The sequence below is a fragment of the Carya illinoinensis genome, chromosome 10 (assembly GCF_018687715.1).
Source record: "Carya illinoinensis cultivar Pawnee chromosome 10, C.illinoinensisPawnee_v1, whole genome shotgun sequence".
NCBI classification, from domain to species: domain Eukaryota; kingdom Viridiplantae; phylum Streptophyta; class Magnoliopsida; order Fagales; family Juglandaceae; genus Carya; species Carya illinoinensis.
The window spans coordinates 7228876-7515901 of record NC_056761.1 but is presented as its reverse complement, the minus strand read 5'-3'; the positions used below and the strand labels follow the sequence as shown (position 1 = coordinate 7515901).

Here is a 287026-nt window from a genome sequence, read left to right as displayed (position 1 = left end):
GAAAGTGAAAGAAAGAGAAGTTGGGTCCCTCCAGAAACCTTAAATTTAGGATATACAGGACATATGCTTAAGTTGTGATTATGGACCTAATTTCTTTTTTTTTTTTTAAAAAAAAAAAAAACAAAATACAGAAGAAAAAGGTCCATCATTGAGATCAAAATGATTTGACACCACCATTTTGTGTTCGTGGATGCCAACTACCTTAGGCAATGCTGTCGATCTGTCGTTGTTATATATGTTAAAGAATCACCTTAAAATATAATCTCATATTGTTTCTTGTTGGAAAACCAACTCAGTTGGGTGATATATTCAATATTGCCACTTCATTTGCTTTTGTCATTTCACTGGATTTCTTCGAAATTTATCATCAGTCTTGAAGTATTTGAAAAGTATGAAATAACATTCATATTTTAATATTTTCCCACCGAGGAATTTAATTTTCTTCTTTTTTATTTTTTTAATTTTAATTCCCAAGTCATGCACGCATGTTGTTAAATTTAAATCCGTCATAACATGAGTGGAATCGCAAGCTTCCAGCTACTTCTCTTCGATGATCTGTGCAAGACATGAACAAAAATGACAACACACGTGATAGCTAGTCAATTCCCACTGTTTTTTTATTCTTTTTTTTTACTCATGCGAATGCATGCCCTAGAGAATCTCGATCGATCTTGACCACCAACAAGCAGTAGATCATAGCGAACGCAATAATGCAGAGCCGAAGCGTGGTAGGGTTCCACGAAATTCTATTTTTATAAAATGGCCATGTACGTCTGACAAATTATAATGATTCGCTCGATCGAGCAAGATGAAAGCTAGCTAGCATCTTGAAAACGCATGCACACACCACATGACACTAAATATGCCAGAAACCCAATGTACGTACGTACCGATCTTGTCATTGGACACGCAATTTCTTTGGATATTTTGTTCTCTTTTGGAGGCTGCTGGACGAACACGACAGTGAAAATTTTTGTACCTGTTATAGAGCGCGCACTTCGGTGTTGCCATCACTCATCAGTCATGTACTTACGCAAAATTATGTCACCTCCCCCACAAAAAACATTGTTGGCCATTTTTTTTTTTGAAAGCTTTCATGATCGAGTCGGCTCACTGATGTGGATGTGTAATGATTTTTGTCGCCATTTTACTTGAAAACAAAATTCACGATAAGAGATAGATAGGATCATGTGTCCTTCTTAGGGCATATATCTTTTTCCAAATCGAAACCAAAGAAAAACTTGCACTACATTGATTTTTTCAAATGTTGCTTCAATTTGACGGTCCCTTTCTTTGACTAAAACACAAAACTAATAATCTCTCCTTTTTGTTTGTTCCAATGTCTCCTCCCCTATACATATCTTAATAAATTTTGGTAGCACATCCTAGTACATAGATAGGCCACTGAATTTAAGACGGTCCAAACCCATATATAATAATGACATGATCGATGATCTTATGGATAAATATAATATATATTAATATATATCCAATAATTAAAATATATTGTTTAAGATCATGTCATGGGTATATCTTTAATGAAAGGGGTTTGGTGATTGGTGTAAAGATGCCAGCTTGCCAGCAGAATTATAGTGCGAAAGCGATTTGACTGAAACGTGAATTTGAATAATGCCAATTAGGTCTAAAGTCTGAGGCACGCGGCCGGCCAGGAGGTGTAGCACTGATGGATCGATGGATGGATGCATGTGATCAGCCTAGCTAGGAAAGGGAGACCAAGGGATTTTTTACAGGCCCTGGTCGATATATGCCTTGTACGTTGCATTGTTGCAATATGCATGGCCTTTCTTCTTGTTTTCTTTTCTTTCCGCATAATGTTTGGAAATCATGTACGTACTTGCGGTTTGGAAGCAATAACGTTCGTACGTTCTAGTAGTTTTGACTGCTCTATCAATAATTCAAACGGGTAAATAAAAATTTTATTTTTATAAAAATTATATCAATAAATAAATTATATAAAAATAAATTTATAAATTGATATAATATGATGTAATATATTAGATTATAAAAATATTTTTATTATAAAATAAATTTAATATGCTAAATAATATCATCTAATGAATTTACTTTTATTTTATTTATATTTTTGTGATTTTGTTTTGAAGCAGTTTGCGGGTGGAATTGCTGTCAAAATCTGGCAGCTACGTACAGCCTATGCCATAATTAGATTCTTGTGGAAATCCTTTCTTGCAAGTTAGGAAACAAGCTATTAGATAGGGGAAAACGAAAGAAAAGAAGTCGATTTTCCACCATAAATGCGATGATATTTTTCATAAATTTATGGGACACCATCGACCTTTCTCAAAAGATAATAAAGAATATCACAGCAACTTAATTCCTAGTTAGGTTGATTATTTCTACATGTGAAAGAAGATCACTTTCGTTGTAAATCAAGGCAGGCATGCCCGCCCTATTATTAGTTAATTAGTCTATAAAGGTATGCCTAATTACCGACCCCATGGCTTCGAAATCTACACCATTTTATCTTCTTCTTTTTTCTAACTAATTTAAACAAAATTGGAGCAGTATTTTGTTTTCTGTTTTTTTTAAATAAGAAATTAATTGAAGAAAAACAGGCAAACTCTTTCAGCCTAGCTTGTTTGAAAATAAGAAAGACAATAAAAATGAACAAGGAAATAACAGGATGGTGATTGTTGAACAATAAATCCTATATTATCTAAGGATAATGCCGTTTTAGATATGTTTATAAATAATGAATAATTTTTTCTTATTAAATTAATTTTATGAGATGAGTTAAAAAAACGAATTTCTTTTTAATATCAAAACTTGTTGCAGGACGAATCGAATTCATATTATTTATTCTGTGACAAAAATTAAAAAAATATAAATCTATAGGTGAGAGAGATGTTGAGAAATAAATTCTACAATAAGATATATTTATAAATAATAAATAATATTATTTTATAAAATTAATTTTATGAAATAAATTAGATTAAAAATTTATAAAATGATGAGGGCTATATATATATATATATAAAAGTTCCATTAATTAAAGTCCTACAATGATAAAGCTCCTCCACTCTTTTAACACATGCAGAAATAATTGGACGGTAGGGTAGCCTGCTGCCTACGTACATGGCAAGTGGGCCGAATTTGCGAATTACAGGAATTCAGTTGTACGTAGTATAGTAGTGTTAGGACACCCTGAGTGGATATGACCACACCTACAGGGTATTTATGGAAATTAAACCGTTTTTATATTACTTTATTATTATTATTATTATTATTATTTATAAATTATCTGAAACTTCTTAACAATCCAAAAGAGAGGGCACCCACGGAAATTCGGCGAGGGACCACCGCCACAACTGCCGCCTGTACTGGCTAGACGTACGTACGTTAAAGTGGGGGTAACGTGTTAGGAAATTAATTTGCGGGTGTAACTCTGTGTATATTTAAAAAAATAAAAATAGACACATCTTACCTTATTTTATTCCATCAAAATAATTTTATTTATATTTAAAATTTATTTATTTTTACAATTATTTTCAATTTATCTTACCTTATTTCAATTTTTTTTTCAACTCATCTCATTTGAAATTTAAATATATTAAAATTATGTTATATTTAGTGTGACTTAATAATAATAATAAAATAGAGGTATAAAATGTACTCTAAGCAATTTTTATTTAATTAAAAATGTTTATTTATTAATTATTAAATATTTACTGAAGAAAATGGATTTATTAAAATCTTAAATATATAAATGCTACACAAACTTTTGTAAAAAGATAAACCACACCTTAAAAAAATATAAAAAACTTATTTATTTTCAGTCAGACCTACCATTTAAAAAAAAAAAAAAAAAGTCTTACACAATACTCATCTATTTAAAATTTACTCCTAACGTTACCCTTTAATAAATATTATAGAAATTTTATTTAATATCTAATTCTGCGTGCAGTTGGATTTAATTTATAGATCACTAGACTGAGAGCACGTACGTACGTGCAGACAATATTTAGTATTGGGGTTGGGAAAATTAAGTTACGTAGGTACACCGTACGTACATAATGTATCGTGCATGAGTCATTATGAACTCCACTATGTACAAAATCCAAGTCTATCTCCCCCAGCTGCCAGCTATATACTACTCTTTGTATTTTATGTGATTTATTATTTTATTTCATTAGATAAATATAAATATTTAAAGAAAAAAAAATTATATATTGATATATGGTATAGAAAAGACGACCAAGATATGATTTCTAGTACAATCTTGTACACGTTAATTTGTTGAGAGTTTCGTAAAATGAAATTGCATGGTTCAGACGAGGTAACGATGCATTAAATATCCCACGTGAATGGCAACGATGCATGCATGCCCGCCCTGTTCATATATGGACACAATACATTTGTGGCCTTAATTACTACTGTATAAATGCATTCTCTCTTTTCTTTTCTATTTTAGAAATAATAAAGTTCATTAAATTTAAAAAAGAATTACATATTGCAAGGTATTTGGACTAACAACTAGATCAACTACATCATCTAGCTAGTAATAATAGTTCTACTTTTGCAAGGTTACGAGCATAAACATTATCATCTCTTTTAACAAATGAAACATTCCAGCTAAATAAAGATGATAGTTTCATCTTAGTATCACAAGGATCAATTATACTCACTCTATCCCATCTAGACAGTTGTTACTCTAATCCTTTGACTATGGGATGAGAATCACCCTCTAAGATTATTGATCTGTATCCCAATTCAAAATCTAGATCTGTAGCATAAAAAGCACCTTGGGCTTCAGAAAGTAAGGGATAATAAAAGCTTGCTCTTGAAGAACTTTTGGTAGCCAACACTCTGTCTTGAGAATCACAGGCCACTATGCCAAACCCTGCCCTTCCTTTTCCTTCACTCGAATCTACACCCTAATTAATCTTGATAACACCTGAAGGTGGAGGATTCCAGTAACCATTCCCTTTTGTTAACCCTTGAAAAGATGCCTTAAGCTTTTGTTGAGCAGTTTTAAAATCTTAGAGCGAATTCTTTGCTACTTGAGCCAAAGCAATTGGATGAGTAAAAGAGTTCTAAAAAATGAATTGATTCCTCCTATGCCAAATGCTTCTAGTTATTATAGCAAATAATTACATAGTCTCTTGATTACAAGTTGAGATTAGAGCCTCAACTAAGTCACTAAAATTTCAAGTTTAATAGAACTTTTATGCAAACCAGAAATGCCTTGACTCCATACATCCATAACAGATGGACAGTTCTACAAAATATGGATCACAGTTTCATCCTCACACAAGTAGATAAGACACTTAGGATATTCACAAATTTGCTTCATAGCCAGGTTAAGTCTTGTGGGTAAAGTCTTGAGACAAGCTCTCCACATAAATGTCTTCATTGCATTTGGGATTTTAAAACTCCAACAGTTAGTCCAACCTGTTTTCTTCTTAACAATAGAAGAGGATTGGCCATACATCAGTGTATTTAGCTCCTTCTAAAGATGGCAAGCACTCTTAACTGCGAAGACACCATCTTTTGTTCCAAGCCAGATTAGTCTATCATATGCACCAGTGGAACTAATTGGGATCTTATGGATTCTTTCAACTTTATCCTCTCCAAAAACCTCCCTAACCAAATCGTTTTTCCACTCTTTCATTGTATTGTTGATATACAAGATTAGCAACCTTTGTTTCCCCATGCAGAACCTGTATTGCAAATTGGACCTTGTAATTAGAGGGAATAGACAAGCACCTATTGTTCCAAATAAGTGTACCATGGCTATTACCAATCCTCCAAATGGTTCCCTTTTCAATTAGATGCTTAGCTGAACAAATGCTTCTTTAGATAAAGGAGGGTCTGGCACCCACATTTGCCTTCAAGAATTTTGTTCTAGGGAAGTATTTCACTTTAAGAACTTGAGATGCCAAAAGAATGTGGCTTTTGCATGATCGTCTATGCTTGTTTAGCTAATAAAGCATTATTAAAACTCTCAAAATCCTAACCCTCATGCATTTTTTGCTTTTCGTATTTGTTGCCAATAAATCCAATGTGTCTTTCTCTCCCTTTGTTGTTGTCCCCACCAAAAATTGTGCATTACACTATTGAGTTTTTTTAGAAGAGCCTTAGGTAATTTGAAAACCCCTATTCAATAGGTACGAAGAGTTTGAATGATTGGCTTGAGTAAAACCTCTTTTCCAGCTTGTGATAGAAGTTTATTTTTCCAATTACTCACTCGACTCCTTACTCTATCTAGGATCCCTTTAAAAGCTTGAACTCTTGACCTGCCTATAAGTGCAGGTAAGCCAAGGTATTTCTCATAACTTAAAGTAGCTCTAAATCCAGCCACCCCAAGGATATAATCTCTAGTCACTCTTTTGGTATTTACATTGAAATACATAGAAGTTTTATCCTTGTTGAGTTTCTATCCAGAGCCCCTTTTATACAGATCAAGCAGATCAAGTATCTTAGCCCACTCTACTACATTTGCATGACAAAATAGTAAGCTATCATCTGCAAAAAATAAGTACTTTATGCTTAACTTGCTTCTTACAAATTGGAACCCATGAATGTGCTTAGAGGCTTTAGCTTAATATAACAGTGAACTCAATACTTCAGATACAAGGATAAAAAGATAGGGAGACAGGGGTTGTAACAGCCCGCTAGAAATTCAATTTTGAAATTTCTATTAACTTTAGGAACCTCGTGAAAACCTCATAAGTTTTCACGAATCCATTAATCGTATAGGTTTTTGTCTAATTATATAGTTAGTGTTATTATTTACTATGGTATCATAAGTGTATTTTTGATTATTGGAGATAGTTAGAAGTGTCAAAATGTATTATGGTTTGTGCCATTAGACTCGGAGGATTATTTAAAGTCTTATGGCGCAATAACATTTTTTCATATTTTCGGACAAAACGTCTGTTCAAAACTGTAGATATTATTGGATAAAAAGAAATATCTTGAGGTAAATTTCGTGAATATTATTGGGTAAAAATATTTTGAATTGATAGATATTATTAGATAAAAATATTTTAAGTTGATTTTTTTTTAGATATTATTGGATAGAATATTATAAGATAATCATTTATAGATTTTTTTTGGGTAGAAGAAAACTACACTCAACTCTCAAGTCCAGCCTCATCTCTTCCATATCTCATCCATAAGTATCTCCAGCCACCTCTCCCCACGAAATTATCTTCATTTACACTTTCCATTAAAAGAATATCAAACACTCTCTCTCGGACAGCTTTTAGGAGGTCTTTTGTACACCCATTTCGAAGCTTTTGTAAGTGTTTTATCATAAAGTCTCCTTCCTATAAGTTGTTCCTTTTTTAGTCTAGTTTACATGGATATCTTATTTGCCCCATTTGAAGATCATTTGGTCAGTCAAATATTGTGTAAACTATACAAAGGTCATTCTGGGAGATAAACTGGAGAATATGTTATAGTTTGGAGTTTTTGACCAAGCTAATGGATAGATATTGGTCCGAAATTTTTATGGAGTATTGTTAACATGTATATATGACTATTGGTTGAGGATTTTTGCATGATTAAAGGTTTTGATGAAAGATTTTCTTAGATTTAGAAACTTAGAAACTGGAAGAGGAAAAACAGTTTCTGTTTTGAGAAAGTTTAACTCTTTGGTGGTCTAAACCTATTCTAATGACTTTGATAATTTTATTGGAGGATCCTAAACATCTTATATACATGTTATATTATTATTTTGAAGATATTTGATGTTAGTTTCAAAGATATGAAATTTTATGCAAAGAGATATTCAGATAAGCCAAAGTGTGGATATTCTTGGCTAAATTTATGTTTTGGTTAATTTCTAACCATGTGATCTTGAATTAGAAGCTTGTATATGTTTAAGGACATCTTTTTAAACCATGTAATGGTTTGGTTTGAAGATTATATATTTATAAGTCATAGATCAAGAGATTTATCAAAACTAGTTGAGGAAAAAGTTTCTGTTTTTGGACTAAGTGTAAAACCAAAAACTCCAAATGTTATTTTGTGATTTTGGTGACTTTAGTTTGATGATTTAAAGCATGGTTGATGTTAGGATGATATTATGAATATGTTAGAAGTAAGATTTGATTTTTGAAATTCTTGGAGATGTTTTGATTTAATGTCAAAACTTGTGATTCAAGTGCTTGGATCTTTTTACAAAAAAGTTTGGTGTTGATTATTAGCTTTTTCTAAATGGATGTTTTAAGTATGGTTTTGAACTTAGGATTGGAAGATGTTTGTTGCAAAATTTTGGTTTAAGCATGAGTTTTGATGTTGGAAGGAATTGCAACAAAAATAAAGGGAAATTGCCTATGGATGTTTCGACCATAGTGTGTTCTTCATAGTTGTGTTTTGTTTTAAATTTTTCTGAGTTGATATTTAAATTTAGGACAAAATTTACATGAGAAATGTAAATTTTGGAAACTTTTGGAGTTAGTATGCAAAATCCTTAAGTTATGGGTAAAACGGTCATTTTCCCACATGTAGAGAGTAAAATAAAAATTTTACTCTTTAAGTTAGTATTTTTTCATATTTTAAATTTTTAGTGATTTAGTTCTAACTTTTAGAATCACTAATTACAGTTCCTCGTGATCACACTTGAAGTTTTATAAGAAATGCGGAGATCGAGGTAAGTTAGCTTTTAACTTACTAGCAGTCTACTGTGTATGTGTGCTAAGTAAAGGAACTACAGTGTATGTATGTTATCATATATGTCATGCCATGCCAAGTTATCACGTAATTGTCTATTATACAGAATTTATTCTGTCATAAATTTTTATCTGTTACATAATATATTCTGTTATGTATTAATGTACCTTACAAGTACGTCATGCTAAGTATGCCATCTATTACATGTATGTCAAGTCATGTAATATTCACTGTTGCAAGTATGTCATGTTAAATATGTTGTCTATTATATGTTATGCAATGTTACGAAATATTTCTATCTCAAGTTGGTCATGTATTTCAAGTTATATTTAAGTCACGTTATGTTACGTTAGGGCTCCAGTCCTTTCGTATTCCAGTCACGTTTCATCTTGATTACTTATGTATGGGGTCACAGCAATTGTGACGCATATACTACGTGAGACACAGCAATTGTGTCACGTAGAATATATGAGGCCACAACAACTGTGGAGTATGTATTTAAGCAGTTAAAGAATAAGTTTGTGTAGAATACATGGGGCCACAACAACTGTGGAGTATGTATTTATACGTATAATACATGGGGCCACAACAACTGTGGAGTATGTATTTTTCATGTTAAGTCAAGTTTGCGTAGAATACATGGGGCCACAACAACTGTGGAGTATGTATTTACACGTAAAATACATGGAGCCACAACAACTGTGGAGTATGTATTTTTCATGTTAATTCAAGTTTCAAAGCAAGTTCATGCTAAATCAAGTTTCAGATCAAGTTCATGTCAAGTCAAGTTCAGTTCATGTTTCAATTTAAGTTATGTCAATTATGCTATGTTGTACTCCAAGTTATACTTTAATTACTTATGAATTTGATTATGCATTTATGCTTTTACTGTCATCCATGCATCATTAGCTTGTGTGGAAGTTTTTTGTTAACTTACTGAAATTTGTAATCAAATCTCACTTTGGTAGTCCCAACTACCATTCCCCCCGAATGGTAGATCTTGTTACAGGACCTGAAGGAGAATCAGGAGCTGATCAACTAGACACAGTTGACTAAGTGATGGTGCGACATAAATATTGATATAGTAATTAACGTAAATTACTACTTGTATGATTGAGTTGCATCTCTACTACTTTTTGGATCATAACCATTTTGGATTAGTGTTGTGATCTTAGTTGTTCAATGGATTTTTATGTATGAAGTATGTTTTAAGCATTTGGGATATTTTCAATTTGGTGCATAGTATTGCTAAAGAAAAAATTTATCCGCTGCGAATATTGCATATTGTTAGATGCATGTTAGGAATATTGCATCTTATATGTCATGAACGGGGGCAGGTAACCTTGTGTTGCATGTCTCGACGCTTCAAATGTCCGTCCGATCCCAAACGGAATTTGGGGGCGTCACAGGAGTCTTCCTGCCTTAGTCCTCTTGATGGTTGGAACCATGGCTGAAGAGCACCATTGATAAGAAGGAAGTATGAAATAGTTGAGATACATCCCATCACCAAACCAATCCATCTTGAACTGAAGCCCATCTTCTCCATTGCTGCTTTCAAAAAGCTCAATTCCATCCTATTATAGGTTCTACTAATGTCAAACTTCAAAGACATATAGCCTTGCTGCCCCTTCACTCTAGCACTTATAGAATGCATAGCCTCAAAAGCTACAATCACATTATCAAGAATTAATCTTCCTGGTATAAATGTATTCTCAGATGTCGTTAAGAGTACTTTAAGATTATGTACGTATTGTTGAGTCATAAATGGTAGACCCACGATATATACTTTTTATAATGTTTTATATAAATATATTTTAAATAAGGGATATTATAAAATAATTTATAAAAATAAGATCACTTATTTAAACAAATATTCTTGTTGTTAAATATTTTTATATAAAATTCTGTAGAGAATGTTGTGTGTGCATTATTACTCATGGAATAATCTGATTATGATCATATGGTTTGTCATCAATTGTGCCTTTCATTTATAGGTGGATCGAGAGCTTGATGCATTAACTCAAAGGACCATCCTAGGTACCTCATTCCATTCACCTATACTGTTTTCTTTCCACTTATATTAATTGTATTGTATAACATATTTTTTCCCTGAGAAGTTGTGTTATATATTGTGTAGTAATTAATATTATTGAAGTTTAGACTCGAGGTGCCTTCCCCCTCCCCCTAAAAAATCCAAGGGATCCAGTTCTGATTTTCACTTGAGGGGAATGAGACATCAGTTTCCTCCTCCTCCTTCCTCTCCTTCCCCCTTCTTCCATTTGCCCACCTTATTTATCAAAGTTTCTTTTGCTTAGTTTTATTTTTCTTTATTCAAAGTCAAAAAAGATAGATACACAGCTTTTCGACAACTCTTAGGATACACGTGTGGCATAAGGAGATTCAAATATCAGAAATCATTCAGAAGAAAGTGGTGGTTTTGAAAAAATCACCATGCGTGGTTGTCACGTGCCGTCCACATCTGCACGTGGGTTTTCAATAGCTCTTCTCGACTCACGTGCTAGATAACCGGACTAAATACCACTAGACACTTTAAATTCGACATTTGTGGCTAAAAAGAAACAAGTATGTTACCTTCACGGGCCGTCATTCTGAAGTCTACTGGAGTTAGTCCAAATTGTAATCTGTCATTTTTCACATCTATCTTTCTGTTTTCCTTTTTTATTTCCTTATTGTTAATTAAAATAAAAAAAGTTTGTTTCTTAGATGTTTGTCTGTCGAAGTTGAGTCATCTATTTCTATGAATGATGAGGTTGAGTCTTTGTTTAGGAAGAGAGTGTCGTCTCTTGGATATTTATCTATAGAGAGTATCAACAATAGTGAATACCAAACATGTCACAAAAGAAATAGTATATTAGTGGAGTTCCAAATGCATTATTTTGGTTTATGATATCATGTTTATGATGGAGACATCCCAGAATGTATGCAATCATGGATGTAAGTTTTTTTAGAAAATAAATGATGATAATTTTCCTTAAAAAAAATATTATTGCATTGTAGTTATAAGTAAAGATAGACAAATAAGAGCTTCCACTATCGGGGATTCTTGTGTAATGATACACATCCTAGAGAGTTGAATTTTCCATATCTATAAGGTAAGCATGGGCCAGTACTAGTTCCACAAGCTATATATGTAAACTTTCTTAATGATATTTCTAAATATATAGAAAATGCGTGGTTGTTGAGTAATTTGGATGAAATTACGAATAATTAAGTAGAGTAATGCTATATCAATAAATGTTGAGATGATGATGATAAAAATGATGATAAATAAATTTTGCCAATTAATTATCTTGTGCTCGGATTATATCTATCAATTAAAGATTCTCTTAATTCGTCATTATCGTTTCTTTCTAACGGCATAAAATACTATACACAATAATATCAATTGAATATGATAAATATATAAAAATATATGAATCGAGCGTCGATGTCAAATTGTTTGTCATAATATTAATAAGGTGGTCATGATCAGTGTCTAAATATTAGGTCATAAGAAAGAAAATGATCACAAATTATCATCAGTTAGGTCCAAAACCAAGCCTAATTTCATACGTATATAGTCGTGATTAATGTCTCTATTCCATAATAATTCAAAGTATGCCTGCAAGAAAAGCCTAATAACAATATGCACGTACGTCAAGCAAGTCATGGTCGATCGGCTTGAGATCGACAGCGCCCTAGCTAATTCAAATAACCGGCCTAATCATGGCGTGATACCCTACACATTGCGTATGTGATCACTCTAGCTCGTCTATCTAGCCTACATTACTATCCTTTGAAGGGATTAAAAATTTAGGGAAACAAAAAACTAAATTTAAATAATGATAATAAAATTAAATAATTTGTTTCTTAATTTCTCGGACATTTGGCCATGTTTATTTATTGAGTTTTGTTACGTACAAGTAGAGTCGTGTACTAATTTACATACTAATACTGATTCTTTCATATTCAAAATTTAAATTATCATTATTTTCAATAAAATCTACTTTTTGACCAATCATATTAGATTCGTACACATATTAGTGCACAACTATATTTGTAATTAGATTTTTCCTTATTTATTATTATGTGCATGTCTTTGTTTTTGTAAGTATCATGTAAATTGAATATTAATCTGATTGATTACATGATTTGCATAATGTAAGCCAATTGAACTTCTTTTTCTCTCTTCGTCTTTGGGTCAAGATAATTAAAGTAGTTTAAGGACCAAGTAACGTACGTACGTTGTTAAGAAATCGGAATCATTGCACTCTATAGAGGATCAAATCTCTACAATAAAAGATATCATTTATCTTAAGTACTTAGTCAACCTAAATAAATAAACAATTTTTAGACTTTAGTTTCATGATTAGACATCATGTTTTTTTTTTTTTTAAGAATAACGGTACTCCAATTTTATTAATTGATCAGACATTATATACGTATATTCCTTGGACATCCCTGTCTTCAAAGTAAATTACTCACAATTATGAAGTAAGAGCTGTTGGAGGTGCATACCTTTGACTCTTTGTTAGCAATTACTCCATAAATATTGTAAAATCTGTTTTATATGTCTATTTCTATATTAGAATTTCAAATTTTGATTTAACTTGGGTCATGCTATACTATTTTTTAATTTGATTTATTTAACTCACATGATAATTATAGTTGTTTTAGGCTGTATTTGGAAGATGAATTTAACTCTACTCATTTCAACTGATCTCAAATTAATCATTAATGAGATTCACTATTTTTTTAATTTTTCTTAAAAATTTTAAACTTATCTCAACTTAAAAAAGTTAAATCCATCTTAATGAGATTTGTAAAATATTACTATTAATCATAATATAACTTAATTCAATTCATCTCAACATCTAAATATAATTTTAATTTGAATTCAGGATTTTTTATATGAGAAATAATATTTATAATTATAGTTGTACAAGCACCACACAGTCTCTTTAAAAAAAGTAAATTAATACAGGATCCATATAAAAAATAATAATTTTTTAATCATAAATTCTATTTTTTTTCAAAACGATTACACAATATTTATATATTCTATAACTATATATAACATTATTCTTTTCATATATATATATATAAAGTTTCTCATTTGTCTCGCCCACCGCCGGCTATCTGCAAAGAAAAGCTATGCTTAATTAATTGGATCATACTTTACTAGCTTTTGGGGTCAACATCGGAGCATGATAAGTGCACCAATATCTGAGTAATAATTAATAAAAGATTATATTTATTTATTAAAAATAAAATAGATAAGGTTGGGGGTAACACGCAACTTACCCAAAAAAGAAGTTCTTATTTTGTCTTTTTAAGATTCCAAAAAAGAACTAATTATTATGATGATGTTTTCCTAATTATAATTATATTACTTTTGACTAATAATACTAATAATTATAGTGCCCACAGTCTTTGTTTGTTTGATATTTGACAACGTGCCTTAGTTTCGGGTCCACCTATTTATTTATATAATTATTATATTAAAAAAATAATTATTGTTTAAAAAAATGAAGATTTTGGGGTTATTTGGATGAAGAAAAATTCTTCTTGTCATCCTCATATTTCACACATCATATTTATTTTTTTATTATTTTTTTATTTTTTTATAATAAATATATAGTGTATAGATAATAAATAAAATAATTCAATTAGTTTAATAAGAATAAAATGAAATAAAAAATAAAAAAATAAAAAATAATATTTTAATATATAAAATATGTAGTGTAGGATGATGTGTAATATTTCTCTTGCGTGAAAAGGATAATATTTGGATGATAGACTGTCGTGTGATTTACTTCGTGGGACCCTTCGATCGATCGAATAATTTGACACATTTTGTCCGTTTCTGACTTTCAAAATTAAGAGCAACCTTCCACTTGAAAATTTCCGTAGGATTAGTTTTATGTTCCTTTCATACTTTTTTTTTCTTAATTTTCTTTAATTTTTCATGTTTAACTGGAAAAGAGTTCAAAAAAATATAAATAATTAAATTTATTATTTTTTTATAAATTTTAAATTTTTTTAAATAAATATTAATTTCACATAATATCATAATAAAAATTTAAGTTCAAACTCTAATTTTATATTTTATTCATTTAATTAAATATTTTACGTGTTAAGCTTATTTATTAAAGAAAAATTTAACTCATATGTAAAAAAAATATTAATTTAAATATAAATAATTAAGTATACATTTTCTATCAATTTAAACTTTAATTTTAAGATAAGTAGTGATTTCATTAAAAAAAATAAGAATTATATTTTCCAATTGAACAATTAATTTGGTATTAAATAAAATCTCCATATGGCTATCATCATTTTCATATTGACTGCTTGTAAATTAAATATTCAACTCATATAAGCCTTTGATATGATGAATTATATAAATCTTTCCCTTTGATTATGGTCTGCAAAGCCGCCGAGTGAGGCATGTTGGACCCACATCAAGGCGTGAAAAATGCCTTGTTGAACGAGGAAAAAATAATTGACCTAATTAACCAATTTGACTAATTATGAATTTTCTTGAGTTTTCTGACATTAATTGACAAATAATTATACATTGAATTTCGACAGTCAAACCGATCCATCATGATATTTCAACTACATTCATATCATCCTTTTCTTTTTCCACTCTTACATTGATTCCAGTTTCGACTGCCCAACAAACGTTCTATATATTATTATTTTAATCATATATATATATATATATTGTTTATGTATAAACCTCAAATATTAATTAATATTGCATATCTACTCATTTTTGTTTACTATGTATTATTTTATGTCACCAATGCTTATCCACACAACCATCATCTAATAGATAAGACTCATGATCAAATTGAAAACTATCGAATTGCTCTTATTATTGACAAATTACTTGTAAAATTCGATAAATATCGAGTATAGTATAACATGTTCACAAAAATTAGCTGAGATAATATTTTTTAAAAACAAGATATACAATAACTTTAGTTGAAAAATGGGTACGGTGATTTCATATAGCATCGAGAGTTTGTCCTTGGCGGACCTAAGAAAAGGGTCAAAATATAATGGCCAACACAATCGATAGGAGTTGGCATTGATTAGGTTGGCCATGTATGGGGAAAAAATTCAATAATTTTTAGGTAATGTATATGGAATAATTTTAGGGATGGATATTGAATTTTTTGCACAAGATGATACTGACCCATCGCTTAATTGTCATGATCTATAAAAGAGATAAGCATGGGCATTTGAGCCACAAAGTACTGCTCCATTCTTTATACAAGGTATTTGTGTATAGTTTTGGAGCAATTGTAGAAATGGGACCTTCTTGTTGCTGTTACGTTAACTTCAGAAAAGGTGGTGTGATGATTTTGAGAAGTAGTGTCACAATGATGATGGGGCCAAGTTTTTAATTTGAAAATATGACAAAAATATAAAAGAGAACAAGGACACAACTGACTCATAGTACATGCTACATTATTACATCTTTCCACATGCTATAATACCAACCAACTTTCTCCACCATGAAAACAAGTGGGTTTTGTCTATTTATTTGTATCTGTTTTTCAATTGGAATGGGACCCATCTGGCTCAAAATGGAGGATCCCAGCATCTTAGGCCCATGTCTGTGCCCTTAATCTTTTCGAATTTGATTAGACTTTTGGCCCCACTTTAAATGAAAGGGATGGAAAGGTGTGTCATAAAAGTTGTCAACTTTTGTAGATTTATCCATATTCATTCCATGCACTTGGGTGGGGCTTGATGGGGTGGAGACAGAGCCATTGGCATTTTATGGATCCAATGAAAACTGCTTATGCAGTCTGGGCCCCAAAATATGCAATCGAGTTACAAATACTAGTCCTTCACCTTAATTATGATGTTGCATCCCTTTGTCCTCCCCACGACATATTCTTTCTCTTAGGAAGGTCCCACACTCACATCACATACACAGAGAGAGAGAGAGAGAGAGAGAGAGAGAGAGAGAGAGAGAGAGAGAGAGAGAGAGATGGCATCATTATACCTCCACATTGCAGAAGTTCTATATATGTGGAAGATTGGTGACTGCAAATTGATTTTTCAAAGAGATGGAACTGGTCAGATAGGATAGTGGAGGAGACCCAAAAAGCTAGGGGGATTATGAAGCATTTACTAGTTCTCGAAATCGAATAAAACCCCCACTCAAGACGAACTAATGGAAAGCAAGCAAGAAAAAGGGAAATTCAAACCATTCTTCATTAGATTTTGACAAATGGTATAGTTTGTGCACATAATATTCTTCCACTACCCCCAAAAAAAAAAAGAGAAAAGAAAGAAAAATCCATGCTTCTGCAATGCTTTTGTTTCTTTGTTTATCCCATCTAAACGCTGGACAGTCTAAATGGGGACCCCCCATCTTGTTTAGAATTTTGCTTTGCTTATTGTGCTAGTAGCCTAGTAACCAATGTTATTGAATTGCCCAACATGCATGTTTTTAGTGGGCGGCGGCGGCGGCTTCAGACACATAACGTACAGTGAGTAATTGTGATTTTATTATGGTGCGATGCATATGAATAATTAAATTTACCAATAAACACGATATAATATGCAATTAAATTAGCAAATTTTGAACCATTATACAATAAATATAAACTTTTGAAAGAATGTTGACAGAATGTCAATGTTAAGCCATATTCCTTAGAATTTGGGCTGTCAATTTTTTTTTTTTTTTTTTTTTTTTTTTTTTTTTTTTTTTTATTACGGATAGTTTTATATATCTTTATATATATAAAGTGGCTATCTAACGGAATTTTATTGGTTTAACGGTTTTTGTTGTTTTACCGTTAAAATTAACGCCGTTAGTTACATGAATAAATTAAAGTGGCTCTCTCTTCTTAAAAGTTCTTAATTTTTTAATCTCTCTCTCCCCAATCACTTATGAATAAATTCATAATTATTAAAATTCATGCAGCATGCATAATCCTGTAACCTATGCATTGATGATCATTTATTTATGAGGTATATTAGATATCTATATATATATATATATATTCTATTATATATATCTATATAAATTATATAAATATATATTCTATATTCTATTATATATATATGATCTTTTATATAAATTATAATTTATATATCAATTTATTTATGTGATTTAAAATTTTTATTCATTCCTTATATAAACAAAGAGAAATGTAAAATAATTAAATTTAAATATATTTACCAACTACATTTATGAATACAATTATCCTAATAAAATATTATTTATTTATCAATTTAAATTCATTATGAAACATTAAAATCAAATAATAATATCTTATAAAAACCTTAGTATTTTATTTCTTTATAAAAATTATGTTACTTTTTAAAAATAATCGCTTTATTAAATTAAGAAAACGTGCTATGCACGTTCCTTTACTGTTAACAGTTTATCTCCTGTGCTGCACATGTTTGTTTCAAGATTCTTTTTTTTTTTTTTTTTTTTTTTTTTTTTTTTTTTTTTAATAAATTCTAAATGCTTTAAAACTGATTTAAGTCTATCTTACTATTTGATGTTAAAATTTATATTTTTTTTTTCTAAAAATATTACATTATTATTCAAAATTTTTTCCTTAATAAAAATAATATTTCTATACACTGGACGAACGTTCCTTGGACGTTGCCCAACTACTAGTATATATATATATAACTTTCTCTAATATTCAATAACATTTATGAATTTATTGAGTACAAAACTAAAAAGCAGAAGCCAAGAAAACAAAAAAGACATGCCTAAGAAATAGTAAAACATTTTACTAACTTTAATTGAAATTACTAAATTAACTACATATATTATTTTTTATTATATAATCTCTAACTTTGTTATACATTTTCGTTTATTTTCTTTTAACTTCTGATGGTGGAGCGAATAAGGAAAGCCTGTTTGCTTTCAAAATTATATTTTTGTAATAGTGATTGTGACCATGATTCCACTTTAATAGGCCTAGTGGACTCCCATGACAACTAGTGGAGGGTCTAATATTGTTCCAGCCCATATCGCAAACAAAATGCCCACAACTACCTATTATTCTTGGACAGCAGATATATACCGCTTGGCCCCCTGGTTAATTAATAAGGTCGATAAGATCGAAACAATTATTTAGGGATAAGCCTCATGGCTAGATATCGCATGAAAGTAATCTAATCACAATCTTAATCCAATAGACCTGATATCGCATGAAAGTAATCCAATCACAATCTTAATCCAATGAATCTTTACTTTTATATATATAAGGAACTCCAAAATCACTTCTAATCATACATTTGAACCATTATACATCACTTATGACTGATTTAGGCATTGGAGTGGCCACATGCATTCAATTACATTTATCTTTAATTTGCAGATTGACGATCATATTCAGTGGTGGGACACGTCCATACCGACAATAAATTGTTATTATATATAAGGAAGGACGAACTTTGAAGCTGACTAAAGCAACTTGGTCCAGTATCATTTCTGCAATCAGATTGAATCAAATCTGGCCTCAACATCTACGTATGAGGCTAAAGAACAGTGTGGTCCACATTAGCTTGTGGGCCGGGCTGATTAGATGAGTTTGCTCTTAGGAATTTCTGTTGAACCGCAAAATCATTTAGGTTCTCCAGCTTTTACAACCACGAAAGCAAATGCAAAGGACCAGTTTTTACAACAGAACCGGCTATCAAACAGCTATATTCTAAAGAAAAATTCTATTTATCGTCACTTTTACTATCAACCTCTCGACACTTCTAGGCCCCATTTGGTTACACAGATGAGATGAGATGAGATGTTTCAAATAATAATAAATAAAATATTGTTATAATATAATTTTTGAATATTAATTTTGTATTGGGATTTGAAAAAGTTAGATTGTTTATTATATTTTATATTGGAATTTGAAAAAATTATAATGATGAGCTGAAATGAGATTTTTGGTTTTGGTTAACCAAACAAGGCTGAGTAGGTAGTTACAGGAAACTAAGACAAGCCTATTTGATGTGGTATCAAATGATTAGCCTATAAGTAGAATATAATAAATAATCTTCAATCATTTAATGTCACGTCATAAAATGGTGAGTAGTATTATTCATTGTATTGACAAATTTCAAACCATCAATCTCTACTCTCACGGTTTTCAAAATGGAATTAATGGGAAATGAGAAGGAGGGAACTCCGACCCAGAAAGTTGGGAGGAAGTGGTCTTTGCAACAAGATTTCTGTACATAACATTGTCTCTCTGAATGTGGCAGAGGCATAAGTCAAGTGTATGTGGTGTTAAATATGAAAATGAGGTTTGGAGAGTTGCACAGAAGAGAAAAATGAACGGATGATCAAACTTACTGTAACAACAGATAAGATGTCCGTCTGGCACCAAGTGATATATGATGCCCTCATATTGGACCCCCGAAGCCTGAAGCAAACCTGCATGCTCGGGCGCCAATGTACTTGTGATAAGTCTTGTAAAAAAGAACATTTTGGTAAGTAAAAAATCACCCCCAAAATCATATCCCATCATAGTGGAATAAACTATAAACTATCCATTTTGGTATTTGGACGTTGCCAATCAATCTGTACATTGCAGCTTTGACAAAATATGAGTCTTGCTAGGGACACGGGGTCAGTGTACACAGACCCTTGTACATGGGGTTGTGTCCCTAACATTTTTGACAAAATATTATACCTAGATCCTAGAGGCTGTCACAAGTCTGATTTCCAATCATGTAGAACAACATTGATAATAAGCTGGCACTGTAAAAAGCAAAGCTGTTTACAGTATTCTACTTCACTGATGCCTCAGACTGACCAACTCAATATCAAATATAAGAGTCCCCAATGTTGAGCCTTCTCCATTGGCAAGACGAGTTGGATTGAAAATGGTAGTAAACAGCCTCTGCCTGTCAAAATACTGAAAAGCAAAGGGGGCAAAAAGCAGGCACATTTCAATAAAATATCAGAAAATAGAGTTCATGCAAAGCCTATCCGCATTGCTTAGTGTACTGTTGTGTATATATAAATAACTTTACACTAGGTCATGTCATGAAAATGTTAATTCATCCTCTCAGTTTTTTCTACTGTGCACTACTCCAAACCTCATTTTTCATATTTAACATCATATACACGTAATGTCCTAAATCCAACTCTGTGAATCAATTTCATAATGTTTTTACATTTTATACTTTTTTAAAAAGGACACTTAATAGTTTGGGGGTGAAAACCAAGATAACATGTGGATATGATAACAAGCAAATAAGAAATAAGCATTCCCCCCCAAAGGAAAAGTTTGAGCCACTTTATGTACAAACATAGGAAAAGAAAAACATCTACCAGAACACCAATCAGCAAAAATAAAAGCGGTAAACACAGAATTTGGGAGAGAATAGAGGAAATACATTGGGTGGTATCGGCTCCTGTGAGGTGCTCTGATACCCTTGGGATGGAGGGATGACGACTCTACGAATACCACCTACTTTCATTGATCTCACAGCTGCTTCTATCCCTGAAATTACCTGCACATATATTAGATATATTGGTATAGAGAGCTTCTCTGTTTGCACAATAATTCGTTCAACCAAAATAGTCTAGAAGACGGAAAAGAAGGAAGTTACCGACAGTTTCATCAATCATGAATGTCCTATCACTTTACATGGCTACATATCATAAACTACTTTTTTTTTAATAACTCTATTCTAAGGCCTCTACACTACACACCATCGAAGACAGAAAAGAAGGAAGTTACTGACAGTTTCATCAATCATGAATGTCCTATCACTTTAGAATGGCTACATATCATAAACTACTTTTTTTTTTAATAACTCTATTCTAAGGCCTCTACACCACACACCATCCAAAGCAACTCTCTCTCTCTCTCTCTCTCTCTCTCTCTCTCTCTCTCTCTCTCTCTCTCTCTCTCTCTATATATATATATATATATTGGTACATATCATAAACTACTTGTATATACCATTCTTTTTAAAACCAATGTACAAAGCAACTTCTTCTCCACACATACAAACGCACACGCGCGCACACACGCACATATGGAGAGCAGGAATCCAGCCCTAGGCAAACAAGAAAGCGTGAAAGGGTCTTCCAGTGGTTTTCACTAGTGCCATACAACTATACCAACTCCTGCCACAATTCAACATCCACAATAGTGATATGCACACAATAAAGGCAGAGTTTCTCTCAAATAAAGGCAATATTGGCTTAACTTTATTTTATTCAGCAAATATACATAGAGAATATGAATGCTGATTTAACAGACAGCAATATCATTTAAGCATTCAGGGAGACAGCTACAAAGGTATGACAGCAAAAGCAGAATAAATGTTATGGAAATTCTTGTAGTGGAAATTGAATGACATTCCTAGATTTTTGTACAGACCTGTACAACTAATAAACAAATTGGAAGTCATCTTAAAATACCTCCTTCCCAGCTACAACAGCTGTGAGGCCCATCATCAGTTTCATCAATGATTAATAGTTTCTCCCAAAAGATTTAATTAACGGACAAAAGCACTTTACAAATTAGAAACATCATAAGCAAGTAAAAATCAATAGAAAAAAAATGTAAATTACACTTGGATACAAGAAACTATGAAAATGGAAGGGAAAAAAAAAAGATAAAGATAAAAAAAAACACCAACTCTTAAGCGTTTAATTTGAAATGGCCCTGTGAATCAGGCATGCTCAGCAACAATGAGTAGGGTCGGTGGTGATGAGGTATTGGGTAAAATGAGATGCCTTTGTGAGTGGGTGTGTGTGCCAGTGGAGAATGATAGGAGTGAGTACTTTGGCTTCCCTCTTCGGCTCTAAAGATTTGTTTTCATTTAATGCTCTGATTAGTAACAGGAAAAGAGAGGAGTACTTGCCTTTTGAAGTCATATCATGTTTTATAGCCTTCCTTGCAATCAAAAGATATATAAACAAATGGTAAGACAAAAGAAGAAATAATGATGCAGCCATATGCAACCATTTTATCTAGATTGCCACGAAAAAACAGAAGTCGTAATGCATGATACCACTCCTTTTCACTCACTGGGAACTTTTACGAGGAACAAAAGGGGGAAAAAAACAAACTTTGCGGATTCACCATAATCATATCTTACAATTATTAAATAAATGTCTCTACAAATGATAACTAATTTGAGTAATGATATCAGGACTTACTTTCCCAGAGCCTAGGAAAAACACAAATGGAATCGGTTCACCATTTTCATCTTTGTGATCATATGTTGAATCAAAGCGCCAACCTTGTTTTGCTGCCAATCTTCCATAGTAATGGACTGCAACCTTCACATTGAAACTCAAAAATTGATGGATTAATGGATGGTCTAGCATATCCTAATTTTCAATTTTACAGAAGATATATCTGAAGTCATAAAGATAAATACTCTACCGCTTGCATATCATACTATCAAAAAAATGCTGCAAAATGCAGGACTTCCGTCGTTGGAAACTTGGAGGTATGAAAAAATATATAGCAGTCATCATCCAATTGTTTTGGTCATAGGCTGCGATGGTCATGAGTCCGAATACACATACTGATTTACTTGTCAATTAAGTGCACCATTGTAAATTACATAGAGCCACAGTTCCAAAACTCATTGAAAGCCATGTGGCTCATGCAGGAGCAGATAAAAACAGATCAATGAGCTTGTAACTACATGTATACATGTAAGGTAAATAATCACGGTGAGAAGGACGGTATTTGGTGAATTAATATTGATAGTCTTTTCTATTGTAAATTGCTAGCTGACATTGGCTAAAGTCCGCACTAGAAAGTTCTGTAGCACTCTCACTGATTGTATCCACTTCCTGCCCCTTGTCAATTTCACAATTTTCCTTCCTTTACCACGCAAATCTTACATTTAATGGTTTAAGGTAACACAGCACGAAGTTAGTTGTTTGAGTGATGAGTCGCAGATAATACACAAAAATTTCTTATCACGTCCGCAGCGGATTTAGAAGATTTCAATATTTTCTATCACTTCAATCGGAGCCTTAGAATGAGCGAAAAACTGAATCAATGTTATGTAAGAGGTTTAAATTCAATATGACGTGTATAATTGGCCCGAATATGTTTATTAGAGAGAGAGAGAGAATAATGACCTGGTCGCCATTCCGCGGGACATCTCCGGAACCAAAGCGGAGGTCCAATACCTTAACGCCGCCTGAATTGGGGAGCTCGGAGAACTCCGATACGGCGGACTTTGAAGAAGAAGAAGCAGCAGAAGACGAGAAGACAAGTGTTGGGAAAGCAGTGGAGAATAGAGAGAGAGATAGAGCCGCTCTTCTACTTGTTGTTGGCGAAGATGAAGATGAAGATGAAGAAGAAACCAAGGTTGTAGCCGAGACCGCATTTGAGGGTGATTTTGGATGGCGGGGGAGAAGGGGAGATTGTACTGCCGCGGAACACTGAATCACCGTCATATCTTCAGCATACAGCTGCCTCTTAAATGAGTAAACCGAGGAGGGAGTGGATATGATGAATAAAATTTTTCCGTTTAAGTTTTAAAACGCCGTCTGTGGGATTCGAACCCACGACCACGTGGTTAAAAGCCACGCGCTCTACCGACTGAGCTAAGACGGCTTCTTTGGTATAGATTAGATGTTACTAATCTCTTAGTGCATGTTTGGGGTTGTAGTAGAAAATATTGCTTTTAACTTAAGGCTTATAGCTTAGAGCTTAACGTAATAAGCTCTACTATTAAAAAGCTATTTACTGTTTAGAATCCGTATGTCTAAAGTACTTTCAAATATATTAGATTTGTTTGGAAACGAATTTAAAAAGCACTTTTTGAGGTAAAAATGACACAAAAGGGTATATGCTTGATAGAAATAAAATATTATAATAAAATAACGACGAAAATAGTCTAATAGATTTTTCAGTAATTATAATGGAATAAAAATAACTTCAACCATGCATAAGTGAAATAGAAATATAGTCACGCTCAATATTAATAACATTTTCATTAGATATCTCCGATTGTTGCATGCTTGAGTAATTTTCTGCTTCTTCATCCTCCATGCTTCCAGGAGGTAGATAATCCTCGTCATCATCGTATGGCTTGAACTCAATATCCTTTAATGCATGAGTTCTAATAAAATTATGAATAGCCATAGACGCCACGATAATTTTAACTTATGATAAGGAAAATTTGGCATATGATCTAATATCTTCCATCTATTTTTCCAAACTCCAAATGTTCTCTCAATAGTGCATCTGAGCGACGAATGTGCATGATTAAATATTTCACGCATTCCCATTGGTCGAGGACCACGACGAAAATCTGGTAGATGATATCGTTCCCTTCTGTATGGCCCCATGTATTCGTTCATATGAGGATATCCAGCATCTACCAAGTAATATTTACCTGCATACAATTTAGGATAATAAATCAAAAGTAATATAAAAATCATTCAGTTATCTTATTAAAGTTCATTAATGTCATTCTTATTAAATTCAAACCTCTAGGTGGATGTGGAAAGTGCAATTCCTCCTTTCGAATAGCTTCCATAAAAATACGTGTATCATGTGCGGTACCTTCCCACCCAGCCCAAACAAAAGTGAAACGCATATGAAAATCACAAACTGCCATGATATTCTGAGTAGGTATGCCTTTTCTACCAATAAATGGAATTTGTTTTGTTGGAGATATAGTAACTGGCACATGGGTTCCATCAATAGCTTCAATGCAATCTTTAAAGTATGGCCAATATCGCTCATCTTCACGAATTTTTTTTGGAATATCCTTAAATTCCCTATTAATGGGGCTGATAATGTCGACTGCCATTCGTGAAACAGCCATTAATACACTATTAAAATGCCTACTAATAGTCTCTCCCGAATGTTGAATCTTTCTTGCGCCATTCTATTCCCGAACCTATGACCTAATGTAATCAAGAAAATTCCAACCATTTCTTCGATAGTTATGTTTCGAGTACTAGTTAAGTTATATTTTCCATTCAACTCTTTGCATAAAGTATGAAATACATCTTTTTCTATCCTAAATTGTTGATGACATCTATCATGATGACCATTTAGAATCTCCATAACAAACTTATGACCTATATGCAGAGAGGTCCTACAAGGTTCCTTGACCATATATGTTGTGTAATATTTAGAAGCCATCATTAATTGTAATGCTATCATAAAGTCAATATCATCCTCTTTTTCTTCTTTTTCACCATTATCGGCATCGCTTGTATATTCTTCAGTATCGTAACCATTATTCTCCATGTCTGTTAAATTCACAAAAATATGAAAAATAAATAAATAATAAAATAGCGCAATTTTAAGAACAAGCATCAATAAAAAAAAATTAATGGCTGTAAAAATTCGAACAAAATATATAATAAAAAAAATTTATTCTCAACAACCTCTAAAATAGTTCATTACAAAGCATTTAGAAAAGAAAATAATAACGAATCCCCAAAAATAAGATCATGATTGTCACTATTGATTTATTTATTTTTCATGCGTTTAATAAAATCAATCTGAAATGTTGGGTCCTTTAGGGCAATAAACATTTCTTTATGTGATTTCGTAAGGAGTACCTCACTTGCACCCCTAAAAAACTCATAGTCATTTTCTATCTCAGCTAACTCTCGTACAATAGCCATAACCTCATCAATGCTACGGCCAGGTTTATCAGAGGATGATGTTGTAACCCGCTTTTCAAGAACATCACAAAGACGTGTGAAATGTTGATCAAATATTTGAATTCCTCTTTTCCTTTTCCTATCTTGGATTGTAGGTGTAGCCCGTTTAGATTCTTTCGTCTGAGTGTCTAAATCTGCATGAATATCACCAGGTTCATCATCCGAGTCATCAATCTCTTCTACGTCTAACATCACATCGTTATCCTGATCAAATCTTACTACATCTTCAAAACCCAATCTAAAGGATGGGGCCCAAGCTCCCTCACCAGTGGCAGTTATACCCCTAAACATTATATCCAACTTGGAAATATGAGTCAAACCTGCATTCCGAAACTTAGCCGCTTCTGGAATTTCCTATATATGGGTGCAATGTAATCAGTAATAGTAAATATTAACTGATTATAAAGAAGAAAATAAATTGGTAAAAACATAGTACCTGTAACTTTTTTTCCCACCACTCATCCGTAGCGTCAATTGTCTTCTTCACCGAATCCCATCCAAGGCCAGTTTCCTTCCCTACCAATTTCGTCCAAATATTCCAATCCTTTTTTAAACTATCCCACTTATTCTTTAGTTGTTTATAGCAAAATTCTTTACCAATTTTTTCGCTAAACTTATTAACCACATTTTTCCACCCTATTTTATTAAAATGGGTTCCTGGACGATTACCAGCATAAATCTCACTAACACATATGTCTACATAATCCTCTAGCATTTTATCTGTCCAAATTAATCTCCCTGTCTGACTATCTTGCATTTGTGTAGCCGCAACAACATTGTTTTGATTTCTCTTAGACATGTTTGTTATATGCTGAAAAGTATAGAAGGAAATAAGTTAAGAGAAGCAATCTTTATAGCTTCCAGGTTTATCAAGAATTATACATATGGTACCATATGGTAGCAAAGGCGCAGTTATGCACTGTGAAGGAATGCAGACAATGAAGAATGCAGACAATGAACGAAGGAATGCAGACAATGAATTCCAATGTTCAGCACAGTCACTTTCTGACTCCGTTTTTACATTTAAAAATCAATTCATTTCATGTTTTAATCAACAGAACCATTTTTTTTTTATTTCGGCCATTGAAGACCAAATCTCACGTGTTGAAGCATCATTACGGAAATGTTTAAATGAGGAAGGAAAACAACCCCTTCATTGGGTAAATCTGGATGAAGATGAACGTGATGAGTTAGCCACATTTCTCTCTGGCACCTCCCAAAGTTTGCAAAGTGCAAAAGATGAATGTTTAGAGCAAAGGCCTTCAATGAAATGCTCTCTTTTGAAGAACCATGCTCAGAGAAAAGATGCAGACCTTAATTTGAATGCTGCCTCTGACAGAGATGCTAGTAGCATTGATAAGGATGGAAATCATGTCCTAAAGATAGAAGAAGACACACCTAAATTAAAAGGCTCCAAACCTATCTTTTGGAAGCAAAGGCGTGGGGAGTTTCCTCTGGCATGGGGGGCAGTATTTTTCAATCTCACTTAATGGCTACTGATATGGATCACTTAATGGCTACTGATATGGCTGCCGTGGTTGACTTCTTTCCATTCAATTTAATCAGTTTATATTTTCCTTTTTTTGGTAATCAAGTATCACTCTGATTCAACAAATTGATATATATATATATGTGTATATTTTATAATGGAAAATACTTCATTCATAACCAAAGAAAGTCAACAAAAGACAACTTACACAGCAGCATCTCTAACAAGACTTTAGAAAGCAGAAAATCTGGATATTGATACCATTATAGGAATTGTCAAGCAATTATACAGGGGATTTCGTGCATCATGAAGAAATAAAGATAAGTCAGAAGCAATATGACAACAATCCTAATGAAACATATTTCCCAGCAAATATAGACAGCCAGATCATAAAACATTTTCAAGTCGCAACCCCATTACACCAAAAAAATCAAAATATACAATTTAGAAAGAAAAAAAAGAAGAAGAAGCAACTCCAAACAAAAATAACAAATAATGAGGAAATAATACCAATCACTACGTACCTAGATTACAGCCGACTGTGAATGGATGATTATAACTCACTGTGCACAAATGACAATACCACCGAATGCATGCACACTCCACACAATTTGCAATACCACCGAATGGAAGATAAGGTTTTTTTTTTTTTTTTACACACTACCGAACTCAGTCATGGGTGTTGTATAAATAGAGCAGATACTTAAGAGTTTCAATAGATCAAAAATACGTGAGAATCAATCGGAATGGAAGTTAACAAAAATTTATTCATACCTTTCTTCACTTTTTTTTATGATGATAAAATCCAATCTAGAAAGTAGGTAGCTAACCCAATAAATCTGGAGACTTCTTTAAATTTTTAAAATCCAATCTTTGAGTAGGTAGCTGACCCAATAAATCTAGACACCTATCCAATACAATCTTCTTGCGCAGTCGGTTCCAATTTTCTCGAATTTTAGGAAAGTAAAGATAACCAACCGAGATGGTGATAAACATTTTCAACTCTGTTTTAGCTCCGCTGATGCTGTTTACGTTCATGGCTGTAAATTAACTCGTGCATCGGAGATGGTGATTCAGCGTCAAGAAGATACCAGCCAGCTCACGCTTTCGTAATAAGCTCTGTTTCTGTGTTCGACTCTGTTACCCCTTTTCTGGTAATTTTTCTGCCGTTGTTTAAACTCGGAATCATCCAAAAAAATTTGTTTGGATGCCGAGAAAATGTGGGAACATGAGAGACTCTTTTTTCAGAATTCGGAGGTGGGTGAAGGCGTGAGTAATCTTCTAAACTCTTTGGTTTGAAGGCGTGAAGGTCTTCAGAAAGTCTTGGACGTGAAGGCGTGATGGTCTTCTGCAAGTCTTCGGCGTGAAGATCTTCAGCTCCATCTGAAAGTCTTCGGCGTGAAGGTCTGCAGCTCCATCTAAAAGTTGAAGGCGTGAAAGTCTTTAGCTCCATCTGAAGTCTTCGGCGTGAAGGTCTTCAGCTCCATCTGGAAGTATTCGGCTAGAAGGTATTCTGAAGTCATCAACGTGAGGTCTTCGGAGGCCAAGAGAGACAGAGAAAGAGAGATAGGGAAGGGGGGCCTGGGAAGGGTAGTGGCAAAATTGTCGTTGTGGTAAAATAGTGAGGAGTATTTTGTAATATACATGTAACGAAAAATTAGGAGTTACTTTTTGTAAAGTGCTTCTAACAAAAAGCATCATTTTGATGCTTTTGTTGAAACGTATTTTTTTAGCTTTTTCTTATTTAAAAGTACTTTATTATAAAATTATCAAACATGTCAATTTTATTATTTAAGCACTTCAAACTATTTTAAAGCACTTTTTAAACTTTAAACCGCAACCCCAAACAAGCTCTTAACAAAATGTACTAGAACGTTGGACTTTTATAAAAGCACCAGTCCCCTAGGTTTTTGGGCTAAGTTGCATTTTAAGTTAAATTTAGTTTAGATAAAAATTAAAAGTTAAATAAAATATTATTATTATTTTAAAATTTAAAAAAATTAAATTTTTTATTATATTTTATATTAAAATTTGAGAAAATTATAATAATTAAATGAGATGAATTTAAAAACCAAACTGGCTAGTGTCAATGGGGTAACTTTTCGGTTCGATCGAAAGTTCGTCTCATCAATTTTGATGGACCTTTACTTATCGGTTTATTTGATTTACAAATTTTTTTTCCTTCTATTTTTTCACAGAATAATTAATAGAATTAAAATTAAGTAGTTTTTTTAATATTTTATATATAGTTAATAAATACTAAATAATTTTATTATATATCTGTTCAATAAATAAAAATTATATAATTAACTTATAGAATTATTATATAAAATAATATTATATATATAAATATTTAAATATATATATAGACAGTCTCAATTCGATTAAAAAATAAAACCATATCTTGAGATTGATTAATGCATCTTGGTCTGCTTTTCCTGTTTGAAATAATAGCGTTACGGTACCATATCGGCCATTAACACAAAATGTTTTTTTGAAAATGGAAATATGAAAAAGTTACAAAAATAAAAGCTTCTAGTTTGACCTAGTATTTTATATGAAAAATGCTTAATGCAATTGGCGTGTGTGATAGGTGCATAACTGTGTCCTATGTGGATTAGTGAAACAGTGAGTTTCATTCAACATCCTTCCCCTCTACTTCACTCGTTCCCCTTCTCTTCTTCCACGGAGCCTTTCATTTTCTCTCTCTTTCTTGTTCTCCACTCTCCTTCTCTCCTGCTCCTTCACCTTCTTCACTTCGTCTCCACCATCCTTCTTTCTAGCTCATTCACCTTCTCCTTCTCACCCTTCCTTTTCACAAAATTTGGTTCCGTGCTCTATCGCAAGCTAGTAAGTTCTGTTGGGACCAATAACCTGATTATAGTGCGTACAAAGAAAGTAGCTTTGGCCATGGGATTCTAGAGGTACTCTATCTCTCACACACACAAGCACATATTTAGATCCATGCGTAGTCTCCTGTTAAATTTTAGCATGGATGATTCTCTAAAAGCTTTGCTTTTACACCAGCAATGGATCTGAGATGAGAACAAAGTGATGAAAGATTATGTAAAAATTAATATCCACCCGTGGATTTTACTATGCACATGTAAAAGCTGTTTTTATGCATAGCGAAAGGTACTAAATACATATTTATTTTATAATTTATATATATGTGTGTTTATACATAATTTATTTATATATAGATTATTATTTTGAAATATAATTAATATATATATATATATATATATATATTTAATTAACTATCTCGAAACGATACTGGTATCGAAATATATCGTTCCAGTACCTTGACCGGTACGATATCTGATACGGTATTGAAAACATTGGTGCCAACACCAAAAAGTATTACACCTCTAGAACTAGTCATAATATAATTGGTAAAGTTCTAACCGAAATAAGCCTAACAATGAAGCTTCTAGGAAAACAATGGCACAAGTAGAGAAATTGAAAGAGTGGGTGAGATTCAAAGAATTGGAAGACCAAAAATTTTTAATTGAATTCCAACTGGTAGATGATAAAGAAAAAGTGCTTAGTGGAAGACCTTGGTGTTTTAATAGGAACCTAGTGACTTTACAAGAAGTGAATGAATATGATGTGCTTAACTCAATACAATTCAATCTAGAACTGTTATGGGTTCAACTTCATAGCTTGCCTCTTACAGTTATGTCTGAGGAATTGGGAAATCAATTTGGGAAATCCATTGGTCATGTTATTAGGGTAGATGTAGAATCTGAAGGCTCAGCGTGGAATAGATGCCTTAGAGTGAGAGTAGCTATTGATATTCATAAGCCTCTTCTGAGAGAACCTTGGCTGAGTTTTGAAGGGCATCAATACTGGATATCTTTCAAATATGAGAGACTACAATCCTTCTGTTTCCACTGTGGCATTTTATTCCATCAAGAAAAGGGATGCACAGGGCAGAGAACTGAGCAGACCAGAGAAGGAAGGAATATACAACAGTATGGGCATTGGTTTCGAGCACAACCTTTGAACACTAATATTTTTAACCAAATGAAGTATGGTGGTGCTACTATATATAATCAAAATCAAGAGAGGCAAGAGTCAGAGGATAGTGAGGATGGAGGGAAGGGAGTAAAGATAGAAAGAACTGAGGGAGTGGAGGTTATAAGGAGGAAATGAAGGAGCCTTTGATGGATCAGGCAACCAAAAAGGAAGAGAAAATTATGGAGAAGGTACACCTAGTGGAGACAGATGAGTTAACAAGAGTTAGTAAAGAGGGCCACATGGAAAAAGAAACTTACCAACCTGAAGTGAAAAGTCTGATAATAATTGAAAGTTTGACTATAGACAACACACCTGGAGAGACAGCTGCATTAATATACAACAATAAGGCTATGGAGGAGTCAAAACCAAAGGGGTCCACTTGGAAAAGAAGGGTCAAGGAAGCAAAATAAAACAAGCAACTTGACCCTGAAAATAAGACACAAAGCAGTAAAAAGAGAGAGGGAAATAAGAAGATGGGTGACATAGACGAATATGGGAAGAAAAAAAAAACTAATGATGAGTTGGAAGCTAACAATTTTCAAACTTAGTTGGTGGAGGCTACTGAGCAGCTCCATCAACAACAATGATGGGCCTCAGTTGGAACTATAAAGGACTTGAGAACCCTCATACAGTTTGAGAACTTCATCTATGGGTGAAAACAAAATGTCCCAAAGTGGTTTTTTATAATGGAAACTAAGTGTGGAAGAAGTGAGAAACTTAGTGAGCTTTGATAGAAGTTTTGTAGTTGAGGGTAGAGGCAAAAGTGGGGGTATTGCTTTTATGTGGAATAACATTGATGATTTCTCCTTAGAAACTTACTCACAACATCATATATCATTGTCTTATAAAAAGGATGATACCACTGAAGATCTACTAGTAACTGGGTTCTATGGAAATCATGTCACCTCTCAAAGGGAAAGCAATTGGCAGTTGCTGAGAATGCTTAAGCCTAACATAGATAGACCCTGGATCTGATTTATGGACTTTAATGAAGTGATGCTCCAACATGAAAAGAAAGGAGCAAATTTAAGGCCTTATATTCAAATGGAAACCTTTAGAGAGGTAGTGGAAAATTGTGGCCTGAGTGATCTAGGATATGATGGAACAAAATACACTTGGAATAATGGAAGGGAGGGAATTCAATTTACAAAGAAAAGACTAGATCGAGTTTTTGGACATCTAGCATGGATAAACCAGTTTTCTGAAACATGGGTCAATGCTCTTGCAGCACAATTATCTGACCATTGCACTCTAGTGTTCAACATGGGGAATGGAAGGAAGAGTAATAGGAGAGAAGGGGGAGGCAGAACAAAGATATTTAGATATGAAGCCAGCTAGGATCTAAGGGAGGAATGCAGTGGAATCATACATAACAGTTGGGTTCATAGTTCAGCCAGGCAGGGATCTCTTTTGATGGGAGTGCAAAATAAATTAAGAAATTGTAAGGAATACTTAAGTCAGTGGAAAAAGACCTCACTAGACAAGCAAAGAAAACATACACAAGGCAAACTCAACATGATCTCAAAGATGTAGGAAGAAAATAATGGAGAGTTGACAATAGCTGTAAAACAAATGCAAAAGGAGGTAGAGGATCTATTAGAAGTAGACAACATAAAGTGAAAACAAAGAGCCAAATAGATGTGGCTAAAAAATGGAGATAGAAATACTAAATTTTTCCATAGATCTGTAAGTTAGAGAAAAAAAGCCAATGTGATTTAGAACATTATAAGGGGAGATGGAAGTGTGGCATGCAGCAGGGAAGATATCTCAAACATATTTAACAGACACTACAAGAGTCTTTTCTCAACCTCTCAACCTGATAAGATTACTGATTGCTTGAAGTATGTAGAGAAGATAGTGGATGAACACATGAACAGACATCTAACAAAAGAATTCACTGCAGAGAAGGTAAGGACAACTTTATTTCAAACAAACCCATTAGGATCTCCTGGTCCTGATGGATTCTCAGCAGTATTTTTTCAAAATCACTGGGATATAGTGGGAGAAGATGTAACCAAAGATGTCCTAGAAGCTCTCAATGCTGAATGGGACATGTCCTGCATTAATGAGACCTACATAGTACTCATCCCTAAGGTAAACAAGGCCCAATCAGTGACTGAATTTAGACCAATACCCTTATGTAATGTTATCTACAAGCTAGTTTCTAAAGTCATAGTAAACAGGCTCAAGTTAATCTTGCATCAAATCATTTCCCCTACTCAAAGTGCATTTGTACCTGGAAGGTTAATACTTGATAATGTGATTGTGGTGTTTGAAGCTATGCATTCCATAAGCACAAAAGTTAAGGAGCAACAAGGCTTTATGTCATTGAAGCTAGACATGAGTAAAGCTTATGATAGGGTGGAATGGAGTTTTTTGAGTGCAGTAATGGAAAAGATGAGATTCAATTCAAGATGGATTGGTTTGGTGATGAGATGTATCTCAACAATCTCATATTCAATTCTCATCAATGGAAATCCTTAGCCTTAATTGGTTCCAACCAACAAGAAGACTAAGATAGGGAGACTCCTTGTCTCCCTATCTTTTTATACTTGTAGCTGAGGTATTAAGCTCACTTATGCACCAAGCTGAAGCTTCAAAGCATATCCATGGGATCCAATTAGGAAAAGGCAGATTAAGCATCAACTATTTATTCTTTGCAGATGATAGTCTGCTGTTTTGCCGTACAAGTGTAGTGGAGTGAGCTAAGATAATTGAACTACTTAACCTGTATGAAAAGGGCTCTGGACAGAAACTCAGCAAGGAAAAAACATCCATTTATTTCAATGCAAACACCAAAAGAATGACCAGAGATTACATCTTTGGCATGGCTGGTTTCAGAGCTACTTTAAGATATGAGAAATATCTTGGCTTACTTGCTCTTTTAGGCAAATCAAGAGTTTGGGCTTTCAAAGGGATACTGGATAGAGTTAGAAGTTGAGTGAGTAACTGGAAAAATAAATTGCTATCATAAGCTAGAAATGAGGTGTTACTTAAGGCAATCATTCAAGCTCTACCTACATACTGCATGCGAGTCCTTAAATTGCCTGAGAATCTTCTAAGAGAACTCAATAGAGTAATGCACAACTTTTGGTGGGGACAACAACAAGGGGAAAGGAAGACACGCTGGGTTTCTTAGCAACAAATGGGAAAGGCAAAAAATGAAGGAGATGTGGGATTTAGAAATTTTGAGAGCTTTAATAATGCCCTATTAGCTAAACAAGCTTGGAGGATTCTGCAAGAACCCCTTTCACTGGCATCTCAGGTTCTTAGAGTAAAATACTTCCCAAAAACAGATTTCATGAATGTTAAAGTGGGTGCCAGACCCTTTTTTATATGGAGGAGCATATGCTCAGTAAGACACTTGATTGAAAAGGGCACCATTTCAAGTATTGGCAATGGCCAGAACACACTCATATGAAAGGATAGGCAGCTGCCCATTCCCTCAAGTTACAAGGTCCAATTTGCAATACATGGTCTGCCAGGAGATGCAAATGTAGCTAGCCTTATAAACAATATAGAGAGGGAATGGAAAATGGAATTGGTGAGGGAGGTCTTTGGAAAGGATGAAGCTGAACCAATCCAAAAGATTCCTATTAGTTTAACTGGTGCAGATGATAGGCTAATATGGCAAGGCATTAAAGATGGGGGGTTCACTGTGAAGAGTGCTTACTATCTTCAAAATGAGCTAAATGCTATGATGTTTGGGCAATCTTCTTTGGTTACTAAAAAGAAAATAGATTGGACTAAATGTTGGAGGCTTAAAATCCCAAATGCAGTGAAGACTTTTATGTGGAGAGCTTGTCTCAACTCTTGGCCCACAAGACTAAACCTTGTTAAGAAGCGGATTTGTAAATCTCCAAAGTGCCATGTGTGTCTGTGTGAAGATGAAACAGTGATCCATATATTATGGAACTGCTCCTCTGCAATGGATGTGTGGAGCCAAGGCTCTTCTGGTTTGCAAAAGTGCTCAATCAGATTATAAAATTTCAGTGACTTAGTAGATGCTCTAAACTCTAGTTATGATCTAGAGACTGTGAAATTATTTGTTATTATAGCTAGAGGCATTTGGCTGAGGAGAAACCTATTTATCTTTGAGAACTCCTTCACTCATCTGATAGCCTGGTTCAGATTGCAAAGAATTCCCTCCTAGATTTCAGAGATGCTCAACAAAAGTCTCAGGTGTCTCCTTGTGAGAAGGCACAGGCATATGGAATCCTCCTCTACCAAGTGTGATCAAGTTAAACTGGGATGCAAGTCTGAGTGCTAGTAATGGAAGGGTAGGTTTTGGTATCGTGGCTCGTGAGTATCAAGGCAGAATTTTGGCACATAAAAAATTCTCAAAACCGAGCTTTTTTTACCCCTTACTTGCAGAAGCTCAATGAGCTCTATATGCTGCAAAGTTGTCCATTGACTTAGGATACAGTTCAGTCATTTTAGAAAGGGATTCTCACTCAATAATAAAAGGACTTATGCAACATCAAACTAGATGGGATAGAGTGTGTATGATCCTTAGTGATACAAAGAGGAAACTTTTCTGTTTAGTTAGCTGGAATGCAACCTTTGTAAAAAAAAATGGTAATGCTTATGCGCACACACTTGCAAAAGCAGCACTATCTCTTCCTGATGGCATAGTTGATCTGGCTATTAATCCAAATCTCCTACAATCTGTAACTCTTCTTTAAGTTCAATGAAACTTACAAGATTTTTTTTTAAAAAAAAAAGTATCAAATCATTCATATTACTTTAATTAAATTAAAAATATTAATATTTTGTTATAAAAAAAATGATAAATTATATTAATTGATTTAAAGTAAGTTGTAAAATAAATATAAAAAAAATTAGAGAGGTATATTGTCCTTGTAAATTAAGAAAAAAAAAAGAAATAATGATAGTATTGCAACTAGTTTACCACCGGTTCACAACTTAGATATTAAAAGAGTTTAAAAAATTAATAAACTAATTATGTAAATTAGTTTTTATAATTTTATAAAGTAAAATACCACTTTAACTCTCTCAATATTATTTTTTAAAATTATCATTAGAATATTTTATTTATTTTCATTTAATTTTTTTACTTAGTAGTTAAAAAAATGATTCTTAAGAAAGTTATATGTATTTTTTAATTTTTTTTATTAGTTAAAGATGTTAAAAAAATATTTAAAATAAAATAGTAAAAAAGAAATAATTTATCAATTTTATTAATTATAAAATGATACAATTGTAAAATAATTTTATTATCTCAGTTATAAACCAGTACGAAGGTATCATTGTCCAAAAATAAAATGGTCGTGTCAGAACATTCACATTGGCTTGGTCAAATTAGATGCTTAACCAAATTTTACATAATTTGGCTAAAAAATTCTTCACATTGGATTGGACAAATTTAAAATAATTTAAACTTTTGCTATAGTGGTTGGCTAAAGATGGAAGACCACTACTCATTCATCAAATATTAAAATATTAATTTATCATTCCAAACAAATAAATTAAATTAATTAGAATATAATTAACATTTAACATTTAGAATATAATTATTATTAACATTTAATAATATTTTTTAATATTAATTGAATATAATATAATTATTATTAACATTTAACAATACTTTTTTTAATATTAATTTAATTAGAATATAATTACTATTAGCATTTAATAATACTTTTTTGTAATATTAATATAATATAATATAATTATAATTATTATTAACATTTAATAATACTTTTTTAAATATTAATTTAATTAGAATATAATTACTATTAACATTTAATAATACTTTTTTAATATTAATTTAATTAGAATATAATTACTATTAACATTTAATAATATTTTTTTTAATATTAATTTAATATAATATAATTATTATTAACATTTAATAATACTTTTTCTAATATTAATTTAATTAGAATATAATTATTATTAACATTTAATAATACTTTTTTAAATATTAATTTAATTAGAATATAATTACTATTAACATTTAATAATACTTTTTTAATATTAATTTAATTAGAATATAATTACTATTAACATTTAATAATATTTTTTTTAGTATTAATTTAATATAATATAATTATTATTAACATTTAATAATACTTTTTCTAATATTAATTTAATTAGAATATAATTATTATTAACATTTAATAATACTTTTTTTAATATTAATCTAATTAGAATATAATTATTATTAACATTTAATTGATAGAATTACAAAATGTGAGAAAATAAATTAAATAAAAAATTTATTAATTTAATAATATTTTATTATTATATAGAGAATAAATAACTAATCTAATATAGAAATTAAATTTTAATAAAATAAGTAAATGTATAAAAATATTAATATTAGTTTAAAATGAATTTTGGCAAATCAATACCAATCATCTCAGTAACGTTCTCTAAACATTGCACATGTTCACAAGTCCTGAGTCTCCTGACAGCCCAAAACTCGCCAGCTACTCAACGGGACAAACCGTGCTCCTATCTCCCTCTCACTTGAAAATTGAAATCAGTGACTGAGGATTGGGTAACCGTGGAGAAGAAGACGAAGGAGAGGGAAGGCAGACGGTGTTTCAAAATGGAGAGCAGTGAAGAAGAAGAAGACTTCCCCTCAATTGAAAGAATCATCCCACAGTCGAAGGTCGATTCTCTTTACCAATCCTACACTGAGAAGGTCTACTCATCTCTCCCCTCTTTCCCTGCCCATTTCCAACCTCCATGTTCAGTAACATCCATGATGTCTCGAATCTCACTGTTGTTGGTTTTTGGCTATATGAGAATTACCCATTCCCAATTTAGTCTTTGAGTTGTGTTGTTTCTTTATTGGCGTGTGTGCTTGAACAAAGTTCTTTGCTTTCTTTTGATCTGGGTTCCATCGGAGAAAAAATTTCAGTTTTTGGCCTCTGGCTAAATACTATTTCAAGTTACTTCTGCTCATGAAGTGAATGGATTGGATTTCTTGTGCCTTTCGATACATAGTTTTACGCTACATTGTCTCCAATTAACGATTCTAGCGCGATAATAACATTGGAAACTCTACCCTGAGAAAGTTCATCGCTCTCCTTAGTCTTGATTTACATCATTTTTGGATCTAAGATTGCTTTCTTTTATCTGGGTCCTTAATATTTTAATGTAAGTTGTCCAGAAAGCATGTATATTTTCTCATGGGTTGTCTTCCAATGCATTAACACTCTTTTGAATTATACGCTTTTGAGAATGATGCATCAGTAGATATTTTTTCGTTTCTGATTAAAGTAAATGGTGCATTTTACTTCTTTCTTCAAGAAGTGAATATATACTCTTTTTATTGATATTATGCTCTGCCGGTTTGATATAATTGTATGTCTATGCTAGCTTTTTGTTTGATGCTTCCGTAACTTAATACGTTTTATGGGTAAGCAAAGATGCTGACGCGTAATCATGCTCCCTATTTTGAGAGTTTATTTGGGATAACAATTTCTAGAGTGGGCGATCTTTTTCTTCCCCCACTTTCTACGGTGACTTTTGTTGGTTTCAAGCACTAGAATTATAGCATTACTTTGGGGGTTGTACTAACTTAGTTTATTGTTTATCTGACCAGGGGATAAGAAATCTTTGTTGTGAGCTCTTGAATTTAAAGGATGCCGTGGAGAACTTATGTGGCAATATACACACAAAGTACTTAGCTTTCTTGAGGTAATATAAATGCCTGTTTCCATCTCATAACACCGCATCACAATCAAGTACATAGATGAAGAGTAAATAGTCCCCACCCACCTGCAGCATTGGAACACACTACACTCCTTTTATTTATGTTTTATACATTTTCCAGAAGTGTTTTCCTTATTTTTCTATGTTTGGCACTACTGAAAATTGCTAGTCAAAGAAAAATATTTTCATTTTCATTATAAAATTATACCAGAAAAGGCAGAAAAGGGCCTACACTTTGCTCAAACATGTCTTTGTGTACTAACACCACCTTCTTCCTCCTCTTCTCCGCACTGCTACCACCACCTCCCTTACTTCTGAAAATGAGTAGAGCTTATTAGGAAGAATAGGAAACTCATATTGTACATTCATAACTCACCTTTATCCGGTTAAAAATGGAAGCCATGTTACTCATTTGACATGGGTAATTTAATGAGTGAGGGAATTATGCTTTGGTCCCTGTGGCAACATTCTTGACAGATAGCACTAATAGGATTCTGAATCCACTATGAGGACCTTGGGGATGTCACCTTAGTGGCCCTGTCAATGGTATGAGAAAATGTTCTTTCGTCAGACCACAGGAAAAGGTTGTGCCTTATTGCTGAGGTGATATTTCAAGCAATTTCAAATCTGGAAGTTAGAACATTGATTTTATTTTCTTTAATCATTTGGGTTAGTAACATTATGTAAGGTCCACGTACATGTGATCTCATTATAATGATAAATTGTAGGATATTTGAAGAGGCTGTGGAAATGGAACATGAATTAATAGAGCTGCGAAAGCATATTTCAGCTCAAGGGATCCTTGTGCAGGATTTAATGACTGGTGTATGCCGTGAATTGGAAGAGTGGAAGCAATCTATTGGCGACAACCATGAATCTCAGCATGACCCAGAAATTCCTGAACTCCAAGATCCCTCGCCAAGTGAAAAAAATGATGGGAAGATAATATTCTTGGAGAATGTTGATGTTCTTTTGGCTGAACATAAAGTTGAAGAAGCATTAGAGGCTCTGGATGCTGAAGAGAAAAATTCTTCAGAGTTGAAAGACTCGGGGGATACTTCAACCAGTGAAGTGTCTGAGTTCAAATCTGCTTTTTTGAAAAGAAAAACGATGCTTGAAGATCAATTAGTTCAGATTATTGAACAGCCTTCTTCTGGTGTTCTGGAAATGAAGAAGGCCTTATCTGGTTTGATAAAACTTGGAAAAGGTCCTTTGGCACATCAGTTACTGCTAGAATCTTATGGGTTACGTCTCCAAAAGAACATTGAGGTTCTTCTTCCCTTATGTCGTGTCTGTCCAAAAACATTTTCTGCTACATTATCTAAACTTGTATTTTCTATAATTTCACTGACAACAAAGGAGTCCGCTTCAATATTTGGGGACAATCCTATTTATACTAACAAAATCGTTCAATGGGCTGAGAGGGAAATTGAATATTTTGTACGCTTGGTGAAAGAGAACGCACCCTCTTCTGAGACAGTTTCTGCACTACGAGCTGCAAGCATTTGTATTCAGTCTAGTCTCAACTACTGCTTAATGTTGGAATCACAAGGCATGAAACTGTCAAAATTACTTTTGGTGGTTTTACGGACATACATTGAAGAAGTCCTAGAGTTGAATTTCAGACGGGCTAGAAGATTGCTCTTCAATTTGGTGGAACCTGATGAGAGCTTGCTATTCTCACGTCTCTTTGCAGATTCATTGTCCGCATTTGCAACATCATCAGAGAGCTGCATTATTGTTGATAGTGGAACAAGATTTATGTACATTGTTGAAGTAAGTTGCTCTCTTTCACTATGATTTGGCAATCATTAAAGTAATCAATTTTATCTTTGTTCTCTCACCACAACTAGCACTTAAATAAATTAGCTCATGCATGGTGCCAACAAGTTTTACTCGTATAAGTAACCTGAAACATTACTTGTCAAAAAGATAACCTGAAAAAATAAGATCATTAAACTTAACTATAAAAGAAGTAAGGTCATTAAACTTAACTATAAAAGAAGTAAGATCATTAAACTTAACTATAAAAGAAGTAAGATCATTAAACTTGGATCATATGTTTTTTTTTTTTTTCCTTTTGAGAGAACAAGTGAGACAGACATTGACCTGGAAAGAGCACAATCCAATGAGTAGACCATGTGATTTTATCTTTCTCCCTTGGGAAAAATTTAATGGAAAAGGAAAGTGCTAGAGAAATTGCCAGAGAAAATATAAATTATCTCGAATTGATTCATTGAAGCCTTACTTTCTACACCTCTTAGGAAATGGGGTCTTCCTGACTCTGGTTAATTGATCATATTGTGATACAAGTAACTGGGTATTGGCATGGTGAGGTTTGGCATCACTATGGTTCAACTGGAGTTCATTAAATCTCTAGAGGTGTTCTTGATCTGCTGCAGTTCATAGTGGTACTTGTGAAACTGTGTTTCCATCCTAAGACTTTGATGCAGAATATTTAGTTACACCAATTCAATACTAATCCAAGCATTTCAAATTATATATTTAAACTTATGTTCATTACATTGTTCACTTGAGAATTGAATTTTAGTCAGTACTCATTGTGGTATGTTCAGAATTCAAAGGTTGCATTTGCTCTCTCTCTCTCTCAACACACACAAGCGTGCGCACACGTCTGGAAGTGCTTACTTGCATAAGAAGTACATTTACAGCATCAATGTCAAGAAATCTTTGGATACTTACAACTCCGTTTTTAGTGTCCCAGTTCTCAATTAGTCAATTTATAGTGTGATATAAATTTCATTTCAGGATATACTGGAACAGCTAACCCCCTTGGCCATTATGCATTTTGGAGGAAGTGTATTAAGTAGAATGTCACAGCTGTTTGATAAATACATTGATGCTTTGATCAAAGCTCTACCAGGCCCCTCTGATGATGATAATCTTATAGAGCTGAAAGAAACTATACCCTTTAGAGCTGAAACAGATTCAGAACAACTTGCAATATTGGCAATAGCATTCACCATTTTTGACGAACTATTGCCAAATGCTGTAATGATTACTTGGAAGCGGCAAAATGAAAACAGTGAACCTAAAAATGGACCCCCTGAAAACACCGTGCCTAGTGCAAGCACTACAATAGAATTAAAGGATTGGAAGCGCCATCTTCAGCACTTGTTTGACAAGCTGAGAGATCACTTCTGCCGGCAGTATGTTCTGAGTTTCATCTATGCAAGCGAAGGGAAAACACGATTAAATGCACGGATTTACTTGAACACTGGAGAGGATCTGTATTGGGGTTCTGATCCTCTACCTTCACTTCCATTTCAGGTTCCCTCTGTCTTATGTTGTAGTGTTTTTCTGTGGTCCTTTGATGCTGAGCTTTGTGTGTCCAAGGTTTCCATTTGATGAATTTTTCCTTTGTTTTAATGATTTTATACATTATTGTTACTGCCCTATATCAAAATTCTTGTAATGACAATAGCATTTCCTTGCAAGATAAAAAGTAAGTCATTTGGTTTTGTGTTATTTCTATGATCTTATCTGTATTAATAACAATAGCATTTCTATAATTAAAACATCTCCACTAGTTCTTTTAAATGGATATTTGAATATTAATCTGTAGTTGTGCGCGCGGTGAAAGTTAATATTTGTTGCCAGCACTAATTATTTGATGAGGATCAATGCTTGTTGAGTTTAGTTGAGTCAATCTATAATCGTGTGCTTGCATTTGCTCCTTTCCTCATCTTAAAGCCCAATCCGAGATAGGAAGATACCAATAATGGAAAAATATATGTTCTTGAACTCCAACAGTAATTTTGTTTCAGCATGTTCCTTCAATTTTAAAACAGGCGGAGAAGGAATATACTGGCTGGGGTTGAGTATATTTCTCTTTATATGCTGGTTGGATCACATTCTGAGAAACTTACTTAAATGTGTACTTTTAAATGGTCTCGTGGTATGATTCTCGCTTAGGGTGCGAGAGATCCCGAGTTCAATTCTCGGAATGCCCCGTCTTTTATTTCTCTTCCATACACAATGCTCTTGTTTACCTCCTATGTACTCGTATTGTGCCCCTTCTATGCTTCCTGTATACCTCCTATGTACTTTTATTGTGCCCCTTCCATGCTTCTAATAAATTTAATTACTTATCAAAGAAAAAGGTTATAAATGTTGTTGTCATACGACTTTATGGAATTGTACTTGTTTCTTGAAACCAATTATCTTGTGCAGTGGTAATACTGAGACTCTGCTGCTATTGCAGGCATTATTTGCTAAGCTGCAGGAGTTAGCAACTGTGGCTGGCGAAGTACTACCGGAAAAAGAGAAACTGCAGAAAATTTTGCTAGCCAGGCTAACAGAGACAGTTATAATATGGTTGTCTGATGAGCAAGAATTTTGGGGGGTGTTTGAGGATGATTCCACTCCCCTTCAATCACTTGGTTTGCAGCAGGTACTTTCTTCCTTCCAAATTGTACTTTTTTCAATCAAATTTTTTAAATACAAGTAAAAATAGAACTTATTTTTATTACGCATAAATACGATGTTGTATTGAAGTTCCTTCAAAAGCTTCCTAACTATGATTTGAGCTCTGACGCTGTTTGGAATACAAATAGAAGATGATATGGATTTGTTGCCACGTCAATGTTCAAATAGCTAGGATACAGCATGGGAGGGATATGTCAATTGATTAGTGTTGATCTTATGTTTTAAAAATTAAATGACAAACTTCAAAACATTTTGAAAAAACATCTATGCCTTAAAAGCAATAACAAATAGCAAAGAAGCACAATCAAGCTCCATAAAAATGATACTTGGGATACAAAAAAACCATCACCGATATATGGAAAGAACAGTTTTGATTTTTATAGCCCATCAAGTGAAACACTTACAGTCTCAATAGTCCACCAAGTAGCTCCTCTAGTAATGCCACGCATCTTGCTTGCTCATTTTAGTCTTCACTATTCCTTGTTAAAATGCGAGAATGATTTGTACAACCACTAAGGGGATGCTTGGGGAATGAGATTGGATGAGAAATATGTGAATATTAGTGAAATGGTTTGTGTATAGTAGTGGAATGGTTTGAGTTATGATGTTGTACGGGATTTCGGAAAAAATGAGAGAAAAAGTTGAATAAAAATATTATAAAGTTATTTTTATAATATTATTTTTGTTTTGGGATTTGAAAAAGTTGTGAATTCTTTTTTGTGTTTTATTTGGAAATTTGGAAAAGTTGCAATGATTAGGTAATAATCAGATGAAAAAGTTGAATATTTGAAATTGAAAGTATTTGTGTTGTAGTGATGTTTGGGAAGGAGATGAGATGAGATGGGATGGGATGGGATGAAACCATCCCATCTTCCAAACAACCCCTAATTCTTCAGCACATATAAGAGACACTCTCTTCTTCAATTGTGAAAAAGAAACATGTATGCCAAAAATCCTCTCGCAAAATGATGTTGAAAAAAGTTGTTTCGAATCTTGAAGGCAAGTGGGTTTGGGTGTTGAGAAGTATTGAGGAGAGTTGTGAATAGTAATAAAAAGTAGGTGAAAAGTAATAATAAAGTAATGAATAGTAATAAAAAGTAGGTGAATAGTAATAAAAGTAGGTGAAAAGTAATAATAAAGTAATGAATAGTAGTGAGAAGAGTTGAGAAGTGTTGAAGATACTTCAACACCCAAACACACCCAGCATAGGTGCTGAAGAGCCATGGACATACCACCAAACCTTTGATCCAAGATCCACCTATCTCGTAAGGAGTCAAAAGGTATCAAACACACCCATAGATCCTGAAAAATCGGCATACTCTACATTCACCATCTTTGCTCATCCCTGCGTGGAGGAACACAATTTTGAGCCTCTTAAATCCATTGGTAGCTGTAATGCATAGATGGATGAGAGAGAGTTTTGTGGTAGTGCAGCTGAGATGAGAGAAACAAAAAGTGTCCATGCTGACTGTCTGAAATTTGGAGTTATTTTTTAATTGATGATAATCAGAGACAGACAGCACATATATCTGGTTGTGTCCGAGTCATACCCATACCTGATATGTGTCGGAAAATGACATTCTAGAGGCTTGAAAGTATCGGTGCTTCCTAGCATTCTATGAATAATGTATGAGTATTATATACATTATTCACCCTCTGTAGTTATTAATAAATCTTATCTTATAAAAAAAGAGTAATGTATGAGTATTTGCTATTGTTTCTGGTGCTCCATGGTGTTTTACCTGCGAGTTGACTCAGTATGTTATTAATTAATGTCATCTAAATTTACCTTTCATAGTGTGAGTGGTCCTAGAGGTGGCTGAGTGATGTCTTCCTTTCTGTCTCTGAAATTTGACTTTGCCTTGGCAGTTAATTCTTGATATGCACTTCACCGTTGAAATTGCACGTTATGCTGGTTACCCATCTCGTCATTTGCACCAGAGTGCATCCGCCATAATTGCTCGTGCAATCAGGACCTTCTCTGCTACGGGCATAGACCCAGGAAGGTACCTTCTGGAATCTCTCTCTGATTTCCCGTCCAGTCTTCCCCCATTGTTTTCACTAGAAACTAAAAGTGCTGTGTCTCAATAGTGCACTCCCTGAGGATGAGTGGTTTGTTGAAACTGCTAAATTGGCAATAAACAAACTGCTATCGGTATCATGTGGGTCAGATACATCTGAAGTCAATGAAGATCACATCATTCTGCCGGATGAGATTGTTACGGATTCAGATGACACTGCTTCTTCCCTCTCTACGCTGGAATCTTTTGAGTCTTTTGCTTCTGCAAGTATGGAACTCGATAGCCCCATCTTCACTGATCCTGAGAGCTGAAAGTTACTCATATATAAATGGAGTAAAGAACTGGGGACTCAGGTTTCAGTTGTTAACTTCATTCTGACAGTGATGTTTCAGAAGGTTAGCTTCACAGTCATATACATGTTGGTAGATTGGTCTTTCTGGATCAAGATTTTGACACAGTAGATTCGGGTTACACAATTCTTCGCAATATAGCCTCAGTGGGTTAATGGAAGTATGTTCATTGATGTTGTTCTTGGTCACATTTACATGTACCATGATATCAATAGTTGATACTTTTGAAATGTTACATATAAGCATGATTAGGCTGTTTTCCTCCCCTTGTGATTATTTGACATTTTGTACATCAAAATATATTTCTGGATTTTTCTATACATTCATAGCATTTTGAGCCATGTTATTGTAAGGTGTGAGTAATTGGTCGAATCAAGAGTTTGAGAACTTGTCTGAATTGTATTTGAATGAGTATCTGGTTCAATATATCAGGAAAAATATGCGCTACTTCAATTTGGTGAATAAAGGCAATCCAAATGCAGTTATGAAATCAAATGCTCAAGTAATATCTGCAGGTTTCTCAAGTCATACAGCGTTTAAGGAAAATCTAAGTTTCATATTAAGACATTGCGTGCTTAACCTTGACGTATTAGCTACTGAAAATAGAAAGTTGAATATTTTGCTTTTGCTTTTTCTTTCTCTTTTTCTTTCATTCGTTTGCATAAAACCACGTATTTATTTTTGGATGAGAAATTTGAAAGGCAGCAAGGAAGAGATTGAGAAGCTATGGTAATGACAAAAGCCGAAGTCGATTGAGATCCCAAGCGATTTGGATACCAATAAATAATGGTTAATTGGTTTCAAGGGAGAAGAAAGTCATGTGGTAAGAAGGAAGAACCTGAATCCATCATCCGGGTAATATTGCATCACAATTTCTCATAATGCAAACACCATTTTCGAATTACAGAAAATAAAAGAGGTAGTAAATAATCATGATTGATGGAGATGCTACTCTTTATTTTTTAATTTATTATTTTCAATAATACTTATTGAAAGACATAGTCTAAGTGGTTGTTCATTTAAATGAGTGACATATAAAACCATTCATTATGCACATTATAAATAGCGAATGGGGATGAGAAAATCAACGACAAAAATTACCATTTTCTTATGCTAATTTCCCCTCCCATTACAAACAAGATCTAAATTCACATTTATATGTTTGGGAATTCTCATTAACAGAGAATTAAAGAAGAGAGATCCAAGAGAGAAGGGTATTTTAGAAAGTGTAAATTGTAAATGGCAAATGCTGAGGGTTCAATATAGAATAAAAATATACATATGCAAGACCACTTATTGACATGCTAAATACATTTGTTAATCTAAAAATCTATTGCATCAATTCGTCCGGAATAACTGTCAACAAAGATCTTGAATAATTGATACCGGATCAATTCACTCTCGAAATCAGTATTTCCAGTATCAGTTTTGGTCTGGTTCGATCCGATCTTACATATTTTTCTGATGAACTAGTAAGGTTGAGCGTTCAAGAAGTTGAGCTTATATAAACAAACTGATAAATTAAAAAAAAAAATCTAAATATAAAAATGATATGCAACAAAAATAAGAATTATAGTAAAACTACTATAGCATATGTACATTATTTATAAGAATCATTTTATCATATATGTTAGTGATAATATGGTGGTTATATAAAATTAAAATTAAAAGATTTTATATTATATTAATTTTATATTACAAAATTAAAACTTATATATTATATCAAATGTTATAATAAGATAAGATTTATAAGATTAATTTTTATCTTACGCTATATCAAATATTATATTTGGAGGGATCGTTCCAACCGGAGGGCCCTGAAGCATACAAAAAGGGCCTATAATATATTAAACACTAAGAAGCCCAGAGTTTGGATCCAGCATGAGCCCAAAAGTCACGAAGGGATGGTCAAGAGGAATTCAAAAAGAGACATACATGGCGCCACCTTTAACGGAAGGATAAAAGTAGCAAGAAGTGATAGGATTATTCAAAACCCTAAGCCTTGATCTGTTCCAATAAATCTTGGATGAGATATGTACGACAAACGAGCCTATATATACAAGTAATCTTTAAGGTTTAAAAGAATAATATCTCTGAACTGACTTTAGCATCGGAGTATTTTTAGGAGGAGCCCTCCTCGAGTTTCATCAAAGAAGAACGGCTGAGCTATGGGAGATTGGAAGTGAGACACGCCCCGAACATTTGGCGCCTTCTGTGGGATCCTGTGATTCAGTGTGGTTCTCATATGCCAATTGTAACACGCTTAGTAGCAAGCTGAACGATGGACGCCGGACCGTCATCTGTGAAAGCGCAACTAGCAGTAGCAAAGGAGAAGTTGAAACAAGCTCTAGAGGCCATGAGAGTCTTGCAAAAAGAGAACGACGACTTGAGACGAAAGAACGCCAATTCTCATAAGGACGATAGGCCCGCTCACAGTGAGCAAGGTGAGCAAGAAGCACATTGCAGGGTTGAAAAGGATGTTGAACGCGAAGAGAAAGAAAGGATGCATGATGAGTTGAAAGAGTTAGCAAGAAAATATGAAGAGATGGCGAAAAAGATAGGCGGTTCTTTCTCGGTGGAAAGTCTGCTCCACCAAACAGACATGCCGTACAGTGCCTGTATTATGGCTGTACCGCTCCAGCCAAAGTTTAAAGTTCCCCAGATCGATATGTACGATAGGTCCAAGGACCCGGTAGATCATCTGGAAAACTTTAAAGCTCACATCACGCTTCACGGTTTCCAATGGGAGATTGCATGCCGAGCTTTCCCTCTGACCCTGAAAGGGACCGCTCGAGGATGGTTTGGGACCCTTAGACCAAGGTTGATAGATAGTTTTAAGGAACTCGCAAAGCAATTCTTAACTTAGTTCATGCCTAGCCGAAGACGTCGGCACCCAGCCGCCTACTTGTTAACGGTTAAGCAAAGGGAAGACGAGAATTTAAAACCCTACTTGGCACGTTTCAACGAGGAGCGCTTAACAACGAATGACCAAGATGAGAAGATCACTCTAGCCGCTCTTTTAGGAGGGGTATGGCCACGCAGTCCTTTCATGGCGGAGTTGGCCCGGAGGACTCCTTCCACCTTCAAGGAGTTCATGGATAGGGTGGATAATTTTGTCAATGTAGAAGATACTCTGCAGGTTTTGGTAGACCCTTATAAAGAAGATACTCAAGTCGAGCGGAGAAACAGGCGGGCTGACAAGAAAGGTAATCCTAGTAGGAGAGAAAAAGCGAGGGAAGGGCGATCAGATCGCAACCTCAGATTGGTGCACAATAATCTACGCGTACAGGAAGGAGAGAGAGAAAAGGAAAGTTGGAAACAGACGGTCAGTACTGCAAGTACCATCAGACGAACTAGCATTGGACTAAGGACTGCACGACCATGAGAAAGAGAGTCACTGAGTTAGTAGGAACCGGCGAGTTGGAGCGAATGGTCGCAGTCTCACAGAGCGGTCAAAACCTAAAAGGCGTTAGGAGGCTAGGCAAAAAGCAAGGCAGAGTTTCAGTCCAAAAAGAAGGCGCCATGCCAATAACCGCCAGGATATGAGGGCGAGGTCAACCCCAAGAAACGATCGGAACAGGGCGCCCATAGGGGAAATAAAGACCATAGCTGGAGGTTTTGCTGGGGGTGGTATTTTCACATCTAGCTGAAAGGCGTAGGCACGGAAGGCAAGATTTGAAGAGGTATTCGTGGCGGATAGAGTACACAAACAACCAAAGCTCAACAATGAGCGAATGGTGATATCCTTCGACGAGGCGGACAGGGAAGGAATCATATATCCACATGACGATGCTCTGGTGATAACCCTCGTGATAGCCAATTACACAACTAGGCGGGTACTAGTAGACAATGGGAGCTCGGCTGATATACTGTTCTGGGAGGCGTTTGTCAAAATGGAGATTGATGTTGAAAAACTGAAGCTCTTTCCTATGTCGTTAAAGGGTTTCTCAGGAGATACCATCCAACCAGTCGGGGTGCGATCACGCTCCCAGTAACCGTGGGCACGGGGGTGCGGACAGCAACACGATGACCGACTTCTTAGTAGTGAAAGCTCCTTCCTCCTACAATGCCATACTAGGCAGACCGACACTCAACCATTTGAGGGCAGTAACGTCCACCTACCACCTCAAGATGAAGTTTCCAACATATGGTGGCTTGGGAGAGGCGAGCAAGCCCTGGCTTGAGAATGTTATGTGCAGGAATTAAAGAAAGTCAAGAAGGAAGTCTGCACGGTCGCAGGACAGGATGGGCCTTGCTGCCTCTACCGCCACCTGTGGCGGTAACTTGCGAGAAAGATATAGAAGTTAAGGATAACTGGGTTCAGCAACATGAAAAAGTCAACGAACCTCTGGAACTCGTGACATTTTACGATGACCGCCCCAGGACAACTACCCTGTTGAGGGAAAAATGAGCGTATTGGTATATTCTTATGAAAACCTGTGTAAAATAGTGTTGTAACAAGTGTTGTTGCGGAAAGGCTTGAAGTGCTCATTATTGGTCAAAAGAAAGTGACTTAGCTCGACCCTCGCTCGACAGAGCTCTCGAGCGAACTTGGGCAGATTGCACCGCTCGACCATCGCTCGACATGCAGCTCGAACGAACTCAGGCAGATTCAACCGCTCGACCGTCGCTCGACACTGAGCTCGAGCGAACTCAGGCAGATTCAACCGCTCGACTCTCGCTCGACACTGAGCTCGAGCGAACCCAGGCAGAGTGTGTCGCTCGACCCTCGCTCGACACTGAGCTCGAGCGAACTCAGGCAGAGTCAACCGCTCGATACTCGCTCGACAGGGCGCTCGAGCGAACTTTGGCAGATTGTGGCGCTCGACCTTCACTCGAGCCAATGTTCCAGATCACTTACAATGTAGAGTTTTGAACGCCTCATTTGATGGAAACTATAAACAGAACAGCTTAACTTCTGTTCTATGTGTGGAGAATCAGAGCAAAAACCCTAAGGGCCTCCAAGAACTTCTTAGAGCAAACTCTCCCCCATTTGGTTGATTCTCTTTTGGATAAACATTTCTCCACCACAACACATTCAAAATCAACTCTTATTTGAAATCCATTGAAGTGGACATTTTTGTTGGCCGGAAGAGTCTGGAGCTGCCGTTGATGTAGAGATCGAGAGGTTCTCGTGGGAAGCTATAGGAAGGTCGGAGTTCCAACACTACGTGCGTGTAGAGATCGAGTGGGTCACTCGTGGTATTGCAAGCCAAATTTAGCTACTACAAAGGTTTTGTGAGTGTCTCTAAATTGGTTGTAACAAACTAAAATTTCTATAGTGGATTTGAGGTGGTGTCTTACACCTAGAGTAGTTTTAGATTTTGAAAATGTTCTTCAAATGAGTTTCCACTCCGTGATCAAAATCATGTGTTGATTATTTGTGTTATTTGATTCATTTATTAACTGCTTGTTTGTCTAATTTTCAAAAGGCCATAAAAATTGGATTACATTTATTCACCCCCTCTAGGTGTAGTGTTGGGTAGAACCACTGCTTTTTTAATTGGTATTAGAGCGGGTTCACTCCGCTAGGATTTAGTTCCTGAGTATGATCCTGCTGTAGTGGTTTAAATGGATAGGTCTCAATCACTTACATCTCTACCATATTTTGATGGAAACAACTATGCTTATTGGAAAGTGAGAATGAGAGCATTCTTGAAATCTGTGGATGAACGAGTATGTGTTTCCATAACAAATGGTTGGACAGAACTAGAGGTTCTTGTTGACGGAGTTCGAACTCCCAAAAGTGTGGAAAATTACTCTAGGGATGAAATAAGTGAGTGCGGTTGGAATAGCGAAGGGCTTAATGCAATCTTTATGACTGTATCCCAGGAAGAATTCAAACGGATATCAATGTGTCAAAATTGCAAGGAAGCTTGGGATATTCTTGAGATTACCCATGAAGGTACCAAGGCTGTAAAGAATTCTAAACTTCAAATGTTGACTACTGGTTTTGAAGAGTTGAGAATGAAGGATGATGAAACATTTGATGCTTTCTATGCCAAACTAAATGATATCGTCAACTCTCGCTTTAATTTAGGAGATAAAATTCCTGAGAATAGAGTTGTGAGAAAAGTTCTCAGATCTCTTCTTGAGAGATTTCGTCCTAAGGTTACGACTATTGAGAAAAGCAAAGATGTGGATAATATGAGAATTGAAGAATTGGTGGGCTCCCTCCAAACATATGAACATACTCTTCCAATGGACAAGAAGCATAAGTCCATAGCCCTCAATACTGTTAGAAAGGAGTCAGATGAGTCATCCGATGATTTGGCTATGAGTGACAAAGAAATAGCATTTTATGCTAAGAAATTCAGGAAAATGTTTGTGGCTAGAAATAAAAAGAATCAGAGCCTAGAGAAGAAAAAGTTTGAAAGATACAACAGAGGCTCAAGTTCAGGGAACAATGATAGAAACTCTGAGAAGCACACTAGAACAAATAGAGACAAGGGTCAGTCCAGTGTGCAGTGTCATGAATGCCATGGTTTTGGACACATTCGCCTGGAATGTACAAACTACAAAAAGGTAAAAGATAGAGCAAAAATTGCATCCCTAAGTGAGAGTGAGTCAGAGTCAAGTGATTCATCAGGGAACTCTTCCCCAAAAAGAAATCTGAATTACATGGCATTCACTGTCTCGGTAGATAGCAAGAGTAAACACAGTGAAAATGTGTCGGATGATGAGAGAAAGTCTAGAAATGAATCTGAATATGAAGATGAGCTGCAAGAAGTTTATGAGAAGTTATACAAGGAATGTGTTAAATTGAGGAAACTCAACAGAGTGCACATTGAAGAGATAGACTTCATTAAAAGAGAAAATGAAGAGTTTCGAGGGAAATTAACTGAGGCCATTGTTCTAGCTGATCAGTTTAAAATGAAGAAGGTGTTTCTGGAAGATGAGTTAAAAACTCATGAAAGTGAGATAACCTTGCTGAAAGAAAAGCTGAAATCCTTCTCCAACGGGAAACAAAAGTTGGATGAAATCCTAAGCTTTGGAAAGTACCCTAGTGACAAGAGTGGACTAGGATATGATGCAGTAAACTCTGAGACTACAACCACCTCAAAGGTCTCCCACAAAAATGAGAAGAAGACTGTGTTTGTTTGTGAATTAGCTGTCAATGGAAAGACTAACCCATCTGACAAGGGCAAGAAATCATCTCATGTCCAAATGGGTGTTCTGTCTCATGTGAAACCAAGAACTAGAAATGCAAGACCTATTTGTCATCACTGTGGTAAAACAGGTCATGTTGTAACGGAGTGTTTTAAGCTGAAAAGATACATCGCATATGAACATGCACCTTCTCAAAGCAAAAGTATGCACCCTCCAAACATGGGTAAACGTCTCATAACTGCTCCTAAGTATACCTCTTCATTCAGGAGACAAAGAGATAGCAAAGAAAACTATGTGTATCATAATTGTGATAGGGCTGGCCACATCCAACCAAATTGCTATGAGCTTAGGAAGAATCACATGAAAAATGGAGATAGACAACCAAGAAGAGGGCATCTGAATCTTTGGAGTCAAGTCATGGCCTTAACTAGGCAGAATAAGATGCTGAATGTCAAGTTAGACCAACTGTCAACTACCAAAAATGGTGGTTCTCCAAAAGTTAGAAAGATGTGGGTCAGAATTGGAGAAAGAAACACATGTCATGTGGCACACATTGCTCTAAAGACTAGGGACACATATGTGTGGTACCTTGATAGCGGATGCTCACGTCACATGTCAGGTGATAGAAGTTTGTTTAAAACTGTTGAGGAATACAAGTGTGGAACAGTAACTTTTGGAGATGGTGGAAAAGCTGATATAATTGGAAAATGTGAAATTGATATACCTGGACTACCCGTCTTGAGGGAAGTAATATTTGTTGATGGATTAAAAGCAAATCTCCTCAGCATAAGTCAAATGTGTGACAATGGTGCTGAGGTTCGCTTCTTAAAAGAAAAATGCATTGTTTCAGATAATGATGGAAACTGCATGATGCAGGGAACAAGGACATCTGACAATTGTTATGGCATCTTTCCTAATTTTCAATATAGTTGCAACAGTGCTAAGAGTGAGGCAACAGACCTATGGCACCAAAGACTTGGACATGTGAATCATAAAAATATGTCCAAGATTGCCAAGAAAGATATGGTGATAGGGTTGCCTGAGCTGGGTAAAGTGGAGACTCCTGTGTGTGGGTCACGTCAATTGGGATTTGTGCTTTGACATAAGCCCTGAAACATGCATAACATGCATTACATGTTTTTCATGCACTTTCTTTTTTTTTTTTTTTTTTTTTTTTTTTTTTTTTTTTTTTTTTTTTTTTATGTTTGGGTTGTATTTGTTAGTTGTTTAGGTTCATTGTCATTGATTACTACCCCTACATGCACTCCATGATTGCGCTATATAATAGTGGGGTTGTTAATTCTAAAATCTAGGTGCATATGTCTTTTCAGATTTGTATCATATACCTATATTTTACAAAGGTTTGGAACATGAGTATCTCTTGTAATCTGTGACTGGTATCACACATCTCACTTCAAACTCGGTCAATTGACATTTCACTACTTGTGAGTTTATTGGGGAGGCAATCAAAAGTGGTAGGAAGCTCTACCTTCATACAGAATTGACCATGGGCTAGATGACCTCATCATGGTTCGTTTGTGCAAAAATATGTATCTCAAAACGAAAAGGAAAAGTGAAGTTGTAATATAAAAAAAAAAGGGTGAAAAACAGAATAAATTTTCTGTTTTCTTGAACATACTGAAACAAGTATTTAAACAGAAATATTCAGGTCCTAGCATCATTGGGTTTGACTTTCTGTGTCTTGAATGAGCTTTCCAAGCACTTATGATTTCATGTTCAGCCCAACCCCGCTCACGCCTTACGGTTGAAATTTCTTGATTGAGCAAGGACCGCTTTAAACACGCACGTCTATATTACTTGTGATACTTTGTTTTTAACTACGTGTTTTATGGGAATATGATGCTTCTCTACATTTGATATGTACTCTTGCTGTGAAAATTAACATTCTCAATATTTGTCCAAGTCATGTGAGTATTGTGTGCTTCAAAACTGGACAAAATGTACTTTTCTGGTGGTCTCGCTCGACCCCGCTCGAGCGAAACCCACTCGACAGCTGTTCGAGGGTTTTAAGTTCGCTCGAGCAAACTCCTGTTACAAAACTCGAGCGTCGCTCGAGCAAACTGCTCTGTTTCGAGTTTTTCCCCCTTCCGTGCAATTTTCTTCCTTCTTTTCTCAAATTTCTTCGTTTAATTGTGTGTTTTCCTTCCGAAATCATCTCCAAATCAAGGTAAAGCCCTTTCTCTTTTGTATTTTCATGATTTGGTGCTTTTAGTTTGGTTGTTTTCCGTGTGTTGTGCGCATATGGGTTTCGGATTTGGTTTTTGAGATATTTCTTCTATTGTTTTCCATTTCTTTTGGTTTATTGAGGCTATTGTGGAGTCTTTGTTGGGTTTTTGAGTGTATTTAGGAGGTTTTTGGAACTCCCATGGGCTTATGCTCGAGTTTCCCACTTGGATGCACTCCAAGTGTTCGATAAAATGCCTAAATGAAATTTGTATTCTCTTTTTCATCATGCATTGGCTTAGCATTGTCCCCATATCTATTTCATGTCTATCCTAGGTTTGGGACATCGTTTAACTAGGATTTCATTAGGTTTGAAGGTGTTTTAGTTTAGAAGTGGCATTGGCTTGCATGTGGGTTGTCATTGCACATGTGCCATGCACATGGGTTGGCATTAGCATGCATGTTGGTCATGCACATGAGTTGGCATTGTTGTGTCAGCATGGTTGGCATGCATTCATCACATCTTTACATTGCTTTAGCCTTGTCTAACGTCATTGACTCTGTCTACAGCCGAAACCATGTCTCGACATGTTCGTCCTCGCCAAAACCCCCTGCACCCGCTCGAGCTCACTTCCATAGTGCCCGAGCCCAGGAGTTATATTCTTAGAACTTCTCGCATCGTACTCCCATAGTCGAGCGTGAAGTGGCCTTAGGTGAGCTTACCGAGACTATCATTCTCCGCATTTTTTAGTCTCGTCAGTGGCAGGCATTGACCACTGGTCATCCCACTCCTTCTGTGGAGTTGGTTAGGGAGTTTTACTCCAACATTCACGACGTGTTTGTTGATGACTCGTTTGAAGTTAGTCTCCGAAATGTTGTTTTCCGAGTAACTCCGGGCATGATAGCGACTCTGCTAAATGCCCCTCGTGTGTCCTATCCCGAGTTTCCCTACTCACGGACATCTCCTCCCAGTCCATAAGTCATTGCTAGTTGTCTTTGTGGTCGGCCTAGTAGTTGGGAAGGGACATTTCAACTGCTCGTTTTACCCCTGATCACCTCATTCCTAGTAGGATTGTTCTTACGAACTTAGATCCTACTGGTCATAATAGTGATGTGGGTCTTGACCGTGCCCTTCTGTTGTATGCCTTGATCAATGGTGTCTCCATTGATCTAGGAAGTCTTTTGTGTCGGGTTATTATTGAAGCGTATCGGTCCTCCAAAATACAGACTGGTTTGCCCTTACCGTGTCTAATCACCCGCTTGGCCCTCTCCCAGTCTGTTGCTTTACATCCTCAGGAGCCTAGAATTGCACTTAAGGCTCCTATTGGTCGTAGGACGATCCAGTTGAGTCGTGCTCACACAACTCCACACCCTCTCCGTGTTGAGCACCCTTCCGCTCCCTCCTCTCAGTCTTCGAGCTCCCGACCATTTAGTTCTCAACCGTCTACCTTAGCCCCATCCAGCTCTCAGCCATCTTCCTCAGCCCCCGATTCGTCGGAGCCCAGTCTTCAGCAGGTACTTGAGTATCTAGTCTGCCTTAACGCCCGGTTCGATACTATCGATGCCACGGTTCATAGCCTTGATGTGAAAGTTCATAACCTGCAGCAACTTGTGACTCAACGCTTCAACGACATCGAGAGGCAGATCAATGAGGATGATGAGGATGCCGATGGTGATGATTGAGAACCTTGGCCTCTTGTGACAAAAATGGGGAGATATTGTTGAGGGGGAGTAGTACAGTAGTATTAACTCAGGGAGAGTGTGGAGTGTTACTTGTACTAACACATTTTTTTTTTGGAACAGTAGCTTTTGGTTATGTCTGTTGAATTATATCTCTTGTTAGCTGCTGTTGTTTGACTAATGTTTCTTGAACTCAATTTCTGATTTGTTGCTTAATGAAATATTTCTTTTTTGAAACCTGTACTTGACATGACTGTTCATGAACTATGATTTAAGAATTGCAAACACGTTTTTGTGCATATGTGAATGGGTATGTTTAACCGTTTGCTAAGCCTGTACAGAAATATTTCAACATGTTCAAGAATATGGATCTAGTTGGGTGTGCTAGGATTAAGTCATATGTATAGGTTAGAGGTTTTGTCACAGAAATGCCAAAGGGGGAGATTGTTGAGGGAAAAATGAGCGTATTGGCATATTCTTGTGAAAACCTGTGTAAAATAGTGTTATAACAAGTGTTGTTGCAGAAAGGCTTGAAGTGCTCATTATTGGTCAAAAGAAAGTGACTTCACTCGACCCTCGCTCGACAGAGCGCTCGAGCGAACTTGGGCAGATTGCACCGCTCGACCATCGCTCGACATGCAGCTCGAGCGAACTCAGGCAGATTCAACCGCTCGACCCTCGCTCGACACTGAGTTCGAGCGAACCCAGGCAGAGTGGGTCGCTCGACCCTTGCTCGACACTGAGTTCGAGCGAAATCAGGCAGATTCAACCGCTCGACTCTCGCTCGACACTGAGCTCGAGCGAACCCAGGCAGAGTGTGTCGCTCGACCCTCGCTCGACACTGAACTCGAGCGAACTCAGGCAGAGTCAACCGCTCGATACTCGCTCGACAGGGCGCTCGAGCGAACTTTGGCAGATTGTGGCGCTCGACCTTCGCTCGATACTTCGCTCGAGCCAATGTTCCAGATCACTTACAATGTAGGGTTTTGAACGCCTCATTTGATGGAAACTATAAATAGAACAGCTTAACTTCTGTTCTATGTGTGGAGAATCAGAGCAAAAACCCTAAGGGCCTCCAAGAACTTCTTAGAGCAAACTCTCCCCCATTTGGTTGACTATCTCTTGGATAAACATTTCTCCACCACAACACATTCAAAATCAACTCTTACTTGAAATCCATTGAAGTGGAGATTTTTGTTGGCCGGAAGAGTCCGGAGCTGCCGTTGATGCAGAGATCGAGAGATTCTTGTGGGAAGCTATAGGAAGGTCGGATTTCCGACACTACATGCGTGTAGAGATCGAGTGGGTCACTCGTGGTGTTGCAAGCCAAGTTTAACTACTACAAAGGTTTTGTGAGTATCTCTAAATTGGTTGTAACAAACTAAAATTTCTATAGTGGATTTGAGGTGGTGTCTTACACCCGGAGTGGTTTTAGATTTTGAAGATTTTGATTATTTGTGTTATTTGATTCATTTATTAACTGCTTGTTTGTCTAATTTTCAAAAGGCCATAAAAATTGGATTACACCTATTCACCCCCCGCTAGGTGTAGTATTGGGTAGAACCATTGCTTTTTGAATCGAATCGGGACACAAGTCCCACCAACGGATAGAGAAGCCCTTAAGTTGTTGATAGAACATAGGGATGTATTTGCATGGAGCCATGAAGAAATGCCCGGTATAGACAACAACATCATTGAGCATTGCTTAGGCGTGGACCCGTCGCACAAGGTAGTGAGACAAAAGAGGAGATCATTCAGTGCAGAGAAGTACACTGCCATTAGTGAAGAAGTTGAAGGGTTGCTCGCAGCAGGCTTCATCAAAGAGGCCCACTACCCAGAGTGGTTATCCAACGTTGTCATGGTAAAAAAGGCGAATGAGAAGTGAAGAATGTGCTTAGACTTCACAAATTTAAACAAGGCTTGCTTGAAAGATAGCTTCCCCTTACCACGCATCGACGTCATTGTAGATGCTACAGCTGGTCATCATATGTTGAGCTTTATGGATGCATATTCAGGTTACAACCAGATATGGATGAATGCGGCGGACGAAGAAAAGACATCTTTCATCACAGACCGAGGGCTGTATTGCTACCAGGTCATGCCCTTTGGACTGAAGAATGCAGAGGCGACCTACCAAAGGCTGGTAAACCGAATGTTCAAGGAACAGATTGGGAAATCTATGGAGGTTTACGTGGATGACCTACTAGTAAAAAGCAAAGAGCCCGCCCAGCACCTTGGGGATTTGCGAACGACATTTGGAGTCTTACATCGTTACAAGATGAGGCTGAACCCATCGAAATGTGCTTTCAAGGTCCAGTCAGGGAAATTCTTGGGCTTCATCGTATCGGAGAGGGGAATTGAAACTTCTCTAAATAAGATAGATGCCATAATTAATATGAAACTACCAAAGAATCTGAATGAGACTCAACGACTGGCGGGGAGAGTGGCCACCCTGGGAAGGTTCATAACTAGGTCAACAGACAAGTTCCTCTCCTTTTTCCAAGTACTGCGGAAGGTGCATCCTTGGAATGAACAGTGCGACTAAACATTCAAAAAGTTAGAACAGCATCTGGCCAGTCCACCCTTTTAAAGCGACCAGAGAAGAGAGATGTACTCTATGCGTATCTAGTAGTCTCCCCGCACGCTGTAACCGCTGTACTCATAAAGGAAAAAGAAGCCATGCAACATTCGGTATATTATGTGAGTCGAGCACTCAAAGGAGCAGAGACCAGATACCCTCGAATTGAGTTGTTGGCATTTGCCTTGGTAGTGGCGGCTAGGAAGCTCCATCCTTATTTCCAGGCCCACGCAGTGAAGGTATTGACAGAAGTTCCATGAGGAAGCCAAATTGTACAGGGAGGCTGATAGGTTGGTCAATCGAGCTGAGTGAGTTCGATATAGAGTATGAGCCAAGAAAATCCATTAAAGGGCAAGCAATGGCGGATTTTGTAGCAGAATTCTCAGACTTTCCCTAGGAGGAGGAAATAGCACAGTCAGGAAAGCCCTAGGTATTGTTAATAGATGGGTCGTCCTGCCAAATAAGCGGGGGCCTGGGGATACATTTGCTTAGCCCGGACGGCCAAGAGCTGTATTAAATGGTCACACTGGAGTTCAAAGTGACGAACAATGAAGTTGAGTGTGAAGCATTGATAGCGGGTTTGTTTGTGGCTGCCCAGATCAGGGCAACCGAAGTAGACGCTAGGTCGGATTCACAAGTAGTGGTAAATCAAGTTTTGGGCGTGTATGTTGCAAAGGGCGAAAAGTTGAAGAAATATCTGGCACGAGTTTGGAAAATATGCGATCTCTTCTCATACTTTGCTATAACTCAGATACCAAGGGCGGACAATGAGATCGCAGACAGATTGGCACGAGCGGCATCAAGAGGGGAGGAAGTACCCCTACCATGGCCAGTCGAGAGAAGGGTCGTCGAGGTCCCAACTGTAGGCGTCGAAGTAGGAGTTCTGGGGTCAAGTGCCCTAGACTGAGCGAGCAGTATAGTGGAGTACTTGGATGGAGGAAAATTGCCAGAAGCAAGAAAGGAGGCAAGAAAGATAATAATAATAAAAAAAAAGGCGGCAAGGTTCCTACTCATCGATGAGATCCTTTATAAAAGAGGCTTCTCTGTTCCTTTACTGCGATGTAACTCTGCACAAGAAGCACAATATGTCCTGGCCGAGATACACAAAGGGATATGTGAAAACCACAGTGGGGGAAGAACCTTGGCTAGGAAAGCAGTCCGGGTAGGGTATTACTAACCTAATGCTCTAAGGGATGCGCGGGAGTTCGCTAAGAGGTGTGCAAAATTCCAAACTTACGCACCTATACCGCATGCCCCTCCAGAGGAATTAGCATCAGTAACAGCACCATGGCCATTCGCCCAGTGGGGGGTAGATCTGGTGGGACCCTTCCCGCTAGGAAAAGGTGGTGTTAAATTCATGATAGTCGCCGTCGACTATTTTACAAAATGGGCAGAAGCGGAGCCGTTGGCAACAATCACAGGCAAAACAGTGACAAAATTCTTGTGGAAGAATGTCTTCTGCAGGTTTGGGATTCCCCACAGTATTGTAACCGATAATGGGCACTAGTTCGACTTAGATCACTACAGAGAATGGTGCGCGGAGCTAAGGATCAAGGCAAAGTATTCCTCTCCAGGCCACCCCCAAGCAAATGGTCAAGCTAAGGCGACAAACAAGGTGTTACTCTCAATCCTCAAGAAAAAGCTCACGGAGAAGAAAGGAGATTGGGTGGACAAGCTGCCAAGGGTACTCTAGGCGTACAGAACTACAACAAAAACTCCAACGGGGGAATCCCCGTTTACGCTAGCTTACAAATGCAAGGCAGTTACAGCAGCGGAAGTAGGGCTGTCAACCTATAGAACAAGCCATTTCTCGAGTACTCGGAATGACAAAAAAATAGAAGAATACGTCAACTTACTCAAAGAAGAAAGAGAGATAGCCGAAGTTCGAATGCTACAGAAAAAGAGGAAAATCGCGCAGTACTTCAACAAAAGAGTAAGGCCTAAGACCTTTAAAGTGGGCGACCTGGTTTTGAAGAAAAGTGGGGTAACTACCCAAGGCGAGGGAAAAATGGAATCCCGATGGGAAGGTCATTATCTACTAGTAGCCAACAACCGGCCTGGATCGTACAGATTGAAAGACAGCGAGGACAGGGAACTGCCGCACCCATGGAATGCAGAGCATTTGAAGAAATTTTATCAATAATTTTTGTAATACTCATTGATTTAAAGTTCCTTATCTTTATTTCTGTCTGAATGTTTGAGACATCACTATTTATGAATATATTCCGTTTCATTCATTAAAAAGTTCTGTACAGAGAAAAACGTTCCCAAGGATAAACATAAGCGCCATGAAAAAAGGGCGAGAAAGGTCAGGAACCGCTCGACCCTAAACACCAAAGACAAGCCTTAGCAGCTTGTGGTGCCATGAAAAAAGGGCGAGAAGGGTCAGGGACTGCTTAACCCTAAACACCAAAAACAAGCCTTAGCAGTTTGTGGTGCCATGAAAAAATGGCACATAGGTCCTCAAACCATGCCGACCCTAAACACCAAAGACAAGGCTTAGCACTTGTGGTGCCATGAAAAAATGGCGTGTAGGTCCTCAGAGCACGCCGACCCTAAACACCAAAGACAAGCCTTAGCAGCTTGTGGTGCCATGAAAAAATGGTGCGTAGGTCTTCAGACCACGCCGACCCTAAACACCAAAGACAAGTCTTAGCAGCTTGTGGTGCCATGAAAAAAGGGTGTGTAGGTCCTCAGACCACGCTGACCCTAAACACCAAAGACAAGCCTTAGTAGCTTGTGGTGCCATGAAAAAAGAGCGCGTAGGTCCTCAGACCACGCCGACCCTAAACACCAAAGACAAGCCTTAGCGGCTTGTGGTGCCATGAAAAAAAGGCATGTAGGTCCTCAAACCACACCGACCCTAAACACCAAGGACAAATCGTAACAGTTTGCGATACCATGGAAAAGACAAGAATTGAAAGAACACAATGGCCAAAACATTCAACAGAGCAAATCAAAGTCTATTGTTACAAGTGTACAAGATATAGAAATACCAAAAAGAAAAAAAAATTATCCACAGTTAAATATACAAAAAGCAAAATTGGTCAAATAGCATGATCGGGTGGGAAGGCTCAGGGCACGTTGTCAAAGACATCGGGAATCTCTTGCCTCCCAAACTAATCAACCGTGCGGAGAGAATTTTCATCGGGATAGAACAACTTCCGGTCAAGAACCTCAAGGTTGACGGCAGGATCATCCACAAGACGGTCCCTCAGCCTTAAAATGCCACGGCCATACCTGTAAGCAAAAGCATCGTCTCTTACAACAGGGACGCGGGCCATTTGGGCGTGAAGCCTTGCGACCTCCTCTCAAGTGGCAGTCAGCTCCCCCTCCTTCTTGGATAGACTCCGTTGGCTGGCTCCAAGGGTCAAGTTTGCCTCCCGAAGACCCTCCTCGGAAGATCTGCAGCTGTCTTGAGAATGGGTCAGGTCTCCCCTAAGAGAGGACAGTTCTTCATCACGGGCGGCAAGCTCGGAGTTCAAACGAGAGCTCTCAGCCATAAGGTTCTCCAGAGCCTCTAAAAGTTACCGCCTGGCTGAGTCCCTCTCCGAAAGGAGAATTGACGAAGCGAAGTCAGCTTTGACCTTAGCCTCGTTTGCTAGGCGGACTACTTCGCGCAATGTGAGGAGTTCAGCCTCACGTATTTCAAGATCACCTTGTAGTGAATGGGAGTAACCCTCAAATTGTTCCAATAGGATCTTCAACTCCTCCCTATCCTCGGCCAAAGCTGCCAATTCGGCCCTATCAGCCCACCATCTCTCAGAGGCACTTTTGGCTATATAGCATAACTGGCGATGCTCCCTGACCTCCTGCTCGAGACGGGCACAGTCAGCAACAATCCATGCTGCCAAGTCATTGATCCCCTGCAAAAAAAAAAAAAAAAAAAAAAAAAGGTCACCAACATGAAAAAAGGTAAAGATACAAAATAAGTATGCATAAGAAAGGACAAAAGGCAAAATACCTCAGAAAGCCAATTTTTCAAACGAGTAGCCATTTGGGCAGTGGCCTCTGCCTGGGAGTGGGCTACTGTTGAAGAACCACCACCACTAGCATCCCCCTTCACGATCTCGCCAGGGGCTGAAAGGTTTTCTCCCTCCAGTCTCACAGACGAAGTCATCGTCCTCCCTGATGAATTAGCCAAACGCAAAAGGGGTAGAGGAGGTGGTGATTGAGCCAAGTCAGCCTTAATAAGGCGGGCATCTTCCTTCAAGAAATTCTCCCACTCCTCCTTAAGGAAGGAGTCAGTATCCCCTTCAAAAGAGGAGGCATGGGTAAGAGGAAGGGAGAGTCCAAGCCCGTTGTCGATAGACAAAGGGGTTTCCCCCCCAGAGATGGTGTCCGGTAAGCTCTCTGGGGAAGTTGGGTGTGAACCAACCTCGCCGTCTGTTTCAGTCGGGCGTGGAGGGACATCCCTTATGGCACATTCCGCCCCATCCACAGGTAAGGTGCCTGGCATTTGCCTGTGGGCAAAGCTGGGGTCGCCTCTACAGGGACAACAGTAATAGAAGGGGGCGAGCAAGCTCCCACCGAGGTAATGGAGTCAAGATTAAGGGCCGCCACCACTCTTGTGCCCAGCTCGAATTGACTCGCCCGCTCCGCCAACACAGGAAACTCAAATGCAAGGGCAGGTGTTGGGGCGGGCTGTTGTGTCCCAGACACGGCCTGGGGGTAGGCGGCCACGCCAAAAAGGGCCAGGTGGGCTAAGCTCTCCACGTCCCTCAGGCTGCGAGAATGTGGCGGCGACGGGGATGGCAAAGTTAATGAGGGTTTGGTGGTACTTGGCGAGTAGAACCCTGACTGTTGCTCTCCTCCGAAGATACTACAACGACCTCCGGTTGGGGCAACAGAGATTCAGCAGTGGCCAGCTGCGATGGTTCCTGAGAAAGGGTGCCCTCCTGCGGCACCAAGTCTTGGACGCCCCTTGAGGGCGCTAGAATCTCCTGTAGAGCAAAAGAAGGCGGAGAGGGATCTCTAGAGTGAGTTTTCTTGTGGCGACTGTGCTTCATTCTTCTTTTTTGTTATGTTCTCTCTCTTCTCGGCAGCCACCTCATTTTCTCCATTATTCTTTTTTTTGGCTTCTTTTTTCCCTCTTTTCGGCAGCCTCTTCCTCCTCCCCCTCTTCCAAACGCTTCTTCCGCTTAGAGGATTCAGACCTTGCTATTTTCTCAGTGGGCTTCGGCAGGGGAGGAGGAATGGTGTCTGTAATCATGAAGTCGCGCCCTTGAACAAAAGACCGGTTGGAAGACTTCAAGAACCGATCTATGTGGGCGGTGGTCAGCAAGTTGTCGGTCCAGAGTGTTTCTGGATTAGCTTTGGCCTAAGAATCAACTGTCGCGATTCAAGCCAGTTCACGACACGACAGGGCTGGCATCGTACGCCATAGATCCTTCTCATTGGGAAGAGGGCGCCAAATTGTTCTAATTGGAAAATCACGGAAAACTTCTTCCGTGCCGAGGTATTCCCAATTTTGGCCGGAGACATAAAAGAACCTAGTGGTCCATGCCTTAGCATTGGAGTAGCGAGTCTTGAACCGGGCCAATGTTTGGCCATCATCTTTTCTATGGAAGATGAGAACGTTGCCTTTGGAAGCTTCCCTTAGGTTATAGAACGCCAAAAATTCTCGGGCGGTCAAATCGGGATAAGAGTCCCCGAGAGGTTCCAAAGCCATGCGAAATACAATACAAGCGCAGAGGTACGTCTTCAACGCGAAAGGGTGCATCTAAGAGGGAGCGAGGTTGAGGAGATCCAAAAGGTCGCAAAGAGGGCGGTAGAAAGGGAGCCTCAACCTGTTCTACAAATAAGAAATAGTGATAACCGCTCTAGGGGCAAAGCCCTCGCTGTCACAAACTCCACGTTCAAGAAGGCTTAAAGCAATAGTCTCAGGAATACAATAGTCTTCCTGAATCATGGGAAGATTTTTCTCTCGGAGACATGAACACCACCGGTGCCCAACGAAGACTATGCCCTCAGGGATCGCAAAGGGGCTTTCAGAAACCTTGCATTCAACATAAGAAGCCATTGAAATCATTGTGAAAATGATAGCAAGAAAAGAGCGAGATGAGAAAAAAGCAAAGATAGGAATGAAGAAGCAGAGAACGCAACAAGGGAAGGAATGAGAGGCAAGGCGAGAATGAAGTTTTGAAGGGTAGTGAAATGCGAAAGACCAAATGAAAAGAAAAAGTAACGTTGCAAGAAGACTAACCAGCACAAGTAAATTGTCTGTCTTCTCTGCCACAATAGCGGGAAATGATATCAAATCTACGGTTCTTCGTAACCAAATCTTTATGGGAGGAAGGAAAGGACATAAAACGGCCAGACTGTGTAACGGGCAAGAAAACATAAAAAGGCCGTGGATTGTTTGGGCCCATGACCATGTCTACATAATTTTCAAGTACCCAAGCCCATGTAGTCACACCCAGTACTTTCATAGCGACGAGATTGGTCGAAAATAAATTCCATTGGTCAGAAGGCGAATAGAATTGGCGGGGTACCTGTAGGGACCATTCCAACCGGAAGGCCCTGGAGCATACAAAAATGGCCCATAATACATTAAACACCAAGAAGTCCAGAATTTGGGTCCAAAATGAGCCCAAAAGTCACGAAGGGATGGTCAAGAGGAATTCAAAAAGAGACATACATAACGCCACCTTTAACGGAAGGATAAAAATAGCAAGAAATGATAGGATTATTCAAAATTCTAAACCTTGATCTGTTCCGATAAATCCTGGATGAGATATGTAAGACAAATGAGTCTATATATACAGGTAATCTTTAAGATTTAAAAAAATAATCTCTCTGAACTGACTTTAGCATCGGAGTGTTGTTAGGAGGAACCCCCCTCAAGTTTTATCAAATAAGAACGCCTAAACTGTGGGAGAGTGGAAGTGAAACACACCCCAAACAATATTTATTTTATGTTATTAGATTATTATATGTGAATTTTTAAGATTAGAAAATTTCATGTTATATTAATTAAAAATTTAGCATGTAATATATATAATATAAATAAATCATGTAACAAATTATTTATATATAATAAAAACTATAAATACATATAAACCAGTTTGATTTGATCCAATATAAAAAGTAAAAAAATTTAAATTGGACTGATTTTAAAAAAATAAAATTAGTATATGTTATAAATCAACTTATATTGTATGATCACATTTAACCATCGTAATTGATCAAGTCGTAGTCGTCAATTAATACTTTTGTACCCCTATACATATGGGTGTTTCTAAGTTCAGATTACGGAACAATAAGAAAACCTCTCCCTCTCTCTCTTTTTGTCTTGGAGATTCTCTCTCTTTTTCAATAATTTACAACACGTTATCAGCACGAGCTTGAGCCACTAGCACGCCGCCTACCATTCCATCTTCTTCAGAAATCAGATACCCACCATCGACGACTAAAAAGATCGTTCACGGTCTAATCTTGTTCCGGTTGAAACCATGAAGATCGACTCTGGGAGTTTCTTCTCTAGAATCCCCCAGTTCACGATGTTGAATCACCAGTACATGTATCGACAGCTCTGTTGGTGCCACGGGGAACGTCCAAATCCAGATCGAACACCAGTCGTGGCCCAGCCGGAAGCTACTACGTGTGGGCCCCAACAAAACCACGAGCCAACGTTGATGGTGCTGCTGCTAATACCGATGGGAGAACTCCATCCCGAAGAGCTCACGGATCTCATTTGCAAAGTAAAAGTAAAAGCAATATATCATCACGTTCCGTGCCATTGCAGTTCCAGATCTACAAAGAGGGAGCTATTATATTTTCTGGCGCTGAAATAGGTAGCATTATGGAAGGAAATGAGGTCTGACTCCTCCTCAGCCTCTGTTTTGAGGGAAAACATAAACAGGAAGAGAAACATGAAGGCTCTGAGTAAGGGGAATCTCTCTGGGTTTATCATCGTCTTTCTCTATTTTTCCTGTGTTCGAAATCTCCATCTGCAACATCTATATACCAAGTTTGAGTGAGAGAGAGGAACCCACTAAGCGTGCAAATAAAAGTTTTTAAAAGCGAAGAGCTAAATTTGAAAAATTACAATTCACTCTTTAAATATTATTTTATTATTTTTTCTCTCTCCTATCCATTAAAATCAATTTTTTGAAATTTATATTGAGATGATTTTAATATTTTAAATTTATATTAAGTTGATGATATAAAGTGTTTTTTTAGTATATATTAATATTTATTGATAAAAGTGATCATTTTGATATATAAAATTGATAATATTTAGATATATAAAATTTGTATTTTTGAACACATTATGTTAATTGTAAAATATATAAAAATAATAATTTTAAGAAAAAAATAAAAAAATAAAATTTTATTATTATTTGATTTAAAAATACATAATTCTGTGGAAGTTTTTCTTTATATGTAAAATTAATTTTTAAAAATTATAATTTTAAAGATACATATAGAAAAATCAATATAGTGCTCTAAGGGATTTGATTTCAATGGATTCAATGATGCATGGAGCAATCTGAAGCCAAAGTTTGACTTTACCTGTTTGGAAATCAAATCCTTCTCAATTCATTTCATCTAATCATTATACATTTTTCAAATCTCCATACATTTTTTTAAATTTTTATATAAAATATAATAAAAAATTTAACTTTTTTAAATCTCAACACATTCATAATATTTAAAACTAATATTTTATTCAACTTAATTTAACTCAATTCAACTTAACCTAACATCTAAACCCAACAAAATATGCACGATTGAATAAAGCGGTCATGCATTTCGGTGAGAGCATCAAGGAGATTATCAATGAGGAGTTTGGTGATGACATCATGTCACCTATTGATTTCTTTTGCTCAGTCGACAAAGCTAAAGGCGTGGATGTGAAGGATCGCGTGGTTTTGACATTTGATGGGAAGTACTTGCATCACCCTTACCAGGGATAATTGAATCTCGTGTTAAGCACGAAGGTTTTGATGATTATGAAGTTTTTGATTTTTGATTTTAATTTTTCTGACAGAAGTAATGTATCGTGACCTTTTTCGATTTTATTAATTTTTATATATAAAGATTATGATGATATTGAAAATAATAGTCTTTTATTTCAAGTAAGTTTTTCAATATATTATTTGCAATCTTCAAGATGAATATTAAAGATTATATTCATTATAATTACTTGATAAAATTCTATATTTATTCACATAATTTACATCTCAGTTATATTTATAATGAATTAAAATTTTCATAATTTACATTTCAATTATATCTGTGATCAATTTTTATTCACATAATTTATATACAAGTTTTATTTATTTTTTATATACTTGTTATGAATTTTGTTATGAATTATTAATGTTAAAATTCATTTTGGAATAGAAATTGAGCATTCCTGAATGATCGCTCTAAGTTAATAATTTTATTAAGTATCTCATAATTTAAATGAGTAATACGTATATCAAAAGCTTATTATGATTAATGCACCTGAAGTTACATAATTGAAATTATGTGAAGAAAAGCCACTAAAGAATATATATTTAAAATGAATATATCGAATGTGCTCCTGAAATAGTAATATTAAGTGCAAAAGTTCACAAAATATTCTAAATTTATATCTGGTCTTTTAGTGGCTGAGCAAAATAATGAATTTTTTATTAAACTATCAGCTTTCTTTTTGAAATGATATTATACAACTATTGAATCAAATATTATGATGTATCAAAATGATATGATTTAAAATATTTGTATCTTTTCATAATTATCTTGATCATCCAAAATTAATTATGATAAGTCGAATGATTTTCATATGGATGTCCATAAAAGAACCAGAAGATTATTTTACTATAAAGTCTTACCACCAGAAGTGAAAAGAAAAATTTGTTAGAAGCAAATAAAATGAAATAATTCGACATTATCTTGATTATCATAGGTGAACTGGAAATTCAAATGATAATTAAATTATGGATGCAATAAGATAAAAATGTCTCATATTCTAGCTACTAAAATCCCAGCGAGAATTGAAGTCCCTGTAGGAAAATTAAGAAATTCAGTAGTCTAATGAATATAAGGCATGTGTAAAAGCATGTGAGACCTATTGATACAAAAGATAAAGCATATCGAAAGAGAAAAGTATAAATAATTTGGTGCTCCTGAAGAGGTCATACCCACAAAACAAGCAATAAAAGTCCATCTAAATTTTCTGTATAAAATTATTCTATATAAACTCTTGAAAAGTATAAACCTCCTGAAAAGTGTCTCCTGAAGAGGTTTTTCATGAAATATTTTCCCTTGAAGAGGAACAAGTACCTGAAAATAACGAGATCTTGATACATTTCATGAATATTAGAGAAATTCTGGATAGAAATAAAATCGTTGTCGACAACGTATGTTCATATAAGATGGCAATTGACATTATCAGAAGTAATGAAGAAAGTGAATAAAAAACCGTCGAAAAATACCGCCGTAAAAATATTGGCCAAATTTGAAAGAAATAATTCCTGCATAATTGATATCACTAGTAAAATGTGATACATATGGACTTGAAGTCCAAACACCTAAAGAGGTGATGCTTATTAAATATCAGTGGATATTTATATAAAGGAAATGAAAATGTGATATATAAATCACGAGTCACTTTCTGGCAGACAATTCCTGTAGAATTGATAATCACTAGTAAAATATGATACATATAGACTCGTAGTCTAAACACCTAAAGATGTGATGATTGTTGAATATCAATGGATATTTATATAAACAATATAAAATGCATGAAACTTCTAATCTGAAAATGTGATATATATAAATCACGACTCAGTTTCTCGAAAAAACAATATTGATATGCTTTTAAAGTAGTTGAAACTATATTGAGATTTTTATTCGCTTGAAAATTACGGAGAGTTTGGATATGCATGATTAACTGCATATTTATATGGATCATTGGATCATGGAATATATATGAAAATCCCTGAATGATAGAAAATGTCTTAAACTTCTAATCTGAATACATCTAGAAATATGTATTTTATCAAGTTTCAAAAATTCTTATATAATCTAAAATAATCCAAATGCAAATGGAAACAAGTTATTATTGCAGTTTATATATATGATTTAAATGTCATTAAGGTTCCAGAAGAACTCATAAAAACTGCACATATTTGAAATATAAATCTGAAACCCTTGCAGCTTCAAGGGGAAGATGAATGATATTATTAGTTCTGAAATATCATCTCTTAAATGCAATCAGTATTTCAGATTCATATTACAGTTTTTATAAGAAGTGTGCATTATTAAAGGATAAATAAAATAGAGCACACAGAACATCTACCAGAAGATAGAAATACAAATATAAATATTTGTGAAATATTATTTTATTATATTTGTGAAAAATTACAGAAATTTGAGACACTTCGTCTTATTCTTTAAACGTTCTTGTTATTCAAGAATCTGCATAGCATCCTTATCTAAAAGAGTAGGTAATCGAAAAGAAGATTCAAGTAAAGATTTTAAATTTCTATTTTCTTGCTTTATTACTCCTATCTTCGTGTTGAACTCCAAAAGAAGTTGCTGAATGATAGAAATATACTCCACTCTCGTGGAGTTTGTCAACCCCACAAGTTTTGAATTGCAGTCATTGAGAAAATGCGACAATAGATGATGAGTATCAGGTACCGAGACTCACAAGCTCGTAGATAGCTTCATTATCTGACTTATTAGTCAGATCATTATTGTATTGCATTATAGTACATGTGGTAGAAGTAAGAACAGCTGATGAACGAGATACATAATACCTCATATATTGACTATGAGAAAATTGCTGAACTATTGTAGAGTAAGAATGCAGAAAGAGATTGTAGAGTAAGAATACAGTATGATTACAGAAAAGTGAAGAAGATGAGATGCGAATAAAGATGAGCTAAATATCTCTTTTATATAGAAAATTATGACAAATTACTTCACAACATCTCTCGTGAAGCATCTCTCTACAAGAGACGAGAAAATATAGTATCATAACTCTGCGGCGCCTGACAGCTACAGAAGAGCTGAAAATCCTATGATGCTTGTCTTGTCTAAAAAACTGGCCACTGTTTTTGTTGAAAAATGAGGTTAGCGACTTAATTTTGATGAATTCTTCACTAACTGTGTTATTTACAAGAACTCCAAAAGAGCACAACTACATAATAGTAGTGAATTTAATATTAAAATGATATTGAATGAATGGTTGCTTGATTATTTGATAAGTAGACAGATCCATTTCGTCCTTGTGAAGACGATGAAGAAATTCTTGGTCCTGAAGTATTTTATCTCAGTGATTATTTTATCAACATAAATCAAGTTCACAATTAGTTGGATATACAGTGCATGTTATTTTTTAGATCCACATAAGGAGATCATTGCAATTCATGAGAAGAAATGTGACGCGCCCAAAATCCCCACGCCCGAACAAGGAGAAATTGAGACGTCCGGATGGTGACAACCCGGGTCACCATCCCATCGACGGGTGCCGAGTGTGTGCAAGGCAACAGACGTGTACAGAGAAAACACGCAGCGGATAACGAAAGTCATAACTAAGTACCAGAATTTTTCTTAACTTAATACAAGCTGTTTAAAACATACATAGATAAAATATTACAAAACACAAATACAGTTTTAACAAATAAAAAGATAGCATCAGCAACCCGGCGGAGCCGCATCCTCGGGCTCAGCCTCCTCCTCTTCGTCCTCTAATTCTGCACCAAAAGCTACGGAACCACGAATGGTACCGCAGGTAATTAAAACCCAAACACTACCAGATGAAAACACATAAAACTCAAACAATATGCATGAACCATGCCCAATGCCCAAAGCCCAAAAACACCAGTTTTCCACACAAGCCAAAAACCCTTTTGGCCCAAAAATACATCCTTTCCGAAAACACGCCAAAAGTCACATTTGGCCGCCAAAAGTCCATCTGGCCCAATATCTCGCCAGAAGTCCATCTGGCCCACGCCAAAAGTCCCATTTGGCCTCACAAACCATTAACCAATTTTAACCGTATGCACCATGACCTCCCCTAGGGGTCATCCGCACACCCTGGCTCCAGTGTCACACCGTAGAGTACCACCACGCATGTGACACCTAACGAGCGATGCCCAGTTCCGCGCCCCGCGCGTGCGTAGCCAAGCATCCTCTAGCCCTCGCCAGCGAAGGGCTAGGGAGTCGGTGAGTAGGGCGATGCCCGGTTCCGCGCCCGGCGCGTTCGTAGCTAAGCATCCCCTAGCCCCGCTCCCGTCATCTCTCTCGACAACTCAGGGGACATCACTCAGTTTATTCCGCTCCGAGTGACCAGAGGAGCTCCACCGAGATAATAACCCATCCCGGCTTGGGCTCGTGATACACACGCACCCGTAAAACCACTCACGCCAATACACAGGCTTTTCACACAATTCCACAAACACTCGTGCATGCACCATGTAATGCCAAAACAATGTATAATAAAATAAACCAACAATCATGAATCAAATAAACAGGCAACTCCGTCCTCCATCCATCCGACCCCCGAAACTCCTCGGACTCAGTCCGGAATCAACAACCAACAACAGTAAATAATTGAATGAGCAATATGTATTAAAATCTGAAAATAGGGTTTGGAAAATACTTACAGCGCTATATGGCAATTTTAGAAAACAAGCGGCGTTGCAAACGGCGGAAAAACAGCAACGTCACAGTGAAAATTCACTGTGGCCGTGGGTTTGAAAAACTCACTTTTGAACGGGGACAAACTAGGACACGAAATTGATAGGGAATGGTCTAGGGATGGTTGTGAAGCTATTAGAAGTGATGGTTGGCCGTGGGTGGCGGCGGAATCGCCGGAAAATGGCCGGGTTACCCAAAACGGAAAGCTAGCTCGTAGGAGCTGTTCCGGTGGTCGTTGGAGGCCGGAAATTGGTGGGTTAGGACGGCAAGGAGTCGGTGATGAAGTGGTGAAGAAATGGTGGCCGGAGGTGGAGCGACGGCGGCGGATCGGAGCAAAATCCGTGCGCCCTTCTTGGAGCTTTTCCGGCCAAATGGCCGGCCGGTTGGGGGTGGGTTTTGGAGGGGTGGTGCACCGGAGGGAGAGGAAGAGAATGGGACCGGTGGGAGGCCGAACGGTGGCCGGACGGCGACGGTAGGGGCTGGAGAAGGTGACGCCGGCGTGAGGGAGAGGGAGGAGAGAGAGAGAGAGAGAGAGAGAGAGAGAGAGAGAGAGAGAGAGAGAGCACGGGGGGGTTCGGACGCGGGGAGAAGAAAGAAAAAAAGAAAAAAAAGAAAAAGAAGAAAAAGAAAAAGAAAGGAAAAAGAAAAGAAGGGAAAAAGAAAAAAGAAAAAAGAGAAAAAAGGAAAATGATGTGAAAAGAAATGAGGTCCAATCCTCACTCCGGGAAAACGAAACAAACCGCCAAAAAAGATTAAAACCACAAAACAACTAAAAGAAATAAAACACAACCTCAAATAAATTAAATTAAATTAAAAACCAATTTTAAAACGTAAATAAATTAAAATAAAATAACTGATATATTAAATAAAATAAAAACAATTATTTCAGCGAAAATACACTTAAAAGCGGGTCATCACATCCTCCCCTCCTTAAAAACAATTTCGTCCTCGAAATTGCAAATCAACCACCAACTTAAAGCAAGCCACATAAACGCTCATAATCCAACTGAGATCAAGATTAAAATACATACCTCCATCATTCGAACAGATACGGGTACTGCTCCCTCATGTCCGCTGCTCGCTCCCAAGAGAAGTCTTGAGCTAACGGATCTCCCCAAGCCACTTTAACTAAAGGTATCGTCTTGGACCTCAACTGTTGCTCCTTCCAATCCAAAATCTGCGACGGAACAACTTCGTAAGTGAGATCCGGTTGCAACTGAATACCTGCTGGGTCGATGAAGCGAGGCTCTTGCTGCCCAAAGCTCTTCTTCAGGGATAATACGTGGAAGACATCATGAACATCCCCAAAATAATCTGGCAAAGCAACCCTATAGGCGACGGACCCTACTCTCTCCAGAATCTGAAAAGGGCCGACGTACCTCGGATCTAGTTTCCTTTTCTTACCAAAACGCTTAACACCTCTCATGGGAGAGACTTTAAGATAAACCCAATCACCAACTTCAAAAGACAACTCTCTCCTCCGGGTGTCAGCATAGCTTTTCTAGCGACTCTGAGCTGCCGCCATTTTGTCTCTGATGATCCGGACTTGGTTTTGCATTTCTTGAATTATTTCGGGTCCAATTACCCTACTCTCCCCAACTTCATCCTAACACAAGGGCGACCTACACTTTCTCCCATAAAGAGCTTCATAGGGAGCCATCTGGATGGTCGCATGGTAGCTGTTATTGTAGGCAAACTCAATGAGCGGCAAATGATTTTCCCAACTCCCTTGGAATTCCAAGACACATGCTCGCAGCATGTCTTCCAGGGTCTGTATGGTGCGCTCTGACTGGCCGTCTGTCTGCGGGTGATAAGCAGTACTGAACTTCAACTTAGTACCCAAAGCTGCCTGCAAACTCTTCCAGAACTGCGACGTAAACCTCGGGTCTCGATCCGACACTATGCTCTTTGGTACGCCGTGTAGTTGCACTATCTCTTTGACATACAAACGGGTCAACTTACCCAAAGAGTCGGTGTTGTTAACAGGCAGAAAATGAGCACTCTTCGTTAACCGGTCAACAATCACCCAAACAGAATTCTTCCTACTAGGTGTTCTCGGCAAACCCACTACGAAGTCCATCGTGATGTCATCCCACTTCCACTCAGGAATAGGGAGGGGTTGGAGCATACCTGCAGGCCTCTGATACTCGGCCTTTACCTGACGGCACGTGTGGCATTTCTCCACATATAAGGCAACGTCCTTCTTCATTCCATCCCACCAGTAAGTTTTCTTCAAGTCCCGATACATCTTTGTACTGCCGGGATGAACTGAATACGGGGCCGCATGAGCTTCCGCCAAGATCCGTTCTTTGAAATCTGAGTCCTTCGGGACCACTCTGCGATCTCGGAACCGAAGTATTCCATCACTATCCATGCTATAGTGCAACGGCCCTCGAGATTTTCGGACTCTTTTCCTGATGTTCAGCAGCTTCGGATCCTTTCTTTGGAGAGCTTTCAATTCTTCAAAATCTGTTACCCGAATGTCAAGAACTGAAGACAAAATCTCTACTTGCTGCGAACTCTCTATAAGAAGCCTTCTCATCCCATACAGTAACGAATCCATTTCTGACGGTTCGGCTTCATCCTCCAAATGAGACTTCCGGCTCAAAACATCAGCAACTATATTAGCCTTCCCCGGGTGGTACTTGATCTCACACTGATAGTCACTGATTAGCTCCAGCCAACGCCTCTGCCTCATATTCAGATTTTTCTGGGAAAACAAATGCTTCAAACTCTTATGATCGGTAAATACCTCGCAAGCTTCCTCATACAAGAAATGCCGCCAGATCTTGAGTGCAAAAACAATCGCAGCCAATTCTAGATCATGCGTCGGATAATTCTTTTCATGGTCCTTAAGCTGACGAGATGCATAGGCTACAACCCGTCCTTCCTGCATAAGGACACAACCCAAACCGAACTTAGACGCATCACTGAAGACTACGAATGGCTTATGCGGTTCTGGGAGTGCTAACACTGGTGCCGTTGTCAACCTGTTCTTCAATTCCTGGAAGCTTCTCTCACATTTCTCTGACCACACAAATTCTGTATTCTTCCGAGTCAAAGCTGTGAGAGGTCCGGATAGGCGAGCAAAACCCTCTACAAACCTTCGGTAGTAACCGGCGAGTCCGAAGAAACTCCTGATCTCGCGTACTGTAGTTAGGCGTGGCCATGACAAAATGGCTTCTACCTTACTAGGATCAACTGCCACTCCGCCCCAGGAAATTACATGCCCAAGAAATTTAACTTCTTCCAACCAGAACTCACACTTGCTGAGCTTGGCGTATAGCTGGTGTTCTCTCAATCTCTCAAGTACCAGACTAAGATGATACACATGCTCTTCAACATCTCGGGAATAAATCAGTATATCATCAATAAATACTACCACAAAGGAATCCAGGTAAGGTTGAAACACCCTATTCATCAAATCCATGAACGCTGTAGAGGCATTAGCTAACCCAAACGGCATCACCTTAAATTCATAATGCCCATACCTCGACCTGAAAGCAGTTTTAGGCACATCCTGGTCTCTGATTCTCAGCTGGTAGTATCCCGACCTCAGATCAATCTTAGAGAACACGGCTGCTCCTTGAAGTTGGTCAAACAAATCATCAATCCGCGGGAGAGGGTATTTATTTTTGATGGTCACCTTGTTCAATTCCCGATAGTCAATGCACATACGGAGGGTTCCATCTTTCTTCTTAACAAATAAAACTGGTGCACCCCACGGCGACGTACTAGGCTGAATAAATCCCTTCTCTACCAGTTCTTGCAACTGAGTCTTCAACTCTTTCAATTCAGCCGGTGCCATGCGATAAGGAGCTTTATGCACAGGAGCCGCTTCAGGTTCCAAATCTATGACAAACTCCATCTCCCGAACAGGGGGTAGTCCGGGTAAGTCATCCACAAATACATCGGGGAACTCTTCCACAACTGGAATGTCTGCCAAAGACTTCTTCTCAGACGGCGTGGACACCATCTGCACCAAGAATGCATCCGCTCCCCATGCAATCTCTCGTCTTGCCTGAATCGCTGATATAATTATCGGTTTCTCTTTTAACCTACTCCCCACAAATTCCAGACAATCACCATCTGGAAGCTGAAAGCTAATTATCCGACTTCTGCAATTAATACTCGCAGAATATCGGTATAGCCAATCCATTCCGAGGATAATATCAAAACCCAACAGCTTGAACACCACCAAATCAGCATCCAAGAATCTTCCCTCAAAATTTAACGGGCATCCCAAAGCAACCTTGGAACACCACACCATCTCGCCATCGGGTAGCGCCACTACCATAGCCTTCGGCAACGGTTCCGTGACCAGGTTACACACCCGAGCAAACGTGGAAGACACAAACGATCGTGAAGCACCGGAATCAAACAAAGTACAAGCATAAAACTCATACAAACGGACTCTTTCGGAACCAAACACACAACCCATGAAATCCAAAAAACAACGAAGAAACCAAATGCACCAAAAATTAAATCCAACTAAAAATTAAATTAATCCATACCTGTGATTACTCCAGCCTCATGGGTCGCTGGTGCCTCATCATCCACCTCTCCGGGTGTGACAGCATAAACCCGGGCTTGCACTGCTTGTCTCGGGTTGGTTCTTCCACCGTGTCTACCTCCACGGCTTCCTTGAGCTCTAATGGGGCAATCCCGAGCAATATGCCCCACTTGGCCGCACCGATAACACTGGGGTCCGCTACTCGTCCGACACTAGCCCTCATGAGCTCTATTACAAGCTCCACAAACAGGCATACGTCCTCCCATGCGAACACTGAAGGATGCTTGAGATTGGGTTCCGGTCCGCTGAACAAACTTCTGAGGCGAACCCGAGCTGCTTCCTTCACCAGAAAAACTCCGCCTCTTTTGCCCTGAAGGGGAGCCCATACTCAGATTATTTTCCCGCTCTATAAGGGTGGCCACATCCACTAACTCCTGAAAAGTGGATATCCGATGGCTGACCACCATACGGCGTATGTCCTGACGCAGCCCCTCCTGGAAACGATATGCTCGCATCTCCTCAGTGGCGACAAGATGAGGAGCAAACCGCTCAAGTTCTATGAACCTCCGGGCGTACAGCTCCACTGTCGCGCCCCCTTGGACCAGATTGGAGAACTCTCTTGCCTTTTGCTTCCTTACCGATGCGGGAAGGAAGCGGTCATTGAACTCCTTCTTGAAACGCTGCCAAGTCACTGCAGCGAAAGATCCCAATTCAAATTCCAACAGCACCCTCTTGGTATCCCACCAATCAGAAGCAGTGCCTTGCAAGAGGTAGCTGGCGTAAAGTACTTGCTGTGCCTCAGTGCACCCACACACCTCAAAAGTCTTCTCCAGATCTTTGATCCATTTTTCAGCCTGAATTGGATCCTCATTTCCAGTGAAGTGTGGAGTCTGGTGCGCTAGGAAGCGCTCATAGGTGCATCCGGCTTGCACCATGCTGCTGGACCCTCCTGGATACATCCAAGGCCCTCCCTGATATGGCCAGGGACCTCCTGGTTGTGGCCAATACCCTCCTTGTTGCGGACAAGGTTCTCCTGACGGTGGATAAGGTCCTCCTGATGGTGGACAAGGCCCTCCTGATGGTGGCCAAGGACCCCCTTGTGGTGGCCAAGGTCCTTGTGGTGGCCAAGGCCCTGCCTGTTGAGACCTCGCACTCTGTTGCATAAACTCCGTCATCTGCCGAATTGCTTCGGCTATGGAGTCATCTCTGGAGGTATTCTCCTGTGGTTCCTGAGTATTTTTCCTTGGTCTCCCTGGTCTCCCCATATTCCTGTCACAACACTACTCTTGACCCTCCTTTAAGAAAACAAATAAAACCATCAAAACAAAACAGCACTACACAGCAAGAAACGAAAGAAACCAGCATGCCAAAACATAACTAAATAAATAAAAACAAACAAACAAGCTCACACAAATAAAACAAAAAAAAAACAACTATACTTAACATAATTTTCAAAACACAACTTTAAAAACATTCTGGTACTACCTACGGGACATGTGGTTTTACCCAGAGCCAAACCGCTTTGATACCACCTGTGACGCCCCCAAAATCCCCACGCCCGAACACGGAAAAATTGAGACGTCCGGATGGTGACAACCCGGGTCACCATCCCATCGACGGGTGCCGAGTGTGTGCAAGGCAACAGACGTGTACAGAGAAAACACGCAGCGGATAACGAAAGTCATAACTAAGTACCAGAATTTTTCTTAACTTAATACAAGCTGTTTAAAACATACATAGATAAAATATTACAAAACACAAATACAGTTTTAACAAATAAAAAGATAGCATCAGCAACCCGGCGGAGCCGCATCCTCGGGCTCAGCCTCCTCCTCTTCGTCCTCTAACTCTGCACCAAAAGCTACGGAACTACGAATGGTACCGCAGGTAAGTAAAACTCAAACACTACCAGATGAAAACACATAAAACTCAAACAATATGCATGAACCATGCCCAATGCCCAAAGCCCAAAAATACCAGTTTTCCACACACGCCAAAAACCCTTTTGGCCCAAAAACACATCATTTCTGAAAACACGCCAAAAGTCACATTTGGCCGCCAAAAGTCCATTTGGCCCAATATCTCGCCAGAAGTCCATCTGGCCCACGCCAAAAGTCCCATTTGGCCTCACAAACCATTAACCAATTTTAACCGTATGCACCATGACCTCCCCTAGGGGTCATCCGCACACCCTGGCTCCAGTGTCACACCGTAGAGTACCACCACGCATGTGACACCTAACGAGCGATGCCCAGTTCCGCGCCCCGCGCGTGCGTAGCCAAGCATCCTCTAGCCCTCGCCAGCGAAGGGCCACGGAGTCGGTGAGTAGGGCGATGCCCGGTTCCGCGCCCGGCGCGTTCGTAGCCAAGCATCCCCTAGCCCCGCTCTCGTCATCTCTCTCGACAACTCAGGGGACATCACTCAGTTTATTCCGCTCCCGAGTGACCAGAGGAGCTCCACCGAGATAATAACCCATCCCGGCTTGGGCTCGTGATACACACGCACCCGTAAAACCACTCACGCCAATACACAGGCTTTTCACACAATTCCACAAACACTCGTGCATGCACCATGTAATGCCAAAACAATGCATAATAAAATAAACCAAAAATCATGAATCAAATAAACAGGCAACTCCGTCCTCCATCCATCCGACCCCCGAAACTCCTCGGACTCAGTCCGGAATCAACAACCAACAACAGTAAATAATTGAATGAGCAATATGTATTAAAATCTGAAAATAGGGTTTGGAAAATACTTACAGCGCTATATGGCAATTTTAGAAAACAAGCGGCGTTGCAAACGGCGGAAAAACAGCAACGTCACAGTGAAAATTCACTGTGGCCGTGGGTTTGAAAAACCCACTTTTGAACGGGGACAAACTAGGACACGAAATTGATAGGGAATGGTCTAGGGATGGTTGTGAAGCTATTAGAAGTGGTGGTTGGCCGTGGGTGGCGGCGGAATCGCCGGAAAATGACCGGGTTACCCAAAACGGAAAGCTAGCTCGTAGGAGCTGTTCCGGTGGTCGTTGGAGGCCGGAAATGGGTGGGTTAGGACGGCAAGGAGTCGATGATGAAGTGGTGAAGAAATGGTGGCCGGAGGTGGAGCGACGGCGGCGGATCGGAGCAAAATCCGTGCGCCCTTCTTGGAGCTTTTCCGGCCAAACGGCCGGCCGGTTGGGGGTGGGTTTTGGAGGGGTGGTGCACCGGAGGGAGAGGAAGAGAATGGGACCGGTGGGAGGCCGAACGGTGGCCGGACGGCGGCGGTAGGGGCTGGAGAAGGTGACGCCGGCGTGAGGGAGAGGGAGGAGAGAGAGAGAGAGCACGGGGGGGTTCGGACGCGGGGAGAAGAAAGAAAAAAAGAAAAAAAAAAGAAAAAGAAGAAAAAGAAAAAGAGAGGAAAAAGAAAATAAGGGAAAATGAAAAAATGAAAAAGAGAAAAAAGGAAAATGGTGTGAAAAAAAATGAGGTCCAATCCTCACTCTGGGAAAACGAAACAAACCGCCGAAAAAGATTAAAACCACAAAACAACTAAAAGAAATAAAACACAACCTCAAATAAATTAAATTAAATTAAAAACCAATTTTAAAACGCAAATAAATTAAAATAAAATAACTGATATATTAAATAAAATAAAAACAATTATTTCAGCGAAAATACACTTAAAAGCGGGTCATCACAAGAAATGTGAAATTGATGTCAAGCATTACCAACTGCAACATTTAAGAAGATTATGCAGAACATTGGAATACGGAGACTTTAAGACCTATTATCATGCACTTTTCAGGGAAAGTAATGTCTTGAAAACTTGTGTTACTTGTACTCTTTTTGTTTCGCTAAGGTTTTATCCCACTGAGTTTTTCTTTGTAAGGTTTTAATGAGGCAATCCTAAAACAATTAACAGTACACATGAATACTGTACTCTTTTTCCTTTGCCATTGATTTTTTTCCAAAAGATTTTTCTTTGGTCAGGTTTTAACGAGACATATTTTTTAATTATGGTCATCTAAAGGTAAAGTGTTATAAACCAATTTGTATTGTATGATCACATTTAACCATCATAATTGATCAAATCGTAGTCATTAATTAAAATTTTTGTATTCTTATATCTTTATATATATAAAGTGGCTATCTAACGGAATTTTATTGGTTTAACGGTTTTTGTTGTTTTACCGTTAAAATTAACGCCGTTAGTTACATGAATAAATTAAAGTGGCTCTCTCTTCTTAAAAGTTCTTAATTTTTTAATCTCTCTCTCCCCAATCACTTATGAATAAATTCATAATTATTAAAATTCATGCAGCATGCATGATCCTGTAACCTATGCATTGATGATCATTTATTTATGAGGTATATTAGATATCTATATATATATATATTCTATTATATATATCTATATAAATTATATAAATATATATTCTATATTCTATTATATATATATGATCTTTTATATAAATTATAATTTATATATCAATTTATTTATGTGATTTAAAATTTTTATTCATTCCTTATATAAACAAAGAAAAATGTAAAATAATTAAGTTTAAATATATTTACCAACTACATTTACGAATACAATTATCCTAATAAAATATTATTTATTTATCAATTTAAATTCATTATGAAACATTAAAATCAAATAATAATATCTTATAAAAACCTTAGTATTTTATTTCTTTATAAAAATTATGTTACTTTTTAAAAGTAATCGCTTTATTAAATTAAGAAAACGTGCTATCCACGTTCTTTTACTGTTAACAGTTTATCTCCTGTGCTGCACATGTTTGTTTCAAGATTTTTTTTTTTTTTTTTATAAATTCTAAATGCTTTAAAACTGATTTAAGTCTATCTTACTATTTGATGTTAGAATTTATATATTTTTTTTCTAAAAGTATTACATTATTATTCAAAATTTTTTCCTTAATAAAAATAATATTTCTATACACTGGACGAACGTCCCTTGGACGTTGCCCAACTACTAGTATATATAAATATTTCTAAGTTCAGATTACGGAATAATAAGAAAACCTCTCCCTCTCTCTCTTCTTGTCTCGGAGATTTTCTTTCTTTTTCGACAATTTACAACAGTATATGCTTTCGGGTTCGAATTGATTTTTCGGTTTTTATTCTCAACACTAGAGGTTAAAAACCTGATACGATTTTTCAGCTTCTAAAAACGGGCCAGATATCCAGACCGAGCATCCGGTTGGTTATCCATCCGGAACCGGATCAACAGATAAGCGGCCCGCTTTTTTGAAGTCCAAATGCAAGTAATCTTTATAACATGAGAACCGGATCCCCGCCCGGGTTGTAGTGAGGATAACCGGATCCCGCCGGGCTTTGACTCCGGATAAAGTCCGGCCCGAGCTGGAAATATCTGATACGGCCAGGGTGCACTTGTGAGCGTACGGAATATAATTGCGCGGGAAAATTGGAAGAGCAGAAAGGGGGTTAGGGTTTGTTTTATGGGGTCAAGTCAAGTGGCGAGGTGTACTGAAGCGTAGAGGTGTGAGCTGATATCGAGAAAGGAAGCCTGATGATGTCCGAAGGGAGCACAATAGTAAATCTAACGCAAAGGGAAGGCGGAGACGACTCTGAGTTGGAGGATCTGAGCGGTAAGGTCCACCAGCTTCCTTGTGCCATCAGGTACGACGGACCTTGCTCTGTTTCCGACTTTTTCAAGCCCAGATCCACTGGTAAAACATGACCCCAAACGCTCCCTCCCTCTCTCTATTGGCATGCCTTTTTTCTTTTTGCGCTGTACTGGGTGTTCTTGGTGATACAGGGATTGAGGTTGAAGGCTTGAAGGTGGAGGAAGCTTATTTCAGAGGGAGGAAGTTGCAGGGAACAACGATTCCGCTTTCAACAGGGTATTGCGGTATGCTATTCTTTTTCTCTTTTTATTCATTTCTTTATTCGTTTTCATGATTTTCTTGCTTTTTTTTCCTTCTCTCTCCTGGTGTATTTCTTGTATACCCAACGGGGACTTCGATTATGCCAGCTCTTTTTTCTCAACTTGGTCATTAATGAAACTCATCGTATTTATTAAAAAATATATTTCATATATTTGTTATATAAATTTTTCGATGCCTTTAATTTCAATGCGTACATTTTTGGATGGTGATTTTCGCTACAGTGGCTGTTGAAAAAGCTCGGAAATTTACGGTGTGGTAACTTCAAGGTGATGATTGATTGCATGGTTTTCCTCCGGTTACAAGAGAGGATTTTTCAATAAAAATATAGAATGCCGTCCTCTTAAAAAAATGTTTACGGTGTGGGTAATATAATTTGAAGTCGAAATGCGCAAGTCTTTGTAATGCGAAGTGGGTGAGAGGAAACACATACGTGTACACGATGTTTATATTAAACTTCATAACGTGTGGCAGAAGTCTTTTTGATAAGTAAAAGTTGGTCAGAAGTTAAAACAAGCTTATTAGACTTCATACGCATTACTCGCATTACTGATGTTCTTTTTTCTTTCTTTTAATTCGGTTTTGAATTTACGCCCCTATTGTCTAGGTTATGATGGCTCAAGCTCGTGGCATTTATTTGTTAGAGACCCCTTGTGCTCGTCTATGAGTGTGCCGGGATATGCCCTTGAAGTTTTTGCACAGGGAATTGATCAATATATGTAATTGAATCTGTAGCTGATATGAAACATGATTTTGGGTGATGCACTGACTTTGCAGTTAGGATACTTGGGAAACCCATAACTTCCCTTATAGCAAAAGGATCTACAAGAAATAATTGACTCTCATAGACTTTTAAGAAGTTTTGTCTCCAACCCTTCAAATCCATTGCTTACTTGTTAAGGGATTTGTTCATTTGAGCCGATCAAATCTTGGTTGGATCTATACTGGTGAAATATTTTCCATTTACTTGATTCCACCAATATTCTTTTGGCTTACTTTCGGATTTAGCACATATATGGTTGGTATTTACAGTAATATTTCCTGGTGGGATTACTAAAATCCCAACTTAAGTTGTGAGTCTAATGATTAGGGAGTTTAGGATATCATTCACCCATGATTGGTTTTGGTAATGGACCTCTTTATACATCAGTACTGGGGTGAGCTCTTTTTCTTTGCCAAACCAATATGATGGTCCAATACTGGGACATTAATTTTGGGTCATTGGCCTTGATGGTCATTAAATGTGACTAATAGTAGAATATAATACCACAAAACCTTCATCCTTGAGCATATGCATCATGTTCCGCACTGATGGTTATACTGTTGGCAGCCTTTTCCACGCCTATCCACCGCATTAATAGTTTGGACCTTCAATGGAGGTGATCTCAGTTCGTTGACCAGGAACATGGTCACATGGTGACTCTTTTTAGCCCAAATTTATGAATTTGTAGATTTTGGACACGTTTTTTTATTAATTTCAGGCGTAGCATTATAGGATTATTTAATCAGAAAAGGGAAAAGAAATCGTGACCACAGCTAAGTTTCTGTGAAAATTTCTCACTTTACTTTTATAAAATGTGTTTTGCTTGACTAGATTTATATGATTTGTTTAAATGGATTTCTAATTTTTCTGTTTGTTGCTGTTGTTTCTATTATTTTGTTTAATTGCTCCTCCAAGTTATATTTGATCTTAATTTTTCTTTAGAAAGGAGTTCTTCTTTCTAAACTAGTCTTCTTCAGGCTTTGTCCTAGGAAAGAAGAATCTTGCTGAGAAAAAAGCTTCTGACATGTCTGATGGGAACTCAAACCGTTGGGAGGTGAATGCAAAATTTGAAAATGTAACATATTGGAATCATGACAGCCTCCCTTCGAGTAATGATGCTTTATTGCGTTCTCTTCACTGGCTCACTGTTGCAAAAGCAGTAAGTTTCTTTCATCCCTCTTGTAAAGATGGAAAAGCTCTATACCCAGAAAATGCCACGTCATTTGTAGAATTATTTGAGTGATATATATGAACTGAGATATAGAATTCAACACAGAAAACAGATATGAAAATAAAATCTTGAGATACCAAGCCGGAGTAAATATCCATGGAAACAAATACTCTACGTGGGTCAATTTAAAGCGGCATGCTACTTATAAAAGAAAATTGAGTGGCATTTTATTCTCGCTATAACCAGATAAGCTGTGATTAAAATGCTGGGAACTAACATGTTTGCTTGGATTTGTTTGGGTGGTATGTTAACTTTGTACTAGTTACAGGATGATGGAAAGGGCTGAATTTTTAATCTGAAAACCAGGCTTGGAAGTTAAAACATATTGATTATTTGCTGTTAGTATGGGTGAGAATCAGATCAGGGTCTTTCAATTACATTCATGTAAGCCTCTGCGCCTTTGTAATGAGACTACATCACTTAAAAAAAACTTATATTCATGTAAAGATGGGTGTTTGGGAACCATCTTTCATGACAGCTTTCTCATATCTTTGCAACTGGACTGTTCTGGAGTAGTCTGAAAGCAATTGATTAGATTCCTAAATATTCTTAGCTTGTGTGATTTATGTAGATGACTACGCATATATAAGATACAATTTCTATCGAAATCTTCAACCAATTTGTGGCTATTGCCAGTAAGTTCGTTAACATGATTAAAGGGATTCCAGAGGCTCTCCCAGGAACCTTTTTTTTTTTTTGCTGGATACTCTTCCTGCCGCCTTACATGTGGCGTTTGTGCATGACTGCAGCTCCACAAGCCGGTGACAGACGAAGATGTAGTTTCTGCATCCATTGCTCTGCAGAAGATGGACTGATTAATGAACTGCGGGAAGTGTGTTGTCATCTTCAGCCACTGTTGTTTTGCTTATTCTGAAAAATAGCTCTTTCTACTGAAAATAAAGTAGTTAGTCCCCTCTCATTGTTTACATTTGACTTTTCTGAGATCTGAATCCCATTTCTCTAGATTTCTTAAGGTTAATATTTTGTATTGATTTCTATCAATTTCAGCAATTGCTTTCAAATTCAAATTCAATGATAGAAATTTTACCACATTAGATAAAGAAATACACTCATTACCTATCAAGTAATATATTTATTACCCGCTTAAATCTTAAAATTGTTAATTCTTGAAATCATTTAAAATTTATTCATATCTAACACGAAAAGTAATATTGTTTTTAGAAAAAAATCTTGTAACGCGTCTTGAATTAGTATTTCTTTTGTTCATATTTTATTTTTTATTAATTCTTTTCATAATTCTGTATAAGATAGCAGTCGATTATAAAGAATTTAAAATTCAAATCATAGAAAAAATTTAAAATTTAAACTAATTTTTAAGAAATAATACTATCAATTTAATCAATAGGTTATGAAATAATTTTATCCAAATAGTTATTGATTGCACGGAAAACTTTATTGTGAATCAAACGCAGCGTTACGGGCATTTAGTGCCTGTTCATCTGGGAATCCGGATAAACCCAAATCGGATTTCAAATGCGAGCTAGAACTTCATGTTCCTGATTAAATCTGGTTTTATTTATTTTTATTTTTTTTAATAAACTTATATAAAAGCCTAAATATATATATAATATTTTCACATGTAACTTTGTTTTTTTTATAAAAAACAAAAGAATAAATTTGATTGTACACTTTAGAGGTTGAAAAATATCATCAACTCCTATATCAAAGTTCTACTTAATTTGCCTCACAATAAAAAAAAAAAAAAAAAAAAAAAAAAAAAAAAAACACATAAAAAACACATACATTGCTTTAATTTGCCTCAAAGTTCTATTACATTGTTTGAACTAATTTGCTAAGAACAATACAAAATACATACATTGCTTTAATTAAACTCTCCAATACACAACAACAAACATGAACTAATTTATTACATCATTGTAGAAGGACTTTGATTTGCTATTATCATGAAAATAGTCTCATTTTGATTAGCTATCCACCTGCAGCTCATCAAAAGAAAAATAGAAACAAACCATAACTGTTGATATGATTAGCAGAAAGGTTTAAAAAGTTAAAATCACAAAATGTAAAAATGCAAATAGAGATCATTTACTACCACAAAGAAAATTACATTAAAAATATTACAGACTGATATAATTGAACTAATGATTCTATGATCATGTTGAATAATATTAATGGTGAGATTAGACCTCTTTCTATCAGAAATGAATTTTAAAGGGAGCAAATCCAGCTCCTGTAGGCTGCCATTTTTACCTTTTCAAATATACTGCAGATGAGGATCAATGCTTTCCTAATCAAGTATGCTGGTAGAAAAAAGTAAGAGAAGAATCTCTAGAGAAAGAGCAACTATAACATATATTGGATAATATATGTTTTCCAAATACATCATGTAGCAGAAAATTACATGAGTTTAATGATGTAATTTTTTTCTGCTTAAAGATGATACCAATAATGATAATCCATGTAGTTCACGGCATATGCATGTGCCCTCTTTTGGATGTCACATAATTTCATAGCTTCCTATTACCATATTTCCACAAAGTAGCAAACTTCACAGTTTAGGACTCCTAATTTTTGTAAAATTCACACAACGTCTTGGAGAGACAATGGAGCTAAAGAGGCATCATGATATCTGTTTGATGAATTCTTCATGCAAGTGTTCAGTGTTTCAAATGATTTATGTGCATTTACATCATATACAATAACACAATATTCAGCCTCCCTATTATAAAATATCAAAGATCTATAAAGATGATATACTTTATACCCATGTTTAACAAAAAAAAAAAAAAAAAAACCTCAGATAAATCAAAATAACATCATATATTTTATACATGTTTAACAAAATGACAAAAGAAACCTAGATCTACCAAAATAATAAAAAGAAAAATGGTAAACAAATAGCAAAACAAAATGGGAATTTATATGCAAAACAGAAAGGCCATGCAAATCTTATCAACATTAATGTATATTTAGTTTTTCTATCAAAGGTGATGACTACTCCAAATCTAAACAGATCTAAACAAATCTAAATAGTTATATATTTATTTTCCCTTTTATGCACATAGCAACAAACCCAATCTTCAATTGTGTAGAAAAATGTCTATTTCTCCTTTGTTCAACTACGCATATCTAAACCACAAAAATAATCTTCAAAGCATTCTCATCAAAAACCAAAATTAACAAAGAGAGAACAAAACAAACGGAGAGAAGAAAGAAAACATACCTAAACGGATCCCAAGCTCAAGCACTTCCATCAATACCCGAACGGAGAGAAGAAAGAAAGGCAATGGCAGTTAGGGTTTTGCCTGTGTGGGAGCGAGAGAGGGAGAGGGATAGATACGGATGCTAAAATAGAGACAGATGGTCCATGGATGGGAGAGTCAGATGCGAGAGACGAAGTGGCTAGGGAGTTGTTTTAGGGTTATGTGACTTATGTTTTGGCCTTTTTCAATTTATACTAACCCGAGGTAGTACCGAGTGTTAATACGGAATTCAAGTTTCATACTCGGATCCGAACCATATGAAACCGGTTATTAGAATACGGGTACCGGCCTGGGTCAAATCCGGGCTGAAAAATTGTAATCTGAAACTTGATAATTCAGGTTCCGGGGCGGGCAGGATAAAAATCGGCCCGTATGAACAGTCATATTTAGCCTTAAATGTAAATAGTATTTTTCTTTTTAATTTTAAATATTTTTTTAACATGTTTAAATTACGGCAATGAGAAAGCAAAATGAGGGCGGCATTATTCTTTTTCTTCAGGAAAATTCGGACTTTGGATCTGTACAGAACAACTTAAACAAGGGGTCGATTGCCAATCCAATCCGACCCAAATGTTGGTCGGATCTTGTCCCTTCCACTGGTAGTCTCGACAGAGCATCTTCTTGTCTCTCTTTCTTCGTCGCGACTCACCAGCGCCCTAGCTCTCTGCTCGTAGACATGCCCGAGCCCAGGACTCGAACCGTCCTCGAACACTTGGCTCAGTTTGACCTCTCCAGCCACTCTGGGAGCCCGACCCGATCCCTCGCCATCTCTACCGTCTCAGACTCCCAGACCTTTATTTACGTCGGAACTCTATCCGGAACCCTAATTCTGCTCTCTACAAACCCTGAAAATCCAAGCACCAGTACCACCCCCGAAAAACCTCTCAAAGTCGCTACGTTTTTGCAGCAAAACGTTTCGCTTCTGCGAAGTGTTTTGGTCGGCGATGATTCTCCCGTTGATCGGATACTGTTTCTAGGTGAGATTGGGAAGGTTCTACTACTTTCAGGTGGGGCTTTGTTCTTGGTTGATTCCCTTTTATTACAACCCGTGAGGAGGTTGAGTTTCTTCAAGGGAGTGTCTGTTATAACCAGGCGATTTCGGAGCAGTAATCAAGCGGAGAGTACGAATTTGACGGAGAATAGTGCTAACACAAACGCTTCTTCTTCGGAATACACGAGCACGAGTCAACGGATTTTGCAGAGATTGGGTGGTGGGATTAGAGCTAATGGTCTGAGAGACAAAGAATCCGAACTGAACCACCGGACTGAAGGTGATTTTGTTTTTGCAGTTGTGATTGGTAAAAGATTGATACTGGTGGAGCTCGTCTTAGATGGTATAGTAAGTAAAAGTGACAGAGATCTCGATGGCGTAAATGGATCCTTCGTAGTTTTAAAAGAAATTCAGTGTCTTGATGGGGTTATGACCATGGTGTGGCTTGATAATTCTATAATTGTCGGAACGGTTAATGGATATAGTTTGTTTTCGTGTGTTACGGGGCAAAGTGGTATAATATTTACTTTGCCGGATGTGTCTAGCCTGCCGCAGCTTAAATTGTTGTGGAGAGACTGGAAGGTGCTTTTGTTGGTTGACAATGTGGGTGTTCTTGTCAACACGCACGGCCAGCCAGTTGGTGGGAGTTTGGTGTTCAGGCGTGGTGGACCGGACTCTATTGGGGAGATATCTTCTTATGTGGGTGTTGTGAAGGATGGGAACATGGAGTTGTATCATAAGAAATCGGGAGGTTGTATTCAAAAAGTTACTTTTGGTGGTGAAGGGGTTGGACCTTGCATTGTTGCAAATGAGGAAGTTGGAGGGGGGAAACTTTTGGCTGTTGCAACACCCAATAAGGTACGTAACATACTGAAAAAGGAATTTATATTAGAACTTTGTTGAGCTTTATAGCAAGTCTATGCACTTTGGCTGTCAGTCTTATCTGCACTTGATTTCTACTTTCCTAATTAGGGGTTTACATACTGATAAAAGAAGTTGGGCTAAAAGAACACACTTGCACGGTAAAGCAAAATATCAGGGCTCTTGGCTTCAATGGTAGTGAGAGAATGTGCTGCCTCATAAACAAAAATTATTCTGAAAGGCCAATTGTTGTGGCGACAATTATTTTAAAGTAATCAGTTTCATTAAAAAGTGCAAAAGGTGCAATCCATGTACACAAGATGTATGCATGAGAAACACCTGTCTAGAAATATAAAAACGACACGTGAAAATAATGAAGGCTAAACCCATTTTAGTTTATAGCAGCCATCCAAAGGAACAGGGTATTGAAAAGAAAGTTTTGAGCTCCTCTAACGTCCGTTCTCAATTCTCAACATTTCTATTATTCACTTCCCTTCAAATACAATGCGAGGCAAGTAGGGACTATCTTCCTCTGTAATACCCCATTCCCACATTGGGAATATGAATAGCTCACATAGAGCAGGTAAGTTCTAAGGGTATCATGGATGCTATGTCCTGCATTGACTACTTATTTCATAAGTGATTCTAGGGAAGCTTGGTTCATAAGTGAAACTTGGTTCATAACTGATTCTAGGGAAGCTTTAAATTAATTAGTCTTTTTGGAGTTAGTGCAGATGTGGCTAGTGCTTTCCATGGGTCATTACATATGATATTAGAGCTACTTAGTAAGGCCAGCCATGTGCATTTCATGTTATTTATCTTGATGAGGATGTTGGGAATTTAAGGGGAGAGTTTGTAACACCCAAATCCTACATTGGGAGTATGAATAACCTACATAGAGTGGTAGGTTATAAATGTAGTTATGGGTGTTTTTTTTAATAAGTAATAAACTTTATTGAAACGAATGTAACTAGGCAGAGCCCATGTACACATGAAGTATACAAGATGACACACCTAATTACATTCTAGAAAGCTGAAAAGAAAACAAAAACTCATGAACACTCTCTCCCTTTAATACGATAGTGGAAAACCACTGAAAAAGAGAAGACACGAAGAAATTCCAAATATCCTCAGTTGCTTTTTCCCTGTTGTTAAAACATCTGTCGTTCCTTTCTGTCCATAACACCACAATAAAAACAATGGTATCATCCTCCTAGCCGCATCCAATTGATAGCTATTCTGATTTCTGTTCCAGCAGGCTAAAACCTCCACCATCCTCTTAGGCATAACCCAACTCAGCCCAGCTCTACCAAGAATACCAATCTATAACTCCCTAGGGAAGCTTCAAGTTGGCTAGCCTTTTTAGGGTTATAGCACATTCGTGGCTAGCTCTTTTCTTGGGCCGCTTTATATGAGTTGGCCTTAATCCAGGAAAAGCACTAGTCATATCTGTCATGACGATGTTTCTTATAAGGCCCAGTTTGAAGCTTCACTATAATCACTCATAAAGCCTAGGTTCACTTAATTTGTAGCCAATACAAGACTTAGTACCAATGACGACCTTTATAACTTACCCATTCTATGTGGTCTTTTCATGTTCCTAATATGAGATGAGATTGTTAGATTCACACTGTTGCAATATGGCAACTGCCCCTTAACCCTCTATAGGCATAAAAAAGGTCCACAATTCTTCTAGGCATACCCAAATCAAATTCACCATACTGGAGAAGTCATTCAACAAAGCACTTGCAATTGTATAAAATATGATCAACAAACTCTTTACTTTTCTTACACACTCAAGACCAATCTGTTCATAACTGTTTCTTTTGAATTTTTTTTTTTGGTAAGTGATATTAAATTTTATTGAAATAAAGAAAGGCGTAAGCTAGGTACACTGGAAGTATACATGTGAATATACCGCTTTAAAAGCTAAAAATGGCCCACGAAAACAAAGTCTTCCATAACAAATTCCTAAATTCTTCTACAGATCTTTCCTGGTCCTCAAAATGTCTATCATTTGTTTTACTCCAGATGCACCGTAACATACAAATGGGGGCCATTTTCCACATTGCTGCAATTTGTGCTGTCCTTGAGATCCCTCTCCAACTTGCCAATAGTTCAACTACCATTCTCGGCATTGTCCATGCTAGCCCTATTCTACTAAAAAAATGATTCTAAATATCCCTGGCAAAATCACAATGTAGGAGTAAATGGTCTACTGTTTCCCCACTATTTTTACACATACAACACCAATCCATCATTATAAGACCACGCCTTCTTAAATTATCAATGGTTAGGATCTTCCCAAGCGCTGCTGTCCAGACAAAGAATGCAGCCTTGGGAGATGCTTTACTCCTCCATATGCTCTTCCATGGGAAGTTGGGCGAAGGTTGAGCTGTAAGTGTCTCATAAAAAGAACCTATTGAGAATTTCCCTTTCCCAGAAGGTCTCCAAACCAACTTATCTTCAGTTAAAACATTAGGGGAGATATTATGGAGCAGGTTAAAAAACTCCACCAGCATACCCACTTCCCAGTCATGAGCCTCCCTAGTGAGATTTATGTTCCAAGCTTGGGCATCATATGTACTACCCCACAAATCAGCCACCTTCACGTCTTTTTCCCCTACAATGCTGAAAATAGCGGGGTAAGCCGCCTTAAGAGCCGTATCACCTACCCATACATCATGCCAAAAACTGATTCTTTGACCATTCCCCATACACAACCTGGTGTTACTAGAAAATACCCCCAACCTTTTCTTATATACTTCCATAACCCCGCACCATATGCCCCCCTCCCCTCATTAGAGCACCAACCCTCCTTGCACTCTCATCCTTCGCATCAATCACCCATTTCCATAAGGCCACAACCATTTTCCTAGTAAGGCCTTATTAAAAACTCTCACATTGTGAACCCCCAAACCACCCTCGCACAATGGTGTACACACCTTATCCCACCCAACTAAGTGAAATTTAAACTCATCCCCTAGACCACTCCACAAAAAGTCACATTGCAGTTTTTCAATCTTAGAGGCAATGCTAGCTGGAAGGAGGAATAAAGGCAAGAAATAAGTGGGAAGGTTAGATAAGGTGCTTTTAGTAAGTGTGAGCCTCCCCCCTTAGATAAATATAACCTTTTCCACCCGGCCAACCTGTGCTATAATGTTTCTAGCACCTTCACCCAAGTTGTCTTAGCTTTAAAAGATGCCCCCAAAGGGAGGCCAAGATGCTTCATTGGAACAAAGAAACCCCACACCCCAAAATGTTGGCCAGCCCCTGAATGTTTCTTACATGTTGACTTTTTTGCTCATTCTTTAGTTCCACACCGGTGGGAAGAAAATTCACTATGTGAAAATTGTTACAATTACACAATTTTTCTCATCTCTCCAAACACACCCACAAAGCTTCCCCACTAGCAAAACTTTAACTTCACACCTCTTTCCCTTTTACACAAAAGGGTCAACAGAGGAATTTAACTAAAATCAAAAGTTACGAGATAAGCTTTCAACTGGTTTACTTAAATTAAGAGGCTAAGCCTCTTCTTTATAAGCCTGGGCCCATGCCCTTTATTTTCTTCCCACCGGTGTGGGACTAAAGAAGGAGCAAAAAAGTCAACAATCTTCACCTTGCGACTTTGACTGGTCCCACAGCCAAGCTCCACCTCAATGAAGATCTTCATAACTTCCACTATCATGCTTCACCATAAAAGCATACCCACTCAGAATAAATCAATTTCAAGTATTTCACTTCGGCCCATGTCGAAAAACAATCTTGCTAAAAATTATGGTGTAACTTCCACACTTGGTTCTTCTGGAAGTTCATCAGCCATCGACATGAATTTTCACCACACACCCTACATTAATGCCAAACCAATGCCTATGTACAAACTTGTAGACCTGCTAAAATTAACACATCCTCTATCATGACAACTTTTGGAAATTAACGGCATGCCATGAGAACGTATATGTCCCTTTTAAAAGATCAAAGTCTTCCATGGAGAAAAACACAACGTTAGCATCATTTCCAATATCTCCATTTATTGACTTGGAGTTACTTGCCAAACCTCTTCCAGGTCTTGGATAATTTTTCTTGATATGCCCAGATTGTTCACTCCCAGTAGACTACTTTCTTCTTCATGAAGTTCTTCATCTTCCCATTTCTAGTTGTTACCATTACTAAATTTTCAAGTGGAACATTACTTCCACTACTTAATCTTCTCTCTTCAGAAAAGATTTTACTGATAACTTTTGAAAAAATTATTTTCTCATTCCTATGTATTAAAATAGGCTTAATGTACTCATAGGAAGGTGGAAGATACCAGATGAGTCTCAAGGCTTGATCCTTATCATCAATTTTAACTCTAATAGATTCTAGTTTAGCGACAATGTCATTGAGAACGCTTAAATGATCTGAATTAGTTGTACATTCACTCATTCGCAGTGTATGAAACTGCTCATTTAGATACACATGATTTGAGACGCCATTCGTATGATACAACTATTCAAGTTTTTCCCATAATTCCTTTGTCGTAGATATTCCATGCACATTTGTAAGAACATTTTTGACCAAGCACAAATGTATTGCACTTGCTGTTCTCAAATCGAGATTCTCTCAATCTTCATCGCTCATTTAAGTGTATCCATTGTGACCTTTCAATCTTTCATTGGAACTTACTTAGTGAGATACTATTCATTTATACGGTAAATTCATCAAAGCAACGTTAGGAAATAGGACTTCAAATCCTATCAGATTTGATGTGGAGAAATTTAATGAGAATTAATTTTGGCTTGTGGAAAGTACAAGTCAAGGATATCTTGATTCAATCAGAATTGCACAAGGTTTTGAAGGGCAGACCAACACGTGAAGTCAGCACTGGTACTAGTGTGACTGGTGAAAAGATCATATCTAAAATGAGCGATGAAGATTGGGATGATCTGGATTTGAGAAAAGCAAGTGCGATACGTTTTTGCCTGGCAAAAAATGCTCTTGTAAATGTTCATGGAATATTTACGGCAAATGAATTATGGGAAAAACTTGAAGAGTTGTATCAGACGAAGAGCGTCTCAAATCGTGTGTACCTAAAGGAGCAGTTTCATACACTACGGATGAGTGAAAGTATAACTATTTTAGATCATTTAAGTGTTCTCAATGGCATTGTCGCTAAGCTAGAATCTATTAGAGTTAAAATTGATGATGAGGATCAAGCATTGAGACTCATTTGGTCTCTTCCACCTTCTTATGAGCACATGAAGCCTATTTTGACACATGGGAATTCGAAAATAATTTTTTCAGAAACTACCAGTAAAATTTTTTCTGAAGAGAGAAGGCTAAGTAGTGGAAGTAATGTTCTACCTGAGAACTTAGTAATGGTAGTAGCTGGAAATGGAAAGATGAAAAACTCTATGAAGAAGAAAATAGTCTGTTGGGAGTGTGGACAATTTGGGCACTTCAAGAAAAATTGTCCAAGAGCTAGAGCAGGTTTGACAACTAGCTCCAAGTCAATAAATGGAGATACTGGAAATTATGGTAACGTTGCATCTCTTTTCATGGAAGATTTTGATATTTAAAAAAGGACATGTACGTCCTCATGGCATGTCGTTAATTTGCAAAAGTTGTCATGATAGAGGATGTGTTAATGTTAGCGGGTCCACAAGTTTGCACACAGGCATTGGTTTGACATTGATGCAGGGTGTGTGGTGAAAATTTATGTTGATGACCGATAAACTTCTAAGAGAGCCAAACATGAAAGTTACACCATAATTTTCAGTAAGATTGTTTTTCGACATGGGCTGAAGTAAAATGTTTGGAATTGGTTTATTTTGAGTGGGTATGCTTTTATAGTGAAGCATGATAGCGGAAGTTATGAAAATCTTCATTGAGGTGGAGCTTGGCTGTGGAACTAGTCGAAGTTGCAAGGTGGAGATTGTTAACTTTTTTGCTCATTCTTTAGTCCCACATAGATGTGAAGAAAATAAAAGGCATAGGCTCAGGCTTATAAATAGGAGGCTTAACCTCTTAATTTAATTACATCAGTTGAAAGCTTATTTAGTAACTTTTGACTTTAGTTAAATTTATTTGTTGACCCTTTTGTGTAAAAGGGAAAGAGGTGGAAAGTTTTGCTAGTGGGGAAGTTTTGTGGGTGTGTTTGGCGTGAGAAGAAAAATTGTGTAATTGTAATAATTTTTTATATAGTGAATTTTCTTCTCTGGATCACGTGAGAAGAAAAATTGTGTAATTGTAATAATTTTTCACATTGTGAATTTTCTTCTTTGGATCTGATGGTTTTTTTTTTTTTTTTTTTTTTTTTTTTTTTTTTGTTTTGGAGTTTCCACGTAAATGTCTTGTGTTGTTATTATTTCTATATTTTTCTTGTTATTCCTGCAAATGGCAGATCCTAGGGGGGTTGAATTTGGGAGGTTCAAATTCCCAACATTACATCCCCACCTCCACCATCTCCGTCTTCAAGTCGCTTCAAAACATCGTAGATTGTCCCTCAAAGATTGAATATGCCCTGCATTATCATCACAAAACAACAACATATCATCTGCAAATCAGAGATGAGAAATAATAATGGGACCATAAGGATTCCCCACTGAAAATCCTGAAAAGAATCCACCTGCTACAGCAGCCGAAACCATTCTAATTAGAGCCTCCATCACAATCACAAATAGTAGGGGGACAATGGATCACCTTGTCGTAACCCCCACGAGCTATTAAAGAAACCGATAGGTTCACCATTTACCAAGACTGAAAATCGAGCCGTAGATATACAATCTTTTATCCATCCCCTCCATTTTTCCCCAAAACCACGACGACCCAGTAGATAGAGCAAAAAATTCCAATTAACTTGATTATAGGCCTTCTCCATATCCAACTTATATAAAATACTCGGAACCCTCGACTTAAGCTGGCTGTCCAAACATTCATTGGCTACAATAACCAAATCCAATATTTGCCTACCTCGTACAAAGGCATTTTTGGACTTCAAAATAATCTTATCCAAGAGTGTGCTCATCCTGTTGGTCAAGACTTTTGCAAGTATCTTGTACACACTACCCACAAGACTAATAGGCCTGAAATCTTGTACCTCTCTTGCACCCACCTTTTTGAGGACAAGTGCAATGAAGGTAGCATTCAGACTCTTCTCAAATTTACCAAAAGTAAAGTAACTCTTGGAAAACCAGCATAACATCCTCTCTCACCACCTCCCAACAAGTCTGAAAAAATGCCATAGTAAAACCATCCGGCCACGGAGCTTTATCTCTGTTCATTTTCCTGATGACTTGGTGTACCTCTACTTCTTCAAATGGTCTCTCCAACCGAGCCATACTATTTTGATCAATGACCTCAAAAGCTAACCCATCAACTGTAGGCTTCCATGCATACGATTCTTCCAACAAATGTTCAAAATGTCCAGCTACATAATCTTTAATTTTTGCTTGATCTAAAACTGAATTGCCATCGATGTTCATCGACTCGATTGTATTAAACCTCCTATGAGAATTTGCCACATGATGAAAAAACTTGTTAGATTTATCCCCCTCCCTAAGCCACAAGGCCCTTGACTTTTGCCTTCATGAGATCTCCTCCATTAAGATCAACCTTTCTAACTCTGAGACTACTTGCCCTTTGCAACCAACCTCATCTTCCACACCCTCCAAACTTTCTAGTTCTTGAAATAGAGACTTCTTTTGTATTGCTACATTACCAAATACTTGTTCATTCCATGTCTTCAAATCTTTCTTTAAAGCTTTCAACTTTCTCGCCAACACCTTGCTCGGAGTGTCCTATATTTGATAAGAACTCCACCATTGCCTAACCAACTCCACAAACCCCTCAGATTTTAACTACATGTTCTCAAACTTGAATGGCCTTCTGCCCCTCGGGATTCCCCCACAATCTAACCTAATAGGAAAATGGTCCAAGCACAACCGAGAGAGTCTTTTCTAACATGAATCTGGAAATTGTATCTTCCATGAAGTAGATATGAGAAATCTGTCTAGTCTTGACCAGGTGTGATTGTTAGACCAAGTATAGTCACTTCCCATAAGAGATATGTCCATGAGTCCCAACTCTGAAATGAAATTTGAGAATTCCCCCATGGCATGGTTTTGCCATCCCTCTCCCGATCTTTCGCTTGGAAATCTTGTCACATTAAAGTCCCTTCTTATACACCATGGAATCTCCCACCATGAACATAAATCGGCAAGCTCATCCCAAAGTAACCGCTGTTCACACTCCAAATTAGGGCCATATACCCCAGCAAAAGCCCACACAAATTTATCTTCAGAATTTTTAAACGAGCATCCCACAGAATATTCTCTCACAAACTCATCAATGTTCTCCACCACCCTTTTATCCCACATAACCAATATTCCCCTTGACGCCCCATCCAAAGGTAAGTATGCCCTATATATTGGCAGCCCCAGATACTCCGAATAGTTCTTCTTGTGATAAGTTTCAATTTAGGTGTTTCTTTTGTATACTTGTTGTGTACACGGGCTATGCCTACTTCATTCGTATGAATAAAATTCTCTTATTACTTATAAAAAAGAGTTTCAATTTAGTTTCTTGTAAACATATGATGTCCGCCTTCCATTGCAGCGATCTTATACGGAGGCGTTTATTTCAGTCCCCTTACGTTCTAGCTCAGGATTTTAGGCAACATTAATCAATAATTCATAAAGTACGAATTTCGCTCATCTTTGGTATTGAAGTTGAGTCTGAGGTCTCTTTTTGTCCATTTCGAGCTATGCCTCCTTCACCTTTTCTCCCCTACGGTGCTCACACTTCTTTATGCTGATCCATTATAATCCCCTTTGATCTGTCCTCCTTCACATCAGAAATGAATGTTGTTGGTGTTGTAAGGTAAGGTGATGTGATCCTGATGTCTCGTCAATTTGACTCCCAGTTCGTGGCTTTTGCTCTTCACAGAATGAAAATAAATGAAATATCTATATCAAGAAATGAAAAAGAGCACTTCAAGCCCAATGTTGGGATTGAAGGTCTACATCAATGTGCAATATGTTCGCTAATTGTCTTTGGATCTTTAGTCCTCTCCACATATAGGTCATTTGGATAAGTATGTCACATATGGTACACCCTAAAGGCCTTATCTATCCTACAGGTGATTTAGTGTTCATGTAACATAATTCAAGGTAGGTAAAATCTGTTGGGTTCAGGATTAAACAGTTCTTTTCCCCTTATTGATATGTTACTAATTCATGCAATGGGTTTTGAACCTACACTGTCATCCTCCTCATTGTCCTTATAGTGATAGATGTCATTAGATCTAGAGCCTGTTGGCTTTTAGATTAAAAAGCAATTATATGGGGATTGCTGTCATATTTAAAGATCATTTTGAACATTAGCAGTGCTTTTTTTTTCCCTCTATAGTTAAACAATTGTATTAATGAAAATAGGCATAGCCCAAGTACACAAGATGGCATAGCCCAAGAACATTAGCATTATTGCTATAATCGTTTATACCTATAAAAAAAGAAGAACATTAGCATTACTAGAGCAATTAAAGGTTTCAGATGAAACTATATCAAATGTTAGGAAACTTCATGCAATTGTAAAAAGAAGGCAATATGAGTAAAAATTGATTCTTTGATTTGGCATCTTTTTGTATTTAAAGACAATAAAAATGAAAACGATAATTATGAATCTGAATTAGTACTTTTAACATGTTATGCTTGGTTTCACCCACTGTTTATTGTATCTGCTGTAAGTGGAACTTGTGAACAGGCGATTCTAAAGTAATCCATATATATATATATATATTAAATTATCTTGTAGTTATAGCTAAGAACCTCGTAAAGACTGTTCTGGAGGCATCTTGATAAATTCTCCTGTTTCGTGTTAAATTTTCTAGGTTCTTTGCTTCCGGAAATTATCTTCTGAAGACCAACTCAAAGATTTGTTGAGAAAGAAAAGCTTTAAAGAAGCAATCACCTTGGCGGAGGAGCTTGAGTATGATGGTGAAATATCAAAGGATATGCTATCCTTTGTTCATGCTCAAGTGGGATTCCTATTGCTTTTTGACCTGCGATTTGAGGAAGCAGTAAATCACTTTTTGCATTCAGAGACGATGCAGCCTTCTGAAGTATTTCCATTTATAATGCGAGATCCAAATCGCTGGTCACTGCTGGTATTGTTTTTCTCATATCTATGGTGGTTATATTCATACGTAACATCGGACATTGCTTCAACCTCATGCTATTGATTATTCTGAACTTTGAACTCAGTTAATGAAAGTAAAATAAAAAAAGGAAACAAAAAAATATAAAATATAAAGTAAGATGAAAACTTCTGTTTTTGGAAACATCAAAATAAACATATTCCCCCCCCCCCCCCCTCTCTCTCTCTCCCCCTCTCTCCCTCTATATGTTTATGTATATTTGCTTCCATTATTTTACTTGAAAAATTCAACTCATCATCCTCACACCACACAATTTTTTAATGTTTTAATTTTTTTCTTTTACCAAATGTGTGGTACACGGATAGTGAGTAGAAGAATTCAATTAGTTTAGGAAGAATAAAACAAAAAATAAAAAATGAATTAAAAAAAAAAGTGTGGTGTGTGATCTATGAGGATCTTTATTTTGGTTCCCGTGTGATTTCCTTAATTTGTTTGTGCCTCGTATTTGCTGTTAGTATGTGTCCATGGGTCTGCATCTGTTGTTTCTTGCTTTCTTGAATTACATCTCCTGCTTATCTATGTAATTATGAATTGGTTAAGTTTTTGTAAGGTGCTGTGCAACTGAAATATTGTGGAGGATGGATGGTTTGCACAGTGAACCTATTTCTTGGTATGGTTTGTTGATTCAGAACAAGTTGTGTGTTGACATGGACATCAGAAGCTGTAGAAAAATAAGAACAGCCCCCCTTTTTTGGCAAATATTTCTGCAACCTATATTTTTGTTTGTGAACAACACATTGAGTTGTAGAAGCTTGTTTACATTTACTGAAGGCACAACTCATTCTTGCCAACCACCCTCACTGGTCACTGGGAAATCCCTCTCTCTGAGGATTCTTTCTGCAAAGAAAGAAAGCTCAAGTTTTCTTAAGCTTGTATGGTGTTTAAACTTCCCTTTTCAGGTTCCTAGAAACCGTTATTGGGGTTTGCATCCCCCCCCTAAACCTCTTGAAGATGTTGTAGATGATGGGTTGATGGCCATCCAAAGAGCTACCTTCCTGATAAAAGCAGGTGTAGAAACTTTAATAGATGATGGTTTTCTTTCAAATCCACCAAGCAGGGCTGATTTGTTGGAGTCGGCAATCAAGAACATCACCAGGTGCTCTCTCTCTCTCTCTCTCTCACACACACACACACACACACACACTTTCTAATTTCATACAATTATTGTGCATTGCCCTGTTCTCCAATTCCCCCCCGTGCGGCAACAGGATTTGAGGTTATCCAGTTTCCAGTGGAAAATTGTACAAGCCTATTAGATAGAATGATCCACATGTTTTTCATTCTTTTCTTTTCATTCTGTTTCAGTACTTATATCAATGTTTATGTGGCATGTGGCTGCATGGTGGTTTTGTTGAATACTCCAATGCTATCTTTTTCTTTTACTAGATAGGTGTCTTTCTTTTAATAACTACTGTGTACTTGGGTTGCAACTTTGGTGCTTTTTTTCTAATAAAGATGATTTTACTTATCAATAAAATTTAATATTCTATTGCTCTCATTTACTACAGGTATTTGGAAAACTGTCGGGTGAAAGAGTTAGCATTGCCAGTAAGAGAGGGAGTTGACACACTATTAATGTACCTTTATAGAGCTCTAAATCGTGTTAATGACATGGAGAAGCTGGCATCTTCGGCAAACAGCTGTATCGTGGTATGTGCCATATAGATAAATATCTATGCACGAGCACACACATGTATTTATTTTGTACATCCTTTGCATACTTCAGTTAATATATCTATTTATTTGTCCTAGGGGACTTGTGCAATGTTTTTGCATCTGGGCTAGTAAGGGACTTGTCAAATGGACTGGTTCCCGTTACCTATAAGAAACAGATTGGATTAATTTAAAATAATAGTTCAGGGGATTCCAAATAAAACCAGAAAATGTGATTAATAAGAAGTTGAGAAAAAACGAATTGTGGTTTTTAATAAAATAGAGTTTTTTGTGGAAAATGGATGAGAAAAATGCTTCGAAATTCCTTGTCAAGGAAAACAAGGTTCTCAAAAATTTTGGTTACCTTATAGGCCCGCAAGAATGAAAGAAAAACCAGAAAAAAGTCAATTTTATTATATTTCTAGAAATCCCTAGGAACTTACCAAACATATTCGTACTAATCCAAATAAAACCACCCAAAAAAAAGAAAAGGAAAGGCCTAGGGAGAAGGCATTAAAGCAAGATTAAGATCATGAACGTGAAATCATTTCTGCCTCTATTGAAGCAATGCATGGACTTTCTATAATTGTTTTTCGATAAAAATATTAAAGTAAATTTAATAAGATTCTATAAGAATAAGAACAAAATGAAGCACTAATGCATCTGAAATTCTGCTCAGACAACCAGTCTTGTAAAGTCTCATCTGCTTGGTCTGTGTAGCCTGAATTTGATACCTGACTTCATGCCATTGTTCTTAAAATGAACAATTATGCGAGACAGAAGCTATATATATAAAAATATATAAATATATAATTTAAATGAGACAGTTTGGGATTTTGAACTGGAAAGGGATATGGACCATTTGAACCAGTAAATTTGTTCTGGATTTAGGAATGTTGCATTCGTTTTTAGTTGTTGGGTCAGGACCAAGTTATTTTAGGGGCCTCGAGACAATGCAATATGTGAGGATGTTGGTAAACTGAGGACTCTTAGTATTCCAATGCATTGCAAAACAGAGAGGCCGTTGTCTGGAGCCTGCTTGAAGGATGACCGTGCAACTTGCATGGACGGTGCAGGAGGAGTTGGAAACTTTATTAGATGAAACTGGGCACTTGCGGACGCTTGCCTTCCTCTATGCAAGTAAAGGGATGAGCTCCAAGGCTCTTGCTATTTGGCGTATTTTGGCAAGGAATTATTCAAGTGGCCTCTGGAAAGATCCCAATATGGAAAATGGCTCACAGGATTCCAATAATAATATTATATCAGGTAAGGAGATTGCTGCAACAGAGGCATCAAAGATTCTTGAGGAATCATCCGATCAAGAGTTAATTCTACAACATCTTGGATGGGTATGTGCAGTTCTTCACAAGACTGGTGTTTTTTGTGGAGCTCAAAGTATTGTGGTCCACATATTTAATGGCTAATCAAGATCTTCCTGATGACTCCTATTAGGTTGCCGATATCAACCAGGCACTTGCTGTTCAAGTTTTAACCTCAGAGAAAAGAGCCAATCAACTTTCACCAGGTGGGCCTCTGTCCTATAAGAATCATCATATCTTGCTGAACTTCGGCTCTGATCCCCCCTCCCAAATGACTTCCAGTCTATCTATATGGAACATATAATTTGAGCATATGCTGCCAATTATTTTTGTTTTCTTGTGGGAATATCTCAGGTAGTTCACTCCATCGAATTCTGAGATTTTTCAGAACTAATCTCATGTTTCAGAAGTTTTTCTGTGTATTTATAACCTTTTAATGGAAAATGTGGTTAAGATGACTTATTGATGTATAATCGTTGCCTATATTTAAGGGTCTAGATAAAATATAATATAATTTCTATAGGTTTATTGGTGAGCTGCTAAATATTTGGATTCAAAAACTTTATCCTAGTGGAAATTAAAAGCCACTACAGATACCAAAAATAATAAGATGTGAACCATATGCATTTTATCAATATTTATAGTTAGTAGAAAGGCTTAGACTGGTATTGATTGAAATGTTTGGAGAATTGTGTTTTGGATTAGAGCCAAGGGGAGGCCAATCCATATTTGGGCCTATACTCCAAAAGGAGTTGTCAGTAGTACAATTGGATCCCATTAGATCATTATAAAGAGCAAGAACTTCTCTCTCTCAAGCGATGTGGGATCCCATACACCACCTATTCTCATTACTAGGTGAGGGATATCACAATCTGCCCCCCTTAAATTCCCAACATCCTAATCGGGTCATTCCTTCAAAGGTAGCATGGCTCAAGTCCCACATTTTCAGTTGGGATAAACTCTAATACCATTTGTAACCCCTTAAAGGAAGGCCCAAACCACATTTGTGCTATACTTCTAAAGTATTAGTCAATGGTGCAATTAGAACCCCATTAGAATCAATATAAAGAGCAAGAATTTCTCTCTCCCAAACAATGGGGGATACCATACATCACCTATACTCGCCTACACTCATCAATAGGTATGGGGTATCACACTCACCAATATAACATTATATGAATTGATGATGGTTTTTATTCATTTAGGGGATGTTTGGGAAATGTTTCAATCTCATCTCATCTCATCTCATCTCATTTTCTTCCCAAACATCATTAAAAAACAAACACTTTCAAACAAATCATTATAACTTTTTCAAACTAATCATTACAACTTTCCCAAGTTTTCAAATAAAAAACAAAAAATAATTCAACCTTTTCAAATCTAGAAACAAAAATTATACTAAAAAATTATATTCTAATAATATTTTAACTTTATAATATTTTTTATTTAAATTTTTCTCTCTTATTTTCCAAAACCTAATAAATACGTAACTCAAACTATCTCACTATTATTCACAAATCATCTTATTAGTAATACTAAAAAATTCTCATCTTATCTCATTCCTCAAGCATCCCCTTAGTTTCTCTCTTTTCTTTTGGCGCCCCCCGCGGGGGGTGTTGTTTGAACTATGATTTGGACAGGAGGGGCCCATATTTAATATCATTGGAAAGGCTAAAAAGCATAAACAATTCTTCAGGTCAAGGTTACTTGACAATGACTTCTCAAAATTTTAGTTGCAAAAGTACTTATAAAAAAAAAAAATAGTGCTCACTTTGAATTTTGCTAATTTTTCCACTGTATCTATTGCCTCGTTGCCATTACTAGAATTTAAAAAAAAAAAAAAAAAAATAGGCCACATGGAATATGGATGACCATCTATAAGTGCTCACTTTTGTCCGAAAATGAACATTGAGCGTACAACTGAATGCTAGTGGAAAATAAATGAATAAAGATGGGAAAAACTCACACCATAGATAATGGCAGGGGGAAGAAGATGACGAGCAACTTTCACCATAAATAATGGCAGGGGAAGAGTTTACATCCCTCATTTGAATCATTTTGTTATTTCTTTTTAAATAATTTTCTTTTTTTCTTGACTCGAAAACTTGTCCTCTTTTTGTTGTGTTTGTTGTAATTAGCCTTTCATATTATTTTGTTTCCTATTGCAGATGAAGTTGTTGCTGCTATTGATCCTAGAAAGGTAGAAATTCTTCAGAGGTATGTTCATCACTGTTAGAGCACCAAAATGCTCCATAAATTGGCTCTGGTGTCACTGTCATATAAGTAAAAAAATGTAGGTCTTGAAGAGTCCACAAACTGGCTCTGGTTTCATTGTCAGGGCACCAAGATGCTGGTCAAGAGTGCCTTTTATGTTTCTTTAAAAAGATATATTTAGGACAAATCATTGAAACTATTTTTATGTAGAGTTTTGCTATATACAAGCACAGTCGCGTACTAATCTGTGTACCAATACTGATTCATTCATACTTAAAATTTAAATTAACACTGTTTTCAATAAAATCTACTTTTTGACCAATCACATCACATTGGTGCACAGATTAGTGCACAATTGTGCTTGCAACTATATTTTTCCTTTTATATGTATAAGTAACATGTATTGGTTATAGTGTAACCGATACTTGACGAATTTACTCGATCTTCAAAATAAATTATAACTTTGCAAATGTGTATGACACTCCTTGGATATTCCTGGACACACCTTGAACTCTAAAGATGACTCATTCAATTTTAAAAGGCGCATAATTTAAGGTTGTGGAAAAGCTTAAAGACACTTCCCCATGAAGTACAAATTAAGGTCAAGAAATGTATCCTCGCCGTGATAAATTTACTTTTCGAAAGTGTTGTTTTCTGCTCATTTACTTACATAAAAAAATGTTGTTCCCTGCAATACTACGGCTGCAGTTTGCCCTCATCTAAGTATATTTTATTTTCATCCATGAGATAAAGAGATTTGTCAATTTGAGGATAAGGAGATGATGACGGCAGAGCGTTTTAGAACATTGGATATATATTCACTGTAGTTCTTGTGTTTCAAGTTTCAAGATTTATTTAATTTTCCTTTTCTTGATTGCTGTTTTTCAAACATACACCTTGTATACCCAAGCAACCTTGTATGATCACAAATAAAGTTCTAACATTTACAACAACCAAAAAAAGCTTTACGTTTTATCTCTTACTATCTTGCATCACACAACCAGGTGGAATCTATTGTTTTTATCACTTTATTCCTCGAGTTTTTCTTCTCTTATTTCATGTGATTTTCAGAGCACAATTTTTTTTTCACCTTCTTTTAACTGCACAGGTACATCCAGTGGTTGATTGAAGATCAGGACTGTGATGATACTCGTTTCCACACATTGTATTCTCTATCACTTGCCAAATCAGCCATTGAAGCTTTTGAAGCACAAAATACACATCAAAATGCTGATGTTGGAAAGGCAGATGATACAGAAATTTCTGCTAACAGAATGAACTCAATCTTTGAAAGTCCTGTCCGAGAAAGACTGCAGAGATTTTTACAATCTTCTGACTTGTATGATTCAGAAGAAGTTCTCGACTTGATTGAAGGATCAGAGTTATGGTTAGAAAAGGTCTACCAGAACTCTTATAATAACCTTGTCCTTAATTCTGGTGTCTTTTTTTTGTTTCCCCCTGTACTTGCTATTAGCTGAGTATGCTGATTTGGTTCTATCAAAAACCTTTACAGCTTAATCATTTGAACAATTTCTTTTATTCTTAGCTTGGGTTAGACTTGGATGGCATTGATACTTTTTTTTAACTAAATGATTGGTCTTTCCTTTTGCTTACCACCCAATGTTATTCCTGAACTTATGTACAGGCGATTCTCTACAGAAAACTTGGGCAAGAGGCATCAGTTCTACAGATCTTGGCCTTGTGAGTTTCAAATAACTTCCGAAAGCATTCGTGATAATAAATGGTGCACATTCTAATTACCCATTTAATTCTATAGAATTAGTCCAAAGGAAAAGGGTATCGCTAAAAAAGTGACAAGGAGGACCCATATTTCACCACGGTGTAATTTGCAGGCTGCCACCTTTTTTTTTTTTTTTTTTGTTTTTTGATCATAACCTCCTCTAATCCACAATTTTTGTGGGCTATCCCATTATGTATTCTGTGGAGTCAGTAGAAGGAGAGAAACGCTAGGGCATTTAAGTGCACTGGACTGTCCGTTATTAGGATGAATTGTTCCAATTATGGCTAGTAGTGGATTTTTGATACAACATCCTAGACTGTTGGATCTTACCAATTTTAGAGTTAAGTTATTTTTATCTAAAATCTATTACTTAGTAAATAATAATATCTCATATACAGGAAAAAGGGGGAGAAGGTTTTTTTTATTGGGATTTTGCATTTGTTTTCTCGTTATGGTGCATGGAATTTACATGTCCCATAAGTAGAAGTTTTATTGTCAAGAATTATTGCTCGTCTATCCCTATTGTCAATAAAATCATATCTAATGCTGCCGTTAATGGTCCTTCTGAGGAAATGGGACAGAAAAGGCCACAACATTATTTCTGTGGATATCGTTCCAAATATTTTAGCACAGAATTAAAATGTGTGCCCGTGCATGTTTTCCTTCTATACAGATATTTATATGTAATTTTTGCTGACAAATTGTGTTCTATCATTTTTAATCATACACATAAAAAGATCTAAGCTTTTAGTCGTCTAAGCTCAGTCACACTTACCTATAAAAAAAACATGCTCAGTCACACTCAAGAAGTTCCTCTCATTTGGATGGGGGAAATGGTTTTAGATTTTGAATACACACTGGGTGCCTGTCACTTACCAATTTTAAAGAGAAAGAAAAGTGAAAGAAAGAAAAGAGAAAGAAAAGTAAAAAACATATCAATGAAAAGTGATTTGATGGATGTATCCAATTAATATACACTTTGTCTCTCAGGAAACTGGAAGACAGTGAAGCTGCTGAGCAGTATTGTGCTGAGATTGGCAGACCAGATGCCTATATGCAGTTGGTTTCCTGTCTTCTTCCTTTCATCAATTATTCATGTATTTAACAGCGCATGCATAACATTTTTGTAAGACACTTGTTCCTTTCCTTGCTTATGATGACTAGGTTACTTGATATGTATTTGGATCCGCAAGATGGCAAGGAGCCAATGTTTAAGGCTGCTGTTCGCCTTCTACACAATCATGGAGAATCATTGGATCCTTTGCAAGTTTTGGAGGTATAAATCCCTTTCATTCACTTATGCACACGTTTTGTTTGTCCATTACATGCTGCTTAGTCTGAGAATAGTCTTTTTTATAAGTAATTTTTTTTTAATATCAGTAGGCATAGCCAAGTATGCTGGATGTATACAAGAGAAAACACCTAGCTAGGAAGAAGAAATAGATACAAGGAAATCATGAACATTGAGCCCATTAAAATCTAAAGCTATCGTCTAGAAAAAAAATGTGTTGAAAATGTATTTTTTAAGTTCCTCTAGCGAGCGTTCCTTATCTTCAAAGTTATGATTGTTTTTCTCCCTCCAAATGTACCAAAAAAGGCATATGGGAACCATCTTCCATATTGCAGCGATTTGTGGGATACCATGAAGAGTTGAAGACTTCTCCAGCTGGCAAGAAGATCCATCACCCTCCCAGGCATAATCAATGCTAACTCAATTCTGCCAAAATGTCATCCCATAGGGCTCTGGCAACCTCATTATGAAGCAGCAAGTGGTCCACAGTTTCACCACTTTTCCTATTAATTGGATCTATCCGGTTAATAAACACTTTGTCTCTCTAGCGTGAATCATTGATGAACCTTGTATTGCTAATTTTTTTTTATAAGTAAAAGGAGGGGTGCGACACAACCCTGTATTGCTATTATTCTTTAGATTAACCTTGTGTACTTGGGCTATGCCTCCTCCTTTACTTATGAATAAAATTCTTGATTACCCATTAAAAAAAAAAAAAAAAATCTTTAGATTAACTTATGGGGGCCTATTTTGATTTTCTATTTTTTTCCGCGCTAATTTCCTTTTTTTTTTTTTTTTTTTTTGTCCCTGTTTATTGAATTGTTTGCTGCTGCTCAAACATTAGGGAATGCTTTCATAAAATCTTGTTTTTCAAAAAAATGAGGCAAGTCTTTAGGGAATTATGCAACTTTCTTGTAGAGTTTCAGGTGTAAATAGTGGAAGGAATAAATGCATTTTTGGGATGGGCCCCATATGAGTCTGTCTAAGATTTAGTAATGCATGCCCACTAAAGAAAATTGGTACGCATTGACACAAACTAGAATCTGATGTCTAGCAATCGTCATATGTTGCACTGTTGTGGAGTTTCTAATCGTTACCTTGTGTGGAATTGGGCTATAGGAATTAGTGCCAACTCTAAACTATATTAACTAGCGTAACAATGGATTGAGAATTGAACACTTTAATGCCAAACTCAAAGCCCATCCACTAATCTAGGGATCTAACCAGAACCTATATCTGATTTAGGCTTTTCATTTGGAGTTTCAAGGTATTATGTTCCAACTAAAAAAAATGGATTTTTATATTGCAGAAATTGTCCCCGGATATGCCCCTACAACTAGCATCAGAGACAATATTAAGAATGTTCAGAGCTCGCCTTCATCATCATCGACAAGGACAGGTAAATATAATTTGAATGTGATATTTTTCATTTTTTTTTTTTTTTTGATAGGTATAAAGAAATTTTATTGATATAAAGATAGGCGTAAGCCAGGTAAATCGGAAGTATACATGTGAATACAATATTTTTTCAAAATTAGACTATAGAATTATGAACTACTATCACAAACACATCTCCTTTATGAATCTTCAGTTTAGTTCCTCTCCAAGTCACAGTTGCATTTGTTGATCGTTAAGTTTTAAGGCGGTCGCTCCACAAATGCAACATCATTCTTTTATCGCTCCACAAATGCAACATTATGCTTTTATGGCTCAAAAAATGCAACATCATCCTTTTATTGTTCCACAAATGTAGCGTCTTTCTTTATCTTCATCAGTTGATCTTGTTGCTTTATGGTGATCCGTTCAGTCTGGTTCCTCTCCAAATCATAGTTTGTTATGTGTTCATGATTGCTCCCCTTATCCTTTGAAGACGATTTGGCTTAATTAGGCTCACCCAAGAGCAAACGTTTTTGTATAAACAGCTGCTTTAGGAAAGTTTCTCAGTTCTCACCTTGCACGATGCAAGGACGCATTAACTTCTAGTAATAGATTGGTGTTTTATGTGCAAGAAGTGTGGAAACAATGGGTTACCTTTAACTTCACTGTGAGGTAACTAGCACTTTATGGACTTTTGACCTTTTGGGGTAGTTTGGGTCGTCTTCCCAAGTGGTGGATTTTCTAGCTTGTTGGAAGGGGTAGTTTACTTTTCGATAACGTGCTTATTGTGGAAAATTATCCTGTTTATTTAATGTGAATAATGATAGGGTTACTACCCTACTACTACTCTTTTTGTATTTTATTTTTTTTAAATTTTTTATTTTACTTAATGATTAAGGAAGTAAGTATTAGTAAAGTTATATATTTTTTTAATTTTTTCTTAGTGATTAAGGATGTTAAAAAAATACTAAAAGAAAATGATGAAAAAATTAAAAAACTTGAAATAAACTTGGGTAGTAATAGGATAGTAACCCTATCACTACCCATTTGATGTATTTGGAGAGAGAAAGATGATGCAAGTTTGAAGATTGGGAGAAGTTGGAGATGGACCTCAAGACATTGTTTCCAAACACCTTGTGCCATTGAATGGTGGTCCACAATAATCTGTTGCCTCATCTATTTATAGTTTCCAAGACTTCACAGTTCTATTCCTTTCTTTATTTAGGTGCATCTTTTATATACTTTTTGTACTGGGGCAACAGCCTTTTATTCAATGAAACTCATCCTCTTTATCAAGAAAATTCATGGCTGTCTCAGTCCTAAAGTTTGCCAAACATCCAGAGGTTCTCCTGAATCACAGTGATAGGTTTGTCTGTTTTCTTTAACCCAGACCTATTATAGTGCCGTAAATTTGATCTCTGCTATGTTTTTATAGATTGTGCATAATCTATCCCTAGCCGTGGACGTTGATGCAAAGTTAGCGAGATTAGAGGAAAGATCAAGACATGTTCAGATCAACGATGAAAGCCTTTGTGATTCTTGTCATGCCCGCCTAGGAACTAAACTGTTTGCAATGTACCCAGATGATACCGTTGTCTGCTACAAGGTATGTGATTTGATCTTTCTTATATTATTTTAGTGGGTATAAATTTCTGGAATGGTGTGGGCATTTTATTTCAGGGCTTATGTGTCTCCAGATTTCAAATTTGCTGCAGAATATGTTTATGTTTCCCAGACAATGGTTTCCTGATAGGAGAAAGCAAAAGAATTTTACTTTGGGCTCTTAAACCATCACGTTAACCCCTACACTTACTAATCACGGGAGTCAAGATTTTGTCTTCCGTGGCTGTTGATTTATAGAAAATTGAAGTGAACCAAAAAAGGAATAATGTAAACCTATTCATATTCTTATGAAAATAAAATGAAAGCAAGCTAATTAAGTTAGCTTGAAGCAACAAGCTCGTAAAACATTTGGGACTTTTCAGCTCTCACTTTGTTGCCTGAAATGAAAGAGGTAGAGTGGTGATACATGCATGGATGGAAACACAGAAATTCACTGTTCAAAAGTAATTTTTTTCCCTTTCCGTGTTTCCTTCCATGCCCCCAATTATTTCTCAAATAGGTATTAGGTATTAGTCAAATTTCAAGTGCTTGTACTTGGGTTATGTGTGCTATTTAATTGATGATAAGCACCTACATCCTTTATGCAGTGTTTTCGTCGCCAGGGTGAGTCCACTTCTGTCACAGGTCGCAACTTCAAGCAAGATGTTCTTATCAAACTGGGTTGGCTTGTGACCCAATGATCTAGTGGACATCACGAAAATTTTGGATGTTCAAGGACTGGCTATTTCTGCTTTATGGTTCTAATAGCTCTGGGTTTGGAGTGATTTCTCCAGATTTTTGACAAATCGATGGTGTCAAAAGTAACCAAATGTTCTCTTGAAGTGTACCAATGTAATTCAGTGGAGGTCAAGGCCCATGCGATCTCATGTTTAGAAGAGGCCTTCAGCCAGGTACCAACTTTGTAGGGTAAATAGCATGCCATCTGATGATTGGCACACTGAATATATATGTATTGCTTACGCATTGTAAACGCCATATTGATTTAGTGTGATTACTATGCTTTTTTGGAATACCCTGTTTATTGTGTCAACAATAACTCGGCAATAATGTTGTTGCAGAGGCCTCTGCCTCTTCCAGCCCAGAAACCACCCGACAACAAACATCATTTAATACTATGCGCTTCCGATTTCTTTTTATTTAAACATTCCCATCTTCCTTTGTTTATGTAGAGTTACAATGTCGTACCAGCAACTGTTAAAACTGCCAGACATATCACGCAAATCTACTGAGATGTGAATATAGAGTAAGTCTATAGATAAGCCCCTTATGTCTCCAACACCACACACTGCTGATGTGGATTTGCATTTTTTTTTTCTACTGTAAAATGCACTTAGCATTTTCCTCCCCAAATCAGTGCTCCATTCGAATTTCTAAGAGACGTTCTCCATCCAACTTCGCCCCTCCGCCACTCGGTTCCCGCTGCTCGTCCATCATCTGTCATTTATTGCATTTATTCTCTCTCTTTTAGACTTTAAGCCCCATTTAGATACCCAGAAACATACCAGTTAAATATAGGATTTCTCCCCCTTTTGTGTTTTTTTCGAGCATTCTAAGCAAACCAGAAGAAAGGTTTGCAAGCATGGACTCGGTGTTCTCAGCAAACCATTATTAAACTTTTTTTCGTTTGCCTTTTTGGATTTTTGTAAACAAAATTAGTGGTATATTGACTGTATGGTTGAGAATGTTTGTTGGGCAGTATTTGAAATCTTTTGGGCTCTCTCTTTCACGGCCGTAGAGTCATTTTTGGATGGAAAATTCTATGTGCAGTCATTTTCGCGGACTCCTTTGCGCACTCCAGTGATATGATTGGTTGTGTATTAAAAAAAAATTAATCCAGCCAATCATATCAGTGGAGTGCGCAGGGAGTACGCAAAAATGACTGTATGTAGCATTACTCTTTTTGGATTCCTCATAAAGTTTTATTTTGGTCTTTCGCAAAAATAAAAAATACTTTGATGGTGGTTTGATTCTTTGCTTCTAGTTTGCCGCATCAGTTATCAATCTTATACACCTATGGTCATTTGCAAATGAATGGACAAAAGTGGGATTTGAAAGTGGGTTTGGATCCTGCGCTAAGGAGAAGATGAGGGAGAAGAGAAATGGCGTCGGTTTGGTTTCGAGCTGTTCAAGTGCAAAATCGTGACATGGCGGTCAGACCGGATCGGTGTGTGGTATTGGAGAGAGAACCGGCTTATGTAAAGACTTACTTGTGAATATATGTTCTTGTTGGTTTTTATTCGTACTCACAGATATCTAGAGCAATCGCATTATGTGGCGCCCGCACCACAAAATTAATCGCCCCCCTCACCTTGTGCTTGGAGAAGGTCATAGTGAGTGCCTTTATTGAGATTTTAAATGATGAACAAAGGCACCAGATGATTAAACTCGGTGTAAACAACTTTGATCAGCAAAACTTGTGAATTTTGCGAGGTCTTGCATGCAATGGGGCCTAGGACTACAAATACATTGAACTAAACATGTCTTATCTTTTTATGCATATCATCATACATATCTTGTATGCAAGTTCTTGATATCCCAGATCTTAACCACACAGGAGATATATAGGAAACTTTCAACCTTTTTCATTATTCGATGGAAGTGATTTAGGCATGCACGATCAACTTACGGCATTCAGCACGACATGCTGCCTAGTCTTGTCATTTTGAAGGTGACCAGTGCATGACAGTAGCATATGCCACAGCCTGTGAAGAATGATCGTCTCCTCCTTGAGAAACTGTGTATATATTAGATCAGCCACACTGTCTTGGTCATCGATCTTCTGGATGATTTCCCAATATTCTTCCTTTGGCGATGTTACTTTGAAGCCTTAACCTTTGGCGATGGTATATATTGGTGGGCGTAGTCACGTAATCATTTTAAAAAAATTATTAGGTACTTCTAGGATATGAATGACATGGTATTTTCATCTTTATCACAACATGATGTATACTTAAAAAATTATTTACATATGTACTGATTGTATTGACGTAACATTCTATGATAGGACGAGAGTATGATGTGTCCCTATTCTGTGACTATATATATTTTGAAAACTTGTTTCAATCAATTATTTGGGTTGAGAAAACCAAAATCAATGATGATAACAGAAAACTCGTTGATGTTGGGATGCAGAGGGTAAAAATGTCCAATTAATTTGTGGTAGTAGGTAATCATAGTACTAATCTGTCTCAGGAATGCATCTTAATCACATGATAAGATCATTAGTGCATCTTAAATGTGACATATATAACATGTTTGGCATGTAATTCATAGACCCAAGTATGTACCCTTTATTTTGGTGCATAGCATGCAACATAGGAAACATAGAAACATAATCCCATTGGCTGGACCCTACTGGTTGTTAAACGTAGAAAACTTGATAATTTTAATTACACCTGCCAAAACTCGTGGACTTCCCATCAATAACCATTTCTCACCAATTAGCCGGAGTTCTTTTTGACTTAGATTGTTAAGGTCTCCTTCCATTAACCACTAAAATATCCCTATTTGTAGTTTCTCATACTTTTCAATGCATGGTAAAGAAAAAGATTCCATGACCAATATTCGAAAGAAATGAGGCAGATGGGACAAGCTACACATCCATTTTCCCAATGAATGAATGAATGTAAAGGTCAAAAGACAGACAAATGCCGAGCAAATGCAGGCACACGTTGTCCCCCCCACCCTTCTTGTTCCCATGCATGCATGTGGCCATGCCACTTGATCATCTTGTTCCCACGAAAGTTTCATAAGGCCAAAGATCAACTTGGAAAATGAAACCTGTAGACCAACCACAAGAAATCACATATATCTAGGCATATATATATATAAATATATATATATGGACCAGATCAGCTTAGCAGCAATTTTCCTAATTCGCAACTTGCATAAACCAGAAAGTACAGTTGCCTTTCCAGTGCAGCAGGTTGTCTAGGAAAGTAGTACACTTTCTTCTTCAATATATATATTTCATAGATGAAAAGCTCTTCCTATACATGGTTAAAACATAGTTAAAACTAGAATTAACTTAATTGATTTTCTTCAGAGGCTCGATAGTTTTTCTCTGAATATTGGTATATATGTTCACCAACTCTTATTAGAGATCGATGATGCAATCCACATGAATCTGCATCAGTACCCTTAAAAAGAAACCGAAAAGTTGGGACAAACAAAAAGCATCAGGATGGGTGAGTAATAAAACACAAGTGGGACCAAATGTAAAGGAAAACGTACATAAGGGGGAAAAAAATGGAAAGAAAAGAAAAGAAGAGAGAGAGAGCTCGAAATTTTGACTCATTTATTCATAAGTACCATTGCCACACCTACCTTGATCAATTGAGATAATTCAATTCACTGAGCTAACTTACAAAGAAAACACGTGAAAATATCCATTAATAATCAAACCCTACCATTCAAAAAAGGTGTGGTCCTTTCCCTTCCATTAGGGTTGGTCCAAAGACAGAAGAACCACCAAAGCTAAAGACAAAAGAGAGAGACACCCTCAACCGATTCCACCAGGCAATTACCAACGTATAAAGATGATTCATGATGCCCTTCATATAAATAATGAAACAGTTGTAATGCTTGTGAGAAAAAAAAATAATGGCAATATATTATTGGTGTACTTGTAAAGCTGTAGTAGTACTGCCCAAGCTGGCGTCTTGACTGGGGCCTGGGCTCATGGAAACTGGCTGCCCGCTTTCCCCAGCTGCATTTTGCAGATGTAATTAATGACTCGAGAAACCTACCCTACTTCATTACCAATACCGGCCAACTCTTAGTTTGGGCCAAAATTTTCTAAGCTTTTGATACGGTGCAGTACACGAATTTAAAGCAATCACCAAAAGGTTACCATTTGCAATGCATGGGTTGGCCGGGGTACGTTACTAATTTGGGTGGAGGACATAAATACAAAGGGAAGCCGGCCGGGTACCAAGATATAAATCATTTTCAGCAAACAAGCAATTCCAAAACTAAAAGTTGGCCAAGATATCAAGCTATATATACTTTCATGAATCAGTTTGATAGTTAGTGATCATGCTCAAGATTAAAGTGATGATCCAAGTTATATGTCAAATGGTGGATAACTTTTTGGTAAGTTTTAGGTATACCTAGTAGCATATTTTTATTGCTTATAACGTCCACTAAAAAGAAAAAGAATAAAAGCAACTATTTATTATATACCCCATGTATATATATATATATATATACGTTTTCGTTGGAAATAATCTTTTGGTCATTAAATTTTCATCACAAAAATCCATTTTTCTAGTGATATATATATGCCACCTTGGGCTGGACGCAAATACTTTCAGTACTATTTTTCAAAGAAAGACGACACCTGTAATTTATTAAAGAATCCTCATTTATGAAGTAGGAAAAAGTTGATTACAATTAAGGACTCAATCTTTATGGTAACATTAAGACCAACAACATTTTTGACATGTAAAGCAGCACTAAACCATTTATTCATGATAAAGGAATTAAAAACAATACTGTAGTCTCTAGCTAATTCGAGCGCTTGACCTTTTTAGTTTCTGACCAAACTGCTGACAGCACACACTGGTCTCTGTTCATGTAATTTATAATTGCAAACTAATACAAACCAGAGAGAGAGAGAGAGAGGTCAGTGTCAATAGCTGTAAAGGCCAAACCCACCATTGAATACTTCATCCATAGCACGGTACAAGAAGAGGAATAGAGAGCCAGAGAGATGCATAACAAAAGCATATATTTATATATAGATGGAGATGATCTAGGTTTGAGTCACGAGAAGCGCCCCTAAAGCATGCATATCTCGTGCCTCCTTTTGGCGATATTAATTATGGGAGAGTTAAGCTTCTTGGTTCTTCCAGTGTTCCTTACAGGTGGTTTCCAACAAAGTCCAGATGCTATTCATCCTTCTGGTTCTTGGATCTCACTTGTCCGGTTTGTTGGTTTGAGAGGTTGAAGCTGCCAGCATGATCTGGTAATTAGAACCAATCAGTCTAGACAATAGAGTACTGAATCTTGCACCAACAAATTCAGATATGTAGACACATAGGTGCGGAGAATTATATACTTGGCGGAACCCATATGGTTTATATATATATATATATATAGATCACCCGCTTCAGATCAATTTTCTTGATTTTATTCTATGAATATGTGAGTAATATTAAGATTGATTCTATAGCTAAAACAGAAAAGTTTTTAAAGGGGTTTTCAAGGAAGCCAAGGATTATTAGCTAGAATCAACGAGAAATTTAAATCTCGTTGATCCACTTCAGCTTCGTAGATAATAGGGTTCTATCAGGTCATCCTGCAGCTTCAATCACTCACTTCCGACAAAGGAATAAACTTTCGCATCTTTTTAAGGATGTCTATCAGTACTGGTTCATACCCTACAAATGCATTCCAGCAGGTATTGATCTCCCAATATTCTATATTTCTTTTATTTCTTGTATCTTCTGATCTCATGGAGAAGTTTTGTTGTTGATTTTGAAGACCTAGACCAATTCAGTTTTCTGGGGTGATTTTGCATTCAGAAGCTATAATTATTTGGCTTTCCACAGACACATAGTAGTACTTATGCATACATACATACATGACATGACAGATGCCACACACCTGCTTGTCCATGGTAGCTGTCATGGCTTCTTGAGTTTTCAACTCAACCAGAACCAGCCATGCCTCGTAATAACATTTTGGAAACGAAAACGAAAATCTCTGATCTCTCTCTCTCTCTCTCTCTCTCTCTCTCTCATCTCTGTCTGTCTGTCTGTCTGTCTCTCTCTCGGAATGTGCATTTTTGTCTTGATTTTTGTGGTAGTATCTGGAACACTAGAACCATCTACACTGTAAAACAAATTCTCAAGACAAGCCAACGGGACAGTTATGAAAGCGTAAGCGTAGTTGTACGTACTTTTGGCCGCTGGTACTTTACATGCGGATCATGCCCGTCTCTGATAATATATGTGTGCGGTCTCTCAATATATATCTATATATCATATCATTCACCATCTCATGCATGCTTTCAGAAAAAGGGACTGAAAAGGTACGACTACTATTGTTTTACCTTTGTCACATGATCATCTACTGCTATTACGTGTCCGGTACGTTTTGATGCATGTTCATATTGATCAAGCAGTTTATATATATGTATAGTCTATATAACAAGACATGAACATGGTATACATGCAACGGATCAAGGAGCACGTATCTAATTAATTAAAAGTTAGACACCCAATCAATATAGTTGTTAATTGCAATTCTATTTTGGTGTTCAATCGCTGATCATCATCACTACTTTATGTTTAAATACTCATTTTCGAAACCCTAAGTATGGATACATAAATTTATGATCATGATATGGTATGGCCACATGCATGCATATAAAATTGATGACATCTTCGGATACGTCCCCCCCTTTTTTTTTGGAAAAAGAAGACAAAGCCCAAAATTTTATCAATAAACTCTCACTTGTAGCAAAAGAATACATAATAATAATCAATACAACTGTTTTCAAATATTTACTTATCAAACATCATTCAAACACAAAACAGTACTTTCAATTTCAGATTTTTAACTTTTTTATATAATCATGATTACCTAATCACTCAAACTCCCAAACAAAATACAAAAAACGATACTACATTTTTAAATCTCAAAACGAAAATAATATCAAAGAAAATAATATCAAAAAATTACATTCAAACAATTCTTTAATTAACTTTATATTTTTATTCAAATTTTTCTCTTGCATTTCTCAGAACCCAATATTAAAATATTTTAATTCAAATTATTTTATTACTATTTACAGATATAATGAGATGATCATATTTTAAATATCCTGACCCTAAGAGTTCCTATAACATGATGACTTGGCTGACGAGATCTTTCTTGGTTTACTTCTTTGGAAATGTATGTGTTCAAGTACTGAAAGAACCAAATCTTTTGATATAGGCTTTATAAGATTCTCTCCCAATTCTCCCTTACATCTCAGTTAAGAATTAAGGCTATATCCATTCAACCAATTTACTAGAATCTATGAATTCGGTCTGATCAACCTCAACTCTACTTAGTTAGGTTCCACCTTATGGACTCTTAAGAGACCATCCAATATGTCCCCATTCAAATACTAACAAGAATGAGAATTGTACGTAGCTTTCCTACAGCAGAAGCATGTATGGCATCTTTCCTGTCATTAAGGAAGCTGGAATATCACAAGTTCATATATAACTTCAGGATAAAATTCCAAATATTAACCCGGCAGGCCCCTCCCCTTGTTTTCTGCTAATTAAAAGCGAAAGATCTCATGTGTAGTGTACCATTGCACTTCCCATATTGAAAGTATTTGCTTCTTCTCTATGTTGTTATCTCAGTGCTTTCAGGAGTACTTTCTTGAATTTTCCGGTTCGTAAGATAAAATATTGTTAATCAGAAATCATATTAATTAATGATAGTGTAGTTATACAGATCTAGAAGTATACCAAGCACTCCTACCTAGACAGAATACATGATGCATGCATCAGCCTTATATATAAGAACCCTCGAGTACTAGAAGGACAAAGCCTAACTTGATAAGATCACAAATTAGATCAACTTGGAAGCAAGGAGAGCATGCACCGGCACCTAGCTGTTAGCCAGCAGGTTCCAGCAAGTAGTAGCAGTGGCAGCAGATGATAGTGATCAGATGGTGAATATCGTGTGCGAATTACAATTAACACTGGCACTACGTAGAGTTCCAGCAATCCGGCCAAAGCAACACGTACAATAAATGACAGCAGTAGTTCCAACACAAGCAAAGTAATACTCAACCAGCACTTCAACATCAGCAAGCATGGATAGCATGGAAAGCATCAGCACCAATAAAGCCACTTTACCTGAAAAGATCGAACATGTATGGTAGACAACCAAGCAAGAGACAGCTAGCTAGCTAGACCAGTACTAGATCTTAATCCCCGACTTCCTTGCAAGACTAATATATATTATGCGGAGATGGTCCAAATTACCTTGATAAAGAGATCAACTAACTTGGTTTTAATACAGAAGTTGATCATCTCGTGCATGCAGTAGATAGATCATTCTCCAATTTGCTAAATAATTTTGGATTCCATATAGAGTCTGACGTTGTTCCTTTCCTTCCAGATGGTATATATAAATAAACCGAATTGTGGCTATATTTGTATATTATGTATTTATATACAAATAAATAAATACTTATATATAATATATATGCAAAAGTACATACATGGACCGTTAATATGAAATTGGAAGGTGGAACGTGCAGCTGTAATATAAATTGTAATAATAGCCGAACTAGAATTAATTAATATAGTCACACACACACACACATATATATAATAGGAAGAGTACAACATCTCATCGATCATGCAGTCCATATTGTATGTTGTCCTATCTGAACATCATGGCGAAGAGCAAAAATATGATCAATAAAATACAAACAACGTACATATATACTGTAATGATCTAGCTTTAGGCCCCAAGGTAAATAAAAGTGGTTGAATTAAAAAAAAAAATTACGATGTCCTAAATTATTAATCATATCACCAACCAACCAGAGGAAACTGTCATCCGTTATGATCACTGATATCGTCTGTCATAATAGGTCATCAGAGGACTGACAGCATAACGTTAATGGGGGAAAAAATGGAATTATATCTAGTTATTTTTGTTAACTAGATATGGCTGTGACAAATTATATATATATATATACACATCATAAGTGATTACAAATTAGTGTTAGAACCACCCGAGCCAATACCCAACCTACAGCACTGCTAATGAATAATGATGGGGAGACTTGATTTCAGGTATTATTTTTTTTATAAATAAGTTAGCTCCCTTTACTTTCAAACCCTTTTTTCTAAATGATTTAGAAGTAACTTTAATTCCCTTTCTAAAAAGAATATTTCACCTATCTACAGTATAATACAAGAAGTCAATAGATTACACTAGCATTCATTATGTACGACACAATAACAAAGACTCAACAGATTTGAAGACATTAACTGACAACCTTCGGCAAGGAAATGCAAGTCTGCTTTATTGACAGTAAAGACATATAAATGCTGTTTTACAATAAACGTGGAATTAAAAAAAGTTGGGGGGGGGGGGGGGGGGGGGGTGGGATTCTATGTCGTACTCAATAAACCAGGCGGCTAGCCAAAAATAACATTTTCGATGCTTGACTATCAATAGCTGTTCATACTCCCACCTCAAGGAGTGCTCATGGTACAATGACGTCTAATGATGCAGATTAAAAACCAACTAACAAAAGTACCATCTACACGTTTATCTTTGAAACATCGTATGACTCACATATGTGACGTATATAGTGTAACCTTGACCAAAACAAGCTCAGATGAATGGCAATTGACCCCAAAGTTGATGAACCTCATATTTTCGTTGAGGTTTTGACATTGGAGATGATTGCAATTTGGAATTCAAAGCCCCATGATTCAATGCCAGAATGGAGGAACAATTGTGTGAACTCATTCATTCCTTGTAAGACAGTTCCCCTACGAGAAATGAGCCAACTTTCTTGTCCCCACTTCATTATGGTTCTTCGATGTGGAAGGAGCAATTGGAATGCTTCCTTCTCTTTGATTCAGGCTCACCTAAATGCAATGAAACACAAATCTCTTCATCACTGCCATTTCTCAATGCTGAGAGATTTTTAGATTCTAGACAATTCTCTTGGTTGATTCGAACTGGAGATCTTGCAGCAAAACTTGGAATGAACTGGTGTTCTACATTTGGAACTGCTTCAATTTTGTTTTCTATGTGAAACTCAGTGTGTATGGATGGTGCATTCTTTTCCGGATAGGACTCGCCTTGAACTGGAATGTGATGGAAACCCAGTGGCTCAAAGTTCTCTTCATGTTTATCTTTTGATGGCATGCGGTAAGCAGGAGATGACTCCGCAACAGTAGAACCAATCCCTGCTGCTGAAGCATTCGTCTGCTCTTGCAACGCAGCTATATTACCATAAGACAACAAAGAAAGAATCACACGTCAGGGATCAATATATCTCTCTCAGCTTATAAAAACTAACCAATCATGCTACACTTATCTCACAATCCTCATCATTAAACCTAAAATGAACCTACTTAGCAGTATCGAGAACATGTCATCCATGCTTGTATTTTCCTATGAATGAGTGTTTCTATTAATAAAAGAAATACTAAACCAATTGCTAGGCCCTTTTTTTGGGAGCTTGATGTCTAGAGTCCTAGATAAGGAAAGAGACATGCTCTTCAAAAATTCTGTGCAGAAGGCTGCTCTTCCATGGCAATCTCTTAGGTGAAAGAAGCTCGAATGCATGGTTCTCAATAGTGTTAAATCCAAATCAAAACATTCAAATTGTTCCGCTAAAACGTTTACAGAAATATCAGACAGGGACCTCAATATTTGACACTACTTTCAATTCTAATTCCAACTAAAAAAGAACAGGAAACTGAGAGCGACTAGCACATGAACATATTGTGCTCCTGGAAAAACTACAAAATTCCAAGAATATACAGACAACAACAAAAGAAATACCAAAATACCACACAATAAAATAGTTTACATAATAGTCGCATGCCACTCAAGTGGCAAATCCCCTTGTGCACAAATACCGCACATAGGTTGATTCCAAACATGGGTAACATTTCCGCAATTGAAAAGCCAAGGGCAATTTAAATCATGGTCAAGTTAGAGGGCCAAGAGTGATTTTAAGTATTTAGTTAAAACATAATTATGTCTATTACTGTAGATGACAAGTATGCCCCCTCATACCATAGGAAATTGGCCACAGAAGTACCAGGAAGCCAGGTGACTAAGGAAAATAAATATGAAGAATGCTCCAGAAGCACAAACCTTGAAGCCCTTCACTGGTTATGATGAGATCAAGTTCAAGGAGGTCAAGAAGGCGCCCAAGATCAACTCCACTAGTCCAATTTTCGGGGGATTGTCCAACTTTAAGTTTCAACCGACCCCGATTAGCCGTCCCACCCCAAATGATCCCAACAGGTCGTGGCTTCTCCCCATTCTGGCCTGTTAAGAGAATAAGGCTTCCACTATCACCTTCAAGGTCAAATGTCTGCTGGTTCTCTCCAACAACAAGAAAATCAGTAAAGAAACATATCCCTTTTTCATCATTGTACTCCAGGGCATAAGCCATTATGGTCCCAGTAGTCAACCCAGAACTTCTTCCAACTTTGACTACTTGACGTCCAATGAGACTGTTAATAGGAGACTGTAAATCTATGATGTTGATGTCACCTATCTCACCCACACCTTTTACAGATGTAGTCACATTGTTCATACTAAAATCTTCTGCAAAAGGTATGAAGGCCCCATCAGCTCGTACGAATGTTTCTGCATGATCATCAATTAAATGGGCATGTGTGGGGGTTAGAACGCAATGAGAAAATCGTTATCACATGCACGAAACTACAAATAAAGGATACTTCTAAAATTTTAACTAAGCCTGATAGGTTAAATCAGCACAAAGCCAAAAGATACACGAGAAAGAGTATTATTCAATAAATTTAACCAATTCTTCTTCACTGAATTCAACTCAAAAATATTTCCTGAGTCAATGACTCTACACACTTATAAGCATCTGAAAACATTATCACTAAACATCTACCATTTATCTGAGAAATCAGCACTATTCAACTGATTAAGGTTACAAGGCTGCACCTTGGTTACCAATGTAAACAGGCACAAAACCAAGTTTGGTTGGGGTTGATGTAGGGAGCATGTGAATGCTTCTGGGTTGAAAAATAATAGAACTTTAATTGTTGTTTCATTAGAGAGAGAGAGAGAGAGATTTGTGTAACAGAAATTTAAGGTTGGGACAGAAATTTGTGATGACTCTGTTCTGATCCAAAGAATGGCCTCATGATATACTAACTAACTATTATAGTGAGCCTAGGATTATATTATAAATATTGAAAGACAGGATGCGTGCTGGAGGCCAAAAAAAAAGTCGGTTTAAACCAATTGATAATCACAGTTTCTTGATCTGATTATAATATTTTTTGGGGAAATTTCCTTTTGCACCCCCAAACTAACATGAAGTTTTTCCAATTGCACCTAAACAACTACCAATTTCTTTCAATTTGCATCCTCTATCCCATTAATCCGATATTACGAAACCCTAAGATTCTGAATGATTGTCTAAAATGCCCTCCCTGTAAATTAATAAAAAAACAAAACAAATATAATAGTGGAATAAAAATAAATAAAGAAATGATAAAATACGAAATGTTTGTTTTACTAGAGCTGTACAGGATTGGAAAATTGATGAAGTTTCAGCTTTTCTCAGTTTTTTATACTCTTTGAGGCTTGGTGGTAATGATGGGGATAGGATGTTGTGGAGGTCCAAGGGGAGCAAAAAGTTATAAGTTCAATCGTATTATAAGCTGTTGACATTTCAGAATAGTCCTCCTTTTCCTTGGAAGTGTATTTGGAGGTCTCATGTGCCTTCCAAAGTAGTTTTTTTCATATGGGCTGCTTCTCTTGGGAAAATTTTGACGATGGAAAATTTGAGGAAGTTTGGCCTTATTGTTATGGACTGGTGTTTCATGTGAAAGAAACATGGGGAATCAGTGGATCATTTACTTTTGCATTGTGAGGTGGCAAGGGCATTGAGGGATAGAATTTTTTGTAGAACCGGTTTGGCTCAGGTGATGCCTTTGAGAGTGGTAGATCTTCTTGCGTGTTGGAACGGACTTCATGGTTGCTCTCAAGTTGATGCAGTTTGGAAGATGGTTCATTTGTGTCTAAAGTGGTGTATTTGGATGAAAAGGAATGATCAGTGTTTCAGTGATAAGGAGCGCACTTTGGAGGAACTTTGGAACTTTTTTGTGCACACAATACTGCTCTGGTTTTCTGCTGTAGTGATTAACAGACCCTCTGCTCATGATTTTCTGTTGTCGTTTTCTTCTCCTTAGAATGAATTTAGGTGTTTCTTTTGTATACTCTCTATGTACATGGGCATCGCCTATTTCCTTCATATTAATAGAAGTTTTTCGTACTTATAAATAATAATAATAATAATAATAATAATAATAATAATAAGAATAATAAGAATAATAAAGTAATGATTAAAAAATGGAGTGGCCAATGGTTGCAGCCCCTGTGGTGGCCTGGTATTGGCCACCCAAAGTGGGGATCATCCCTTTTTTAATTATTATTTTGTTCTATTTTCCTATTTTAAATTAAGGATAAATGTGTAATTTTAAATTTGCAGCAAGGGTACTCTAGATAATTTATTCGACCTAGGGTTTTGTTATATCTAACGATTTAGTTGGACTGAAGGTGCAAAGAAAGAAATTGATAGTTAAGAGTGCCAAATTGTAGCTCTTGGTAGTTTGGGGTGTATTTTTAAAAGAAATGGTAGTTTGGGGATGCAAAATAAAACCACCCCTAACTTTTTTCTTTGTTTAGTTTTCCACTGTCTCCTTCAAGAAGCATTTTCCAATAAATGATGTCAAGCAGTCTTTTTAGGCAGCAAGATAGCACACCTTTCTGGATATTGTGAAACCGGTCTATCATTCATAATAACTACAACTTGGAACTGCATTACCTGGGTTTGTTCCAGCAAAGATGCCATACCAAAGATCATCCGTGATAAATGATGTTGCCCTTTCTACAGCACCAAGATACACCCCAGGTCCAAGGCTGGGTGGCAATGGATGAAACATTTTTTGGTTTGGGTAGTCCAAATCAACTGCCACATGTCGATTCGTGAGGAAACCAACCTGTCTATTTCCGGTTCGGCTTTTAACAATAGCACCCAAGGTTCCATATGTCTCTTGGCTTGCAACCTGCACAAGCAAAAAGCACTTGGGTAATTTCAGGGGCAAAGGGGAAGATGCAAATCAGCAGAGCGTTACAGATCTCTTAAAAAAAATTGTGCTTCATGCATAAGAGATAATAGGAATCTGGCAAAAGGAGTGTAACTGGTTTCATTAAAAGAAGAACTAAATTTGATCAAACAGTGTAGTAAAATTAACATTGAATCCAAAAAATTTAATTGAGAGACAAAAAATTAATTTTTGTACAAGTTCTTTTTTTTTTTTTTGGGGGGGGGGGGGGGGGCACTGCATGCATACCAGAATACTGCACACCAAATTCCGGGAGTTCATTTTGTTTTTATTGAAAACTGGATTTAACAACCCAATCCCACATAGTAATATTAAGTTCAGAAAAGAACTTTCAAGCAGCTATATAATTACAATTTTTCCGACATATGCTGATTGTAAATATGTATGCTATTATTAATAACCAGATTCAATAACATAATATATCAGGATTTTATTGCTTCCACTCCATCAAGATTTCACCACAGAGAGAGAGAGACTCTCATTATTGGTTTTTTGTTCGACACGTACTCATGTCCCAGATATTGTAGCTTTCCATTTAGTTCAATCTTGATTCTTCTTAGCAAAAAAAGAAAAAGAAAAGTTCAATCTTAATTCTTGCTTTAACACAGACTGAGAGATCACTGAATATGGAGTGTGGCGGGGAGGATAGATTGCTTTGGATTCATCCTGGGAATAAGAACTTCTCGGTCAGATCATTGTACAAGGTTATGTCAACCCAATCATCTAATGATTTTAAGTACATTTGGAGAAGTAAAGTGCCTCTCAAGGTTGCTTTTTTTGGTTGGTTGGTTGGCCTCTCATGGGAAGATTCTGACTAATTGATAAACTGAGAAAGCATGGTATATTAATTATGGATTGGTGCTTTATGTGCAAAAGGAATGGTGACTCGATGGACCACCTCCTTATTTTGATGAGGTAAAGGTTTTATGGTATTACCTGGGCTAGGAGGGTGATGGATCTATTGGCTTGTTGGACAGGGATTGAGGGCAATCGTCAAATTGCAGCTGTTTGGAAGATGGTGCCATTATGTCTTACGTGGGGTATATGGAATGAGAGGAATGGATGCTGTTTCGAGAACAGAGAACGTTCGTTGGGAGGGATTAGAGATTTTTTCTTCCATACGTTATTACTTTGGGCATCGGCTGTGGTATTGGATGGGACTAGTTTTAATGCTTTTTCCAGCTCTTAGTTTTTAATTAGGTGTTTTCTCTTGTATACTTTAGCTATGCGTAATTATGTGGACCAATAAAGTTTCTTACTTATAAAAAAAAAAAAATATCACTGAGGAACTGTCTAAAAACTCAAATCCAGCATGGTAGTTAGTTTGGATTAACCAACCTGAGTAGTACTCTACTTGCCACTAATTTGCATTTGTTTTCCACATAATTTAACAAGCAAATAAAACAGGAGTTCTCTTGAAGAGAAGCTAACTACCTGGGAGCCAGAACCAATAAGTGGATCGCTTCCCCTCAAACCATCTACAAGTTCTGTATATATCTGTTCTTTAGGAGTTGGAGCAGGTGCACCAAAATAAGAGAATTCCACAACATCCACGTCACACCACACACCTCCTGGCCCCTGCCACAAATATTGAAAAGGACCTTCAACTTCCAAAGCAAAAAGTAAGAGCTCAGTCCATTCCATCAACAGCTTGAATCTCAGCAAAATTTTGGGTACTTAAAAATCCAGTTTCATCCTTAGAAAGCTAGAAATTTGTAACAGATAATATTTCTTTTCCCAACCCTCTAGCTATTTTCTGGCTTCCAACCAAGCCTAAAGAGTTTCCAATATCTTGTTATTTGGAGCAGAATAGACTTCTTTTTTGTAGGTTATTTGGACCAGAATATAATTGATGTGACAACCAATCAAATTAACCTATGGTTGAAAAGATTATAAACATTATCAACAAACATATGAACAAAGATTATGAGCATATATTTGGAAGGACTCGGCACTGCTGGATCTTCTTGGAAGAGCATATGGGGGTGTATGTTGGAGGGTTCCATGGGGAAGACTGTTGAAAGTGAACAAAATTTGTAGGAGAGGCATAACCATAATGGATTTGTATTGTATAAGTTTCTAGTGGTTAGTTACCATATGAACTTTCTTAAATTCAGTGGTTAATGAGTTGGGGTATAATTGTGAAAGAGGTTGGAAGAGGAAGCATTTTTCTTTGTTTTATATCAAATCAGAGTAGAAATGTATATCCTACATCACCTCAGGACAAGGGATTTACATTAATTTATAAAGGCAATATACAAGGAAGCATTAATTTTTAATTTAAGATTTAAATTTCAAAACATCAAGATCGGATAACAGTTTGAAATGCAGCTGAAGCGTGTCTTATGTGGACAATCAGAGACAAAGGGACAATTGGACTTTCGAGGGTTAGGACATAATCTAGTTTCAGTTAAATCTTTTTTCTTCTTTGTATAACCGGATGACTGCTTTAGACAGTGTTCATTACTTTTATATTTAGATTTTATAAATCCTTGAAATTCCATTGAAATCTTTATGAGATGTTCTCATATACTTCTGGTGTACTTGAACATTCTCCTTTTATTGATAAAGAGTTTTTTCTTTTCTTTCTTCATGAGAAGGCAACAGACATATAAAGAAATCATTTGAACACCCAAAGCAAAGCCAGAAGTATCAAATTTCCCCACCTCAAGGGCAGCAGGTAAACACTGGACATGGTTGAGGCATTGCCTATGAACCTTGCGTGCAACAAATACAAGAATTGCAGGAATATCTGTCAGCACACCCTTGCGAATTCGAAAACCAATTGCCGTGCCAAGACTAACCCGGCGCAAGTTCTTGCTATGAAACGCCCTAATAGTCATCAGCTCAAGCAATGAGGTAGCTTGCAGCCCTGTTGGCAACTGCCCCAGGGTTTCAGGCAGCACCCCCTTTTGAAGGTTTCCAAAGTAATTTTCCCTATCTTCTGCCGCGTCATTTAATCGACTTGAAGTAGGCCATGAGAAGTAGGCAGCATTGCTTTCAGAGTGCTGAGCACCTGATGCAAAAGGTTGAAGGGGTGATGGACATGACAAAGGCAGATTAGAATAATAGCAGCAGTTCCTTTCCAAGTCTAGAGCTGATTCGTCTGATTGTGTCGACCCCGAGTGATGAAATATTAAATCTAGTCGGTTCCTGTCCATCTTACAGTTCTCCTACATTATATTCAAAGCCTCTAAGAAATCCAAATCCATGAAACTACAAGGTTCAATTCAAATCTAGGCATCAAGTTTAGATCATTCATTAATCAATATTGTCCATCAACATTACAATTTACTTATCAAAAAATCTAGGCATCAAGTCCGTCAAACAATACTTTTGAGCAAGAAACATTTAACAGATGATATAGACAGCAAGAACCAAAATTACCAACCATAAAACAAATGGAAGACTACAATATAAACATAAAAAATCCATTTAATCTATAAACCCTTTTTTTCGCAAAGCAGATAGAGACATAAAAACAAAATCCCAATTTAGAATATAATAAGTTACTGAAGCCCAAATCAAGAGCACGTGAGAGAACCTACAGGCTCCTCCGGCACAAAGAAGTTTTATGGTCTTCTTTGACTACTAAAACAAGCAGTGAAACTGAATAAAAATACGAAACTTCCACGCATTTAATGGAAGCAGGAGGCCAACAATATTTGATCACAAATCCAAAAAAACCAAATACACACACACACACACATATAATAATTACCACCTCCACCATCTTCAAAGCTAAGAGAGTAAAGAAAATTTGTCGAAAGGAACGTGAGAAGAGAAATCATAGACAGAATGGAGATTTAATGACACTAATGCTGACCAAGAAACGAAAATCATCGCCTTTTCATTCGAAAATATAAAATGAAGAAACGGGGACAAGTGAGGTAACCATAAAGATGGAGAGAGAGAGTAAACAGAGAAAACCCCAGATATCCAAAAAAAACCCAGATAAAATGTTTAAAAAAATATGAACTTGAAGGCTTATCCGGACAGAACTCACCGGTCAACAATGGTGGGGCTATAATGGAGGAGGAATCGGAGCTAAGGCTCTTGACGACTTTCATGCCCTAGTAAAGATTTAGCACCGCACACATCATCTAACAGATCAGATGGCAGCACAGAAACCCTTCATCAACGGAAGTAATTTACCCACCGCATAGGGATTAGTATGGTATTCCTTGGGAGTGATAGAGGGAGAGGCAGAGCCATGAAGGGGAGAGCCACAAATTCTAGTGAGAGAGCGCTGCTCTATTTAGAGAGGGAAACAAACAAAACTAAGTAAATCCAAAGTATCTGTTACTTTCGAATCATAGAAAAAAACAAATTGTCGGAGAACAAAAACACATCGACCGCCCTAGTAAATGTATATAAATTCACGCTTTCTTTACTTTCTTCCTTTGCTGTTGCCTTTAATCTTTTCCTTTTCTTTTTGCCTTTTCGGCCGTTCATATGCATCACAACAATTCTGGGTGGAGAATTTTAACGGAGGAGAAATGGAACTTGAGCCATAGAGTATATAAAGGAGAACTAAGATTTTCTTGAATCCCATTGATATGTTAGTTTGGTGGGGATATAGGCCCCCCTTCACGTTTGCTCCCCAAAAGTACCACACGCTTCACCTCGAATAATTCAACTCTCCCCAATTGGGGGTGGGATATGGGAAAAGAGAGGGTTGCACCCTTCTGCTCTTGAGCATTTCAATTCACACGCAATTTTTTCAAAGATAATAGATATGGGATCCCCTGCTTACTGTATGCTCTTTTCCATTTTGATGTTTTTTAGTTTATAATTAGAAGGAAGGCTCGGAGACAATGGTGGGATGAATTTAGAAGTGGGGCACAAAGACGAGAGCTGGACAAGTGCCTCCATATCCCTTCAAATATCATTACGACTTTTACTTGTCTACTTTAATGGGTTTTATCTCAATAGTGAAGTTAAAGGAGCCTGTCTCTCTCTCTCTCTCTCTCTCTCTCTCTGGTGTGCTAATGTTTTGTTTCGTTAATAAATAACGAAAGAGAAATTTTATTCACAGTTGAGAACTGCATGTACAAGTTTTTTATTAGATAAAAAAAATTATTATTTAAATAAAAATATTTTTATAATTTTAAAAAATTTTAAAAATAAAATTGTATAGATCTACATTGTAATCCTTAAGGAACTATACGTAATATTGCTAAAATCTGGTTCTCAATTAGGAATGATTCAGATAATTGCCATCAGACTGAGAGGCCTAATGATCTGATGGCATATAAACCGATTTTCTAAATGAAAAATCTGAATTCGAAACTCCCTATTTTTGGTTTTTATTTTTTTTTTAAAAAAAGTTCATCACGTATAACACTTGAAAAAAATGGTACATTTAGAAGCAAAATCATGATGTACCATTTCTTGTGAGATTGGATTCATGGAATTTTTATACGTTTCAATGATCTTTCAATTTGAAGATATTTATTCTCAATGAATGATATCTGTTGAATTTATATACATCCAATCCCTTTGCTGTTCAAGGGGAAAATATATATACATATATGTGTGTGTGGTTAGAATTATGCGTATTGTTTCCAATGTGGGTGGAAGAGATCAAAGATTCAAAAAGTCATCCATGGCACAAATTCAACGAAGCAATTATTGGAGAGATGCCATGGGATTCCCACTACCATCTGTACCTTTAAAAAGAAGGTTGATTTTGCAAGAGCACTCACTTGGGCATCCTCATCCAACTAAGCACAACCAAAATTCTCAAGGAAAATATGTTTCCTCTATATGGAAGTATAAATTTCTAATCAATTTTAACCACGTGTGGTTTAATATGATTGATCATATTGTAAGACTCTTTTTTATTATTAAAAAAGAAATATTATATTAATTCACACCTGTTTAAATTTCATTGCGTAAGATTTATATGTAAACCTAATATTTTTAAAATATATATATATACACGAATAAGATTTTGAATTATATATATATATATATATATATATAAGAAACACGTAAGCTTTCAATAAACTACCTTAAGAGATTGTAATATTTGAACCGGGATTACACAACTTAATTTTGACAGAGTTGTCCAAATCAAATGTAAGAGGAAAACACGTTTGCAACCTCACCTTATCTTCACTTAAACCAATGTGTCAAGAAATTTGTCCACTCGTGACGGGAAAGAAATAAGAAGAGTAATGATAAATGTACAAATTTTTCTTTTATAATTATTTATATAATTATGTTTTAAAATAAAGATATTTATGTAAAATGATGTTATTTTTATAAGTTGTTTTATAAAAATGCCTTTAATTTAAAATATAATTGTATAAAATGTTGTAAAAAGAATTGTATATCTATTGTAAAGGGGTAAAATATCATGAGGTCCAAAATGATTCTTGAGGCTTAGCTCATCAAAGGGTTATCACTAGAAGACAAAAGAAGAGAGAGAGAAGAAAATGGGAGAGAGAAGGAAATGAAGACAAAGTGTCAGGGTGTCAAGAGGAAAATAAGAGATATGACATAAAGGAAATATTAAGTGACATAAAACAAATTGAGTGTAGGAGATAAAAGACGTGGGAACTTACAACCTCAAGGGATACTTCTTGTCAGGCTTCTCGAGGAAAGCTTTTTCAACCTCAAGACAGGGTTCCAACGATGGATTCCAGACTTTGGAAGAGAGACATCTGAAATCTATTTTATAATAAAGATAAGAGACCATGAGAGAATGTAAAACAAACTAAGGGTGTGCATCCAGATCTGGATATTCGGTCAAAACTGGATCCGGATTTCCAAACTCAAGCGGTTATCTACTCAGATTGAATCCGGACTCAATCAGGGCGGATAACCGGAGTCAATTTGGATTGTAATTGAATATCCAGTTTTTTTTTTTTTTTGTTTTTTGAGCGTCAATCTCCTCTCTCTGAATCTATGGACAAATACTCACCAAACCCTTCTCCTCAACCCCAGTTCCCCTCGTGAACACCACCTCCATCATCTTCACCGGCAATAATTAAGGACACCAAACCATCGAACACTTCACTGCAAAGCGCACACAGGAACGACGTCAGTGGTGTCTCATCTAGCCACTCACTGGAAGTCAAGTCTGCACAGCCTCTTCTCAAAAAGTTCCTAGATTGTGTTAGACTAGGTGATTCGGAACCTAGTCGTGCTGTGAAATCTGGTGAGAAAAGCTCGATTGTCACTAAAGAAGAGACTGCATCCGAGGATTTCACACTGACTTACAAATCTCTTAATGATGCGTGTCCATACTCAAAGTTGCACATTTAATAGCACCAAGCAATCCTTGAAACTACAAACGGGGCAACCAAGATTCACATAGTAGATTTCGGCATCGTTCAAGGGGTTCAATGGGTAGCACTTCTACAAGCTCTGGTGACCCGTTCCACCAAAGAGCCCACTACAATTCGCATCTCGGGCATACCCGCCACAGCTCTAGGTAAATCTCTGGCTGCTTCCCTATTGGCAACCGAAAACCAACTACGCGAATTTGCTGATATTCTCAAGATGAATTTCATGTTTGAGCCTGACCCCAATTGAGGAGCTCGGCAAGTCAAGTTTCTGAGTCAAGTCGGATGAGTTCTTGGCAGTAAACTTCATGCTTCAGCTATACAATTTGTTAGACGAAACACCCGTTGCCGTCGAAACTACTCTCCGGCTGGCCAAATCGTTGTGTCCAAAAATTGTTACTTTGGGGGAATACGAAGTCAATTTAAATGGTGTCAGCCAAAAAAAAAAATAAAGAAGCAAGTGTATAACCCAGTTACGGATTACCGAGTTATAAAACTGGATCCGTAACCGGATTCGAGTTTATAACAACCACCTGTGTGTAATCCGAGCGGTTATATTTACCCGGATCTGGATTTCTAAACCGGACCGAAATCCGGTCTGGATGCACACCTCTAAAACAAGCTTATTATAGTAGATTCTCTCCATTCTAAATCCCGTGGAAGTAAACTCAATACCAAATTATGTAAATCTGTATGTTCGTCTCTCTTTATATTTTTTATATTTATTTATTGTTTACCATATACGCATTGACACAATACAGCCACATCGAACTACTATCAAAAACCCACACACCACCAATCTAGGCCTAATACAACTTCGACAGGCCGGAATGGATTCTGCTCCCCTCACGAGTTTTTGTGCGCTTTTTAGACGTTAACATAATTCATTTTCCATTTTTATATTGGGTTATATTAAGGTGTAAAAAATTACCCGTCCTATATCTATTAAATCACGTCAATACATACAATAATTTTTATAATTTCTTTTTAATAAAACATTTGTCGTGTGTATATATTTGCTTAGAAAGCTATTATTAATTACTTACAAAACACCCTACTCTTTTTATTTTTTTCAAAAAAATCCAATAATAGAAAAAAATGATCCTAACTGAATTAATAATCTAAACATCCTAAAGAAAAGGGTCCTAAAACATGGAGGTCGATGAGGATCGAGGAGGTGAAGGAGTCAGAGTCGCGAGGAAGTACGATATGCTGAAATCTGAATCCAGTAACCCAAAAATAAAAAATAAAAAAACCCTAAATCTGGAGGACCCACAGGAGGAGAAGTAGAAGAAGATGGTGTCGGACGGGTGCGAGCGGCTCCAGCTGGCGCTGGAGGAGTGCCACAGGAAGGTGCCTATCGGTCCGGCTCGGGATGCGGCGTGCAAGCACCTTAACCGGGCGCTGGCGCAATGCCTGGTCTCGCTGGCCTGCCCGGACGAGACGGAGGCCGTCCGGAGTTTCTGCTCGAGCGGTGGGACCGCGACAAAGCGGGCCCAGTGCCAACAGGCTCAGCTGTCCCTCTCTCTGTGTCTCAGCTCCCTTCAACAACATTGACGCAAACGCAGCCCTTTCAGTCGTAGATTACCATTAGCTTTTGTGTTTGTGCTGTATATGGAGATGAATTTGTACGAAGAATAACAGAGTTGCAAAATCAGGAAGGAAACTTTTTTCTGATATTGAAAATATCACGTTCCTGAGTCTGCAAATTTTCAATGATGTTCAAACGGTGCTTGCTAGAGTGACTGAAAATGTTCGCAGACCGATGATATCTACTTGCTTTGTTTTTTCCCCCTTGCTCATCTGTGGCCGCAACTTCAAGTAACTTGAGTTTAGACCCAAAAACAGAAGGGAAAAGAATCAGAAGAATCCCCACGAAAAGATTAAGTAGTGGTTGTATAATTTCCATTACTGGGTGTCTTCTATTGAAATTTTCTTCAAAAATTCTTGAGACTGTTGTGATATGAGAGACCCCAAATGTAACTATCACAGTAAATGTAATCCTGCATGGAGGACATAGATATACACTTGGAGGATATCACGGTCATATATTCGTCATCGCGTTTATCTAAAATTATCACTACCGTCTACCACAAACTTCTCAAGATTCTATTTTCCCTCTGGATAGATGAAGCCTTGAGGTGTTTATTCCAAGTGAACATCTTGTGACTTAAAGATACAGACATTTCATCTTATTGTCTGCAATTACACAAAATCTATGCAGAAAACTTCTCTCTGTCGTGAGGGGAAGAGTAGTCAATACCTGGGCCAACAGGAATTATGCCAATTGGATTTATAGTAGTAAGATTTCCATAGTAATTCCGCTTGATGAGTTCCATGTTGACTGTACTACTGACGCCAGGGATCTGGAAAATGTCCTTGATGTAATTGAACAGATTCGGGTACTCACGTATCAGTTTCTTGTTACACTTGAAGTGGATGGCATAAACCTGTCATTACAAAAATACTCAAATTTCTAAGATGCTTGAAGAGTCTGGTATAGACAAATGCCAGAGTTTCATACAAGACATATAATGCATAGTTCTAGCTTGGATGGCATAAAATTAGTATCGTCTTGAAGTGTTGGTTCTCCAGTGTAATTTCTTTAATTATATTAGCAAAGCTTCTTAAGATGTCCTCTAGATTTAGAAACATAAAATGACTTTTAATGACCCGGACCACACCACTCAAATGATGCTAATTCCAAAAAGAAGCAGCACGGTTAAGAAATAACTGTTCGTTGAGCAGTAATTTCTACAAAATACTTGACTCTCAAACTCCAATACAAAAGGATACATTTTCAGTAGAAGACTACAAATTTAAGAAGATATTCCACATGCTTCACTGCCTAGAGGATGAGGAATGAGGAAAACTTCTGACATTGAGACTACTGTGTCCCATCTGAAAATCTACTTGAAGTTACTCAAAGACAAGCCCTTGGACGAATATGATGGTTTCTTTGATGAATAGATGTTTATCAGACAAGGAGAAAGGAAAGGGCAACTACTAAAGGACACCCTTAAGATTACAAACTAGAGTAAAAAGAACCCAAAAAATCCAAGAAAGAACACTCGATGGTGCCATCAGCAGACTTCCAATTATGATATTTCCTCACAGCTTTTATTTTATTTTATTTTTGTTCGATTCAGATAATGACAAGATTTGCTTATTTTTCTGACAGGCATCAATTGTCGCTTGAAATACATAGATTACCTCATCAAATCTTATGAGGGTGACAAACAATCGAATATCTGCTTCACACACTGAGTTCCCACATATGTAACGTTGCGTCCCAAGTATCTCCTCACATTTGTCTAATGCTTCATACAGCTGTTTCACAGCCTGCCAAAAGAAGGATCAATTAGAACACTTTTTTTTTTTTATAAGTAAGGATCAATTAGAACACTTAAGATAGTAAAGCTATTGCAATAATCCTTTCAGAATGTAAACACTACAACAATTCCCCTATATAACCTAAATGACCAAGTCATGAAACAATACATACCTCATCATAAGGGCCTTGCTTCCTCGCAAACCCACATTTATAGACTCCATTATTTATCCCATGGTATATCCATTCGTTAGTCTCATCAATTTGGGCTTGCAGGTGAGGAGGATAAAGGTCCAAAGCTGCATTCTCTGCTATATCATTGAATTCACTATTAAACATGCGGATTATCTCTGAACTCTCGTTATTAACAATAGTTTTAAGTTTCTTATCCCATAGTACCTGTCATAGAGCAAAAACCAATAAAACGGTAGAGTTTAAACATCTATTAGCAACTCCCACAAAAAGTAAAAGATAGCAGATGAGAGAAGGGGCACTTCATCTTGGTAACATACAGGAACCGTGTACTTTCCAGTGTAGCTTTTACTAGCAAGCTCATAAAGTTCTCTAATACTTTTTGCTCCGTTCAAAGGGTCAGGTTCAGCTCCTGGTTCCTCTGTCTTTGAAGCAGGAAAAGCCCATCCCATATGCTCATCAGTTTCCTTTGTTCTTTCCCACTTGGGTTTGACAGACTGAGCATAAGCATATAGACAAGATTGATTTAGTCATTAAATTTTGAAGCCTCCGCTAGAAATTTATCATAAAGTGCACTGACCGTGAAACCAATGGCTTTGTCAAGTCCTTTCATCTTCAAGTATGCAAGGCACCTGCAAGCCCATGGGCAAGCATATGATATGTACAGATGATACCTTCCAAATTCTGCTGGAAATTGGGATTTTGGATCTTGTGAAATAAAATTACGGAATGTTGAAGCAGTTCTCGTGAAAGCACCGGAATCCGATATCTCATGTAGTGAAGATTGAGCCATTTGAACAAAGTGCTGGAAAATATGCAATTGAAAATTATCATTACTTTAAACATTTTAAAAATTCATGGGGTTTAGGTTCCATGGGTGAGACCTAAGGGCTCTGCCGTGGGGTGGGTCCCCCGTCATGAAAAAAAAAAAAAAAACCGTACAAACATATCATTTTGTGTTTTTTTCTTGCCTTGGTAAATGGAACATATAAATCAGTTCAAAGACTTGTCAACTTCTCTTTGAAGTAGCATAATAAACCAGAAACTTTTATATACTGTTATTGCAGAAAAGTCATACCTTAGGGAAGGTATAAATCCAATATACAAAACTAAAGTAACACACAGGCGCACAAGGAAAGTACAAACCCAAAATACAAAATTACAGTAACACATAATTCTATAAGGACTCTGGTTTGATCGATTTGACACATCTCTGTCTAGATCCAGTCATTTTCAACACCAAATCACTTCATAGTTAAGATCTCATTTAAAACTGAAAAGATTCCTTTACACATAAATAGTAAGTAGCTGCCTGATGGGGATACATTAAGCAAACTCAACCCACAGGCATGCCTCACTTTTCTGAAATGCTAGACATATAACTCATTGTAATTTCCAGATTTCCGAATCCCGGAGGCAAAAGTGGAATTCTGAAATTCTGCAAAGGAACTGATAACCCAAATATTTTGTTCAAGATAAAAATAATAGGTAACTTATCCAAAAAAATATAATAACAATAGATTGCAACACGAAAACTTGAAAATCACTTAAAAACAGTTGCATACTTCACCAAAAGAAGTAAAAGAATTATCAATGACTCTGCGGACATCAAAATCCAATAAAAACAAATTTATACGGTGTACAAGAAACTAAAATGGAAAAATCAAATGTTCAATAAAACTTTTATTTAGTTAAAATAAGTAAAATTTCATGTCATAAGAGATGTTTTCAGCAGCAAACCAAATGTTACTACAGCATTAACCCATTATTTATAATGGAATACGATTATGGGTTCTTAAATCATACTCGTGTCAAATTTCTCCGCAAAAAATTTTTCCAATGAAACAACCAGATCAGACCAAAATTTACCCTTTATCAACTCCCCTCATTTAGTTCGTGAGGTTTTGTGGCGAGAACACAGAAAACAGATCCTGAAGGAGTACTCCATGCAAGAACTGAAAGTCAAAAATTATTCTGAGAACTTAATAATTCATAAAAAGCTGTAATCACAGTAATGGTGCTAGTAAACCTAGTTTAAAGAACTTTATGAAAAGCCATTCGGTTTCTTTGATAGCTGCTAGTGTCTTTAACAGTTCAACAAAATCCCAGAAATAATAACACGTCAATGTAAGCCAACACGAGAGAGAGAGAGACTATAAGGTATACCTTGTTGAGCTGCTTTTTTGTGGCGAATGTTGAGAGGGGTTTGTTGAAGTCGTAGATCAGAGTATCAGAGAGAGTGGGCTTATTTATTTTAGTCAACGCGATGACACTTCAGTTGACTGTCCCAGCCCCCCCACCTACCTTTCTTCAACTTCAAGAAGCTTGCCGACCAAGGTCATGGTCCGCAAGAACATGGTATCGGAGGTAGTTGTTAGAATATTACGATTGTCATTCCTCAGTAGTGAACTCGTTTACTCGTTCCATTCATCGTATACCTCAATCAAATTTTCTGAAGATTTTTTATTTTTTCTCAGCAAAAGGACTTCGTTAATAAAAGCAACAGTTTGATACATGTAATCTGTCGTAGCAAACTTATCATACAGAACTAGTAGAAATGGAGAGAGTATCTTTCACACCATGAATTCTAACAAAAATTGTGAAATTTTTATTAGATGAATTTTTTCAAACGCATTGTTGGAATGTGCCCATTATTTTGAAATCGATAGATCTTGATTGCTCTCCATGTTTCAAACCTTTAACAACTCTACTTGATTAATCAAAATTTCAAATCTCATCTTATTATTATAATTTTTTTAAATCTTTATATAAAATATAATAAATAATTTAATTTTTTTAAATTCTAATACAAAATTAATATTAAAAAAATTATATTATAAAAATATTTTATTTATAATTATTTAAAACATCTCATCTCATTTGTATAACGAGACCTAAAGATATAATTTTTGAGGGAAAAAAACAGAGTTTTTCTGTTTACAAACATAGATTACAGCCATTGCGTGTCTTCTCTTGGGTCCTAGGTTCAGAGATTACTGCTACGCCTCAAGACTGTCAATCCAAGAAGAACGTCAACATAAAAATCAGTAGTCCAAGGATATAGCATGTATCATAAAAAAAGAAACCTTCATGAAACATCTTTCCACATTTCCATATTCACCTGTGAAATATTCTCTTTTACATCAAAGGAAAAAAGAAAAAAAAATCTTTCAATCAATGGAATAAAAATATACAACGCATACAAATGACATCGTATCAACCATAGAAGACTGAGGTAGGCGAAGGCGAGTAATAAAATAAAAACAGCCTGCTCAACAACGAATAGGTCTCAGGTTTTATTGGGTCTCCCAGCCTGCTGATACAATCTTTATATCAGCACAACTCAAAGCCTCAGATTTCTCAAGAAACAGCCGGGAAATGGATGCTTCAATAAGTTTGGATGCTATTTGCTGTGTTCTATTTTGACCAGATTCTAGGCAAATACAGTCTTGTGTGAATTTCACAATACATCAGAACATCGGATACAGGGTTGATCAATAAGCCTAATTGCAAGGCTGTCGGGCATTGGAATGAGGGCAGATGTCAAGCTGTTCCAAAAATGAAAAGTCAACGACTCATTCATAATCTTTTTGAACAAAGCATCCTGTTGAGCTTTCTCTGTCTCAGTTTCCGGTGTAGCAAAATACCTGTTTGCAGCTCAAATAGGTTAAGCAATAAACAAGGAAGAATTTGAGATCTGGGTGAACATGCTGCACAACTTATTTAAAAATGGACAATCGCACATGGCCACTACACTGTTCTGGAGAGCCAAAATCATTGACACAAGGTACGGTTTCAGAGTTTCTACGTAAAGTATTAACATATGCCAGCTAGCCTGATTTATACAAGGGATAATGTGTCAACAAGATAGTCTCAATCAAATGCCATAATTATTGAAAAAAACAGCAGTAAAAATGGAGTCTATATTGTTTCTTTATCAGCAATTGGGAACTTCCATTCTGCTCAAACTTCATCATCAAGCATAGGAAGGTTCCATTCTGGTTAAGCAGGATATAATAATCCAACTTGGCTTCTTGGATTATCATTATTAAGCACATCACTAGCCATCATCAAAGTAAAGAAAACAGCATAGTTAGTAGACTAAACAAAGGAAGACTTTAAATTTCTTAAACCCTCTCCTTAGGATCCACTCTCCAGTATACCCAGGGACCGTACAAACTGAGCAAACTACTTTTTTTTTTTTTTTTCAAAGAAGTACAAACTAGGCAAACTGTCACCTTCAACATCTTGCATAAATATAACATAATTGACATGACGCCACCAGAGCTGTACAACAAAAAAGTAAGGAAACTGTAATTTTATTACCTATTTACAGTAATAAAACTTTCTCAACCATTAACCAAGAGACTAATAAAGCTCTTATTTACTGATAAAAAAAATTAACCAAGAGATGTTAGACATAGTGGGAAGGGGGAGGGGTAGCAGGGGAAAAAGTTTTAAAAATTAAGCAGAAAATTGTGCAGCAAGCAAGAACAATGCAGCATTCTCTTACACAATTCACACATCAACAGGCCAGCTACACGGTTTAAGATTTAGGGCTAAGGGTCTAGGTGCTCATATCATCTAAAAGTATACAGGTATTTAATGAATAGATTATCTAGAAACTCAATATTTTAGAGGCTATAACTAAAAAAATTTCTTTTGATTTGTCTTTTCTCTTAAAAGTATTGCCATGCTTACACTCAAAAGTTGTTTGGATTGTAAATTCCCTCACCATGTATGAACTAAAATGTATAAGTTGGTATGGAGTTCAGAAATATACCTTATGATATTCTGAGAACTGATAGGGAAGAAAATGAAAGAATCTTGCACATTCAATTCCAGCCATTTAGTGGATACATTCTCTTGACCCAAAAACTTCCTTGTAACTCTTGTCAAAAGATCAGCCCCATTCCATCTCAAACGTGTATCATCATATGTCATATAAAATTCTCTCAAGCACTCCATTATGAAGGGACTACATGGAAAGGGGAGGAAATATCATATACAAACTTCCAAAGTATAGTCCAAAGAAACAAACTATCATATACAAAATGCCGTTAAAACATATGAAGAAAACATCAGTTCCATGTCTGACACCTCAAACTTAAGTCTTTCTTTTTATTCATAAACGAATTATTTCCCAATAGCCCTAAGCTCTTTCTCATCAACCTTTTACACAGCTATTTCAACTAAATGGGACGCTGAGAAACAGAGTAGAATAAGAACAAAGTGTATCACAAAACAAACCCGAAACCATGCACAGAAGAAAACTTTAGTAATGAAAGCTATCCTATCAATCTTCTGATTCAATGCTTTCTTTCCCCCCAAACTTAAGGCAGATTTCAATGCAAAGCAACATTAACAAACAAAACATAGAAAATAGCATGGTTTCTGATCATTAACCCAATCCACCTGATAGTGAAGAAGGGGAAGAAACAAGCACAAGTGCAATAGAAGATTATTTAAACTAAACTATCAAATGAATTTATATCACTGGAGAATGTGTTTTGAATCTTTTGATAGTACCTCTGCTTTCTAAATGCCATCACAGCGCCATTCAAAGAACTTCCAGCGAAATGATCCTCCATACCAACAGAATTATTAAGCATAGATAACGGCTTCAAAACAATGATATCAGAATCAAGATATATTCCACCATATCTGGACAACAAAGCAAAAGATAAATGATTGTTTAACTTGAAAAAAAAAACTTGGCAACATAAATGCAAAAGTTACAAATGAAAATGATACAGTCTATTTCAACTAAAAACAGATGGACAGAAACCAGCATCAAGAAAATTAGAAAGGATATCACAAAGATCCAACAAGAATAACTTGTTCAGTATTAGCAGATAAAATTTGACACCACCTAAGAATTCAACAACTATGAATAATTTCCTCCTCAACATGCAGCAGGGAAAACTATGTCTTTTTGCATCTCAGAAAGCAGGAAAAAAATAATAATAAATAAATAAATAAAATGACACTCATTTATTGTCAAAACCTTCTTAGAGGAAAGTGACATGAAGCCTCTTTTCATAATTGCTGGTGGGAATGGCATCTTTTACTGACAACCAAACACATAAAATGAAGGAAAACATTTCCATTTCCTCTCACCTGACAATAAAGTAGAAAGTTATGAAGAAACTTTGTTGCCTCAAAAGTTATTTAATCAACCAAGGTTTGAATTTCTTTTTTATTTGAAATATATATATATATATTTTTTATGTCGGGGAACCTCTCCAAGGCAGGGCCCTTTGGACCCACCCCTGCAGAATAAACCCCAGTCCCGTGCACCGCACCCTCGGAAGTTTCCCTACACGGAACTAGTTAAATCGCTGGCTTTTCACCAGGGGGTGTGGCCCCAAAGGATTGTTTGCACCCATGAGGTGTTGAACCTTGGACCTTGAAGGAAATGAGACCCTAAGACCAAGGCCTTCACCACTTAGGCCAACCCCTTGGGGTTTATTTGAAATATATATATATAGAAATTATATATATATATATAATGTTGAAGAGTGGCGCTCCAGGCTGGTCGGGTGTGAAATTAGCTTTCACACCAGCCAATCATCAAGTGCCATGTAGGCATCCTAAAAGCAATTAAACTGGACCCGCATACACCCAATCGACCTCTCCTTCTCATTCTTTCTATCCCTCTCCCATCTCGATCATGCTTGCTGTTCCTCTCTCTCTCTCTCTCTCTCTCTCTCTCTCTCTCTCTCTCTCACACACTCAGTAAATTGCAACCCACGAGTTCGAAATCCATACTTCAATATACGCACAGAACTTTTTTCTCACTTTTCATTGCTGTAAAATTTTGAGCCATTGGTCTGTGATTCCAAGCACAAAAGGCAACTCTTTTTTTCAAAGTTTTAGCTTGAAACCCATTTGATTTTGGACATTATCGAGCTGATTCTAGGTTCAAAATTTCACTCAAGTGATGGTCACTGATACTTATTCAAAGATGGGGTCCAATGTTTCGCTGCGATCGGTTCTCCAAAACAATGAGGAGAGGATTTAGAGCTGTTGATTAGGGAGCAAAGGTGGCACAACAGGAGGAGCTGACTGACAGAGAGGTCATTGGCCTTCCTTCGGAGTCTTGAGTGCAGATGGGGGAGGGAGAGGGAGAGAAAGAAGGAGAGGGAGAGGTTTTTGGTACAGTTCCTTCGGCGTCTTGAGTGCAGATGGGGGGAGGGAGAGGGAGAGGGAGAGGGGGATCGGGTGTATGCGGGTCCAGTTCAATTGCTTTGGGATGCCTACGTGGCACTGGATGATTGGCCGGTGTGAAAATTAATTTCACACCCAACCGTCCTCAAGGTTTTTCCAAGGTTGAATTCTATTTTAAGAATGGCACTTAACTCAATGAATCAACATTCACCTTTAGCACTGTTGAAGTTAATTAACAGCGTCAGTTTCTTGATAAGGATATATGCTTTTATTCTTCTTCTTTTTTCTTACAGGTAGATATAGATACTTTTATTCTGATACCAATTTATAATAAAAAATAGAAATTTTAAACAAATATCCTTGGGCAGGTGTCTAGCCTGAGTACAATCAAGTCTCAAGTGAAATCACATTAGTTTTATCCAAGTATGTTCATTCCTAAACGAACTTATAAAATGATTTTTTTTAATCCAAGTATATACATCCCGCTTCTGACAAAAATGTACTTTTAACTGGAAATCTGACTCAGACGTCCAAGGGATGTGGTTTATCAGTAATGAAATTCTCTAGATACTTCTACATAGTGAGTTCCAAGTAGAACATAATGAATTGACAACCATAAAACTAGTATTGTTCTTATGTCCAAATCATAGCCCTTAGTTCCAAACCTTCAACCTCAAGGTAGAGTTATTCACATTAACTTCCTTTTTTCCCCTAATAAGTAAAAGCAATTATATTAGAGGCAATTACATCAATGAAAGGTCGTTAAGGAAAGTGTTTTTTTTTTATAAGTAATAATTTTATTGAAGAAATAGGCATAAGCCCAAGTACACAGGAAGTATACAAAGGATAAACCTACAACTTCCTGAAAACAAAAAAGAAAAAACCAAAAACTAAAACAGATTCAGGAAATTATCCACCATTACATAAACTTTCGCCCAATAACCCAAAGTACCCATGAAAAAAACCCTAAGATTTTCCAAAGTACGTTCTTTATCATCAAAACATCTCCTATTTCTTTCTATCCACAAACACCACATGAGACAAGGAGGAATCATCTTCCAAACAGACGCTGCCTTCTTACAGCCCTTCAAACCCTTCCATCCTACCATTAAATCCACCACATCCTTGGGCATCACCCAATGCAAACCTGTCCAACTCAGAACCTCATCCCACAAGAATCTAGACACTTCACAGTGAAGGAAAAGATGATTTACAGATTCTCCATCCTTTTTGCACATAACATCCTTGGGTCGTTAAGGAAAGTTTATTCACATAAACTTTCCCAAATGTGATTGTGTGATATGTATCTGACAGTTCATAATTTGTTCTGCATTTTTTTTCACTTAACCTTCTTTTTTTGTTGCAGGAACTAGAAGATTTATATTCGAGTGTCTTTTATGAACTGTTCCAATTTTCACATTTAACCTCTTTTTTCTACTAATAAGAAACTGGAAATAAACTCAAAGACTCACTCACTGGATAACCAACCCTTCCACGGTATGCCTCTGCTTCTCATATCAATACACTTCAATGGGTTATGAAAATAGTTTAAGATGGTTCTTCATGTAAAACACGTGTTTTAATCTAAGGCGCTCTCTCCAGAATTACAGTAAATTTAGCACGTTCAGAGATTATTCAGTTTTACATGACCAAGGTTGTATTCATCTAAAAATCATATGCATGACCAACCTAGTGTTTTTTTTTTTCCACCGTTTTACATCATTCTTTCCCAAATCACAATGGATCAAAATATTTCCACACATTCGGGACTGATTGGGTCATGCCCCAACTGGTGGTGGACATGTTGGCATGTTGGCATAATAGTATGAGTGGTCAGTGCAACTCCAAGGCTTGGAAGATTGCCTCCTTGTGTCTGATCTGGTGTATTTGGTGGAAAGACAATGCTAGGACATTTCAAGATTGCAAGAAGATGGCAATAGAATAAAGAGTTGGGTGTTCCCTATTGTATACTTCCAGTTAACAGGCGTAGCGCCACTTTCTTTAAACAAAATTTTCCTTACATAATTTTTCAAAAAATAAAAGGTCATACTACATTTCCCATGCATATGTTCATCTGATCTTCATGTTAACTAAAACAGAAACCAACCAAAGCCTTCATGGTAGATACTCCAAAATGGACTGAAGAAACTCTATAAACAAAATTACTGAAGATTCAGTACCTAATATGAAAATATATATGCAACGAAGCATGCTTACTTGTAGAGAGCGGCAAGACGGACAAGCTCACTGTAGTGAGTGCTATAAAACCTTGTCTTTCTCCATTCAAACCAGACAGAAGCAAATACATCGGTCGGTGTATCCTTCAGCAATTCATCAAGATTTGGCATGGCAACAGCAACTTTGTAACTTATAAAAGAAAAGAAGACTTTCAGGTTGGAAACCAAACCAACAGAGAGATGCAAGCAAAAGAGCAATTTGGAAAAAATACCCGTCATTCACAAAGCTGTATTTGAAAAAATCAAGCTCAATGGTCTCTGAGAACACCACAACACAGGCATCTCGATGCTGAGAAAGCAAACTCTCAAGTCCCCGCTGCTGCCGCACACCATACATCCAAGGCGGCGAATTCCACACCATAAAAACTCTCATATCACACTTCTCCTTCCTGAAAAACGCATCCATGAAATCTGAAAACGAAAGACGTGGATGCAAACCAGGAAAGTAACCCCATCTTTTTCCGTCTGCATATATATGACCCGAAAATTCAGTCTTACCCCCAACCTCATCATCATCCACGTTATCCAACCTACCAATCTTATTGGATGAACTCAAATATCTATCATTAGAATCAATAATTCTATTAGCATCCAATCCATTTCCTAGATTTTCAACCAAAATCCTATGCTCTGCTCTCTTACTTTCCCTCTTATCAGAAGGATTTGAAAGCACATCGTTTGTATTGATAATTTTCCTACCATTCAATCCATTATCTATATTTACATTTTCCTCTAAAGTCCTACGCTCCGCCCTCTTCATCTCACTTCTTAGTCCCGATTCTCCACCATCATCATTTAGACTGCCATCATTCTCCTTATTCGCCTCGTTAACAACAATGTGGTTTTCTTTGGATTTCGATTTCCTATTCGCCTCCGAAACACTCAACGGCTTCTTCGCCAGAAACGGGACTCTCCTGAACTCATTCAGCCACAATTTCTGGACCAACCGGTCGCCTCTTGTCAGCGCGGTGACCCCAAGACCATCGGGGTCTTGAAGCATCGGATTATTCAAAGGGTTCAATGCCTCCAAGTTGGACTTGAACATTTTGTCCCTCCTCAGGAAGTCGCTCTTCTTATCGAACCAATCCCCCCACCCTTCCCTCAAGGGCGAGGCGGTCCGACGGCCAGTCGCTTTCACCAAGAGCGCGTCCTCGATAGAAACCACCTCGGTTACCTTCCGCCGCACCGTCTCGTCCACCGGCACGTCGTCAGAGCCAAACGCGGCCTTACTCCGATCATCCACGCTCGATCCTATCACCAACCCCAAACGATCGTCGTCCCACTCGTCGATCGAGCGCTTGTTGATAGCCCTCCTGATTGCCCCACTGAAATGGTCGAAGAAATACCCGGAAACCCTAATTTGATCCGATTGGTCGTTTTCTTCATCCTCCGCCTCGTCCTGCTGTCCTTGATCTTCCTCGACGAAATCGAGCTCGTCGATTTTGTCCTCAGAGGTGGCAACCCCATCTTCTTTTGTGTCGGCGACGAGGGGGTCTGAGTCGACATCGATGTCGTTTTGGGAGTCGGGGAAGTAGCGGCGGTGGTCGGGTTGAGATCGGGAGTGAGAGAGGCGGCTGTGTAGGAGAGAGACCGAGAGGAGGAGAAGAAGGGCTGAGATGACGGCGCAAATGTGGGCGCCGTACCGTGGCCGCCGACGTGTCCGGAGGTTTCGTAGCATATCTCGCCGTTGGAAATTGGAATTAACTAGCAACAGACTTCACCCGCATGCAATGAGAGCAAGCGGAACGGTAGGGATTGTTCAGGTTCAAGGTTCTGTCTTACCGTGGATTTTAGTCGGATCCGATCGGCCATAGTGTGAACCAACCAAAGGCACTGAGGTGTTAAACAGTGAATAGTGGCAACGGGTAGAAGCCTCGGCCTACATCTCTACGTCGTTCTAGTCGTGCTCACCCATGACATCGAAAAGCATACGCACGAGGTTGTTGTCATTGTCTTGTCGGGAAAAGATTAAAAAAAAATGAAAATTGCTATCTACAGTCATTTTATAGATATAAATATATTGATGCGGTTGGTTATAATAATTATTTTATATTAAAAAATAATATAATCAATCATATTAATAAATTATAAAAATAATTATATATAAAATTTTTATTTATAAAAAAATAATAATTTTCTTGATCTTTTATATTTTTAATTCAAGTAAATAATAAATAATATTTTTTTAATAATTTAAGAATGATAATGAAAATGTAATAATTAATAAATTTTTTTCTTTTTTATAGTAGAAAGACTACTCTTATTTATTATTTTATTATTTTTAATCATATTAATAGATAAAGGATTTTATCAACAGTTAATATTTGGACCCACCCAGAGCTAGAACCGTCCATCAGGTAATCCAAACGAGTAAAAATAGAATAATCATCGGGCTTAGAATCAAATCCCTTCATCAATCAAAAATTTATTTCCATTTGCCAAATACAAGAACACTGCATTCTTCCAGACTACCACTAAAACCAAAAAGAGAAAAAGAAAGAAAAGGGAAATCATCAGTATCTGAAACTGTATAAGCATTAACCCCAGCAAGCAAAAGAATCTCTGAAACCTAAAAGGAAAAGGTCCTACCAGCAGTAAGGCTACAAAAGTAACAACCAAAGTGAGCAACCGCTGGATATGCTTTACAGCTGCAGAGATGACTTTGTTAGTTCAAGCCACATACGAAACCGCAGTCTTATATACATTAACAGCAGCATCTCTTCCTTTAACATTCAGCATTGTAGTTTAAACTTTAAAGCCCCAGTCAAAAACATTTCAGATGCTTCAATTTGAATAATAGAATATTCCATAAACAGCTTTACTTCCCCATTCACCAATATCTGCAAGCTCGTGTTGTGATGCCTTGAATCTGGCGACTCTATGCTGGGGAGAACTTCATTCCTACTCTTAAAATTTTGATGAAATTTCATTTCACAGTCTTTGCCTCTATCAGGAGTAGGCCAATATCTATCCACGCAAACTCCCCCACAAAAAAAAAAAAAAAAAAAAAAAAAAATGTTGATGATTCTACCAATATTGAAGCACCTGAAACTTTCACAAGACGCTTAAGACTGTTTGGCAATGGATCCCAAAGCCAACTGCTGGTTTTTTCTCTCACCTTCATCTGGACTGATGTATATCGATTCTTCCGGTACCCTTTGCATGGTAGAAATCCGACTGCTTAAGCTGTTCATTGTGTTACCAGAGCCAATGCCACCAGTGACAGGACAAAGTTGGTGGGAATTTCTTACTCTTTGATAAACTTCTTTTTTTCTTCCTATAAATGACTGTGTAGATGAAGTGGTAGGTATCAGACCCCCTAGTGACAACTGATGTGCAATGAGATCCTTAATTCCCAAGCCATCCTCATCATTATGACTCTTGCCTTAACAAGCATTGTGGATGCCAGCCTCTTGTGAAGACGCCTTTTTGTCTTCACATTCAAGAGCATCTTGTGAAGACCCTTTTCCGTTTTCACATTCAAGTCTAAAGAATCCCTTGCAATTTCCTGCTTTTGGTTCTCCTACACAGTTGGAACCTCTTTCAACATCAGTATCAATATTCTTATTCTCACCACTAATTGGACCAATCACATGTAACTTTTTGACACTTTGGGATAACTTGTTTTCCTTATCCTCGCTTCCAACCAACTCCTCACAACTTCTGGTTTTATCCTTACTTTTTACTGAATTTTCTTGTTGTAATACATCCATACTCTTACTGAAGTTTGGCCTGATCAATTTTCTTCTTTTGCACTGCTCACCTGACAAGCCATCACTCCCAGCAATTTCATCACACACTCTACCCTTTGAATCATTATGAATTTTCCAAACTTCACTCCGTCGTTTGAAATCCCTATATGGTATCCCTCCAGCACTCAGATTCTTGAAATCCACAGGAGTACCCTCAACATGAGTTTGGTTGACATTCTCAGTTGAAGTAATATTCATTTTCATCTCCTTTAAGTTCATTTCCTGGCAATCCCTTTCCAACTTGGGGTAAAAGGTTGATTTTTTTTTATTTCCAAAGTTTTCAACATCATATCGCTTGACCGACAATCTAGGCTTTCCAGGCTTTGATGATTGGAAAGAACTTTGAGGTAGCATTGTCATGACTTCATCTGCTGACTTATCCCCATCAAAGTCCCTGTGGCCAACGTCAGCATTTTCCTTTACATATACATCTGAGGCCAAAGCTAAACGAGAAAACACACTGTTCCTGCTCTTCTCGCCACCAGAAGACACATTTTCAGAATACTGATAACAGTTGACATCATGATTTAGTGATTTTGAATCATGGTGGTACATGTCCCAACGCTTGAGAGAATAATCATGTCCATTCAACTGGACTTGACTCTCGTTTGACAAGGGTATATTACCAGCAAATGCTTCGTTCTCATGCTGAAAAACTTCATCCTCAAGCTTCCCTTGTGACTCTACTGGAAAGCTATAACCAAAGTTAGGGGAAGGGTAGATACCATACTTTTTTATCTTTGCCCATCGGCAGCGACTCTGATGAAGCATTGCCATGACATCATCTGCTAGTTTATCCCCATGACGTTCCTCATGGCCAACATCATCACCATTTCCCTGTTCATGTACATACGATGATGAAGCTAAACGAGAAAATACACTGTTCCTGCTCTTCTCACAGATAGAAGGCATGTTTTCAGAATAAGAACAAAAGTTGCGATCATGATTTAGTGATTTTGGTTCATGGTGGCGTAAACTGTTATGTTCAAGAGAGCAATCAAAACCATGCAACAGGACCTGACCATCGTTCAACAAGGGAATATTACTAGTATACGGTTTGTTCTTCTCTTCCCGTCGGACACCTTCATGCTCATGCTTCCCCTGTGACTCAACAGGAAAGCTGTAATCAAAAGGGTAGATACTGGGACTGGAAGAATAAGATGGAAGACCCTTGTTTTCACTCCCATTATTCCCAGTCTCTGATAAAGTCAAAGCAGCTGGACACCATGAAAAAGAGAGGCCCTCGAAACTTTGATTTCCAGAAAATTCTGTGGCCAAGCTTTCAGAATTAGAAGCCCCAGAGAAAGGCAGACTCGTCCTGTAGTTAAAATCCTCATTACTTTTGGGGGTAGAAAAAGGAACATGGTTCCCAAAACCAGAACTATCATCTGGACATCTCTTCATACAATTTGGTCCAATAGATAAAAAACAGGATTGGTTTTTCGGGGAAGGAATGAGATTCCCAGCATGCATCCTGTAAGGGGGAGCACATTCTTGAAATGAATGAGAGCTTCGATCAATTGCAGAAGATGATGAGTAACTTGAGTTAATACCGGGAAGGTCAGGGTCAAAAGGGTGTGTACTTGTACCAATTGCATCTCCGCCCAATGTTGAAGGTAAAGGATAAGAAATTTGTGGCTCACTTGAGCCAGAGAACGTGGAATGTGTACCGATTTGATCTTGAACCACAGAGTCTGTTTCCCAAATGACCTTGTTGGAGTAGATGGATCTATGAAGGTTAGGTTGAGATACAGTACAGCTCTTAGTTGGAAAGGGTGGCACAAATTCTTTGTCCATATCATGCTCACATTCTAGTCTGTTAGTCTTTGCAAACCTGCCATGATCAGGAACTTGTCCAACTGTACCCAAATAGAGCCCAGAACAGTCATTCAACATGACATGTCCACGCTCAATAGACAAGGTACATTCACTCCCAGTTCTCTCACACATGGCAAATCTGCCTCCATCCCTTCCAACATTAGCCAAAGAGTCCCCAAAATACTCATCCAAGGTAACTGGTCCAAGCTCAGTGTAAACTTCAGGTTTATTCTCCATTTCATGAATCTTTGCAAACTTGCCTTCGTCATGTTCTCTTCCAATGCGTCCAGAAGATTTCCGAGTGTCATCAGTCGAAACAACCAGTCTGTGATAATCATCAGAATAATCCTGATATTTTATCTCATCACTCATTACAACCCCACCATCATCATATCTCACGACTTTACCCATAGTACATGCACCTGCAACTTTAAGTTTGTTTGGTCTCCTTTGAGGTAGGTCATCTGTTACCTTTCTCAAACTAAATAAGCACAGAAGCCTATGAACCTAAAAATGCACATAGTAAAAGGCATCAATAAAATACTTCATAAATTGATTTCATTGAATTCTGAATTTGATAGGAAGGGAGCATACCTGCTCTTCAGACAGCCCAAAGTTAAACTTCTTAGCTGAAAAGTAGTTTTCTTTTATCGCATCACGAAATTCAGCTTCAATAAGTGGGCTACAACTCCAAATAGGAGTGAATTTTACCTGAGAAAATAATAAAAACAGTTTAGAACTAAAATTTGGAGCACAAAACAACTCCTAAAATCCTGCTCCCTACTAATACTTTAAAAGGAGAAATGAAAAATTTATTGGCCCTAAAAGAAATGGACTCAAGAAAGATATCGATGTCCACACCTGTGCTGGGAATTGCTTCCTGGATGATTGGAATGCATGGGGCACAATATTCTCTGCACCATCGGAGCATGCCCGGAAAACACCATGAAGTTTTCTCTTCTCATATTCAAACAAAAACAAAATCATTCCGGCTTTAACATGCTTTACAAAGTGACCTAAAGAAGCTGGAAGGCCAACTAGTCTCTGTCTGAAACACTCTCTTTTGGTAGCACTGCTCAACATAAAAATTGCACCATATTCAGGAACACTTCCAGGGACACCATGCTGCTCTTTATCAAACTCCATCGATTTCCTTGATGTGCTGTAAAATTCAATAATGATGATAATGGAAAAATAAACAATATCAGGGTACTATGGATTAGAGCCCTAAAAGAAATATCCCCGTTTTGTCAAGAATCCTTTACTTTGAAGTCCCCATGTCCTGTCAAGAACCCCATTACTTACAGATACGCTGGGGAAAACTTTAATGCCACTACTAACTCTAACCCTATGAGGCCTGAGCACACACACACAGAGGGTTATGTGGGCACAGACCAAGTGACCAAGGGTAAAAAGGAAAAAAATTGTAAGAAAGTAAAACGTGTGGAAAAATAAAAGTCATAGCAGCACCTTTTGCAGCCCGTTATATTATCTTTGAGCAATTTAATGAGATTTTTTGCCAGGTTAGAAAAGCACATCCTTTAGTAAACTCCCTGAATTCCCAGATAAAGAAGAAATTGATCAACGCAGGCTCAAGAATTGAACCATAATGCACTTAGTTTAGTAACTAGGCTCTTTCTTGTATACTCGGGCTTTGCCTTTTTATGCGTATTAAAAAATCTCTTTTACCTATCAAAAAAAAAAAGAATTGAACCATAATTTGAATTTTTGATAATACGAAGAAGAGCAATAAGCCTTCCTTCAGCAATATATGTAACAATAAATTGAAAGTTATATGAACCAGGAGGACTTCTTTGTTGTTCTTCTTTTTTTAGTTCTCTTAAGTAGGCATACGATAATTTTTTTTGATAAGTAAAAAGTTTATTGATCCACGTAAATAGGCAAAGCCCGAGTACATAGGAGGCATACGATAATTACTTAATGAAAAGCTCTATAAGAGACTCAAAAAGATGAAACATTTAACCATATCATATTTTCTAGCAACATAAACAGAATATATGCGTATCTCCATCATATTCTTCACAAGACAAAGAAACATGGATCGCCTCTTCAAAGTGGCAACCTGTTAGAAATGGAATTTCAGATTATTCACAGAAACCAGCTTCCCATTTAACTACCAAATTTTCTGGTTAATCAATTGTGTCAACCAAACCTACTGACAAATGCGATCCTAATCTGTTAGAATTAACATAACTGCCTCCATATCTGTTGCAACTTCTGGACCATAGAAGCAGTAGAGTACCAAGAGTTAAATAGATGTCAATAGTAATGATGCTCGTATTCTGACTTAAAAAACCGACGCTATAAGCTAGACCAAGCCAACCAAGCGACCAAAGAAATCAAACAAAATGAAAAGCACAGAGATCTATAACTTGAGGACCGACCACTGAGTTTATCAAAATTTTATGATCTTTGTAATTAGCGTAGCATTGGTATTAGCCAAAAGCAATATCAATGGCAAAAGAACGATTGATTCATGAATCTAATGGAAATTTTTGGCATTCAGACACTCTCGATTCATCAAAAAAAAGTTCAGACACTCTCGTGCAGGAACAAAATACATAATATCGATATTGTAGCCATTCCACACCAACTAATAATGATTACAAGTTCTTTCGAAATGATAAGTAAAGCTAACAACGAGATTTGAGCATAAATGGTCTTTTTTTTTCCCTAAGCTAGCATGAATGGTCTTGGCTTATATACAGATTTTCTTCATGCAAAGATATGAGAACCAATCTTAGAACAGTAACAATTTCAGAAACAAAAATCCGGCCTTCACTAAGACTCTGTTTGTTTCGACTGAAAATACTCGAAGGAAAAATCTCCCAAAAATACATACATACATATATAGATGCACATAAAATGAATGTTAAAACGCTGATGTTTAAAAAAAAAGGGTTTATCGGCATAGTTAATGGCAAGAACACCATACTAACCAGCTTTACATATACGGAAACCAAGGGCGCAAAAAAAAAAAAAAAAGGGAAAACCAAAAAACAAGAAAAAAAAAAAAAAAAAAAGGTCGGAGAGAGGGAGAGACCTGCAGTGTAGTGCAAAATATATCTGTTTGGCTCTCTCCGGTCCCAGAATTGGAATTTCGAAGAAAGACAAAAGGATCAACGATTGACAAAAGCAGGCAGCGGTTAACTCTGCATGAAAGTGCTGAATACGAAGGAAACCGAAAGAACGTGTGCGAGAGAGAGACAGAGACAGAGATCACGTGAAGCGGTATTTAAATATGAGAAAAATTAAGTCTTTTATAGCGCAACATTAGGGTATAGGTTGGGCTATGCTAATGGTATTCGTAATATTCGTAATAAAGTTTTGATTATCATTTTAGTAATTATTTTAATTAAGATATTGAAATAAAATATTTTGATATCAATATATTTCGACGTATTATTTCAATATTAATTATATGTTATATATAAATATTTATATGTATATAAACTAACAACTAACAAAATAAATATATATTTGTAAATATATGCTGTATATGTGTATGTAATATGTATATAGAAGAATTGAATATTTATAAAATAAATATTCGTTGAAATAAATCACAAACTTGAGTTAAGACACAAAAATAAAGAAAAAAAATAAAATAATAGATAAATTATTAAAAATAATGATATTTAAAAAAATAGAGAATGAAGGGACATATTTAAAGTTATAAAAAAATTAAAATTATATAAATATATTTATATTTTATAATTAATTAAATACTTTTTGGAATTAAAATTTACAAAAATTCTTATCTAAGTATAAGAAAATTACAAAAACAACCTAAAATGAAATGCGGACCAAAATGCTCAATTCTAACAAAAATGGCCGAAATTTGACTAGAAATGCCAAAATGGAACCGGAATGACTGGAATTTGAAACGAAACAGAATGGAGTGGTATAGTATATCGAACACTACATTGGAACTACAAATTCAGGTCATTCTGGCTAGAACGGAACGGAATTCAAAACCTTGATTGTGACACAAGATGTGATGTGATCCAATGCGACAGTTTTTTTTTTATTTTTATTTTAAAGAACGATACGTTATTTTCCATATATCAAGCTTTCTATAACAGAGAGTATACAATAAGGAGTATCCCCAATGTCTAGAATACATTCAAACAATCATAAGTCATTCTTGCCTAATGTTGTGCAATTACATTTGCTTCTCTTGTAATATGCTTAATAGAACTGTTTATCAAAACATTGAAGCTTGATCTTTATATATGTTACTAACATCTCAAAAGAATTCAAATCTTCCATTTGTCCTTGGTCAGCTTGCTCAATTTTCATTGAATCTCCCTCTAAAATTACTTTCCTTAGTCCTAGCTCATTTTCAAAAATAGCTGCTTAGAGTGCAGCATAGGTGCTAGAAAAGGATCAAGGAGCAAATCTTGCCTCTTTCTCATTGTTACCAAAATTTTTCCTTCATTGTCACGCACCACTATTCCAATTTCTACCTTGCAGTTTACTCTATCCACTACAACATCCTAATTCAATTTTGCAAATTCATTTGGAGGAGATTCCCAACTTGCATTCCTAACAATAGAGATTGATGGCTGATTGGTAGCCATTACCTGAGATGCTCTAAAATCCTATATGAATTGATAGGCTTGTTTCCCCAGAAGATTAGGATGAGTGAAAGTATTTCTGAAAATTAGTTCATTCCTTCTCCACCATAGCTTCCACAACATTACTGGTAGTTCCTCCATCTCTTATTTGTTGAGCTTTATGAACATGAGTTTCAGCAGATCTTGAATGCTCTCGAATGAACCAAAACTTTTTTGAATTTTCATAGAGCATTGTCCTCGTACATCCCTTGCTAATATGCAATACCATAAAATATGTTCTGTAAATTCTGATTCCTGTAAGCATAAAGGACAAAGAGGGTCTCCCAATATATATATATATATATATTTTACAGAAGTTGAGCTTAGTTGGCGATATATTAAGACATGCTCTCCACATAAAGTTTTTTGTTGCTGGAGGGAGTGACAGTTTCCAAATTTTGGTCCATTCTTCTGAATTTTGTTTTTCTTATGAGCTTTGGCCTTTTGTTCTACCCTCTCACCTTGCAGACAATATGCACTCCTAACATTGAATTTACCATTTACAGTACATCTCCACATTAATTGGTCTGGCCTATTGTTGTGACTGATAGGAATTTGGCTTATAAGATCTACTTCTTCCTTCGTAAAAAATTCTTTGACTAAACTGAGGTTCCAGTTCATTGTGTCTGAATTGATTAGTTCTTCAACCTTGGCTTCTGTATCCATAATGTTTATTTGACTTTGGGCTTTGAAAGTTGTTGGTTGAGGCAGCCATTTACCATTTTCAATCCTCCAAATGGTCCCTTCTTTAAGCAAGGGTCTAGTTGAGATCAGGCTTCTCCATACAAAGGATGGGTAGCTGCCCAATTTTGCTAGAAAAATTTTATTTCTTGGAAAGTATTTCAACTTGAGAACTTGATGCACAAGTGAGGTTGGGGACTGGAGAAGCCTCCAACCTTGCTTTGCGAATATAACAAAATTAAAGTTTTTAAAGTCTCTAAAGCCCAACACACCTATGTTTTTTTATTTCCCCATTTGATTCCAATTAAGCCAATGCAATTTCCTTTCCTGTCCTACTTGTCCCCACCAGTAACCCTTCATTAGTTTATTTAATTCTTACAATAGACCTGTAGGAAGCTTGAATACTCTCATACTATAAGTGAGAATTACTTGTATCAGTGACATTAGGAGTATTTATTTCCCAACTTGAGATAACAGTTTCATTTTTCAGTTGCTTAGTTTGCCCCTCACTCTATCTAAAATGCCTTTGAAAGCTTTATTTCTGGATCTTCCTATTAAAGCAGGCATGCCTAGATATTTCTCATAGGAATCTGATGTTCTAACTCCTATAATGGTGGTGATGATGTCTTTGGTTTCTTGCTTGGTATTTTTGCTAAAGAAAATGAATGTCTTGTCTTTATTCAGCCTCTGATGCTTGTTCATATATTTCCAATAACCTGATCAACGTACTCCACTCCAAAGAGGAAGCCTTACAAAACAAGAAGCTATCATCTGTAAAGAACAGATAATTGATACACACGAGTTTGAGGATTAATATCCTTTTAAAAGGCTACATTTTGGGATTAAATTCTTAAAATATAAATCTTTATTTTTTTCATTTAATTTACCAAATCATCGCAAATTTTATAAATTCTAAAATAAAATATAAAAATAAGAAATTTTAAAAATAAAATTAATATTAAAAAATATATTTAAATATTTTTTTATAATATTTTTATTAGACCTTTTCTCTATAATTTTTTTTAACGAGTCATTTAAACTCCATTTCTACTTGATTTATTTATTTTTACTCAAGTTGCAACTCTGATATATATCGCTAATCAAATGTTTGCAGATAAAATAAGATAAGTTGAGATTAAAATTAAAAATTGAATAAAATATTGTTAGAATATATATTTATGGTATTATTTTTATTTTAAGATTTGAAAAAATTGAATTGTTTATTTTATTTTATGTGAAAATTTGAAAAATCGTAAATTGTAATGAATAGAACACATGGAATGAGATGAGTTGAAAAGAGTTGCGAAGAGATGAGAATGAGAATTTTCTAAATAATAGTAAAATAGTTTGTGAATCGTAATAAAATAGTTTGAATTAAGTATTTATTGAATTTTGGGAAATGAGAAAGAAAAATTTGAATAAATTATTGTTAGAATATAATTTTTGTTTTGGAATTTGCAAAAATTGAATTGTTTTTTATATTTTATTTGAAAATTTGGTAAAGTTGTAATGATTAATTTGAAAGTGTTTATGTTAAAATAATATTTGAAAAGAAAATAATATGAGATGAGATGAAATAAAATAAAATAATTTTTTTAAAAAAACATATCTCTAATCGTGATTGCTACAATCGTAATTGAACAAGAAACTTAGGGATGCTTACTAAATGAGATGAGATGAGATGAGAATTTTTTGAATATGAATAAGATGATTTGTAAATAAGAGTGAGATAGTTTTGATTAAGTATTTATTGGGTTTTGGGAAATGATAGATAAAATGTTGAATAAAAATATTATAAAATTATACTATTATTATAATATTATTTTTGTTTTGATATTTAAAAAAGTTGAATTATTTTTTTATTAGAAAGTTAAAAAAAATTGTAATGATTAATTTGAAAGTATTTGTGTTTAAATCATATTTGAGAAGAAAATGAAATGGAATGAGATGAAATGAAAAACTTTTATAAACATCCTCTCAGTAATTTCAGTGCATAGAATAGCAATACTGAAAATTGGTAGATGAGATTTTGACAATAAAACCCATCCTTGCCTACAGTTTCCTTATTGAGGCCTTTCATATTTGTAAATAAGGGATTGTATGGAGACAGTTTGATATCTCTTCATTTATTTTTTAAACATCATTTAAATATAAATATTTTTTAAATTTTAAATCTTTAACCTTTTCATTTAATTATTATTTAATTATCATAATTTTTTTTAAACTTCTAAATAAATATAATATTATAAAATAATATTCTATTAATATTTTAATTTTTTAATATTTCTATTCAATTTTTTATCTTATATAAACTAAGCCAACATGTAGGCGATTTACGTAAAAATAAGGGAGTGCGATGGCTGGGAATTAGTTCTCTCCTCCCCTCTCCTCTCCTCCTTTTTCTCTCTCTCCCCTAGAGATAGGAATCCGCAAAAGCACTCTCCCTCAGTCGATCTTTGACTGTTCAAGGAGGATGGAGTCTGCGTTGTCTAATGAAGACCAGAGCCATGAGCCGTGGAGGGTGAAAATTAGGGAGTCTGGCTGCGGATGCCATTGGCAGCAAGGAGCGATCCAAAGTGTGAGGAGCGTAAAGGCAGGAGTTGATGCATAAAGGCAGGAGTTGATGCTAAGAGCAACTAGTTTCAATTTCCTCCATTTGCTTCCCATTTATCGCTCTCTAAGATGGTGTCTAACAGTATTTCCTCTCTTTCGTGAGAGAAAAAGTGGCAAAATCAAATCATAAGAATACAAAACTCTAAGCGGGTATTTGCTAAAGATTTTAAAGATTATGAGCTCACCAATTTACCCGCTTTGGGTAGAAAAAGAGAGGAGTTTATTTTGGCTGCATTTGATTTTCTAACCTTTTTTAAGATGCAATGGTGAATAGAAAGAAGCCCAAACAGATTGGTCAAATTTGAGAGCAGCCTTTTCTTCTTGAAATCTTTGGTATTTTCTTCTTTGATCAGCTGTAGTGGATTAGAACCAGACCTTTGTATTCGGAGGAGAGAGGAGAGAGAGCGCTTGAGAGGGGTAGAAACAGAGATGGGGAGAGGACTTAATCTACAATCAATTATATTTTTCATTTACTAGAACCTATACGTGTCACACAATTATCAGATTGTGTAAAATCGACTACACCTACCTGCTCCGGCACCCGAGAACTCTTTAAAAAAAAAATCTTAAATTTTTAAATTAAATTATTTTATTACTATTCACAAATTATTTCATTATTATTCATAAATAATTTTATTACTATTTAAAAGATTTATATTATTTAATAAATTTTTACATATTTCTCATCCAATCTCATTCCTAGAGTATATCCTATACGTTAGTCCATTTCAATGGGTTTGCACCACTCGCGTACGTCGTAGTTTGTATATGACGCAGGAGCTTAGCTAAATAGTTATTAAAAATTTGAGAGAATTAACTTAAGGCTCGGAGGCACTCTTGCAGATGTTCCAAGTAAAAAAGTGCAACACTTTCGCAAGTGGTTTTTTTTTTTCTTAAGAGAGGGAAAGCAATTATAGATGACCCAAAACCAAATGAAAATTACGAACTTGAATCTCAAAAGCAAAAACAAATACAATATTTTCCCCATCAAACTAATTAAACACAGTATTGCAACAACAGGAAGTGGAGGATGATTTGCCATGCGAAGGCCTGCACTCATAGGCGATTAATGACGGCTTCTACCTCAGAAGGTGTATATAGATGGTATGTTGGAGACACCTTTGCAATGTCAACATTATTGGGAGTCACCTGGGTTCAATAACATAGTTCATCCATGTGATTAAGAAGAGAATAAAATTAACTAGCAACGTATTTTTCCTAATCATTTTTAACTATGACATTAACTTATTGGAAGATTATGTGTTATTCCATTCGTCTTACAATCATTTGATATCACATTAGAGGATGTTGATTAAAAGGCTTCTAAATATCATTTCTCAATTAACTAGAGACAAACTTTATAGCCAACATTAAAGCTACAATTCCAAGAAAGTCTTACCTTTTCTTCCATGACCTGCCTCAGAATGGAAAGAGCAATAGTTTCGGCTTCTTGAAGAGTTATGTCCTGTAAACAATTAACAATACAATATACTCCTTCAATTAATCAGGTCATAAGCATCAGAAAAGATGGGATATGGTCATCTTGACATGTATTGGACCCCATTTCGGGAACTTGAATACCCTTGAACCATCAAAACAATAGATTTTTGAAGTAGCTGACAAGTTTTTTTTTTACTAGTAAAAGTAGCTGACACGATAGACTAGGTCTTGAACTTACAACGCTAATGTAATTTCGCCTTATGAGGTGTAAAAAACTATTTGAACGAAAATCATGCAAACATGAACACAAGAAGAAATACTTTATTTCAGAGTACGTGGATGCATGTGAACACGCAAAAAAGATACCTTGTTGTATTGCTCTTGCAAAGAGCTGTCTGCACCCTCTGAACCTGAACCAATAGCTTTTGCATTGCATTGCCAAAATGTGCCAGATGGATCAGTATAGTATCTGCAATTCCATGAGTTTAGGGCAAAAGATTGAGCACAACTGCAGGATATGTCAAGCTGGTACTTTTAATTAATACAGAGAACTTCACCACTTCTCATCTACATTCACACTTAAACTAGCATGATATTCAAACATTGTTGTACACCTTTTTTTTTTTTGGTAAGTAAGAAGACATTTTATTGATAAAGAAATAGGCATAGCCCAAGTACAGGAAGTATACACGTGATTACACCTAATTAGGAACTAGAAACGGTTACAACGAAACTATGAATTGAGAACATTAAAATCTTTTTTTTTTTTTTTAAAACATTAAAATCTATTACAATGGCCAAAATTTTTTTTTATTTTTTTTTATAAGTAATCAATGGCCTACATAAATAAAATCTTCCAGAAAAAACTCAAACTCTTCTAAGGAGCGCTCCAAGTCCTCAAAATTTCGGTCATTCCTTTTACTCCAAATGCACCATGGTAGACAAATGGGAACCATCTTCCACACAACTGCAATCTATAGTATCCTCGTGATCCCTCTCCACCTAGCTAGTAGGTCAACCACCCTCCCCGGCATAACCCATGCTAATCCCACTTTGCTGAAAAAGTAATTCCATGAGGCCCTTGCAAACTCATAATGTAGAAGTAAATGTTCCACTGTTTCGCCGCTATTTCTGCACATACAACGCTAGTCAACAAGAATAAGCCCACCTTTCCTTAGATTGTCAATGGTCAGAATCTTCCCTAAGGATGCAGTCCAAACCCAAAAAAAAAAAAAAAAAAAAGCCCTAAGAGGTGATTTACTCTTCCAAATGCTCTTCCCAAGGAAAGTGATTACTAGCCCGAGTAGCGAGAACCTCATAGAAGGAGCGTACAGAAAATTTTCCTTTGCTGGAAGACTACCAAAACAATTTATCCACCATTGCATCAACAGGTCCAATGGTGTATAACAAGTTAAAGAACTCGACAAGGACACCCACCTCCCGATCATGTGACTCCCTAGTGAACCTGGCATTCCACTATTGTGAACCATTAGTAATTTCTCTCAAGTCCACCACCAAAGCATCTTGTTCCCATGCAATTATGAAGATAGAGGGATAGGCAGTCTTAAGAGCTGTATCTCCAACCCAAACATCATGCCAAAAACTGATTTGATTACCATCCCCAAAACACAGCCTAGTGTGGCTAGAGAAAGACCGCCAACCTTTCCGGATATGCTTCCATAACCACACTCCATAAGCCCCCCTAAATTCATTAGAGCACCAACCCCTCCTTATACTCACGTACTTAGCATCAATCACCACCTTCCATAATGCTTCCCTCATAATTATATCTCCACAACCATTTCCCAAGGAGAGCCTTATTGAAGACCCTCATATTGCGAACCCCCAACCCACCACCCCTCATTGGAGAGCACACCTTGTGCCAACTAACTAAGTGAAGCTTAAAATCATTGCCAAGTCCACTCCACAGAAAATCTCGTTGAAGCTTCTCAATCCGTAAGGCGACATTAGCTGGGAAAGGAAATAATGATAAGAAATATGTGGGAAGGTTTGAGAGGGCACTCTTTATTAAGGTAATCCAACCCCCTTTAGACAAATACAACCTTTTTCCATCCAACCAGCCTTCGCTTTATCTTCTCTCTAACACCTCATCCCAAATAGGCTTTGAATGGTGCTCCCGGCGGAAGGCCAAGATACTTCATAGGCAGTGAAGAAACCACACAGTTCAATATGTTGGCCAGCCCCCAATACCCACAACAACCAACTTAGATTTAGAAAGATTTACTTTTAAACTGGAGACTGCTTCAAAGCAAAGCAAGATAGCTTTCAGAGATTGGACATGACCTTGATCTGCCTCACAAAATAATAGTATGCCACCTACAAACAAAAGATGTGAAATAATGGTAGAGCCATGGTTAGTATCACCCACCGAGTAACCTAAGAAAAAACCACCCTCAACTGAAGCCGACAACACTCTACTTAGATCCTCCATGACAATAACAAATAAGAGGAGTGATAATAGATCGCCTTGTCAGATTTGGCAAATTTATTGGGGTGTAGGATCTCTTCATTGCCTTTGAGATATCTTGGGCTTCCTTTGGGAGCTTCTTTTAAAGCAGTGGACATTTGGGATGGGGTGATTGAAAAAATTGAAAGGAGGTTAGCGGGTTGGAAGAGGATTTATTTGTCTAAGGGGGGAAGATTAACTCTTATTAAGTTCTTTGTCTAACCTGCCTACATATTTCCTTGCTCTTTTTCCTCTTCCTACAAGGGTTGAAAAGAGAATTGGGAGTTTATTTCGGAATTTCTTATGGGGTGGTGTTGGTGAGGAAAAGAAGTTTCACTTGGTTAGTTGGAAGAAAGTTTGTCAACCATTGGATGGTGGTGGTTTGGGGACTAAAGATTTGAAGGTCTTTAATAAAGCTTTACTAGGCAAATGGCTTTGGAGATATCCTTTGGAAAGTGAAGCCCTGTGGAAAAATGTGATAGATGTAAAGTATGGAAGTTTGAGGGGAGGTTGGTGTTCAAAAGCCTCTAGTGGAGCATATGGGGTGAATTTGTGGAAATTAATGATTGGGAAGTGGATGAAGTTCAGGCTTTGTTGGTTAAACTTTACAGCATAAAGTTGGTGACTGAAAGGGAGGATAGTATGGTATGGTCTTCTACTGGAAATGCTAAGTTTTCAGTTTCTTCTTACTATAGAGTTATGTCAAGTCATGGTAGTTGTGTTTTCCCATGGAAAAGTATTTGGAAAGTGAAAGTTCCTCCCAAGGTTGCTTTTTTCTGTTGGGTGGCTTCTTTGGGCAAAGTTTTGACAATTGATAATCTTAGAAGGAGAGGAATGTTTATTTCTAATTGGTGTGTCATGTGCAAAAAGGATGGAGAATCTGTAGATCATCTTTTCCTTCACTGTGAAGTGTCTAGATTCTTGTGGGATGAGGTTCTGAGCTGGACAGGTTTGCATTGGGATGAGGTTCTAAGCATATGGGTTGAAAAGAGAATTGGGAGTTTATTTCGGAATTTCTTATGGGGTGGTGTCGGTGAGGAAAAGAAGTTTCACTTGGTTAGTTGGAAGAAAGTTTGTCAACCATTGGATGGTGGTGGTTTGGGGACTAAAGATTTGAAGGTCTTTAATAAAGCTTTACTAGGCAAATGGCTTTGGAGATATCCTTTGGAAAGTGAAGCCCTGTGGAAAAATGTGATAGATGTAAAGTATGGAAGTTTGAGGGGAGGTTGGTGTTCAAAAGCCTCTAGTGGAGCATATGGGGTGAGTTTGTGGAAATTAATGATTGGGAAGTGGATGAAGTTCAGGCTTTGTTGGTTAAACTTTACAGCATAAAGTTGGTGACTGAAAGGGAGGATAGTATGGCATGGTCTTCTACTGGAAATGCTAAGTTTTCAGTTTCTTCTTACTATAGAGTTATGTCAAGTCATGGTAGTTGTGTTTTCCCATGGAAAAGTATTTGGCAAGTGAAAGTTCCTCCCAAGGTTGCTTTTTTCTGTTGGGTGGCTTCTTTGGGCAAAGTTTTGACAATTGATAATCTTAGAAGGAGAGGAATGTTTATTTCTGATTGGTGTGTCATGTGCAAAAAGGATGGAGAATCTGTAAATCATCTTTTCCTTCACTGTGAAGTGTCTAGATTCTTGTGGGATGAGGTTCTGAGCTGGACAGGTTTGCATTGGGTGATGCCCAAAGATGTGGTGGATTTAATGGTAGGGTGGAAGGGTTTGAAGGGATGTAAGAAGGCAGTGTCTGTTTGGAAGATGATTCCTCCTTGTCTCATGTGGTGCTTATGGATAGAAAGAAATAGGAGATGTTTTGAAGATAAAGAACGCACTTTGGAAGATCTTAGGGTTTTTTTCTTGGGTACTTTGGGTTTTTGGGCAAAAGTTTGTGTAATAGTGGATAATTTTCTGAACCTGTTTTGATTACCGATCAAAAAAAAAAATTTCTGAACCTGTTTTAGTTTTCTGGGTTGTTTTCTTTTTGTTTTCTGGAAGTTGTAGGTTTATCCTTTGTATATATCCTGTGTACTTGGGCTTATGCCTATTTCTTCAATAAAATTATTGCTTATAAAAAAAAAAAAGATTGCCTTGTCACAACCCCCGCGAACTATTAAAGAATCCCACAAGGTCACCATTTACCAAAACCAAGAATTGAACTGTTGACACATGATACCTCATCCACAACCTCCACCTCTCCCCAAAACCACATCTCCTCAACAAATTAAAAAGAAATTCCCAATTAACGTGGTCATAGGCTTTCTCCATGCCTAATTTGCATAAAATACCCGGAACTCCTGACTTAATCCTGTTGTCCAAGCATTCATTAGCGATAAGGACCGAGTCTAATATTTGTCTTCTCCTAACAAATGCTTGGACTGAGTCCAATATTTGTCTTCCACTCCAAATCCACATTGCCGATTCACCATCTGTTTAATTTTACCACCCTCCAGTTGCAGATTGTCACTAACAATTATGTTCGTTAAATCAACTCTTCACCGCTAAACTACAAGGTGTTTAATACCCTAAACACCCCAAACTAACAAAACTGACACATTAACCATCAAACTGTAAAACGATAAGTGTATTTAAGTTTTTAACCCATATATTTATTTAATACACATCAATGGAATTGATTAAGCGACCATGGTGAGTGTAACATTAACAAAAAAAAAAATTAGTGTTGATCTACATTCACATATTATAATCAGTAGGGGACTGAAAATCCTAAAAATTGAACATACATAACTCAGCCATTTAACTATTTTAGGTCGATATTAATCAACAGTAAGTATCTATGCAAATCAGACAAGTACTTACAAGCAGGGCCCATTCTCATCATGACCAGCAATGAGAAGAGAAACTCCAAAAGGTCGAGACTGCACAAAAGAATACAATATGCCAGAGAACATTTAAGAATGACAAATATATGATCTAATATCAAATCATAAAGGAATCCAATTTCAAACAAGGACCTTTCAATTGCAACAGAAGTGAAGAGCACTCTATACACACTGTGCTGTTGTCTCTTTACCAAAAATGAAAGAGGTGACTGGCATTACACAAAATCTCACAAAAAAAGATCCTATGAATATAGGATGAACACTGTGCTGTTGTCTCTTTATAGTGCGAACATTCACCACCTTCCCTAATTGAAACCCCATCTAGCTCCTCCAAAAGAATAGCATGAATTTTATGCAGATTGTCATTAAAAAAACACCCACAAAAATTGGAGATTTTAGCATCAATTTTCTCTCGATTTACAATCATCCGAAAATTCCCTATGAATATATGGGGAAAAATTTCCCAACATGCCATATTGGATAATTGGGCTCCTAGAGAAGCTGACAGCTAACATAAAGACAGTTGATAGACAAACAAAAATGAGCTCCTAGAACAACCAAAAGTTATGTCATATGCATATTAAAGAAAAGGGGGGGGGGGGGGGGGGGGGGGGATAGAGTACAAAATATAGAAAACCAAGCATTATCATGCTGTTAGATCTGGTATATACACGTGGACACATCAGATCTATGTATCTTGAGCTGGAAATGAAAAAAAAAAACAAAACAAAACAAAACAAAACAAAAAGGGGGATATACATTAAAGACAGTACAGGTTATCATTTGCATCTTAAAATCCTACCCGCCGTGCTTCTTCTTTGGTATTATATGTTTCATTATAAATTTATAAACATGCAAATGAGTTCGTACCAGAACCATCCCAAGGTCAAGTGGTTATTACCATAGATTCTTCATCACCTTCGCCAAATCGTAGGGCCAGATCACAAAGAGCTTGTGTTGTAGATTCCACAGTCATTGGCTCACCGTAGGAGAACCTGTGGTTCTGAAAGTATGAATGTAACTATATTAGCATGGAGCTATAGTTTTATCACTTGCATGTAAGTAACAAAAACCATACTTGAGTTTCCACACGTGCGTGCTCAACAAGTGTGCGGGCATCAGCAATCAACCCACTCATGGCACATCCAATATGATCATCAATTTCCATAATTTTCTCCACACTACTTGGTTCCTGAAAGATAGAGAAAGAGAAAATGAGGTCTCAATCAAGTGGTGGTCCTCTATATAACAGCAACAAATGTGGTTACATCTGAACAAGAGAAGAGTTTCCCATTCAGATAGAACTACTTTTTTCTTTTCTTTTATTTCTTTGGACAAGTTTTCAGATCCACTCTTACTTTTCAAGTGACAAGAAGTTAGTTAGACGACAATGCTTGAAAATAATTGATGAGGAAAAATATCCTATTTAAATCTGATAGCAAGTTCCATTGATCCTGAAATCAATCTATGAGTCTTGATTTTCATATTAACTTAGCGTGCTCCTTACTATATCCCAACAAGTACGGCTTCAATAGGTCTTCGTTTCAAATCTGGTCAAGTGTACACATACAGACATCATCGATAATCCAATCGCCTACTACTACACATTTACAGTTTCTACATATGCAGCAAAATCGTGACACCCAATTATCTTTTGAGCTGTATTCCTATAGTAGTGTGCTCGTGCACAGAAGCATACATCTCAGAAATGGTCCAAGAAGAAAATTGTCAGAATTTACATTTAGTTAAGAAAAATCTTCCCCGGTCCAACAGTTAGGATAAAACTCATTTGACACCGCTGAAAAACAATTGTGTTCCAGACTATCTAAACCCTAGATCACTTTTAGCATCCACTTATACCATGTTTGATAAGATGTGCCTAAAAGGGAAGTGGATTACACATAAACTTGTCCATCGGGAACAAAAACATGGAGGACACAAAAGAATAAGGGCTAACCAGTAGTGGTGAAGTGATTCGTTTCTCAACTGCGAGAACAACGCCTTCTTTTGTCTTCAACCCAATTGCAGTTGAACCAAGCTGACATTAAAAGACGGCAATATTAAATTTGAGCAATGCTACATACAGTCGTGGAATTGCAAACGCCGCGCAATCGTTTTGAAAAAAGAGTGGGGTGCACAATTAAAAAGTTAGTTTTTTTTCATGTGAGTCCCATATTAATTCATTTTTTTCAAAGCGATTGCACGCCACTTGCACAACCACAACTGCAAATATCATTTCTCATTAAATTTACAATCAGAACCACTTGACCACCAAACGAAAAGATAGAAAAATAAACACAGACAGCAAGTAAACAAGAACTTGTTCTTATCCCAACAACGATTAGCTACTGAAAATATTTTGGATGAACCTACGCTTTCTGTACGGCTTTTATTTTTTGTGTTCTACTTCCCTTAGTATACTTCATTTCTCACCAGTACGTTTTCTCAAAGAATGTGAGCGAAAGAAGTGGAGTACCTTGATGGCCTCAATGGCATATTCAACCTGAAACAATCGCCCTTCCGGAGAGAATGTGTTGACTCCTCTGTCATACTCAGTCCTTCACACACGATCAAAAATATATCAAATGAGAAATAACACACACACACACACACACACACAAACGCACTCAGATATACAGAATAAGCAATAAAAATGCAGTTCACCTTGTGAGAAACATCTTCGATGAAACTAGATAAGAAAAACCTACAATCTGCAGATGATAAACCCTAGATCAGTACCGTAGGCGACAAAGTTTCGCGGTTTCCTTCAAATAATTTACTAAATAAATGAGCATATGAAAAACGCGTTGATTCTATCGGGAACCGAATGGAAAACTAAAACTGGATATAAGTAGCAGAATTTTTTTTGCAAAATCAATAAGAAATCTGAAAGACATAAAGGCAGATAGAGCTAGCGGATCTCCAAAAGCTCAAAAATGAGCTTCTTTCAGTAGTAGGTCGTAGTTTTATAACCAGAAAAGCGTGCGTGCTTGCGTGCGTGAGCGTGTATGTGTGTGTGTGTGTGAGAGAGAGAGAGAGAGAGAGAGAGAGAGAGAGAGATTTACCGGTTTGAATGATGAGCGTGAGTGAGAGAAAGAAAGCAGAGAGCCGTTCCGAGTCTGATGGAGAACAGAGGAGTAAAGGTTCAGGTTTCTTGTCGGGGAAGAAGGCTTTTCTCACGGGCTTGGGCCTTTGCTCCATTGCTGGGACCGGGAAAGTAGGAGTTTGGACCTGATTTGGGCTTAATCCATTTTTATATATGAAAAAGTGTACGAAACCTCTTACTATTCACACAACTTTTACCCATTATATTTTTTTAATTATTATTATTTTTTTATTAAATATTTAATATATAAATAATAAATAAAAAAATTGAATATATTAAGAAGAATAAACTTAAAAAAAATTAATATTAAAAATTTGAAAAAATAAAATAGTGTGTAGAGGCTGAAAGATTAAGTAGCATTGCTGTTTATATATTGCTGATTTGGGGTTAAGCATTATTTTAAACTTCAATTCCCTTCTTTATACGGAAAACACTAATAATGTAACGTAAAAATCTAAGGTCGGGTTTAGGTATTAAGAGTATTAATATTGGTCTATATGTATGCATATGTAAAATCATCTTTTTTGCATATCTACTTTATTATTTAAACAAAACTTTCGCATTGACTTATGTATATTTTAGATAAAATAATAATAAAATATTATATTTTATTATTTTGGAGGAGAGAGAAATAATAGTGTGTGGGAGAAGAGAGAAAGAATAGGTAAAATATAATTTGGAGAAGAAATAGTAAATATGTAAAAATATAAAGTCAATATTTATAGCTAGATAAATATTTGAAAATGGATAATCTAATGCAGCTGAATTTATGCTTATATTATGCAAAAATGATTTTGCATATGCATATACATAGATTAATGTGAATACTTTAGAAATAAAATATTGTAATAAAATATTAAATAGTAAAAAATAGTAGTAAATAATAGTGAAAAAAATAAAAAATAATAATAAAATATTAAATAGTAGTAAAAAGTAATAAATAATAAAAAATATATATAAAATAATAATAAAGTAATGAAATATGTTGAGAAGTATTGAGGTATGTTGTGAATAATAATAAAAAATATGTGAAAAGTAATAATAAAATATTAAATAACAGTAAAAAGTAATAAATTGTAATAAAAAATAAGTAAAAATTAATAATAAAATAATTAATAATAGATAAATATATTAATAAGTGTTGAGATATTCTTAACACAGGACAATTTTAATAATAGTAATAGTGTAGGTTAAGTTACAGTTTGACTAATGATTTTAAATAAAGGTTAAAAAGGTTAGATAAAATATTATTAAAATATAATTTTTTAATATTAATATTATTTTAAAATTTTAAAAAATAATTATTTATTATATTTTATATAACAATTTAATTAAATTATAATAATAAAATCTAATAACAAACATTTTTATTATTAAACGGCTAACGGTTCTAAACGAACAAAAAAATGAAAATAAGGTAAAAAATTATAAAAATGTCTTCTCCTGCAAGCAATCCCCCGATTGTTGACACTGAATAAAGAAGGAAAAGCCCCAAGAAATCCCTGCGAAACCATTCTCTCAGACTAGGCTGTGTTTGGGTGTTAAAGTATCTTCAACATTTCTCAACACTTCTCATTACTTTATTATTACTTTTTACTTACATTTTTTACTATTTATTACTTTTTACCTATTTTTTATTAATATTCATTACTTTATTATTACCTTTCACTTACTTTTTATTACTATTCACAACTCTCCTCAACACTCTCTCTCACAGATAGAATGGGAGACAGTCAGTACTCATTCTCTCTTACTACCTTCAGGTTAGTATAGCATCTATTCATTTTCATAATTATTTGAATACCATTTTTATATGTAGTTATATTTTCTATTAATGTTCTTTTTTTTTTTTTTGTTATTGTGTTTGGGTAGTCCTTCAGGGAAGCTAGTGCAGATCGAACACGCCTTGACAGCGGTCGGATCCGGCCAAACCTCTCTTGGGATTAAAGGTGTCTTACCAAATTTTATTTTTTTTCTTTTGTTTAATTTTTTCGCGGCATTTTGGGTTTAGTAATTTCTTCGCCAAATAGTTGCAAAACTTGTTAGAATGATTGATGTTAAGTAGTTTTATGAATACCCATTTGATCGTTTTCTATTTCAAGATAAAAAAAAATTCATGCATATGCAAGTGTCTTTTTTTTTATAAGTAAACGATAGTATTAATGAGAATAGGCATAGCCCAAGTACACAAGGAGGTATACAAGAGATAAATGTATATGCAAGTGTTTACTTTGATGGTTATCTTTATTTGCGTCAACAGTGAAGTCCGAGATGCGATTTTTTGTTCATGATTTGTTTATCAACTATATATTTGGTATTGCAGCTGCTAATGGTGTTGTTATTGCAACTGAGAAGAAACTTCCTTCTATCTTGGTTGACGAATCATCTGTGAGTAGCTCCCTAAGTTTCTTATCACCACATTTATATTTTTCACCGTTATTTTCATTATAAGCTCTCATATTGGTTTATAGTAGGCAGTTTTAGGCATAAATTTTTTAGAGACCTGGGCTTATATCATTTGCTCTCTTCTTGCTCTATAGTAGGTGATTCTAGTGATATAATTTTTAGAGACATGAGCTTATAGCACTTCCCAGGAGTGGTGTTAAGTTTGTAGTTCTTTACCAACAATGTGCCATATGACTGATGGACATACTATGCACTCAGGCCAACTTCACTTCAAGGGCCCCACTTTTGCTTGCATTTAAAATAGGTAATCACAGATAATCTTTTCAGTAAATAGAGGAAAGTAGATGTTTTTGGGTACTTTGGTTAAGAGAAAATTTGAGAATTTTTTTAAATGCATTGTGTATTGGATTTTGTAAAGTTCATAGGAAAATTTAAATAATTTTTTTTTTTTAAATGAGAAAATTTGAGAATGTTTTTTTAAATGCATTGTGTGTTGGATTTTGTAAAGTTCATGGGAAAATTTGAATAATTTTTTTTAAATACTTATTATATTGGGATTTGTGAAAGTGGATAGGTAAAGTTGAAAAGCTGTTTGAATATATTATTTTAGATTAGTTTTTGTTTTTGTAAAAGTTGTTTTGATCAATAGAATTTTGTTTACAATATAAAAAAAGTTGTTTTGACTTTTGTGTTTTTAAATTTTTACTGAAATCTAGGCAAATGATTGATGAAACGTATAAATAGAAAGTTTTTTGGAGATTGTAAGATTATTTTTTCGAAGATGCAGTTGTGAAATGTGGGTGGGATACTAGGATTGGACATTTAAAATTATTGGACTGGGTAAATCTCCACACAGTTTTGAAGACACGTACACCTGAAATGTTAATATTGAATGGCTACCGATCAAAGAAAATATTGAATAGCATTAAAGTAAGAAAGGATTTCCAAAACTTCATCTGGACCATGTCATGGGCAGGAGCGATATAGATTATAGACTGGGTCTCCAAGGTATGGAAATCCATGTAAGTACGTATAAAAAAAAGTTACTGAAACCCATGTAACTTTTTGGCCATTATTATGTTCATGGTGTGGCCATGTGTGTATCCTTCAAAAACTTGTTGGGTAATCTTTGGTATTGATACATATTCTTCTACATTTAAAATAATTATAGTTAGTGCATAACTTTATCTGACAGAATTTCCATTGGAGGAATGATTTGAAAATTATATAAAAAGAAAAAAGAAGGTGTGTATTGACACATATTCTTCTACATTTAAAATAATTATAGTTAGTCATAACTTTATCTGACAGAATTTCCATTGGAGATTAAATGATTTAAGAATTATATAAAAAGAAAAAAGAAGGTGCAACCAACAGTTCATAAAGAGCAGGATAACTAGTAGATGCATGTTTTAAACAGATTGTCTATGGCTCTCTCCCAATACTTGAATTATCTCAATAATTTTCTGCAATAATGTGGCTGCTTGGTTTCAAAACCTTCCCTTCTGCTCTCTAAATGTTCTCGAATCACCAAAGATTCTTCAGTGTCCATAATATTTCATTTGTCTTATGTCAGGTTCAAAAGATACAAACTCTCACACCAAATATTGGAGTGGTTTACAGGTTCGTCATCTGATTGTTTCTTCGTAATAAGCTAAATTCTTCATAGAGTATTCCTGATATAATACAAACTCCTGTAAGAGGAAAACATTATTTTGCTTAACAAGGGTATTGGGTTACTTATTAAAAAAAAATGTATTAGGTCTTTCCAGTGCCAAAATAATAATAAAATTGGAGCTGGATGATTGGGTATATTAGATATAAATGCTCACTATTTGGTAATGATCTAGTGTGCTTTTTACTTTATGAATTCTACAAATCATTCAACAACTTGATCTGGCTTTAATTTGTAACTTGAACATCTCCTTTTTCTATTTCTAATGAGGTGTTCCTCTTGCATACATCTTGTGTACTTGGGTCATGCTCTTTGCATTTCTTAATAAAAAATTTGTTCACTTATCAAAAAATTTGTAGCATGGACACCTCAAAAGGGTAAAGTATCAGTGTTGGCTGCCAAATTCTAATATTACAGGAAAATGGCAATTGGCACATACAATACGGCCAGTAATGGTCCAGTAAGGGAAGATCAGAACATACATTTAGTCAACTACAATGTGGAAGACCAGAAAATTGAGCTTTTTTTCATTACTAGTATATTTTGGCTCCAAAAAAGCATCCACACATTATTAACACTTCCACCCAAATCCGTGTTGTAGTGGTTTGAGGCATATTGATACATATCCCTCTTTGTTATTTGGTTTCTCTTACCTAATTTTGAAGCCATGAATCTTCATGTCAATTTTTTTCTCTTCCAGTGGTATGGGTCCAGATTTTCGAGTTTTGGTTCGAAAAAGTTGGAAGCAGGCTGAACAATATCATAGATTGTACAAGGTAATTTTTCCATCTTCTCTCATTCTTTTTCTTTTACAGTATGTTGATGATAAGTTGTGACACAGCTGATGTTTATCATTTTGATACAAGTTTGTAAATCACCAGTCTATTCCTTTCCTTTTTAATATACTGCCTTACCGATATAATTAGCTTAGGTTGGGGCCACCTTGATCAAAAGACTGACTAGCCAAAATGCTTTTCATCTGGTATTTTTTTAAAGGGAAACTCACACTTAACAACATCTCCCAACCCCCCCCCCCCCCCCCACACACACACACACACAAACAAAAACGATAACTCAGTTGATCAGGCATTGGGTTTGCCCCCAATGGTCACCAGTCTCCTCAAGCCCCACTGGAGGTTTACCTGACCGTTAATTTCAGGGCCCCATAGGATTAGTTGAGGTGCGCTCAAGCTGGCCCGAATACCCACGGATATAAAAAAAATAAAATAAAAAGAAGAAGGAGAAGATCTGACCATTAAGATAGAAGAACAGTAGGTGATGTGTTATAATCTTAAAGACTGGATCTTAGAGGATGCAAAAATTGTATAAAGAATGGTAGTTTGAAGGAAAAATTGTAACTTTACCTTTTTAAATATACTCCTTACCCATGTATGCTGCTAAGGCGATTGCATGGCTGACTTGTATTTCAGGCTTTTCAAATCTTAATTTTTTAATAGTCTGGCCATACAAAAATTATGTATTGTTTGGGTCATGATGATATGTCTTTGAAGAGTTTTCTTAAATGTAATTATCGTGGTTCCAGTTTCAATTATTGCTGGTTGGCAGTTAGTTGGGTTAATGACTTACCACATCCCTTATTTAATTAATGCACATTTTGGACTGTATATGATGAAGGTTGTAACTTGTGTGCAAATGTCATGATTGTAGGAACCAATTCCTGTCACTCAACTTGTAAGGGAAATTGCAGCTGTTATGCAGGAGTTCACTCAGTCTGGGTAATCAAAATATCTTTCAGTGTGATATCAACTGTGTTACAATCACTATCAAAATTGTAAGGGAAAAGAGATATATGAGTATTGAGAATCTGGAAAACTGGTTGAACCCAATCAGGTTACTGTTAAGACTCTTTGTTATCTTAATTGTCTCTAAAGCAGCAATTTTAGTGGAGGTGCTCCAGGGTGCCTCACTAAGGCCTCAACGTCTTGTTTGTTTTTACAAACTATCTCATCTCATATAATCATTACATTTTCCCAAACTCCCACACAGAATATAATAAACAATTCAACTTTTTCAAATACCAAAACAAAAATAACATTAAAAAATTATATTATAACAATATTTTATTCAACTTTCAACTTTCATCTCATTTGTGTAAGCAAACAAGACCTAAAAATCAGTGCCTCATCTGAAGTAAAAGGTGAGATAAAAGGTCCTGCAATCCAGGTCCCCACTGAGAAGCCTGATATTAGACCCCCATTAACCAATGTTGGCCCGACATCATTCTGCTAAAGGCATTCATACGAATAACAAAAAACAAATGAAACAATGGTGACCCTAATCTCAACCCGCATGAGCTATAAAAGAATCCCATGGGAGTGAGATTTACTAAGATTGAGAAGCACACAATGGATATGCAGTGATCCATCCAACTACGATACTTCTCTTCAAAACCAGACCTTAACATGTACAGAAAAAACTCTCAATTCACATGATCATGCACTTCTCTATGTCCAACTTCTAATTACTAAATTTATCATGCAAGTTAAAATTAGTTATTTCAAGAGGAAATAAAAAAATGCAAGGTTTAGGCAATAGGAATTTTTTCTATTAAAAAAGGGGCAAACTAGTAGAAAGCGAACGCTTAAGAAAAGCCTTTATTATGTGATGCTTTCGAAACTGAAATATTTTTTGCCTACTTTTTTTCCTTGACATAATGAATGAGTTTCCCTGACTTTCTCATTCATTATGTCAAGGAAACAGCTAGCCTTGCTTTTGTTGGTGGAAATGGGGGTACGGTTAATAAGCTTGAGCTAAAATTTGTTCTGGTATCTAAACTAGGGAGCCATATCAATCCTTCTTTCAATATTTTCAATAATTTTTGAAGTTCAATATGGTTGACTCTTTCCTTTTATTGTTAGTGGCGTAAGGCCCTTTGGAGTATCTTTACTGGTTGCTGGGTTTGATGACAATGGACCACAATTATATCAGGTAATTTTTTACCGACATGCATTAAAATGTTGTCTAATGACTGGATGGAATTTTGAAGTATCATTTTGATGTCTATTTTATCAAAAGGCTGGTTTAGCTTGACTTTGGTTGTAGCTGGATTGCCAGTATTAATAAATACTTTTTTTTCACTTTTTAAAAAAAAAAAAAATTAGATTGAAGTAATTATAGTGTGTTTTCATTTTCTTCTCTAATCCTGCATTCTGGTAAGCTGGAATTGTGAAAATTATCATTCAGGTTGTAGCAGTAAACTTTAAAGAGAGATTCTAATTGTGATGAATGTAAAGTCAGTTATAAAGTAAATTATATCCTTTCTTCTTTTACTTTGGCATGTGAGAGTTCATTTTGGAAATATTAATTATTATTCAGTATTCTTCCTAGGTGGACCCATCAGGTTCATATTTCTCATGGAAAGCCTCAGCAATGGGAAAGAATGTCTCAAATGCAAAAACATTCCTAGAGAAGAGGTATTTGATTAGAATTTGGTTGCCACTTTGTTTTTTCAACCGCTTTAAGTTTTTTTTTTTTTTTTGCATTGCTGGATAAAGGAGCAAATAATGGCAGTGCCTACCCAGGGCCTCGATACATTCTGAAATCGAGAAATTTGATAAAGTGCATCATCTAGAAACATAGCATTCCAGAATATAGAGATATCATGGCCTGTACTATTTTGCTGTTGGTCCATCTATTGTGAATATGGATACTTGCAGTGATGAATTGGTGTTTTTATCTGACACTCATTGCACATTTTATTTCCTTAACACTATTTGGATGTGCTGATCGCACTGCTTCACCACGTTTTCTTTTCATATTCATTATTGCTGGAATAGGTGAAATAAGCTCCACGTGGCAAAGGAAAATTTTGTGAAAGCTTGGCTGAAATCCAAACTTAGGGATGATCTTGTGAAGGCTTTTATCCAAATATATGACTTTATAATCTGCGGATTTATTCTTGTTATGAGTTGGATCCTTTACAATGAAAAGAATTCATGTCGTTAGCAATACTTTTTTTTTTTTTTTGATAAATTCGTTAGCAATACTTGAAACATTTATGAAGTTCCATTTCAATTGACTTGGATCCATATTCTGCATTTTCTTGATATCTAATGTTGGATATTTTCCCTCAACTTTATTATATATCACCCCATCCCCCAATTCCGTCAGCATGAGCATTCTTTTAACTATTACTTGCTTATGAGGTTGACCATGTTTCCTTTTTCTATTTAGGTATACTGATGATATGGAGCTTGATGATGCTGTGCATACATCTATCCTGACGCTGAAGGAGGGGTAAATAACTGTTCTTTTTTATTATTAGTATTATTGGTACTAGGTTTCAAGGAATGAAGTCTTGACTAATTCCAGGGGTGCACAAACCCTCGGTAAGGAGTTTTCAGCAAGTGCTCCTCGGGTAATTCAAGGGGAAATTGTCCCAGTTTGATGGCCCCTAGAAATTGTTTGCACCCTATGGGTTCGAACCTTGACCTAGAAGAAGTATACCACCAAGACCAAGGCTCTTATTACTTGAGCTGGTTACTGTTTTTTTCTTTTCTCTTTTGACTATGAGCCACCCTTAGTGATACAATTAGTTGCTTATATCTTTGTACAGATTTGAAGGACAAATTTCGGGCAAAAACATTGAGATTGGAATAATTGGTGCTGACAAACAGTTCAGGTAAGCTTCGCATTTCTTCCTCGCTAGGTATGTAGATGGTCTTCCTCTGATCTTGGACCTGGTATCGGTTGATATACTGAGCAACTTGCTTCAAGTGTAAATTTCAAGAGCAATTTTAAAATGGTTATAAGCTGGTCATGTGGATATATTTCTTTAAAAATTTTTGGAAAAATGGATCAACATCACCTTCTCAACACCCCCCCCCCCCCCCCCCCTTCCAAAAAAAAGGAATTCATGTTTGGGCTTCTCATTCTATATAAATTCACTGCTCTCTAGGTAGCTTATATCTAGTCAAATGAGATGGTCATGTTCTCTTTTTTATTTGATATTTTTCACATAAAATTTGACGATGTCCCCCTAACAATTATTGACCAACCATCAGTTTTTGTTGTGACTCATTTAGATTGCCTTTGCTTCTTTTGGTGGGTGAAAAAGTGTTGAATACAAGTTTAGGCCTTTTCCTGGCTTGCAAATGTGGTTGACATGGTGTGCGTATGCCTAAGTTCAGCAAAGATGTGCTGCTCATTTCTTCTTCTTCATTACGCATAAAATTGGCATTCCATTGGTGGTGATCACCTGATCCAGTTCTGTGATTTGATCAGATCCCTGGCTAGAATAGTCTAACGGTTTACTTGGCTGGGACTTTTCACGTAAGCTAATATAAGTCATCTATTGTGCTGTCAGAATACTAAACTGTTTCTGCTGTACGCATGAAGAAGTTCACAAACTCTGTTTAAGTTTCAGATCATTCATATTTTGTGTTGGTATATATGATATGGGCATGGCTGCTAAGGGTTAAAAAATGATTTGGACATGACAAGTAATTCCCAAATCATTTGTTAATGAGCATACTGACTAATCTCCAAATTGTGATGCATGCAGCTGGCTTTGTAATGACTAATTTCCAAATTTATCTTCCTTTTTCTCCCTTTCAGTTGCTTTCCACCACCCGTTCCATGGACATTTTCACTCCCTATTTATTGTACTGACCTCATTAAGTCAAATTTTCTAATCAGTCGAGTCCTTAAAATGATTCTCTTCTATAGACATTCCTTGTTCTTTTTTTTTTTTTTTTAAAAAAAACAAGGCTGTTGCTGAAGTACTCTTGTGCTTGCTTTTTTGCAGAGTACTAACCCCAGCTGAGATAGAGGATTATCTAGCTGAAGTGGAGTAGCTAACTGCATGCCATTGCCAGACAACTACGAAAGTGATTATTAATCCAATTTGTGTTGCATTCCTTTGTATTTAAACAGGAGCGATCAATTTGATTGATGTAGATTAATTTTCTGAACCGATTGGAGCAAATGGCTAGCCTGTTTGAATTGGAGCAGCAAGGTGCTGGGCCCTTATATTGTCGTCCCTATTTTTCAGACTGGCAAATACCTTGTCACCTTAAGCTCTCCCAAAGAAGATCGTTGAATGTTTACTATTATTAGCAGCCCCAAGACCAGAGAGGAAATGAGAAAAGTTGTTTTTCTAGAATTTTAAAGTGCATTTGCAGGATCAAGTTCTTATTATTATTACCTTCTATACTAAGTTCGAATGGAGTGTAGATTGGGTTGAATGAAAATGTAAATCCAAAGGCTTGAGTATTGAGGGAGAGAACCGGTCGAAATTGGCATTGAAAAGCTTACTACTTGCATCTGACAAACCATGCTTCTTTTCTTCATTTCTAGTAGTGCCTGGGGTGACAATATCTGCCCCTTCACAGAGCGCTGAGAATCAGACACGTATCTGATTCATCCCAAATCAGTACATTCTTTCATATTTTTAATGCTAAATAGAGACATTTTAAGTGAGATGGATATAAACAACGGTTCTGCTCTTTTAAATGCATCAGCCATTCCTTAACTTTTCTTTCGATTATTTTTAACTGAGTTTTATTGCATACAAGCAAATTTGTGTACTAATTTGTATATTAATATTGTTGTATTTATATTCAAAATTCAAATTGACACTATTTTCATTTCAAATCAGTATAATCTTTCATATTTAATGCTAAATAGAGACATTTTAAGTGAGATGGATATAAACAATAGTTCTACTCTTTTAAATGCATCATCCATTCCCTAACTTTTCTTTCGATTATTTTTAACTAAGTTTTGTTGTATATAAACAAATTCATATACCAATCTGCTCATCAATTTGATGTCTTCATATTCAAATTTTAAATTAACGTTATTTTCATTAAAATCTTATTTTCTAACCAATTACATTAGATGGATGTGCATGTTAACGTACATAATCATTTACAATCAAAAATTTTCTTTTTAACTATTAGTGCGAACGATTCTGTATTTATGTGATTTTAGAAATAGTAAGTTTTTTTTTTTTTTTTTTTTTTTGACTGAATAGAAAAGAGTAGGAGGAAGTAATGGAAGGTGACTTCTCCATATGGGACGTTATCAATAATGGCATCTTACTCATTGAAAATTAGATAGGATAGATCTGAAGGATAAGAATTATTAATTAAGCGCTTCCTTGGATCGAATTTGAGTGTATAGACAAGTATTTTATTTTATCTCATTTTATTATTTTAATTTTTTAAAATTTTTTCATAAAATATAATAAAAAATTTAACTTTTTTAAATTTTAAAATAATAATAATAATAATTAAAAATAATATTATAATAATATTTTATTCAATTTTCAACCTCTATCCACTTATTTCATCTAATCTCACTGTTCAAATCCCAACTTAAGCTCCGCTACGGAGTTTAATAAATTATCTGCGTCTAATACTCATTACAATGATCCACCACCTCTTAAAACAAGACAACCCGTTGTCTGTACGTGAAAAGATATTTTTCGAGTCTTCTTATTCCGTTGTTCTCAACCCTGTTGTACATTATCGCTTATCATCTTTCGTGTCTCGCATGCGAAGAAGCTCCTACACATTGCCAACCCGAACCTTTCTCCTCCATGCATTCATGTAAGTCTAATCCTCCTCTTAGTTCTCACACTGTCTCCGTGGGTTATAACTTTCCTCGTTTGTATTGTCGTCTTAATTCTCTGTTTTTCGTTTTATTCTGATTCTTTGTAGGCAGCTTCTTGTTTTTTTTTTTCCCTTATTTTATTGGATTTATTCGTTAGTCTTGCTCTGTTTTTCTGTTTTGACGCCATTTTCTCAATTCTGGGAAATGGGTTTTTTTGCAAAGTAGTAAGCAACACGAGCAGGACAGAGTTGCTACAGACATGCATTATATCCAGTGGGTTTTATACTTATCTGTCACGAGGTTTAAGTAACAAACTTACCCACTTACAGCTGCACAATACCGTATTTCACGGAAACTTAACATATTTAATCCCTTGTATTCATTTTTACAGCATTTTGATTCATTTCAGGACATGGCGTTTCTTAATTGTATGATTGTACTGTTGTGCCTCCTGCGAGGTGGTGTCTCTGGTAGAAGCTCTATGCTACGAGGAACAAGTTTAGAAAATAATATGGAATAGTGACAATTGTATTAACTGTGTAGGTTGATCGCTGATTGCATACTGAATTATATATTCATAGAACCAAGAAGCTATAACAGTAGTTTCAGATGCCAAGCCAAGGATTCAAGTGGTGAGGCTGTTGAGAAGAGCAAACGTGAAGGTCTTTACATTGACAAACGGGGCAAATGGAGAAGCTTTAATTCCAAGAAGTTGTCTAGGAAACGATGTAATACAAAGCTTTATACTCACATCATGTGTCTTAAAGCATTAATATCTTCAAGTGTTTGATTCATCTTCTTTGCACAGGCGGTTCTTTAAGAGGGCGAGGCTGGAAATATGGATCTGGTTTTGTTGATGGAATTTTTCCAGTGCTGAGCCCCATCGCTCTGCAAATTTTGGAATTTGCACAGAATGACCCGGATTCCAATAAACTATGGAGTTCTCTAGACACTCTCCCAGCCTCTCATACCACGTGGGATGATGTCATCAATGTAGTTGTTCAACTGCGGCTCAATAAACAGTGGGATTCGATTGTGTTGGTGAGAACGTAGAACCTCTCCCCTCTTTTTTACTTGTTAATGCAAAGACCCAAAAATAATGTCCGAAGTTGATTTGTTTGTTCTTGGGTTTGGATGTGCTCGAATTCAAAAACTTTTGATTTGTCAAACTGCTTACACAATGAATTGATGATATTTCTTTAGGGCTGGTCAGGAAGTCTGCATTTTAGTTGGTTTCTCTTAGCTCTTTATAATAGGCTACTAGCCACGTATTCTCAACCTCAGTACTTCCAACTAAAAACACATTGAAATCTTCAAGTTTTTCCAATACACGTACACAAGACCTATAAAAAGAAGAAGACGGAAAGAAATATATATAAATCTGTGTGCGCGAGACTGAGAAAGTATATGAAGCAAACATAGGAATTCAATTTTCATAATATAACTGACAACTGAGCATGCCCCTCCCTTTTCTTGCTATTCTTGACTTCTTGAAATGTTTCACCATAAAATAGAAAGCATCTTTTTCAGATATGCGAATGGGTACTGCACAAGAGCTCCTTCGAACCAGATGTTATCTGCTACAATTTGCTAATAGATGCTTATGGGCAGAAATCACTGTATAAGGACGCAGAATCTGCATATTTAGAACTTCTTGAAAGCAGATGCATTCCTACTGAAGATACTTATGCCCTTCTTATAAAAGCCTACTGCAAATCTGGGCTGCTAGAGAAAGCTGAAGCTGTATTTGCTGAAATGCGAAAATATAGCCTTTCCCCAAGTATGTTTCTGTATCAACATATAGCCATTTTTACATTGAGAGCTTGATTAATGAGTTAAAATATTTTCTTTTCTTTTTATAATAATAAGAAATCAGTATTCTTTTAGTTTACCTACAACAGCTATAAAGATGCCCTCAAACGGATATATCCTTAAAAGTCTCAAAAGTTCCTCAGGAATTTCATCTCCATTTTAATCCTAATGTATAGTGCACTTACACTTGTACATGCTTGTCTGTATCAATACTGCTCAGCAAAGCCATTTAATTTCATATCAATTGCCCTGATCCTTGAAGCATTTGGTTGCTGAATGTTGAGAGGTTTTTACCTAAAGACTTTGTATACACTACAGTATTACAATTAACAACTGCTCTTGATCTTAGCCGAAATTCTTGCATGAGGTATATAAATATACTGGTTAACCACTTAACTTTGAGACTTTGATTAGTTTTTTTTTTTTTTTATCAGTAAATGAGACTTTGATTAGTTACTTCATCACAAAATCTGACTGGAGTTTGAAATAGACCATTGGGTATGGGTCAGTGGTGAAACCAAGAGTTTATCTTTGAAGGGGTCAAACTAAAGGTGTGATGATATATTTTTTAATATTTGAAAGGGATTCTTGCAAAAGATGTCTTGCATTTACATATTCATGAAGGCTGTAATCTACACTTCTGCCCTACCTTCAAGTTCGGCAACACAAGCTGTTCAGGTTTCTGGGGCAGGGCTTTCCTCGGTGACAAAGCCCAGATCAATAGAGCTGTAATCATAGTTGCTGAGGAATCCGAACTACTTCATTGTTTGTCTTTAAGGCATTTATCTGTTGGGCATTGATTTGGGTTAAAGAAAACTAAAGGAGGGGATCCCCTCCTCTCTGCGGCCTCGTGTATTTAGAGAACAGATAAGAGAATACTTGGAATCTAATGCAGGCTAGGTACACTGCCAAGTCCTGTTATCTTTACCTAATTTATTCACTTTCTTTGCAGCTCCTGGGTACTTTATCTCAAAATCCTGAATTATATTTTTATGTTCTTTCATTGGACATGTACTTATATCTATGGTAAACAGATGTGAAATTTACACAGAAATATATTTATATGTCCTCAGGTGCAGTTGTCTATGATGCTTACATTGATGGATTGATGAAAGGCGGAAATCCTCAAAAAGCAGAAGAGATCTTCCAGAGGATGAAGAAAGATTGCTGCCAGCCATCTGTTAATAGTTACACAATGTTGATCAATTTATATGGAAAGGTGAGTTCGGTGGTATTTACCATCAACTTATACAATTTCTTTTCATTTACATTCAAAAAATGTATTCAAATTTCTATGTGAAATTGTATGGTTAATCTTGACCACCCCAAGAGGGAAAGTGGTGTTCCAGATTTCTTAGAGGTCAGCATTTCTTAGAGTCGTGTTTCTCAACCCAAGCTTGGTTCAGATTCACAAAGGCTGGGGCTTTTTTTTTTTGCAATCTACATTAGAGCACCTTTTGCTACAATTGAAGTGTAGTTTAAAAGTGTGTGCCTAGTAGTTTAAAGTATATGCTGCTCTTTACTCTTTAGATAGCATAATATGGTTATATTAGTGCATATGCAGTTTTAGTTTCCTAAGGAGTCAGCTTGGAAAGGTTGAACTGTCCAATTCCTCAAGTCAAGTCTAAAACGACCTTAGATCAGATTGGGATCTAAAATGCCTACAGTCGAAAATCAGCATCTAGAATTCTCTGGCCAGTTTTACCAATAGTCCCACTGGACTTGGATTGGGTCAGATTCAATCTACCCATGTTGCTTCAAAACCTCATACCTAAAGAATTAATTCTCGAGCACCTTGACAATAAGGACCAGTTAAGTTCTAGTAGCCTAAAGGGACCAACTCGTGAGGCTCCAGTGCTAGCAATATAAGGATCCGATGTATTGGATTTTGTTATATGAACGATTGGCAATTTGAACTTGGAAAAATTATGTGGTCATCATATTATCTATTTTTAAAATGGAAATTTATTGGGTTAGATGTTTTGTTTTTTGGTTTTGTTGAGTATTGTAAAGTCTGGTCCACACCGCATGAGCGAAGGCATTGGCCGCTCGAGCGAAGTCAGGCAGATTTGAACGCTCGATGTTAGCTCAATAGTGAGCTCGAGCGGATGCGGGAAGGAAGTTCGCTCGTCGCGCGCTCGACACGCCGCTCGAGCGAATATGTATTTTACACGGATCTAGGATTTTTTTCGCCGTTTGACTATATATATGATTATTATATCATATGACCGTACAGTAGAAACACTGTGGATGTACAGTAATTGATCCATCATTGTAGTGTGATATTCCTCAATAATAAAATCCTCTGCAGCTCCCATAGACGTAGGCAATTTGCCAAACCATGTAAATCTTGTGTCGTGTGTGATTGTTTTCTCGTTCCATATTTATTTTCACTTTATTGTCATCGTTTTTCACAATAATTGGTATCAAGAGCCAAGGTTCGGGTCTGAGAAAAAAGATGGCTAGAGATGAATTGAAGGCATCGGGAATCGAGAAGCTTGATGGCACGGATTTTGGATACTAGAGGATGCAGATAGAGGACTACCTCTATAGGAAGAAACTTCATCTTCCACTATTGGGAAAGCAACCGGAAAAGATGGATGATGCTAATTGGAACCTGTTGGATCGACAGGTTCTGGGGGTTATTCGATTAATCCTGTCGAGATCCATTACACACAACGTCATCAAGGAGAAGACGGCTGCGGATCTCATGGCGGCTTTGTCAGGTATGTATGAAAAGCCGTCAGCGAATAACAAGATACATTTGATGAAAAAGTTATTCAATTTGAAGATGGCAGATGGTACGTCTGTTGCACAACATCTGAATTATTTTAATACTATCACAAATCAATCGTCTTCTGTTGAAATTGAATTTGATGATGAGATACGTGCACTGATACTATTGGCTTCACTACCAAATAGTTGGGAAGTCATGAGAATGGTTGTTAGTAATTCTGCTGGTAAATCTAAATTGAAATATGATGATATTCGTGATTTGATTTTGGTTGAGGAGGTGCGCAGGAAAGATTCAGGCGAGATCTTAGGTTTGAGTTCAGTTCTAAATGTTGATTCTCGAGGGAGATCACAAGACAGGAACTCAAATAGAGGAAGATCAAAATCAAAGTACAGGGGCAAGAGCAAGTCGAGGTCTGATCGGCAGACAACTTGCTGGAATTGTGGCAAAACTGGCCACATAAAGAAGAACTGCAAAAACCCTAAGAAGACCGGGAATGATAATGCTAATGTGGTAACTAAAGAAGTACAGAATGCACTATTGCTTGCAGTTCATATTCCAGTTGATGACTGGATACTGGATTCAGGGGCTTCCTTCCATACATCTTCCCACTGGGAGTTAATGCGGAACTATGTTGCAGGTGATTTTGGGAAGGTGTATTTGGCTGATGGAGAGGCTTTGAACGTAGTAGGGATGAGAGACATTGATATTGCACTCCCTGGCAAGAACAAATAGACCTTGCAAAAGGTCAGGCACATTCCTGAGTTAAAGAAGCACCTCATTTCTGTTGGGCAGCTCGATGAATGTGGTCATTTAGTGGTGTTCTCAGATAGCACTTGAAAGGTCACAAAAGGGGCATTGGTACTGGTTCGGGATAAGAAAACTGGTACACTATATATGACTACTGGTTTGATTGACACTATTGCTACTACCGTTGCAGAGAGCACAGCAGATTTGTGTCATTGCAGGCTTGGCCATATGAGTCAGAAGGGTATGAAATAACTTCTGTCTAGAGGCAAGCTACCAGAACTGAAGTCAGTTGATCTCAGTATGTGTGAAAGTTGTGTTATAGGCAAACAAAAGAAGGCCAGCTTCTTGAAAAGTGGCAAGACTCTTAAGACAGGAAGACTGAATCTTGTGCACACATATGTGTGGGGTCCTTCCCCAATGGCATCTCTTGGAGGTTCTCGCTACTATATCACGTTCATTGATGACCATAGTAGGAAGGTATGGGTTTATTTTTTGAAGCACAAATCTGATGTATTTAATGTATTCAAAATTTGGAAAGTCATGGTTGAGACAGAGACAGGCTTGAAACTGAAATGTTTGAGGTCTAACAATGGTGGTGAGTATGTTGATGGTGGGTTCAAGGAATATTGTGCAGCTCTGGGTATCAGACTGGAGAAGACCATTTCTAGGACACCACAGCAAAATGGAGTTGCTGAGTGTATGAACAGAACCATTAATGAGCGTGCTAGAAGCATGAGATTGCACACTAGACTACCACTCACTTTCTGGGCATATGCAGTCAACACTGCCGTTTACTTGCTAAACAGAGGACCATCAGTTCTACTGGATTGTGGACTGCCTGAGGAGGTTTGGAGCGGGAAATAGGTCAAATTTTCTCACTTTAAAACTTTTGGCTGTCTTTCTTATGTGTTTATTGATTCTGATGCTCGTAGTAAACTTGGGGCCAAGTCAAAGAAATGCTATTTCATTGGCTATGGAGACAAGGCATTTGGCTATTGTTTCTGGAATGATCAGGGTCAGAAGATCATAAGAAGCAGGAATGTGATTTTCAATGAGAAAATTATGTACAAGGATAAGTCTAGTACAGCTTCTGTAGTAGCTCCTCAGGAGTCCGAGTTTGTAAGATTGGATGACCTACCAGAGGTCACAGTGCAATATTTGTAAGATTGGATGACCTACCAGAGGTCACAGTGCAATGTAGAGATGTGAGTGACGGCGAGAGTGGATCCAGCGCACCCATTCCTATTATTTCGCAGGTAGTTTCAGAACCATCCACTCCTACAGTTGCAGTTCGTAGGTCAGTTAGGACTATACATCCTCCACAGCGTTTTTCACCTACTTTGAATTACATTCTATTGACAGATGGTGGAGAACCGCAGAGCAACGAAAAAACCTTGTAAGATGAAAATTCTAGCAAGTGGGAGCTGGCCATGAAAGATGAGATGGATTCCCTATTAGAGAATCAGACATGGAAGTTGACAGAACTTTCTTAAGGGAAGAAGGCATTACACAACAAGTGGATGTACCAGGTGAAAACTGAGTATGATGACAGTAAAAGGTACAAGGCCAGACTTGTTGTAAAAGGCTTTCAGCAGAAGCAGGGTATTGATTACTTTGAGATCTTTTCTCCTGTGGTAAAGATCACAACCATTAGAATGGTACTGGCTATGGTTTCTACTGAAAATTTATTTCTTGAGTAGTTAGATGTGAAGACAGCTTTTCTTCATGGAAACCTTGAAGAAGACATCTACATACACCAGCCTGAGGGGTTTATGGTACAGGGAAAGGAAGGTTCAGTTTGCAGATTGAAGAAGAGCTTGTATGGCTTGAAGCAAGCTCCTAGACAGTGGTACAAGAAATTTGATAATTTCATACACAGTGTAGGGTACATTAGATGTCAGGCAGATCACTGTTGCTATGTCAGACACTTTGACAATTTATACATTATTCTGTTGTTGTATGTGGATAACATGCTTATTGCAGGGGCTAGTATTGATAAGATCAATAATCTGAAAAAGCAGATGTCATAGCACTTTGCAATGAAGGATTTGGGAGCTGCAAAACAAATCTTTGGCATGAAAATTGTCAGAGATAGGGTCAGAGGTACATCGAGACTCTCACAGGCTGAGTATGTGAAAAAGGTACTCAGCATATTCAATATGGACAAGGCCAAACCAGTTGGCACACCCTTGGACAGTCACTTCAGACTCAGCAAGAATCAGTCACCTGAGTCAGAGGAGGAACAAGATTACATGAGTAAGGTTCTTTATGCCTCAGCTATTGGTTCACTTATGTATGCTATGGTTTGCACAAGACTGGATATTACCCATGCAGTGGGAGTTGTGAGTAGATACATGAGTAACCCAGGAAAACAACATTGAGAAGTAGTGAAATGGATTTTGAGGTACCTAAAGGGCTCCTCAGAAGCCTATTTGTGTTTCTTTGAAGAGAGCTTGGAGGTACACGGCTATGTTGATGCTGATCTAACTGGAGATATTGATAGTAGAAAGAGTACCACGGGCTTTGTTTATACACTTGGTGGTACTGCAGTGTCATGGGGTTCTAATTTACAGAAAACAGTTTCTTTGTCTACTACAGAAGCTGAGTATATTGCAATGTCAGAGGCTGCAAAGGAGATGATATGGCTACAGGGCTTCTTGGAGGAATTGGGTAAAAAGAATCAGAAGACACTCTCTACAGTGATAGTCAGAGTGCCATATTCCTTACCAAGAATCCAGCATTTCATTCCAGGACCAAGCACATTCAAATCAGGTATCACTTCATACGATCATTGTTAGATGACGGACAGTTGTTACTTGAGAAGATTTGTGGAAGCAAGAACCCTGCTGATATGTTGACAAAGGGTGTTATACTTGAGAAATTGAAGTTGTGCACAACTTCAGTTGGTCTTCTAGCATGAAGACAGGAGCAGTGAGTTGCAGAGTTGGAGGACATCATGTTTGAGGAAGATGGCGATACAACGAGTGTACCAGTCTCCAAGTGGGAGAATTGTTGAGTACTGTGGAGTCTGGTCCACACCGCTCGAGCGGAGGCATTGGCCGCTCGAACGAAGTCAGGCAGATTCGAACGCTCGATGTTAGCTCGACAGTTCGCTCGAGCGGATGCGGGAAGGAAGTTCGCTCGACACGCCGCTCGATCGAACATGTATTTTACACTGATCTAGGGTTTTTTCCGCTGTTTGACTATATATATGATTAGTATATCATATGACCGTACAGTAGAAACATTGTGGACGTACAGTAATTGATCCATTATAGTAGTGTGATATTTCTCAATAATAAAATCCTCTACAGCTCCCGTGGACGTAGGCAGTTTGCCGAACCACGTAAATCTTGTGTCGTGTGTGATTGTTTTCTTGTTCCATATTTATTTTCACTTTATTGTCATCGTTTCTCACAATAGGTTTGATTCTTTTAGTTAGCTTCTTTGGTGGACGAAGGGTGCTAAAAAATCTTGGAGCAGATTTGATTGTCAGTTTTACGTAGGAAAATCATGTTCAACCATTTTGACAGCTTCATCGGATTATTATACCTTATTATTTCTATTTATGCATTAACAGTTTCCTTCTAATCTTCTCAATTTAGGTTGTAATTGAGGAAATCATGTAAAGACAATCTCAAATTGAAATAAATTACTTCTAGTGTCTCCTCTGATTTAATTTTTATGGATATTTTTCCTCGACGTGAGGTTTGTGCAGGCAAGTAAATCATATATGGCCTTGAAGGTGTTTGATGAAATGAGAAGTAAAAAATGTAAACCTAATATCTGCACATATACTGCTTTGGTAAATGCATTTGCTAGGGAAGGACTTTGTGAGAAAGCGGAAGAGATATTTGAGCAGCTTCAAGAGGCTGGGCACGAGCCAGATGTGTATGCTTATAATGCTCTCATGGAAGCGTACAGGTAATATCCATTAACTGGATGCTCTACAAATATGAGTCATTTTCATTAATGTATCATACCTACTTGCATACGATAGAACAAAATCCAATCTATTGATCAGTTGGTTTGGGTTGTTGAGAAGAGTTGTAGAAAATGTCCAGTTTATAAAGTGCATGCTTGGTCTTATTAGTGCATATATTCCAATTGTGAACTTTTACTTACCTATACCATCATAAACCCTAACCTTGGCTCTTCCTAGATCCTGAAATCAGTTTCTCCAGAAAATCCTTCATTAGATTTGGTATCACGGCCCTTTGTTCTTCATCAGTTCAAGTATGCTCGGTGTCCCCCTGAAGAATAACCTTTAATATCAACAAGAGAGGTGTTCTTCTGATGGAGCTAAGAGTGCATCATTGTTCTCAGAGATCCTGTTGAAACGCATTCCTTAGAAAACCATGTCTTACCCACTAAAAGTAAATTTCTCTTGAAGTCTGTTCTAGATGCAGAAAAATTTCTGACTTTCTTCTCTTACCAGTCGTGCAGGTTTTCCTTATGGGGCTGCAGAGATTTTTTCACTCATGCAGCACATGGGATGTGAACCAGATAGAGCTTCATATAATATCATGGTAGATGCGTATGGGAGAGCTGGTCTTCATGAGGGTAAATACTTAATAGGGAAAATTGATTAGCTGAACTACAAGTTCTATTTTGAATTTATCCAATTGTCACTGTTTTACATCAATTGAAAACTTACAAATATGAAGAAGCTACACGCATCTGGTAAAGTAACTTTTAACAATTGCAAAACCTGACTTAGAATTAAGGACATGTTTTCATTTCCATGGAATGATTTCTTTTTTTACAGTTTTGATTTCAATTATATTTGAGATAAAGGATGGATATTGCAATATTTGGATGTTCATGTGCAGCAAAATGCTGTAGATTTTGGCGCATGAAAATAATTTATCATGACCATATCTTTGATGTTACTTAATTTGTTCAGTTTTATGTCTATTTCCAGAGAAAGGATATGTTCCTTAAAATCTTAAGTGAAAGATGATGAATTGATGTCTTGGTCATGGTGCAGTCTTTATGTCAAGAGCCTCATTTTCTTTGCTAACTCAAACATATGTCTAGGCTGTTTTGTGACAGAAAATTTAAAAGCCTTCTAGTAGATTTTTCTTTCTATAATAGAAGGTCCTAGAGCTGGTTGCCAGACCAAAGACTTGAGGTCTCATCCATATTTAAAAGAGTCTGGAAAATAAATAAATAAGTAGAGGCGATAAGGGAGGGATTTGAGAAGGATACCACATGTTGTGTAGCCCATAGGCACCATAACAATGGACCAAAGAAACGAGAGGAAATTAAAAAAAAAAAAAAAATAAGGTTACCATTTCTACTTTTCAACACTTGGCAAACTTATCTAGGATTCCACCCAATATTGCAGTGGAAGCTTGTTTTTAACTTCATTTTATCTGGACATGCTCTTCCCCAACATCATAGCTCATATCTGGACAGCTTGGATGGGCAAGGATAATGCAAATCGTTGACAGAAGTCTATTGCACTCAAAGCTGACCTTGTTATCATTTTAAAATCCCCAATCCCACATCAATCTAGTTGTCCCTGTTTATCTGAATTTTCTTTCCACGTATTTAGATGCAGAAGCGGTGTTCGAAGAGATGATGCGACTGGGAATAACTCCAACTATGAAATCCCACATGCTACTTTTATCTGCCCACTCAAGAGTTCGCAATGTAGCTAAATGTGAAGATATTGTGAACCAAATGCAGAAATCCGGGCTTGAACCTGACACTTTTGTTCTTAACAGCATGCTGAACCTGTATGGCCGGTTAGGCCAATTTGAAAAGATGGAGGAAGTTTTAATTGCAATGAGTAAAGGACCATATGCAGCTGATATCAGTACATATAACATTTTAATAAATGTATATGGACGGGCAGGGTTTTTGGAAAGAATGGAAGAGCTCTTTCAATCACTTCCCACCAAGAGTTTAAGACCTGATGTGGTGACTTGGACTTCTCGGCTTGGAGCGTATTCTAGAAAGAAACTATACAAAAGGTGCTTTGAAATTTTTGAAGAAATGGTTGATTCTGGTTGTTATCCAGATGGTGGAACTGCTAAAGTACTCCTCTCGGCATGTTCGAGCCAGGAACAGATTGACCAGGTTACTACTGTAATTAGAACAATGCACAAGGATACGAGGGTTTTGCCTCTTTGATTGTGCCTTTTTTTTCTTTATTTCAAAGAAGTAACTATGCCATCTATGTACCCAGCTGGTTCCAACAAAACTACTGCAGGATTACATTTTTATCTAAGTTATTCTCATCCACGTTATATCTCAGTGATCTTTCCATAAAGATAAAGTTTACAGGAAGAAACCTTCCTACCTGTTGACACTGCCGGTGAAAAGTAACCACACATTGCATGCTCGCACTGCCATACTGCAAAAATGGACATGGTCCTTGTAAAAGTTCTGCTGTCCTTGCGGGCCAAAAGGCACCATCTCTCACCTTGGTTTTTTAACTTTCAAGTATTTCTGCTCCACCGTGACTGAGTAAGAATCCAAAATGGTCCAAGGAACTGGATTTTATGTGAATTCATCCACCAAAGTTTTCATTTTTTCATATGAAAAACCGACAGAACACTGAACATTGACAAAGTGTCTGGGAACTCTTTTACATGAATATTATGCTAGAAGATAAAAAAATAATGTCTTTTGATAAAGATCCAGTCTATTAAGAGGAGGACTTTGTTCTGAAACGCGCGGCAATTATGATGAATGGTAAGAAAAATTAAAGAAAGATAAAAGGCAAAATAATATAGAAATTTAACGTTGTTCAACAAAATGCGTATATCTATAAAAAAAAAAAAAAAAAATTGACGGCTGAAATTTTCACTATGAAAAGATAATGTTATATCATGTGTATTTGACTAACCTTAGCCGTACAGGGGTATAGTAAAATTTCTAAAATACCCCTACACCTCCGCTCCCCTCGTTCCGCTCTGACATCAGCCTACTTTTTCTGTAATCGTGTTACACTAGATATAAGCTACATAATACAACAACTTTATAAATAAGGTTGGGCATATACCGTATACGTGTAGTTTTATTTCAGTTTGTTCCCAAGTTTAAGATCGCCAAAGACCTCTACAGTTAAATTTAACTGTGCACTTGGTACGAGATGTGGTCCTGTATAAGAGGGAACATGGACGTATACACAGAATGTGTACTAATAATAGTTTTTAAAAAACAATTAAATTTAAAAAAAAAAAAAAGCCTTAGAATTTGATTTTGTTATTACTTTTTTTTTTTACGATGATTTTGTTATTACTTAAAAGGTAATTTTTATATAAAGTTCTCTAAGCTTAAACTTATAAAATAAAAAATTAATATATCATATAAAGTTACTAATTTTAATTAGTAAAAATATTAAATAAAAAATTTAATTATTTTACCAACTTATATAAAATTAATTATATTTTAGTTTTCCTATTCCATACTTGTTTATTTTCTCAACTTATACATTCTTTTGCGTACTCTTTGCACACTTCATTAATGTAATTATCAAAAATAATTATTTTATATTATAAAAAAATAATGCAATCAATCATATTAATAGAGTATATAAAATGTATATAAAAATGACTGTATATAGAATTTTTGTTTACTTTTTGACACTGTATGAACAACTTATTTCATCTATTTTTTTCATTAAAATATAATAAGAGATAGAAGTCGATGTTCATCAATTAAAATATTAGAGATCAAAATGTAAACTTTTAAATTCTTTTAAAAATCTTATATATTACATAATGCCTTAAAGTATTATATCTAATTGAAAAATTCCCGTTCGAGTGAAGACGACTTGGGTACGATGAAAATTCCATAGAACTGTCGTATAACGCGTGGTATCGCCGTCATAGGCTACCACACTCCACACTCTTTCCCCTCCAACTTATCTCATGGCCCATGGGTTTGTTGACACATTGACCCACCACCTTGTATAGCATTGATAATTCTTAATTTTGTCCCAGATTTCCACCTGTCATGTTTTTTCACTCATTTTTAGAAACCGATAACAAAAAGTGAAACGATCAACCATTGTGTTTGGAAAAGGAAAGTAGGTTTTTTTTTTGGTTGAGTTCACCTATGGCTTCAAGGTTGTTGTGGGCCTCGAGGGCCGCCTCATACCTCAGGATCTCAGTCTTCCACAGAGGCTTTTCTTCTGGTATATCAGAATTTTGCTTTCGTGTTGTTCTTTTTGCGTAGATTGGTGGTTCTTTATTAGCTTTTCAAGTGTGTTTATTGATCGCTATGAGGATTAATATTTCTAGGTATGTCGTTGGCTTGGATGTGGATATGGATCTCCCGTTTGCGTGTCTGTTGAAATGCTTGATCTATAGTTCTTCCAGCGGAATATGTTTTTCTTTTTCGAGATGGAGTTGGTTTGTTTTTGTCACTGTTATCATATTTGCCAAGTTTTGGATTTTATTGCAGTAGAGATCAATAGGCTTTTGAATCTCTATCTGAAAGAAAGCAACTTCTTTGTAATGGTTGTAGATATACTTTTTACAGTGTGGCCAGTCTCTCGATCGTGATGCACAATTTGCCATTAATCTCAGTTCTCCATTATTTCTATAACATCTTTATTTCTTTTTAATGAAGAAAGACATCGTAGCCATTGTCTGTCACATTTTATTTTGTTAAAAATGTAACTTCTGAAGTAGTTGGTGTCGGTACGGAATGATCTAGGCTATAATGGGGAAAGAATCGAATCTCATTGGGTTTTCTCTCTTGCATTCCTCGACCTGGGTGTGCTTGGCCTCTTTAATGTACTTTTAGAAGCAGGAAAAAAAAAAATGCATAAAAAACAATATTTCAGAGGTCCAAACGATCAAAAAGGCTAGTGTACCTACTTCAAGAAGCCACTAGTTGTCCAACTGCTTAGGGGTTGCACTCTGTTCCGCTTGGTGGACCAAATCTTCTTTCCTTTTAGAATTCTTTCTCCCACACATCTTTACCCTGGGAAGGCTTCAATAAATAATTTGAGAACGACTATTTGAATTGTTTGCATAGGTGTATTAGTTGGATGGTCATAAAAATCTTATGCGCTTGGTTATTATTCATAATGTTTGCATGATTTCACATGCTAGTACATATAAATGTAAAAGCACACAGGATAACCTTTATGTGTACTGCCATAAAAGTGGGAATTATATCTATTCAATATTGTGGTAATTGCTTATTCATCACCGTTGGTGAAGGTTTAAAATCTTTCAGTGGGAACAAAAGCTCTCCCTCTAAATTCAAGCATTTTACAATTCAAAATATCATACCGGAGATGTAACTTTGATTATTTTTATTTTTTATATTCGGTTGAGAGTTTCAAGTTGCTTAGATGTTGTATGAAATAACCACCTAGAAATGCCATGGGGTTCCAAATTGAATATCTGTAATTATCTTGAGAGGAAGTGTATACAAATAAGATGTTGGTACAATCATAAACTGTCTCAAAATAATGCATTTTTATAGTGTGTACTATTGTCCAAAGAAAACCGAATAAAATTTCTGAATTTGGGCACAATGATGAACCATCTTGTGCTCAGGTGACCATCTTGCTTGTAATAGGGTTCATCTTGTGCGAATGTGCATGAAGCTAAAAAATTTGTGTGTACAAAGTTTAATAAAGACAATAGGCTATTATTCTTTTTGGGCATACTTCAATTTCAAGGATTCAAGGAATTTCACATAACAATAGAATCATTTTATCACCGACAACATGAGAAGTGTCAGGAATACTGAATGTTACTCTTTGTTTTGGATTTATTTGATTGAATCAAATGCATTGATAAAGTCACTAATATACTTTGATTGCTAAGCATTCTAATAATGACTCCTATTGAATTATTGATAATGCTTGTTGAGATTTAAAATTGCCACAGCACAGAAGATACATGAAGTTCATTTACCTATATAAAAAAAAGATACATGAGTTCATTTTCAGAAAGTTTCTGAGAATAAGGCATCTTATAGAGAACTATGAATGCTTCAGCAAGCACAATAAGCGGCAATCTTATTTTGTTTCTGTGCTCTCTCTCTCTCTCTCTCTCTCCCTTTGTTGAAGCTTTTGCTTCTCATATAAAGTCATCTGATCAAATGTCTAATCTATAAGATACATGCAGATTAAAAAGATGTTGCTCACATACAAATGATGATCTAGTTCATTGGTTTTTCTGTATGCTGCAATATTTTTTTATATTTCGACATATATAACACAGTCAAATCTTAATTTTAAGAAATGTGGAGATGCTTTCTCTCTTGGATTTCTAGAAATTGACCTGCCCATGGTGCTTATACTTGTCTTCCCCAATTTACATGCAGTTTTGAAGGATCTTAAGTATGCAGACTCTCATGAGTGGGTGAAAGTGGAGGGGAACTCTGCTATTGTTGGTATCACTGATCATGCTCAAGATCATTTAGGGGATGTTGTGTATGTTGAATTACCGGAAGTGGGGGCTCCTGTGGAACAGGGCAGCGGCTTTGGTGCAGTTGAAAGTGTCAAGGCTACTAGTGATATTAATTCTCCTGTTTCAGGGAAAATTCTTGAAGTTAATGAAGAACTCAGCAGCTCCCCTGGTCTTGTGAGTTTCTAGTTCTAATTTGAGTCTCAGTTCCTTTTGTTTTTGTTTTTCGTTATATCTGGATAAACTCAAGTAAACTCATATATTGGAACTGGCAAGAAAACATGGCCAGAGTTTTTTTTTCAGTATAGTGTCGGCCAACATTTCTGAACTTGGTTTTTGGGTTTGTCAAGGACGTAGCAGCGGTCCTGCAGCTTCTGTTGGTTGTTGAATGAAATTCCAAACACGTGTACTTTAGCTTTTTGGTTTGGGGGGTTTTCAAGATTTAGGCATTTGTCCAAAGTATTGGGGTCATGGGCAGTGGGCAGTTAGGAAAGAGAAGGAGAGAGCTTAGTGGGCCCACCTGCCCAGAAACCACACGGGCAGGTGGGTCCCACACATCTCTCTATTTCTTTGCTGGATGAGTCTTATTTCCAGCAGTGGATTTACCTACCTCCCACCCTTGGGGGAATAGTCACCAGTTAGCTGCAAATGCTGTTGTAGGCCATTCAAGCACTTTATTTGCTCTTAACTTTGACTGCTGCCCCGTGAAATGTAACTAATCAGAACGATTCTCAAGTGTTCTGAATTTCTTATCTGGCCTTTCCAATTTCTCTTATAGTTAATTGCTAGTAATTAACATATAATGTCCATTATGTTAGAAATTCTAGTTTCCTCGTTGGTGTAGTTTTGACTTCTGCCCATAGTTTTTGGTACTGTACCGTACCGGTCACCAGGCCGGTACAGGTAAGGTACCTGTTTTGTACGGCTGAAATATTTCGGTATTTCGGCCTTCATGTTTTTTTTTTTTTTTTTTCATTTTTTTAAGTTATAATCTTATTTTTTTACCCCAATTCATATTAGACTATTTATAATTTATATATACATATGTATTCATGTATAATTTATTCATATATAAATTATTATTTTGAAATATAATTTATATATATATATTTATATATATAATTTATTTATATATCGACTATCCCGAAACGGTACACGAAACGGTACCGGTATCGAAATATTTCGTTCCAGTGCCTTGACCGGTACACCATCCGGTACGGTATTCAAAACATTGCTTCTGCCACCAAGAACATGTTTTCCCGCCAGTTTTCAGTTTCCTTTACGGTTGTCTGATCAAAGCTTTCTTGCCGTGTAGGTTAACTCAAGCCCATATGAGAAAGGATGGATAATTAAGGTCGAGGTGAGTGACAGTGGTGAATTGAAGAACTTGATGGAAGCTGATCAGTACTCCAAGTTCTGCGAAGAAGAAGATGCAAAACACTGAGTAACTCTGTTGGGAGTTCTTTCCTGGATAACGATGATAAATCAACGAATCTTATGAGTGGAGAGTGCACTTTTTTTGTTTTTCTTTTTGTTTCTACTCAAACATGTGCTTTTACTGCTCTTCTTCTGTGTCTTTGGAGCTACAAAATTTAATACATTTTCTATCTTAATTAAGAAAATAATGAATTTGGGTTTTTGCGTTTTATCTTTTTGTGCTGCTGCTCTGCCAGGTATGAGATTTTACAGAAAAATGATAAACGCATGTTATTTTTCACAATATTTTACACAATTATGTTTTAAAATGAGTAAAAAACCTTATAAAAGTAGTGTAATTTTATAAAAATATGTTCATTTTAAACATATGTTGTGAAATATATTGTATATATCAAATCTTTTACTAGATGCGCTCTATACAACGGCGCAAGTTGGGTAGAGTTGACGGCAATTTCTTGAAATTTTAAATTAAAAAAAAATTAAGATACAATTTCTTAAGCCTCTATTGATAATTGTTTTTTTAAAAAAATAAAAGAAAAAAGAAAAATCTCATCTGGTGCCACTATTATTTTTTACATTTATTTAAACCATCTAAAATCATTCAACAAAATTAATTATCTATCATTCAAGAAATAACGAGGCTGGAAAAATATCTGAAACCCCACACGGGTATTAATTCAGCTGGCCCGCAGACTCATCGTCAACTCCTGCAGCCTGCAGGGTCCAACTCGTTCTCCCCTAATCCTCAAAAACCTTGAAAATCCTTAACGCCTTTGTTTGCGCAGATTAAATAAAATTAATTGAGATAAAAATTAAAAATTAAAAAAATATTATTATTATTTTTTTAAAAAATTTTAAAAAAATTAAATTATTTATTTTATTTTATATAAAAATTTAAAAAAATTATATTAATTAAATGAGATATATTGCGAAAACAATCATGTCTCTAATATCCAAAAAGAAAAATATAATTACAAATATAATTGTATACTAATCTGTGCATCAATATAATGTGATTGGTTAAAAAGTAGATTTTATTAAAAATAATATTAATTTAAATTTTAAATATGAATAAATTAATATTAATATACAGATTAGTATCCGATTGTATTTATATATAGTAAAACTCTATCAAAAACTCCGCGTCCCCGAGAGACTGAAGCCATTTATTTTTATAAAATTCCTGCACTAATTCCTACGAAATGATCTTTCATTCTTCCAGAAGGAAAACGACAAGTTGGCCGTTTCTGATGTAACGCACGTGTCAAAATGTTTCTGAGGTGGGTGCATTATCATCATCAACACAAGGCACCGTCTCAAAGGTGGTGGCTGATTTGTTCCCTGTTTCGCGCTTTAGGAGCCTTTTTAACAGGCAAAAACGTAATCATGCAGGCTTAATGTCTAAGCCAAGTATGTCTTCAATCACAAATAATATAATAAAACAATATATTAAATTCTGCAGTGAAAGAAACAAACCTTGTAATATACGCAGGGCTTGAGAATTGGAGCTCCCACTAACCAAAGAAACTCTACTCAACCAATCATATTTAAAAAAAAAAAAAAAATGTGAGAGGCCCTACGGTATCATGGATTCCACTGATTAATACATTATCTTGGGTCATTTAATAATCTTCATAAGACATTATCATCCCTAGCATGTCTCATTATATCAGAATTTTTAACCCTAAATACATGTCTTGATTGAATAATACATAAAGTACTACTAAACTACATAATTAGAGGTATTATTTAAGAAAAATGATTTATACTGCAATTCCCAAATAGACAAATCCCGTACAAGATCACTTGTATAAAATAGTGGATCACAGCTAAAAAAGAATAAAAAAAACTATTATTTATTAGTGAGACTTTTTTTTATTTGAGACTTGTACGTAACATTACTTATTATTTAATGTATATATAGTTTTGGGTTATATTAATTTGTTTTTTTCTCAAAAATGATAAATTAATAGCTACATTCTTTGTCCAACATTATCTGGTTTTTGTAATTTTGATTGATCTATATATATGGAAAAATTGATCAAGTTTAAGGTTAAGAAATACCGAGATAGCATCATATTTCTTATATTATGGATAGGTAAAACATCCTTGATTTTGTCAAAATTCAATTTCATACCATATTACCTAAATGATGTTTGTATACATGTATTATATTTACTTAATATAAACAAAACACCTTTTATAATTAGGTCTAACTAAAACTTACTCATAATAGTAGACATGTGTTACGATATAAATTAAATAATAAAATTTAATCATTTTCTTTTATTTAAAATTTCATAAAAGTATACCTTAGAATTTAAAATATATAATATTATTTGTCGTATCAACAACTAAGGACAATAGTTTCAACCACCGCAACCAACGACGTTCTACAAAACTATCACCATCTCCTGAAACCTAAAAACTTAGAAGTGTTTGGTGGGACATTTTGAATTAAAAGCATTTGCAACTTTATGATTGTCCTCTTTGTTAATGCCACACTTCAAATCCTGAAAGATACTTAAGATCTTGTGTGACATTTACAATTACAGCAATCAAATTTACTTTAATATTCTTCCTTATTTTTTGATGTCAAATTTACTTAGTAATTTTGTTGTCTTTTCATGACCAAAAATGGTCTAATGTTGTTTAATTTTTTTAATTTTTGTTTTTTTTTTGTAAAAAATCTATGAGCAGTTATTTTTACGTATTTATTGCACATTTTACTGATATGATTAGTTGCGTCTTTTTTAATATAAAATAACTGTTTTAGTCAATCACATCAGTAGAGCGTGTAATAAATATACAAAAGTAACTGTATGTAGCATGACACTTTTTTTTTTTTTTTTTTTTTTTTTTTTAAGGATAAGGCTGGTATAAATTACTTTCAAATGGGTGAAATAAAATTTCTCAGATACCTACTTCCATTGGAATAATAAACCATAAAATGTCAAGCTTTTAGTTGTATTCAATTAATCAACAGAACGATCATTGGTTCCTCACCTTAAAATACCCATCTTGCTCTGACTTGCACATAACTAATACCAGATATATATACTCTGTTGGTTGTTCATTGTCACATCATTAATACCAAATGAAAGAATATTAGAACCTCAGTGCTGACGACTTCGTCGTTGCCTTCCCCCAAGTGCAAAGAAAACTATCATGTTAAAGATATAGAGAAAGGATTTCAACAACAATATAGCTATTTTTTTGTCATTGTTTCGAGACACTAAGATAATGATAATAGAGCAATGATTATCTTGAGAGTAATGGTTTGTATAAGGTCTAAGTATATAAGTCTCGTTTAGATCTTTATAAAAATTGAATTAAACTGTCTATAAGTGTAAAAGAATTTATTTATTTATTTATACGATAGGGTTCACATTCTTACAAAATGCTGACTTACATGCCAAGTACACACGTCTTTACTCAACTAAAATTCCAAGAATTCATTTGAGATTTTAGGTTCAATCTGGCAAAGGCTTAACAAAAAATAAAAAAATAAAAAAAATTATCAAAATTCAAAGCAAGTACCATCCCAGCGTGGGTGTTACAATACTCATACATCGTGCGTACTTGTTAGCCTTAACATATAAAAAATGGAAATAATCCAGCTAAAGATAAATAATAAAATAAAAGGAAAATGAAAAAGAAGCCAAGCCAGATGGGGCAATGCCTATGACCTGTCTCAAAAGAGTAGTGCTATGTGGTCGTCTTCAAACTTGGCTTAATCGGCACAAAATCAACTTGAAAACTCATCAATCGTCTTAATTAAATGTAAAAAAAAAAAAAAACTAATTATATTTTTTAAAAAACCAAAATTAATTTAGGAAAATGTTCATCTAATCATTTCTCTTAACAAATAAAAACAGAAAATCAAAACAACTTTCACAAAAATACAAATAATTCTTAGAAATATTTTTCCAAAAAATTTATGGAAACTAAAAAGAATTTGAAAAATAATAATTACAATTGTGGCTGCAGTGTAATTATTTAAAAATTAAATAAATATAAATTTTATATAAAAAATTAATTTTTAATAACATATTCTGTTTTTTTTAAAACGATACATAACTAAAATTAGTCAAAGTTTGAGAAGTTTTTTGTTTTTTTTTTTTCTTTTTAAAATATTCTTTCCACAGAACCGAAAATCCGGCTCTTATTTTCTTACGCTTCTCTTTCGGGGGTCTACTGGCGCACTAAAACCAACAATAACCACTCTCTCGCTCCCACGCACGCTCTCAGCTTCAGTGTGAAATCCTGTGTAATAAAGAGGCACGGGGAGGGAGGGAGAGTGAGAGAGAGAGAGAGGGAGAGAGAAAGGAGAAGAGAGAGACTCAGATCTGAGCTCCATGCCCTCGATCAAATCATTCGCAGCCTGCTACGCTTTTCGATCTCAAGCTCTGAATTGTACGCTACTCTTTCGCTCTTCGCTCTCTCTGCTTCCATCACTGTTTCAGCAACGGAAACTCTCTGCTTCCATCACTTTTTCAGCTCCGTTCCGTTGCTGAGAGATACGGTTGCGGGAAAGTAAATGAGAATCTGAACATGTTGACTTCCTGAATTTTTCGTTAATTGGGATCCGGGAAACCGAAATGCTGCTGCTGTGCTAACCATTCGCTTGGCTAAGTTCCTGTTTGTCATCCTTCGAAAAGAAAGAGAAAGTAAGTTCAACGCTAGGAAACTTTCATTTTCTTTACTTTTCTCGCACTGGCTCAGCAACTATATGAAGCATTGTATACCATTCACCACCTGGATATCTTGAAATTGACTCGTAATTCTTCATGTTTGTGGCTTGGGCTGGCAAATGATGTAGAGTTTCTTGTTTTGGATATAAAGGCTTTTCGTTGCAGTTACTAGCTCGTAATTTAGCTATCATACGATTAATTGATGCGAAAGTGGGAGGAATTGGAAAGAAAGTGAAAATTAGTGAGTCTCTGAGTGGTATTATACTTCCTGTTTTAAACTTTCATCCTCAACGGAACTGCGCCAAAACTGTTGTCCTCAGCTTATTGCAGTGGAGATTTAAATCTATTGCGTATGTAGTTACGTAACATGCTTTCAACACTCAAACTTGAAGTTCTCGTTTCCTGATTTTTCTTAGCTGCCAACCAAACATGAAATACTTGTGCAAACATTTTTTGATAAGTGAAAGCCTTATAATTAAACTTCTTTGCAAAATACTGGATTTTGTGGGTTAAAAACTAATAACCAAAAGTAAAGCTGGATTAATTGTGCAGAAATTTCCCGTGTTTTTGTTAAGTACAAAAACTGGGAAAAGGAAGATATGTAACTTGGATTTTTGTTGAGCTGTACGTTTTTAGTATTTTCTGACTCTTTGCTATTCCGTTGGCAACTGGATTGTGTGTTTTTTGCTTTGTTTTCTAAAAATCTTGCACGATGGACATGTGAAACAAGAGAAATCTTCTAAAGAATTGTTGCTCATAAAAATTAAAAAAAAAATCTTCTAAAGAATTGTTGTTGCACTTTTAAAGAAGTTTGACTTGCAATCGCAATTGGTTTGCAGAAATTCTGAAGTGTAGGTTTGTTAATCGATGGCAAAATCACGTCAACACTTTTCAAGTCAAGATTCCTCAATGTCATCTCCTGTTGGAAGATCGAGGGATTTGGATGGCCCATCAAGATGGACTGAGTACTTGGGTCCGCAAATGACACCTCCAACAACCTCTAGGAGCTCCAGGAATGCTGGTCCTGATGGACCCGTCCAAAGTTCAGGAGGGTCTCAAAAGGGTTTGAACATTAAGTGGGTAGTCCAACTTACAGAAGTTGCTGAAGGCCTTTTGGCTAAAATGTATAGGTTGAATCAAATCTTGGACTACCCAGACCCAGTTGGCCATGTATTTACTGAAGCATTTTGGAAAGCTGGTGTGTTCCCTAACTATCCAAAAATTTGCATTTTGCTCTCAAAGAAATTTCCAGAGCATTTTAGCAAATTACAACTTGAGCGTGTAAGAGTTGATTTCCTTTCCCTTTAAATGTTGGGTGTTTCTTATTATTTACAAGTGTGATCCTAGTAATTCTTTCATTTCTTATGTTGCTGCAGGTTGATAAAGTTGCTTTGGATGCTTTGCATGATAGTGCAGAACTTCACTTGCAAAGCTTGGAACCATGGGTTCAGGTATACAGTTGGTACTTATGTCTACTTAATGTTCGTTTATTTTTGCTCCTCCATTATTTGCATGCTTTCTTTTAACATTTTCAAAATTAAGCTTGTAGGTGAGTATTAACATGCATGGCTTCACCCCCAAGTCTCAAAAACGTTTTTTCCCAGTGCATAAAAAGACAAAGTACTTGTTTCTTCTTGTTGGGATTTTGACTGGAATTTTATTTTTTGCTCTCTGCATCTGTAGCATGTATTAGGACTGGGAGTAGTAACATTATTTCTCTTCTTACTCTTCCTAATTATTGTGTTGGTTCACGTTTAAAACTTCCATGGTCAAAACTAGTTTCTATTTAGGGGATGTTTGGAAACGTTTTTCATTTCATCCCTTTCATCTCATCCCATCTCATTTTCTTTCCAAACATCATTTAAACACAAACACTTTCAAACTAATTATTACAAATTTTTCAAAGAAATCATTATAATTTTCCTAAACTTTCAAATAAAAAACAAAAAATAATTTTCAAATCAAACACAAGCACTCCGGTGGCCTGAAAGTTTGAAAGGGCTTCTCTCGGTTGACTGTCAAAGTGTGCCGTTGGCCATGCAGTTCACAGATAGAGTCGCCGGCCTTTGGCGAGACTGTTGTGCTTCATCCGGCGGCAAGATTTGTTCTATTCTCGACCACAGAGGGAGTCGTAGTCTAACGTCGACCACTTTAAGAGAGGTTGGAACACCTATCGACAGCCACAAAAAGCTTTCACCCAGCCACAGAAATCGTAGTTGGCCCTTCATTGTTCCTCTGCTGTTCTTCTGTGGTTTGGAACTTGCAGTTACGTTTGATGTAAGGGGTTTCCTCTCCTCCCGTGGATCTATCATAAGTCCTGGGGCTGAACCTTTCTGACCGAACTCAGGGGTCCTCAGATGATGGTGCTTCCTTTAAGGAAGGAGTTGGAGTAGAATCTGTATTAATCAGTGGGGATTTGAGATTTGGGATTTGGGATTTGATGATAACGACCTGCGATAGGGATTCGCCTGACGTGGAAGGTGAGAGGTGGTTGAAGGTGGAATAAAAAACTTTCATTTTTATGAAAGAGGGAGGAAATAGATTTCGTATCTCTGAACATAGCAAAAGGTTGGCTAAGTTCATGTGTCTAGGTGGGACAGCAGTTTCATGGGTGGTTGAAGGTGGAATAAAAAACTTTCATTTTTATGAAAGAGGGAGGAAATAGATTTCGTATCTCTGAACATAGCAAAAGGTTGGCTAAGTTCATGTGTCTAGGTGGGATGACAGTTTCATGGGTGGCAAAGAGGATAGATGATTGTTTAGAACTTAAATGTCATAAAGGATTCTTTCGAGAGCTAAGAATGGGTAATGGAGTTCTCATTATTCAACATCAGTCTAATGCAAGGGGTAGCTTTCTGCAACTCTTAGATTTCCAAAATGGTAGGAGGAAAGGGTTGTTGGTGATTACGGAAGGCGTTAATGCCATTGGATGGAAAGGCTTTCTTCAGTCCATTTAAAGCGTTACTGGGTACAAAGACACTATTCTGAAGCATGCAAAAAATAAAGGGGAGTTTGTTGATGGAAAGACAGTGGGAAGGTGTTCCTTAGTCAAAGGTGCTTTGTACGCTGCGGTGTTGAGGTCACAGGTGGGTAGTCCAGCGAGATCAGCTCCGCTGTAGATGGAAAGTGTAAGGTGTTTGTTGGAGACAAAGGCCATCAGGTGACATTGGGAGAAGTTGAGGGGGTCTTGTGGGACGTCAAAGCTCAATTGACGGGAGTTATGGAGTATGTGAGAGATTTGATGTTTAAAATGGATAAGGGGCTGGACCTAGTAATGGGTTTCGGTGGTGGGTCGAAAAAGGACGAGGGAGAGAGGGGGATAGATCCTATAGGTTCGAAGGCCTCAAGTGAGTTGGTAAAGGGCGTTTCAACACTAGCACAGATAGGGTCATTGGACGTCAGCATCTCTGTCCATGCTAGTGTGATTCAGGACATCGGCAATGTGTTGTCCATGCCTCCTGAGGGAGTAGTAGGCCCATAGTCACTAGTTGCAAATGGGGTTGTTACTTTGGAAGAAACAATTGAGCCTCTTGAAGATACAAATGGGGTAATAGAAGGTAGTGTTTACCCTACATGTTCTATTCCTGAGGGAGTAGTAGGGTCTGACAAAGTGGAACTACAAGGATCGTTGGGGGGTGAAGCAAATTTCAGCAATGCCATCATCAATGGAGGGGAGGAACCTTTTATGGTGACAGAAACAATGAACAGCAACCTTCTAGCTGTCGAGGAGACTCTGGATTTGTCGTTGGGTACTGTGTCTGGAGATAATGTTGCTCCCCTGGTTTCTCTTTCTTTGTCAAATGATATAGCGGGTTCACCATTGGATTGGGTTCTTCATATGCAGCATTTGAAGACCAAATTAAAGCTCTATTCACTATGATTGAGGCGAGCTAGACGCTTGAAACCAGATCAAGTTTCAAGAAAAGCAGGGAGTTAAAGCGTCTTTTATGGGCAATTAACTATGACGCTAAGGGAGGTAGTTCAAGTTGAGGGAAGACTAAAGGGAGGGCATTGTGAAGACGGTCTTGTAGAGGGATTTGAGTTAGTTGTATGGGAAACAAGGGGTTGGGGTTGGGGTTGGGGAGGTGTGTTCCATTCCAATTTGGGTTTGGTGTATTTAGGGTAGTTTTCATGGGCTTTTGGGTGATTCGGAGCACTCTAGTATGGACTAGGTGTTTTCTTGTATACGTCCGGTGTACTTGGTTACTCCTGTTGATATATATATAATATTTTTACTTATAAAAAATAATATTAAAAAAATTATATTCTAACAATATTTTAATTTTATAATATTTTTTTTTCAACATTTTCTCTATCCTTTCCCATGACTCAATAAATACTTAACTCAAATTATCTCACTACTATTCACAAACCATCATATTACTTTTCACAAAATTTTTATCTCATCTCATTTCCCAAGCATCCTCTAGTATGGTCAAATTCGTATCCAAGAATGTGCCTCCCTAGTGTTTAGTTACTAGCTTGTTGTCAAGATTAGTATTTTCATAGAAAGGAGGGGTAAATATATTTCTTCCTCCTTTTTTTTTTTTTTGATAGATAAGAGAAAATATTATTGATATGAATGAAAATGGCATAAGCCATGTACACCGGAAGTGTACAGAAGAACACCTAAATACATTCTAGCTATGTTGAATTAAAGACAAAAAATCATGAGCATTATCCCCATTTAGTACAATAGCTGAAAACCAAGACAATAGAGTGTGCAAAAAAAAATCTTCAGCCCCACTCTTGTTCGTTCCTTATCCTCAAAACAACGTGCATTCCTCTCTAACCAAAGACACCACATGATACATAGCGGAATCATCTTCCACACCGCAGCCACTTGATGACAACCTTGCAACTTCCTCCAACAACCCAACAGATCCACAACCCTCAGAGGCATCACCCAAGGAACATCAATCCTTCGAAAGATCTCATCCCACAACCCCCTTGCTACCTCACAATGCAATAGCAGGTGGTCCACAGATTCACCATTTTCTTTGCACATATAGCACCAATCTACCATGACACAACCCCTCTTCCTCAAATTATCCGTAGTCAAGATCTTTCCAAGAGCAGCACTCCATACGAAAAAAGTAACTTTGGAAGGCACCCGGGACCTCCATATATTTTTCCAGGAAAACGGAATATGATCTTGTGTTGTCAAGATATTGTAATACGCCTTAACCGTGCATTTCTTATGATTAACCCTCCAATTCACTCTATCCCCCTGTGTCATTGGCAAACCCTTGGAGTATAACAGGCTGAAAAAATCTGATACATAAGTTAGTTCCCAATCATGAAAATTCCTATTAAAAAGAATATTTCGTTGATGTGAGCCATGCGAAAAGAAACGCATTTCCGCCACTGAAGCCTCCCTATTCGCTGCAATACTATAAAGAGCCGGGAACGCCCTTTTCAAAGCCTCGTCTCCGCACCATACATCCTGCCAAAAACTGATACGGTTGCTCTCACCTGCTACAAAACAAATATTTTGTTCAAAACATGGCCACCCTTTCCTTATATACTTCCATAAACCTACACCATACCCCCTCTCACTTCATTCGAACACCATCCACCCCAAGCCGCTCCATATTTAACATCGATAATTGTCTTCCACAAAGATCCCCCTTCCGATTGATATCTCCACAACCATTTCCCCAACAAAGTTTTATTAAAAGTTCTCAAGTCACACACTCCCAACCCCCCCTGCTCGACTGGGGCACATACTGTCTTCCGTTTAACCAAATGAAATTTCTTCTCCTCCCCTATACCCCCCCAAAGGAACGCTTTAAAAAGTTTCTCGATCCTATTCACCACCCCTATAGGCATAGGAAAAAGGAAAGATAATAAGTGGGTAGATTAGTAAGGGTACTCTTAATGAGAGTGAGACGACCTCCTTTCGATAAATACATCCGTTTCCACCTAGCCAACCTTTTCTCAATCTTCTTCACTACCCCATCCCAAATAGCTCTAGCCTTGAATGTTGCGCCCAATGGTAGGCCCAAATTTTTTCCTCCTTAATGTTGTATTATACAAATTACAGAAAACAATACAATTGACCTAGCATTTTTTACGATAATCCTTTATTGAAGCTAATATTCTTTCCTTAGCATTCCCCCTCATGCTTTTTATTTTTTATTTTTTATTTTTTTGATAGGTAAGAAAATTTTTATTGAGGACAAGTAAAAAGGCATAGCTCAAGTACACATGAAGTATGCAAACTCCCCCACATGGTAGAGCATATAATGCATATTATTATGTAAATCCATCTTTATATAAATAAACTCTAACACCCATGGGTGGCCAAAGTGGTAAGGGCGAACTTGTGTGCATGAGCCCCCATGTCACAGGTTTGATTTCCCTTGGGATGAAATTGCGATTTAAGTGGGAGGCCATGGTGGTGGGTTGCTATGCTAGTCCTGAGGGTTTAGGTTCCATGGGTGAGTCCTAAGTTTGCCATGGGGTGGTTCCCCCATCATCCAAAAAAAGAAAAAAGAAAAAAAAGAACTCTAACCAATCGCAGCCTAGGGATTTTATAAAAATATCTAAAAAAATGGTGTAGAAATATCCCTACCCAGTATCTTCTCCATAATGAAGTGATGGAACCTCAATATACTTAGTTCTCTCATTAAACACTGATGGAGACAATCTGAAGGGTAGCTTGATTATGATAAAATAGTGGTATTGGAGTTTAAAGTCGTAAAACCAATCTACTAGAGAAAATGTTTGTAACCACATTAACTCACTAGGTGTTCCATAGTCTGCCTCTACACTTGTTTGAACTACAACTATCATATTCTACTCTTCCATGTAACCAGTTTAGCTCCAAAAAACATATAGTACCCAACAATGGACCTCTTATTTGATAGGAAGTCTGCTCGGTCAGCATCAGTGAAACCTTCCATCCTGAGATGCCCATTTTGTTAATACAGTAGTCCAAGACCTAGAGCTTTGACTCCATCGACTACACAAGTGCGGCTTGGCTAGATAGACCTTTTGACGAAGATGAGGTGCTTGGTGTGCTAAAAGGTATGAACAAAGATAAAGCCCCAGGGCCAGATGGCTTTCCAATGGCTTTTTTTCACACCTGTTGGGACATTGTCAAAGAGAATCTAATGAAGGTTTTTATCGAATTTCATGCTTTTATGAAATTCAAGAAGAGTCTTAATGTTTCATTCATCGCTCTTATTCCAAAAAGGGCGAGGTCGGTAGAAGTGACTGATTTCCGCGCCATAAGCTTGATAAGTAGGGTTTGCAAGATTATATCCAAAGTTTTAGCGAAGAGGTTGAGTGAAGTCATGGGAAAGATCATCTTGAAATCTCAAAATGCTTTTGTGAAAGGAAGGCAAATTTTAGACTTGGTTCTTATCACCAATGAATGCCTGGAGAGCAGAGTCAGATTTGACATTCCAGGCATCTTGTGTAAATTGGATATGGAAAATGCATTTGATCATGTGAACTGGGACTTCTTGCTACATATCCTTGTTCGGTACGACTTTGGGGAAAGATGGTGCCAGTGGATAAAGCACTGTATCACAACAGTCAGATTCTTAGTATTGGTCAATGACACTCCTGAAGGTTTTTTCAATAGTTCACGAGGATTGAGGCAAGGGGATGGGTGTGCTGAATAGAATGTTGGAAGGGGCGATGGGTGGGGGTTTCATCTCAGGCTTCTCGGCGAGTGGTTCTTTGCAAGAAAGCCTGATAGTCTCCCATCTACTTTTCGCCAACGATACCTTGATCTTTTGTGACCCGGATTTGGATCCGTTTCGCTCTTTAAGAGCACTCCTACTTTGCTTGGAATCTGTCTCTGGCCTTAAGGTTAACTTATCCAAGTTGGCAGTAGTCCCTGTTGGATCGGTCAATAACTTAAGTGAGGTCGCTGACACATTGGGCTGTAAGATCTCATCCTTGCCTACGAAGTATCTTGGACTTCCCTTGGGGGCCACTCATAAATCCAAGATAATGTGGGAAGGGATCGTTGAGAAAATTGAAGGCAAACTGGCAGGGTGGAAGAGAATTTACTTGTCTAGGGGGGGGAGGGAGGGGAGAACCACACTTATTAAGAGTATGTTATCTAATCTCCCAACATACTTTCTTTCTCTTTTCCCTATTCCTACAAGGGTGGCGTATAGACTGGAAAAGATTTTCCGTGATTTCTTATGGGGAGGGTTAGAGGATGAAAAAAAAATTCCATTTGATCAAATGGGATAAAGTATGCATCCCCTTGTCTTGCGGAGGTTGGGCTTTAGAAATTTGAGAATTTTCAACAAGGCTCTACTCGGAAAATGGTTATGGCTTTAGCATCTTGAAGGAGACGCTCTCTGGAGGAAGATCCTAGAGGTTAAATATGGGAGTGTCCAGGGAGGTTGGTGCACTAAGGAAGCAAGAGGGGCTTATGGAGTGGGAGTTTGGAAACTTATCCGGAATGTTTGGGATGATTTCCTAAGTAACAGCAGTTTTGTGGTGGGAAGGGGCACGCGAGGTTTTGGCACGACAATTGGTGTGGGGATGTCGTCCTGAAAAACGCATTTCCTTCTCTTTATAGGATTGTGTCTAATCAGGGCTTCTTGGTGGCTAATAATATGTGCAGTACTACGGATGTCATTCATTGGTCTGTGAGGTTCATTAGAGCTGTTCAAGATTGGGAGGTGGGAGACATCATTGAATTTTATAGAATGTTATATGCGCTGAAACAAAGGGCAGGAGGGGAGGACAGATTATGCTGGAAAGACACTGGTAAGAAGAAATTTTCAGTTCGTTCGTAATACAAGGCCTTGTCGACTCACTCTCCTAATGCTTTTCCTTGGAAGAGCATTTGGAGTATCAATGCCCCTCCCAAGGTTGTTTTTTTTGGCTGACTGGCTTCTCATGGTAAAATACTGACCATAGACAACTTAAGAAAACAGGGACTATACATTATGGATTGGTGTTACTTGTGCAAATACAATAGTGAATCTGTGGACCACCTTCTTCTCTACTGCGAAGCAGTCAAGATATTGTGGGATGAAATTTTCTCGAGGCTTGGTATTGCATGGGCTATGCCTAGGAGAGTGATCGATCTTCTGTCTTGTTGGCGAGGGATAAGGGGCAATCGCCAGATTGCAGCTGTATGGAAGATGTTACCTCTATGTTTAATGTGGTGCACATGGATAGAAAGAAATGGACGATGCTTTGAGAATAGGGAATGCTCTCCAGAGGGTTTCAGGGTTTTTTTCTTTCATACTTTACTACTTTGGGCTTCTTCTATTGTACCAAACAGAACAAGTCTCAATGACTTTTATGCTATTATCAATATCACTTAGTTTTGTAACTAGGCTTTATCAATAGCACTTAGTTTTGTAACTAGGCTTTTTCTTGTATACTCCCTGTGTACTAGGGCTTCGCCTTTTTACGTGGATCAATAAAATCTCTTTTACCTGTAAAAAATAAAATAAAATTTGAGAGCATCTTGATGTGAAACACTTGGAGCTTGCACAAATAACTGTTGCTCACCCTTTTGGGAGTCTGTGGCTCAAGCCAAAGGTATGTTGCTTTATGAAAGTATGACATATCGGTGATGGTTTGGATCCATAAGGATACCAATGGTTTGAGCACCTTGCAAACCTATTTCTGTCAACAATTCAAGTACTTGCTTCTTCAAATTCATTATGTATTATGTTGTCTTGTTAATACTATTTTAGAGCTTTTCTTGACGAGTAAAGATTTTTTGTTTTAGTCTATTTCGTTAATAGACTTACTTGGATTGGGCCTTTTTAATGAGGTTTTTATTACTCAAAAAAATTGCTAAGAGGGTGGAATGGCTTGTCTAGCTGATGCTTTTTTTTTTTTGGGCATTTTCACGAATTGACGGACATTCCTCCTTTCTATTTTTTTTTTTTAATTTCTTCAATTCATCTGATTCCCCTATTACTAAGCATATTTCATCCAGGTCTTTTAGTTTTTGTGGATCTGCATTCTTGTAGTGACATCGTAATCCTACTGAAAGCACATGCTAGGAATGATATATGTAGATATCTGGCTTCCACTTCGTAATTTTGATTTTATAAAACTCTTTATAGTGCCAAATAACAAAAGGAGAATTGCCAATATTTTTTTAAATAGTTTCAAATCATTCACACTTTTTTAGGCAAGTAGTTTTAGAATAAATCGCATGTTATATGTACCCAGTTAATGGTTTTCTTTTGTGTCTATCAGCTGCTTCTTGACTTGATGACATTTCGGGAACAAGCTCTACGGCTTATATTGGATCTAAGTAGCACAGTTATTACCTTGTTGGTGAGTTTTGAAACTGCTTTTCTTTACGGTGCATGATATACAATATGAATGTAAACTAACATCAACACAAAGAAGTGAAGAAGTCTAAGTTAGGTGTTCCCCTCGTATATTTTCTATGGACTTGGGCTAGGCTTTTTGATTTTTTTTTTTAAAATAAAATCCTCAATTACTTGTAAAAAAATAAATAAAAGAAGGAAAAGGAAACTCGATGCGTGTCTTGTGCATCGTATCCGTACAAAAAAGTGTTATACATCTTTTATTTGCCATTTGTTTTTTGATCAGTAAACATGAATTTATTGATGATATAGATAGGCATAGCCCAAGTACCCATGACATTTGTGATAATGGATGCTTGAATTGGTTTCAAAGGACCTACGTATAGGGCTTGCATATGAAAGAATATTGAAATAGTAAATCTTTCCTTACTGTTTACACTTTTGGAGTAATTATTTGTTAACAAAGATATCATGGCTAGGTTTGTTAATTTTGGATATTATATTGCAGCCTCATCAGAACTCGCTTATTCTACATGCATTTATGGATCTCTTTTGCTCCTTTGTTCGTGTTAACCTTTTCTCTGAGAAGGTAAGTCAACTTTCCATTTTGTTTGTTCATCTCATTTTTTATCCCTTTATGCTTCTCTCATTGTCCTCAAGCTAGGAACTTTTGAGTGTTTTTTTCTTGATTTTATGTGTGTATACTCAGGTATATGATATAGATGCATGTTTTTTGTTTTTTTTTTTCCTAATATGATGCTTTTGTAACAGATGCCAAGGAAAATGGTGCTTCAGGTATATAACCTTTTGCATGCGATGTCAAGTAATGACCGAGATTGTGATTTTTACCATCGGTAAGAGACATTTCTAATTCTTTGAGTTATCTTGGTGCTGCTAGATGAGTTGTGTTTTAAATATAATGATTTTGTGGTTAGCTTATAAGTGATATCTAAATATGGATATCATCTTACCTGAGATGCCTGGAGGATACCATTTATGCCAAAATCACTTATGAAGTAGGGTTTCTATGTAATACAAGAAGAGAGGCCATTTTTTGGCAACCTGTCAAAGAAATGAGTGTTACTCCAAAGATCGTGGAAAGGAGGTTGTGCAACTTCTGTGTAACTCAATTGTGTGAGTTTTTGAAGAGGATCCTTTTTTTGTGTTTCGCACAGGAACAAGTCACATCCACAATTTTAATTCCCTGCATATGGTGTTTACAGCCGGCACTTTTATTTGACAAATAATTGATGTAATAATTGTTGTCATGGGAAAAATGGTATCACATCCTATAAACAAGGGATGGAGGGTGGGATCTCAATTTCCAGCCCATAAGGATGTTTGAACTCTATTTGGCTATCAAAAAGAAAAATTGTTATCTTGGTAGATGGGTATGTATTATATGCTTAGATTAACATTTGGTGGTCCTTTGCAGCATGACCCCCCCCCCCCCCCCCCCCCCCCCCTCCCCTCTCTCTCTCTAATTTCTGAATTCTTAATATTTGTAAAAGACAATTTTTGTATGATTTGTAAATACACTCTAGCTCACATGTTACCTCCTCTGCATGTACGAACAAGTTGAAGGGTAAGGTTGGCAGATCAAGATCCACTGGTGCTTGTATCACTTTTCCAATAAAGAAAATTGTCTTGTGTATTTCATTCTCACTTGGTGCATCAAACCTTATATCTTTTCTTATCTCAATGACAGTTTGGTTCAATTTATAGACTCTTATGATCCACCATTGAAAGGATTACACGAGGACCTAAATTTTGTGAGCCCACGTATTGGAGAGGTGATCAATTCCATCCCTTTATCAAAATGAAATTTTCTCTTTTACTTTGATAAGATGGTCAGTTTATGGCAATTTTGTGCTCACATTTCTCTTGGGATCTTCTTAATATCATTAGTCTCTAAGAGTTAGGATTGATTTGTGATAAGTTTTAAAACCATTTGTCATCTGGATAAGTATCCAAGTTTGTAACTTGGTGTGGCAATATGCTCCTCTTCTACTCTTTTACCTCAATCCTCCAAAAATGCTTGCCATCAAATTCATAATGAGAAAAAAATTATAAACTAAAATGATGTACAAACAACAGTCATGTATCTCTTTATTGTCGAATCAGAGCCTGTGCTTGTCTGAAGATGAAATTTTCAGACTCTTATGATCCACCATTGAAAGGATTACACGAGGACCTAAATTTTGTGAGCCCACGTATTGGAGAGGTGATCAATTCCATCCCTTTATCAAAATGAAATTTTCTCTTTTACTTTGATAAGATGGTCAGTTTATGGCAATTTTGTGCTCACATTTCTCTTGGGATCTTCTTAATATCATTAGTCTCTAAGAGTTAGGATTGATTTGTGATAAGTTTTAAAACCATTTGTCATCTGGATAAGTATCCAAGTTTGTAACTTGGTGTGGCAATATGCTCCTCTTCTACTCTTTTACCTCAATCCTCCAAAAATGCTTGCCATCAAATTCATAATGAGAAAAAAATTATAAACTAAAATGATGTACAAACAACAGTCATGTATCTCTTTATTGTCGAATCAGAGCCTGTGCTTGTCTGAAGATGGATGGAGTAGTGCTTATACCAGGTTCTGCATTCACATCCTTAAATTTTATTTCTTTCTACCTTATTCCTGTATCTCCAAAAGGGGGAAGAAATTTGCAGGGACGTTTTATGGATTTGAAGATGACTGGAAATAAAGTATAATTTTTTATTGTTTAGGTAAGGATTTCATTCCAGGAAGTTTGGAAGTTTGAGATCACAGGTAGGAGTTTAATAATGGCTTTCTGGGGAAATGGATCTCTAGAAATGAGAATGAGAGAGCAAATTTTGAAAGAGACTGCTACTATATATTTGTGCCAGCAGAAATTCTGGGACATGAGTGTAGTGGATGCCCTTATGGCCATGGTAAGTGGAAGCAATAGACAGATCAGCGAATTCTGGTTTTAAGGACTGGGCTTCTACCTGCTTTTTGATGATATATCTTTGGGTATTCTCATCTATGATTGAGATAGCTGATCTGTAGCTGTCAGTCAGGAATCTTTGGATATGCCTTCATTGCCTGTGTTGATCAGTTGATGATTGAGGCTCGGATATCAACATTATTGGGGGCTAGGTGAAAAGGAAGGGAATAATTCTTATGTCATGGTGATGGTGGATGTTATCAATTGGAGGAGTACTAAGATGGTGGATTTTTCATAATCCTGCATTCCACTATTCCAAAAACCAGTGTATCGTGGAATCTTGTTGCACTTGATTAGCCTTTTGTGTATGTACGGGCTTGAAACCATACCCATCTGGTAGATGGAATCTTTGGTTTGACAAACATCTTTATTTTACCTGTCTTTTTTTTTTTTTTTTTCCCATTTACTTAAAAAAATTGTCTATATTCCTATATAAAGTTCATGTTGTGTGAGCAACTGTTTCCAATGTGAAAGTCGCTTTCCTTGTCCAGAACTGTGGTTTATTGTTGACTATTTGCACATATCCAGTCTGTTTTTGGTAGACATGGTATTTATTTTTGCAATGCCTTCCCAGAGCAAAATGCATTGCAACACTGCTAGCAATGCCTCTAATGTTACAGGAGAAAAATTGATACAATAGAATTATTTTTGTTCCATAGGTACTGTATTAAATAGGATGCCTATATATTTGAGTCCTAGTGAAATGGAATGCTTGCTCAAATGATCTCAAGGTTATGATCTTCATGTTTTTAAACGCCTTGCAAAACTTTTAGTTCCTTCTATTTAATTTAACTGAAAAAAAATATTTAGTGGCATTCATTTAAAAAACTACCTTGAAAATTTCAATTTCCTTTTTCAGGTATTAGAAGCTGTGGGTCCTATTATTTTCCTATCAACAGATACAAGGAAGCTAAGAAATGAGGGGTTTTTGAGTCCTTATCATCCTCGTTATCCAGACATACTTACAAATTCTGCTCACCCAATGGTAGATACTGTGACCTTCAATGACTTTACAATTTCCACCTTTTTTGTTAGTGTTGCTTACTATTTATTGTCCTGCATTTCTTGTGTTATTCCCGCTTGCAGAGGGCACAGGATCTAGCAAATGTTACCTCTTACCGGGAGTGGGTGTTATTTGGGTATCTTGTTTGTCCTGATGAACTACTCCGTGTCACTAGCATTGATATTGCTATGGTAAATCCCAGAAATTGCCTATTTCCTATTTGCTACCATTATGCAATAAATCTTCCATTTAAATTTTGCAAGAAAAAGGTATGCAAATATATGATAAGCATTCAATAAGGAAATTTTATGCACTACATACATAGTGCTAGCAATGCAGTTAACTACAATTGTTAACGATATTTTGTAAAATAATGCTATTCTGCAACTCTTATATTCTTGGGAGGCATATACATTTTTCCAAACCTCTGACGTGGTGAAAGAAGACTTGGCAAGAATCTCCATGACTTTCATGCTAAGGTCAAACAAAAGATAATAAGAAACCAGAATATATTGAATGGCATTATTGGAACTGATGTAAGGGATTTTTGACAATGACATCCAATTCAGCCTTTACTTCTTATTGACACACGCTGGCCACAAATTAGCATCACAGTGTTCACATAGCACATATGAGATTCCTTTCCCTATAGTTAGCAGCCTTAGTGGGAAGTAAGGTTTGTCAAGAGATCCAAAGAAGGCTCACAAGACTTCGCTTAAATCATTTTCCTATCCATCTTGATTGTGGTCATAACTTGTGAACTCTACACAGAATAATGGAGTTAAGATTGGATATAATTGGGCTGATCAATTCAGGTCTAGCCAAATATGACTATGTCATATTCATCTTGACCCACAAATTCACTGGATGACGGTTGACCCACTTGGCCTGATTTGTTTTCCCATTCAAAAAAAGACAATTAAAGGTCAAGCATCTTTATTATCTTGGTTGGGTTGGCTGACCCAACACAACCCATTGGGGTTGTCAGTTGGATCGGGTTTTTTTGGATCAACCTGAACCCAATCCGAATAATTGAATAGGTCAATCACCCTGACCCGAACCCAATAGGCATGCTTCACGGTTTGACCCAATTATGCCCAACCCTAACCCTAATCCTATTAATATGTGTCGGGTTTGCTGGTTGTGTAGAAAATTGATATCCCTACAACCCATTTAACTATATAGTTGCATGTCAATTTATAGACCCCTAGGGGTTGGCTCAAGTGGTATGCTCCCTCTAGGTCTAGTGTTTGAATTGTCTTGGGTGCAAAGAATTCCTAGGAGCTATCGGACTGGGGGATTTTTCCCTTGAATTACCTGAGGTGTACTTGTTGGAAACTCTTAACGAGGGCCTGTGCACTCATGGAATTAGTATGGACGCTGTTCCCAGACACTCGGTGCCAATAAAAAAAATAAAGAAAATAAAACTATGTTACGAAAGGGGAAAGTATTGCAAATTCATGTGAGAAAATTGCCAGTTAAGAAACAATTGCAAATCGTAATTGCGCATATTATATATATTCTAATATTTTATTTTGGAATGATTTTTTTTAGTCAAACATGTTGTGTCATGTCAGGTCAATCCATTTGGATAGTTAAACGGATCAAATTAGTCTCGTCAACCTATGAAATAAATGTGTCGTGTCCACACTGACTCATAAATGGCCCGACCTGTTGACAGCCCTACTATCTACTCAGAGAAATAGGGAATCTGTTGATTCTAGACCATTAATGAACCATGTGAAGTTTCCTGCTACCACTGGAAGATCAAGAAAATTCTGCTAAAAAATAAAATCTTAGAAATCCACCGTAGCTGGAGATGACTGTGTTGTGCCTGACCTTGCACTCAAAAATTGAGTGACATTGAAGTATTTCCCTGTGCTCCAAGGCATTGTCCCACCAGCTGATCAAAACTGCCAGCCCATCCCACAGAAAACTTATATCCTGATCATAACTAGGGCCATAGACTCCTGTAAATGCCCATATATGGTGACTGACCCCATTTCTGGACAAACCAGCTATTGGGAATTCCCTTGCACAATTTTTTTTTTTTTTTTGATAAATAAATAATTTTATTGATCAAAGAATGGCAACGCCTGAATTACAACTCTAATGGCCCACCTAAGTGGGCACGTTAGAGGCATTCCCTTGCACAAATATCAAGATTTTCCACCATCCTCTATCCCACATAAGCAAAATCCCCCCAAAAGCTCCTCGAGCTCAGAAAGCACCATCCAACATGTGGGCTTACCCAAAAACAGTGTGTAATATTGGTGGTCAGTGGTCACCTTTTCTAGTTCATTCTCGAATATAAATGATTTCACCTTTCCACTCTTTAAATAAATTTGATACCAAAATGGGAAAGTGGCTTTGGCACTATGCCAATGGAGGAGATAGCCGATGAAGGGTGGTAGTATGTGGGGTGGCTGAAGCTCTGAGAAGGTGAATAATAGTGATGGAGTTGGGATATGGAAGAAATTTTGACAAAACTGGGGGTTGTTTTCTCTGTACATAAATGTAAAGATATTGATCTGCGGTTCTATTTATTGCTATTGGCATAAATTTATAGTGGTTTCTCTACACTCTACTGTGGGAAAATGTAGATACTTTCATCTTGTTAACAATTTTGATTTAGAGATTATGCGATATTTCATTTTACTTAACCCCCCCCAAAAAAAAAAGACGATTCAACATTTCTAATTGAATTAGAGTCTGTTTCATTACCCTTTCTTTTTGTTTGATTATTTATTTATATTCTAATTGGATGTGGCTCACTACAGGTTGTACTGAAGGAGAGTTTAGTTCTTACATTATTCAGAGATGAAGTGAGTTCTACTATCGGTTGTTGAAACTGTATTTGAAATTTGGCATTACCTCTTATATTGCATTAGTTGACTGTCATTGAAAACATTTTTTTGATAAGACTGTCATTGAAAACATTAAAATGCAGTATATACTTTTACATGAGGACTATCATTTATATGTTCTGCCACGAATATTGGAATCAAAGAAGATGGCAAAATCAGGACGTTCAAAGCAGAAAGAAGCAGATCTGGAGTACAGTGTTGCAAAGCAGGTTGAGAAAATGATAAGGTATAACCAGATGCTGTGTAATAACTTAATTTTCTGCTATCTGAGTCTAACAGCCAAATGAGTTAAAATGGAAATTTTTTATGGAACATTAAATGTTATGCACGTTCTACTAGTTCCAATTACCATTATTACAGTATATGTTTGATTGCCTGAGTGGGGGAGGAAGGATAAAGAAACAAATTCTCAGAGCTGCATCTATGAAAGCCCTCAATATAAAATAGAGTTTTAACCATAATCGATATTTTGAAGCAGGATCATGTTTAAAAGGTCCATTGGTGCAAAACTTGTCTTTGTTACGATGAAGTTTGATTGTGGTGCAACCTGTGCATAAGTTTTGGTAGGTGGGGGACATTATTTTTAACAATTTGTTTTTTTTTTCACTTTAGTTTTAATGCCAAATATGAGAAATCGATTTTGTATTGTCACTCCTGAACTGTTCTGGACCACCTCAAACTTTTGGATGCATCCTTCTTTAGGACAAATGTATCATATGTTTCAGAGTAGTACAAATAATGCTACATACAGTCATGGGGTGCGTAAGCGCCGTGCAGTCGTTTTGAAAAAGAGTAGGGTCCACTATTAAAAAATTAATTTCTTTTTATGTGGGTTCCGTATTTATTTACTTTTTTCAAAGTGATTGCATGACGCTTGCGCATTCACGACTGCACTTATCATTTCTCTTTTTAAAAACTCTTACTTAATTGTTTACCTCTTAAAAAAAAAAAAACTGTTGCTTAATTGTGTTCCAAGAGTCCAACAGTATTTTTTTTTTCACTAAATCCCTTGATTTTTAATGGTTCCATTAGTATTGAACATGATATAGTAAAGTTGGAATATCATTGCAGTGGAGTGCATGAACAGGCATTTGTATCTTGTGATGCCATACATCGTGAAAGAAGAATATTACTGAAGCAAGAGATTGGAAGAATGGTGCTTTTCTTTACTGATCAGCCTAGTTTATTAGCTCCAAACATTCAGGTAAACTGTCATCACTGATTACTTTAAGCTATTTGAAATAGACCGGTATGATCTGAATGTGCTGCTTGTATTAGTAGGACAGAATGCATTGAGGACATGACAATACATGCATTTTACATGCACATAGTAACACAAAAGTAGGACGCAGTGTTTGAAACATTTTGTAACCAACTTCTATTCCTATATACTGTCGAATCCCTTTCTTTTTTCTTTTGATAATGTATACCGAAAACCATTCTTCTTTTTTCTTTCCAATTAACCTCTATATCTCTAATGAAAGATAAGTGATCTCAAATATCTTAACTACACATCTGATTGCTGTTAACAAATTTGCTAGGCCTCATGTATGGAAGGATCACCACTACCCCTACTCTCAGTTAAAGAGGATTAAGGCCCCATTTGGATTGCAAGATGTTCTCATCTCATCTCAACATCCAAACACCACAAATACAAACACTTGTCAATTTCAAATCTTCAACTTTTTCATTTAATCATTACAACTTTCCCAAACTTCCAAAAAAAAAACACAAAAAAAAATTCAATTTTTTCAAATCCCAAAACAAAAATAATATTAAAAAATGATATTCTAACAATATTTTAACTTTATAATATTTTTATTCAACCTTTTCACGCTTCTTTCCCAAAATCCTATAAAACATTTTAACTCAAACCATTTCACTACTATTCATAAACCATTTCACTATTATTCACAGATGATCTCATCTGACTATTCAAATGAGGCCTAAGTTTCTCATCCCTCAACCATCTTCTGCAACAGGCAAACACACCTTGGACCATTTCACGAGATGGAATTAGGCTCTCCAAAAAAGATCTCATACCTCCCCACAAAAATCTTGTTTTAACTTCTTAAGCTGGTTAGCAACTCCCAGCGGGAGTGGAAAAGGAGACGTATAATAGGTAGACAAATTGGATGACACACTCTTAATCAATGTACTACCATCCTTCAACAAGTACAACCACTTCCAACAAGCAAATTGATACTACATCATCTCAATAATACCTTCCTAAATTACCTATCAAAATAATAATAATAATAATAATAATAATAATAATAATAATAATAATATTTGGCTTTGATGGGAACTCCCAAAGGAAGACCTAGGCGAGTCATGGGTGAGGTAGAAATCCTGCAACAAAGGATATCCACCAAACTGGCTACATTCTTTACATTATCAACCTGGAGAAATTTTGATTTCGTGCTAAGCTAACCTTTAAATTGGGGACTGCTTCAAAGCTTACGGTAAGCATCACAGGTAAAAAAGATGATCATTGTTGCCAATAAATATAATAAGGTGTCACATGCGAAGAAAAGATACAAGAGATATTAAAGCCTCTAGGTGCTCTAGCAGAAGTCATTCCGCTTAAAGCGTCCATACGAATGAAACTAGTAAAGAATTAAAGGGTCCCTTGTCATAATTCTCTTCAGTAGTATGTAAATCTTATCAAAGAGATCGTGAGATGAAAGTATAGAAATTGTGAGTTGACTAGGAACTTTTAGGGAATGATATTCATTATTTTTGGGCTTTTTTGGGTTATGCCCAACCTGGGACGAGTTTTAATGACTTTTATGCTGTTTTTCACAGCGCTTAGCTTGTAATTAGGTTCATCTCCTGTGTATTTTCTGTGTAGTTGGGCATTTCCTAATTACATGGTTTAATAAATTCTTTTTACTTATAAAAAAAAAAGGGGGGTGAAGGTGTTGCTTGTTGGCGGAACTATTTTGAAATTCATAGAAATTTAGAAGTTTGGAGGATGACTGTTTTGTGCTTAATGCTTAATATGGTGTATTTAACATAAACCAATGCCTCTCATGTATACTCCCTATGTACTTGGGCTTTGCGTACTCTTTTGAATAAAATACCTTGATTACCAATCTAAAAACCATAACCCAATGCCAGAACTTTTGAAAATCATGAGAGGACGGTGACAAAGTTAAAATCCACAATATTCCACTCCTTAAATGTTTGGATGGCTGCTCACAAGTTCTCTAGCTTTCTAGATTTCAAGAATTTTTGAAAATCATGAGAGGACGTTGACAAAGTTCCCTACATGTTTGGGCTTTCTTGCTAGTTGGGTATATCCTTTTATTTGGCAAGTACAAATTTTATTGATAGAACTAGGCAAAGGCCCAACCACACAAGACGTATACAAGAGGAAACACCTAGTTGGGAAGAAGTGGGAGAGATAGATACAAGAAATTTGTGAACATTAAGACCAGTCAAATCTATAGCTAGTTGGATATATCCTTTATTTTTCATGTATTTGGATTGTCCCCACTATGCACCTATAATAAAACTGCATTACTTATAGCAAAAAATTTATCTGATAGGCCAATGATTAGAGGTGAAGCTCTTCACATCATTCTTTGACCAGTGGGATGGGGTGCTTAAGATAAAATGGTTTTGGGGAAGAATAGCGTTCAAAGTAAAGTCGTTATACAATGTCTAATGTGCTCATCACTTTCTCCTGGAAGAGTATTCAGAGAAATAAGGCTCCCCTTAGAGTTATTTTTTTTAATATGGTCAAAGGCTTTAGGAGAGATTGTTACTTTGAACAATGTAAGGGAGTGAAAAGTTTTAGTGGTTAGTTGGTGTTTCATGCGTAAGAAGAGTGAGGAAGCAATGGATCATCTTCTATTTCAATGCGGGGTTGCCAGCATTTTGCAAAACACAATCTTTGACCTATTTGGAATAAAGTAGTGTATGCCTTTTCGAGTGTTGGATCACCTAGCATGTTGGAAAGTGCAGTTCAGTAGTCATTAGTGCACATTATTTTGTAAAACGATTGTGTTGTTTAATGCAGTCCACTTGGAGTAAAAGAAATGAGCTTAGCTTGAAGACCGTGAAAAGTTGGTATTGGACCTCAAGTCATTCTTTCTTAACTCCCTTTATCACCTTATAGTGTGTCTACAATAGTGTTGCATTTTTTTTTCTACTTTTCAAGAATCCTAGATCGTTTCACTTTTGCTAGTTAGGTGTATCTCTTTTATACTTCCTGTATACAATAGTGCTGGTTTGCTCCTTACCTTTGTTTGGGCAATGAGTCTGAGCTTTTTAACATTTAATATGCTTACAAAGAAAATTGATTTGTTTGTATTATTGTAGAATAGATAACTTGTAGTTGTAATTGATGTTTTCTTCAATGATTTGGTATTTTCTACAGATGGTATTTTCAGCATTGGCCTTGGCTCAATCTGAGGTCCTTTGGTATTTCCAACACGTAGGAAATACATCATCAAAATCTAAAGCTGCAAGAATGGTACCGGTGGACATAGTAAGTCAAGTTTCTCTTCCATTTATTTGTTAGACCTATTATTAGTTCTTTGTTTTTCAACCACCTAACGCAGTGCTTGACTTTTACTGCCATGACTTTGGTTTCAGGATCCAAGTGATCCAACTATTGGGTTCTTATTAGATGGGATGGAACGCCTATGCTGTTTAGTTCGCAAGTATATTGCAGGTTAGATTTATTCTGGTTTAATAGTTCTTTTCACAACCATGAATTTATTGTATCTTTTTCTCCTCTCCTAGATAGGTCTCTCTTATATACTTCCTGTGTACTTGGATTGTGCCTTTTGCGCTTTTAATAAAGATTTCTTACTAGGAGTTGGCTCAAGTGGTTAACGCCTTGGTCTTGGTGGTATGCTCCCTCTAGGTCTAAGGTTCGAATCCTCTTGGGTGCAAACAATTTTTAGGGGCCATTGGATTGGGGGAACTTCCCCTTGAATTACCCGAGGTGCACTTGTGGGAAACTCCTTGCTGAGGGCTTGTGCATCCCTTGAGATTAGTCTGGACTTTGTTCTCGGACACCCGATGCCAATAAAAAAGAAATAAAGATTTCTTACTTATCAAAAAAAGAAAAAAGAATTTGTTTAACAATAGTGAAGATTTCAGTATCTAGTTTCCCCATAAAATTGTTCATTTCTACTCTTTAGTGTTTGGCTAATATGAACTAACTACCAATATGAAAAATTCTGAAATGCAGCCCAATTATGTTAAACTTACCCTCTTTTGAGTTAGGAGGGAAGACTTTCTATTGTAGAGATTTTAGACTTTAAGAAGCCTAATATGGAGATGCTACTTAACACTATTGCTCTTTCTTGAAGTTTATGGATTCAGTATATAATCTTTAAGTTCTTTGAATGGTTTTGCTATGTTATCAAAGATGATTAATTACTGATATCCATGCTAGACATCTGTTTCTCTCTCTTTTGGGTTTTGAAGGATTGAAACTAAAAAACCCAATTATGTACAATGATTCAAAATAAATGGGAAGATATATGAATCAAAACACTGATTTTTAGCATGAAATTTACAAAGTTTCATTGCGTTTAAGTGTGCCTGGGACTTCCACCAACACTTCCTATGCATTATTTGGGGTTCACCTTTGATGTCTTCTTTTAAGTCGCAATCTATTTGGAAGGTGTAACTGAAAGGGGAAAGAAAATTGCCTAGCGGAAGAAGTTAAATTTTTAAGAGGGGGTAGGGGAATAAGGAATAATTACTATCATCCAGAACTCGCCTACATAACATGTATCACATTTTTCCTATGCTTGGGAGTGTAGTCAACAAATTGGAGAAGTTTTCATGAGATTTATTAGGGAGAATGAAAACTGTGCCTTCAATGGGCGGGAGGCTTGGGTTTTAGAAAACTGTGCCTTCAATCATACTAGTTGGGGGAAATGGTTAATAGTTATGGCAGTTTTCTCAGGAGGATGATCATCTATTTTTTCTTGGTATTAAAAATGGGGAAGAAGCGCAGTGTCTAAAGTGATTGGAGCTGGATGGAAGTCTATTTTGAATTTGTTCTAGTCCGGAGTGATTATGGTAGGGTAGTTAGTTTTTAGCATGATGTTTCATGTGCTGATGAGCCATTGGAGTCTTTATTGCCTGATTTTTTCGGATTGTTGCTATTAAAGATGTTTATGTGGATGTATCAGGTTGTATGGTGTATTGGAGTACTATATTTGTGCAATTGATACCTATAAAAAAAATATATTTGTGCGAATAGTACATGATTGGGAGTTGAGTCAGTTTACCATCATTGAATAGATCAGATGTTTTGGCGTGGCCAATAAAATGTTTCGGAAGTTTATTCCTAAGATTGTATTATGAGGCTTCAAGAGGAGTTAATAGATCAGATTTTTCTTGGAAGACTATTTGTAGTATGAAGGCAACACTGAAAGTGGCTTTCTTTGTTTTGACGCATTGTTGGCACTATTTCATGGAGTTCACGGTCGTGCAAAATGGAAGAGAATTTGTTTTTTGCTAAGTAAGATAAAATTTTCACTAAAACAAGTAAAACCGGCACTGCCCAAGTACGCAGGTAGTATACGAAAGAGAACACCCATTACAAGTTAGGAACTAATTTTTTTTTTTTTTTTATAAGTAATAAGAAAATTTTACTGACGGATAAATAGGCATAGCCCAAGTATACAAGAACCATAAAGGAGAAAACACCTAAATACAAGCTAGGAACTAGAATAGGCTAAAAGCAAATCAAGAAGATTATCTCCATTCAATACAAGAGCCTTTGCCCAAATACACAAAGTACTAAAGGAAAACTCTCTTAAGTTCTCCTATCGAGCATTCTCTATCTTCAAAGCACTGCCCATTTTTTTCCAACCATAAACACCACATCAAATATAAAAGGATCATCCTCCATATGGCAGCAATACGATGACTCCCCTTAAAACCTTCCCAACAAGCTAAGAGATCCACCCCTTGCTTAGGCATCACCCAAGCTACCCTTCCTACCAAAAAGCTCATCCCAAAAAGGGCTTAGTTGCTCTCATCTGCATCTTGTACTTATATCTGTGCTCAACGTTGTGCTGTCTTGTACTTGTAAAAAAATGTCTTTCCATGCTGTTTTGTTTCCAAAGAAAGAGACCTCTTATGTAAACCTAGATTTTTTAATTAACTTTTTATACTTTTATGCAGCAATTCGAGGTTATGCATTATCATATCTTTCTTCCTGTGCTGGTAGAATTCGTTTCTTGCTGGGCACTCCAGGAATGATTGCTCTTGACATGGATCCAAGCTTGAAAGGACTTTTTCACCAAATTGCTCAGCATCTTGAAAACATACCAAAACCACAGGGTGAAAATATCTCGGCCATCACATGTGATCTATCTGTAAGATACCTGTGCATGCCATGTTTTGTTTTTGTTAGGGTAGATATCAATTATAAAAAGCCTTCCGAGGTTTTTAAAATAAAATTGACCTGCAGCCATCCCGTATTTTTATCTGTCACCTCAACTAAAGTTATAGTTTAGCTGTAACTGTAGGCATCATGGACTAAAATTTTATAATTACGACCTCAATCAAATTTAGCAATTAAAATTATCAAAAGGCTGAGGGACAGTATCTTATAAGAAGTCTTGGAGACACTTTTTTTTTTTTTTTACTTTTTTTGTGCCTCTTCTTTGTCACTTTCTTTTGAAGGGGGTGCTCTGTCAGATGTTCTCTCTTTTCTAATTTTGTTACTTATATATAATAAGGACATGTTTTTGTGGTGATGATTGACATTGTAGGCATATGTTCTCTATCGTTTACAATGCAATAAACATGTCTAGGAGGGTTATTCATACTTGTCAAAAGCCCTGGAGTTCTAGGAGGGTTATTCATACTTGTCAAAAGCCCTGGAGTTCTGTATGGCTGTATAAATCCCAAAGCTAGTCATTTTAAGTTATTCATAGTTTGTGTTTCATGAAAATGCAAGAGAGGTCATTGATATTATGGTAGACTCTCATGTCACTTATGCATGATCAGGCAACTGGAAGGTGCAAGAAAATAGTGGAGGTAGGACATGGAAAATGCAAACAGACCATTCAAGTCCCTTAAACATATGGATGCCTATGTATATTATGAGAAAACAATACAATGATAATATAATCTAGAGAAGATCATGGGAAATGCAAGAGGATGCATGTTTGTTTATGTTCTCTCTCACCTTCTCATCTATCTCTTCCCTTCTTTCACTTTTCAGGTATACACATGCATGCGAGCATATATTCCTGTTGCTATGTCTTTTGTAATTTGGAGCCTTGAAACTGCCCTATCTTTTTTTCTCTTTCCTCTTTTCTCCTTAATCTTTCCCTTTCCTCTCATTTTCTCTCATGATATTAAAGTTTGCATAAAAAAAATGACTTACTATTATTCATACTTGCTTTCAGACAAAAAGGGTTTGGAAGTTTACTTGTGTTCACCATCTATTATATTCTCTATTATGTCTCTTCCCCAACCTATGCCCTTCTCTTATTAGTAGGAGGCTTGGAAGATCACAGGATGCCCCCTTCCGCATTCTCTATTCCTTTTTACTTTGATTCCTTATGCACTCTTTCTCCTCGCCATCAGTGTCACAGAAATGAAAAATATTTAGATCTTTTGGCCTGAACGTTGCTTTTATAGCATGGTTAGTGGATTTCCGCAAAGCCTTCAAATTGCATCAGTTTTCTAATTCTTACTACAGATTTTATAGTGCTAGCTTTTTTATATTTCAGCATGTACGCTACTTGTCTGCATTTTTGGGCATTCTTCTTTTGTAACTATTCTCAGTTTAACTTCTGTGAGTGGACACTTGTGTTTAGTATTTGTCCTCGTTTTTTCAGTATCACAGTCCTCATTTTTGTACTGGCTTCTTTAAGGGCAAGTTGAAATCAAATAATTATTTTTGGTTATTAATCAGGATTTTCGAAAGGATTGGTTAACAATATTGATGATAATCACATCTTCTCGATCATCTACAAACATACGACATTTGGAGAAAGCTACAGTCTCCACTGGGAAGGAAGGACTATTATCAGAGGGAAATCTGGCATACAATTGGTCCAGGTGTTCTATCTGTCATCCATTCGTTTTGTACCATAATTCTGTGGTCTATTCTTGCTATAAGTTAAAATAAACAAAATTGATATTGACTGAGAAAAAACTCTCTGCATTAAGTGTGGAAATAGGCCACCGCAGCATTTGCTGCTAGATATGCTGTCATTAGTACAGCTAATGGTCAATGGTGTTACTATTTTATTGCATTTAGATGTCCTTGTCATTAATCCAACAATTGAGGCCATACACATGGCATAAATATTTTTACATATTTTTACACAAAATTGCACATAGATATTTAACCATGCATGTCACTGTACTTTTTTCATTGCAGTAACTTTATTATATTATATTTAAGACTAATGATTTAAATATCGGTGTCATGGTCCCACTGCAGTTGGCGGGATGGATGAACCTTTCTCATCCTGAGCCTTCCAATATTCTCCAAGTGGTAGCTAAAATTTTTATTCACATACGGTTGTTGGAATAGTTCATTGGTGATGCCATGGTCCAACTACAGTTGGCCGGATGCTCTCTGATCTTGAGCCTTCCAATATTCTCTAAGTGATAGCTAAAATGTTTATTCACATACAGTTGTTAGAATAGTTAAGATGCACTATAGCAACACTAATGCCATTTGTGCATCTCTCATTTGACACAGATGTGTTGATGAACTGGAATCTCAATTATCTAAGTATGGAAGTCTTAAGAAGCTCTATTTCCACCACCAGCACCTTACAGCAGTAAGTACTTTCTTTCTATTCTTAACATGTCTTTGGGGCTCCTCTGCTACTCTGGCCAAAAATGTTTACATTGATAGAATTATCTTCTATTTCCGTTTGTTCTGTTAAACTGCTGTCTAGCTATTCCTGACCTGGATCTTGAGTGTTGTAATAGGTCTTCAGAAACACCATGTTTGGACCAGAAGGACGTCCTCAACATTGCTGTGCATGGCTCGGTGTTGCAAGTAGCTTTCCAGAGTGTGCTTCTCCCATTGTTCCGGAAGAGGTAAAAATTTTCTCCCCTCCCACTCTCGTGCTCATCTTTTTGATTACTTAGAAGTCTAAAATTGTGTATAGGGTCTATTGCACATACATTTACCAATCATAGCTTTTGGTGCATGCTGGGATAAGAAAAAATGAGAAGTGTGTTATTACTGAATCAAACTTTGTCGTATGAGGATATGTTTAAAGTTGCATTCCTCTAGGGTTCTTTTACTGTATCTTCCTAAAAGATGATAACGCTCATTGGCAAGACTTTTCTTTCTGTCAAGGTTCAAGGTTTACAAGTATGCTTTTGATTGTTTCTTTATCTTTAAGAAAAGGTAGAATGCAAAGTTTTTGTCTCCCATAATTTTTATCACATTCTATAGCATGTAGGTGGATTGGAAGGTTTAATTTCACTGTTACAAACAACAGTGTCTTAATATTCTGATGACAATACTGTCAGAACAATTAGTCTTGCCTTTTAGCGATGCTTAGATCAAGTTTATTATTTACACTTCCACATACTACCACCTATCCATTAAATCCATTATCTGTTGCTCATGATGGAAATAAAACTACAAACAGGTGACTAAAATTGGCCGGGATGCAGTCCTTTATGTTGAATCTCTCATTGAATCAATCATGGGAGGATTGGAGGGATTAATCAACATTCTTGATTCTGAAGGAGGATTCGGTGCTCTTGAGATTCAGGTTGATACTTCTGTCATGTTGCAACATAAAGGAATATTTGAACGTGATCCTGTGTTCCTGTTCCATGAAATTGATTTTGAGAAATCTTGCAGCTTCTTTCGGAGCAGGCAGCCTCTTATATCAACCATGCATCTAAAGTTTCAATTCCTTCAACTAAATCTCCAAAGTTAGCGGCTGGTTTTCCTTTGCCTGGCCATGAGAGCTATCCTGAAAATAATAGTTCTATAAAAATGTAGGTTAATTAATATTTCTATTTGGATTTCTTTCACCTGTTGAGTACACAAATTAGCTTGTCTAATTCTTTCGATATGGCAGGTTGGAAGCTGCAATGCAGAGGTTGACCAATTTGTGCTCAGTCTTGAATGATATGGAACCTATATGTGTTCTAAACCATGTGTTTGTCTTGAGGGAGGTGAAGCATTTTATCTTCTTCTCCCTCCTTTTCATTGTCCCTACACTTCTTCACGCTGCCTCTTCATTTGCTTGGATGATATCAATATTGGGCCAAAAGCTACTTATCAAAAAAAAAAAAAACCGGCCAAAAGCTTTAATTAAACCATAGTCAGCAACAAGAGCTTAATAAACATTTTTTGAATGCCCCAAGTTGGGCCATGCCTTCGCATTTTTTTTTCATCTTTAAATTCTTCGATTGCTTATTATAAAAACATATATGGAAAGTGGTGAGTGAGTAGGACATTATTTAAAATAATCCTTAAAGCACTTGGGATTGCTCCACTATAAAATAATGTTCGTATATAAAAAAGGCATGCGCTTTCCTCTGGTATTTTACGTGATGAATTTTGTTGTCTTTAATGCAAAATATTTTTGAAGGATCCTCATTTTGGGTCCTGTACTATTTAGAAAAGGCAGCTTGTACTTTTTGCATCAAGATCTAGAACCTATTTGTTTTTTCATTTTACTAATACAGTAGCTCCAAATAAAATCACATCAGATCCATGTGGATATAAAAATAATAATTATATGTTGTGGAAAGGCACCCACATTCGGGACCCATATAAAATCAAAGCAGACATGTAATTCTATTCTAACTTACTGATTGTCAACTGCAGTATATGAGAGAATGCATCCTTGGGAACTTCAGGAGGAGATTGCTGGCAGTACTTAAAACTGATAATGATCTTCAACGACCTTCTGTTTTGGAGTCTCTGATTCGCAGACATATCAGCATTGTTCTTCTCACAGAGCAGCATATTAGCATGGATCTAACCCAGGGAATCCGAGAAGTTTTGCTCACTGAAGCCTTCTCTGGGCCCATTTCTTCTCTGCACTTGTTTGACAATCCAACGGAACAACATACTGGGTCGGCAGCTGAAGCTGTATGTAACTGGTACATAGAGAACATAATCAAGGATATATCAGGTGCTGGAATCCTTTTTGCACCTATTCACAAGTGCTTCAAAAGCACAAGGCCTGTAGGTGGATATTTTGCTGATTCAGTTGCTGATCTGAGAGAACTGCAGGCGTTTGTTCGGATTTTTGGTGGCTATGGAGTTGACAGACTAGACCGTATGCTGAAAGAACATACAGCTGCTCTTTTAAATTGTATCGAAACATCCTTGCGATCAAACCGTGAGGTGCTGGAGGCAGTTTCCAGCAGCTTGCATTCTGGTGACAGAATAGAAAGAGAGGCATCTATGAAGCAGATTGTCGATGTGGACACAGTGATTGAATTTTGTGTCCAGGCTGGGCTAGCCCTGGCTTTTAATGGACTACTAGCTGAAGCCGCCGGAGCTGTGCTTGAAGAGGGTGCACCCTTGATATATTCATTGCTAGCTGGGGTAGTTAAGCATATACCTAATGAAATACCTGAAAAGAAGGAAATTAGGAGGTTGAGAAGAGTGGCAAACAGCATTGGCATAGTCTGTGATCATGATTCCCAGTGGGTGAGATCAATTTTGGAGGAAGTTGGTGGTGCAAATGATAGTTCTTGGAATTTGTTACCATATTTATTTGCTACCTTCATGACATCTACTGTTTGGAACACCACTGCCTTCAATGTGGAAACAGGCGGCTTCAACAACAATATGCATTGCTTGGCAAGGTATGTGTCCACATAAATTGGAATCAGGCTGACTCTTATCTCAAGCACAAAGATAACAAATACTTGCGCGCAAATAAAGTCAACTCATTATTCTTTTCCTGTCGTAGGTTTGCTTGAACTACTTAGGGGATGCTTGGGGAATGAGATGAGATGAGAGTTTTGTGAATAATAGCAAGATAGTTTGTGAATAATAGTGAAATAGTTTGAGTTAAGTATTTATTGGGTTTTGAAAAATTAGTGAAAAGTTGAATAAAAAATATTATAAAGTTAAAATATTTGTTAGAATATAATTTTTTAATATTATTTTTGTTTTGAAATTTGAAAAAGTTGAATTTTTTTTATTTTTATTTGAAAGTTTGGGAAAGTTTTAATGATTAGTTTGAAAAAGTTATAATGATTAGTTTGAAAGTGTTTGTTTTTTAATGATGTTTAGGAAGAAAATGAGATAGGATGAGATGAGATGGAAACCTTTCCCAAACATCCCCTTAATTTTTTTTTTAAGACAGAGGACAGGACCCCAAATTACTTAGTTTGAAAGCTCAAAAAAAAATGTTTACAACTGCCATTACAGCTCTCTATCTTTGGCGACTACATTTTTTGTAGGTGCATTAGTGCCGTAATGGCAGGAAGTGAGCTTGTTAGATTGGAGCGTGAGCATCGCCAGAGACAATCTTTCTCGAATGGACATGTTGGTGAGACAGTAGATCATGAGATACAGAGCCGGTTGTCAGCTGAAGCAAGTATAAAGTCCACGTTGCAAATCTTTGTCAAATTCTCTGCAGGCATCGCACTAGATTCTTGGAGTGAAACAAACAGGTATGAGCATTAAAGCTTTTATTATAACATGTAGTAATATCACGTGTCTAAATGCCCCTTTACATGAATATGATATGTTTCCAAATGCCCCTATATAAGTCGGGCTGACGCAGAAAAAGAAAAGACACTGGAGGAATAAAATTATCCAGACAGGGTGCTCTCTAATTTTTTGGTTTAACCATTGGGCGTGCATGTAGTTCTTGTTAATATGTATATGATCCAGAATGTTGAATGTTCCGCTGCTCTGCACAGATCCCATCTTGTAGCACAGCTTATCTTCCTAGATCAACTCTGTGAGATCTCGCCATACCTTCCAAGAAGTTCTCTGGAACCGCATGTTCCGTATGCCATTCTTCGTTCCATATATAGCCAATACTACACAAATAACCCATCCGCGCTGCTGGCATTACTGAGCATATCACCCCGCCATTCACCTGCTGTTTCATTGGCACATGCATCCCCCGTAGTACGGCAGCCCCGTGGTGACTCAACTCCTCAGTATGGTGCTAATGATTCAGGCTACTTTAAAGGATCATCATCACATAGTCAGGAGTACCTTTCCAATACTGATGGTGGAAGCTTAAGGACTGATAACAAACACCGTAATATTCGCCGTTCTGGGCCGCTGGAATACAGCTCAAACCGTAAATCAAAGTTTGTTGAAGGCTCAACTTCAGGGAGTATGGGTCCCAGCCCGTTACCAAGGTTTGCAGTATCTAGGTCTGGTCCATTAGCATACAAGTAGAACGATGGCCAACTCCAAAGAGAGGAGGATGATAAATTGTCTGGTTTTGGTCAAGGACGAGAGAGGAGGATGTTGAATTGTCTGCTTTTGGCCGAGGAATAGTTATTCATACGTGTATATATAGCTACCGAGTTAGTTCATTCAAAATTTTGACACTGTACACCTTAAATCACTTTCCTTCTTGTAGTGGCCTTATCTTGCAAATTGGTTGCGTTCCTTGATGAATATTTTATATCAGTATTCATTCCTGGGTTGTTCAAGAGTTTCTTCTGGCCGGAAATTCAGGCTTTTGTGGTCAATAGACTCTCTCTCTCTCTCTACCACACACACACACACACACACACACACACACACACACAAAATCATCATGATAAAATTATTGTCAATAGATTCTCTATCTCGTTCACTTCAATTGACAGTCGCATGATTCTCGTTATTGGTACATTAGGGTTTCGATTTCTGTTGAAATTGATTTAAGGTATTTGTATATTACTCATTCCTTGAAGCAAAACGGTTTTCGTTCTCACCTTTTCTTCTTTTTTCTTTTTGGCGTTTCCGAAAATCCAAGAGCTTAACCGGGTGAGCCAGATGCCTTTTTTGGATTTGGATCTCTTTGTAGTCATTGACAGCAAGCTGAAATAGATCTATATCTTTCCCACTCAGATATTTTTAACTTCAACAGAAAATAAAAATTATGTACAGACAATGATTTCAGCAAGCACCCCAAGTTAGTGGCCTTTTTAGTTGCTTGGTTTGTAGAGTCATTGGTAGTTCTCTCTTTGCTACGTTAGTTTTTACAAAATTTTCAATACAGCTAAAATTTATTATTCTTAAAGATATCTTGGATACATAATTGACAAAGGTGTGATGCAGAAGTACAAGGGTTACGGAAATGTTTATTATTATTATTATTAGTAGTAGTTAAACTTGCCAGCATGCATATTGAAGACGTATAGTATTCTTTTGCAGCACGTGCGTGACATCCATGACGAGTAGATCGACGACATTCTTCCGATAGAGGAAGCCACGACCTTACCCTTCATTTTATTACTACAAAGAGATGACATACCATTTGAGTTAGTGGTAATCAACCCGTATTATTGATTAGAGGAGATGTCGGTGAAATTGGATTGCTGCGATTGCACAAACTATCAATAGAATATCAGGTTGAAAGACATTGAACAAATTCTAGAGACTCAACTGGGTGTCCTAATCCATCATTTCTTGTAGAGCCATAAACTATTGGATGAGTTCCATAAACTATTGAAGAAATGCCACCAAATACGAACAAGAGAGTTCGAAACTCATGCCCCTCTCTAAAACTTCCGATGGCCTTAACGATGCTGTCCCTCATTTGGTTACATTTGAAATGAAACCATTAGGAAGCATTACTTTTCTCATAGAACTAGTACATCTGATAAAATTAGCATTTTTCCTTTAACCATTACCAAAAACAACTTAGAAAACTGGTATCTTTCTTAAAATGGGGTATACTCGTTGGGTTCAGTTTGCCCACACCAAAGAGAAGTAATACATAAAGATGCAAGATAAATGGGAACGACTTGAAAAGGAAAAAGGAGGCATTAAACTCACCATTGAAGCAATAAAAGAATCGATGACTGCAGAGATATTTTATTCTTTGATATGTACAGATGAATCTCAATTTCCAGAACTAGTATAATCTACCGCCAGCCGAGTCCGTCCTTCAATAACCAATAAAATATCTACAACAAAGCATGTGCCACAAGCACTTGTATGGCAAGCTCCCGTACCCGCCAAAAAAGTGGGGAAGGAAATATGGTTACTACTATCAGCTTCAGGGATAGGGGAGAAATTTATGCAGAAACTATTCCTCAATGTTTCCAAGAACACAGAAGAATCCTCCATGCTGATATCTGATAACAATTGTACCACTTCTCTAGGAATATGTTCGAATACCATCGATTAAAGGCCAAGAAAAATTTGATTATAGCAGCCGAAGTGGGTTCAAGGTGGTAACTACCCCAGACTCATTTGAACAAAGGCAAGAGCATTCTGGTTCAGTTAATTCCCTCTTAACAAACCGTTTCTCTCGATTAATCATCAATTTGACTAAGGGTAGCTTCTGTGAGACTTGGTGCCAAATTTCATTCACAGTTCCGTCCTGTTCTTCATATTGGAAGTAATGCTTTACCTGAATAGAATAATTAAAATTAAAATATTTGAATTCCGAAAGCTAAGGTTAACTACATACCATTTCAACAGATGAAAACAAATGAAATGGCTGGGGAAAAAACGATGCTGTTTCAAAGCACAAAGGCAAAAACTACAAAATTTCAATATCAAAGTTGCATTTAGCTGTAATATTCATCTTATAATATTGCAATCACCATCAAAACTGTAAGAAGAACAAATTTGACAAACCTAGTGTCATAGTTCCTAGTGTGGCAGGTAAGCTAGAGTGCCCAGTAAAGTTGCATTTCATATTATTGCAATCACTATCACTACCATTTATAGAATTATCATTTCATCTCCCTTTCCAAACGAGCCCTTGGTTAGCTGGTCTAAGATTTGTATCCCTATTTCTTCAACAGGGTGGGAGAAACCTAATGTTGTTCAATCGAGCTCTTCTGGGTAAGAGGTGATTGAGAATATATATTAAAGAGAACATGCCGGATATGAAAAATGGTACTAACCTCTTTCAGCTCTTTCTGAAATTGCAGAAGCCTCTTGGTGGTTACCGCTCTCAGCATTGAAACTAAGTATCCTGGTTTAAGAGCAGACGTGGAATCTACAAATATTCCAATCTTTGTATAGTCTATAACATCTTCAAAAGGTAATTCAATACTATCACTGATTATAACTGGGATACACAAGCTAACTATAGAATCAAAGAGTCGGCAGGCTGATGGAGTATCACCCGCAGGATTCAAACAGAACTTAGATGTATGCATCCCTTGTGAAGCAGCACGTCGATTCTCTCTGGATTGTGTTCCATGTCTTATTATGACATCTCCTTCTTTTTCAAGTACTTGGAAAAGTAAATCACGAATTTTTCCACCCTATATATATAAAAGAAGACATAATATCAGAAAGATAAGGGAATTAGACAATTAATCCCACTCATGAAATTATTTTTCTAGTAACCAAGCATATGCAGATATCTGCATCAAAGCATATACAAATATCTCTATCGCAATATAATGTGACCGGTTAATATAGATGGTTATGGAATTAAGCCAATTATCCAGATTTGACCATCAGCAATCAACAAGTGTTGCTGCAGAACTCATGGCCAATGCTAAACCAATAGAAAAAGGATCTGTTATTAAAAAGATTAAGTCGTCAACTGGGAGACTATCAGTCATCTAGATAGCCACTTGCCTGTTGACGATGCAACACATCGACCCAACCGGTACAGAAGCAACAACAATCATAACATAAACGCCAAAAAAAAAAACAACAGAACTAATCTATTGCATTACCTCTTTGCGATACCGTGCGCCCATGAAGAACAACAGCGTCTTCCGATTCCCTACACCCACATCGCCAGTAAAGGTATTAATCCGGTGCGAGTACGGCAAGATCACGTCCTTTACTAACGATGCTTGATCCGGCCTCAACCGCCCGAAATCCGAAACCAACAGAATGCTATTCTTAATCCTATCAATCACTTTGTATAAAGCGTTTGGGTCCTGAGCTATGATCACGTGATCCCGCCCATTGTTTCTCTTCCAGTACTCCTGCTCCTCCAGCCACTCCAACAAAGCCTCCTGTGTCTCCTCGTCGCTGTACAATACCCGGGCCTGGTCCTGACTCGACCCAGATGCCCGGATCGGGTTCACGATCAGGCTCAAGGAAGAAAAGAACGACACGTAGAACAGATCCGCTTCGTCGGGATCCAAAACCCTGACGACGGGCGATCCGATCCTCTCAGAATCGGGTCGCATCAGATCCGAGAACAAGTACCACTCCGCCATGTGCTGATGGCCAGGGTACTTGAGCAGTGTCACGTCATCGACGGGTCGACCACCACGGGCGATGGAATGGTGCTCGATGACGCCGTTCGTGAACCTCCTGGGCAGATCATAGAGGTAGATTTTCACACGCGGAGCTGATTCACCTGGAAGTTTCTCCGGATTATCTCGGGAAAGTTCGAGCTCCCGAGAAAATTCATTGATGGCTGCAGCTGAATTCGCGAAGCTAAAGGGGAGTGTAGCCTCAAGCTTGGAGGAGGAAGAAGAGTTAGCCGGACTGAGGAAGGTGCTGATCAAGGCATAGACGACGAGAATGAAGAGGATGGTAGCTAGGGTTTGCTTGAGCAGCAAGGACTTCCGCGCCATTGTAAAACCCAGGTTTTGAGTTAGGGTTAGGGTATGGGCTTGGGTTAGAAAGGCAGTGGAAGAGTGAGGAGGCGGGGAAGTGAGTTTGGATCTCTTGGCTTTCGACCGTTCGCTCATGGGGATCGAGGGAGGGTACGGCCTAAAAGAGCAAAAGTGAAATTGCAAAGCTTAAAGATGGGTAGGGAGACGTTTAGCATATTGAGTATGCATTTTCTCCACAAAGCATCATTTAAATCCAAAGAAATAATATTATGCTCATATAATAATTAAAAATAAAATAGACATATCCAAATGAAAACTTAGGGATTAATTAATCAATTCCTCCTTTATTGAATTTTCTTTCATTGTCGATTGATGATTGATATTGGTAATGGTACATATATAGATAATAGAGATGTTGATTGATAAAAATAGACCAAGAAAATGACTTCTTTTATTATTATTATTTCGTATATTCATCAATATAGGCATCAATATCATATTTGTGAGAATAATGGGTTTTATTTTTATTTTTATGTTTCATTAAAATATATAATAAAAATACTCTATTTGTTGTATTTTTAAAAATATAAATTATTCTATTTTCAAGTCGATATGCAGGTACCATTTACATCATTTAACTAGTAAAATTTGATTTATAAAATTTAAATTTTAAAATTTATCTTTCAAATCAAATTATATTATATAAGTATCTCTTTAATTGTGTTTTATATACAATAATATAAATTTTTTTTAAAATATTAGAATAATATAGTAGATATGGAGAATCACCATGCATAGTAAAGGTCTACTCTTTTTTTGAAAGTTCTTCTTCTTTTTAAATTTTTATTGAAAGTAGTAAAGGTTTATTCTTCAATTGAAGTTTCACCTGTTGCATGGTTAACAATGGAATTATGATCGTTTAGTCTTACGAAATTACGAAACTAGGCTAAACTCCCCCGAGGCTTAAGAAGCCCGAGGCAAGGCTAATAAAGACATTTCGAATACAAGATGTAATCTTGTTTTCGTAGGTAAATATGGGTTGTCGGATAGAATCCGGCCATCACACCATTTGGTAATCGCCTCCGTTCGGGCCCAGAAAGTGAAACCTTCCTTCCCTCTTTTCCAAAGCAAAGATCCCAATCTTCCACTCACAAACACCAGCGACTCCAAGTAAGTATATTGCTTTTCGCTTTGACGTAAGCGGTAATCCGATCGTATTCTTGGTTCGGATTTCCGATTCGATTTCCTTTCATCTTCATAAAACAAGTATTACGTTACGTTAGGGTTTTTGAGTTTATTTTTTATCTTTTTTTTTTTTTTTCCTCGCGTGGCATCTCTATTGGCTGTGCGAGCTATTGATATCTGTAATTTTTTCCCTCTGTTTTGTTACTGAGAAAACTGTGGAAATTGGAATTGAAAGGAAAAGAACAAAAGGAAAGAACATTGCTTTAGAAATGAAGGGATATCCAAATTTCTAATTAGGGAACCAATGAACATGGTTTTTTGGAATACATTTTCAAGTTTATAGAAGGGTTAGCATTGGGACTATGAGTGTGGTGTCAAGTCTTATCGAGGTCAATATTAATCTGGGAAATTTTGAGGTCTCTACCACTCGGCTTTGGCTTGAAACGCCCATAGTGATTTTATGATTTCATACATTTGTGAATTAAGCCCAATGAGGCCTAGCTTTTCTTTGTTTGCGAATGGTTCTTTCCCTTTTCTTTGATGGAAAATCTCTTCCTTAAAAAGTCTTCTTAGCAAGAAAGTAAGGTTACTTAGGATCCCTGCATAGCAGATGGCATTGAGGAACTTCTACAATGAGATCAAGGGACTGAAAGTAAAGGAACTGCCCAACCATGTGAAGCCGATGCTCTCCATCAACTATCTGAAGAGTGCAATACAGAGAGGGCTGGACAACTATCATGCCAAGTACATCCAAACCAGCTCCGTCGACCCACTCTTCCATGTCTGTATTGGTGGGATGATATTCTCCTACCTGGTTACACTCCCTGAGGAACGACGCCACCTTGAGCACCAGCAGCATGCTAAGGAGCACGGCCATGGAGGTCACTGATGATCACTCAGTCAGTTATTGCAGGTGTATGCTCAAATGAGTAATTGTGTTTTTTTTTTTAAATTATTATCATGGATGATTCTGATTTTCAATTGATGCAAGTATTTGATTGTTGGTTTTGTTTTACTTCTTGATTTGGTTGGTAGGTTTGCTGGCTTTAATGTCCATCTTTTGTGGATTGTATAAGGTTTCAGTATTAGAGAGATGCAAATCTTTGAAGTAACAATTATTTTTTCTTGTTTCATTGATTTGATTGATGGGTTCTATTTTCAGCATCAGGCTGTTTTAATAGGTCAAGGATGTCTATATGTTTGATTGATGTTAGTTATTCTAATGGCTCTGAAATCGTATATATTTTGTTCAGCACTTTGCCTCTATGAGGCGATGGTTTTAAAGAGAATTGTGATGTTTGGTTGGTTTGATATAGGATTTTGTTGGTGAGATATCAGATATTAGGTGAGTATGTCTTTCGATGTAATCTTTGATTCTTTTTTGTTCCTTTAATTGGTGGTTTTAAATCTGTAAATGTTGAATTTCGAGGTTTTAGAGAATCTCATAAAGTGTTGTCATGGCTGTATGCCTCTCTTTCCTTTTTCCATGTAAATGCATATCGGACGTGTAAGATTGATGACTGACTAATGTTTTGGCCCAGCACTAAATTTATGTGCTTAATACTCTCTGTTTCTTGGGTTTGCAGGTTCCCATTTCTCGAGTGGGTGACAATTGAAATGACTACTGGTCTTCAGTTTTGAGATCTTGAAAATGTTAAGAGATGCCGTCTTTTTAATTGCTTTTTTCAGCGTGAAGCGATACAATAAAATCTTCATAAACACTGTGCACTGTACTTTTGTTTTGAGATTGTCGAATGAATGCCTATCAGGGGAATTCAACTTTGTTCTTTTATTTGTTTTGTTGCCGAGTCCTGTTGAGGGGACTAACAATTGCCAAAGTTGTTAGAAACTTGTCAGTTTCAGCAACGATAGGTTGCCAAGGTGACTGGTACGGCGCACCTGATGAACGCAAAAAATGAAGTATGACCAATTTGTAGGTTTATCATCTTTCCAATTTTATAAAGAGTCTGAAATATCTTGGAACTGTATTTACTTGAATTCGGAAGCTCCAGATATGTGCCATGTGCTGGTGTATTTCAATATCGACATTTTCTGAGGTGGTTTTCAAGAATTAAAACCTGCTCCTGCTCCAAGGTTTGGATTAGCTATCATCGTGAATTATATGAATTCCGGGCAATTCAATGGCCATTTCTCTATTATTAATGAGCACGATACGTTTTATCTATAAAACACCAACGAAGAAAATTCATGCTCGGGACTTGACTCATTGCTTTACCGTGGGAAAGTGCTATACACCATCTTTTTTACAATCATCGTTTCATCATCCTCTTAGTAATGATTAATAGTTATTTATGATGATAAATAATTATCACTTAGTATACAATCATTAGATACTACATATAGGGATGGTGATTAAGAGGATGGTGGACAGTTTTTCCTTGCCATGTCGCATTATCACCAACACAATTTAATATCCTGTGTTCAACTGATGCATTCATATTTATACCATAAAATAGACATTTCAATCAGTGACAGTAAAATGATGCCTTGCTGTAATCCCCAAAAATCATAGTCACTGTTTAAAAATAAATAAATAATAAATCATAGTCACTCTTTTAAACGTTGGTTTTTTATGGAGACTCTATACCTATGAAAACCAGCAACCTCGTGTTTTCTGAGCTCTGGTTCCTCCATTCCTCACCTCACTCCTTCCTCTACTTCATTCGGTCGACGACATCATTCGCTCATCGACACATGATCAAGTGATCCTGTATGTCATCATCTCTGCGCATAACAGGTGGACAAATTAAGTGGCAGTCTGGCTGTCATCTGTGGAAGTACTTAAGTAGAAACTCCCGATAATTTCTTTAGATTAGACAATCTCAATACCCCTTTTTAACTTCGCGTCAATACTCTGGCAAAGAACCCACATCAAGAAACATAATGGGCATGTGCAGACCGATTCCATTAAGGTCCTTTTCTTGGCAACTAAGGCAACCTCTTGGCTAGAAAATTGTGACCCAGATGCACCCTTACGATTTCACTTCACCTCATCCCTTTCACCTTCTTTTTCCTTTTTGTTGATTGCCATGCACTCTCCTGATTGGTTTGGGGTGGTGATAGAGGGGGCTTCTCACCCCCGCCATTTGTTGTCGATCGATTTTCCAATTAATTTATCTTTGATTACCACAAGACATTACTCTCCTTTTCATTCCAAGTAAGTTGCATCGTACGCTAGCTGCAATAGACTGTCTAAAATATAGGACGTTTAGGCTTTGCGTCCTGTGTGGTTTGCACACAGAACCGAACCTAAAGGTACCTTGTCAGGACAAAATCTTGTACCTTACTAGGACGTTTGGAAAAAAATCGACAAACCGAGGTAGTAACTTGTATATAGAAATATAATATAAAACTAAACAGAATCAACTAATAGCTCTACAGGATCCAAAGACAAGCAGAATTGTGAAATGCAGAAGGTGACATATAAAATAATCAAGAATGTATGAAGATAAACATCATAGTAGAGAAAATATAGGTTTATATCAGTGAAAATAGCTTGTCCAGCAGTATAGATCTCACTTCTAGTGTTGGAAAGTTGCACAATAATAATAATGTAAGAAAATTGCTGATTCAGACTCATATACTAATAATCCAGTAGCATATAAGCACGTGTCACACTACTTGGTAATTATCCGTGATCAACTGCGTTCTCTGAGCATACTTGGGAGGGGATCCACCTTTCAGAGGTATGATATTCAGAACCTGCACAAGGAATTTACATTGACCATTTTATACAGGGCATTGAAAAGAGATGGACACATGCCAACATCAACCAAAAAAAAAACAGGAAGAAGAGGAAAGAAACCAAAAAAATAAAAGGAATATATTAACAGATATTGAGTGGAGACTAATGGCTCAAATTTTCCTCAATGGCATCTAGAGGGTCCAAACTTATCAATACAAATAATTCTTCAAAGTAAAAGAAAAACGAATGAAAAAAGCATTAGATTATAAAATATAAAATTATAAAAAGAAAGAACAAGAAAAGGCTATGATTGCAACTGATGGATAGGATCCGTTTCAACTGCTGCCATCTCAATCATAAACCATTAGTACCATTTCTCATTATGATACCGCAAAAGATAAAGCTCTTTACAAAAAATAAAAATAAAAACTAGAACATATAAATAAAATTGAAAATTCAATCAATTGCAGTTAACAGGGGAATATTAAGTGCGTCAGAAGCAAAAGTATGTCACAATAAGAATCTTCACCAGAAGCATAGTATATAACAACTTAAATAAGAAGGAAAACCAAACCTTTAGATCGCTGAAAGTATTAGTAGCTGAGAATTGAACTGAAATAGGGAAAAAAACAGACGAATCTGCTGCAGGAACAACAAACTCCATTGATCCACTGTGAAAGATTCAATAATGAGATGAACCAACCAGTAAGTACTTGTATTAAGATATATATAGAACGGGAAAATCTGCAGAGAAAAATCCTTTCCAAGATTTGCAAACCTGCGGTTTGAGTGATCAATAAGAAGTATGGACCATTCCAATATGGAATTCCTCGAGTCATACCTGCAAGTCAAAAGTGGTGAATACTTCTGGTAACTGAAAGCAGTGAATATATGGATGCTTTATTATAAGAAACCAAATTACGAACTACTTAATGAAAGCAATGGTTAGAAAGTACAAAGGAAAAACTAGGAAAAACATTTAAACTTAAAACTTCAGCCACGTCGATCCAGTCTCTGCTACCTTTATTATAAATAAAACACCTTATAAAAACTACAAGCATCTCATGGCATCGTAACAAGTAACAAAGCACCTAGTATTAGAGGATATTAAAACCTTGAGTCAAGAAATCCTTAATCTATAAGCAAGTTATGGTACCCATCAATAACTATTCATAAAATGGAAATTTAAACGGCAGAGAAAACATGGAATTTCTCACCTCCATTCCCCATCAATCTGCCTGACATTTGGTGCCTCTCGAAGAGCTGGAAGAGGTACCGAGATCACAACACTTCGCAGATCAAACATTGACGAAGCTTCATATTCAATGCTGACATACGTATCATTTCCAGAAACAGAGGGCCAGCAGTTTACTACACATACGATGACTCGATTAATTATATAGCACACGACAAAAATAATATAACAGGAAGATAAGAAGGGTAAGATTTGAACCCACTGGTCAATGGAACAATCGACTCATCTGTACTTTGCATTCTCCACTTCAGAAGACCAACGCCTGCTGCATCACCAGTCTGACCAGTGGGAAAAGGTCTATTTGGGTCTTTAAGACCAAGAATATTTTCATTGGAAAACAGTTCTTTGTTCATGTTAGGGTGTGTTTTGAAAAGGATGCCTGGATTTCCACCGGTTTCGATCTGAAAAATAAGGTATGATCCATCATAAGTTGCATGCTCACAATAATGAGCCATAAACAAATTGTTAAATTACACATTGCAGCAAAAATAACAATACAAATTAGGAAAGAAAATGCAACTATAGAAGTGCCATGTCATTTCCACTTTTAGTAAACTTTGCCACAGTTCACTTCATTTCATCACAGACCATAAGACACTGATGCAGGCTGGATTTCACCAAGAGTATAAGTGGCATTTGGGTGAAGGTGTAAAAGACTAAAAGGGTGATTACTAAAACCGATGTGGTTGGATAGTTTGTAGTCAATCACAGTGTTGTAACTTCACTTCTTTTTCTGGTTGCTTGAGTAGAAGTCCTTGGAGGTGGAATTGTGCATTTACGTGGTTAAATTGAGTCCAATAAAGAGTTGGGGTGTTATTGCCAGTAGGTAACTTTGAGTTTAAGTTTGTGTTGGAGTTTTATTTTTTTGGGGGGTTTTGTGTGGTTAACTGTAGATAGTTCAGTTTCAATCACCATTTATTGCTTTAAATTGGGTCAGTCATAAAGAATAGCATGGGGTATTAATTTTTATCATGATTTTGTCATCATAATTAACTTTGTTTTGGAGTCTTTTCTTTGTAGCCTACTTAAAGGCAAGCTAAGAATAGTTTGGCCGATGATGGTTACTATTTTTCCATGAAAATTATGGAAATATTCTTGTAATCCCAAGATTTATATTTTGTACAGAATAATAGTTTGATTGTGGTGTAGCATATTCAGCTTCCCACCACACCACGCTCCATGACACACCCACAAACACACAGAGTACCTGAACTTGGATGTGCCCATCTTCTTGGTTAAGAATTTGAAGTAACAATGTTCCCTGAAGATCAAAATTACTGACTCCACCATCTCGTTTCAGCATCACATTGAGTTTCTCCTCAACAGTCAAAGTGATGGGATCAGTTAACGGTAGAGCAGCTGATCTGGACTGGCCTGCTTTTGGCTGCACATCCTCAAGAATAACTTCTCCTTCTGCTTTCAAAGATTCCAAGAACTGGTTTGTTTTTTGAGATTTACCAAGCTGCATACCAAGACCTTTAGGAGGAGCAGTGGCTGATGACGGTGGACGACCTACAGATTGAGGTAGAGATTAATCAGCAGTACATAAGAGTAACATATATGCTCTAGTAAAGGAAAATAAAAAAGAAAACATGGATAGGTAGACCTATCGTATGTAACGATGCAGCAAACAGAAACCTCAAAGCAGAGCAGTGAAAATGTTCATAATGGGTTATGATACTTGTTTCTAGAGGTTAGCACACAGCATTACACATTAGTGAAGAATCATGTACAAGAACCACTTATTTACAGCATACTCACAGATGATACAAAAAGTTAAAAGTATTTAACACATATCAACATCATCTACAACTCCACATTGGCCACCCTTGTATAATTCATGCAGATAAATAGACGCAAACCTTTAGATTTGCTAGAAAAGGATTCAATATCAGTGCTCAATCCAAAACCAGAACTACTTCCAAAACCACCACTGCCACCATCAGAAATGCTCATGTCGCTAAAGCTACTCTCGATTCTTCCAGAGCCCATTGACTGTAAAGACATAAACCCTCCTTTATCAACTCGTCCCTTCTCAATCTGCAGAATAAGTGACAAGAATCTTAGTAGGGATGGCTAACCACAGGAAAATAAAGCAAGACAAAAAATTAGGATAGGAGCCATTGCAGGGCCTTGAAACTTGCCTTGCTTTTGTCAATCTCACTAGCTTTGCGCTTCATGACATCTTTGGTTTCATTGATCTTGCTCTGCATTACCATCTTGTGCAACTTCTCTTCATGACTCTCCATCTCACAGTACTGCTTAATCTGTGCAACCGTAACATTTTCCTTGTGTCCAAGAGAGATGACTTCATCAAAAGCAAAAATCAACTCAAAAGCTGTCTTGCATATACCCTCTTCATCTAAAGAATAAGCATATTCTGGTACCTAGAATAGTTAAGGAATAAGCTCAATGCATCTGTTTAACATTTTTTGCATCAATATATTTTGAGCACTTCTTATCTTGAAAAGGAATCCGCATACATCAAGAACTTCTGAAATTGTTTTTTCTATAAGTAATAGAAGATTTTACTAAATCGTAAAGATATTGTTTTGACCACAGTGGAAGTCCTAGTGTTGCGCCCCCCTAACCCCCCCCCCCCCCCCCCCCCCCCCCCAAAAACAAAAAAAAACCCAAACAAAAAAACCTTCTTGCTCAAATTGTGACAAAGATGAAGAGTACACAATGCTCAATATAAAAAGTTCAAATTTTGAAGATATGGGTCGGCTAGTGGCCATCAATGCAACCATGCGGGGAACATCGAATCATACTGAAGAAATTCAAAGTTCCGAAACTGAAAATAAAACAACAAAAAATATGCACAAAAGGATAAAATCAAAGCATGAACATGTCAAGCATAAAAGAATCAAGAGAAGTGGATCCAGAACCATGCAAGTAATGTTACAAGCCAGGCAACTACTTTCCTAAATATCAAGGATAGTTAGAAACCAAAAATCACAAATTTAAGTTAAGAACATGAATATATAATATAAATAAATCGTTGGGAAAAGGATACAAGCTTAGAGAGCAGCCTCAAAGTGTCCAAATCTTCAAGGATGTTGCTTTGTTTGTTTGTCACAAGTAGCAAGTACAGAGCTTCAACTGGCTGGTAAACGTAGCGCACATTTTCTGTCTCAACATACGTATGTTGTTTTCCAGTGCCTACCAACTTGGGAAAAGCCGCAAGAAGACCCTCAATTCTAATACGAGTCATATCCACAAACTGCCTAGAAACCAGCACTGCACAGAAAGGGGTAGAAAGATAAACAAACAAATAGCTCACGTTAGTCAATCGCAAATCCTGCTCTAAACATAATCCATCAATGACTGACATAATTAAAATAAGCAAGGCGTCCTTTTCCATCAATGGGGGAGAAAAGTTAAGAGAAAGAGAACATTTTTCATAAAAAGGTACATATATCGAGTATGAAAGTGGGTCATATACGCAGATATAAATGTCAACACACCAAGTCCAAGAGTAAAAACAGAAGGACTTGAGGCTTATGGTATCAAGTGAGAGCCAGAAAAAAACAGTACGTTGGAAATACAAATCAATCAAAACCCCGCAACACCCACAGGCAGATCCTTTGAGGAAAGTATAATCACTAATACCCATTATAGACTGAAGGTGCTGCCATATACCATACATGTCAAAGTCAATCATATATCTTGTTGACAATCGGCGGGCATCACAATGATGTAGTAAAATGGCATGATATGTATCCCCATAAAGATTTTAAAAAAAAAAAATAGCATTAGAAAGAGAAACATGATAATGAACTAACAAAACAATAAAAGATTTCTAGAGAGGTGATGGTGTTTGCAGTAATAACATCTAGTTGGGAAACCCTGGCGCTGATCATGGGGTTGTAAGACCAGTGGTTATGGCTCTAATTGGGAGGGGGGGCAATGCTGCGAAGTGATGGTGTTGGAAATTTGGTAACAAAGTGGTGGCAGGATAAAAGGAGTAAGACTTGGAAAACAATTAAATAGGTATGGGAAAAAAGAAGCTATGCATATGTATGCAAGCAAGCAGTCACCTCTGTATTTTTCAACATCCATACTAAAGGAGTCGTAAATATGATCAAATGAAAAAGAAAAACCACAATCAAGTTTATGAGATGCATCACATTAAGGTAAATGACAGTGGGGCTGTACACCCGGGGAACAACTCTTAAAAAGATAGATAACTCAACTCAAAGAGAAGCATGAGTGACATTAAAAAACTCACCTTTCCCCGTCTTGCTTACAATGGATGCAGCGAGTACAACCTATATCACACACAAATGTGATTCAGAAGCACTATCATGCAAAAATAGTAATGACGACGATAATGATAACAATGATAATAACATCCCACAATATTCCCCCTGCATTCCCACTATAATAGTGCCTGTAATACTTAAAAAGATGAACAAAGTATTACCACTCACATATATATTATAACTATCAAAAGTGAAAATAATAAAGTAATATATAAAATAAACACGTGCTAAAGATGGAGAAACCAACCTTGTTCCAGTACAGAACAAAAAGTTTTACAGAATGCTTTAAGGTGACAAAAAAGATAGAACCGGGAGCCTCTTGTATCATAGCATGTTTTAGTTGAATAAAACATTCAAGTATTCATTACATTTTATCTCAAATTTTTTAGTTGAATATAACATTTGATTTGGGAAGGAGTGATTGAGAAGATTAAGAGGAGGTTAGCCAGCTGGGAAATAAAAATTTTTGATAGTTAATAAGAATTTTATTACCATACATAGGCACAGCCCAAGTATACAGGAAGTATACAAAGGAAATACCTACTACTCACTAGAAAGCAGAAAACTACGACAGAAACAGATTCAGTACATTATCATCATTCCTCCCAAAGATGCTAGCCCACAAACTCAAAGTAGAAAAGAAAAAATAACAAAGATCTTCAAAAGAATGCTCTTTAACTTCAAAGCATCTACCATTACTTTCCAGCCATATACACCACATTAAACACAAAGGAATCATTCTCCATCTGGCGGCAACACTTTTCCTTGGGCTATCCAAAAAATTATATTTGTCTAAAGGGGGTAGAATCACTTTAATCAAGAGTACGCTGTCCAATCTTCCAACCTATTTCCTTTCTCTCTTTCCTCTACCAGTTGGGGTTTCTATGAAAATTGAAAAGATCTTGAGGAATTTCTCAAGGGGAGGAAAATAAATTTCATTTGATGAATTGGTACAAGGTATGTCAACTGATTTCAAATGGTGACTAGGGTGTACGTAACTTGAGGCTTTTTAATAAAGCTCTTTGTGGGAAATGGTTATGGAGATATCATCTTGAAAGAGATGCATTATGGAAAAATGTAACAGATAAATATGGGGGTATGTGGGGTAGTTGGTGTACAAATGAAGTTTACTCTTATCCATAACCACACTAAGGCAGTTAGCTAGCACCTTTGAGATGATCTTAGAAACCCCATTTACCAAGCTAATAGGGCGAAAATCCCTCATTTCAACAGACCCGCCTTTTTAGGGATAAGAGCTAAAAAAGTAGTATTAAAACTCTTTTCAAATTTCCTGAAGGAGTGAAATTCATCAAAAACTTTCATAATGTCATCCTTCACAATATCCCAGCAAGCTTGGAAAAATGCCGTGGAAAAAGACCCAGAGCTTTATCCTTAGACATGCCCCTAACTAAATCAATAACTTCATCTTCCACAAAAGGCCTCTCTAACCAAACTGCAGTAAGATGATCAATGGAGTCAAAAACCAGCCCTCTAACTTGGGCCTCCATAAAAATTCTTCCCGAAAGAGTTTCTCATAAAAATGCACAATATGATCTTGAATCTCCTCCTTATCACAAATCACATTATCACCTACATGAAGGACTTTAATGGCATTATTTCTACGATGAGAATTTGCCATTTTATAGAAGAATTTAGCACATTTGTCTCCTTCCTTAAGCCATAAAATTCTGGATTTTTGCCTCCATGAAATTTCTTCCATAAGCATAAATTTGTCAATATCCGCCAGCACCCTTTTCTTCAACTCCTTTTCTTCACTAGAAATTGTACCCCTCAACTCCCTTTCCTCTAGACTGTTCAGCTGCTCCAAAAGGAGTAATCTATTGTTTTTGACATTGCCAAAAGTCTCCACATTCCATTTCTTTAAATATTTTTTGAGCTCCTTTAATTTTCCTGCCAAGATAAAACTGGGAGTGCCATTAAAGTGATAGGAGGCCCACCACCTTCTTACTCTTTCGACGAAAACTTCCTCCTTCAACCACATATTTTCAAATTTAAAGTGTCTTTTTCCACTAACAATGCCCCCACAACTTAACTCCAGAAAAAGTGCTTCCCAAGATGCTAAAACCAGAAATCTGTCAATACGGGGACCAAGCTCTTCCATCTGAGCATGTGTAATCTCCTCCCGCCACGCAACTCAGATGTGAGTTCAGAAAAATCAAACATAGCTTTAGAAATAACTGAGTCCCCAACTCGCTTACAAGGAAAACGAGTAATGTTAAAATCCCCTCCAAAACACCATGGAAGATCCCACCAACTACAAAGTCCCGCGATGTCTTCCCACAATAAACACCTACTAGAATCAGAGTTTGGCCCGTAAACACCAGCAAAAGCACATTTGACACCATCAACTAAATTCTTAACGTGACAAGCCACCAAGAATTCTCCCACATGGTGATCAACTACTTCCACAACCCTTCTATCCCACATAACAATGATGCCACCAGAAGCTCCATTAGAGACTAACTCAACCCAGCCCACATAATTACAATTCCATAAATTATGAACCACTAAATGGCTAACAACCTTCAATTTAGTTTCTTGAAAACAATAAATATCAGCCTTCCACTGTCTTAACATATTTTTCTCACAAAGACGCTTTCTATAGTCATTCAGCCCCCGAACATTCCAAGAAATAATTTTAGGTTTCATGGGATACCATTAACAGCCCTCTCTTTGCCTTTGTCTCTAGAGGCACTCCCACCCTTGGAATTACAATTAATCGTGCATTCCAATCTCTTAAGCTCCCTCTCCTTTTTAGCAGCAGATCTAACCAAAACAGGATGCCCAGCCTCAATAGCAATAAGTACTACTCTGAATTGCTCTTCATAACCCTCACAAGAGATACTAAGAAAACTACTAAGATCTTCCGCCTTCCTCAAAACCCAATCAGAAGGATTGCTAGACCAGTCAATACCTAGGCTAAAAGAGAATAAAGGGACAGGATCAAGGACTTCATCAAAGTCAAATAATTCACCAGATTTGCCTGATACGGAACCTTCCCCTCCACCTATCACCAATTGCAAGTCAGAATTAAAAGTACTAGAACAAGGAACCCGTGAAGTTGTCTGTACAGGCCCCATTGCTCCCTCAATGTCGACATCAACAGCCTCAACAGCATCCCTAGCTGTTGAAACAATAGAGGACTTCACAACCCCCACATCAGGCACAGAAATCGACTCCATAAAGTCCCCAGAAGAGCCACCAGACTCTCTCGCATCTTGCTAATCTTCTTGCACCCCTAACTGCTCCGTAGGATTGGCCTCCAATCTCACTTGCACCATGCAAGGAGGATCTCCCAAGCCTATCGGCAAATTCTGTGAAGACAAGCATAGACGAGTCGTTTTTCTCCTTAGAAGTGGCTCGGAAATGATGCTTCATGATCTAAGTATCTACTTTCTTAGGAACTGTAGCAGGTTCCGTCGCCAAGAGACCTCCAAAAGGTATGCATGCCGCCGGCGACCCACTATGCGGCGTTGAACCAAACGGTGACCACTATGGGCTTGGGCGGACATAATCCATTTCTCAGGCTTGAAGGATCGAAAGCCCCGGCACCAGGATCCATTTCTCGGGCTTGAAGGATCGAAAGCCCCGGCACCAGGAAGTTGCTCAAGACTAGTGATGGGCTTATAAAATGGGCCATGTGCAAGCCGAGAACCAAACCCATCTGCCTCCCCTTAAACACTTTATGTCCCCTTGAGACACTAGAGGAAGTCAAGCCTATAACGAAGCCCAGACCATCATCAACCATCTTCATCATTGATTCCAGCCTATCCTTCCAGCCAGAGAGCTCTGCACGTAAATGCCAAAACGACCCTTCGACTTCCCTAAGCTTCTGCAACATCATGGGATTCCAACCAACTCCTTCGTCACCAGGATGAGAACTCCGAGTCCCATTCATCATTCCAACATTCGAAATCCTCTCCCTCGAACCTTCCACATCCTTGTTATTAACAATTTTTCCATGATTGTTACTGGAACCATGGTTAACATTAACAGGATCAATCAATGCAGCCAAATAAGGGGCTGAATGCAAGGAAGAAGCTCCATTATGAGCATTAAGCAAAAGCTTCTCTTGGCCTTTGACATCCCTCTTAGCATTGCCATTGTTAGAAGCAGCTCTGTTTCCAGTGGCCGAAACAGAGGAATATGAACCAAAAATTTCCTAGCAAATCTCTCAAGGATGAATTGGTGTCGAGAGTTAACTCTCAAGGATGAATTTCCTTCACTTTTTCAGTTTGCAAGGCAGCAAAATGCAACTGTGGCTGATTCATTCTCTTTTTTTAATAATAGCATTCAATGGACTGTTGACTTCGTGAGAAATGTAAATGATTGGGAAGTTAGTGTAATTTCAGATTTTTCAGCAGATTATATGAGTTGAAAATTGTGCAAGGAAGTGTAGACAGATTGTTGTGGATTCATGAAAGAAATTTCAGCTTCTCAGTTCATTCCTTTTATAATGCTTTAAACTGCCAAGGTGTATGTGATTACCCCTAGAAAAGTATTTGAAAAGTTAAAGTGCCGAATAAGGTAGCATTCTTCTGTTGGCTGGTGTCTCATGATAAAATTCTGACCATTGAAAATCTAAGAAAGCGTGGCCTTTGTATTGTTGATTGGTGTTCTATGTGCAAGAAAGATGGCGAATCAGTTAATCACTTGTTCCTCCATTTTGAGGTGGCTAAAAGTTTGCGGAATGCCATTTTTGGAAGGATGGGTATTTCTGGGGTGATGCCAAAGCATGTGGTGAATTTACTAGCTTGTTGGAGGTATGCTGGGTGGAGTCAACCATTTGCAGCCATTTGGATATGATTTCTTCGCACTTGATGTGGTGTCTATGGCTAGAAAGGAACGGGAGATGTTTTGAAGACAAAGAACGATTGTTGGATGAAATTAAGGAATTTTTCTTTAAAACTCTGTCTTTGGGCTAAGGCTAATGTAATGAATGGTGATGATGTGTTGGAGTTTTTCTAGTTTTTTCTAGTTTTTTAGTTGCTATATGTAGTTATTTCCTCTTGTATACTTCCTATGTACTTGGGCAATACCTACTTATGATAATAAAACCCTTATTAATTATTAAAAAAAATTATAATTTTTTTTTTAACCCAAATCATAAACTTTTCTATGTATTAGCTTACAAAATTATCAGCCAATCATGATAACTAAAAATCTGAAATACATATTTGCTGACAACATAAGTCTGAAAGTATGATATAGATGAATAAAATATAATATATTCATAAGTTCTAAACATTCAAGAAACAGCTAGTTTAATGCAACTCAATCTGCAGCAATGCAATATTTTGTTAAAGAGATACAAGTTCTAACCAATCCTTGTATCTTTTTTTTTTTTTTTTTTTAATTTCTAATTAGGTGTTTCTCTTGTATTCATCACGTGTATTTGGGCTATGTCTCTTGTTTCTATTAATGAAAATTTTTATGACTAATTCCAAACCTCACAATCCCAATAATTAAATAAAAAATAATATAAAAAAACACACAATCCCATTAGGAACACAACTCAAAGATGGACGGACGAGTAAAAGACAGACAAAATAAGGATAAAAATATTTACCATCTTGCTTATCGAGAAATGAGAACCAACAAGCACCAGCTGAATCCTATCAAATTAAAAATCGGTTAACCTTATAAATAAGAAGCACAGCCAAGTGTAAGACCGAAATAAAATGACCAATAATAGGAAACACAAGATCCTGGATTCCTCACCCTTGTTCTCAGACACATACATACAACATATTTAGAACTCAGCCATAGGCATTATCATTACATCAAAGCTGGACTTCGTTGCACAGAATTGGGTCCTTTGAATTGAAATATTCCAACTAAACTGTCTAATGGATTATAAATCATTGAATTTGTAACAAATGACAATTCCATAAGTCCAAAAAATATCAGAACAAAACAATTCGGTATTCCAAATCAGATCAGTGTCGCAATCTTCAGAAAACTGCAGCCTTACATCACACACTAGTCACTATAGCTCTATTTGTTAATATGAAATATGTTCTCAGCGTCCAAGGAAAAAAAAACACATAATAGAATCATTGACGTCTGACAACTGTATACTCGAACTATATTCCGTGGAAACAGAGTATGACAGACTGAACAAGAAGGCAAAAGCTTTAAAAAAATTTATCCGGAAAATATTCTCCAAGGAAACAGAGTATAACAGACTAAACTAGAACGCAAAAGCTTCAAACAAAATCCTATTTTTGAGATCTACATATAGTAACCTCAGATCTGCACATTCAGAACAATGTATGGGAAACTAGAACAACCCGAAAAGGCCTAATTCAAGCTCTCGGCCAATTGGTTTCCGAGAAAATGCAGGAAGACTAAATAAAAAAACAGAAAGAAGAAAACCTTCTAACCTCAGATCTAATGCGACTAAAGCTCACTAAACAGGGCACAAATCAAGCTATTGACCTTAGTGATTTTGTGATTACAAGTAACGGAAGGTAACACCAGCCGTTTCGAGATCTGAGATTTATCCTCTTTAAGATTCTTCCATCGTTATTTGGGGAACCAAACGGAGAAAGAAATGCACAGAGAGAGAGAGAGAGAGAGAGAGATCGCTGAGGAAAGGAAATGCAAGAATTGAGAGAGAACTTCAAAGTGGGGAACGAAGGTTGTGATGTGAGGAGAAACTTACCTCGATCTAACACTTCGTCCAAAATCTGAGGCAAGAGAGACGAGAGGGAAGAAGTTAAAAAAGAATATGGGAACTAGAGGTTGGTGATTGATTGCCCGATCTGTTTAAGGGTCGCACGGTGCCTCGCTGGGCCGTTCGTAACATAGCCCCGCTTTGTAAGACCTTGGCGGCAAATAACTCGTCGTTGAAGTCGAAACGAAGTGCCGTTCGATGCGAAATGGGATCGTTCTATTTCAAGTCAACGACATGTGATATGTGCATTTCACTCAAGAGGGGAAAAAAAAACTTGTTTGATGCGTTCTAAGAATTTTTTTTTTATTAATATTTTCTTTGATTTTCAGACCCTTCATAAAAAATAGTGTTTGTTTTTTAAGATTGTAGTGTTTTGTTGCGTTCCTTTTTCTTTTCTTTTCTTTTTTTTTTGTGTTATTTTTCAAAAAATGCTAATGTTTACATGGCGTCACATGGATTTATGACCGTGTGATAGATATGCCAACAATTTTCTGAGGAACATGTAAATCTTTAACCTCTTTCACTGAATCCCCACAGTTCTGTCTAGACAACCAATTTGTCATGGCCTTCTCTCGATGTCTGTAGCCTTTTGTCTTTGCTTAAGCATTATAGAAACTTGTCTACCAAAACCAATGATACCTCTAATCATAGCCCTTTTAGCAGAAGATAATACTAGTGTTTTCATAGCCCAATTTTTTGCTTGATTGGTGAAAAAGGGGAGGAAAATGGGGGATCTTATTTCTTCCAACTAAACAAAGCATATGTTTTTCTGGCAAAATAGTCTAAAAGAAACAGTAGTCATGCAAAAAATTCCAAGAGGTTCTACCAAATCTCGTTCACAAACAGTTAACCGCAGTTTGGGTACAGAGCTTTCCTCATTTAGTGGGTTCTCCACTAACCCACTCCAAATTCTACAGTTCTCAAGCATCAACGCTAGTCAAATAATTATCAAGAATCCCTCCGATATGTTGTTCTTCCATTCCGTGGGCTATAATACAAATTCTCCTCAAAAGTGAAGGGGGGCCCCTACTTCCTGCCTGCCTTTTCACCTTTTAACAGTTATTTCTCACCCCTACAAAACCTGTAGATTCTCAAGCTCTTAGATAAATGCTTCCTCCTTATAAACTAAATGCTGAAGGTAAAGTCTTGTATGCAGATAAAGGAAATGTGATGGAGACTAGCAAGTATCAAGGCGACCTTCAGAATTAGTAGCATACCTCATAGTGTTGGCCCAGCAATAATACATCCCTTGGACAATAACCAAATCTGGATTTGAGTACACCAGCCTTAAAAATGTTCTTATTCGGGATGTTGGAATTCAAGATCTAATTTCCTTTTTAAATGTGTTCTGTCAACACTGCATAAGAAGCACAAAGAAAGGATCAATCATAATGACTACCATTTAGGTACAAGTTTGCTAAACATACCAAGCACTGACGCATTCTACATGTTTTCAACTTCATTGAGGTAGGCGATTCTAAAGTCTATATTACACTTGTTTATTTAGCACTCAAAAAATAATAATTAAACCAAAAACATTCCGCATGTGCCAACTTGGCATCAAGTAAAAGATGGAATCAAATAAAGATATTGTATTATACCAATAAGCAACCACCCCAAGACACTTAGATGCTTGTACAGAATCTGGCTCGGCTAATTTTTTTGTCTGAATTGAAGTCGCTGAAGCTGAACCCACTTTATTTAGATAATCTGAAAATTATATGAGGATGTAGCATATTGAGAAAGTTTTTTTTTGGAAATTAAGATCATGGTGTAGATTTGCTATGTAGTTAAAAGTATGTCATTTCTAGTTCAAGGTAGAATGTTTAGCAATGAGAATCATGACTGAATTTTTTACGGAACTATACATCATTCACCTGAAAATATTAATCTCTAACCAATCAAATAGAAGCAAATAATCTAGCATTGGTTGCTAGAAATATCTTTCAAAGTCCACCACCCAGCCCCGTTATGGTGCATGAACAAAATCAGGATCCTTCTATCCCTAAGTGATTTTCCTCTTGTTTTGGGTAAGTATTATTTTTTGGATTCTTCAGTTACCCTTGAAGGGAAGATTTTGATGTTCTATAAAACACATTTGTAAGAAGAGACGTGCTACTACAGCCACAAAGAGATCCCACAAAAGTAAACTCACAAACTGACATAACTTCTCATGATACATTAGATCTACTTTACAATAAAAGTAACTTTACAAATCTAACTTACCATATTAAGTAACATCAGTTCGTGTGTTTACTTTCATGGGATCTCTTTGTGGCTAAAGCATTTCTCTTGTGAGAATATATTTTTTTAACCTTTTAAAGGTCAAGTACTGGCAATATACACCTTTACTTCAAAGACCATACTGCATGCATGAATGAATGCGCCCTTTTTGTTATGTGTACTATATGAATGTTCTCTTACAAAGTCAAAATCCCTCAAATGGACCTGAAATGGGTCAAAGCAACATAAAACAAAAGGGACTTTGCCTCCAGTAATACCTAAAACCTTTTCAACAACTTCAATATTTTGACTGCTGCTTAGATCTAGAAACCTGTGAATCAAGCTCAGACATGTGCTCCATAATGAATAACCATGTTGTGTTACAGTTTAAATCTAGCTTTTATACAGTCTCCAAAAGGAAAATTTTTATTTCAAGAATATAGCTTCAAGGTTTAAAGTCCATCTTCTAGTAGAATTACCCATCACTGAACTTTAAGTAACTTACTAAGGTTTAAAACCATGATGAAATAGCATAGGATGTCTTTACCTGTTAATTGTCGGCCTATTTGGAGGTTTTGCTCCAAAAATAGAAAAATCTATCGACATTGGGACTGGTTCATTCCTGCTTGTATTGTCACCAGCTGCCTGTCTCATCTCACCAATATGGTCATCATTCTTATCAACTTGGTAGGCATTTCCTTCAAAACCCTCACGTTCTGGCATCACTCTCCTGGACTTTCTTGGAGGCGATAAGACAGTTGGACCATCATGTGAGTTAAAGTCTGAAACCCTAGATTCACGCTTAGGTGCAGGTCTAGGGAGTTTATCTGGATCTGTAGCCAGTGGTGCAGATGAAAAGTATCTGTATCGGCAAATACAGATGAGAGAACAGAACCAGATGTAGACAATATATCTCCTAATTGAAAGGTTAACATAGCCACACACCGGTGCTCAAGTGCCTGCTGCACTGATATTCTAGCTTTGGGATCATAAGTAAACATCTTCGACAACAGATCTAAAGCATCTTCACTAGCCATCGGGAACAGTGACCGTAGAGGGGGTGCAGGAACATGTTGATACTCCACATAATCGGGGAGGTATAGCATATCAGACCACTGAGAAGGTTTTGGAGTCCCAAATGCAGCAAAGATCTTTCCTAATTGATCGATGTCACTTGAACCCTACAGAAAAACATGCAAGCATGACTACTTCAATTATAGTCGGCTCATGTGGGAAATAGAAAGAAGCGGATAAGATTGAGTCAGTCAAGATAACATATACGTTAACAGTAAAAGAGCGCTAGATAAGTCAAGGAAATCAGCAAACTCAACTAGCATTAATACTAACTGATTGTAGAGGACTGGTGTTGTATGTGCGAAAAAAGTGGTGAGACTGTGGGTCATCTCCTACTGCATTTTGAGGTTGCTAGAACGTTATGGGAAGATGTATTTAGAAGGTTAGAGCTAGCCTGGGTTATGCCTGCTACGGTGGTTGAGCTTTTGGCCAGTTGGACAAATCTACACGGGATTCCACAAATCACAGCTGTGTGAAAGATGGTTCCTATTTGTATTCTTTGGTGCCTATGGCAGGAAAGTAATGACCGGACATTTGAAAACAGGAGCATTCATTAGAAGAGCTTAGATTACTTTTTGCTAGAACTTTATTTCTATGGGCCAAAGCTGTGGATTTCAATGGCCTTGATTTTCATGATTTTCTTGTTTTCATTTCTTCTTCCTAAATACCCCCTTTTGTACTTGTTCTTCCTAAATACCCACTTGTGTACTTGCACTATGCCTATTCATATTAATACAATCGTTTACTTATATAAAAAAATTAATCCTAACTGATTGTGGTAGAAGGCTTCATAAATTCTTTATCAGCCAATGTGGTTGGCTACATGCATTCATACCATCCTATCTAACCTACTACACTCCATCCCTTCATGTTTATCATGTCCTTCTTTACTCCTGCCCCATGTTAATTGTGGCCAAGTTATCAGCAAATTTGCAGATTAATAACAGGAACAATGAACAATATGATATTAAGAAAAAGTCACGGCCTATGGAAAAGATTTTCCACTGATTTGGTAAAGTGATGGCCATGTTTGATTACAATATTTTTTCAGAAATTTTCAAGATTTTTCATAAAAAGTTTCCAATTTCAATCCAAACATCATTAAATCTAAAAAAAAAAAAAAAATGGATTTCTCCAAAAACATTTTCACCCAATCATTTGCCCAGATTTCCATAAAAATAAAGAGCACAATAACCAAAACAATCCTAAAAATATTATATTCATACTACTTTTCTCTGCCTGCCCACTTTTACAAACCACAATACAAATCATATTCAAAAGAACTTTTAACCAAATTTTGCGATCAACTTTCACAAAGCCAAATAAAATAAAAAACATCTCAAAACCTTTCTAAAATGTTTTCAAACATTCTCAAAATCTTCCTTACCCAAATATACCCATATATTTCAGAGACCAAGGAAGAACTAAAGTAATAGCAAAACATCATCTATTTCTAAAAAGAAATCCCAATTCACATATAACTGTTTCTTCAATATGAACATCAGCTCAAAACAGCCTGATGATACACAAACACAAAACTCAATAAAAATATCCATCTTTATAAGTACATAAATCACCACTCACAAATGATAACATAATTACCAAAAGGATAATACAATTTACGGAATAGCATTTTACGTCATTTAAGCCCTACTTTACCAAACAATTAGGAAACCTCAAGTCCGACCCCCCCCCCCCCCCCCCCTCTTTCTCCAACAAAAAAAAAAAAAAAAAGAACAACAAAAAGAGAATCCAAGAAAAAATAGCAGCTACTGCAAGCCTCAATGAGAAAACTAACTATTAAAAACATCACATGGTCATCAGATAAAAAGATAGGCAATGAAGCCAGTCAGAAATCAGCACAATAGAAACAGAATTAAAAGATAAGAAACTAAGCACCATGGACATCAGCAAAAAATACAAACAGCATGTAAAGTAAAAAATTCAAAACAAAAATCAAATTTCTAAAAATCAAAGCCACAACTCACAAGAACCAGTAACCATAACAATTTCAATTCACCTGCAGAAAAGGACGACGCAGGAGAAGTTCAGCAAAAATACAAGCTGCAGCCCAAACATCCACCCCCGAACCATATTGCTTTGTACCAAACAACAGTTCAGGTGCTCTATACCATCGAGCAAAGACCTGCCATTAGAGCACAAGATTGTATTTGAATTATATTTCACATTACATGAAAATAAAAAATAAATCCTTTTTTTTGTGATAGGTACAAGAAATTATAAAACGTAAAAATATCAAAGGACATAGGATGTATTTAATAGATATAACTATCTAGAAGGCAAAAGAGATACAAGAAAATCATGAAAATTAAGCCCATTATAGTCTATATCTTAAAACATTTTTAGCACTGTCATCAGATATTCCAAAATAGAGTTTTTTTTTTTTTGTAAGTTATATTCCAAAATAGAGTTTACAAGATGATTTCAATCAAATGCAGCTAATATCTCAATTAGAGTACTACTTCTCAATGCAGATAGAAAGAGAAATATAAAAACCAGCCAGAGGGCCTCCTACCTCTCAAACAATCAGCTCCTTCCTTCTTGCAAGCTTGCATAAACCAGTGACAATAACAGTAACAGTATTTACAACAGCAGCAGCAATTATACAATAAAGCAACCATCAACACATCATCAATAACAAAACAATAAGGAGAAAAAGTTGTAAAAGAAAGTAAAATTAATTCCTGCTTGTTACTCTCTTTCTACAAAACACAATCATGTTCAATTGCCAATTTCTTTCTGTCAAATAACCATATAAAAACTTGCATGAAATCCCTCATGACCAAACAAAGTACCAACTCAAAAAGGTTTAATTTCCTCTTGGCAGCCTTAGTGAAACACCATTTAGGTTAAATGAAAAAGGGCTGTTATTGATAACATGTAAAGTTCAAAATCTACATCATAAATAAAACTCAACTTCACAAACTCAATTCCATAAGAACCACCACCAAATAAGATTTATTTCAACAAAAGCAGTACCTACAGATTTATCAATAGATTCATCCCCAAAGATCTTGAACTCCAAATACTAGAACTCTCCTCAATTAAATGAATCGCCATGCATTTATACAAGGAGAAGCAAACCTGGTGAGTAAACTTGCGATCCGGGCTGCCAAATATTCGTGCTAAACCAAAATCTGCAAGTTTGAGCTGTCCATTTGATCCGATTAACAAGTTGTTTGGCTTCATATCCCTGTCAATCACAAGTAGCAGACATGTGAGAAAAATCCTGCCGAGCAGTTAACAACTTTTCAAATCAGCTAACTGTCACCAAAACTACCTATGTAAAACCCATTTCTTGTGGCAATATGCAAGTCCTTTAAGTGTCATCTGAAGGTATGATTTTATGTCAGCCGGTGAAAGAAATATATTTCGGTCACGAATAACAGCTTCAAGGTCCGTCTCCATGAACTCGAACACAAGGTGCAAGTTACCCTTATGGGGGAACGCATCAATTAACTCAATTATATTCGGATCTTTAAGCTCTTTAAGCAGCTTGATTTCTCTAAGTGCCGTAAAATTCACCCCTTCCTTTTGCCTCCCAAGCCGGATTTTCTTAATTGCGACTTTCTGTCCTGTCTGCACACAAACGGTTACACTTTCAAACCAATTATCCCTATTATTCACCATGAATTCAATTGAAAATCAGTAAAAAAAAAAAAAAAAATCGCAGTAAAATTTACTCAATTCCACACTGACATTCCAACGAAAAAGTTCCATCCAACTGAAATTCTTCTACATAGATAATTCTCAAGCTCTCATTTTCCCCAACCCAAAAGGAAATTGTTAAAATACAAAAGCAACTAGAAAAGGAAAGAATTACCTTGGTATCAATGGCTTTGTAGACAACTCCATAGGTACCTTCGCCAAGGACTTCTCGCTTCAGATATCTATCGGCTACTTTCTTGGACAGATCGAGCTGTGTCATTTTTTTTGGTTCAGGTTTTTATCTTTTTTTGTGCATATAATTTATTTAACTCTCATATTAAATTTATTTGCTACGATGTGTGATGTTTGGGCTCAAATCGGAGAACTTTCGCGGCGGTTCGTCATTTTCTCAAGAAAATCCGAGAATGTTAGGGCTCGAACATCGGGCAAGGGGTCGGCCAAAAAAAAGCCGTTGAAAGCTAGAAATCAGAGTAGAGAGAGTGAAGTAAAAAGGAAACGTATATTAGCAATGGAAAAATATACTTGCAAGTATAATTGTGTATTAATTTATGTATTAATATAGTGTAATTAGTCAAAAAAATAGATTTTATTAAAAATAGTATTAATTTAAATTTTAAGTATGAATAAATCATTATTAATATATAGATTAATGCGTAACTGTGTTGGTATGTAACAAAACTCATTATCAATTCGCAATTTATAAGGTATTTTAGTAAGAAATAACTATATGGGCTTAAGATTGGACTTGGAATCACAACGCCCAGACGAAAATCCCAGCCCCTAGGTTCGTACTAGGCCCATCCCATCCCCTAGGTTCGTACTGTAGCCATATATAAGTGCGTGGGTGAAATTGGAGTTGCTTTTTAAAACCAAGTTAAAATTAACTTGGCACTTCCAGCCACCCTAAAATTAAGTTAATCGGATACATAAAGCAGGCCTCCACATTTGGCATTACCTCATCATGATGTAACCATGCGTCTACTTAGGTCCCATTTTATTATCTAAATCTAAATTATCTTATCTCATCATTACAATTTTTTTAAATCTCCATACAAAATATAATAAACAGTTCAACTTTTTCAAATTTTAAAACAAAATTAATATTAAAAAATTATATTATAATAATATTTTATTCAATTTTCAATAAAACATCTCATCTCATTTAAATTGTGTAATCGAATGTGACCTTAATTAATTTATGAGATTTCATGACCAATTTATAAATTATTAGATATTATATATATATATATATATATTTAAACAAAAGGCCAGATTGTGTATCATGTTTGAGGAGGAGGAAGGAGTCAAAATCAATGGACATTAAGGAACAACCATTATATTCTGTGATGGATTTGGAAAAAGGTTTTCTCATAGATTTTGCACATGAATTGTAATTCGCTTATACTGTGATGGACTTTGGAAACTCTAATACGATGCTTATCTTTGTGTTCTATATTCTCTAAATAAAGTATTTTTCTGTGATCAAAGAGGGAAGGGTCTGATCACTGTGGTGAGCTGAGTTCGATCACTTCCTGCCGCATATATCATGACTATGGTTTTCTCCCTTTTGTCTACTTTTCAGGTTCTAAAATAGTTTTTTATGTTTATTACTTCAGTGATTCTTAACTTCTTTACATGGATTCCACTTTATTGTTGCTGTGATGTTTGCCTGGTGAAGTTCGAAGCTAAATCTGCTAACACAAAGATCTCAATAAACTCAAAAACCCAATCCCGGGTTCTCTTCTTACTGTTCGTGACTTCATTCTCTCTTTATATTGTTTGAGAGATACTCTTGGAGATATGTTGTGATCATTGATCATGGAGAGTAATTTAGGCTATACATCGTGATGGATTTGGAAATTTGTTGTTATTGTTGTTTTACACTCCACAATTATCTATAGACTCCAGTAGTTTTAGATTGGAAAATCGAATTGCATCCATTGACACATATGGCAGAACAAAATAATACTTCATGTGATAAACGAGAGAATTACATACATGTATTGAGCTTTTTTTTTATAGGTACTTTTGAGTTGAGTTTTGATACAACATGGGGGAATTAATTATAGTGAAATCACGGGTTGATACCAAAATTTTGGCACTGTTCATTACTGTTCACATCCCCGTTTTCCAATCATTTTGCTGAAGTGATAATTACATAAGCTGTTACAGCTTGCTCTTAGGAATCCCAACTGGTGCAGTTCTAGACCTCCTTTCCACTGCCCGAGAGAACTGCTTCACTGCTTCTTTGGGCAGTTTGCGAGAATGGCTTAGCCATTCTCCTCCATCAACAACTAGGGTTGTTCCATTGACGTATTTTCCTAAAAGCACAAGAACATATATAATACTCTCAATGAATGGCAACACCAGGGAAAAAACCAAAGAAAATGAAAGAAAAAGGAGAGGAATTTTCGTCCAAGCTTCGTCCAAAATCTCAAGATTTTCCATAGTCTATGGAAGCATCAACTGTTTTCTGGAATGGAGTCTTTACGTAATATTGTTTTTATGCAATTGAATGTGTCCAATTATGTCATTTTTAAAAATATCAAGCACTATCATTTGCATGTGCATAGAGAGACTAATCCGAAATCTAAAAGAAAACACTCAAAACAAAATGTAGTAGTTTTCTAAAGCCGCAGATTTCAAGAAAAAACAGCATGGCATCTATAAGCATTACCAATAAGGTCAAATAACAGTCAGCTTTGAATTCAGAAAATAAACATATAAATTGGAGATAAGGCACGTCCAAAAGCTACAGTTCGTAGTCTTTTTGCAACGTTTCAATGGCACATATATTTAAATTCTTACCTAGGGAAATAACAGGATTCAATTCATGGACATCTGGAACGCTTTGCATCACGTGATTCAATTCTTGACATCCTTACAGTTTGACGTAAGAATGATTTAAATAAAACATTTATAAATACCCGAAAATCTTTTACCCAGCATATATGCAGTTCTAGCTCAAGAAACATGTGTGGTTGCAGATGGGAAAAGCTCAATATCTCAATAAATAACTAGTAGCCTAGCCACATAGAAGTGGAAAATACATTGCAGAAAGAGTAAGAACGACACCGATGTATAAATCATTAATATCACTAATCTGTATATTCTGTTCCTGGTTTCTACTCCGAGCAATTGAGACTTGTAAACAATTCATCCTCATTGGAACTAAACCTTCAAAGTTCAAATTACACTTCACAGAATTCTTGAAGCCTGGGGTTAGGAGTTCAAAAAGGAGGTAACAACCTCTATCTATGGATGAAAGTAGAGTTCCAACTAGCTAGTTTTATCTAGACATTTCATACCTCCATAAGAAGTTACAAAGAGATCCATCACAATCAACATACCTATACCCAAGAGATAACATCGCCACCCAATTCCACAAGTAAATCTTTACACGTTCTAGGTGATAATAGTAGAGAAAATGTTTTTTTTTTTTTATGTGGAAACCTGGGAAACTTGCTAAATCGGCTCAAGGACCAATCTTTACATGTAATATTGGATTTAAAAATATAGAAAATTAATTCAAAGAGTTAATAAATTTATTGGTATTTAATGCATGGAATACACTGGGATCGTCCGTATAACAGTTTGAGAGGACTCTATATTCTGTTCTTCATTCAACATTGTCAATCAAGTTATCAACTCCGTTAAAGACCAGGGTGGGAGAGATGGCAATACCTAAGGCTCTGTGGTGGACTGGATCGTGTGAGTATGTTGTATAGGCATGCGTTGATTCCTACATTGTAGCTATATAAGTGATTGCAAGAAGTCTCGACAGTGACTAGTCTTTTGATGCATAGTGTGGATATGGATATGGTTAGCACTACCCTTGGTCATGACAATAAAGAGTTATATGGGTAAGTGCTAATCCAATATTGGTGTTTATTATGTAGAACTGTAACGTATAAATGATTACAAGGAAGCCCTAATACTGGCTAGTCCTTTTGTTGTATTGGGCAAACATTGCTAAGACTTCACAAATGGCTAGTCCTTTCATAAATGATTACATGAAAGCGGTACGCTTAGATTGAGCAGATTGTGAAGCAGTTATTTAGGGATATGCTATAAATTATAATCAGGCATGTGTTGAATTTTGTGACTTTTGTAATCCCACACCGGTGGGAAATAAGAAAGAAGCAGGTTTTTAAGGTTATAAATAAGAGACTTAGCCTCTTAGTTTAAGTGCACCAGTTGAAAGCTTATCTAGTAACTTTTGACTTTAGTTAAATTCCTCATTAGCCTTTTGTAAAAATGGAAGAGGTGTAAAGTTAAAGTTTTACTAGTGGGGTATCTTTATAGGTGTGGTGAGGAGAAAAATTGTGTGATTGTAACAATTTTTCACATAGTGAATTTTCTTCTCTGGGTCTGGTGGTTTTTTCTCCTGTTTTGGAGTTTCCACGTAAATTTCTTGTGTTGTTATTATTTCTCTATTTTTCTTATTATTCCTGCAAAGGGTAGATCCTAGGGGGGGTGAATTTGGAGGTCCAAACTCCCAACAATTGGTATCAGAGCCACTAGGTTCTTTTTGTGGGGTGGAGCTTTGATGTGGTAGTGTGGATACGTACAGTCTAAGGAGGTTCTGTCTAGGAGATTGGAAATTTTAAGTGTGTCCATTGTGACCCTCCAATCTTTCCTGGGAACTGACTTAGTGAGGTACTAGTCATTTCTACAGTAAATTCATCAAAGCAATGTCAGGAAGTAGGCCTTCAAATCTTGTCAAATTTGAGGTGGAGAAATTTGATGGGAGAATCAATTTTGGCTTGTGGCAAGTACAAGTCAAGGATGTCTTGATTCAATCAGGATTACACACGGCATTGAAGGGCAGACCAACACATGAAGTCAGCACTGGTACTAGTGTGACTGGTGAAAGTAGCAGATATAAAATGAGCGATGAAGATTGGGAGGATCTGGATTTGAGAACAGCAAGTGCAATACGTCTGTGCCTGGCCAAAAATGTTCTTGCAAATGTGCATGGAATATCTACGGCAAAGGAACTCTGGGAAAAACTTGAAGAGTTGTATCAGACGAAAGGCGTCTCAAATCGTGTGTACCTGAAGGAGCAGTTTCATACACTGCGGATGAATAAAGGTACAACTATTTCAGATCATTTAAGTGTTCTCAATGGCATTGTCGCTGAGCTAGAGGCTATTGGAGTTAAAATTGATGATGAGGATCAAGCCTTGAGACTCATCTGGTCTCTTCCACTTTCCTAGGAGCACATGAAACCTATTTTGATACATGGGAAGGAGAAAATAATTTTTTCAGAAGTTACCAGTAAAATCTTTTCTGAAGAGAGAAGACTAAGTAGTGGAAGTAATGCTCCACTTGAGAACTCAGTAATGGTAGCAGCTGGAAATGGGAAGATGAAGAACTCCATGAAGAAGAAAGTAGTCTGCTGGGAGTGTGGACAATCTGGGCACGTCAAGAAAAATTGTCCAAGAGCTGGAGCAGGTTCGGCAAGTGGCTCCAAGTCAGTAAATGGAGATACTGGAAATGATGCTAATATTGTGTCTCTCTCCATGGAAGATTTTGCTCTTTAAAAAGAGACATGTACATCCTCATGGCATGTCGCTAATTCCCAAAGTTGTCATGATAGAGGATGTGTTAATATTAGCGGGTCCACAAGTTTGCACACAGGCATTGGTTTGGCATTGATGCAGGATGTGTGGTGGAAATTCATGTCGATGGCTGATGAACTTCCAGGAGAGCCAAACGTGGAAGTTACACCATAATTTTCAGCAAGGTTGTTTTTCGACATGGGCCGAAGTGAAATGCTTGGAATTGGTTTATTCTAAGTGGATATGCTTTTATGGTGAAGCATGATAGCGGAAGGTATGAAGATCTTCATTGAGGTGAAGTTTGGCTGTGAGACCAGTCAAAGTCACAAGGTGGAGATTGTTGAATTTTGTGACTTTTGTAATCCCACACCGGTGGGAAATAAGAAAGAAGCAGGTTTTTAAGGTTATAAATAAGAGGCTTAGCCTCTTAGTTTAAGTGCACCAGTTGAAAGCTTATCTAGTAACTTTTGACTTTAGTTAAATTCCTCATTAGCCTTTTGTAAAAATGGAAGAGGTGTAAAGTTAAAGTTTTACTAGTGGGGTATCTTTATAGGTGTGGTGAGGAGAAAAATTGTTAACAATTTTTCACATAGTGAATTTTATTCTCTGGGTCTGGTGGTTTTTTCTCCTGTTTTGGAGTTTCCACGTAAATTTCTTGTGTTGTTATTATTTCTCTATTTTTCTTGTTATTCCTGCAAAGGGTAGATCCTAGGGGGGGTGAATTTGGAGGTCCAAATTCCCAACAGCATGTAGTCCAATCTCAATTCTAGTTGAAGCTATACGTGTTAATTGAACTAATATTACAATAGAAAGAACTAGCTCATCAGTAAGACTCTTATGATCCTTAAGATTGTTTTAGACGGTTGCACCAGCTTTTCAGTCTGGAAGTTTTATAAATAGGATATGATTCCAAGACCTTCTATGCGAACATGACTCTACTTTACTTTTAAAAAGAAAAGTATACTTGTACATCAACATATGCATAATCACACATCAAATAGAGAGAGAGAGAGAGAGAGAGAGAGAGAGAGAGAGAGAGAGAGAGAGAGAGACATTAGTTAGATTACCAACCCGCATCAGATGCAAGATAAAGAGCAGCCATGGCAATATCCCATTTCTCTCCCAGTTTCAATAAAGGTACGTACTCATTTTTGCCTATTATTTCCTCAGGTGCAAGTTTACTAACGCCAGGAGTGTCTTTGATGGGTCCTGGTGCAATCCCATTGACTCTGATGTCGTAATCTGTCCCCCATTCTAAAGCCAAACTTCTTGTAATGCTATCAACAGCTGCCTGATAAAAAGAAAAATGACGTTAAGTCATTGGATATAATTCATAAGTAAAATTATTAACAAACTCGCAAACCTGAATGTACAAACCTTAGCAGCAGATACATGGATTTGATACCAAGTAGCTGTATAATGCAATGTTGCACTTATGTTTATGATTGTTCCACCAACAAAATGGTCTTTTCCTGGTCCCCCTTTCTTGAGGTACTTAAGTGCTTCGTGGCACATTGTAAAAGTACCAACAGAATCTATGTCCATTACTGCAGAAAACAATAAAACAAAGAAACGTTCACCATAACTCTAAGAACATTCCATGAGCTGACAATCCTGTGAGGAAATTATAAAATTCTTGTAGAGGGGCTGGCTTCTTTTGATATAAAAAATAAGCTGCAATTATCGATTCAATTTACAATAAGGATCATCAAATGACATGAGTCATGATTGCTGCATGGTTTCTATAATAGTAGGTTACAATAGTTTTCATTGTCTGTTACCAAGTTCACAACCTGGTTTATAATAGTGGCGACTTAAATCAACTTAAGCAACTTAGATTAACTTCTAGGATATTAACAAGGGTCCAACATGTTCATATATAAGAAGGTACAACCTGTTCGGAAGCCATTAGGGGATAGATCTTCTGCCGGTATAAGGAAATTGCCAGCTGCAGCATTCACAAGAATGTCAAGCCTGCCAAAATGCTTGATAGTTGATTCCAGAACTCTAATTGCATCTTCTCTTTTGCGAACATCTCCCTCAAGTCCAATAGCCTGTAAAGAAAATGATAAACTTGTTCCAGTTCTGTAGTCATGAAACCATAAATCACCATCCAACTGAATGGAAGCATACTAGTAACACTAATATATTTTAAGCAGAAATCAGGCGTAAAGATTCTACAGGCTAGAGAACAAAAAGAAAAAGTTTCAAAAAAAAAAGAGAGAGAACAAAAAGAATATTATCTCCAAAGCCCGAGCTATTAAGTTGAGAGGAACAATTATTTTGTGGACATATTATGCTCCATACCAACTCATGTAGGACTCTTCTGGCACTCTTTTACTGTGCAGGCCTAACAGAAACTGAAGAAATCCCATCAAGATAGATGAGCCCAACCAAGTACCAACCTGAGGCTAGTGGCCACGAACATACAAAAACCAGGCAATGATACCATTATGAGCATCCAGTACTAAAGCTGAAAACTGCTATATTGAGAGCCAAAGGGCATGCATGTAACCATTGGTGGGACTTGTCAAACACCACCTATCACGACTAAAATTAAGAATGTATGACGAGCAAGTAATTAACATGCACAAACACTTGAAACCTTTTTTTTTTTTTTTAGTCAAACACCTGAAATGTTCTTTCGTGTGCAAACTCGCCATTGAGATATTAAGTGTGAACCAAACAATATATAGGCGCCTTGCAAATGCAAAACAGAGAAAATCACCAAAGCATGATCATAGGATTCGAACCAGGCCCCAATACCATATTAAAGTTACTCAACAGAGAAATTTAAGCAATCACAAAATGGGTGAACAACACATGTTAAGGACGCATTAACCCGTACTTGCATTTGATCTTTTACGTTTGCAATGAAAGATACAAGACAAACTCAGTTGAATTGAGCAAAATCACATTACAGACTAGTGAGATTAAAGAATATGATGCAGAAGTAAGAGAAAGAATACAGGAATTCCATGAGATTGAAGGGAGGCAACGGCAGATTCAAGGACGTGCCGGCGGCGGCCCATGATGGCAATAGAGGCTCCATGTATGCCCAGCTGATACGATATCTCGTACCCAATGCCTGAACCTCCTCCTGTCAACAGCGCCACCTTCCCCTTCAACACGTCAGCCTTGAAGGGGGACTCCATTGCCATGCGTTCTTGTGGATGTGGGTGCCTGTCGAGAAAAAAGCTCGTTTCTTTGTGTTCTTTGTGACTTTGGAAATGGCAAAAGATGAAATAAAAACATATCTACAAGGCAACATGCGTATTGGGGTTGACTTTGGTAGCCGCCAGTCTAGAATCTTGATCGTATCTTGAGAGCTTAGGGGACCACTCCAGTCTCCAAGGATCACATGATCGAACACGTGGAAGTGGAAACTGACTGAAGCAATTGTTTAGATCCCTGCCAATATCTGCTGTTTATGTTTTTATTATACTATTAAGAGTTACCTTACATATAGAGGGCGTAAATACCGCGTTTCAAAGAGATTATATTGTAATTGCATAATTATAACAGTAAATATCATTTTTCTGTTATTAATTATCATTTAGAACAGCAGGTAGAAAAAGACAATAGAAACGGCTTTACAAAATGGATTCTTATGCAATTTGTTCTCCATAGTCGAAACCACCGGTCCACCACACCTCGGAGATAATGATTTGCGAAATAGGGTGCCGAAAAGGAGTAATTATTTTATACGAATGACCATTCTTTATTTGGTTGTCTCTTTTGATTGAGAAATAGTCATTCTTTTCCGGCACATGGGCCACCTCCGGAAGAGCTTTTCAAAGATGGTCCGGCCACCCATTTTTATGGGAAATGAAAATAAGAATTCTCATTCCTTCTGGTATTTAATTATTTTCATTTAAAGGTATATCTGGGAATATAACTGTGGTTAGATTACTTTATTACTATTTGAATATAAACTTAGATTGCAAATATAAACTTCTTGTTTAGAATTTGCTACTTTATCGGTCTTTTATACTGTTCTGTGCTTACTATGATAATTATTCCATTCCATGTAAATTCTTTAAATAATTTGTTACTTTGAACATCCCACTTTCTATTCTTTCTCCATTATGTTAAAATAATCTTTTTTTATTATTATTTTTACTATTTTATTTATACATCTTTAACTACTCAATATAAAACATATATAAAAGTAATTTAAGAGATGAACAGTAATTTTCCAAATATAAAGAATTACTATTTATATCTTAAACTTTGTCAAAAAGTTAAATTTATTTTTTAAAATTTAGAGATTATGAGAGTTTAGAGAAACGGACGAAAATGTTACATTCGCCATCGCTATAAGACAAATGAAGTTACGTACTAAACTCCCCCTTTGGGATCGACAGAGAGAGATACCAAACAGAATGGCGATTTTATCTTCCAACTACACTGGACTAAATCAAAGCCCATATTCTATCTACGGCCCAATAAAGGTTGGCTTATGGGCCTGCAACCCAGGTGACTAAAATCTCTCTAAATTTATCTTTCTCAACTGCAGTACGCCACTGTTTTTCAATTTCTTTTCTTTCTTTTTTTTTTGGCCTTTTAGGAAAATATCAGATATATTTAAGAAAAATTTATTTCTCTACATGTCAATTATCAATACGTTAAAAATTATAAAATTTGAAATTTAAAAACTAACAAAATAAATCTTATAAATAAAAATATAAGTAAATGTAACACTATTCTTTTATTAATCTTAATTTGACAATGATTGATTTCATAAGTCTTTTTCAGCCAATCAACAATACCGGCCTCGTTTATCAGGGAATAAATGAGGCCAAATGTTCGAACTCAAATTTTCCTTTAGACATTGATCATGATGTTGATGCTAACGAAGAAATGGAGGTACGTAGGACCCACCAAAGGCCGAAGCAAGAAGTCCAGACTCATTGCACTGCAAACTAAAAAAAGCATATATGGACCATCCATTATTCAATAATAGTCTCGTGAAAATTACACAACCAGATAGCTCCACGTAGCATCTATGGTTTATAACTTGTACCACACTTCAAGGAAACTTAACAATCTAAAATGCGATAAATCCTACAAATTCTTTTTTTCTACCCCTTGAATACGACTATGAAGAATGATTACCCGTGTCTTTGGATTTTGTTTTCCTACTTTGAAAACTAACCTATGCGATGAGCTCATTGAGCTATTTTGACATTGAGTTGAGATAAAATTAATTAAAATAAAAATTAAAAATTATATAAAATATTATTATTATTTAAAATTTTTAAAAAGTCAAATTATTTATTATATTTTATGTAAAAATTTAAAAAAATTATAATAATAAGATAAAATATTTTTATTATTTAAACCAGACTTAATAGATCATTTAAATATTTAAAATAATTTATAATTTTATGAATAATAATAAAGATAAATATAGATCATTTTAAAATCTCGAGACAAAGAGGAACTTCGTCATCCGGAGACTTTCCTCTGAAGTGTATTATATATATATATATATATATATATATATATATATATATATATATATATATATATATATATATATATATTTTAGTGGAAACTGAGTCACATTAAAAGTGACCATCAGCAGCCACCCACGTGTTTTGTAGGAAGCATATAAACAGAATATGCTTACGGCATAATATTCGAGTCTTCAATATTAGAATAACAGCTGTACGTTGGTCAGCATTAATCCATTGACAAAGTTTGGTCCAATTCCAAACCACAGCTTATATGGACGATAGAAAATGGTGTTTTGCTATCGATCTAAATCATATTTAAAAGATAAATTAATCCTCATTTAATTAATTATTCCCATGCGACCTTCTTAAATACCATTTCATTTTAAAACTTAGCATTAATTAATAACTTCATATAATTGTTGACAATTGTTATTTTAATAATTTTCAAGTAGTTTTTAAGCATTTGGTTTTGAGATTTTAAATGTAACTATCGAGTTCTCTTTTGCATAAGGGTGGTGTTAGTCCTACGGTTGGAAGCTCCCGCTAATATAATTTTAAGTATTTTTTATATGTATTTTTAAATATTTTTAAATATTTTTTTTTAAATTTATAATATGATTAAAAAATCCTTTCTTAATAAAAAAATAAAAAAAAATTACCAATAAGAGCTCCTAGCGGGGGCTCCATTAGTAAGCCTAACATTATTCTTCTGCATACTTTAAATGAGAGTTATCAATAAAATTTGAATACCGTTATTTTTTTTAAAAAAAATTACAAAAAAAAAAACTTCTTACAATTGCAGACGCGAGTGATCAAATATATCTTAATTTTTATGACATTTTTATATTATATATAATATTTAATTAAACTTCTTATATACGTGTTAGACGAATGTAATAAATAAATAAATGCTATGATGTTTTGGTATAACTACCACAAAGTTGGTGGGAATGTGACAAAATGGTTCGCTTCAATTTATCAATTAATAAAAAAATGATTAATTATATGAGATTACGAGGAGGAAGAAAGAAACAATAAAAGGAAAGTGCATGTACAAGACAAGTCCCTTTACGTATCTTCGCAACATTTTTCACCACACATAATATATAAAATGAGAGTATTTGTATATAGCCAGCTCAGCTTTCTGAGTCAGATAGCTACCAATTTTGTTTAGCTTTTTGGAACGTAGTTCTTGGCTTACGTACATGTTTTTCCTACAGACTTCGTTGGATATTATATTCAGAAATGCTATAGGCAAGGAAGTTGGCACAGAAATTACGCATACCTCCCATTGTCTATTTTTTACGTTTCATTTCGTGTGCAATTCTTGAAACATCTGTATCAATTATTTTTCTATTATATTTCATTTATGAGGCTGCATGAATCATGAGATATGTACATACACACGTGACTAGCATGTGATCCATATTTTTTACACCTTTAATTTGTTGTTCTTTTTCTTTGATTTTTGGTGGTTTCAACCCACCAAGTGCCATTTTAAAGTTTTTTATTTTATTTTAATAAGCAAATATTTTATAAATAAATTAAGTGGTTATAAGATATTAGATTCAATGAGGTAAGTAGGAGCCTTTAATAATCATCCCAAACTAAACAAAAGAAACACAAAAAATAATAATAAAGAGAGATCTAAAGCAAAAAATTTAACTATCACCCAATTCGATCTCACAAATTGAGAGGAAGTCGCTTAAAATGGTTTTAACATAGTTGATAAATAGACTATAACACTAAGACTATAAATTATAATAGATTGTTGTATGCTACATTTTGTTAATCTAAATTGGTTGAACGAGAGTTTCATGATCACTTTATCTTGATCCTTAGCTAGAAAAAATAAAAATATAAGAAAGTAAAAATTAAAAAATGGGTCAATTTGTCGGTAAACAACTATCATTGATTGTGGAGGCACATATAATTCACGTCTCACTCTTAAATAAATGTAAAGGTTGGATATGAGAGATCTGAACTTACTATTGCCAATGGTGCCGTGTGTGATGGCGTCAAGCTTTCCGTGGCGCAATGGCAGCGCAAGAGTTTAGTGCAGATGGTACAACAAAATATTAGGGTAAAATATACACTGTCGTACTACAACGTACGTCAGTATGAAGAGCCCAAATTTCTTAATACTATATATAATTAACAGAGAACAAATTAATTATTAGTTTTTTTATAATTATTAGTTGTTTATAATTATCAGTTAAAAAAATCATTGAAAAGTCTGGATTCTTAGTACAATACTTTAGAGAAAACTAGAACTAGTATTTTAAAAATATCTTCCAGAAGATCTTCTTTTTTACCAGGATTTTAAAATGAGGATCTTCCTAAATAAATGGTTTGGTTGTAAAAGATTAACGTACGTAATGCACCAATGCAATTCCTTCTCATGCGAGAATTAAGGATCAACACATGCGTGCGAGAGAGAGGCTCGATCGATCGGACTTAATGCATGTTCGTCGCATTACTTCTAATTAATTCCCTATATTATTGCTAGCATGTGCTGGCTTACATTAATCATGCATGCGTGAGAACCACGCTCGATCAACACGTACGTACAACCTGCACATGGTAGATCTAGACCACCTGGTACTTCTCGATCTGGATCAGCTTTTTCTTAGTTCTGATCTCCATTTTGGTTGACTGCACTAGGTACAGCAAAAGTGGTTTTTTTAAATAAAAATTTTTGCCTCAAAATATTTCTTATACCTTGTTTGATTAATCAAAATTAAAAATTTTATTCCATCTCATTTTAATTTATTATTATTTTTTTTTTAAATTTTCATATAAAATATAATAAATAATTTAATTTTTTTAAATCTCAATACAAAATTAATATTCAAAAATTATATTATAACAATATTTTATTCATTACTATTTAAAACATCTCATCTCATCTCATCTGTGTAATCAAACGGGACCCTAGTGTATAAAATAATCATTTCAAGCTCGTTTCAATAATAGTGTCTAAAAATTATATTTAGAGACAAAAATATTAATGTCATCTTAAAAAATATTTTTTAAGATGAAATTGAGTAAAATTGTTCGATTGTGTTCAAACAGAACATTTTATTAGGATGATTGAATTTCATCCCAGAATCACATTCAAATGGTCCAAATATTACAATCAATTTTCAATATTTATGTTCAAACACATCCTTCTTGAGTACTCGATTGATACCAGTCCATTCGATTAAATTGGAATGGAAAAACATTCAAATACAAAATTTGATGATCGAATAGTAAAATATGTTTGAACGTATTGAGTAAAACGCTTGATTCAATTTGATACGATTGAATGATTTTTTATGAAATGATGTTTGAACATTGATTTCAAGTTTGATGTTATTGTTCGATCGAGCAGTTCTCAGTGTTCTTTGAACGTTTAATAACGATTACATTCGAGTTTTCTGTATTTTGAATGGTTTTTCTGATTTTGTTTTAACGGTTTTTGGTCGTTCAAACGGTAACTATTTTATTTTATCCAATAATAAAAAACTAATAAATAGACATATATAATATTTTAAAAAATACATTACAATTTATTTAGTACACATAAAAGTAGTTTCATAAGTGCGAATTAAATAAATAAAATAGTAGTACTAGTGTTCTTCAAACATAAATAGATAACAAAATATGTATGTATAATGTAAATCAATTGCTTAGAGACCTGAACTGTTGCATAAGCATCTACATTTAGAATTGCATCTCTAAATACAGATGCTTATATTTATCGTTTGAACAGAATATTTACTGTTCAAACATTTCTCCATTCCCGCTATATATTTCTAGAATAAATCTCCGTGTAAACTTTTTATTTCATGTTTGAACATTGATTAATTTATTCATTCGAAAGATATAATAATCTGTTTGAACGATAAGTCAATATATCGCTAAATTTAGTAACTGAACCCGCCAATTTTCCATTCAATCATATATAATATCTGTTTGAACATTGATTAATTTTAACATTCGAACGTTATTATATGTTATTTAAATGGTAAGTTAATGTCCCACTAAATTTTGTCACTTATTGAGCCAGATTTTCATTCAACCATATGTAATATTCGTTTGAATGCTTATTTTATTTTGTTCAAACGCTTTTGGTCAATGTTCAAACAATTATTTTATTAGGGATGAAATTTTTTGTCCCTACATATACCGTTTGAACATGTTCGAACAATAAATGCCTTCCATTGTTTTTTAATTTCATCCCTACACTCATTTTTCGGACAATTTTCATTTAGTCCCAAACAAAAATTGTCTCAAAAATGAATTTTTGTTGTAGTGCTACCAGCAACAATCTTCACTCAAAATATGTTGCAGCCTCAACACCGTCCTATGTGTGTGGTTTCTGCTCTCTGTTGCCATGACTTTGCCACTGCACGTTCGTTTGTTTTTATGTTTTTGTTTTTTGGTTCATGCAAGAAACAAGCATTTGTCTTGGGCATGTGGCTCAAATTATTGCAAAGCCGTTAGATCTATGGCAAATCTAGCAATTTGGTTGTATTTTCCATTCTTGATATTTATCTAATCAATCTATTGTTTTTCAAATCATGAGCCATGCATGCCTATTTTTTTGTCTTAACCTTGGCTTTTAAGTACGGATGAATACTTCTATAAATTTCGCGTTTAGGAGTTACAAAAGCCAAAACCAAAATCTTAAAAAGAGAAACTAATTACATATATGGTACTTTTAATGCCTAGAACTGGGTAGACCTGACTAATTATCCAAAGCAAATTTTTCTAGAAGTAATAATATCATAAACATATGAATAAAGAAACTTCATTCCAGCCCATCCGCAAGACAATTTGCTTCTCCATATACGTGCTGATCAAGTTCCAACTGCATAGACTCGATTTCATCAAGTATTTCTTCTAATCAGCTTAAACTTATGAGATAAGTGATAATTTTACGTAGTATGAGAGCATAGATCCTAATTAGTTAGAATTCTGACTCTACAATCTACCATATTTAATAAAATATTCTACGTGTTAGACTACTCACGTTTATTGAAAAATAATCTAATCCACACAAAAATAAGAGTATTGAGATATAAAAATAAATAATAAAATATACATAGATTTTTACATCAAATTAAATTTTTTCACTTATCAAACCAATTAATTAACAACCAGTAATGACCAAATCAACAAGCTGTATTGTTTTGTGGCCCAAAAAGCTGGATGAACCATGAATTTAAGAAAAGACCCATCAACTGCACGCAGTATATATACCCCACATCCCTCAACTCCCCGATCGAGCCAACATCATCCTTAATTACATAGATGCTCCATTCAATAAAGTCTAATTTCAGTTTGTCAAGAGGTGGAAGATTCCAACATTTCTTTTAGAAACGCCAGTCTTGTGGGGTTTAATCAACAGATCTATATATCTTTCTAATGCTGCAAGCATGCATGCATATATACTTTATTGATGCATGATCAATTCTGCATTATTGTATGTATATCAATTTAAAATTTTTATAAACAGTTATTTTTATATATTTTTGTATATATTTTATTAATATAATTAGTTACGTCACTTTTTTATAATATAAAATAATTATTTTAACTAATCATATTAATAAAATATATAAAAAATACATACAAATAACTGTATATAATAAATCTCTTATCAATTATATGGTACTTTTGCCTGCAGTGTACTGACATGATATCTACTAAACCACGATAACTACTCCCAAATCATAATAAAAGGAATAATATTTTAGAAGTCAATCCCAGTACCCTCTATATATATATATATATATATATAATATTAATGTATTATTCGTGTTTGGTTTTTTTAATATTATTATTAATCTAGTATTTACATTAATTAATAATTGCCTGTCGATCGTGAAAACGTACAAATCCATGCATGTGAGCCATCCATTAGTCGTGGTGCCACATGATTGGTCTTTTTTAAATTGCTTTGCATATATAACGTGGATTCCAACTCATGCCAAAATATCCTATATTTATGTGAAATTTTGTTATATATATATAAAATCGTATATTAATTTACGTATTAATATTAATTTTTTTATATTTAAAATTTAAATTAATATTATTTTTAATAAAATTTATTTTTTGATTAATTATATTAAATTAATATACATATTAATATACAATTATGTAACTAAATTTTTCCATTTGTGAGAATGAAAGGGACATCACATGATGATTTGTAATGATGGACGTACGTTAACTATTAGGAATCCAATACATATGGGTAGTGAACGATCTTGTTGGGATTATAATTGCAGGAAAAATGCATTTGGTCCTGCCCATCATGAGGACCATCACCTTGTCTCCCCCACCAATACTTCGGCCTTGAAATTCCTCGCCGTTCATAGTCATATAATTAGATTCATATTATATAATTTGATTTGTACGATTTAGGTTTTAAGATTTATCTTTTAAATTAAATTATACTTACATGTATGTAGATGATGTATTGTGATATAAAGATTTTCAAATAAAATTATTTATATTATTATATAAAGATGATGAGGTCTAGGTATATACTCCCAAAAACATGAAGTACTGGAGCGGTTATGCTCTGAGATCAGAGATGATCACATGGGCATGGTCCCCTTATCAAGTCCTCTGATTAATCATGATAGATATGCCAACTGCATGGAGATCTAAGTTCTTACATCAGACTCAAAACTAAAAAAAGAAAAAACTCACGTGGCCGGGGTTAGTTCTTCATGTGCGGCTGTTATCATCATGTGGCTAATGAATTTGAGTTGTAAGGGATCCATTATAATATTAATTTGGATGGCCAAAAAATTGTACATGATTCATGATCAGATCGAAGATCGTAGACCAAATCGATCTTTTTAAATGCCATTATACCAATTAATGCAGTACAAGAAATATGAGTTTTTTCCAGGAGTGAATTTTATAGCAAAAAGCATACTTTTTGTGGGAAAAATCAAATTCCCACATAATTTCGTTATGGGAATTAGCTCGTGACATAAAATTTGCTAAAAATAATATTATAGCTCATGAAATGTTTAAGTCGTGGCCAAAACGTGCTTTTTCCCACAACACATCTCGTAACAACAGCTAATAAAGTTCACCACAAATAAAAGTCCACAATCATTTATTCTCATGGGAATAAGAACAATTCTCGTGAGAGATACTAGTGGAATTAGTATTACCCACTAGATTATGCAGTAGGGAAAACACTTTCTTCCACCAACTTGGTTAGAGCATCCCCATCCGGTTTCTCAAACACTAAATTTCCTATAATTTGAGGAAATATTTAGGGATTTCATCCCAAACCACCCCCCATCCCATTCCCCATTTTGAGGTTTAGGGATGGGGTTGCTACAGTAGGTCCCCAAATATGGAGACTTACTGTTTGTCCCCAAACCATTTTTATATTGATAAAAATATTTGTAGTTAAGTTTCTAAAAGGAGGTGAGAGAAAAATGTAATAAAGAAATAATAAAGAAATGTTATTTTAATAGAATAGAGAAAATATAGGGAATGAGATGTAGGAGGTTTTTGAAAGATGAGTAAAATTTAGGGAAAAATTTGAGGAATTGTACTTTTTAGTTAAATTATAGGAAATTTTATAGGGAATGGGATGTGAATGCTCTTAATCAGTAAAAGTAATGACGAACCTTTCCCACTGAGGCTTTCCTAGTAAATACCGTAATTTCCATGATTGAATCTTGTGGGTAATAGTTTTTCATAAAACTAAATGAAATTTATACCACAAACTGAATGGCCTACAGCATGCAAAAACTCAAAAAAAATGTTCAGAGTTTCTAATCAATAATGATCCATTCATAAGATTCTACACTAGACACTATCTATATGACATAATTTGATTTAAAAGATAAATTTTAAAATTTAAATCTTACAAATCAAATTATGCCATATGGATATATAGTATGTAGTGTAGAGGCTTATGAATAGCATTGTTCTTCTTTGATTTTCCAATTTTATTTTTCTTTCTTTATTTATTAATTCTTAATTTGATGATCATCGATGCACACTTAACATCTTGATCGTTTACCTAACACGTACTACGTTAGAGGAGATTGACATATATATATATATATGATATGCATGTGCATGCATGTGCGTACGTATAATACCTCGTCCATGCAAGCTTTGGATATTCCCATAATATATATCTAATCGGATTCGGTTCATGAGTTTATGGGCAAATAATTCAGTAGCTAGCTAGCTAGCTTTGGAAGGAGATCAGATCATGAATGATGCATGTATGCATGGTTTTCTTTATTTAGATAAAATATGCATGATTCCTACGTCAGTACGTACGTACGTACGCGTGACCGGATGATCTAATTGGTTCACGATATATATATATATATATATAATACAACGTCCAAATCGACAAATGTTACAAGTCTTAGACCACACAATTTGCAATTCATGGTTAAGATATGCCTACGATATTTTACACTTTAAAAATATTTTTTTATAATTTAAATACAGATAAACATAATATGTAGATTTTATTATATTTACGATTAAGGTCTACAAATAATAATTAATTATATGGGATTCATATTCTATATCTATTATCGTCTTGAATATTGTAAAAAGTATTTTTAAGCAAAAGATATTGAAAAATCTCATTGTAAATATAATTGCACACTAATATGTGTATTAATTTAATATGATTAGTTAAAAAATAAATTTTATTAAAAATAATATTAATTTAAAATTTAAATATAAAAAAATTAATATTAATATATATATTAATATACAATTTTATTTATGTGTAACAAAATTTAAATATATTTATAAAGATTTGCAAGAAAATTTTGATAAGTTACTTACGCAAAATGATTATTTACAACGTGGCGTACGTTAGATCATGTTGAGAATCTTCTTATCCAAAAAAAAAAAAAACAAAAGAAAAGCCACCAAAAGGTAGAAGAGTTTTACTATATATAAATAAAGTTACGTATTAATCTGCATATTAATACTGATTCTTTCATACTTAAAAATTAAATTAACATTATTTTTAATAAAATATATTTTTTAACTAATCATAATAAATTAATGAGAAATACTTTTTGCAGTCGGGAGATACAGTCGACGTGCAGTTGGCTGTAAAAAAAAAATTAATACGGGATCTACATAAAAAAAATTATTTTTATAACTTTTTATAATTCATGTAGGTCCCATTGAATATAAAAAAAAAATTTATAATTTTTTTTTATTCATTCTGTATAGCCGATTGCACACCGACTGCATGTGGCGATTGTATGTAGCAAAGCTGTAAATTAATACACATGATATTAGTGTAAAAATATATTTACAATTAGACTTTTTCAAGGTGGAATCAGAGCACATTTGGATAAGACAAAGGACGCTCATGCGTCTAGTCATCTCCCTAGCCATTTCTAATCGGTAGTTAAAGACTTTTTGTGAGAGTGGATGCAGATATTTCGGGTCGGATCAAACAAAGAATAAAAACTACGACTAGAGCCTGGCTAGGGGTGAAAATTTAAACAACCGGAAAATTGGCTCAATGGATCAGATTGGTTGCTCCAGTTTTAAATAGGTATAGTCTGGTACCTGTTATTATATTTTAAAACCTGGTTAAAATCATTTCAGTTTTAATTTTTGACTTTCCGAAATCAGACTTGACCGCACCAAACTGATTTATAATATATAATTAATTTTTGATATTATATAAAATATTTTATACGTATATACTTTTTATATATAATTATATATGAAATTAATATATAATTATATATGAAATAATTTTATATTACAAGTTATAAGATAAAATTTTAATTTTAAATATGAACATTTGTTTGATCATATGTTATTAATATATAATATATATATTGATTATATTTTATGGCTTAATAAATTTTTAACATATTTTTTTTGATAAATACATAATAAATTAGAATATTAATGACATTTTGCTTTAATTAATTAGTATATATTAAAAAATTACATTTTTCTAAATAATATTGGCACTTGAATAAAATTAAAAAATTGGACTGAACTAGATAGAAATCGATAAAATTGAAAGTACCGATTTAGGAGGGTAACCAGTCCGAGATTGGTTCTTGAAAATAAAAAACTTATATATACCGGTTCGGTCTTAAAATTTGTACAAAACCAGATAAAATCATATCAGTTACACCCCCTAATTAAGGTCATTTGGATTGAGAAACAATCTTATCTCATTTCATCATTATAATTTTTTCAGATTCTCACACAAAATATAATAAATAATTCAAATTTTTCAAATATTAATTCAACTTTTTCAAATCTCAAAACGATAATAATATTAAAAAATAATATTCTAACAATATTTTATTTAATTTTTAACTTTTATCTAAGATTATCTTATCTAATTATCCAAACAACTCCTAAGACATAAAGAAGAGAAAAATGTGATTGAGTTTAAGGCCTATTTTGGTTACACAAGTCATCGCATTTCATCTCATCTAATTATTATAACCTTTTTAAATTATCATACAAAATATAATAAACAATTCAGTTTTTTTAAATCACAATAAAGTATAATATTAAAAAATCATATTATAACAATATTTTATTTAACTTTGATCTTATAACTAAACAAGATCTAATAGTTAATCCTTTAAGGTTGCAACTTGTCCCTCCAACGCCCACACCTTACTAAAATTATTATAACTTCAAAAAAAAAAAAAAATTATTTACCAATACATACTAAACATAGTAATGATGTTAAAGTCTGTTACGATAAGTATAGTAACAAAATATTGATTTTTATTATTAATGTCATATTCGATTAAGTGATATATGTTTATTACATACTAATACGTAAGAGATCAAATTTTTATTATTTTTTATTTTATTTCATCTTGACTCAGCATCCAAACAAAATCGAGATAGATTTGATCCTTTGTACGAGTGGATATTCTCTTGACTGCGTGGACCTAACAATCCGATAAAAATAGAGTAAAGTCAAGTTTTTTTTAAGCAACGAAGAAGAAGATGGTGACACAGTTAGAAGAATAAAAAAAGAACACAAATACTAGTTAATGTAGACCCTAGATCATCATGTCTTTGTCCTATTCCACAAAAATTGGAAAACTTTGCCAGATTAGAGACCAGATTCAAAGGATTTGCCTTAGGTCCTTACCACAGCCTGATATCCGAAAGAAAAAAAATTTAAAAGAATGATTTCCTTCACCCAATGTACCAAAAAGTCTTTCCCATTGATAGATAGGCTGGTTATCAAAAGTCTTTACCGAGGATCTAGCACGAGCTCGGGCGAGAAAGGACAAATTTATATTTTTGGTTATTTTTTTAATATTTTTAAATATTTTTTTTTAAATAATTAACAATATCACTAAAAAAATATTTATTTAATCACTAAATAAAAAAATATTATCGGACCTAAGCATTTCTCAATTATCAAACTATAAACAGTTGGAGGTTGTTTTTAATTTTTATTTTCTAATCATTTTTATACACTTGGAATTATTTTTACACCTCATCAAGTTAGAGAGAGAGAGAGAGAGAGAGAGAGAGAAAAGATATACGCCAATTATAAACAAGTCCTCGTGGTATAAGATTGACCAAAATCATCCAATTACTAATTATCAAATTGGTCTCTCGATATACAAGATTGAGGAAAATCTTAGAAGGAAAATGCAT

At 36.2% G+C, this 287026-nt stretch overlaps 21 protein-coding genes, 3 long non-coding RNA genes and 1 other non-coding gene across 46 annotated transcripts; 10 read left to right on the top strand and 15 right to left on the bottom strand.

The window, feature by feature from the left end:
- Positions 1–20184: 20184 nt before the first annotated feature.
- Positions 20185–24151, bottom strand: LOC122279816 (peptidyl-prolyl cis-trans isomerase FKBP17-1, chloroplastic). Of its 2 annotated transcripts, XM_043090658.1 has the most exons (5): positions 23780–24151; positions 22838–22960; positions 22540–22567; positions 21058–21164; positions 20185–20573 (listed from the first exon to the last, which is right to left on the bottom strand). In XM_043090658.1, exons 1-5 carry the CDS (start codon positions 24098–24100, stop codon positions 20451–20453), a joined length of 702 nt encoding a protein of 233 aa, XP_042946592.1. In that variant the 5' UTR covers positions 24101–24151; the 3' UTR covers positions 20185–20450. The 2 variants fall into 2 exon arrangements, with proteins under 2 accessions (XP_042946592.1, XP_042946593.1); XM_043090659.1 differs by lacking the exon at positions 22540–22567 and having other exon boundaries at positions 21058–21174; positions 23780–24147.
- A 36-nt stretch (positions 24152–24187) lies between these two features.
- TRNAK-UUU lies at positions 24188–24260 on the bottom strand. Its single transcript has one exon. It is a non-coding gene; the product is annotated as a tRNA-Lys (tRNA).
- Positions 24261–24584: 324 nt separating this feature from the next.
- Positions 24585–25479, bottom strand: LOC122278365. The gene is made up of 3 exons (XM_043088558.1): positions 25140–25479; positions 24869–25044; positions 24585–24752 (listed from the first exon to the last, which is right to left on the bottom strand). The coding sequence occupies exons 1-3, from the start codon at positions 25477–25479 to the stop codon at positions 24585–24587; spliced, it is 684 nt and encodes a 227-aa protein (XP_042944492.1).
- Positions 25480–25819: 340 nt separating this feature from the next.
- Positions 25820–27131, bottom strand: LOC122278364. Its single transcript, XM_043088557.1, has 4 exons — positions 27002–27131; positions 26769–26848; positions 26228–26686; positions 25820–25912 (listed from the first exon to the last, which is right to left on the bottom strand). Exons 1-4 carry the CDS (start codon positions 27129–27131, stop codon positions 25820–25822), a joined length of 762 nt encoding a protein of 253 aa, XP_042944491.1.
- An 11110-nt stretch (positions 27132–38241) lies between these two features.
- LOC122279833 (exocyst complex component EXO84C-like) lies at positions 38242–46742 on the top strand. Of its 3 annotated transcripts, none has more exons than XM_043090709.1 (7): positions 38242–38484; positions 39424–39518; positions 40262–41309; positions 42303–42824; positions 43759–43947; positions 45852–45988; positions 46074–46742. In XM_043090709.1, exons 1-7 carry the CDS (start codon positions 38422–38424, stop codon positions 46312–46314), a joined length of 2295 nt encoding a protein of 764 aa, XP_042946643.1. In that variant the 5' UTR covers positions 38242–38421; the 3' UTR covers positions 46315–46742. The 3 variants fall into 3 exon arrangements, with proteins under 3 accessions (XP_042946643.1, XP_042946641.1, XP_042946644.1); XM_043090707.1 differs by having other exon boundaries at positions 38242–38517; XM_043090710.1 differs by lacking the exons at positions 38242–38484; positions 39424–39518 and adding an exon at positions 39746–40136.
- A 36682-nt stretch (positions 46743–83424) lies between these two features.
- LOC122278044 (ribonuclease H2 subunit C) lies at positions 83425–86949 on the top strand. Its single transcript, XM_043088111.1, has 4 exons — positions 83425–83760; positions 83850–83942; positions 85717–85898; positions 86720–86949. Exons 1-4 carry the CDS (start codon positions 83601–83603, stop codon positions 86783–86785), a joined length of 501 nt encoding a protein of 166 aa, XP_042944045.1. The 5' UTR covers positions 83425–83600; the 3' UTR covers positions 86786–86949.
- Positions 86950–87720: 771 nt separating this feature from the next.
- LOC122280089 lies at positions 87721–89555 on the bottom strand. The gene is made up of 2 exons (XR_006229730.1): positions 89176–89555; positions 87721–87928 (listed from the first exon to the last, which is right to left on the bottom strand). It is a non-coding gene; the product is annotated as an uncharacterized LOC122280089 (long non-coding RNA).
- A 102-nt stretch (positions 89556–89657) lies between these two features.
- On the top strand, positions 89658–113496 carry LOC122280088 (vacuolar sorting protein 3). The gene is made up of 14 exons (XM_043091043.1): positions 89658–91064; positions 100942–101217; positions 102168–102364; positions 102777–102918; positions 103998–104270; positions 104374–104446; positions 106409–106457; positions 107563–107851; positions 108100–108155; positions 109186–109254; positions 109360–109471; positions 110796–110885; positions 112299–112469; positions 113074–113496. Exons 1-14 carry the CDS (start codon positions 89673–89675, stop codon positions 113164–113166), a joined length of 3282 nt encoding a protein of 1093 aa, XP_042946977.1. The 5' UTR covers positions 89658–89672; the 3' UTR covers positions 113167–113496.
- A 4704-nt stretch (positions 113497–118200) lies between these two features.
- Positions 118201–119437, bottom strand: LOC122280087. The gene is made up of 2 exons (XR_006229729.1): positions 119096–119437; positions 118201–118451 (listed from the first exon to the last, which is right to left on the bottom strand). It is a non-coding gene; the product is annotated as an uncharacterized LOC122280087 (long non-coding RNA).
- On the top strand, positions 118444–121647 carry LOC122280086. Its single transcript, XR_006229728.1, has 2 exons — positions 118444–118889; positions 120936–121647. It is a non-coding gene; the product is annotated as an uncharacterized LOC122280086 (long non-coding RNA).
- A 1003-nt stretch (positions 121648–122650) lies between these two features.
- LOC122279224 (protein NARROW LEAF 1) lies at positions 122651–132134 on the bottom strand. Of its 4 annotated transcripts, XM_043089676.1 has the most exons (7): positions 131766–132130; positions 131378–131625; positions 130038–130544; positions 128806–128949; positions 127071–127311; positions 124352–124852; positions 122651–123468 (listed from the first exon to the last, which is right to left on the bottom strand). In XM_043089676.1, the coding sequence occupies exons 3-7, from the start codon at positions 130530–130532 to the stop codon at positions 123047–123049; spliced, it is 1803 nt and encodes a 600-aa protein (XP_042945610.1). In that variant the 5' UTR covers positions 130533–130544; positions 131378–131625; positions 131766–132130; the 3' UTR covers positions 122651–123046. The 4 variants fall into 4 exon arrangements, with proteins under 4 accessions (XP_042945610.1, XP_042945611.1, XP_042945609.1 ...); XM_043089677.1 differs by having other exon boundaries at positions 130038–130387; positions 131378–132132; XM_043089675.1 differs by having other exon boundaries at positions 131378–132130.
- A 3652-nt stretch (positions 132135–135786) lies between these two features.
- Positions 135787–136352, top strand: LOC122279223. Its single transcript, XM_043089674.1, has one exon. It carries the CDS (start codon positions 135963–135965, stop codon positions 136221–136223), a length of 261 nt encoding a protein of 86 aa, XP_042945608.1. The 5' UTR covers positions 135787–135962; the 3' UTR covers positions 136224–136352.
- A 278-nt stretch (positions 136353–136630) lies between these two features.
- LOC122279222 (glutathionyl-hydroquinone reductase YqjG-like) lies at positions 136631–140681 on the bottom strand. 5 transcript variants are annotated; one of them, XM_043089672.1, is made up of 8 exons: positions 140356–140681; positions 140059–140144; positions 138916–138994; positions 138770–138821; positions 138492–138686; positions 138172–138396; positions 137880–138008; positions 136631–137116 (listed from the first exon to the last, which is right to left on the bottom strand). In XM_043089672.1, exons 4-8 carry the CDS (start codon positions 138800–138802, stop codon positions 136883–136885), a joined length of 816 nt encoding a protein of 271 aa, XP_042945606.1. In that variant the 5' UTR covers positions 138803–138821; positions 138916–138994; positions 140059–140144; positions 140356–140681; the 3' UTR covers positions 136631–136882. The 5 variants fall into 5 exon arrangements, with proteins under 5 accessions (XP_042945606.1, XP_042945603.1, XP_042945605.1 ...); XM_043089669.1 differs by having other exon boundaries at positions 138770–138994; positions 140356–140680; XM_043089671.1 differs by having other exon boundaries at positions 138510–138686; positions 138770–138994; positions 140356–140673.
- Positions 140682–141276: 595 nt separating this feature from the next.
- Positions 141277–149538, bottom strand: LOC122279221 (uncharacterized protein At4g19900-like). The gene is made up of 5 exons (XM_043089668.1): positions 147809–149538; positions 147577–147726; positions 143719–143853; positions 142973–143167; positions 141277–141836 (listed from the first exon to the last, which is right to left on the bottom strand). The coding sequence occupies exons 1-5, from the start codon at positions 149272–149274 to the stop codon at positions 141650–141652; spliced, it is 2133 nt and encodes a 710-aa protein (XP_042945602.1). The 5' UTR covers positions 149275–149538; the 3' UTR covers positions 141277–141649.
- A 467-nt stretch (positions 149539–150005) lies between these two features.
- Positions 150006–156402, bottom strand: LOC122278177. Its single transcript, XM_043088291.1, has 4 exons — positions 156231–156402; positions 154028–154328; positions 153761–153877; positions 150006–153673 (listed from the first exon to the last, which is right to left on the bottom strand). The coding sequence occupies exons 2-4, from the start codon at positions 154310–154312 to the stop codon at positions 150983–150985; spliced, it is 3093 nt and encodes a 1030-aa protein (XP_042944225.1). The 5' UTR covers positions 154313–154328; positions 156231–156402; the 3' UTR covers positions 150006–150982.
- Positions 156403–162018: 5616 nt separating this feature from the next.
- Positions 162019–171052, bottom strand: LOC122279920 (proteasome subunit alpha type-5-like). The gene is made up of 10 exons (XM_043090825.1): positions 170912–171052; positions 170511–170557; positions 170323–170404; positions 169804–169884; positions 168925–169038; positions 168748–168849; positions 167824–167882; positions 162907–163009; positions 162500–162565; positions 162019–162249 (listed from the first exon to the last, which is right to left on the bottom strand). The coding sequence occupies exons 2-10, from the start codon at positions 170522–170524 to the stop codon at positions 162157–162159; spliced, it is 714 nt and encodes a 237-aa protein (XP_042946759.1). The 5' UTR covers positions 170525–170557; positions 170912–171052; the 3' UTR covers positions 162019–162156.
- A 1311-nt stretch (positions 171053–172363) lies between these two features.
- On the top strand, positions 172364–181157 carry LOC122278207 (proteasome subunit alpha type-2-A-like). Its single transcript, XM_043088345.1, has 12 exons — positions 172364–172478; positions 172653–172715; positions 172825–172901; positions 173276–173340; positions 174935–174981; positions 175734–175809; positions 176702–176769; positions 177913–177982; positions 178382–178467; positions 179228–179290; positions 179610–179675; positions 180801–181157. The coding sequence occupies exons 2-12, from the start codon at positions 172675–172677 to the stop codon at positions 180847–180849; spliced, it is 708 nt and encodes a 235-aa protein (XP_042944279.1). The 5' UTR covers positions 172364–172478; positions 172653–172674; the 3' UTR covers positions 180850–181157.
- A 1277-nt stretch (positions 181158–182434) lies between these two features.
- Positions 182435–194171, top strand: LOC122279495 (pentatricopeptide repeat-containing protein At2g35130). Its single transcript, XM_043090179.1, has 8 exons — positions 182435–182607; positions 183155–183339; positions 183420–183652; positions 184142–184391; positions 185497–185642; positions 191626–191831; positions 192346–192470; positions 193468–194171. The coding sequence occupies exons 1-8, from the start codon at positions 182552–182554 to the stop codon at positions 194046–194048; spliced, it is 1782 nt and encodes a 593-aa protein (XP_042946113.1). The 5' UTR covers positions 182435–182551; the 3' UTR covers positions 194049–194171.
- Positions 194172–195856: 1685 nt separating this feature from the next.
- On the top strand, positions 195857–199943 carry LOC122280110 (glycine cleavage system H protein 2, mitochondrial-like). Its single transcript, XM_043091084.1, has 3 exons — positions 195857–196059; positions 198213–198472; positions 199611–199943. Exons 1-3 carry the CDS (start codon positions 195981–195983, stop codon positions 199737–199739), a joined length of 468 nt encoding a protein of 155 aa, XP_042947018.1. The 5' UTR covers positions 195857–195980; the 3' UTR covers positions 199740–199943.
- A 3995-nt stretch (positions 199944–203938) lies between these two features.
- On the top strand, positions 203939–236176 carry LOC122279594 (protein NAP1). 3 transcript variants are annotated; one of them, XM_043090301.1, is made up of 24 exons: positions 203939–204402; positions 205266–205707; positions 205803–205877; positions 214627–214707; positions 215212–215292; positions 215475–215557; positions 216412–216496; positions 218538–218663; positions 218765–218872; positions 221462–221506; positions 221632–221774; positions 222620–222752; positions 225936–226046; positions 226154–226232; positions 228713–228906; positions 230460–230605; positions 231258–231339; positions 231494–231604; positions 232168–232293; positions 232386–232525; positions 232609–232705; positions 233364–234355; positions 234959–235171; positions 235424–236176. In XM_043090301.1, exons 2-24 carry the CDS (start codon positions 205294–205296, stop codon positions 235914–235916), a joined length of 4158 nt encoding a protein of 1385 aa, XP_042946235.1. In that variant the 5' UTR covers positions 203939–204402; positions 205266–205293; the 3' UTR covers positions 235917–236176. The 3 variants fall into 3 exon arrangements, with proteins under 3 accessions (XP_042946235.1, XP_042946236.1, XP_042946237.1); XM_043090302.1 differs by having other exon boundaries at positions 203939–204406; XM_043090303.1 differs by lacking the exons at positions 203939–204402; positions 205266–205707; positions 205803–205877; ... (1 more) ...; positions 215212–215292; positions 215475–215557 and adding an exon at positions 216828–216927 and having other exon boundaries at positions 216479–216496.
- Positions 236177–237511: 1335 nt separating this feature from the next.
- Positions 237512–240455, bottom strand: LOC122279596 (probable arabinosyltransferase ARAD1). Its single transcript, XM_043090304.1, has 3 exons — positions 239381–240455; positions 238592–238957; positions 237512–238089 (listed from the first exon to the last, which is right to left on the bottom strand). Exons 1-3 carry the CDS (start codon positions 240353–240355, stop codon positions 237883–237885), a joined length of 1548 nt encoding a protein of 515 aa, XP_042946238.1. The 5' UTR covers positions 240356–240455; the 3' UTR covers positions 237512–237882.
- A 775-nt stretch (positions 240456–241230) lies between these two features.
- LOC122279774 lies at positions 241231–243403 on the top strand. Of its 4 annotated transcripts, none has more exons than XM_043090600.1 (3): positions 241231–241390; positions 242016–242318; positions 242992–243403. In XM_043090600.1, exon 2 carries the CDS (start codon positions 242016–242018, stop codon positions 242292–242294), a length of 279 nt encoding a protein of 92 aa, XP_042946534.1. In that variant the 5' UTR covers positions 241231–241390; the 3' UTR covers positions 242295–242318; positions 242992–243403. The 4 variants fall into 4 exon arrangements, with proteins under 4 accessions (XP_042946534.1, XP_042946536.1, XP_042946535.1 ...); XM_043090602.1 differs by having other exon boundaries at positions 241234–241390; positions 242013–242318; XM_043090601.1 differs by having other exon boundaries at positions 241234–241390; positions 242000–242318.
- A 1423-nt stretch (positions 243404–244826) lies between these two features.
- Positions 244827–257468, bottom strand: LOC122279771 (coatomer subunit delta-like). Of its 5 annotated transcripts, none has more exons than XM_043090592.1 (12): positions 257320–257468; positions 256222–256267; positions 250598–250637; positions 249383–249606; positions 248511–248753; positions 248229–248406; positions 247574–247878; positions 246569–246767; positions 246329–246482; positions 245890–245952; positions 245686–245782; positions 244827–245128 (listed from the first exon to the last, which is right to left on the bottom strand). In XM_043090592.1, exons 2-12 carry the CDS (start codon positions 256222–256224, stop codon positions 245039–245041), a joined length of 1596 nt encoding a protein of 531 aa, XP_042946526.1. In that variant the 5' UTR covers positions 256225–256267; positions 257320–257468; the 3' UTR covers positions 244827–245038. The 5 variants fall into 5 exon arrangements, with proteins under 5 accessions (XP_042946526.1, XP_042946529.1, XP_042946528.1 ...); XM_043090595.1 differs by having other exon boundaries at positions 256222–256260; positions 257320–257406; XM_043090594.1 differs by lacking the exon at positions 257320–257468 and adding an exon at positions 257094–257313.
- Positions 257469–258095: 627 nt separating this feature from the next.
- Positions 258096–264822, bottom strand: LOC122279772 (cyclin-dependent kinase D-3-like). Of its 2 annotated transcripts, none has more exons than XM_043090597.1 (8): positions 264473–264822; positions 263930–264228; positions 263734–263842; positions 262649–262774; positions 260500–260735; positions 260102–260416; positions 258549–258688; positions 258096–258412 (listed from the first exon to the last, which is right to left on the bottom strand). In XM_043090597.1, the coding sequence occupies exons 1-7, from the start codon at positions 264575–264577 to the stop codon at positions 258631–258633; spliced, it is 1248 nt and encodes a 415-aa protein (XP_042946531.1). In that variant the 5' UTR covers positions 264578–264822; the 3' UTR covers positions 258096–258412; positions 258549–258630. The 2 variants fall into 2 exon arrangements, with proteins under 2 accessions (XP_042946531.1, XP_042946532.1); XM_043090598.1 differs by lacking the exon at positions 258096–258412 and adding an exon at positions 258933–259041 and having other exon boundaries at positions 258547–258688.
- Positions 264823–266273: 1451 nt separating this feature from the next.
- LOC122279668 (peroxisomal 2,4-dienoyl-CoA reductase [(3E)-enoyl-CoA-producing]-like) lies at positions 266274–273131 on the bottom strand. 2 transcript variants are annotated; one of them, XM_043090426.1, is made up of 5 exons: positions 272852–273131; positions 271777–271936; positions 271260–271429; positions 270954–271173; positions 266274–266639 (listed from the first exon to the last, which is right to left on the bottom strand). In XM_043090426.1, the coding sequence occupies exons 1-5, from the start codon at positions 273041–273043 to the stop codon at positions 266485–266487; spliced, it is 897 nt and encodes a 298-aa protein (XP_042946360.1). In that variant the 5' UTR covers positions 273044–273131; the 3' UTR covers positions 266274–266484. The 2 variants fall into 2 exon arrangements, with proteins under 2 accessions (XP_042946360.1, XP_042946361.1); XM_043090427.1 differs by having other exon boundaries at positions 266500–266639; positions 270936–271173.
- Positions 273132–287026: the final 13895 nt, after the last annotated feature.

Bases quoted from the DNA above. Each gene is read 5' to 3' on its own strand.
- LOC122279816 (XM_043090658.1), bottom strand. From the start codon at position 24,100: ATGACGGTGATTCAGTGTTCCGCGGCAGTACAATCTCCCCTTCTCCCC. The intron at 22,961-23,779 runs GTCATTATTCTC...TTCAATGTGAAG, and splicing joins TCCCGCGGAATGGCGACCAG to GTTGCAGTCCATTACTATGG. The intron at 22,568-22,837 runs GTAAGTCCTGAT...ATTGCAAGGAAG, and splicing joins TTTTCCTAGGCTCTGGGAAA to GCTATAAAACATGATATGAC.
- LOC122278365 (XM_043088558.1), bottom strand. From the start codon at position 25,479: ATGGCTGTTTCACGAATGGCAGTCGACATTATCAGCCCCATTAATAGG. The intron at 25,045-25,139 runs GTTTGAATTTAA...AATTGTATGCAG, and splicing joins CTTTCCACATCCACCTAGAG to GTAAATATTACTTGGTAGAT. The intron at 24,753-24,868 runs GTTTGGAAAAAT...CATGCATTAAAG, and splicing joins CTATTGAGAGAACATTTGGA to GATATTGAGTTCAAGCCATA.
- LOC122278364 (XM_043088557.1), bottom strand. From the start codon at position 27,131: ATGTCTAAGAGAAATCAAAACAATGTTGTTGCGGCTACACAAATGCAA. The intron at 26,849-27,001 runs GTAATCGTCCAG...CGAAATTGGTAG, and splicing joins TGTTAGTGAGATTTATGCTG to GGAAGGAAACTGGCCTTGGA. The intron at 25,913-26,227 runs GTACTCCTTACG...TGAATTTAACAG, and splicing joins TTTTTAGGGGTGCAAGTGAG to ACATGGAGAATAATGGTTAC.
- LOC122279833 (XM_043090707.1), top strand. From the start codon at position 38,422: ATGGAGAGCAGTGAAGAAGAAGAAGACTTCCCCTCAATTGAAAGAATC. The intron at 39,519-40,261 runs GTAATATAAATG...GATAAATTGTAG, and splicing joins AAGTACTTAGCTTTCTTGAG to GATATTTGAAGAGGCTGTGG. The intron at 41,310-42,302 runs GTAAGTTGCTCT...ATTTCATTTCAG, and splicing joins GATTTATGTACATTGTTGAA to GATATACTGGAACAGCTAAC.
- LOC122278044 (XM_043088111.1), top strand. From the start codon at position 83,601: ATGATGTCCGAAGGGAGCACAATAGTAAATCTAACGCAAAGGGAAGGC. The intron at 83,761-83,849 runs GTAAAACATGAC...TTGGTGATACAG, and splicing joins TTTCAAGCCCAGATCCACTG to GGATTGAGGTTGAAGGCTTG. The intron at 85,899-86,719 runs GTAAGTTTCTTT...GCATGACTGCAG, and splicing joins GGCTCACTGTTGCAAAAGCA to CTCCACAAGCCGGTGACAGA.
- LOC122280088 (XM_043091043.1), top strand. From the start codon at position 89,673: ATGAGAAAGCAAAATGAGGGCGGCATTATTCTTTTTCTTCAGGAAAAT. The intron at 101,218-102,167 runs GTATTGTTTTTC...TTCCCTTTTCAG, and splicing joins CAAATCGCTGGTCACTGCTG to GTTCCTAGAAACCGTTATTG. The intron at 106,458-107,562 runs GTATGTTCATCA...TTAACTGCACAG, and splicing joins AAGGTAGAAATTCTTCAGAG to GTACATCCAGTGGTTGATTG.
- LOC122279224 (XM_043089675.1), bottom strand. From the start codon at position 130,532: ATGGACAGGAACCGACTAGATTTAATATTTCATCACTCGGGGTCGACA. The intron at 128,950-130,037 runs GTGGGGAAATTT...TATTTGTGGCAG, and splicing joins GTTTACCTGCTGCCCTTGAG to GGGCCAGGAGGTGTGTGGTG. The intron at 123,469-124,351 runs GTTTGTGCTTCT...ATGGTAATATAG, and splicing joins AACCAGTGAAGGGCTTCAAG to CTGCGTTGCAAGAGCAGACG.
- LOC122279223 (XM_043089674.1), top strand. From the start codon at position 135,963: ATGGTGTCGGACGGGTGCGAGCGGCTCCAGCTGGCGCTGGAGGAGTGC.
- LOC122279222 (XM_043089670.1), bottom strand. From the start codon at position 138,982: ATGGCTCAATCTTCACTACATGAGATATCGGATTCCGGTGCTTTCACG. The intron at 138,397-138,491 runs GTGCCCCTTCTC...GCTCTATGACAG, and splicing joins CTGTATGTTACCAAGATGAA to GTACTATGGGATAAGAAACT. The intron at 137,117-137,879 runs GTAATCTATGTA...TTGTAATGACAG, and splicing joins CCCTCATAAGATTTGATGAG to GTTTATGCCATCCACTTCAA.
- LOC122279221 (XM_043089668.1), bottom strand. From the start codon at position 149,274: ATGCTACGAAACCTCCGGACACGTCGGCGGCCACGGTACGGCGCCCAC. The intron at 143,168-143,718 runs GTACTATCAAAA...CTTTCCATGTAG, and splicing joins ATGGCATTTAGAAAGCAGAG to TCCCTTCATAATGGAGTGCT. The intron at 141,837-142,972 runs GTATATTTCTGA...AGCTGCAAACAG, and splicing joins AGTTCTCAGAATATCATAAG to GTATTTTGCTACACCGGAAA.
- LOC122278177 (XM_043088291.1), bottom strand. From the start codon at position 154,312: ATGGAGTTTGATAAAGAGCAGCATGGTGTCCCTGGAAGTGTTCCTGAA. The intron at 153,878-154,027 runs GTGTGGACATCG...TTATTTTCTCAG, and splicing joins GGAAGCAATTCCCAGCACAG to GTAAAATTCACTCCTATTTG. The intron at 153,674-153,760 runs GTATGCTCCCTT...GTGCATTTTTAG, and splicing joins TTGGGCTGTCTGAAGAGCAG to GTTCATAGGCTTCTGTGCTT.
- LOC122279920 (XM_043090825.1), bottom strand. The intron at 169,885-170,322 runs GTACTCCACTTC...TTTTAATGTCAG, and splicing joins ATGCCATTGAGGCCATCAAG to CTTGGTTCAACTGCAATTGG. The intron at 168,850-168,924 runs GTATGGTTTTTG...TCATACTTTCAG, and splicing joins ACGCACGTGTGGAAACTCAA to AACCACAGGTTCTCCTACGG.
- LOC122278207 (XM_043088345.1), top strand. From the start codon at position 172,675: ATGGGAGACAGTCAGTACTCATTCTCTCTTACTACCTTCAG. The intron at 175,810-176,701 runs GTAATTTTTCCA...TCATGATTGTAG, and splicing joins AATATCATAGATTGTACAAG to GAACCAATTCCTGTCACTCA. The intron at 177,983-178,381 runs GTAATTTTTTAC...TATTCTTCCTAG, and splicing joins ATGGACCACAATTATATCAG to GTGGACCCATCAGGTTCATA.
- LOC122279495 (XM_043090179.1), top strand. From the start codon at position 182,552: ATGCGAAGAAGCTCCTACACATTGCCAACCCGAACCTTTCTCCTCCAT. The intron at 183,340-183,419 runs GTAATACAAAGC...TTCTTTGCACAG, and splicing joins GAAGTTGTCTAGGAAACGAT to GCGGTTCTTTAAGAGGGCGA. The intron at 184,392-185,496 runs GTATGTTTCTGT...ATATGTCCTCAG, and splicing joins AAAATATAGCCTTTCCCCAA to GTGCAGTTGTCTATGATGCT.
- LOC122280110 (XM_043091084.1), top strand. From the start codon at position 195,981: ATGGCTTCAAGGTTGTTGTGGGCCTCGAGGGCCGCCTCATACCTCAGG. The intron at 196,060-198,212 runs GTATATCAGAAT...ATTTACATGCAG, and splicing joins CCACAGAGGCTTTTCTTCTG to TTTTGAAGGATCTTAAGTAT. The intron at 198,473-199,610 runs GTGAGTTTCTAG...CTTGCCGTGTAG, and splicing joins TCAGCAGCTCCCCTGGTCTT to GTTAACTCAAGCCCATATGA.
- LOC122279594 (XM_043090301.1), top strand. From the start codon at position 205,294: ATGGCAAAATCACGTCAACACTTTTCAAGTCAAGATTCCTCAATGTCA. The intron at 221,775-222,619 runs GTATAACCAGAT...ATATCATTGCAG, and splicing joins CAGGTTGAGAAAATGATAAG to TGGAGTGCATGAACAGGCAT. The intron at 231,340-231,493 runs GTAAGTACTTTC...GTGTTGTAATAG, and splicing joins ACCACCAGCACCTTACAGCA to GTCTTCAGAAACACCATGTT.
- LOC122279596 (XM_043090304.1), bottom strand. From the start codon at position 240,355: ATGAGCGAACGGTCGAAAGCCAAGAGATCCAAACTCACTTCCCCGCCT. The intron at 238,958-239,380 runs GTAATGCAATAG...TTATATATATAG, and splicing joins GCGCACGGTATCGCAAAGAG to GGTGGAAAAATTCGTGATTT. The intron at 238,090-238,591 runs GTTAGTACCATT...TATTCTATTCAG, and splicing joins TTCAGAAAGAGCTGAAAGAG to GTAAAGCATTACTTCCAATA.
- LOC122279774 (XM_043090600.1), top strand. From the start codon at position 242,016: ATGGCATTGAGGAACTTCTACAATGAGATCAAGGGACTGAAAGTAAAG.
- LOC122279771 (XM_043090592.1), bottom strand. The intron at 248,407-248,510 runs GCAAGTTTCAAG...CTTATTCTGCAG, and splicing joins GTGAGATTGACAAAAGCAAG to ATTGAGAAGGGACGAGTTGA. The intron at 245,953-246,328 runs GTGAGAAATTCC...TTTGACTTGCAG, and splicing joins CAGATTGATGGGGAATGGAG to GTATGACTCGAGGAATTCCA.
- LOC122279772 (XM_043090597.1), bottom strand. From the start codon at position 264,577: ATGACACAGCTCGATCTGTCCAAGAAAGTAGCCGATAGATATCTGAAG. The intron at 260,417-260,499 runs GTGTGTGGCTAT...TTGCCGATACAG, and splicing joins CAGCAGGCACTTGAGCACCG to ATACTTTTCATCTGCACCAC. The intron at 258,689-260,101 runs GTAAAGACATCC...CTTCTTATGCAG, and splicing joins AATAGGCCGACAATTAACAG to TGTTGACAGAACACATTTAA.
- LOC122279668 (XM_043090426.1), bottom strand. From the start codon at position 273,043: ATGGCAATGGAGTCCCCCTTCAAGGCTGACGTGTTGAAGGGGAAGGTG. The intron at 271,174-271,259 runs GTTTGTACATTC...TCTTTTTATCAG, and splicing joins TCCATGTATCTGCTGCTAAG to GCAGCTGTTGATAGCATTAC. The intron at 266,640-270,953 runs GTTGGTAATCTA...TTGTGCTTTTAG, and splicing joins TTATCTTGCATCTGATGCGG to GAAAATACGTCAATGGAACA.